General features: G+C 32.2%; 7 protein-coding genes and 1 long non-coding RNA gene across 18 annotated transcripts; 3 read left to right on the forward strand and 5 right to left on the reverse strand.

Annotated features, from left to right (window-relative positions):
- Positions 1 to 17,664: 17,664 nt before the first annotated feature.
- On the reverse strand, positions 17,665 to 21,879 carry LOC134719788 (uncharacterized). The gene is made up of 3 exons (XR_010107701.1): positions 21,301 to 21,879; positions 19,170 to 19,257; positions 17,665 to 18,305 (listed from the first exon to the last, which is right to left on the reverse strand). It is a non-coding gene; the product is annotated as an uncharacterized LOC134719788 (long non-coding RNA).
- A 4,028-nt stretch (positions 21,880 to 25,907) lies between these two features.
- Positions 25,908 to 29,356, reverse strand: LOC134719021 (F-box/LRR-repeat protein 2-like). Of its 2 annotated transcripts, none has more exons than XM_063581933.1 (2): positions 29,282 to 29,336; positions 25,908 to 27,580 (listed from the first exon to the last, which is right to left on the reverse strand). In XM_063581933.1, exon 2 carries the CDS (start codon positions 27,576 to 27,578, stop codon positions 25,980 to 25,982), a length of 1,599 nt encoding a protein of 532 aa, XP_063438003.1. In that variant the 5' UTR covers positions 27,579 to 27,580; positions 29,282 to 29,336; the 3' UTR covers positions 25,908 to 25,979. The 2 variants fall into 2 exon arrangements, with proteins under 2 accessions (XP_063438003.1, XP_063438002.1); XM_063581932.1 differs by having other exon boundaries at positions 25,910 to 27,580; positions 29,294 to 29,356.
- Positions 29,357 to 83,154: 53,798 nt separating this feature from the next.
- On the reverse strand, positions 83,155 to 90,282 carry LOC134719022 (transcription initiation factor IIA subunit 2-like). The gene is made up of 5 exons (XM_063581934.1): positions 90,101 to 90,282; positions 87,983 to 88,087; positions 87,069 to 87,195; positions 86,065 to 86,123; positions 83,155 to 83,438 (listed from the first exon to the last, which is right to left on the reverse strand). Exons 1-4 carry the CDS (start codon positions 90,170 to 90,172, stop codon positions 86,107 to 86,109), a joined length of 321 nt encoding a protein of 106 aa, XP_063438004.1. The 5' UTR covers positions 90,173 to 90,282; the 3' UTR covers positions 83,155 to 83,438; positions 86,065 to 86,106.
- A 2,005-nt stretch (positions 90,283 to 92,287) lies between these two features.
- On the forward strand, positions 92,288 to 115,957 carry LOC134719023 (lysM and putative peptidoglycan-binding domain-containing protein 2-like). 2 transcript variants are annotated; one of them, XM_063581935.1, is made up of 3 exons: positions 92,288 to 92,496; positions 104,973 to 105,313; positions 112,177 to 115,957. In XM_063581935.1, the coding sequence occupies exons 1-3, from the start codon at positions 92,329 to 92,331 to the stop codon at positions 112,451 to 112,453; spliced, it is 786 nt and encodes a 261-aa protein (XP_063438005.1). In that variant the 5' UTR covers positions 92,288 to 92,328; the 3' UTR covers positions 112,454 to 115,957. The 2 variants fall into 2 exon arrangements, with proteins under 2 accessions (XP_063438005.1, XP_063438006.1); XM_063581936.1 differs by lacking the exon at positions 92,288 to 92,496 and adding an exon at positions 98,236 to 98,321.
- An 11,566-nt stretch (positions 115,958 to 127,523) lies between these two features.
- LOC134719024 (AN1-type zinc finger protein 6-like) lies at positions 127,524 to 137,843 on the forward strand. Of its 4 annotated transcripts, none has more exons than XM_063581937.1 (5): positions 127,524 to 127,669; positions 129,823 to 130,080; positions 131,582 to 131,719; positions 132,050 to 132,148; positions 135,130 to 137,843. In XM_063581937.1, the coding sequence occupies exons 2-5, from the start codon at positions 129,840 to 129,842 to the stop codon at positions 135,276 to 135,278; spliced, it is 627 nt and encodes a 208-aa protein (XP_063438007.1). In that variant the 5' UTR covers positions 127,524 to 127,669; positions 129,823 to 129,839; the 3' UTR covers positions 135,279 to 137,843. The 4 variants fall into 4 exon arrangements, with proteins under 4 accessions (XP_063438007.1, XP_063438009.1, XP_063438010.1 ...); XM_063581939.1 differs by having other exon boundaries at positions 129,823 to 130,023; XM_063581940.1 differs by having other exon boundaries at positions 127,554 to 127,683; positions 129,823 to 130,023.
- Positions 137,844 to 142,716: 4,873 nt separating this feature from the next.
- On the reverse strand, positions 142,717 to 154,297 carry LOC134719026 (phosphatidylethanolamine N-methyltransferase-like). 4 transcript variants are annotated; one of them, XM_063581942.1, is made up of 8 exons: positions 154,232 to 154,297; positions 153,866 to 153,999; positions 149,484 to 149,579; positions 147,935 to 148,050; positions 146,670 to 146,815; positions 145,684 to 145,795; positions 144,622 to 144,696; positions 142,717 to 142,914 (listed from the first exon to the last, which is right to left on the reverse strand). In XM_063581942.1, exons 2-8 carry the CDS (start codon positions 153,953 to 153,955, stop codon positions 142,872 to 142,874), a joined length of 678 nt encoding a protein of 225 aa, XP_063438012.1. In that variant the 5' UTR covers positions 153,956 to 153,999; positions 154,232 to 154,297; the 3' UTR covers positions 142,717 to 142,871. The 4 variants fall into 4 exon arrangements, with proteins under 4 accessions (XP_063438012.1, XP_063438011.1, XP_063438014.1 ...); XM_063581941.1 differs by having other exon boundaries at positions 154,168 to 154,294; XM_063581944.1 differs by lacking the exon at positions 153,866 to 153,999 and having other exon boundaries at positions 154,168 to 154,294.
- A 170-nt stretch (positions 154,298 to 154,467) lies between these two features.
- On the forward strand, positions 154,468 to 202,457 carry LOC134718168 (MYCBP-associated protein-like). Its single transcript, XM_063580657.1, has 21 exons — positions 154,468 to 154,712; positions 158,831 to 158,931; positions 159,845 to 159,942; positions 161,385 to 161,458; positions 162,476 to 162,582; positions 163,134 to 163,263; positions 164,050 to 164,190; positions 171,748 to 171,820; positions 173,196 to 173,278; positions 173,909 to 174,021; positions 177,059 to 177,201; positions 179,000 to 179,186; positions 185,692 to 185,764; positions 186,907 to 187,094; positions 188,370 to 188,513; positions 191,165 to 191,281; positions 197,466 to 197,650; positions 198,232 to 198,350; positions 198,864 to 198,913; positions 201,149 to 201,367; positions 202,197 to 202,457. The coding sequence occupies exons 1-21, from the start codon at positions 154,622 to 154,624 to the stop codon at positions 202,278 to 202,280; spliced, it is 2,520 nt and encodes an 839-aa protein (XP_063436727.1). The 5' UTR covers positions 154,468 to 154,621; the 3' UTR covers positions 202,281 to 202,457.
- Positions 202,458 to 242,497: 40,040 nt separating this feature from the next.
- Positions 242,498 to 264,786, reverse strand: LOC134719027 (uncharacterized). Of its 3 annotated transcripts, XM_063581946.1 has the most exons (4): positions 264,709 to 264,786; positions 264,099 to 264,188; positions 261,889 to 262,027; positions 242,498 to 245,698 (listed from the first exon to the last, which is right to left on the reverse strand). In XM_063581946.1, exon 4 carries the CDS (start codon positions 244,621 to 244,623, stop codon positions 242,695 to 242,697), a length of 1,929 nt encoding a protein of 642 aa, XP_063438016.1. In that variant the 5' UTR covers positions 244,624 to 245,698; positions 261,889 to 262,027; positions 264,099 to 264,188; positions 264,709 to 264,786; the 3' UTR covers positions 242,498 to 242,694. The 3 variants fall into 3 exon arrangements, with proteins under 3 accessions (XP_063438016.1, XP_063438017.1, XP_063438018.1); XM_063581947.1 differs by lacking the exon at positions 261,889 to 262,027; XM_063581948.1 differs by lacking the exons at positions 261,889 to 262,027; positions 264,099 to 264,188; positions 264,709 to 264,786 and adding an exon at positions 258,475 to 258,491.
- Positions 264,787 to 288,358: the final 23,572 nt, after the last annotated feature.

Here is a 288,358-nt window from a genome sequence, read left to right on the forward strand (position 1 = left end):
CGGAATTAGTGTCTCAAGTTCGGACTCCTTGGTGTTGTTCCATACGATACAAGGTAAAATATTTTGCTCCATAAAACGTATTTATTTTTTAACATACATGCAAAAGGTAATTTTACAAAATTTTAAGCAGATTCGTGATTTTCTTTCTATAAACATGATAAATGTAAGACTCAAATAATACCAATGCAAATATAAGGTAAAAGTCCGAGTCAGCCTTTTCCCGCCATATCTTATAAATCAAATATCTTGAAAAGGAGATCCATGACCTATCAATATTTTAAGCTTATCTTTAACTAATACTCATCCAGCTTAAAGTATCAATTGAATAATTGGCTTATCTTATTTTACTTTAGATCACCTAAAGTACATCCTTAAGTTGTTTGTAAGAAGTAAAATGAAATGAAGCCTTCCATAATTCTGCAATTAAGTGGTTGTCGTTTGTTGTTATAATGTATAAGTCGAATATATACTGACTAGGCAAGGTACAACAGTACACAATACACGACACATGATACGCAAATCCTGTTCCTAGTGTTGCACCCGTCGTGTTGCTCATGTATTTACAAACTCCGTGATGAGTCGAATTTGATTAGATATATATATAGAGAATTTATCATACAAACCCATTGATCACAATATTGTTTTACTTAAGAAAGACGCATTTTTCAACTACAGAATGTAAACTTATAGATGATTAAGTTTTGTTAAATAAACATTCGATAGCAGATGACTGACGAGTCTACAACTGAATCGAGTGTGATACGATATTTATCCACTCGAGACATTTAAATGTTCAATCTCAAAACGCGAGGCTCGCCGAGCGTTTTAACTATTTAAAATTTAACTGTCGAGACTGGATAAATATCATATTACACGAGATTTCATGGTGAAATCTTTAATGATATTCAAATAATAAGCAGGCAAATTTTTTCCTTTTATTAAATTGATCTGATGGTCACAATAGGAAATTCAGAGGTTAGCAAGAAAATTTGACGTCATAATCGGATTTTAACAAATAAAGAACTGAGATGAAACGAACCACACGTTAATTAATTTTTTTATATACAATAGGTGCATATAGAGATAAATTGACGAAAAATTAGACATTTTATGCCAACAAGTTTGAGTGATAGAATTTATATGTCTTATAAGTTAATGGATAGGGCATAAATTTCACAAGTTAATTTCAACTGGTGCGATTTATAAAAAGTAAACACGGTCAGTACGAATTTAAATGCTAAACGAATCTAAGAAAACGTATCAAGTAACATTCAAGATATGAGTTTATGCTTGTTTTGTTATGAATAAGCACTTAATTTTGAGACATATTGTCTTCGTGCTGCTTTTAGGACGATGCGTTTTTGAAACCTATAATGTTCATTTTTTGTTTTAGGCTTATTATACGTTTACTGTACGTGTTAACTTGGCATTTGTCATAGCATGAATTTAATTGTTTAACATTTGAATATAAAATTATATTATTCGATAAGATCAAAATCATTTTATGGCAGAACTGACATTAATGTTACTTCTGTCATATAGTCTGGCTTCTAAAATATCAGTTGTTCATAACACCGTTAGTCATGGAGAAGATGGGTTCAGTTTTTGTTATGGTGATGTTAGCAATGTGTAGCTGTAGAGTTTGGTGTTTTGGGGACCTTGTACACCGGTATGACTATTTATATCCAGAGCAGACTACAACAGCAAAAAATGGTAACGGTTTTCATTCAGAGGCTACCACGTCAGACAAGTTTGACCATGGCGTTCTCCCCGAGAAAACAGAAACTGACAAGTATGATCATACTGTAATATCAGAGACGTCTGGGCATATTGAGAAGAAGCAAAGTGAGTTATAAATTATTGGAATTGTTTAATTAGTTTTTCATAACAAACTTGTATTCCATTTATATATATTTTTATTATTATTTTACGTATATATATATTGTTTAACTATTTAGTAGCTATTTTTTGTTTTATATTTAAATATAGCTTGTTGCATTACCTGGTTTTTTTTAATTTATATTATCTCATTAGTTTACCTTCTTATTATTTGTTTAACTCTGCCTTATCATTTAATTAAAAAAAACACCTGGTTGCATTCCTGATATAGATTTCTAATAAACTGTTTCACTATTTATCCTGTACTGCAATGCTGCAAACCATATTTGGTTAAGACATATGTACAACTAGTGTGTTTTTTCAGTTCTATTTTGAATTAATATGTTTTTGGTGATTTTAATTGAATTTTTTGTTAAGATATTTTTCCAAGACATTTTCCGTGTATAGTTTGTACTACTTTTCGATAGTTACTGTAAGGGCTATGGATCATTTAGCTTGTTTTATTACTAGTCTCTTTTTAACTCTTGATTCAAACATATTTCTTCTTATTATTGCATAAACTATTCAAAGACAATATACACATGTACACGTTATCTATAAATAACACTGAATTATAGCATTTATTAGATTACAAATTTCTCTATTAACAACTTAGAAATACAAGAGAAACGCAAAAAAATATATATTTATCAAACAATAATCCTTGTTTTTAAAATTCCAAACAGGGAACATACTTTATATAATTGTAACAATAATTCAATTTTTTTTTAGACCTTCCGGCTCCTCGGTCATTGGCTTTCTTCACTCCTTTATTTTTGTTCATAACTACATGGCTGACATTATTTTCTTTTTCAATCTTTGAAAAGATTATCATTAATGCAACCAGGTGTGTTTTATTAAATAATAATCCTTAAGTTATATATATTTTTTTAAACGACGTAGATGGGACATTGTCTGTATCACTCCCCCTCCCCATCTTAAAAAGGGAAATGATTAGTGCCTTATGAAACACGTGATTCGAATTTGTAGGTTTTTTTTTAAGTTTTAAAGATGTTTATATCACTTATGCTTTAGCAGCAAAATTCAATTAGGTCTAGTACAGATCCAAAGTTTGTTGTTACGCATATTAAGGTCTAGCTTTGGAATAACTAATAACTTGTAGACGCTTTGACTGAACATTTTGCGATAGATGCTATTTGTGTTATAACAAATGTGATATTGATTTTCCAAAAAATAGATCAATTATAATAGTAATCTTTCATTTGTCCTAATGAATATTACTTTTGCTGTTTAGTATGTGTTTGTTGGTATCAATTCGACGTAGCTATTTATTTGTGTTGTATGATTATTTTTGTAATCTTGTCTACAGATTTTAATAAACAATTAATTCTCCTATTGCAATTGGCGACAATGATGGTCTTTTTCGAGATTCAGACTTTAGACGATGATTGTTGTAAAGAAATCATGCTACAAGTAAAGAAAATTATTCAGTAGTTTTTGGTCCTAAAAATATAGATTTCCGTGGCTTTTCTTATCGTAATTTGTACTTATCACCTAAGCATATCAATTTTTGCGATTAAAACACGTCTCTAATCTTTGCGTTACGTTTCGCTACGGCTACGGAAAACTAAATACTTGGCTTTTGATACAATGCAGAATGCACAAAATCTCTAATTATATTCAAATACAGGCGCACATTTCTACCAATCAGGAGAAGCCATACTCTAAACTTTGAATACCATATTATGTTCATAAAATAGCTGCGCCTATAACATCTTTTTGGTTATTGTAACTTTTATGTCTTTTTGCGTTTCTTCGTTTAAATGAAGTGACTCTGTACTTAGACATCCCGTCATTGTTTTGTAATAATTTTTGTGTAATTATCTCTTTTTTTTTTGCATTTGCTAATCTGATTTGTCGGTGTGCCATTTTGTTTTTCTCTGTTATACTTGTCGTTGATCTGTACTTATACATCCCTTTATTGTGCTATTGTGCAATTATTAATGTTTGTAAATATACTTGTTTGTTTTTATATATATATTGATTAAGACAAAAACATAATGTTGACTGCTGTACCCTTAATTTTGACGTTTATACCTATTATGTCTGTTATATTTTGTCATAAATCGGTGTTAATATAAAGGCATTTTGTGCGACTGTCATACAATTCAGGGGTTCTTCTAGTGGTTTAACCAGATTTGATCCACCATTTTCTACATAAGAAAATGCTTGTTCCAAGTCAGGAATATTTATCCATTCGTTTGATGTGTTGGAACTTTTGATTCAGCCGTTTGATTTTAAACTTTGTTTGAATTTTTCCCGGAGTTCAGTATTTTTGTAATTTTTCTTTTTATTAGTTGGTTATGGCAATATGAAAAGCAAACTCATTCATTCAGTTTTGATTTTGCAGAAGCTTCTATCAAGATTACGTTAAATGACGTTGACGGAAATTAGATATATTCATTAGTTAAAGGGGTGCTAGCTGTCAAATTTATGTGCCTCGATTTCACTAAAATTGTCATATTTAGCTGATAACCATGTAAATCATTTATCGAAATCATAAAAAAGTCTAAAATAAACAATTTTCAGGGCATGGGCTCGATAATATGTGCTTAGTTTTGATGTATTTCAGTCTTGACGCTATCTAATTAATTATCGCCTTTATCTGCGATATAATCATAAATAAAGATAGCGATATAATGCAACTCCTGCAATTAGATTTTTCTAGGTCTGTTTAATTTCATAATAAAGATTAAATTATATGTTCGTCATCGTTTTTACATGTATAAGAATTATCTTTTTGCGGTTCGAATCAGTTAATCTAATTATTTACCTTTGTTTCACTTTTACTTTCACATTCCTTTACTTTAAATAACCCACTACGCACACTGCATCCATCTCTATTTAAGGGGGTTACTTTGAAGTTCACATGAATACGGATCCATTATGGTCGTATTATTTACTTGCAAAGTGAACAATTCATCATCAATGTTTCTTAGCTTACTATGACACAATTTAACCATATTGAGTGTGTAAAGCGAATCATTATTTCACTGTTATATTTTCATAAATGATTGAACAAATAAAGGAATACTTCCGACTTTTTATATATATCGTAGTTAATGACCCTTTAAATAAAGAAAATATAAAAGAATTTGTTTTGAAAATTGTAATTCAGACGTTTTATCTTTATCATAAAACACATTTTGTTCGAGTATTTATATATTCAATTCAGGCTGGTTAGAAAAATGCATGTCTTTCTTCTAAGAGTTGGTTATAACGTAGTATTGCAACCTGAATAGTCTTGGGTATAGTCTTGAGTTTTATAAAAATGTATCTAAAATATATTCATATGCATTTAATTGCAATTGTTCTATGTAAGGAACCGGATTATCAGTGGTTGTCGTTTGCTGATTTGGTTCATAACTGTTTCTCGTTTTCGTTTTTCTGTACAATTTTAGATAAGACCGTGTGTTTACCCGTTAGCATGGTTTCACACAAATCGTTTTGGGTGCTCTTTATAGATTGCTATTCTTGCTGTGAGAGTCAAGGCTCGGTGTTGAAGACAGCATTTAAACCTATAACTATTCACTTTTAGCGCCATAAAACCAGGTTTAATCCACCATTTTTATACATATGAAAATGCCTGTACCTAGTCAGGAATATGACAGTTCTTGTCCATTCGTTTGTTATGTGTTTTGTCATTTGATTTTGCGATGTGATTATGGACTTTCCGATTAGATTTTCCTCTGAGTTAAGTATTTTTGTGATTTTACTTTTTACAAGTGTGACTTGGAGAAAAAGTTTTTTCATCGTTTTTCAAGATTTTGAGTTTTAAAAAAGGTGTCTCAAAAACTTTGTTTGTATTTCTATTTACCTCCACGTAAAATGGTGAACCTGAGTCAAAACGTCTCAAATTACGATATCACTGAACATGTTAGCTTCCAATTTATTTACGTTTTTTTTAAATAAAAGAAATAAGAATTGTTCCTGTGTCAAATTACATCAACAGCTGATTGCTTGATTACGTTTTTGTCAATTTTTAACTAACATAAAAAGATTAAATCCATTTATCAGTAAACTATGGGCTTCTATGTCCCCTGAGTTAATGAACACTTTTATTACAGCCTGATTGTACGTGCTAGCTGCAAAAGTAAGCTAGATTTATTTATCTTTCAAATACTAGAAGATATAACAATGTTTCAATCTGTATCTTTAACGTGACGAAATCATCTCCTCGTTACCTTTTCACGAGATTCATATTCAAAACCTGATACATTTTTTTTTCTGTCGTTACCATATTGTAACTGTAAATATTAAAATTGCAATTATAAGTACATGAAAATAATTCATTATCATCTCGACAAACCGTATTATCTAAAAATATTTTCATCAATGGAATGTTGGTTTGTTGTAGTGTTAATTCTGTCAAACATATAAAGCTTCAAATGTCACAGTGCTTTATGAGATCATATTACGTGTTCAGCCTTGATAAAATGCGTTCATTCTTTTTCTTTTAAATTTTGCAATTCGTACAGTTACCAGTTTTGAAAATCTATTGAAACGGAATGTTGCTCTATCTTCAGAAAAAGCAGTAGCAAACGCGTATGGTGATTTGTTATATCAAGAGCGGACTACAACATCCAACTCTGACCACGTGGTATCTTCAGAACAATCAGCAACAAACACGTACGCCTATGGTTTGTCTTCAGGGCGGACTACAACAGCAAACTCTGACCACATGGTATCTTCCGCATATATTGAGGGGACGACACCAATTAAGTTCGACCAAGTTGTGCATCTTCAAGGCCAAAGCAGTGAGTGTTAAGTTTTTGACAATTTGACAAAACAAAGATAAAAAATAGACATAAAAGTAATCAATTGATATTTTCTTAGAATAAAAATTTGCAGCTTTGACGGATGGACTTTGTTGTTTCTTCAATACATAGTATTTTTTACATAGTTTTTCAACCAAAATTTCTTTTTTAATTGGTCATCAGTTATCCAAGGTACCAGTATTATAATTTAATACGCCAGACGCGTGTTTCATCCATTTAAGACTCATCAGTGATACTCAGATAAAAAAATGCCTACCAGTTAGAAGATGGCATTTGATTTTTTTAAGAAAATTTCAGAAGAAATAGTTTTTTCTTCCGAAAATGTGTCTTTGTTCACCGAATCATTGCTTTCACAATTGTTATTGAGCTGTTTTTGACTGAATGATAATAGATGTGAATACATTTTATCCATTAGAAAGCCGTGTTGCTATTCCAAGATTCTTCGTACTAATGTTATAGTTGTAAATAGAAACTTTATTTATTTGTAGCACTATTGAGAAATTTTGTTTTGGAACATCCTTTATTTAATTTCTTTTTAATTAACCACATGCTAGATTAGCCATTATCACTTTTTTTTATTTAAACGTTTGTTATAAATTAAACAGTGGGTACATATGCCATATGCTCGATGAAATGTTGCAACGTAAATTCTACTGATAACACCGTTTAAAAGAAAGGCATTTGATTATTTTTTAAGGAAAAATTTTAAAAAGAAAATTTCGTTTATTCGTTACTGAACTTTGAAGTTGATAAGATATTTTATTCAACAATTCATTGTGTAATTCCTTTTAAATGGACTAGATACTAGATTTAGACGTTATCATTCTTTCCATTTAAACCTTTGTTCGATGAAACGATACAACGAAAATTCTACTTATAAAACCGGTTAAAAAAGACGCATTGGATTATTCTTTTTTATAAAAACATTTGAAAGACAAGTTTGTTTATTCGTTACTGAACTTTGAAGTTGGGAGGCCTAATTTTTTATCATTGATTGTTTACCTGGTTTTTTAATTGAAAAAAGATGAGAGATAAGGCCATACACACGTTTCACTTTCAAAAATTTTCTGATATCATGTAGTGGAAACAAATACTCCAATTAAAGATCAAACGTCAATTCAACGCATATCACCGTTTAAAAGTGAGCACCTGATTATTATATTTATCAAAAATTTCAAAAAAAATCTACGAAATCAGAAAAAAAATGTCTTTGTATATGATAAAAATAAAATCACAAAAATACTGAACTCCGAGGACGAATATATAACAACTTTCATCTTCCTGACTTGGTACTTATGTCGAAAATGGTAGATTGAACCTGGTTTTATAGCTAGCTAAACCATTCACTTGTATGACAGACACATCAACTGTCATTATATTGACAACGATGCGTGAACAAAATAGACAGAAGTTGGCTTTTACATTTGTTGTTTGGCTGCTTTTGATTGAAGGTCAATATATGTGAATCTAAACTATCCGTTACAAAATCCATGTTGCTATTCAGAGGTTCATTCCACTAATAGTTATGTTAAATAGAAACTTCACTTATAAGTTACTGATGATGTTGAGTTATATGCACTACTTACTGAAGAATTTGGTTATTTATACAAAAGCAAAACATATAACAAAGGAAATAAGTTAGTGAACGATGTTCAGTTGTACACGTATGCACTACTACTGAAGAATTTAGTTATTTATACTAAAGTAAAACATCTTACTTTATAAAATTGAGAAAGGAAATATGAAAAGTGTAAAAAAAGAAACAACAATTCGACCAAAGAGCAGAAAACTTTCTAAGGTCACACATTAATCTCCAATACAGCAGTGAAATCCAACACGCGTACGTGTGCTGTCCCCTAAACAAAAATGTGATTACTCGTTCAGAGAAAATAATGCTGCTGTCAATCTTGCATTAATTGATAAATATTTATACCCATGGTCAACCTACAATACTTACTATTGATTTTAAACTAATTTTCCTTAAAAACTACACAAGAGTATCAGAGTGTCAAACTCATAGATCGAAAATAAACTGACAATTCCATGGCTAACACGAAAAAGACAGACAAATAATAGTACACAAGACACAACATAGAAAACCAAAGACTTAGCAGCACGAAACCAATAAAAAAATGGGAGTGATCTAAGATGCCCCGGAAGGGTAAGCAGATCTTGCTCCACAAGTTATCCAGAAGAACATTTTAATTGTTCGTCCTGAATGAGTTCCTTCTTTTTAAATAGATTTAAAGTTTCTTATATTTTATATAAAAGTGTACATTTCTCATTCTGCTTTTTTTTCAGGGCGACCCACAATAAAGAAGTTGTCTACCTTTGGTATACATCTTAAGAGAAACAAAAGATTTATGTCTGGTCAGGGTGTGTATCCAGTGCAAACCACAACATCAATAGTTGACGATAGTGTGTTACGAAAATGGACCACCAGATATAATTATGACCATAGTATATACCACAAGGAGACCAGAACCGCCAAATATGATATTGATGTATATTCAGATGGAACCACTACACACAATAATGACCATAATATATACCCCAAGAGGACCAGAACCGCCAAATATGGTTTTGATGTTTATTCAGATAGAACCACGGCACATGTGTATGAACATGGTGTTACAACGGCGCCAGATATATGCGTAGACCCTATGGAGAAAGCAAGTGAGTGATTAAAATAAATATATATATCACTAATGTATATATCGTCACTATGTGCTATTATTAATGATTATCTTATTTTGAATGCCTATTTTATTTGTATGTATAGTTCCTATAAACAAACTTTCACTTAAAATGACAAAATGAATAAAGATTGTTAAACTAATATTTATTTCCGGAAAATATTTTGATTTGATAAAAAATCTTTTTAAAAAGAGAATTGAAAAGAGAGAGAATACTTACTATTTTGTATTTCGATCTGAAGTATGAAAGAGGATTTTTTTTAATGCAATTGTGAAATTTGATGGTATTACAGTTCTTTGTGTGATGTATTTAATTTGGTATTAAAGATAGATCGATTATGATTAATTCAACGCAATATTGTTGTCTTGTTTGGTCTTTTGTGAGGTTTTTTAAGTAATTTACTAGGTATACCTGTATACCTTTCACCACCTTTTTATATCTTTTCTATTAAATGTCTAAAAATGTATAGCTGAATGACGCCTCCGGGTGCGGGAATTTCTCGTTACATTGAAGACCTGTTGGTGACCTTCTGTTGTTGTTTTTTCTATGGTCGGTTTGTTAACTCTTTGATACATCCCCATTTCCATTCTCAATTTTATATATACACTAAAGTTGATGAGAACATAAATCGTAAGAAAATATTTTATTTAGACATTTACATTTTCAAAACAAGGTTTAAACTAACTTACTCCTTTATATCGTGTAATATTGATAACGTAAAATATCTCTATATTTGTTGTTTTAGTTACTATACTATCACCAGTTTGAATCACATAAACGTCAAAATTCGTATGTGAATATAAGTAAAGTATAATAACTGGACATGCTCACTCTTTTCGATCACACACGTTTTTTCATGAAATTCCGGGTTGCCCAGTTTTTTATTTTTCTATATTCTGTTTTATAGACTGTTGATCGTGTTTTGTATACTGCTGGTTGTGTTGTGTTTGTGTTGTGTTAACTATTGTTTGCGTTATGTAGAATGATTGTTGTTAAAACAGCAAAGAGTGCAATAAAGAATTTATGATTGTTAAAAAAAAAATGATAGTTGTATGTTTACCAATAAAAAGAGAAAACTGTTGGCTCTGATATTAATATTTACATTTTCTAATTGGTATTGCTTATCATGTTTTTAAAGATTTAAACCAAGGATAAAAAGAAATAAATAAAACAAGAAGTTAACATAGACAAAAACGAAAAGAAACACTAACATTTCCAAAATAACCATAACGTTTTAAATCAGATATTATATCTATTGTTTTTGTATTACTTTCTTATTTTAGTGATTGGAAGAGAGATGACATGTGACATTATCAATATAACCAATACTGTGTCGCCTTCTGCATGGGGTAGAGTATACCATGTTGAAAAGTCCAGTCGTATGTTTTGGGTATGGTTTGATGACTCAAATTATATTTCAGTTACGCTCAGCAAGAATTGTACCAGCCTCATACCAAAACCCTTTAGATATGTCGATGGGAGAGACTTACAAGATATGTTACAAGACTGCCAAAACGGAATCGTTATTCAAAGGTTATTATGCAATCCCTCCGTGACATATAATATCAGTTTAGTCAATGACGTCATACCCTACTTTTCCGATGTTCATATCTTCTTTGCTGATGGATTTAACAACTGCACTGAACATTTTAAGACATTTATTGAATCTAAAAACAGCGTTTTATCAAATGCACACGTTAATTATTTTCTAACTAATAGATCAAACTGCTGGGAATATGCTTTTTTTACTACCCAAATTATCATTGACTTAAAATTGAACGAAATAAGAAATGGTAGCAGCAGTATTATATTAGGTAATCTGTTTACTTATGAAAGGTTTCACGACGACATTAGTTTCATTCTGAAACACCAATCATGTAGGGAACTATTTTATCAATACGCCTATTTTAAAGTAAAACTGTTTCGTGATAGAGCTATTCTTAGTATTGATAACATAAATGCTTTTAATCATGAGCATAATTGTTTAGATGTTCGCTTTAATTGCCCGCGTCCGTTTCATGATGTGTATATAGAGTTTCCAGATTTGATAATAGCATATGTTCAAATTGTAATGGCAGTTGAAATAACAATAGTAAATGGTCTTTTCCTATTTATATTTCTGCAAAAAGAGAACCAAACACCTATGACCATTCTTCTTTCGGTGTTGGCTGTTTCTGATACTGCTACCGTGCTGATAATGACTGTTCAATTATTTACTTTCCATGAAGGACAAATAAGCATCCCTGAGAGGTCGGTTATTCCTATCTTTGATTTTCCAGAATGTGTAATGTATTCCTTTTTTTACCATTTACAATCTATTTTCCATTTGACATCGATCTTTATAACAGCACTGTTATGTCTCCAGAAAACTGCAGCTTTGCTTTTACCAATGTGGAGCAAACGATGTTTGAATAGAAGGGTCAGTATCATCTCTTCTGTTATTGCCTTTTTTATAAGCATTTCTATAAACTCACCAAAACTCGTAGAAAATCTTCTCGTCTTAAATAATTTCAACGGCAGATGTTGTTCAACTCCATTTTATTATACTTTAGATTACCATCGAACTTTGAATACTACTTGTTACCTTGCATCTTGTTTGATAGTGGCTATATGTACTATTTATATAATATGCAAATTAACATGCATGAGAAGAAATCTACCATGGACCGATAGTTCTGCTGTTCAGAATCGAAACCGTATATCAGCCATTACGGTTATGTGTATTTGTATTATATTTTTGTTATCTGAGTCAGCAATTATTGTTACATCGTTTATGGATATGCTTTATGGTTTTGACCCAGATAACTTTAACATATATAACAAGATTTACTATAAAGTGAATCCATATACAGATATAAGTCTTATCATCGGATTCTCTTTGAACTTTATAGTCTACATTGTAATGAGTAAGCAGATACGTGAAAAATTAATTACTGGTGTAATTAGGATTGTAAGAAGCTGTAAATGTTGGTGAAGAATGTCAACTGTTTATATTGAGAGAGAGAGAGAGAGAGAGAGAGAGAGAGAGAGAGAGAGAGAGAGAGTAACATAGTTTACATTGTAATGAGTAAGCAGATACGTGATAAACTAGTTACTGGTGTAATTAATATTGTAAGACGCTGTAAATGTTGGTGAGAAGGACAATGTCTTGACACAAATGTTGGAATGGTTCACATGATGAGAGAGAAAGGGAGAAACATTGAATTAAGCATAATTGGGACGAGAAAAAATAGTTACTGGTGTAGTTAATATTGTAAGACGTTGTAAATGTTGGTGAGAGGGACAATGTCTTGACACAAATGTTGGAAGAGTTCATATGATGTGAGCGAAAGAGAATGTAATCAAGCATAATTGGGGCATGTGTAACAAAAGATATTTTGATTTTAGTTTAAATTGAGGGGTTTCACTCAATACTTTTATCAAAAATAAGTTTGGACATTATCTTAACTCTTTAAATTATTGCTGTGTATAAAAACTCCAAAACAAATACGGAAACCAATTTGATGTTTTGTAAAAAGAGATAGTTTTAACTAGCCAAGTCAGACGTTATTGTAAGTGTTTTGATAATAGCAAGAGTAGTTTGGAGTGTAATATGACTGTCATTAAATGTTTCCTTACACCAGTGAAATATTTTGTGACGACAGATATGTCAAATAAGAAAATGAAGGTTAAATTATGAATATAGAAACATAAATATTTTGTGAAGACAGATATGTCAAATGAGAAAATGAAGGTTAAATTATGAATATAGAAACATAAATATTTTGTGAAGACAGATATGTCAAATGAGAAAATGAAGGTTAAATTATGAATATAGAAACATAAATATTTTGTGAAGACAGATATGTCAAATGAGAAAATGAAGGTTAAATTATGAATATAGAAACATAAATATTTTGTGAAGACAGATATGTCAAATGAGAAAATGAAGGTTAAATTATGAATATAGAAACATAAATATTTTGTGAAGACAGATATGTCAAATGAGAAAATGAAGGTTAAATTATGAATATAGAAACATAAATATGTTGTGAAGACAGATATGTCAAATGAGAAAATTAAGGTTAAATTATGAATATAGAAACATAAATATTTTGTGAAGACAGATATGTCAAATGAGAAAATGAAGGTTAAATTATGAATATAGAAACATAAATATTTTGTGAAGACAGATATGTCAAATGAGAAAATGAAGGTTAAATTATGAATATAGAAACATAAATATTTTGTGAAGACAGATATGTCAAATGAGAAAATAAAGGTTAAATTATGAATATAGAAACATATTTTTCAATTTTTTACTAAATTATCATCATGTTTTAAGATGAATGCGAACCACGACAACCATGTTAATGGAATGTAACAAAATGATTCCCAAGTTATTAATTAATTACAATTTTACACAGAAAACAAGAACTATGTTCAACTTGAAAAATAGATACATAGGCCCACAGTCTAGTTGGTAGATATTAAAACAGAAAATAGCTCAGTTATTATGTAGGGGAAAGGAGTAAAATGTAGAAAACTAATCATCAACCTATTCCTCCTCCTTGTCCTCCTCTTATTTGTAATTAACTGTAAAAAATATAAACTAATGGAACATTTACTTGCAAACAATTTCTTATTTCGGGATTCAAAATGTTATGCCAAATTATCATGTGGTAATTTTGTTTTTGACATCTCAGTTACGATACAAATAAATATTCATTGTAGTCATTTATTCATAGCCACTTAGTATGAATAAAAAGATATGTACCATGAAACTAAGAAGGCAAATTAAGCAGTTTACTAAGACGAGAAATAACAAGTATGTGCAATCTTATGGTGTATGAAGTAACTTTATTTGCTGACAATGACGTATTAGAATTAAAATACACATATGTTTTAATGCTTTTGGACCAGTGTTATGCTTAATGAGTTTAGCAATCGGTTAGTTAAATGTTTGCAAGTTACAAATATTTTCATGTTTTGAGTTTATTTTCACAGTCTATGTTACAAAATCAATATTGATAATGTGAAACGAATTAAATTGGTAAATGAGCTCAACTATTTTTTTTCAAATTGTTTTAAAATCATTTGTTTAGTTTATTCTATATAGGGTTTCATTGTAAAAAAAAATTGTTATACGTGTTTAAGAACATTGTCTTGAATTGTAAATACAGAAGAATTGTAAATACAGAAATTATTCTTTGTTTTTAATATGAAGATTCTTGACATTGAGGGTGCCATCTAAATCATACGTGATTCATCTGGGTGCGTTTTGAGTTTTTGAACCTTATTCAAATAAGACTTTATACTTCTTTCGCTCTTGTGTAGCGAAAAAGGGACTGTGTTTGATTATTGTGGATTCACTTTATATCAGCTAATTTTCAGATAATTTAATCGTATTAAAGTTATTCTTGGTGTGAGTATATGAGGAAGGATTTTTGTTTTTACGTTTTATTATCTTTGTACGTTTTAAGTCGATATAATTACATTTGTATATATTATCATTGTCTTATGTTGTTGTTGCTATTTCTAATTAAAGTTTTCATTCCCAAAAAAACATTTTTATTCCTACCAAGAATGTTCTATTATGGAACGCCTCAACTGTATTATGTGGAACTCTGTAATTACGTTATGTTGTTTTATTATTACTTGGGGATACATTGTGTCTACATAATATGGTTTTGACATTACGTAATGATGTTTTGATATAACTCAATATGGAATAGTTTTACGTAATAATATTTCGATATTTCACAATATGGTTTTGTATTGAATTAAAAAGATTTTGTCATCAATAAATATGGTTTTGTCTTAACTCGGTGTTTTTTTCATCATCATTAAATGTGATTGTGGTATTGGGCCATGTGATTGTACATTACGTTTCAAAATTGACGATTTTACATTATCCCGATTTAGCACCAAGAGACGTTTTCGGTTGACAGAAGCTCTTATATTCGAGGACAGTTTTTGATAGTTGTACACCAGATCAGATTTTGACAGTTCCACCAGGGAACAATCTCGATAATTCCAACCTAGAACCACTTCTGATAGTTCCACCCTAGAACAAATTATGAAAGCTCCATCCTAGAGCAAATTCTGATAGTTCCATCTTAGAACCATTCTGATAGTTCTAGCCTAGAATAGATTCTGACAGTTCACTCATTGAACAAATTATTGAGTTTTAACCAAGAACGAATTTTGATAATTCTACCATACAGAAAGTTTTACCCTAGAATATAATCAGACAATTCCAACCTAGAATATAATCAGACAATTCCAACCTAGAATATAATCTGACAATTCCAACCTAGAACATATTCTTTGTTCCATGCAAAACATTTTCTTGGTAAGAGTTACCCTGCGATGCAGCTTTTGTAGAAATATTCTTCGAAAGAAGTAAAATACAGATAAAAAAACTCAACTCCGGATAAAACTTAAAATTGTAAGATTTTAATCAATTTGCAAAATCAAAAGTTCAAACAAATAAAAAAAAATGATGACAACTGTCTTATGCTTGACTTGGCGCATGCATTTTCGCATGCAGGACACGGTTGATTAAATGTGGTTTTATTGCTCGTTATATCTCTTACTTGTAGGACAATAATTGATCACTTCATGGTTAAAGCATGAAACTTTGCATAATGAAAGTTTAAGAGGTAAAAACAAAATTAACATGAAGACCAATGGCAGCCAAAATTAAATATGGCCGACATTAGGTACAGAGATTACAAAAAATATATATATTTAAGAGATCAGTAGATACCACAAATTTTAGAATATACATTTAAGACATGTCAATACGTTTTCAAATTTTACAAAATACGCAAAATAGCGCCCAAATTCAAATAGGCAACGTAAAAACATCAAATTTTTATTTTTTTTTTATTTTATTTACCATCAATACGGAAAAGAAAGTTAACAAGTTTGTGAAACTGATCTTGAGATGTCTGCAGTGTGTTATTTTTACCAAATCAAATTAAAAATGGGACCGAAAAAATATTTAACGTGTTTTTATGCGTTATTGTGTGGTATAACATGATAATAAAAAAGTAATAATGATATCAAAAAAGAATTGACATAAACCATGGACTAAAAAGTACCGATATCATACAAAACGGCACCTCTGATAAGCTATCGATTTTCAGTAGTTAGGAGGTTAAATAAATGCATCTTCACTATCTTGTTTCATATTCAATTGTATTTATATAAACTGAAATAATACTGTTACTGTGGATTCATTTGTGGGTACCAATTTTCGTGGATTAATGAAACTTACATGTACATGTACATAACAATGTTTGATGAAGTTTGCATACAAGCTTTTATACAATATGATATTTGTTGAGCTTTTAATTTCATGCTGGACTGAAACCCGCGAAAATTGGTATCAATCGACTAATAATGAATCCACAGTAGTTCACACAGTATTCGGTAATAAACAAAGTATAACACTTGCTTAAAAAAGTGTGTATTCAAATTGATAAGTAAAATCGCCCATTCGTCATTTGTATCTTATAAAATAAGTATAATATTTGTGACTTACTCCAAATCGGCTGGTTTATTTTTTATCTTTTTTTAATTTTGACAAAATATTGCCTATAAAAAATAAGATGTGGTATGATTGACAATGAGACAACTGTCCACACGAGACCAAAATGAAAACATTTACAACTATAGGTCACCGTACAGCCTTCAACATTGAGCGCATTCAATACCGCATAGTCAGCTATAACAGGCCTTGACAAGACAATGTAAAACAATTCAAACGAGAAAACTAAACGGCCTTATTTATATATAAAAAAACGTAAAACAAATATGCAACACATAAACAAACGACAACCACTGAATTACAGGCTCCTGATTTGGGACCGGCAATTACATTAATAATGTGGTGGGGTTTAACACATGAGCGGGTTTTGAATTCTCCCCTAACCTGGGACAGTGGTATAACAGTACAACAAAAGAAAGATCTATAAAAATTAGTTGAAAAGGGCTTAACTCATCAGTTGGACAAAAATACAAGTGGACGTGGCCGGGTACTCATTCATCCCGACACAAATAGACAAAATGAACAGATCTGAGAGTACTCGCAGTTATTTGACAGCTAGTTCCAAGCCACTACAACTAATTAAACAAAAATGCATCTAAGACTAAACTATCAATCCGTACACATCCATCATCAAATGAATTTAGTGTAAAGACGTCATAAATGGCCAGCGAAAACATGACATTGTGCACTGCCAAGTTACAGGTATCGACAGATTGTAGATCCATGAATATGAATTTGTATATAACATACTAGTAATATTAAGTTAGCTTTTAATTTACTTATAACAATATCTATACCTATAAAAACATTATTCACAGATCTCATTACAGTGTTGAATATGTAACCTTTAAGAATAAGTTTATCAAAAGGACCGATAAGTTTACATGGATCATGTGTAAATTTTCGAGCACGGTTAACAACATTTCCGTAAAAATGAGGATGTGCTATCCCGTTTAAAATATGTTTTCTACAGGTACGATCAACTTCAAAACCAAATCTGTATATATATAGAAGAATTTAGTAAAAGGTTTAAAGTAATTTATGAAAACGACATCCCTGGTTTAATGATTTACCAGTACTATAGGGTTTTAATGTCTGTGTCATTTTGGTCTCTTGTGGACAGTTATCTCATTAGCAATTGTACCACATCTTCTTTTTTTATATTTGACCCTTTGATTGGTACATAACCTTTTGAAGAAATTTTAACCACAAGATTTCCATTAATAATTGAATAAGATACATTTATAGCAGTTTGTCAAAATCTAATTTTGATCATTGAGAAGATTCATTTCTCTCCAATAAAAGTTTATAATTAAAACGTTCGGCTGATTTTTAAGAGTTATCTATTCCAGAAAATAGTAGAAAAATCTGTACTGCCGACGATTGTCAACCGTCTGTAAAAGAAAACAAAATGTATTAAAATATCTCACTTTTCAATGCATCCCGACCATTTCATTTTTAGAGGGTCGAATTTTGAGGCTCCCTTTTCCAGAAATGTTTTCGTTTTTTTCTAATACCACTTATTTACTTCGCACGACAAATCGCTATTAAAGTATGTGTATTTACTATAGTGCATTTTCTTCTACACAACTGTATTCTGCGTTATTCTGCTTGATGTACGTTGTACAAAATATTCATTTTGATATTTGCATATTTTTTTACTTGCCATATTACCAGACTAGACCAGAATATTCTTTTCTTTAAATTCTCCTTCCATGAATAAGTAATTGTCACTACCTAACAATTAAAAACAATAGTATGTCCCTAGAACCTTTTATTTTAAGACAGGAACTGTATATTTCGACAACTTTCCAAGAGACAATAGGAATACGAATACGTGTAAATCAATTCCTGACGAGATAATTCACTGTTTAAGAATCTAAATGATTGTTGAGTCTTCCGTTGTATGTAATCCTAAAATAAAATAGCGTCACGTCACTTGTTGAATTCTTTTTTTATTGTACGGTGTAAGCCAATAAGAACGATTTGGTGAACACTTTTAGATATATATTTCACAGATGACATTATATTCGTTAACGGCAAATTGTATCTATTCATTTAACGCTCTCAAGTTTATAATGAGATTATGTGTTGATTCACGTCAATGAGCCAACAACCAAATGAGACAGAAGTGATTTAAACTGAAAAACGATGAAAATTATGCTGTTAAACGTACGAAATTCTATTTCATTAACGTTTAAGAAATTAGGATTTTTCAATGACACAGTTATTTCGGAACTTCTCTATTTTATACTTACCTACTATACACAATGTCTTCTTGTTGTATAAAACAATACATATTTTACCAGAGGAGCAGATAGTTCCTGCGCATGGATCGTTTTGTCCCTAAAATAAAAAAATTATCTTGGTAACATTCATATTTAAACTTTTCGAAAAGTGTTTGCCTTCTCGGAATTTATATTTTTTACCCGTCATTTAAAAAAATATAATTTTCTTTTGGTCGCATTTGTAAGCATATTTATAGTGCCAATGTTTTTTCTACTGGTAATTATGTCGTCTGTGCTTTTGTTGGACCCTTATCTGTTTCTACTGGCAATGTTGTTGCATGCTCTTTTGGTACATTCTTTAAAATTTTATTCTACATCAATTTCCTTGTCTCTTCTTTTGATGGACTTTCTACGAACATTGGTGTTGTCTGATTTTGGCGGTCTTTTGTCTTTTAATTCTACGGGCAATATGGTGTATCTTATTTTGTCGTTTTTCTAGGGCAATACTACTGTCTGATTTTTATTACGGAATTGTGTCTCTTTGTACGGCAATGGCGTGTTTACCTTGTTGTGGACTTTTCCTTTTTTCTCATGTAATGGCGTCGTCTAGCATTTTCTCGACGTTTAAGTTGCATTTTTAATATCTCAGAAGTGTATTAAAAAAGTGCGTGCGTCAAAATTAAACAACAATTCCCGAAAATAAGCCTAAAATTATTATGGCCATGAAATCAAAACGTCAAAATTACAAACAATATTCGTGGATTATGGGTTTGTTACGGTTGTGTCCCGTTTATTCTCAAATCATATGTACACTGTATTAGTGCCTACTTTTACTTTCTGTCTTTTCCAATGAATTAACAATATTCAAAGGAGTAAGTTCGATAAGGGCCATATTTGAACCCCATTATAAAGTTCAATATAAGGAAATGAAAATGTTTAAGTTGACTTTAAGACATATGAGAAAGTTAAATAGAACTATTTTTGTCAAAGTTTTATTATAAAACGTTGAGTTGTTTTACATTCTAAACAGGTCAAGATGAGTGATTTTGGCAAAATTTTACACAATCGGCTGAATTTTAACGAAATTTATGGTCAGGAAACATGGCGCGCAGGCGTCGACAAACTAAATATTCAAGGTAGATATGTATAATGTAATAGTATTCTCAAACCTTATTTTAAAAGATGTTTGTTGTCGATGTATGCGCTCTTTTTTTCCCTGTCCAAAAATCGATGGATATTTACCCATTTTCATTGACTTTTTCATGGACAATCAAAATAAGTACTGTTTGTGACGTCATAAATGAAATGCAGGAACGTAAATTTTCAACAAAAGGGCTTATTTCCTATCTCGTCTCTATATAAACTATGATTCATTGTGATATTGATCAATAACTCATAATTTGAAATTTAAGCTAAAAAAGAGGGCCATATAAGGACCTTACCGATCATATTCCTACGCGGCGAAAAGTGAAACTTATTTATCTATCGTATTAACGACTTTTTGTTGGGAACTTAAATCATTCTTAAAGATGAAACTCAAAATATCTACAATTTAAAATTGATAGTGTTAGCCAGAAGAGTATCAGTAAAGGGACAACATGAGATAAAAATATTGATAGGTTATGGACCTTCTTTTTGAGATATTTAATTTTTTTTAATGGCGGGAGAAGGCTAATTCGGACTTTTACCTTATATTTGCGTTGATTTAATTTGGTCTCAAATATTTAATTAAATATTTATCTGCTTTAGTTGGGGTAAATTTCCTGTTATGAGCTAATGAAGACTTATATAAGAAGGAAATAAGCGTTGGGGCAAATTGTGTTGCCTTGCAACGTAAGTATATTCTTAAGGTGGTACCTAACACTACAGGGAGATAACTCTGTAAAGTCAGCTAAATGTTTTAATTACGTTGTGTTGTAAAGGGAATATTAAGCTTCTCAATGCTCAAAATTGGTATTTGTCAAACTGCTATATAACCAGTGTAATTTTTCTGACAAAACGGTTGGTTCAAAATTTTTGATATTTTTGTTAAAGAGTCAAAGAAAATACTTTGACAAAATTTTATGAAAATCAAACGAGCCAAATTAATTTTAGTGAAAGTGTTGGGTACCACCTTAAAATTTTAAAAGTAATAATTCAATGAAACCAAAAGCAAACTTACGCCTCTCTCTGTAGTAATATCCTTAAAGAAGTAACCGGTGGCAGAATTTTCGATCGATTCCGTTGTATTGTAGCAAAGTTCACACAATCGCGACTCCCATTTGAAGTTGAAGAACACACAGTCCGCTCGTCTAATACACTCGTTAAGACATGCTTGTGGTCCGAGAGAATACAAAGTTATAAAATGGTGTCCACTGTTTTCCTTCAACTGTATTGTTGATTACTTTTCGTTCAATTGCACAATTTTGTCCGTAGTATGCTTGAAATGTTGATAAAGTAATAAATAGGAATATCGCTTTTGACACTCCCATTTTCATGTCGCTCTTTCTTGATTTTTCGTTCAAGTACTTTAACTATAACTCCTGTCCTTTTAATTAAAACTTAAAAGAAGTTACTGTCACTTAACGAGAACATAAAAATATGGCAGTCGATAACTTGTGCTTTCAATGTTTAATGACGTTTTACGCAAATGACAAACACATTTAAATGACGTATAATGCGATGCTTATATATATCACACATTCATTTTTTCTCAATATCCTTTCACTTTTTTTATGCAATAATAAACGCATGTGTCTCGAAAGTCAAAGAATTAAGTATGATGCAGATTTTGTAAAAGTGTCGCTTTTGTACAAGTAAATTGATCCATTAACTAAATAATGCATGTGATGACGTAAACGATTTATGTGCACTTATGTGATCTTTTTATGTAAACACATGGATCCCTTACACAAAAGCTTCCATAACATCATATCCATATCATTGTTTAATATTTCAGATGAATTGCGGAACCTAGTCGTTTAGTAAATGACTAGCATGAAAGAGGGACCTAAAGGGGGTATCTGCACGGAAGAAAGCGAAATAAAATTTATATTTCACGATGAACGAACAATCAAAATTGTCTTGCATATTGATCTTTTTAACTATTTCACTAAACACGGAGAATAACGAACCTTTTTCACAAGTGCACGTTAAATATAATGGCAAAACCTGTTGTACGAATGTAACCATTTACCACCATCCTGAAATAAAACCAAATGCACTTTCAATACTATTTCCCTGTCCGAGTTGAACCAGACACGTTTCATATGCTGTATCCTTATAGTTAATGACTAAACGATCAAGTTTAATTAAATTCTCCTATTACGAAACTGTTTTTATTTATTTTTCACTGAATATTTCATTAATATGTTATTTCAATTAAATTCTAGTTTGCAAACGTTTCAATCCATCGTATATATTCCTTCATTTTGGTAAATTACAATTAAAAATTATGATGATATTATATTTTTTTTGAAATGTTGTTGATATGAAGTAGTAATTGGATGAGAATATTTAATCATTTCAATTTTGTACTTTAGTTACAGATATACAACTTAGTTTTTAAACAATTCATCTATTAATTAACGGATTTTTATGAGAGACTACGTATGGTATAATTTATCACAAATTTGTGCTGTTGGTTGAGGATGATGTGGTGACATTAAGTTGTTACAGCCAATTTCATTGAGTGTGAAGCCAAAGGTAATATGGGGACGTAGTCCCCAATAACAGTAGAAAATTCAATAAAAAAAAAATTCATTGTACTCATGAACTCAAAATCGTTCAATTTTTTTTATGTCATGTTTTGAAATCCCGGACCTGCGCAGAAATCTACAATGTACTTCCTTTTTCCGGTCTCGTTTGTATGAAACTTTGAGTAAAATATATATTTATCAGTCTAGTATAAAATAGGAAGGAACGCAATACCAATTTCATTTTTTAATAATTCCTTTATATAAAAAAACGTTACCTGATGAAAGCGTTTCTTTGTTTACATTGCATATGACGTCACAACTAAAATCCCTAACAGCAGAACCAAAATCGGAAACGTTACGGTATTTCCATTTATTTATTTTTTTACAAATATTTAAGTTACAAAAAATAATTCATACAGACTTCTTCCCCATTTACAGGTAATGCCTGCCTCATATTATCTTTGGTGAGGTTTCTTGTAAGCTGAACCGTGAAGTCATTGTTATAAGGTCAAGTAAACTGTCCTCCTTTCGGATGTAGCGTAGTCAAGCATACAGATAGATTGGTTGTCTGCTGGACTAGTCTACTTCTAAAGGAGGGTAGTTTACCTGAACCAACAATAACTTCACGGTTCAGCTTACAAGCAAGCTAACCAAAGATATTACCTTTCAAATTGGCTTCACTCACAATACAGTCGGCTGTAAATCCCTCGTCATTTTATTCTCTGGATAAGAGTTTGTGATGTTCAATTCGAATATGTTCTTTTTTATTTCTTTAATTGTTTCCCTTCAGGATGATCTTGTGGTTTCTTCACTGTTTTATCAGATATTTGGCGTTATCTGGTTAATCCATGTAGTATCATGAAACGTTGTACAAACTTACCCATACTTTTACACAAACGTTGTACATACTTATCCATACTTTTACACAAACGTTGTACAAACTTACCCATACTTTTACACAAACGTTGTACATACTTACCCATACTTTTACACAAACATTGTACATACTAAGTAACCCATACTTTTACACAAAAGTTGGTCATACTTACCCATACTTTTACGGAATTGTCAAAAGGCTCTTTTTCAAAACCTTATAAACATGATAAACTCCTCGTAATTTTTTCATAATATTTGAAAGAAAAAAGTGACCATGTTACATGTATGAAAAATGTAGAGAGAATCATTTGATTTTCCCGAAAAATGTTCAATGGCTTATAATTATATCTGACAAAAACAAGAACATTGACTTTTTTTCATTCTTTTCTTCTTTTTTGTTTCATCGTTTATATACTGTCAATTTGTAAAAGTCTTTTAAACAGTTTGTTATTTTAAAAGAGAGTATAGAACTTTTTTATTACAAATTTAATTTCCTTTTAATTTTATTTTTTTTGTTACAATTTCTGAATATCCTTTTAGCATCATGCATTATCGATTTGAATTGCATATACTTAAACTTTAACATGAGAATCAATATTTTCAATATAACTTGAGAGAAATTAAATAAAATATTAAAAAGAATATTACTAAGAATCAATAGCTATATATTATATGCATGCTAAAACGAACTATTAAATAAGAATACGATTACATGTACAGCATTTAAAAGACTTAAAGTGTATCATTTTAACAATATGGATTCCAAATAAAGCTAGCCGCTTAAAAAAGAGGGCCAAAAGATACCAGAGGTACAGTCAAACTCATAGATTAAAAAATAAACTGACAAGCGCGGATCCAGAGGGGGGTTCCGGGGGTTGGAATCCCCCTTTTTTTAGCGATCAATGCATTTGAATGGGAACATCTAATTGGAACCCCCCTTTGTCCTGGGTTAGGAACCCCACCTCACCCCCATCCCCCTTTTTAAAATGGCTGGATTCGCCCCTGACTGACAACGCCATGGCTAAAAGATAAAAAAAAAGGCAAACAGACAAATAAAAGTACAAAAGACACGAAATAGAAAACTGAAGACTAAGCAACACGAACCCCACCAAAAACTAGGGGTCATCTCAGGTGCTCCGGAAGGGTAAGCAGATTCTGCTCCACATGTTGCATCCGTCCTGTAATTACAAATCTGGCAAAAAATCTAATCCGGTAGGTCACATTCGTGAAAAAGGTAAGGGTATTGTAGTTACAACATAAGTAACCTATCAGCTATCATCTGTGAAACAGAGATTTTATAACGGTCAACCAACTCGTGATGCATTTCGTAAAATTTGAAACATGCGTATCTAAAATGACCGCCTTTATCGCTTCGTATTAGTTGGTTATAGTTATAGGTTATAATTTAACAGGGGATACACGCTTTTAAAATTAATCTTTACACATCCACCATCCATTAGGTTGTACTATTTTAGAACAGTTTTAACTAAAACGTAGGGGAAACAAGAATGTGTCCAAAGAACACTGATGCCCCGTTCGCATTATCATTTTCTATGTTTAATTGACCGTGAAATGGGGTAAAAACACAAATTTGGCATTAAAATGGAAAAAATCATATCATAAGGAACATGTATACTAATTTTGAAGTTGACTGGACTTAAACTTCGTCAAAAACTACCTCAACCAAAGACTTTAACCAACACTTTTACCTAAAGCGAGACGAACGGACGCACAGACCAGAAAACATAAGGCCCATAAACGGGGCATAGAAATTTAAAGTGTGTATAAATATTTAAAAAACCAAAACGGAGATTCGGAAAATGATCATTTACGTGTCACTCACCCACTCTCTCGTCCTGAAAAGGAATTGGAGAGAAATCAAATTCAAATGAGATATAAATAAAAATATTAGTTAACATCAAATAACACAAGAATAGAATCACCTGCATGTATTTGGTTTAAGAGTATCATTTATAATTGGTATCCCGAATCTTGAGAAACATAACATGTCTAGGGGGGGGGGGGGGGGGGGGGGTTCTTTGTTTATTTTTCTCTGTTGTTTTTTTCTGATATACTCTGTACACATCCAAGCTCTAGATCCACAACTGCTCTTTTCAGCGACGAAAACATTCACGAAAGCGGGCTACAGAACATTTCAGACCAAACTTTTCAAATTTAAACTCAAACAAAAATATAAACATTATACTTCATTATGTTTTATTTGATATAATTATCACAAATTTTAATGGTAACTGCAGATGAAGTTTTTATTTCTTACTTTCTTTTGTTAAACAATATCTTTTCTGTGTATTGTAGAATTAAATCCAGGACCAACTAAAATGTATTCAAGGTAGCAACAATTTGTAAAAACACGACGTAAAATGTCAACGCTGACGTCATTTACAGGACTTTCACAAAAACGTAAAATAAGCATTCGCAGATTTTTGCATAATTCTGAAATCACAATAAGTGCTTCTGCTTTTAAATTATAACAGTATGACAGATTAAAGTTCCTAATCTGTGAATATTTCTGATTCCCTTCCTCTTCTGGTTCCCTTGCAGTGACACGTTCTTTGTCACTCTGTGCATCCTCGTTGCTAACAATTTCCGTGACAGTTTCTTTTGGTGGCATCATGGAGGTTTGGGAAAAGCTTGTAATTCCATCGCAAACCATACAGCTTATATTCTCTATTGAAAGGCAGCACGTCAACAGGATTCTGACGCCGTCCAATGTAATTTGCGGACACTGGCTGAAATCTGCAGAAAGCAGGACTGGACAGTTTTGTCCAATTACTCCCAAAGACACGTCTGACAGATCACAACAATCATTAAAACTGATTGACGTCAATGTTCGACATGACTGCGTCAAAGCCGTTAAAGTAGCAATATCGAAAGTTGGCAAATTTTGCGCCGACAAAGTTTTCAGTGATATACACATTGGAGAGATAGCACATAGAGCTAAATTGGAAGAAAAATGGCTGCCGGTTGCCGTTGAGTTTCGAATGTTAAATCTTTCTAACTTCTTGCAGGATTTTGTAACTATGGCAATTCCTTTATCAGTAATTCTGCTACAACATTTTAATGACAAATATTTTAAATGTTTTGCATTTTCAGCTATATCATTTAAACTTTGGTCAGTTATATTTGAAAAATCTAAATACAGTTCGGTTATGTTTGTTTCCGGAAGGAGAATCGTGTGTATTGTGCTATCTTTTATGAAATTTCCAAACGCCGTCAGACGGGTCAGATTTGACAAATTCAATTCCAAGACTGGTGCTAAAAAATCGCTCGAAAACGATTGGAGCTCAATTCTTTTGGTTTTCCTGATTTCATTTGCCTTTTCCTTTAATAGTTTGGCGACGGTTTCCATCTCACGACTAATTATGTCACGTGTGTTTCCTAGGTTCTGTTCGTGAATTAAGGTCACATTTTCTAAATTAAGATCAAAAACTTGACTCAAAACAGAAAGAGACTCTGATAAAAATTTCAAGTGCAGAGATTTAAGATTTGGGCATTTCGCACTTAGGCCTTTAAAAAGTTCTTTTGAGCTAAGGTAGAAAGAGTCTATTGCAGGTACCAGATCAATTCGTCGAATATTTCTCAAAGTGTCTTTACTTTTTATCAGTAAAGGAAGCAGAAGGTCAGGAGACGACTTCACGTACTGAGCGTGAATTAAAATCGAGAGAAGATACTTAAACAGTGCATCCTGTTTTCCGTGGTTTTCGATAAAGAGGCGGTTAATATCTAGATCTGTCCATAAATTCCCGGCTTGTGCTAAGTGTCGCCAATACGTACACACATTGTGTATCGTCCATATAAGATCTTCTTTGCTGAGTTGTTGAAATATTGTAACAAGTAGTTCCGGTGGAAGGTCGTTTATCTCCATTTCTGAAAGTTAAAAAATAAACATTGATAATATAAAAACAGATTATTTCCTACAACAAATGTAAGAATTGCTGTAAGTCAATATGTAACCAAAATATTTATCAATTATAGACTTTGACGAGGTCAATACGTTATATATGGACCTGTTTAGATTATATTAATGTATTGACGGAGTGAAAGTCCTTAATCTATATATAATTATTCACCTCACTATTATTCCATACATTAACATATATATTGACCTAATGTCCATGTTGTTTATGATACAAATTGAAAAACAGATCAAAAGACAAACCATGAACATTGGCCAATGAACCACGAAAGTGAGATCAAGATCAGATGATACCTTCTAGACAAATGCAGATAAACATTTTTATTTTACACCTTATTATCGTTCCGTGCACCCAATATATATATATATAACAGTTGACACAGTGCTAAAAGTACCCGTATCTTACACACATTTATTTTGGCGATTTAGTTCTGTCCGCGAAAATAAGCGAAAATTTGCACCCCGCGAAAATAACCCGCTATACGGTATCTTATACACAAACCTAATGAAATAATCTTAACCTCGATTTTGTGGTCCATGAAATGAGGTCGCTGTCAGTTGAACCCTGTCTGACGGACATGTAGACGGTGCAAGGAACCTAAATGCCAAATAAACTTATCCTACTACTCACAAGAGTTAGAAATTTACATGACAAATAAACTAATAGAATTTTTTTTAATCAGTCGCTTAACCATGAAAATGAGGTCACGGACTAGACATACTACAGAGGGAAAATTCGTAACATAATAGGTATCTGCTGACCACACACGAGTAATCATATCAAATACTATCGTCCTATTTTATGACAATGCGATTTTTACGAAAAACAAATATGATAGACACGAACCAACTACAACTAATCAGGTACATACTCCTCACTTGGAACAGACATATAAGTGCGGGTTTAAACACGTTTTGAGTGCTCAACCCCCCCCCCCCCCCCCCCCCTTCCTAACCCGAGGGAGACGGATTTATATAAGAGCACTGCTCTGGTTTCCTAATCCCAATTATTGAATCTTTTGTATATTTCGTATTTATGTCTATAGTTACCCTTTTGGCTATATATATAACGATTTCTTTAATAAAATATGTTTCCGTTTACCTTAAACGAGGGTGGTAAAGGGTTATTTTTGTGCAACATGTTTTGCCATTTTTATTTCACGTGCAGCCGTGAAGAAGGTTCGTTATTCAGTTTGTTACGTAAAATCGGTAAAAGATCAAGGTTCAAGACATTTTTAATTGTTCGTTTATTGTGAAATTTTATTTCGCGTTCTTCCGTGCCGATACCCCCTGTTCGCCACTCTTTAACTGTACACGGATGTCATTGGCACTGCAGATCACTTATATCCTGGGACTTGTATTCATGAAAATAAGTATGTGATGTAGTTATTCTGTAAACACACTTATTTCATGCATTTGAATGTTTTAATTGTGTACAACCGTTATCTAAAAATAGATCTTACGATAAAAGAAAAATATAACTTTATAGCCGGATACAGTTTTACAAATTGAAGTTCTATCACGGAAAGTCTGCTACTTCTAGTGCCACAACTTATTTTCTCTATTTATAGTATGAGAGTGAAAAGTAACTATAATAGGTATTGAATTCCTGATAAATTTGTTTTTTGTAAATTTGTAATACATGTACACACATAAATTCTTACCTTGTCGTCGATTTTGTTTACACTATGTTTACATTACGATTACTTCCCCTTATTAAAAACTACAGAGTTGTGCAAGGAACACTTCTTATTATACGCGAATCAATGTGTTAAAATGAAAACATAATCAATTGTAGTAAATAAAATCTAGAAACTGCGTGTTTTACTTGTTTAATGGATAAATGAATAAACGCGCGTTTTATATGCTAATAATATTATCTATTAAATTTCATAAGATTCGAGCTTAAAAATGTATCTTTTTTTCCTCCTGAACTTCGATGGTATGACATTAGTTTAATAAACAACAAATTTATTTACTGAAGATAATTTTAATGGCAGTGCATAAATCAAATGTTCAACATAATAAACAACGGCAAGTTAAAAAAATATAAATGTTAGTTGCAAAAGAAACTTGAAACTAAACTAGTCATTTTAATAGCTATTAGCAGTACAGTCCACCAGTGTTTCTGAAAAAATAAATATAAAAACTAATAAAAGGTAAAAAATGAAAACAATATCAGAAAAGTCAATATTTAAAACTATGAGTCTTCTATGTATGGATAAAAGGTAGTGGTATGAAAACTAGACTTAAGTATTAAAAAGTATAAATAAAGTTCTAACCTTTGAACGGATAACATTTAGTTCATAGTTATATGCCTATACATATTGATTTATCTTTAGTGGATATGTAGACTGTTTCCTGAGTTATATATTTGCAAATGACTTGGCAGTTTTGTTCGCCATACAAAAAACATTAAAAGGTCTGATACATCAAGGACTTGCAGATGAATAAAGCTTCCGTTAGGATCTGTTATATTACGTCTGTTTGTCTTTGTTTGTCAATAATATGAGACAGGCATTACCTGTTAATAAGAGCGAAGTCTGTATGAATTAATTTTTCTTCAAACATGTTTAAAATAAAAGAAACGGAAATACCGTAACATTTCCGATTTTGTTTCTGTTGTTAGTGATTTACTTGTGACGTTATTTAAGTTATGACGTCATATTCAATGTAAACAAAGAAACACTTTCATCAGGCAACGTTTTATTCATATTAAACAATTATTAAAAATGAATTGGTAGGGAGTGCCAATCCCATATATTACTAGACTGATAAATATATATTTTATTCACACTCTCATGCAAACAAAACCGGAAAAGGAAGTAAATTTCTGCGCTGCGCAAATGCGGGGATTTAAAAAATTCGAAAAAAAAATTTGAACGATTTTCAGTTTATTAGTATATTGAAAAATCCGGGAAATTCTCCCGATTTTTTTTTTATTATTATTTTTCAACCGCAATAGGAAACTTTGTCCACATAAAATGAAATTTTAAACGAATGTCATACAAGTGAGATGTTTAGCTAGCTATAACACCAGGTTTAATTCACGATTTTATACAGAAGAAAATACCTGTACCAAGTCAGGAACATGATAGTTAGATGTGTTTGAGCTTTTGGTTTTGCCATTCGATGAGGTATTTTCATTTTGATCGATTTCCCTCGTAATTCAGTATTTTTGTGATTTTACTTTTAATGTTTACCAATATTAATGTGATATTATGCATAATCTAGTTAACTCGTACACAATTTTATTAAGAGGTCAACTGCGGACCATCCGGATGCGGATTTTCTCGCTGCGTTAAGGATTCATTTGTGGCCTTCGGCTGTTGTTTTCTCTTTGTTCCGGCTGTTGTCTCTTTGACATATTCCCCATTTCCATTCTCAATTTTATTATTATCAAAACACTACTACCCTTAAATGTCAAACTCTCATTTTATTATGCATTGTCAATCACATAATAAACACGCCCTGAATATGTTTAGAATAGTTATTGTTTAAATCGCCCCAAACACTTGTAAATCAGTAGAATAACATTGAATTTATATATAGATATAGGAAGATGTGGTGTGAGTGCCAATGAGACAACTCTCCATCCAAATAAAAATTAAAAAATTAAACCATTATAGGTTAAAGTACGGTTAAAGTTAAAGTATATGGTTACATTTATAAATCCCCTTTTCAAACCATTTTTTTTGTTCCATTTTCGAAATAGTAGTTACCTAGTTATCAAAGGTACCAGGATTATAATTTTTTGTGCCAAGGAGAAGATTTTTGTAAAAGATTACTAAGATTTACAAAAATGGTTAAAAATTGACTTTAAAGGGCAATTACTCCTAAAGGGGACAACTGACCATTTCGGTCATGTTGACTTATTTGTTAAACTTGCTTTCCTGAACATTATTGCGGTTAACAGTTTATATCTATCTATAATAATATTCAAGATAATAACCAAAAATAGCAAAATTTCCTTAAAATTACCAATTCAGGGGCAGCAACCCAACAACGTATTGTCCGATTCATCTTAAAATTTCAGGGCAGATAGATTTAGACCTGTTAACAAATTACCACAATATCAGATTTGCTCTAAATGCTTTTGTTTTTGAGTTATAAGCCAAAAACTGCATTTTACCCCTATGTTCTTTTTTTAGCGGTGGCGGCCATCTTGGTTGGTTGGCCGGGTCACGCCACATATTTTTTAGTTAAATACCCCAATGATAGTTGTTGCCAAGTTTGGTTAAATTTTGCCCAGTTGTTTCAGAGGAGAAGATTTTTGTGAATGATTACTAAGATTTGCGAAAAATTGTTCAAAATTGATTATAAAGGGCAATAACTCCTAAAGGGGTCAACTGACCATTTCGGTCATGTTGACTTATTTGTTAAACTTGCTTTGCTGAACATCGGACACATTTTTTAAAACTAGATACCCTAATGATGATTGTGGCCAAGTTTGGTTAAATTTGGTCCAGTAGTTTCAGAGGAAAAGATTTTTGTAAAAGTTTACGACGACGGACGACGACATACGACGGACGACGGACGCAAGTGATGGGAAAATCTCACGTGGCCCTTCGGGTCAGGTGAGCTAAAAATGTCAATAGAACGATAGGGTATGCAAGTAAGAGATTTAGTGACTGTCATAAATTGAAAGTACATGAATAAAGGAACTGAAAAAGCAGTTTAACATAAGAGTCTGCGTGACCTGTTTTCAGTCATTGAAAATTTGGCTGGAAATGATTATCTGTTTTTTTATACCTTTACCTTTGGCACTAACAAAAATTTTATAAGATTTTCAAATAATGCTTTTGAAACAAGATGTTTATAAAATGATAAAACGAAAAAGTAGGGGTGAGTGGGCAATGACTTTTTGGCACTACATGAATAAAAACGAAGAATTCCAAGGATCTGGCAACAAAGTTTAAAACAAATAAAGCGAATATCCTTAAAGAAAATACAGAATACACTTGTCTTACTTAGACAGTGCATGTATTTTCTCCATCCTGAGTTAAAGTAAACAGAAGAAAATATATAAGAATGTCAAGGCTTCAAAAAGATAATACATACGTTATATGCTGAATTTATTTGATTGAATAGCATTGGGTCTGCCAAGTAGAGAAAACACGTATTTTTGTTAACTAATGTTTCCCTTTTGTGTCTGTTGTAAATGCCTTTGGTGCGGGTTAGCTCTTGATTTTTCCTTTCCTTATTATAATTGGACTGCAAAATACAAATATAATTAGGTATTTTAGAAAACGTACTTTTACTTCTAGTTTCGTAATATGTTTTAAGAAAACGTGAAATCGTATGTTCATTTGTGTCACAACAACCATTAAGTTTACACACGTAACAAGCTAACATGTTTAACTTGTTATATTTTGTATTTAATCCAGTACAAATGATAGTTACTAAATTGAACCCGAGAATACTCTAACGTCTCGTTATAAAGACTTGCTAAACATAAGATTTAAATCCTCATAGAAAAACATAGATATTTGCAACAAATACATTAGCCGAAAAGATTCTGTTTCGAAATTATAATCGATTCGGGTTGAGTATATTATCATTCAACATATGATTCCATGTCCATTTCCAATCACAAAAATGTACAATTAATACCCACAAATGAAAGCTTTACTCCAACGACGCCGTACTAGTAAGACATGAATGAGTTGCTTTGAAAGATGTTCTTATTTCTGTAATTGGTCATATCACGTAATAGTTTCGCTTTAAATTGAGCTTTAGACGGCACAATAACCAATACAGTGTAACTAAAAGTAAATAAGAAATGTAGCATTAGTAACAAACGTAGGATGTTCTATTTACAATAAACTTGTTGGTTCAGAAAGGTTTTTAAACTAATGTTACCATTTCTTCTGTGTTTGTAAAACCGGACTTAACAACGTTATGCATCCATTGATTGGCTTGTTGTTCCAATAAGAATCTTCGTCAATGTCTGATTCCTTTTTTAACCTGCATAAAAATCAAAACAAATATGACGCGTCTTAACGACTTTAATGCATTCGGTTGATTGATCGAACGATTCAATATCTGTAACAGATCTTCGAATACAACTCTACACTCTCAAGTTTCAACAAAAAAAACATATAGGGGTAAATTCAGTAAATAAATATACGTCATCAGGGACCGTACTTGTCCAAGGCGAAATAATAATCACAAAACTGATTTCCTGTAAATGTTAATGTAATGGAAGAATTTTGGAACCATTTAAAGCTGTTTTACACAAATTTCTATCTTTAACTGCGGCTATCAAGGATGCACTCATTGTACTGTGAGAGAAGCATGGAGTATATTGTTAAAATCAGTTTTTGTGTCCAGATTGAAAGAAACAATAGAAATTATAATTGAGAGTTATGATACCAATGAAAGGCATAAGTATTCTCCCCATTTACATCACATTTTGCACATATTTCTCCTCATTATGTATAAAATCATATGAAAAGAATGGATTATCTCCCTTTGACATAGTGTGTTTTTTTAGCTGTGTTCCCCATGTTAAGTTGTAGAACAAGTGGTAAATAAGCACTTTTATAGTATTTTAACACTCGATTAATCTGACCGCATGAAGGTATTCATTTATTTTTACACAACATCTTGCGTTTCTTTATTTAAAGAATATACTAGACAAGTTTTCATGATTACAGGTCCTTCATCTATGAAACAAGTGTTGAAATGTTTGAAATTGGATTTTTATGTTAAATTATTGCTTTTAAATATTCTAAATTGTTACTTCAATTTCCCAAATGTAAAGTTTGGTCATACCTAATCTGATTTTTTCATATTTTGCCCTTTTTTCTACTTCAGTTCTAGCTGTCTAGTTTTGGCGAAGAACCCATCCTGATGTTGGGGTAACAGGAATTTCTGCTGAGTGATTGTCAATGACATTTTGTGAAATTTACAAGTAATTAAAACACAGATTTAGTATAATGAAACATAATTGTTGTTTTATTTGGTATGAAACTGCTTTAAAAAGCCATTGAAAAGTCTTGTTGTGGTCTTTTCATGATATTTAACAAAAACTTCCATATAAGGAAAAAACTAACTAAGAGTACAGTAAGACTTTAGTTTCTATATGTACTTGCAATACTAGTCAGAGCAAACACAGAAAACAATTCATATTTATTAAACATAGTATTTTACACCATTCTTTTAAAAAAGTCAGTGCGCAACTTTATCATGTTTATTACCAAATATAAATTGGCCGCAGTATGGGCTGTAGTATAAATGTTGTTCTATCTTTACAAATTCAGCATTTATGAAGGTTGTATTGAAACTGGAACTTGAAAATTGGATACATTACATGTGTATTGCCAAAAAAGTATGAAAAGAAGTAAATAAGTCCCTTATAGGGGTAAATTCAGTAATTAAATATACGTCATCAGGGACCGCCCATTTAATGGAGAGCTTTCTGTATAACACTGAAGTTATGTGGTCTTCTGATTGGCAGATAATGTTTGTAATGAATATTTTTTGGTAGATGGATCAAAACTAGAGTTAAAAAAATAAAAAAAATATATTCTAAATGTACTATTTTTTTCCCTTCAGGGTTGAAAAGTAATGGGGGTCAGTATACGAATTCATTGCATTGTTTGTAAACAAGGCCATGTGAATGCCGAGAAATTCCGCATTACCCTATGTTTTTATTGTTGCAAAAGATAGGGCTACATTTGTACTTTCATGAATGATATATGAAAGATTTTAATTTCTTAAGGTAAATCAGGTATAAATTTATTTCCACACATAGATTAGCATTAAAGTCAATGGGAAATTTTTTACTGAATTTACCCCTACTGCAGAGTCAATACTTGCAACAAAAAAATTGTAAAAAACGAGAGGATGTCATCCGCAACTAAATGACGTCCCTACCAAAAGTTAGTTTATATACACTTGTTAATCATTTTTGGAAATTAACGAAGATTGAAATGACAAAAAAATCGCCACATAATATTGCATTGTGTAAGTCACTACAGTGAAACTTTAAAAATATTTGTAATTAGTCGTTTTTAAGAATCAACCTATTCTTTTCAGTATACAAAGTATTAGTACATGAGGGTCATGTAAAGGGTCCAGATGACGAGTCATTAAATTATGTTTTCCTTTAAATTTTTGGAGCATTTGTTTTTATCTTTCAAAATTATTCTTATTCGGTAAAATGTTCATAAATTTCAAAAATGATTTCCTTATTCTTTACATCGCTTTTATCTGTATTCTTATTCTTTTAGTCTCCAACAACACAATTCTTAACACTTTAAAGTCCTATTTTTCTCTATTAATTTTTTTTGGGTTATAATTCTGTATTCTGTGAACCCTTCCATACCCTCGTGTTTATACTTTTTATCATCTAAATAAACTAATATAACACAATGGATTGTAGAAGATCATATTACGCTAACAAAATGTAATTATGCAAGAATTTGCTTTGTGTATTTAGTATTACGTTATTTGATATAACACATTTGTAACCTTATAATGTTTTTATTTATATGTTATCTACCTAATGTCCCCTTCACACTACACCAGTTCCATGAATATCCCATTACGATATATAATGAATAGGATCTAGTTGAGATTTTTATAATATCGGCAGGATTATTCAATGTTTTATAGTTTTCAAGTTCGTTTCACGACCTTGATAAGATCCTGCTACGATTCCTCTACGACAGTATGACGTTCTAGTGACTATCTTGTCACGATCTTGCTGCGTCTGAGAGAACTTACCACGACCTTACCAATCGCATAACTATCTTAATAGAAGTCTATTATAATCAAACCACGAATCCACTTCTTTGTCAAAGCACTCTAGAATATGCCTTCAGTTAAATGATTTTCAACCCAAATGCGTCTTCATCCAATATAAAGTTAGGCACGTTCAGGTCGTAATTAGTTAAGGGGTTTGAATCTAGAAATGTATAGTCTTATCTGGAAAACACTACTTTAATTCCGACTAATTTTGAATTATTGAATCTTTCCACAACGAAGACTTGTCTGTAATCGGTTAATCAATTTGGATTTTTCTAATAGCGAATCTTGAATTTTTGCGCTTATCAGAACAAAAAAAGGATAATAAGAAAAGAACTACAAGTTCGGTTTAGCGATTTTAGAAATTGATAGAAGAGATGCAAATCAAAAGACTCTTTGTTATCACTTGCTGATTTTGTATTTTGACGAATTTATTGTTGATGACATAGAATTTTTGTTATGTCTATATAAATTCAATTCCGTCAATGTAATGTTGACCTCTAAATGTCTTTTGGTTTCATTTCGTTGGGTGGCATCTGTCTAAATGACTTATACCTAACATGCCCTTTTTAATACATATTTCAAATGGTTAAATTATGTGTATGTGTACCTTTGCATATTTGACACAATATCCTCTTCTTTATAAATAACAGAATGTGCTTTTGGAATCTCTTTGAATTGACCAATGAATCGTTAGGTTGGTTCTATATAATACGTCGTTTCTTGTGGAAGTTTGATCGATCCATGGAAATATCCATTCGAAATGTATCCAAATACTCGACTGCCTTTATATCCTAACAAATTATTTAGCTAATAATTAGATATGGTCAGTAGATCACTCAGACATCTTCAAATTAAAGCAAAAATAGTTTACTGCTGTACAATAGTCTTCAATCGATCTTATTGAAACTAATTCAGGTAACTAACCAAAAACTGAGGGAAACACAATAAGTATAAGAGGAAGCAAAACAAAACAACACTGAAATGCTACAAAAACAAGAACTTACATAGAAACGGACTGTATGATAAAAACTTCTATATTCCTGACTTAGTACAGAATGTTTTCATCGAAAAGTTGTGGGTACAACCTGGTTTTGTGGCTAGGTTTATATGGCAATGTGAAAATAAACAACGAAAAAGCTTTGTCTATTTTGATCTATATCTTAACTATCAACAGCTTCATCAGAAAAAAAAACATTATTGTTATTGTTGTTGTACATCTTCTGGTAGTAATATTACGGTGTAAAGTTTCAACAGTATCCGTTAAACAAATATTTAGATGCTACAAAAGCCAAATATGAAGATAGACAAACAAGTGGAAAAACGAACATATATCAAATAACAGATATCATTTTTAAAAGCAAATAAGACCCTTGATATAACAGGAGCACAATAAAACTGTTTGCAAATATCTAACATCAACCAAATCTTTTTCTTTCTTTTCGCATATTTTTTAACTTTTCTTTTATACCTTTCACCCTTCCAACATATATGTGGGATGTATATGAAGGTACAGGGGTCTCTAATGCTGCATCTTTAATATATATAGAGTCATCTGGCTGTAAAATGACGATAAAATCTCTGAAAAGAATCAAAACCACACTTTATAAATTTCAGGCGTCCGAACTGCTTTTCTTCATTTAACTCCACCAGGAAGAACCAAAGCCATCTTTTTAAAAGCCATATATTTATAAGAACTAAAACAGTTGAAGAGCATCAAATTATTGTTTGTTTTGTTTTTTTGTGAATTCAGAAAGCGCTTTCTGCAAGTTTTATCTATAAAATTAACATTACCGATGGGTTTTTTTTTCTGCATCAGATTTGCAATTCACCAATGTGCTTCTTACGTGGTGCTCGAAGCCAAAATATTTAGCAATTCAACACGTATTCAACATATGAGGTCTTATTAACAAAAAAAGCAAAACAGTATAGCTGTTGAAACCCATCTATGCATTCAATATTTAGATTTAAAAAAAGGTTTTTATTACACCTGTTGTCCTATTTAAACATATACATGACCATCGTCGATAAAATATTCAGTGAGCTTTCCCTAGGTAACAGTTATAACGTATACACCTTCGGATTTCAAATGTTTGTCTTTGAGCGTTCCTGATGGAAAGTGCTATGGACGCAAGAAATTGTTTAACATGTTGTTTTCAATTTTTTGTATTCTTAGTTACTGTTCACTTTATCGTTGATTTTTTTCTTTCTAATTTGCCACTGATTAAGAAAACTTTTCTAAAAGAAGAAAAAAAAGTATCCTATTCTTCATATGATAAGGGTTTTTTTTGGTGGGGTTCGTGTTGCTTAGTCTTTAGTTTTCTTTGCTGTGTCTTCTGTACTATTATTTGTCTGTTTGTCTTTTTATTTTAGACATGGCGGTCTCAATTAATTTTCATTTTTTTGAGTTTGACAGTTCCTGTTTTATTTTTTCGTAATTGAGTTTATCTTTATATTTTCATTTGGATCAATTTTAAAATGAACAATGACAATATTATACATACCGTTTGAATGCATAGATAGTAAACTGGAACGGTTCATTGGTGATGGATCGCTTGGAAAGTAAATGCAAACTATTTAAGTCATTAGTACTGTATTCTAATTCTTCATAATGTTTGATAAATTTGCCTAAGGTCTTTGCATCTGAAAATACAATGATGCAGGATTTCACAAATAGAAAAGTATTTCTCATATTGGTGGTCGTACTGGCTACTACTGCATAGATTAAACTAAACTTGCAGTACAATGAGCACAATTTGGGTGTAAAAAGTACAAAAACTCAAATTCATCGATGATTCATCTTTAGATCGGCATGGTCATCAAAAAGAATGAAAGCTAAAATAGTTTAATGATGTATTTATCTGTATTTATCTGTATTTATCTGTATTTTTCTGTATTTTTCTGTATTTATCTGTATTTATCTGTATTTATCTGTATTTATCTGTATTTATCTGTATTTTTCTGTTTTTATCTGTATGTATCCATTTTTTCAAGAAAAAAATATAATTACCTGTATTTATACAAATAAAATGAATGCTTTTGAGGAATATATAAATCCATTGGTATTTCATGTTTCCAGTTTCCACGTTTTGTGATACAAAATACTTCCTCTTTACTATTACAAAAAGAGGAATGCTTTCTACCTTTTAACAAAAGATTTATAGTTATCAAATTAGGGAGGGTAGACAAGTTTGTATCTTTTTACGTTAGGTAATATGAGGAAGACCTACCTGTGGTAAAGTATATTTAAAAGTATTTATTTGATTTAGATGTAGAACACAATGATTTAAACATGTTTATACAAATGGGCATGTAGATTTCCAGTACTTCCAGTTGGCAACTTCTGCCGTATTAAAACAAAGAGTTTTGTTTAAAACAAGTTGAATAGAAACGTTTATAACATTTTTTTATACAAATTATAAGTATGATAAATTGTATTTAAATAAATTTATTGAAAAAATCCGTCCTATGCGTAGTTTGCTGTAGCAGCAATACATTTCTATGTTGACTTGGTGTTTAACTTCATTGTATATAATGCATTAAGAAAAATTGCCATAAAAAGAGACTGAACAATCTGAAACTATTGAAGGGAAATATGCTCAAAATAACAAAAAATATAAGTTCTATTTATCTCTTACATATAGCAAATTAGAACAGACAGCAGCGTTGCAATTAACTGCAACAACAAAAACATATTGTTTATAAATAGCGATAAAGATATCCTCATAATAATAGATAGTTAATTCTCATAAAACCATGCAAATACAAAGGTTACAGCTTTAAATTAATAAAACGTAATTACAAAAGTTCCTGGTAAATGGTGGTAACTTAGATGAAGAAAAAAAAAGAGAATTTGAAATTGAAAGTATAAGTAACAGGAGCATTAGTTCAGGAACCAGCTAAGCCTAAAATATTGATAGGTAATGGAGCTCCTTTTAACCTCATATAAGTGCATCCTTCAAGCAAAAATCTGTTTTTCACTTTCCATATATTAATTGAAACATATTCTCATAAATGCATTACATTTAATAACATTAAACAATATTTTGCTACGACCTGAAGGGTGTCAAAAGAGTTTGTGTAATTTGTTTTTCCATTACTTTTCGCACTAATATTTTATTGGTTATGTTCCCATATCAAATTTTAAGTTCTTATGTTGCACAAAGAGCAATATTTTTTTGGACAGGTTGGATCAGTAAAAAACAAATGATTATGTTGTAGCTCATGTATTGCTGTTCGATTTCGCTTAATACATAAAATTGAGAATGGAAATGGGGAATGTGTCATAGAGACAACAACCCGACCAAATAAAAAAACAACAGCAGAAGGTCACCAACAGGTCTTCAATGTAGCGAGAAATTCCCGCACCCAGAGGCGTCCTTCAGCTGGCCCCTAAATAAATATATACTAGTTCAGTGATAATAAACGCCATACTAATTTCCAAATTGTACACAAGAAACTAAAATTAAAATAATATAACTACATTTATTTGAATCAATCGGCAAAAGCCTGATAACTAGTAGGAAGTTGTCATATTTTAAAGTGGAGTAAAAGAGTAATGCGATAGTGTTTAATTCTTCTGGGCATTAATGTAGATTTTGAATTCCTTGTTGCCTTTTTGCTTATATATTTTATGAATTTTCTGTTTACAAAATTTTGATTTTTTTCCAAAAAATAAGGATTTTCTTATCCCTGGCATAGATTACCTTAGCCGTATTTGGCACAACTTTTTGGAATTTTGGATCCTCAATGCTCTTCAACTTTGTACTTGTTTGGCTATATAATTATTTTGACATGAGCGTCACTGATGAGTCTTATGTAGACGAAACTCGCGTCTGGCGTACTAAATTATACTCCTGGTATCTTTGATAACTATTTACTCGTCCATTATAGTTTAAAACTAAAACACAAAAGCTCATTAAGAAAATGCCTGTACTAAGTTAGGAATGTGACAATTGTTATCCATTCGCGATAGGTCTTTTGAATTTGCCTTTTACCTAGGAACCTCCCTTCGTTAATTTTATTATTCAACTTTCCCACAAATTATAACATTGAGAAAGGAAATGGTGAATGTGTCAAAGCGACAACCACCCGACCATAGAGCAAACAACAGCCGAAGGCCATCAATGGGTCTGCAATGTAGCGAAAGAGCCAGAGGCTCCTGACTTGGGACAGGCGAAAAATTGCGGCGGGGTTCAACATGTTAATGAGATCTAAACCCTCCCTCTATACCTCTGGCCAATGAAGAATCTGTTTTTAAAGCTCTATATAAAAAAAAAAGAAGATGTGGTATGATTGCAAATGAAACAACTATCCACAAAAGACCAAAATGACACAAACATTAACAACTATAGGTCACTGTATGGCCTTCAACAATGAGCAAAGCCCATACCGCATAGTCAGCTATGAAAGGCCCCGATAAGACAATGGAAAACAATTCAAACGAGAAAACTTACGGCCTTATTTATGTAGAAAAATGAAACCATTTATATGAAAAATTCTGAAATGATTTTGTGTATTAGAACTTTTTATAAAAATATATTGAACATGTCTTCTTTTATTTTTACTTTATATTTGTGCTTACCTTTTTCTCATTACGTTTTCTTCCGCATTTGAGATGTACATGTGATTGTGGAATTTAAAATGAGATATGTCATTCTTGAGGTCACTGCATCCGCAAAAGCTATCGTTGTATAATGGTACGGGAAGACAATATGTTTTTTTTTCTACTGAAAGACTTCATGCGCAAAATACAACCAACAAGACATAATTTAAGTTTTTACTACTTGTATCTTATGTATTGTTCAACAGCCGTACTAAAGTGTTTTGTAAAAAGTCACTTACTTGTTGATACATATTTTTGATCGTGTGGCTCTCAATTGTTTCGATTCGTATACATTTCTGATTTTCGACTTTGAGTTTCATGATGAAGGTTAATCCAGAAAAGCGAATGCAATTTATAATGTGCTGTTTTTATTTTTAAAAATGAACTCTGAAACACGTCAAACCACTCTTCTTTACTGAGAACACCTTGCACTGGTCGAAGGTACAAATACAGTGGAAAAATTTCCAAACTCATAGTTTCTGTAAGGCGTATTACATGTATTGCATTAAGTAATAAGACATATTGATTATTTTAGGTCACTGTAAGATGATTTATACTTATTCTTCAAAATTTTGGAGTCTCAACATTAGATATAACCTCATTTCTTGAAGAACTTCTGAATCATTCGAAATTCAAATGAAAATATAATCGCTCTCAAAAATACAATTTATGTAATGCTAAAACTATAACTTGTTTCCGAGAACAGACGTTTTGTAGAATTACAATTACAATTACAATTACAATACAATTCAAAAAATGTGTTCCACTCATCAAATATTAGGTATTGCTTGCTTAAGAAATAAAAATATCGCTCATCATTTATTTGGATATATTTCGATGAGCAATTTCTTGATTTGGAGTTGCCTTTATACGACAAGTGATTTGTTTGGAAGATTTTGTTGTAAGCAAATTTACAATACGGTTTTGGTTTAACATGTTTGACACCCTTATTCAATGGTGTAGTGGAGCGACTTACGTTTTGATGAATAGTTTTCAAATTGAATATCATACCACATCTCTTTTCTTATATCAATTTGAATATCAAAAAGTTAAACATTCTAAATGAAGAGTTGTCGAAAATTCCTAAGTCAAAAATAAATAATATTTGAATTTGATTAATAAGGTAAAGTATTAATGTTCATGGACTGCTTTATTCATTATTATATGCTTAGAAAGTATACAAGTTGTCATGCCATATTCATGTAAAATGTCCAAGAGAACACTAATTAAACATCCTCAACTGCTGAGACCATCGTCAAGTTAGTTCTGGTTGTTTTGGTCGAATTGCGTCCACCTTTTCTGTTTGTGTTTGAAATATCTGCAACTTTGGATCCTATGCAACATTTTCGTGGTCCACAACAACACAATTTGGATTCATAAAAACAATTGTTGCCTTTGCAACACATGTCAAAGCAATGCCGACGACAGATACGAAGTTTGTACAGGCCGAAAATGAACATATTCATAAATGGAATTCCCACAACAATACCTATGGTTACTTTTAATGACGTTAAAACTGTCTCATCCCAATCTAACGGAGGATAAACAGGATCATTTTTAAATCCAAGTTGGTAAATCAATGAAAACATTGCATATATAGCTCCAAAGATCATTGTATACGTCACATGGGGTAGACGAATTTCTTTTGCACACACAAACATATTCAAAACTACGTATGCGGAATTTATTGCATGAAACTCGATTCCTGATGGAGTTAAAGCTGAAAAAATAAAAACATTGTGACTTAAATGCCAGTCTTTGTAAGATCCTGGCAAATTTATAAGAATATCAAAACATGGTCGAAAAATAAACAACCGATCTAACAGTACTAACAATCCTACTTTGAAGTTATCCCTATCATCAGTTTGAAATGGAAGGGCTTTCATTTCTAAGTGTCTGGATGTTCGAGAAATATGTAGATAACTTTTGGTTAGAATGATAGCTCCCATTTTTTTCTAAGTTCTCAGGGCGGGATAAATCATACTTTTTAAATAATCACACTGATTCAAACAAAAAATTCTCTGAAACTGACATTATCAAGATGCTTGATTTCTTAACCGACAACACATTTGTAACGTTTGGAGGATGCGTTTTTTCATCCGACGGTCGGAATTCTAATGAGAACAAATTGTGTCCCTCTTCTTGAAGACTGGTTTCTTTATTATTATGGGTCTGACTTCACACGAACTTCTTATGAAGAAAGATAAGAAGTTAGCAATATCCTCTACCTTTAGTTTCCGTTATATAGATGATGTTCTCTCGCTAAATAATACAGCATTTGGCGAATATGTTGAACGAATCTATCCCATCAAACAGGGAATAAATGATACTACAGATACAGCTAAGTCTGCTTAATATCTTGACCTACATCTAGAAATTGACAATGAGGGTCGGTTGAAAACAAAACTTTACGACAAAAGAGATGATTTTAGCTTCCAAATTGTTAACTTTTCATTTCTTTGAAACAACATACCAGTAGCACCTGCAGATGGGGTATATATATCCCAATTGATATGATATGCCCGTGCTTGTATTTCCTATCATGATTTTCATGGTAGAGCATTGCTACTCACAGGGAAGCTACCAAACCGAGAGTTTTAAATGGTGCAGTTGAAATCATCCCTTCGTAAATTTTACGGACGCCATCACGAGTTGGTTGACCGTTATGGAATAACCGTTTAACAGAGGATATCGGATATGTTCTTTATGTCGTAACTTCAATACCCTTCCCTTTTGATTAATGTGTCCTACCGAACTAGACTATTTATCGGATTTGTAATAGCATAAGCAACACGACGGGTGCCACATGTGGTGAAGTATCTGCTTACACTTCCGGAGCACTTGAAATCACCCCCAGTTTGTGGTGAGGTTCGTGTTGCTTAGTCTTTAGTTTTCTATGTTTTGTCTTCTGTACTATTATTTGTATGTTTGTAGCTTATTTTCAGCCATGGTATTGTCAGTTTATTTTTTATCTATGGGTTTGACTCTCCCGCTGGTATCTTTCGCCCCTCTTTTCTAGTAAGCTCCCCTTAATTGTTAATTTCTAGTGCATTTCAAGCAATTATAGTGTTATATTTATGCATCATTATACATGCTGAACATAAATGATGTCAACTTGGGTGGGTTTTTGTTTGTCAGGTTTTCACCACAACTTGATTCATAGATAGATTCGTACTTAAATATTACCAAAACACCATGACATATAATGACATAAGTAAATATCAACATCGAAATAACAACATAGCGATGGGCAAAACTAGTTCATATAACAATAGAGATGTGAGTGATACAAAAGTGAGAATCAAACTCACAAGGCGAAAATAAACATAAACTGCAGTAGCTTAAAAGAAATAGAAAAAAAAACCAACAAACAACAGTACACAAATCACAACATATAAAACCAATGACAAACAAAAACATAACATTATTCCATCTAACGTTTAGTTGATAAAGAATGTTAAACAATTCAATCTACAAATTTTTTAGACGAAATCATTAAAACGTGGTGTCAAAACATCGATAAAGAGTTGACAAATAATGTCAAATGTCATAGAATTACATAGGTAAAGCCATTCTCGTATATACTTACATACTTCCATCTCATCAGAAGAACCTGCTGCTAGATAATACCCAGATGTAATACAAAACGCAGCTGTATGACTGGTATTGAACAATACCCAAGATAACTTCAAATACCATGGCATCTTCATATCTACAACGATGAATACATGTTTTTAATTTCTTTACAATAGAAATCGATATTTTGATAATGCTTTTACCCTGCGATCGCATTCCTCTTAAAAATGTTGTCGAGGTAGAAATGTTATAGTGTTAATTATGGGTGTATTCACATAACTTACAGAATCCAAAGGCTGTAAAGGTACCTGCAATTTATATTTTGCATGCTGAGGAAATTAAAATATGAGGGTTTTTTTGTTTTTTGTGTATATCGGATAATTAAAGGTTATGATATCATAATGCCTCTTGGAGTAACCATATCGCTACTCCACACGAAGGTGTATTATTTCTGCTTTTTTCCGTATCTTTATAGTTATCAAAGGTACCAGGCTTATGATTAAATACGCCAGACGCGCGTTTCGTCTACATAAGACTCATTAGTGACGCTCAGATCAAAATATGTAGAATACCAAACAAGTACAAAGTTGGAGAGCATTGAAGGTCAAAATTCCAAAACGTTGTGCCAACTACGACTAAGGTAATCCTTGTTTTGTTTTACATCTAAAAATTCCCTTTGTCAATGATTACAAAGATTAAACCATACACCCGATTTTAAATATCTAACAATATGACACTTGCCTTCACCTTGCAAACTCTCCATCTGTTTACAGTGCGCGATCCAAGTAACAACGCAGTCCACGAAGTTATAGATTATAAGCAGCAAATATCCCCAGTGTGTAAGATAAATGAAATACGATTTCTGCTCCTCTGTTTCCTTCATCGAAAAGTCAACTATCATCCATACAACATGGTACAGCAACCAAAATGTAGCCCATAACGGATAAAAGGCATTACATCCACATTTACAACACTAAATTAAGATTAAAATGTTATTAGCCATTATATATGAAAAAATTTAGTGCATACTTATTGTTAAACAAAAGTCATATCCACTATGAGGTTAGTCAAAATAATAGGCCACGAGTATTAATTGAAATAATGCATCTTCGTATACTAGTAATACCAGTCCTGTACTGTGATCACCAAAAAAATTAATCGTTAATATAAAAAAAAACATGCATATTTTAGATTTCAGGGCATTTCGCGGAAACATTGTACCAAACTGTAAGATATTCGTATTACAGTTATTGTATGCTTAATGGAATATTCTAACACGGGCGAAGATTCTGCTTTCATGTCATTTAAAGTTCCCTTTGTTTCTTGTTATAATTTTTCTGTTTACATCTTGACTTGCCATATCATAATATTAATATAATTTGGCGGCTTGAAGCTTTATGGAACTGCAAAAATGCCAGCGTCGAGCACGCTCAAGCTGACAATAGTTCAACAGACATCGGAAAAACATCGTTCCGCTGTTGAACCGCTATTATTTTTCCACTAAGGTTTATACTTTTAAAATGAAATGGTGTGCATTAATTCACAGAAAATTCATGTTGCAACAACACAATGATCTCAAGAAAACATCTATGAGTTCTATTGACAGATACGGGTGCCACATGTGGAATAGGATCTGCTTATCCTTCCGGAGCACCTGAGATCACCCCCTAGTTTTTGGTGGGGTTCGTGTTGTTTATTCTTCAGTTTTCTATGTTGTGTCATGTGTACTATTGTTTTTTCTGTTTGTCTTTTTCATTTTTAGCCATGGCGTTGTCAGTTTGTTTTACATTTATGAGTTTGACTGTCCCTTTTGATATCTTTCGTCCCTCTTTTATATAATGATTTTTTACTTACAAAGGGTGAAAGGCACCAAAGGAATATTGAAATTCATAATGTAAGGTCAATAGAGAGGCGAAGAACAACAAAGGGACATTCAAAGTCATAAGTCGGAAATAAACTGAGAACACCATGGCATAAAATGAAGAACTAAGAAGGACATACCAACCTCTGATGTAACGAATTTCGCTGGTGACGTGTTATTACATCCAAGCATCGACCATTGAACTGTATCTCCTACTTCTCTTTTGGCAAAATTTTCAAGTGCCGTTTTGGTTACAGAATTACAGCATTCATAATTAGAATCTGCCATGACAACTTGGAAATTAGAAGCAGGTTCGATAACCGTTTGAGTGTTGTTTTTCTTACACAACTTGATGCATATAGTATTTCTGTGTAAGAGCTAAAGTTCCTGTATCAACAAAGAATTGCGTTGAATACACAAAAAAAAAATATTCAGTTGGATCAGAACTACTATGAAAAGTGCAGTTCAAATGAAATTTTAGAATTCAATAGATTCATTGAAATGATTGGTTTCATTCACATTTAGTGCCATTTAAATTATATATATATATATCACATTATATACTATCTCGCAAGGCTATCGAAATCGTAGTACAAGCATATCGTGGTCTTTTTTTACAATTATCAAAATGAATTAAAGTGAAGACAGAATAATTGTTAGTTTCTATATGATATGGTTTTAAAGAAATAATTTACGATTGAAAAACAGGTAAATTAGAATTTACAAATTGAATTTCCTTATCAGATTATAATGCGTCGTTATTAGAAAATAAAATTTCAATAAACTCAGGAACAATTGAGCTTGGGTGATTTTAGCTATTCTTTTGGACCCCGTATGGTCATATAGCTCCTCGTGTATTCAACTATTAATACATCAGTGGCCTTCGTTTTTATTTGTTTCAGCTATCGTGATGAATGATTTATCCAGAAAAGCTCCTCAGCAGCAACAAATTTGTAAATTGTTGCATTTATTTTTTATACAATGTATACCGGTATACTTAACTGAAACCGGATTAACACAGCGTTTGGTTCATGCAAAAATGATACGCTTTAAATGTGAACGTCAATGGATCGATTCCTTCTGTTTCCAAAAAAAATGTATATTCAATTAGACACAACAGCAGTATACCGATGTTCAAACCTCATTTTTCAATTTGTCAGGAATGAAGAATTTCATTGAGAAATACAATTTGATATTAAAATGCCTTTTCGACTTAAAACCCACCAAGCAATTTATTTGGGCATTAGACCTTAGCCCACTGGAGTTATTGTTTGTAGGAAGAGCATTAATCTTTTAAAATAATATACTGCACTAGGAAATAATTACCTACCTACAGCACCACAGGTTACGATATTTTTAAAAGTACGTACAATGACTTCTAATTCACCTTTCGCCGTCTTTTTAATGTTGAAATATCAATGTATATCAATTAAATGAGGGAGATCACGGACTCAGTCGATATTAAATAGAAACACCATGGCAAGAGAAATACGTCTAGATGATGTACAACAATTTCAAAACACATAACAAAAGCTTTGGCAAAAGAAATAATATACGCCACTTTGCATATTGCGCAGGAGCAGGATAGTTAAAGAGTATAACAGAAACAAAAATCTGTGGTTACCGAGAATTTAACATCTCTAATTTTTAATTATTTTAGTAAAATGAAACCACGCAAAGTGACACCAATATAAAATAAGGATATGAGAAATGATTGCCAAAAGTCAACTATCCACCAAAATTAAAATAAATTGGATGTATAACTAATTATAGGCAACCGTGCGGCATTCAGCAATGAGAAATCCATAATGTATAGTCGTCTTTTAAAGGCCCCGACCTGAAAATTATGAAACAATTTAATTAATGATAAATAGAGTTTGTAAATGTAACTTTAGAAAAACTAACCTCTGTTAGAACAAATTTCTCTGAGTAAATAAAAAATCGTAAAAGTTTGATTTCTTTTTTGTATCCCTTGTCCTACATTGTTCATTTATAGTAATTACAACAGCATTCCAAAAATTACGTTCCCTTTATTGCAAACTAGTGAAGGTGAGGGTTATTTTGTCTCCCAATCTTGCTGCGCAAATAGTTGTTTGAATGGTTTAGTTTTCCTTTCAAAGATCTTACGGTGATAAAACAAACACAATTATACTTATTTGGGTCAGTGAACAGATTAAAATATAATATATTTTCAATCAGTCAATTTCAATAAATAGATTCAATGTACATATTAGAGTTATACTCTCATATTACACAGGAAAGATAATTTCTTTAAATGTATCGCAAATTGGTTATACTGCGGTCTAAAATGCATATGCTAAAACATTAGATCAAATATCAGTACAAAAGTGAAACCAAAATCAAAATTCCAACCAAAAAAAAATTCCGGACAAAGGCAACAACTCTTTATCAATAATCATTGGAAAGGTGGGCATGCTGCGATCCTAAATTAAATAATGAACTTTAAACGGTATTTTTACACATGGTGTACGTGGGTTCATTTTTCAGAAAATTTAAATCTGGATTACCGTTTTTATGTCCTACTTTCTCAGTTTAAAGGGTATATCAATAAAATTCATTATCCACTATTCATGTGAGGTGAAGGTAGTAGAAGTATGTTTAATACCAACGCGTGAGGGTCTGGGCTTTACAGAATTGATAGACTCAAGTATGGAATAAAAATAATGGGGTATAACAAATAAAGAATAATGGGCAAAATAAATATATAATAGAGAAAAATGATATAAACAATTCTGGAATAATTAAATGATGGACCCTATCTCCAATTAATACCGTCCAAAATGAGCTTGCAGATAAAAAAACAAAACATATGTAAAGCACTAAATATTTCCAAATGTTAAACAGTTGTGTATACATTAAAACACAAATTAGCCAAGACATGCCGTAAAATCTTATACTTCAAATAGTACAAATCATTAAGATAAAAATTCTGACTTGGAAAATGAATATGTGTAGTTTGTTGGGTTAAACTATAGTCTTTGGTATCTCAATCATCCTGTTGATGGAGTGAATTTAGATACTATATCAAGTATATATTCAACTCTGGGCAACCAAGGATTTTTTAAATGTGTTGGTAGTTGGAGGTGGTAGAAAATGAGGAGACGGACCGGCAGTAAAGAACAGGAAAAACGTACCCATTACAAATATAGGGACCTATGTAACATTATCTCCTGAAGTCAATTTGTGTGTGATAATCTCTACTAGAAAAAGGCAGATGGTTATAATGAAAACGATGCGAAAATTAAGATACAATATAGATGAAAAAGAACATATCTTGATAAAGATATTTTTAAATCATTGGTCTACATAGTGACTGTGTTGCGATATTTAAAATCCGCTATATTCCAAATAATAAGTTATTAAATCAAATGATTTTAAGATATATCATTAGTACGGTAAGTAATAATTTTGGAGGCTCTATGTCACTTACAAACTTAATATTATCTTTTCTCAAATTTAAAACGAAAATGATAATTTTAGCACAAATTCAAATAACGTACCTAACAGGTAACGTTCTGTTTTAAAGTTTGAAAAATAATTAGTCATTAATTTTTGTATATCATTTACGTAAAATAAAATTAGTCGAACATTGTCATAGGAATAAAGATTGAGTGAGGTACACATATATATCAAACAACATCACAATTTTTGGCAATCCAGATGTCATAGTTCGACATGAAGGATTTCCATGAACGGATACTGGAGGTGATCCTGGGGCTGGACCCCCACTATTATTATTTTAAATTAAGTGCGCGTTTAATAGTGTTCGTTTCAAAATTGCTAGATACGTGTCTGTTTTCGTTTATTGGCACTTAGAACGTGTGTGTACATCACCTGTGCTTCATTAATTACAAATAATCTTAACCATTGTCAACACTCATTATTATATCGAATATTTGCAATTTGATATGATCAAAACAGTTATATCTGCGTTTCCTATCATGAAATATCCACACTTACATTGGGTTGATAATACTAGACTAGTGTATATTATTATACGTTCTGTAAGAATGTCCTTCTATAGTAAAATTGCTCTATTTTTGCATAGTTTTTTAAAGAAATATAAAGCGTTAACTTCACTATTCGAAAATAGTATGCCTTGCTGTTGCAACAGACTATTGATTTCCATGTCAATCATTGTCAATTTCACGTGCAAAGGCGGAGCTTAGTTTCTTGGACAGACAAGTGGGTTGGATTTAAGGTTCCACTTAAGTCAAAATATAGGACACTTCATAAACATCTAAACTTTGCCTGTATTTTTCAACCTATAATGAATAAAGTCATAAACTATGAGAACATATGTTCATTTAAACATACTTTACAAATACACATTGTGTAAATTGTAAATAAACTTGAAATTGTTATGTTGTGGCCAAACCGGTTCTTGGGGTGAACACTAAATTTTCAAAAAAATCTGCAGGCCTGAAAGACGACTTAATTTGCTTAAAATTGGTATTAACGAATACTGTTACATGTAATGCAGGGCAAGCCAATGCTGATTTGTCACATACATATGTTTTAATGGCATATTTGTCCAATTTCTGTATTGTACCTTCGATTTTCGTTCACTTAGATACATGAAATTAACTGAAACTCGAAAATCAATACATTTTATAAAAAATCAACACTCGCTTGCCCTGCATTATATGGAATAGTATTCGTCCATACCAATTTTAAGCAAATTAAGTCGTCTTGTAGGCCTGCAGATTTTTTTGAAAATTTAGTGTTCACCCCCAAGAACCGGTTTGGCCACAACATAACAATTGAAGTTTATTTACAATTTACACAATGTGTATATGTAAAGTATGTTTAAATGAACATATGTTCTCATAGTTTATGACTTTATTCATTATAGGTTGAAAAATACAGGCAAAGTTTAGGTGTTTATGAAGTGTCCGATATTTTGACTTTAGTGGAACCTTAAGCATGACAAGTAATTAATAAACTATTACAAATGAACAATCGGGGGATAATAGACGATATATTCATTTAAATTTTTCTGACATATTAAGAGACTTAAAAATACTGTAGTTTCTGTTAGAACGTTTTTGTTCATTGTTTACTTCTGCTTACTGCCGCTGAGACCAAAATGTTTTGAATACTTTAGAAGTCATTTGTTTACTGATGAATAGTTATGATCCGATATCATTGGGGTTTTTTGTAAGTTATTGAGTTATATGACTATTGTTTTTATACTGCAACTTAAATTAAGCCTTTTTACTCGTAACACAAATGTCAAACTTTTTTATCCCTAAATGGACCTCTGATTGTGGAGAAAGTGTTCCATGATGAAATTGACATTTATACAAAATATAGCTATGCTTCTATATTTAGGAGATAAAAACAACTAGTTGCAATATAAATACATGTATATGCAGATTTACATAAAGGGCTTTTTTTTTAATTTGATATACACTACTGTCACTATTCAAATTAGTAAACAGTCAGTATAATAATGATATTAATGTTGTGTTTAGCATTGGATTTAAGCATGACAAGTAATAAACTATTACAATTGAACAATCAGGGGGAAATAGACGATATATTCATTTAAATTTTTCTGACATATTAAGAGACTTAAAAATACTGTAGTTTCTGTTAGAACGTTTTTGTTCATTGTTTACTTCTGCTTACTGCCGCTATATTTTTTGAATACTTTAGAAGTCATTTGTTTACTGATGAATAGTTATGATCCGATATCATTGGGTTTTTTTTGTAAGTTATTGAGTTATGTGACTATTGTTTTTATACTGCAACTTAAATTAAGCCTTTTTACTCGTAACACAAATGTCAAACTTTTTTATCCCTAAATGGTCCTCTGATTGTGGAGAAAGTGTTCCATGATGAAATTGACATTTATACAAAATATAACTATGCTTCTATATTTAGGAGATAAAAACAACTAGTTGCAGTATAAATACATGTATATGCAGATTTACATAAAGGGCTTTTTTTTTAATTTGAAATACACTACTGTCACTATTCAAATTAGTAAACAGTCAGTATAATAATGATATTAATGTTGTGTTTAGCATTGACTATGAAAATAAGTAGCCAGGGTTTGAGACAATAGTGCACTCCCTTTCGGGTCGTGCACTATTGTCTCTTACCCTGGCTACTATTTTCGCATAGTCAATGTCAAACACAACATTATTATTTAAATATACTAAGCACTCCCCCAATACCTCGATAGGATTAAACTGTTAAAATTTAAAACTTTACAACTGCAATATTAGTGCGATGTTTAGCTAGCTTTAATATCAGGTTCACTCTATCATTTCAAACAATATCATGAAGTCAGGAATGTAACAGTTGATTATCTTTCATGTGTTTGGGCTTTTGATTTTGCCATTTGAGTCTTTCTGATTTAAGATTTCCTTTAAGTTCGTTTTTGTTTTGTTTTAGGGAAAATCAAACACAAACTCAAGCCAGAATTATGTTCTTCAAATGGCAAATAAATCGTATCATCATTTTCATAAAAATGCTGTTGAAATTTAACCCTATAAGAGCTCCAACAAACCCAATCGTACTAGATACATAAAATCGAACTTAAAGGTACCCAAAATGTCATGTTATTCATATGCAAAGTTAATGTAGCCTCTCCGCATTCAGTCATAACGCAAGTTAACAGTTAATATTCTTAAAAACGTCACGTTTCTTTCTAACAGTTCAACACAATACTGACTCCAATTGATCTGACTTTTAGCGATACTGTCTACATAAATGTGTAAAGTATTTAATATTGTTTCCAATAGAATTGCAAGAATCATTAAGATAATCAGTCTCTTGATATTCATGTCAACACCGAAGTGCTGGCTACTGGACGGGTGATACCCTCCGGGACGAACATAAGATTGAAAATAGTGAATAATAATTATTCCATAAAAATGGAAGTATCATTAAGAGAATCAGTCTGGTCATTAAAAACATATGCATGTTGTCGCGTGAGAGATATAATTATGTACATCCCATTTTCCTAAATGTTAGATAATTGAAATATTGAAAAGCGCACTACAATATCATAATAATTATTTGACTGAGGTATAGAAAGATATGTAGCAATCGAAGTTATGATCTTGAAGAACAACTCTTTGCTCGGTTGCTTTTGGTGATAAGGGAGATCAAACACCAACTTGAATGAGTACAATATCCCCTTTTCTGGAGATAGAACAATACAATTCAAAATAAGTTCTTTTAGAAATAATTTCTTAAATTGGTATTGCAGATATATAGTTTTCATAACTGCAACACATGTGTTACGATATTTCTCCACCAGAGACAGTCAAATTTTAATATTTAAAAAAACGCTAGGCTTGTCGAGATCTTTGATTAATTTCAAAAACTTAACGGTTCAGAGCAGAAAAATATCGTAATACACGAGTTATAGTAGTGGAATCTGTTTCTCTTATGAGTTTTATCCTTCCTTTTCAAACATTTGCAGAAAATTGTGATCTTTAAATGTCGGGCATGGTCGCCTTTTTTCACGACGTCACGATAGAAAATTCAGGAGAAATCCAGTCATAATTGAATGTCGACCGATCATTTGCTGAAAACAGATATTTCACTAGTAATGGTAAGTATTTATCTCAGGCCGATCAGGGAATGTGAAAATAGCACAAAAATTCGAGAAAGACCATTTTTTTTTATCTGTAATATCTCCAAATTACTGTTATGATTGATTTGGTGAGAAGTACTCGGAGTTGAACTGATATTAATTAGAATCGAATAAGGAAATAAATGTGATATTTTAAAAAAATTTCATTGTCAAGAATGCCATAGGTTGTCAACATTAATCTTTAATTAACATCTAAAATGCAGAAACTATTTGACTTGTCATCCAAAACACGTACTATATGTCTAGTGAAGGTACTGCGCCAATTGTTTTACCTATTTTTATTATTATTAATGTGTTTGTTATTTCCCCATCATATTCAAATGCATTGATATTTATAACGAGTTCAAACGGGTGTATTAAAACGTTTACCGGCAGATCATCGACCTTGAATTTTAAGTTGTCATAATGGAAAAGGCTCTGATAACTGCCCTGAATAGAGCAACTTAGAGAAGATTTATGAACATTTAGCGTTACATCAAAAGAAACCAACATCAGGCTATTTGCTGTAAGTTTAAATTGTCGCTGAATTTAACAATAGATGAGGTATCTTTTATAAATTTAATCACAAATATTTAGTAGAAATTATGCAAATAACAATAAGCATTATAATAGTATTACTAAGATTATTTTGTAACTTTTATAACAAATTATTTATAGATTGATATCTGACAAATTAACAGTGAAGAAACAACGCTTTACAAAAATATTTGTTTCTGACCTTAATTCCGATGTCCAACTAGTACAGTTTTAACAAAGTGAATGTATAAATATCGTCCTAAAATTGTATAGACCATTGTACTTTTATCTCAAAAGACTATCAACATTGTTTTATCATCAGTGGACATAGAACATTATAAGACTCGCACGAAGATTTGGCTATGCATGTAATGTCTAATAGATTAATGTATATGTTGATTTTGGTCATCAATGCTCTTCAACTTCGTAATTTATTTGGCCTTTTTAACTTGTTTGGATTCGAGCGTCACTGATGAGTCTTTTGTAGACGAACGCTTCTGGCGTATATACTAAATTTAGTCCTGGTATCTATGATGAGTTTATTGATAGACATTAAGATATGTGAAGTTGTTTTAGGAGTTTTAATCCTAAAATATCAATGTGTTATATATCAAGTAAGTAGTAAGATCAGAAACAATATTAGACATTAATCATAGAAGTTTCAAGAAGTCGTTGATATATATGAAATTTACTTCATAAGTTGAAGCTGGGTAAACACAATATATATAAATAAAAAGTAAATCCAACACTTACACTACGGGTGCCACATGTGGAGCAGGATCTGCTTACCCTTCCGGAGCACCTGAGATCACCCCTAGTTTTTGGAGGGGTTCGTGTTGTTTATTCTTTAGTTTTCTATGTTGTGTCATGTGTACTATTGTTTTTCTGTTTGTCTTTTTCATTTTTAGCCATGGCGTTGTCAGTTTGTTTTAGATTTATGAGTTTGACTATCCCTTTGGTATCTTCCGTCCCTCTTTTACACAATTACTGTTTTCAGATAGTTCCTTCAATATTATCTTGTTTTAAATTGAATAATAGTTCAATTGTCGTTTTTGATGCAGGTACATAGCTTAATTTGGTCACGGTTTTTTTTTGGCATGTAAGTGCACAAGTTCTAAATACGTTTTGTTTGAAATTGATTAAACTTTATTAACATGTTTTAAAATCAAAATTATCTGCACTAAAGAGTTTTCATCATTAAAATGCTTTAAATTGGGCCATTTATTATAACTTACATCTTAAAACGGTTTCGCTTCGCATGTATTTGATTTGGAAGATACATGCATTAATAATCTGTATAACTTTAAAGAAAATGTTGATAAAAGAGAACCTTACACAAACTCAAGCAAGAATAACAGTATGCAAATGACAGATTAATCATAGCATCATTTTCATACAAATGCGGTTGTAATTCTGATCAGTGTAAAAAAAAATGCTTTGATTTGCCAACGTTTTGTTGTCATTTTGAGGCAATTTTTAAAAAAACCTGGATTTCCGAGATGGACGTCGTGAGACAGCCATTTAAAATTTTTGAGAAAAAATAATTTGTTTTTAAAAACCATATGAATGCATCAACTTACTGTCCAAATTATATAAAATTTGGAGAACCTTGCTTCTTGACTATTTTGCATGGTTTTCTCTGAGATCAGCTCTTAACATTTGAACAGAAGAATGTCTCCTATCTATCTTACTTTTTATAGATCTATTCTGCTTACACAATTATATATTATCTATGTTTCCATAGAATGCAAGTATCATGTAGCGAATCAGTCTGTTTATCATGTTTATTACAAAAAAGGAATATATTACGTCATATAAGTTCTATTTTTTAATATTTTAGGAAATAAAATATTTTATTAATGGGATATATAATTAACTTTGGTAAATTTTTCGGCTTTTAACTACACAAATTCTAAAAAAGTTTATTAATATGATAAACAAGATTCGATTTTAGTTTGATTAAAAATTAAAAATTCTCTGCACTATAGAGTTTCATCATTAAAATTCTTAAACGTGGGTCATTAATGTTTAACTACTTACAATGTATATATTCTAAAAACAGTTTCGCTCCACATGTATTAGGTTTAATAGGTACATGCATTATACTTCTGTAAAACTTAAAACAAGGTAATTCTATTACAATCTACCATTTAGTCAAATTTGAAACTTTTTTCACTGCAAGTTTAAACTACGACTTGCTTACATTCATTTTAACTTGTCTTGAATCTGGAACTTTTAAATAGATGCTTGGCTATTGTTTGTCGACCTCTATACATCATTTTTTTTATATATTGTCACTATTGATGTAGACCTATACCTGACACATCTTATTAACTTGGAGATATGGTTTTTAAAGTCACGAGTTTCCTTTTGTAAATGTTTCTGTAGAAAATAAAATTCGAAAACATAACAAATGCAAAACTGTATGATAAAACCCTATTTATGATCGGAAATATTTTAGTACCAAAATGTTTGAAAAGTTCTAAATTTGAGAGGCCATAATAAGCGCTGCTAAATTTTTGTTTGTGAAAATAGAGTGTGTCTCCTCTTAGATCTCTACTTATTCTCTACGGAATTAGATGGTCATTTTCGGATTTTTAACGTGAATCAACACACGGAGAGACAGACAATGATATTATTGACAACTTCGTTCAAATTACAAAAATGAATTTCAAAAAAACATAGAGAACATTGTTTTTAATCATTTCATTCTCTATAATTTATTTATTTATACTGTGGTATAGGTTTATTGAAATTCAGATTATTGTAGAATTACTTCTGTTTACTCCAAAATAGGTATACTTCAGATGCAAAATACTTATGCATTTAATTAATAAAACTTCTAGCTGGACACCGATGGTGCATGCATTGATAAATCTACCGAATAGTTTCATGTACCGGTAAGTAAACTTAGGCTCCCCAAGCATTATTGTTTATCGTTTATTTAGTTTTCTTTTTGCTTACGATTATACTCTATTCTGTAAACCTCATCCCCATTCATATATATTTAAAACAAATTAGTTTCAAAATATTTCTAAAAATGTTCGCATCAGTAGAAAACAAAAACTTTATTTTATATATGTTTGTCCCTCATTATTCTATATTTTTACTATTGACCCACTATTCTTTATCTCTATTATGTGATCGACCTAAATGTGCATTAGATATTTGCAAACAAAAATCAATCTTTATTCTGTAAATCTTATCAACAACTTCATTGTATGTCAATATTACATAACTCTGTAGTTATCTCGTGAATATCGTTAACATTACAGTGTTCTATGTTTATTCCTTGATGAAATTCCACATCAGATTACTACCTTCATTATGAATTGAACAGAACAAAAAGGTAAGCGAAACACAAACATTTGGTGAACCGAATGATATATGTTTTGATAACATTTGCATATTTAGCATTTATTGCGAAAATATACACAAATAAAAGACTCAGTAAATCTTTTTTTATTTAAAACGAATTTTTCAAATGTTTTCCTTATCCGGAAATTGTAGAGAACGCGGTAAAACTTCATAAATCTCTAAATGTCAGCGTCTTAAAGTTTATAAATTGTACACTTGATGACCTAACATCTCTATTAAAAAAAACAATGGTAGGCATACATTATTTTGTTAACTGGGTCAAATACAAATTAGTTGAATGACATGATATTTTCTAGGAGTGTGAGACAACTTTGTTCTTCATCCCACTCAATCTATGAATATCTACGTATAATTGAAGCTTGTTTGCCATCAAAGACTGGTTTCGCATATCGACTAACCTGAATCATAAAGTGCGTTTTCTAAAAATTTTAAACATAAAAACTACGATATATTAAAAAAAAATTAAATAAGATGTTATTGCTCAGTCATTAATGAAATGAAATAGTGAAAAGATAATTCGCTTTTAGCAGCCAATGTGGTTCAATTTTGTAAAAATAAGCTTAGAAACATATGATGAATTTTTCACTTGCAAATGAACAGTTGTCTTTTGTTTATGTAATATATACGTGTTTCTCGTTTCTCGTTTTGTTTATATAGATTAGACCGTTGGTTTTCCCGTTTGAATGGTTTTACACTAGAAATTTTGGTGCCCTTTATAGCTTGTTGTTCGGTGTGAGCCAAGGCTCCGTGTTGAAGGCCGTACTTTAACCTATAATGGTTTACTTTTTAAATTGTTATTTGGATGGAGAGTTGTCTCATTGGCACTCACACCACATCTTCCTATATCAATTCGACCTCATTGAATCCGTATTCGTGTGACTTTCAATTTAACCCCTTAACGATTGATGGATTACACATAAATTATGCACGTTCAGTAATGAACATAAAAATAATGTCAACATTGAAAGTGAATCAAGGGTAAATCATTTGATTGACTGATCCGATCCACAAAAACTTATTCTTACACAAGTAAAAACGATATTTAATAATTGTTAACCTAACATGAAATCAAGCAGACGTAAAAAAAATCAAATTACACGAGTTCGCTATTTATTTATATTCACGTTTATGTTAATATATCGTGTTTTCGGAGATCATTTCGATAGTTAATTAGATGGCGTCTAGACTAAAATACACCTGAAATTCTGAAATATATATAGTATTTAGTATATGCATTGTTAACTGTTTATTTCAGACTTATTGTAATTTGGATATTTGTTTTAGAATGTTATTAATCAAATAGGAGAATTGGTGTCAAATCGGTGAACCTGATTTTGACAGCTAGTGCCCCTTTAACAGAGGTATTGATTTCAACTTATCGAGTAAATTTAATGACTCTACTATTCAAACCTTTATACCTTTCTATTTTGATAACACAGAACCTACTACTATTATTTCTTATACATGTTATACATACACAAACCCAACTGAAGTTTATTTTTTAAGTATACGTCTGTAACACCAGACCTCAGTGTAGAAAATAATACCCCTCTATAGTAAGACTGTGAATCATCGAACTTTACATTTGATCCATATAGCCATGTTATTACGGAAGGCCTAAATATCGTTCAAAACCAAGATGTAAAAAAACAACTTTAACAACAAAAAACTTCAGTACCGTCCTCCATCTTAAAAAATAAAACGGAAACAGTGTCGTCAGGTCATTAAAAAAAATTGCTATTTGTGTGTCATTGCTCCGAAAATGTACTGGAGTAGACACTCGATGAATAAATCGGAAACAGTGTCGTCATGTCATAAAAACGCAAATTCATAGTATTGTAAAAATTGGTATGAATAGGAAAACTCGGATAAAAATCTCTTTATTCTTATTTGAATAAATGTATGGATGTTGTGGATATTCAAATATAACATTTTAAATATGATTTACAATAGATAAAATAGTACCTATTAGGCCAATGACACAACTCTCCATCCTAGTCACAATTTGTAAAAGTAAACCATTATATATTTTGTTCATTTTTTTAATCCATTATACGTCAAAGTTTGGTCTTCAACACGTAGCATTAGCTCACACCGAACAGCAATTTATAAAGGGCCCCCAAAATGACCATTCGAAAGAACGATCGCGATAAACAAGAAACACCTATGAAAAACACCAACAAACGACAACCACTGAGCATCAAATTCCTGACTTAGGACAGGTGCAAACAACTGCAGCGAGTTTAACATTTAAATAGGCACCAACCTGCACCCTTACCTGAAACAAATGACTTAACTCAATCAAATGCAATATTAACAAAAACAAGTGAACATACACTGAACAAATAAATTTGACCTATGACACAATGTAAATACAAAATTAATTAAAAAAAAACAAGTAAAGGCTCCAAGGAGCCTGTGTCGCTCACCTAGTATTTGTATATACAATTGGTACATGGAATAATGCAACCGTTATACTGTTGCTTTAGTTTCAACGGACTTTTGTAAAAGATTGCAAACGTTAATGAATAAATGTCAAAAATCAACTTTAAAGGGCAATATCTCCTTATGGGGTCAATTGAACTTTTTGTAGATCTTATTTTGCTGAACATTGGTGTTTTCAGTTTTTTCTATCTATAATTATATTAAACATAATAACCAAAAACGGCAAAATTTCCTTAAAATTACCAATTCAGGGGCAGCAAACCAATAACAGTTTTTTTTATTCATAGGACAGGACAGATAGATGAACACTTTTAGGTTCAAAGTGCTCTAAATGCTTAAGTTTCAGAGATATAAGGCAAACACTGCATTTTCTCCCTATTTTCTCTAATTAGCTATGATGGTTGGCAAGCAGGATCATCGGACACAATTTTTAATAATAGATACCCTAATGATGATTGTGATTAAGTTTGGCTATATTTGTCTCAGTAGTTTCAGATAGGAGAAGAAGCGGACAATTGGCCATTATGGTCATGTTTGAATTATCTGTAGATGTTACTTTGCTGAACATTATTGCTGTTTACACATCATCACTATCTATAATAATTTTCATGATAACCATCAAAAACTGCAAAATTTCCTTAAATTTACCAATTCAGGGGGAGGAACCCACGAACGGGTAATCTCATACGTCTGTAAATTTTAGGGCAGATAGTATGACCTGATGAACAATTTTAACCATGTTCAATTTGCTCTAAATGCTTTACTTTCAGACGAGAAAAAATAATTAAATATTATATGACAAAAATACATTACAAATTGTATCAACAGTTTAAATTAATACGGAAGTACGATTTGATGGTAGTCGCAGTTACTGAAAGTTAATAAAAAGGCAAAAACAATTAATAATAAAAAGATCTATGCATCAGAGACTAAAATCCAGGGATTTGGTATTTTTATGTCATTGCCATTCAAAGAAGGCATGGCTCGTGCAATGACAAATGAGTAAACCTTTTTACAAATGTGTATAATATTATATATAGATAGAGTAATCTCTATATAGAAAATGAATGTGTATTTAATTGTATTTATACATATGAAAAAAACGTTTAAAAAGAATACAAATTTAGATATGTTTTAAATTGCTGATGACAAAATCGATATATTCAAAGATGTAATTGCATGTACAACATTGGTAATATACATGTAACCTTTAATAATATGTGTGTTTAAAGTTCGATGAGTTTACACGTATCACATAATAGTGATTTCCGAGCTTTTAGTATAATACTATGCAAATTCAAATATTTTCGGTCAGTTTTCGATTAGTGTTTCATTGCTTCGAAAATATACTGGAGTAGAACATCCCTGAATATTACGTATTTTTATTGCGAATTTTCCTTTAGAAGTTTAAGTAATCAATTAAAAAAAGCCTTTTCGTTTGAATTGTTTTACATTGTCAATTTGGGGACTTTTATATGTGGTATAGGCTTTGTCCGTTGTTGAAGGCAGTACGGTAACCTAGGCCTATAGTTGACAATTTCTGTGTCATTTGGTCTCTTGTGGAGAGTTGTCTCATTGGGAATCATACACATCTTCTTTGTTTTTATATTAATCAAATAATCAAGATAAAAACGGCCAAGTAATCACATAATCCCCATAAGGAGGCTCAAATTTCTACCATATTGAAAGTCTTTCGCACAACGAACAGTACAAGAACTTACAACGAACGTTACTTGCCCCCAACAATCAACATCTAATTGCACCAAAAAGCAATAAATTCTTTGCTTCATTTTTGAAGTGTTTTGTAAAGCATATTTTATCATTATATGTTCTCTTAATTGATAAGAATTTTATGAAAACGCTATTTTACAGTCCTATTCTAATTCGAAACTAATATGGTTAAAATACTTTATGTTCAATACTTCATTTAACAACCATGTTCTGTTATCTTTCAAGGCTAAATGGCTAAATCTACTGTTCGAGGCCATGCACACAACCAACCGGCTAAAATAAAAGACAAATTGTACACTTTTTTAGAAGACAATTCGTTAGATCCATCATACTGGGGAAATGTGTTCACTGATAAACATGTAACGCAGCCAGAACAACTGTCATTTCTAGATGAAGACACTTGGTTGTCGATTAAAAACAAAGCAAGAGAATCCTGGGAAAGGAAGATAATTGATACGATTCGCATAAATTTTCTGCATTTACCATCAGAGGAACTCGAAACAATTATTAACAATTATGGTTTAGAAGTAATCTATTGGGTGAAAGTGTTCAAAAGTGTAGGTGTAACAACCCACCAGCATCTGGTAAACCTGCATGACGACGGTTGGAACTATCTCATATCTAGGTCACGGCAATCATATCCACAAGAAAAGGCTGCTTTACAAGACATAAAGCGACAAACACAAAATCAATCTATTTCATATCAAGCTGATGAAGACTGTTTAATTTGGGAAACAAAAATTAAGGAAGGGAAACAGAACCGGCAAATCGTCAAATGCAATAACATAGACGACGAAACAAAGATAATGAAGGAACAGATGAAAGGAAAGGACAACTCGCTTTCGTTAGATTCGTGCAGAAAAGTGGTAAATGAGCATGAAATGAAAATGTCTAACGCAACCACACATGCAGTTTCCATTGATTCTGTCGAAATGCTTAAAGATATTTTAAGTAAAGCATCCAGCGGAATAATCAGTCGTGGATTTTATACATCTACAGATGGTAGGAAAATAACCGGATCACAAGCAATAGAAATATGTGGCCAATTGAAATTAATGGCACCAGAGACAAATGAAAAAGAGGAAGGAACGGAATTTTTTACAAAGAAAGAAGGAATTTCTAACTCGTATAGATGATGGAATATTAGATACATCTCTACTCGGACGTATTGGAAAAGGTTCATACTTCCGTCAAAGAAATTCAAAAGATTTAGAAGGAAATAAGTCCGAAGACACATTTTACTCTCAAATGAAATCTTCCATAATATCAGTAAACACAACTGAGTTAGATAAAACAAATATTTGTTTAACTGCAGATGCGGTACATCAATTAAAAAAAATTGAAAACTTGATGCTAACGTTTGGCAAAAATAGCACCTTAGCACGGGATACGATGCTTAATTTTTTTCAAACTGTTGGAACACATGTACATTTTGGCTTAGTCACGCTGGGAGGAGTATTTATGACTTTTGCTATATGTGAAGACACAACGTCAAAATCGTTTTCCAAATTGCAGAAAAGTATTAACTATGTCCTTGGTGCCATACATCCAGTAAAAACACAGCAAGCAAAAGGATTCGGATTTGATGGTGTAGTCAGTTCATCAAATGAATCCGCCATATCGACAGAACAAACCATAAATGCGGAAAACATACAAACGAAATTTTCAAGAGTCGGTGGTCCTTATGCAAGTGGCTTACTTGAATGGAAAAGTAACATAGTAGGTAACCCTTATGATCTTGCAGTTATCCACATGGATCAAGCAGGTATATGGTATTTAGTCAAATGGATGGAATATGGTTTTAAGAATCCTAGTATTCTTTCTGGTTACATTTACGATTCTTTCAAAATACTTGAAACAAAGATAGGATCTTCGGATGACAGTTTTCAGTTCCACTTAACGAAAACATGCGATTTATTTTTTAATCTACAAGAATGGGTAAACAACTGTCAAAATGTGCAACTGATCCAATTGTTTGAAATGCTTGATCAGTTTTTGAATCAAAGTGATAACCCATACTATGACGAACTAATACATTCTTGCATAATTATACAATTTATTGAAAGAGTTATTGAAAATGAATACACGTTGTCAATCAATGATACAATACTGATTAAATTTCGTACTCAAGCACTGGTTACAGCTTTGCAATCAGCAACTGACTTTGGAATTAATGACAAAATCTTAAATTTTCAGAACGACATCGTATGGAAATGGAAGTTTGATAACTTCGAAACATGTTTAGACAACATCAAAATGCATATGCTTCCACTATTTGAGGATGCAAGCATAAAAGAACGCTATTATGACCAGTTGGAACGAGAATTATGTAGATTTTGTGAATCGTGTGAAGTACCATTCGAATCGACTGGTGGAAATATTTTTCTCAGTCGTCTTAGTTTATTAGCTCAATCCCAACACAGAGAGAGAATGCAAAAATGTTTTAAGTCCTACTCGATTTTTTCAGAATTTTCCTTCTTGGTTAACAGCTTCACAGACAGTGTCTTCAAGGCTGTGTTTTCGCATAGCCTTTTAAAAAGTGATGACGAGTTCAAAACGTTCATCTTTGAAATTTGTATCCCTATATGGGAAGACATGAATCTTAAACAAAAAGAAAATGCGTATGAGGAGCTGAATACACTTATCCTATCAAATATTAGATCGCTTTCCGGGAAATCAATAACCATTTCATCTAAAAATAGTGAATTATCATTCAGAAATGGTGTAACATCATGTTGTAATGAAGTGATATCATGCTCGATATTCAAGGAAAAATGCATGAAGTTGACAAATCAATCATGTATGCTCAATTATGTTGGTCCTATTGGAATCATTGCGTTAGTGTTATTCTGTGTTTATAAAGAATAATCCATTTCAACTTTATCCACAGTACAAAAGTAACTTTGTACTGTGTTAAATTGTAAAACAAATGTCGCATAAGGTTATATGTTAATCGGGGATGGTTTCATAAAGGTATGCAGAAAAAATCCTTATATGTGACTGTGTCTTAATTATGTGTCAAGTAGCTGGTGGTACTGATACACTGCAACAATTAAGTTGAACTAGGATTATAACCACAACTGATATACTTATAAAGTTATAAAGTTATGACATTTCGTTTTGTTTTCAATATGTCGCAGCCGAAATTATATTGCGATTGATACTTGACCATACATTCTGCTACCGATTAGATTCAGGTATCTGTACTTACCTTCAACAATTTGTAAACTGTGCTTTGGGCGAATACTCTTAACACATTTGGTTTAGTTAAACAATGTTTTTTCTGACAAATCACCACATAGTGATATATATATATATATATATACATTAGTACACATACATCAATATAGAGTACTCGAAAACAAGTAATTTTCTTTTTACAAATTTGTATTCTAGGATATTTTGTTTGTTTTTTTATGTTTTTTATGTTTTGTTTTACGTTCAATGTTTTGCATAGATTTAAGAAGGCTCGAGGGTACATACAAATCAGCAAAAATTGAAACATTTGTTTTTTATGCCCCACCTACGATAGTAGAGGGGTATTATGTTTTCTGGTCTGTGCGTCCGTTCGTCCGTCCGTCCGTCCGTCCGTCTGTCCCGCTTCAGGTTAAAGTTTTTGGTCAAGGTAGTTTTTGATGAAGCTGAAGTCCAATCAATTTGAAACTCAGTACACATGTTACTTATGGTATGATCTTTCTAATTTTAAAGCCAAATTAAACTTTTGACCCCAATTTCATGGTCCACTGAACATAGAAAATGAAAGTGCGAGTTTCAGGTTAAAGTTTTTGGTCAAGGTAGTTTTTGATGAAGCTGAAGTCCAATCAACTTGAAACTTAGTACACATGTTCCCTATGATATGATCTTTCTAATGTTAATGCCTTATTATATTTTTTACCAATTTTCATGGTCCATTGAACATGGAAAATGATAGTGCGAGTGGGGCATCCGTGTACTTTGGACACATTTTTGTTTCCATTACAAATTTGTTTTATTACACTATTAGTTACTTTATGATATGGTATAAAAAATCAACCAATAAAATCAATTCGTTTTGGCCCCAGAGGACTTTTAAAATGTTTATATCATTGAAAAAGCTCCAAATTATCTCCCTTTGGTGAAAAATGCCATTTATTTGCATACAAATTGAAATAATTATATAACTCATCGGTGACCTATTTTTTTTATTTTTTTTTCAAATGAATTGTACTTAACTTTACTAAACTATTGTAAAATTTAAGCAATTTCTGTAAAGTAGTTCTTTTTTTACTTCGATTTTACCTTTATTTCTCCTATTAGTTCAACAGAAAAAAAGTACCTTAACAGAAATGCATGCTTCTTTTAAAGGCAGATTGTGAGCTTAAATGAACGGCGACCCTATATTTTTATTTTAATCTAATTTTGAGTATAGGATAAAGTTTATTTATAAAAAAAATTTTTTAGCGAAATCCCATATTTAAAAAAAAAAATTAGACCCGGGAGCCCCCTTAATACTTTTAATATGTTGTTTCATGTGATTATGTTTCATGTTAAATGGTATTAATATTTGGTTTAGTATTTAAGGTTGAAAATTTGATGTGTTACATGTAGAGAATAAATCAAGTGTGATAATAAGTAACTCATTTGCTTGACAATTTGCAATATACATATATCGATTGCAGCATTTGTCTTGTTGACAGCAAAAAAGATGAACAAAAAAAGTTTTGCTGAACTTGCATTAAAAGCTGTGATTTAAGTTTTTTTTTTCTATTTGAATAAAACTTTAGGGATATTATTAATACAAAAAAAGATATCTATAATAACAAAGAACTATAACCAGTATATTTTAGATGTCCGAGGGCCCAGTTGCAGTGTAGTGGTTAGTGTATCGGACTACTAACATAAAGGTTCCTGATTCTACTCCCGTTACGGGATGAAAATGTCATGGACCACATTTTCGGCTCTCTCTTGACACCATTTGCGTGTATGGTCTTAAGGAAACGATGATAGTCCGTCGGAAGGGGACGATAAATGTCTGACCCGTGTTAAGAGAGAGCCATATCTCTTGCACGTTAAAGACCCCCTTGTAGATTTAAAACAAAAAAGAGCAGGCTAATGCCGCTACAAGGCAGCACTCGCACCCACAAAGTGGAAAGGGATTAATATAAGTTGCAAAACTTGTTTCCCAATCTACTATAAATAAATAAATAAATATGTTTAAATTACATGTTCTTAAAGAAAAGAGATATTTTGGTATTGTTGCACATCAAATTGTGTTCAAATAGGCTGTTTCTTAGAAATTACTGCGCGGCATGTTATATATTTGTTCTTTATAAAAATTATATTACGTTCGTTAACAAGACGTTGAATCGGATACTAGTATACAAACCGACCCTTTACCCTTTAATTTCAACAAATCTATCAAAATAACTTGACAGGATATTTTCCTTTAGTATAAATTTAATAAATATGCAATTAGCCACATGTGGAGCAGAATCCACGTCCCCTTCCGGAGCACCTACGATCATCCCCGGTTTGTTGGTGAGTTCGTGAAGCTCAGTTTTTAGTTGTCTATGTATTGTTGTTTTTTATTGTGTTTTCAAATTATAAAAAGTATAAAATAAACATTTTACGATGCATTGACCCGATAGTATGTATCAGCAATGCGTGTGTATTTTGGTCTAGACGCTATATAATTAACCATCGAAGTGACCTCCTACGAGTGCTAACAGTCATATAATCCGAAATAAACATAAACAAAGATATAAATGGATTGATAACTCGTGCAATTGGATTTTTGTAGGTCTGATTTCATATTATATGTTAAAATATATATGATATAATCGTTTTTACCTGATAAGAATTTGTATTTCTATATCGAATTAGTCAACCAAACGGTGTACCCTTATTTCATTTCCAATGTTTCATGAGTAACCCATCTCTCGCAATAGGAATCAATTAAAGTTCACATGAATACGTATTCAATGAATTTGAATTATTCACTTGCAAGTGAATAATTCATTATCGATCTTTCTTTGCTTATTTTGTCATTAATGAATCAGGCTGGTTTTTAAAAGATAATTAGTATTTCGCTTTTTCACTTTCATTAATTTTCAGATAAGGAGATTAATCACTAAATTTAGAATAAGTGATCACTCCCTCTTGGTTGAAAAGGGGAGATATTTTAAAATCCAAAGAATACGAATACGAATACTTTATTTCTCATAAAACTACAATTACATAGTTATAGAGAACATACATAAATATAACTATAAGGTACAATTTTTACAAGCATGTGTGAACAATACAATGAAATTAACTTGGAGGACTGACTTTCACATTTATAACTTTGATAAATTTACATAGTTTTTCTAATATTACAATATTACATGAATTAAACAGTTGATCAAACTTATAGATATTAGGGTTAGACCAGCAGTATGTAGGTAAAAATTTCTTTCTTTCAAACCTAAAAGATCCACAATTCATAATATAATGGTATTCGTCACCAATGTCGTTTGAGTCACAGAGACGGCAGATTCTGTCTTCTCTCTGTAAACCCTGCCACCTTCCAGACTCAATCGGCAAGTGGTGACTACCACATCTATATTTGCATAATGTATAAATGAATTTGTAAGGTAAAACAGAAAAATATTTTTCCAGTTGAAAATTATTTTTAAAAATACGATAACATAAAGTTTTAGGTGATTCGGCAACAAATGCAAAGTATTCTTGTTGAAACTGATCTTTAAGTTTTTGCTCAATACATTTTAACACCCATTTATCAGCAAACTGTGCATTCCATATATTGGACATACCACAATTATCAAAAATATTTTTAATACATGATATCCACTTAGTGTTTATTCCGTAATCATTATAATATAAAAATACAAGCTTATATAATACAGCACAAATTTTACTTTCTTTTCCATTAAGAGGTCTACTCCAGAAATTAATCATTCGCAGTTTTACAGTCACAGTAATAGGGTATCTGCCAAGTTCTGCATACACTATGAAATTTGGAGTAGACTGTTTTAAATGTAAAATCATTTTACAAAATTGTAAATGTACACGTTCAAGAATATCTATATTTTCAAACCCCATATTTCTGATCCATATAACAATATTGGTACAACCATTTTGTCAAATAAATCAAGTTGACATTCTATTGACAAATTATTTTGTCTACCTTTTTTTAAAACGCTATACATAGCTTTTGTTGCTTGTTCTTGTAAATATTTTTTATTTGATAAAAAGGATCCACTTCTAGAAAATAAAATACCTAAATATTTGTATTCTTTTACAATTTCAATGTCGTTACAATTAACTGTGAACTTGAGATTTGCTGGCATTCTGCCACTCGAAAAGATCAAAACTTTAGTTTTATTTGTATTTATTTTCATTTTCCATTCGTCACAATATTCGTAAAATGTATTTAACATGTATTGTAGATCAGTGCTATTTTCTGCTAATAAAACAGTGTCATCTGCATATAAAAGTAAAAACAATTTCAAAAATACTGTCAGCTCATTTTCGATTTCTTGTGATATAGATTTTAAGCCTGTTATGTTTTTCTTTTCAAAAAAAGTTTGAAGATCATTTAAAAATATAGAAAACAAAGCAGGTGAAAGATTTTCCCCTTGCCGCACCCCCATCTCACAAGGAAAGAAATCAGATTTTTTACCCTGATGTATAATACGCGATTTGGCATAATCATACATACTCTGAATAACTCGAAAAAATTTCCCATTTACTTCATTCTGCAATAATTTGAACAGAAGTAAATTTCGCTGTAGAGAGTCAAACGCTTTTTCAAAGTCGATAAAAGCACAATGTAACTTTTTCTTTCCCAATTTTAACAATTCAAATAAAATATGTATAGTAAAATTATATTGAGGTAAAAAGTTTACCCAGAGTAGACAATAACGTTATAGGCCTATAGTTTTGTGGATCACTTTCAGAGCCTTTGTTTTTAAACAATGGAATTACATTTCCTATTAACCATGCCTCAGGCAACAATCCTGTGTCAAAAACAAGATTAAATAAACACACATAAACATCAATAAAAAATTCAATAGACGAGCATATATACTCATTTACAATAAGATCATCACCAGGGGTCTTATTATTTTTCAGGCTTTTTATTGCCTTCAATATTTCATCTTTTGTAATAATAGTACAAGCATTAAGAAATACATTTGATGAATTTTCGTTTACATCATTTTCTAAAATATACCGATCATTTGTTTCTTTATTTTTATTCAGATCCTTAAAAAAAGAAAACAAATCTTCAATATTAATATCATTTTTTTTCTTTCGTTTACCCCGATTAATAATTTTCCAAAATTCTTTCGTTTTTTTTGTTCGCATCTTTTTCATCTTTGAACGTAAATCAACGTTAAATGATCTAATATTTTTATCCATAGTTTTTTTATATAAAGTCTCACTACGTCTCAAACGTTCCTTGAATATACGTGAACCATATCGTTTATATAACCTTTTTGATTTTCCTTTCCCGGCGGCATTCTGTGTTAAACCAATCACGGTGATTTTGTTTCCCTCCCGTGTAATCAAATCCATAAGTTTTCTGTACGAACTCCCCAAATGTATTTCTAGCAGAATTGAGTAAAACATCTCTTATTTCATTTACAATTTCATCAATAGTATTTTTATCAACATTTTGAACATTTTCAGTTTTTGTCATAATAATTACATTGGATGTATGTTTCATTATAATACGTTATTCTGATAGGCTAATTGCACATCACATGTTATTCCGTAAGCAATTGCATGAGACAATAACATTTCATTCATGATGACACGAGGTCCCACAATAAAGTGCACAGGTGAATTTAAAAATTAAACTTCATGAAAATCGTGTTTTTATAATTCTTGCTAAAAAATGTAATTATAAGTATTGAATGCTTCTTTTTGTAACTTTATAGTGTTGTAAAAGCTTTGACCGTGCGTACATTTTTAGAATGAAGCGCTTCCGCGCTTCATACAAAATGTACTTCGGTCAACGCTTTTACACCCCAATAAATTTACAAAAAGAAGCATTCAATTCTTAAATAAAAGATAGCAATTGAGATATACTTTCTTTGTCAAGATTGTCTTTATATTCATTAACTTGATCATGATTCCATTTTCCAATATATGTATTATTTTCACCAGATTCTACATTTATATTTACATTTGATTGCTTAGTATTACTACAATTGAGTACTAATTCGAGTGGACAATGTATATCAGAATATAAACTGCTAAATGGTAGAACATCAAAATTTTCTACTAAATACAATACATCTGCAGTACTTATTGCATAGTCTACGACACTGGTATTCTTGCTCGTAGGTTTACCTACTTCATCGTTTCCTATCCGACCATTCATTATATACATGTTGTTATTCTTACAAAATTGTATAAGTTTTCTACCATATGTGTTTACATTTGAATCAGTACTGTGTCGTTTTCTTTGAATACCCAATTTATCTAAGATATCAACATTACTAAATTCATTAATATCAATTAAATTCTGTGCTAAAAAATCATCAGTGTCTACTAAATCATTAAAGTCTTGTAAACTCGCTGTTCTACTATTAAAATCGCCAAGAAGACAAATATACTTGTTTGTTCTTTGTAAATCAAAAAAATCTAATTCTATATCTGAAAGTGCATTTTCTGATGTATAAATAGAGTTTTCAGGTGGTATGTAAATTACTCCGAAAATAACACTACTTTTTAAGTCAAATATTTTTTCGTCAATACTAAACCATTGTACAAAAGGACAATCAGTTTCAATTGGTGTAATACAATTTTCTAAATATCTCTTGTAGCCAAAGGCGATACCACCAGATTTTCGATTTGAATACTTTTTACGGTTTTTAAAATGAAATACAAAATTATCTAATTCTACTGTATCAAGATCATCAAGTTTAGTTTCATCAAAACATACAACATCATAATTGTTAAGTAAAGTAATAAATTCAGGGTACATTAATTTGGATTTAATACCACATACATTTAATGTTAATATTTTAATAGATTTATTGACCTCTATATTACATTGATTTTCATTGTTAATTAAGTGAAAGTCCGTTCCGCTGGAGTAGTCAGGCTGAATGAAACTATCTGTTAATCCTCCTTGATCTACCTAGTATCTTCGCCCTCTGCGGGGTGCAATGTGGGATCGATGTGTTTGTCGTTGAGGCTCTCTGTGGGGGGTTGTCTTGGGACGCGTACCTTGGGTTTCATCATTCTTCTTGCCGTCATTTGTTTCCTTTTCATCGTCATCGGGTAGGATGAATTCATTCCCATCTATAAAAAGCTTATCCCGTTTCAAGTAAGCTTTCTTTTTATCTTCTCTAGCCTGTTTAAAATATGGCCATAACATTTTGCGTTTGTCATTTATCTCTTTTGGGAATTGCTCCTGTATACCATAATGAGTTCCTTTTAGTTCCTTTGCCGACGACCGAACAATTTCTCTATCTTTGAAGTTTTTAAAGCGACATACGATAGGTCTTGTTTTTATTAGCCTCCCATCTTTTTTATCACGAAATTCTGTTTCTTTGCCAAAACGATGCGCTCGGTGGAAATCCACAGTTGTCTCCATTTTAAGTTCTGTATACATAAAGTTTTTTATAATGTTTTCCGTTTCTTCTATGGTTTCTTCGTCTTTATGTGGGATACCAGAAAACACTAAGTTTTCGCGCATCGACCTGGTTTGCAAATCAAGGTGCCTTTCAGTTAAGTGGTTGAGATTACGGCGAATATCATTTAAATGCGTAACAATTTCTCCATTATTAATTTGTATTTCATCAACAGTACTTTTGAGATTTTCCCGTTCTGTTTTACTCACTTCAAAGCTGGTATTTACAAATTCCATTCCCTTTTCAATTTCGTCAATTCTTTTATTTACAGTGCCAACATTTTTAGCCAAATTGTTTATAGACGACTCAAATTTTTTCAGCTTTTCGTCAATTTTGTCAAGTGTTGATAGTTTTTGGAACATTTGATCAACTTTTTGCGCTAAACTGTCTATTTTATCATTTGTGTCTTGTCCGATGTTCATTGTTGATTGAGAAAGTGGAAGGCCTTGTGGGATCATATTATTACCCGGACTTTGGGATGCCATATTATAATATCCATGCATAGGCGACATTTGGTTAAAACCAGGGCTTGGTATGGGCTGCATAGGTTGCATCGGCTGTACATATTGTTGATAAGTTGGATAAGGTTGTTTTTCCTGCACAGTATTTGGTGAATTACAAAACGAAGTCATATTGTTTGTTTTGGTCAGTTCAGATTGTGTATCGATATGTTTGTTTACCTTCTTACTTGCAGTGCGAGTACTGTTCTTCCGTTCATTCGTTTGTTTTTTCGTCGGTTTTTCACCACTAACATTTTGGTCCTTGGTATCATTCTTCCTTTTCCTTCCTTTCTTTCCTTCTTTTTTTGAATTCATTCATCAACACAGATATGTAAACCACTTTAAACCACTTTGATTCTCAAAATTGTCATTTCAATCATAGAAAATTTCACTAAATTAATATTTTTTTCTCCTGAATTCAAAATCCGACATATTTCATTCAAGAGAGGAACGACTTTGCCATAAATGTAAAATACTAGAGGATGAGAAACATTTTTTACTCTATTGTGAGTATAATAAAACTTTAAGAAATGATTTTTTTCATCACATATGTACAGAAAATAATAACTTTAATAATTTAAATGAAGAAGAAAAAATTCATTATTTACTAAATCCATCATCGCCTTTACAAACAAAGAAGTTAGGATCCTTCTTGAAAAAGTCATTAGAACTGAGGGCAGTTATAAAATAGCTTGTTTGTTGTTATAAATTTTGATGCTGTTGTTATTGTGTATGTTTAATATGTTTAATATGTATGTATATATGTTTATTGTGTTTATTGTGTTAATATATGTTGGTCACAAACTGTAAAGTTTATATACAATAAAATATTTGATTTGATTTGATTTGATTAATGATTGAACCAAAAGGTTTAAGTTTCATTGCATTTGGTTGAGGCGAACTAAAGTTACAGAACAGAAACGAAAAATTCGCAATTTTTCCATTTGCATAAGGCATTACTCTAGAACAGTAAGAGACGCCACCAAATTTCAAAATTGATCTGTATTTTGAGATAATAAGCATTTTGGACAAGTTTCACAACATTTGGTTGAAGCAGACTAAAGTTAAAGAACGAAATTCAGCATTTTTTCTATTTGTTAGGACTTAACTCTAGGACAGTAAAGTAACGCCACAAAAATTTAAACTTGATATGTGCCTTGAGGCAAATTAAAGCAAAAAAAACGGAAACCAACTTTGAGACGTACAGACAGACGTAAAACTAAATGTCCCACTGCTACAGTGCATAAGGGGGCATACTAAGAGTTTTAAATGGTGACGTTGAAAGCATGCCTTCTTAAATTTTACGGATGCCAGGACTACATTTGTAGTAGGTTGATAGTTATGGAAAGTATGTTTCACAGATGACAACGATGTTCCGATTGTAATTACTACAATCCCATCTCCTTTCACCCTTATGACACATATAAAAACTTACCACTTAGTACCAGTGAAGAACTTGCATGATCACATTGGAGCAGGATCTGCGTACCTTTCCAGGGCTTCACAGAAACCACCACCAGTTCTGGTGGGTTTCCTGCAGCTTAGTTTTTAGTTTTTTTAGTTATTTTGTGTACTGCTGTTTTCTGTTACATTTTCAGCCATGCCTTGTTAAGTTTATCTTGTGAATTAATATTGGCAGCAAGACCTTTAACATAACCTTGCATTTTAATTAAAGAACTTTTAGTAGGTTTCTTAGCTAGGTTTTACAGATTTACACCATTTCTTGATTTCCAATGTTATCAAGGATTTCTTATAGAATGGAGTCAATTGAAGAAATACACATGCTTAATAAGCTTTATAAGAGTATTGTCTGGCAATACAATCTGCTGATTAAAATCTCAATACATTGGAACATAACTTAGCATGCTGTAAACTATGGAACAAATACCAAGCATAACAATACAAATCATAACCAGATGCTCCACAGGGCGCAGCTTTATAAGACCGCAGAGGTCAAACCCTGAACAGTTCATTGTTGGGGCAAGTATGGAAACAACATTTAAGGTCAAGTGACAGTAAATGGGCTATGTCACAGATTTCAGTTAAATTTTGCATACAACTCTGGCTCAATAAACTTCAACTAAAAATCGAAATAATAATGCATTTATCTCATTTATCATGTAAAATATTACTGATTGAAATCTTTCAAAATTGGTGAGCATTTGTATGGAAAGCACATAAAATCGGCATAAAACATTCTAAAATTTGTCTTAAAATCGCCAAATCTCTAATTCTACTCCATAGATTTTTCTTAAAACTATTTATTGTTGATACATAAATTACCGTTATAATGATATAAAATAAAGATAGGGTCACCGACTTCGTTTTTACGGTAAACATCATTCAATGTTGTGTTCTTTGTGAAAAAATCCTATAAAACGTCGAAATAATCGTAACGTCGCCGTGTTGCCGGTCGTAAAACGTTGATTTTTGACGTTTTTCACTACCAACAAGGTGAAAAAAATATTTTTAGACAACAAACGAAGTCGGTGACCCTATCTTTATTTTGCATCATTATAACGGAATTTTATGTGTCAACAACATACAGTTTATAAAGAAAAATCTATGGAGTAGAATAAAAGATTTGGCGATTTTAAGACAACTTTTGAATGTTTTTTCGCTGATTTTAAGTGCTTTCTATACAAATATTCACCCTATTAAAAGAAATCAATCTGCAATATTTCAGATAATAAAAGAGATAAATGCATTATTTTTTCGATTGTCAGTTGAAGTTCACCGAGCCAAGATTGTATACAAAATTTGAGCAAAATCTGCGACATAGCCCATTTACTGTTCCTTGACCTTAAGCTTGATACAGCTCTGAATTTGGATTGTGATTATAAAGTTGACACAACATAGGTTTCTGACACAGAATGAATGTGGTCTAAGAACTTAAACTTAAAAAATTTTAATTGGACATTTACCTATTATGGTCCAATATCCAAAATCTAAATACATGGTTAGATTCAGCATATCATACCCCTAGAATTCAATTTTTGATGAAATCAAATAATGTTCAATTTTAGACCCTTCAGACCTCATTGTGGACCAATTTGATAACCGGGCCCAATTATTAAAAATCTAAATACATGGTTAGATTCAGCTTATTGAAGAACCCCTTATTTTCAATTTTTGTTGAAATCAAACAAAGTTTAATTTTGGACCCCGATTTGGACCAACTTGAAAACTGGGCCCATAATCAACCAGAGGGCGTAGCTTTATACGACCGCAGAGGTTGAACCCTGAACGGTTGGGGCAAGTATGGACACAACATTCAAGCTGGATTCAGCTCTAAATTTGGATTGTGATTAAATAGTTGACACAGCATAGGTTTCTGACACAGAATGAATGTGTTCTAATGAACTTAAAATTTTTGTTTTCTCTTAGAGCAATTCACTATGCTGTTGAATATTAATCCTCTCAAAAAAATGTTTGAAGAAATTTTCTTTTTATTTATGAAATTTCAAATGAGAAAAATTGAACCCAATTTTTTAATCACATCCCCCTTTCCCTTATTCCAAAACTAATCTCAATTAAAATATTCTAATGGAGTTTGCAACAATAACTACTCATTTAAATACATCATAAAATATTAAGATGTAAAAAAACTGCTTGTTATCACTGAATGGTAAAGAATATTTAAATTTATCAGTTGGTAGTAAAAAGTGAATATACATTGTATATTGTATATAACAAAGATTTAAGTTGATTCTGGACAAAGAAAGATAACTCCAATTAAAAAAAATCTTGCAATAAGATATTTCTTGCTTACTAATCTGGACAAAGAAAGATAACTCTAATTAAAAAAAAAAATTTGCTATTTCACAATATTGTGAAATTAGATATTTCTTGCCATTGCACAATACTGTGCAATTGAAAAGACTTGCTATTGTACAATACTTAATATAATAATTTTAGATCCTGATTTGGATCAACTTGAAAACTGGGCCCATAATCAAAAATCTAAGTACATGTTTAGATTCAGCATATCAAAGAGGCCCAAGACTTTAATTTTTGTTAAAATCAAACTTAGTTTCATTTTGGACCCTTTGGACCTTAATTTAGGCCAATTTGAAAACGGGACCAAAAATGAAGAATCTACATACACAGTTAGATTTGGCATATCAAAGAACCCCATTTATTCAATTTTTGATGAATTCAAATAAAGTTTAATTTTGGACCCAGATTTGGACCAACTTGAAAACTGGGCCAATAATCAAGAATCTAAGTACATTTTTAGATTCAACATATCAAAGAACCCAACCGATTCATTTTTTGTCAAAATCAAACTAAGTTTAATTTTGGACCCTTTGGACCTTAATGTAGACCAATTTGAAAACATGACCAAAAGTTAAGAATCTACATACAAAGTTAGATTCAGCATATCAAAGAACCCCAATTATTCAATTTTGATGAAATCAAACAAAGTTTAATTTTGGACCCTTTGGGCCCCTTTTTCCTAAACTGTTGGGACCAAAACTCCCAAAATCAATACCAACCTTCCTTTTATGGTCATAAACCTTGTTTAAATTTCATAGATTTCTATTTACTTATACTAACGTTATGGTGCGAAAACCAAGAAAAATGCTTATTTGGGTCCCTTTTTGGCCCCTAATTCCTAAACTGTTGGGACCTAAACTCCCAAAATCAATACCAATCTTCCTTTATGTGGTCATAAACATTGTGTTTAAATTTCATTGATTTCTATTTCCTTAAACTAAAGTTATTGTGCGAAAACCAAGAATAATGCTTATTTGGACCCTTTTTGGGCCCCTAATTCCTAAACTGTTGTAACCAAAACTCCCAAAATCAATCCCAACCTATCTTTTGTGGTCGTAAACCTTGTGTCAAAATTTCATGGATTTCTATTCACTTAAACTAAAGTTATAGTGCGAAAACCAAGAAAATGCTTATTTGGGCCCTTTTTGGCCCCTAATTCCTAAAATGTTGGGACTAAACTCCCAAAATCAATACCAACCTTCCTTTTATGGTCATAAACCTTGTGTTAAAATTTCATAGATTTCTATTCACTTTTACTAAAGTTAGAGTGCGAAAACTAAAAGTATTCGGACGACAACTACGACGACGCCAACGTGATAGCAATATACGACGAAATTATTTCAAAATTTGCGGTCCTATAAAAATCTAAGTACATGTTTAGATTCAGCATATCAAAGAACCCCAAGAGTAAATTTTTTGTTAAAATCATACAAGTTTAATTTTGGACCCTTTGGACCTTAATGTAGACCAATTTGAAAACAGGACTAACCAGATGCTCCGCAGGGCGTAGCTTTATACGACCGCAGAGGTTGAACCCTGAACGGTTGGGGCAAGTATGGACACAACATTCAAGCTGGATTCCGCTCTAAATTTGGATTGTGATTAAATAGTTGACACAGCATAGGTTTCTGACACAGAATGAATGTATTCAAATGAACTTAAAATTTTTGTTTTCTCTTAGAGCAATTCACTATGCTGTTGAATATTAATCCTCTCAAAAAAAATTTTGAAGAAATTTTCTTTTTATTTATGAAATTTCAAATGAGAAAAATTTAACCCAATTTTTTATTCACATCCCCCTTTCCCTTATTCCAAAACTAATTTCAATTAAAATATTCTAATGGAGTTTGCAACAATTACTACTCATTTAAAAACATGATGTAAAAAAACTGCTTGTTATCACTGAATGGTAAAGATTATTTAAATTTATCAGTTGGTAGTAAAAAGTGAATATACATTGTATATTGTATATAACAAAGATTTAAGTTGATTCTGGACAAAGAAAGATAACTCCAATTAAAAAAAATCTTGCAGATATTTCTTGCTTACTATACTGGACAAAGAAAGATAACTCTTAATTAAAAAAAAATTTGCTATTTCACAATATTGTGAAATTAGATATTTCTTGCCATTGCACAATACTGTGCAATTGAAAAGACTTGCTATTGCACAATACTTAATATAATAATTTAAGATCCTGATTTGGACCAACTTGAAAACTGGGCCCATAATAAAAAATCTAAGTACATGTTTAGATTCAGCATATCAAAGAGGCCCAAGAATTAAATTTTTGTTAAAATCAAACTTAGTTTAATTTTGGACCCTTTGCACTTTAATTTAGACCAATTTCAAAACTGGACCAAAAATTAAGAATCTACATACACAGTTAGATTTGGCATATCAAAGAACCCCAATTATTCAATTTTTGATGAAATCAAACAATGTTTAATTTTGGACCCCGATTTGGGCCAACTTGAAAACTGGGCCAATAATCAAAAATCTAAGTACATTTTTAGATTCAGCATATCAAAAAACCCCAAGGTTTCAATTTTTGTTAAAATCAAACTAAGTTTAATTTTGGACCCTTTGGACCTTAATGTAGACCAATTTGAAAACGGGACCAAAAATTAAGAATCTACATACACAGTTAGATTCGGCATATTAAAGAACCCCAATTATTAAATTTTGATGAAATCAAACAAAGTTTAATTTTGGACCCTTTGGGCCCCTTTTTCCTTAACTGTTGGGACCAAAACTTCCAAAATCAATACCAACCTTCCTTTTATAGTCATAAACCTTGTGTTTAAATTTCATAGATTTCTATTTACTTATACTAACGCTATGGTGCGAAAACCAAGAAAATGCTTATTTGGGTCCCTTTTTGGCCCCTAATTCCTAAACTGTTGGGACCGAAACTCCCAAAATCAATACCAACCTTCCTTTTGTGGTCATAAACATTGTGTTTAAATTTCATTGATTTCTATTTACTTTAACTAAAGTTATTGTGCGAAAACCAAGAATATTGCTTATTTGGGCCCTTTTTTGGCCCCTAATTCCTAAACTGTTGAAAATAAAACTCCCAAAATCAATCCCAACCTTTATTTTGTGGTTATAAACCTTGTGTCAAAATTTCATAGATTTCTATTAACTTAAACTAAAGTTATAGTGCGAAAACCAAGAAAATGCTTATTTGGGCCCTTTTTGGCCCCTAATTCCTAAAATGTTGGGACCAAAACTCCCAAAATCAATACCAGCCTTCCTTTTATGGTCATAAACCTTGTGTTAAAATTTCATAGATTTCTATTCACTTTTACTAAAGTTAGAGTGCGAAAACTAAAAGTATTCGGACGAGGACGACGACGACGACGACGCCAACGTGATAGCAATATACGACGAAATTTTTTTCAAAATTTGCGGTCGTATAAAAATTAATAATCTAAATACACGGTTAGATTTTGCATATCAAAGAACTCCAATAATTCATTTTTTAATGAAATCAAACAAAGTTTAATTTTGGCCCCCAATTCCTACACTGTTGGGATCAAAACTCCCAAAATCAATTCCAACCTTCCTTTTGTGGCAATAAACCGTGTGTTAAAAGTTCATGCAAAAACCAAGAAAAATGCTTATTTGGGACCTTTTTTTGGACCCTCATTCCTAAACTGATGGGACCAAAACTCCCAAAATCAATCCCAATCTTCCTGTTGTGGGCATAAACCTTATGTTAAAATTTCATAGATTTCTGTTTACTTATACTAAAGTTATTGTGCAAAAACCAAGAAAAATGCTTATTTGGGACCTTTTTTTGGACCTTAATTCCTAAAATGTTGCTGTTGGGACCAAAACTCCCAAAATCAATCCCAACCTTCCTTTTATGGTCATAAACCTTGTGTTAAAATTTCATAGATTTCTGTTTACTTATACTAAAGTTATAGTGCGAAAACCAAATGTCTTCAGACGACAACCACACCAACGACATACCAATAAACGACCAGTCGTATAAAAATTGATTATTTGAGTTAATTTTTCATGGACAATAACTCTGCATAAAATAATTCATTAGACTGGAACAAAGTTCGAACTTGATCTGTAATTTGTCTTGATTAAACTATAAACCAAATCAATATCTTCAAACAGAGTGAAAACCTATCGACAGTAGGGGACTGATTAGTAAAACTCTTTTTCATAATACTTGTAGCAACTAGAATCTTTTTTTCAGCTGAATTATGTTTTACTTTGTGTTTTTAAATTATGTTTGTCTTTTTATGTTGTTCTGTTTATTCATCTTTGTTTTGCCTCATTTGTTCTTGACTTTTAGCATTTAGGAGATAACTGTATTGTATCTTAAGCTCTGACGGCATCAATTGGGGATTTGATGATCGCAAAGTAAGTTTACTGGCGATGCGTTAGCGGAGACAGTAACAATATTTGCGACCATCAAATCCCCAATTGATGCCGCCGGAGCTTAAAATACAATATTGTTATCTCCATTCTAATGAAACTGACAGAAAACAACGTTAAAACATGTATTTAAAATCTGTCATATGCCGTCTGCGCTTGCGCGTACGTCCAATAGCATCAATTGTCAAATTGTCAATTGATGCCATGTTAAAAAGTGACGTTATCCAATCAAAATGAGATAGACACTTATAGTTGTTTTGAATCTAAAATTCAGTCAGATTTCATCACAGAGCATTTTATCTTACATCTCTTTTAACAGTAAGGGGAATTATTTGCTACATTTTTTGTATTTTGGTGTTATCAAGACAGAGTATCAATCGAAGACTCAATTGAAGACAATAACAACATGCCTAGGCCAAGGCTTTGTGTTGTCACCATACTTTGACCTGTAATGGCGGACTTTTACAAATTGTAATTTGGATGAAGAGTTGTCTTATTGGCAATCATACCATATCTTCTAGTATCTATTAGTATAATATTCGTAAGTTGTATAGAATCAAAGTTTTTTAAGATCAAATATGTTTTCCTATCTGTTTACAGTTACAGTTGTTAAATTTAATTGTCTAATTTTTTTCATCATTTGTACTTTCTATTTTTGGCATTTTGGATTTCTTTGTTTTCCAGTTTTCACTAGAAATAAACTTGAAGATGATATTATTTTATGCAAATTTTATTTGCTGTTTTTACAATGTTATCAAAATAGATCTCATAAATAATGGCTTGATATGTACATAGTTGAATTTTTTTGTACAAAATACAACAGAAATCCTTTGGATGACAACTACCTACGATACAAATATGAATCTCGAAAAATGTTTGTATGAAGCAACTAAAATGGCTGCCTGAATATACAAATAAAGGTAAATCTTGGTCGTTTGTCTGTCTGAAATGTCCATGATTCTGCTGTCTCTAATGTCAATCTCCATGACCTTGAGAATCTGAAATACAAATATTTATATGATAATTTTGTAAATTTTAAAACACGAAAAATATGTTGTAAATCAAGATTATTACCAAGTGCATGTATGTTGGAATTTATTTTGTTTCCCATATAATTCATATTTCAATAGCCAATGTGTTTAAACCATGATAGAAATCTTCACCATGGTGAACAGCTGTGTTTTAATCTAATGGAGATGTTGTTGATGTAAACCTTAATAATAAAATCAAATTCTCATTAGAAATTCACCACAGATTTTTATATAAAAATAAAATTGAGAATGGAAATGGGGAATGTGTCAAAAAGACAACAACCCGACCATCATGACCATAGAGCAGATGTGTATTTTCATTTTTGAAAGATGTTACCTCCATAATTCAAAATAAAATAATTAATCTATTTACACGGAATTATTTGAATGTGGGTACATTTTGAAAATTGATGAGAAATTTATGATGAAAACTGATCCAACTAAATAGAGTTAGCCATGCCCCTATGGCTAAGGGGGTAGTTAGTTCATACTAAAGATAGTGAAAGTAAAATTAACCTTAGCCATGCTTAGTTCATCTTAGCCAGCCAAGGGTTACGATCCACTCCCGCTCTCTTCACCCTTGGCGGATTGAGATAAAATTTCGGAGACACAAGGTTAAGATTTTTGTAGTTGCAGTAGAAAATCGCTGCATTCAATCAAGAAGCGCCTATAACATGATCACGTGTAGATGTAGAAAGTGTTTGTAAACAATTGCCACATGTTTATGGTGCAACAAGTCTGTACATCATGACTATACAAAACAAAAATTTGTAAGGGTTCCGCGTAACCCAGTGTCTCGCCTACTTTTGCTGTAAATCGCAGGCTCAACCAAAATGAGGAAAAAACACAATAAAATAGTCCTCTTGATACTATCTTATGATTGTAAGAAGCTTCTGTCCAAGTTTGTAAAAATCTAGGATAGTTAATGAATCTAATAAATGTTTTGAAAACTTTAACTGCAGACGGTATGTAATGTTAACTGGAAAAAAATCTAAGTCCATTTAAAAGTAAAATACGGAAAAAATGGATTTATTTTTTTTACAAAATTTACTTCTGGATACTATCTCTTGATCGTAAACAAAGATCTATCCAAGTTTGGTACAAACGATAGTTAAAGAAAGTTATTAAAATTTTAAAAACTTTAACCACAGAGTGAATGTAATGTTTCCCCCCAGAAAAAAACTAAGTCCATTTAAAAGTAAAATATGGAAAAAATGGAATTTTATTTTTACAAAATTTACTTCTGGATACTATCTTATGATCATAAACAAGCTTCTGTCCAAGTTTGGTAGAAATCCAGTATAGTTTAAGAAAGTTATTAAAATTTCAAAAACCTTAACCACAGAGTGTTATGAATGTTGACGTATATTTTCGTTTACGGCTTCACCAAGTGTGTAGAATCTAGATGCTACCGTGTTTTAACCTCCAAATTGAAGAGTTCTAGTGCTACCATTGGTCAAGAATAATGTATTCGAAATGGGCTTGACTTTAATGTTCCGATAGACAAATGATAGATGGTGCAACATTGTTATCACAAATGTTAGCTCAATCTGCCAAGTGAGAAGAGAGCGGGAGTTGATCTTAACCCTTGGCTAGCGAAGATATGCTTAGTTGGGTTAGTTTTCATTCAAAATTATTCCAGATTCAAATAATACCTTCTTCATAGTATTTTCCTACTCATATAATTGGTTTCTTACTTCTTGACAAAAATGATAATCCTCCATATCATATAGATATCCAAGGGAAATAAGTCCCAAAAATAATTATAATCAGCACTGTCATTGGCTCCTCATGCTTGAAAAAAGTTAAAACAGCAGTCCAATGGGATTTAATATGGATCTTTTGTTGTGTTATTTTCACATTGATTACAATCAATTTACAACAGGGGTAACCACCAAAACAACAAATATAAAAGGAGTAGGTCTGGTAAGACCCCTTTTAGGCCCCAAAATATAACAGTTTTACAAAATTATTAAAATGTAATTTTTTAGTTATTTATTGGACAGTTGAGTGCTTCTGCTACATAAATATGGGCTGTTTTTGACAATACAATGCACATATATCGGGTACAAGCACCATTAAGTCGTGCTAAATTCCTGAAATTTTCATAATTCTAGCATTTTAGTTAAATTTTAGACGGTTTCCGTGTAAAACGAAAGTGGCCACATTCGTGTTCATCCTTAATATTGAAATTTAAGTTGTATTTTATGATAATACATAACATATATAAAGGTTGTGGATGAACACGGATGCGGCCACTTTCATTATTGACAAAAACCAACTGAAAAGTGACGTTTTTTGGCATATTTGAGAGATTTTTCATATTTGAGCTTGAATCAGATCGTTTTTAATGACTAAATCAGTTAAAATCTTTCACTTATACTAATTGAATCAAGGGTTTAAAAAGTGGTCAAAATCTTTCGTCAGATGAAACTGAAATTTGAGGCCAAAATGAGTCCTTACCGGACCTACTCCTTTCACTTGCCTTTTATTTTATATTTGACACCCACTCATAGTGCATCTCAAAGCATCTTTCCAGTCACATGTATGTCATAATGGAACAACTAGGAATTAGTAAAATAGAAAATCTTACCTGGACCTTTTGGTTACCAAAATCCCAAGGTTCTTTTTCACATCAGGGTTTTACTTCATCTGGCAAAGAGAAAAGGAAATCATAAATCAAAAGCAAAGTAACAAGTGTCAGTTCCTTATCACATATAATTTCTGAGTGAGTGACCATTGAAAAACTCCCTTTTTTAAGGTTTTTAAAGTTGATGAAAAAACAATAAAAACCCAACATCTTCCTTTTTTAACCACCAATGTGACGTACCAAATTAGATTATTTACGGGTTTGTAATAACATAGGCAACACAAAGGGTGTCACATGTGGAGCAGCATCTGCTTACCCTTCCAGAGCACATGAGATTACACGGTTTTTGGTGGGGTTCCTGTTACTTGGTCTTTACTTTTCTATGTTGTGTCTTGTGTTGTATTATTTGTCTATTGAAGTCTTTTATTTTTTAGCCATGGAATTGTCAGTTTATATCGATCTATGAGTTTAACTGGCCCTTTGGTATTTTTCGCCCCTCTTTCAAGACCTAGTCCACTCACAGAAAAAAGTATCTCTTGAAAACTGTTTGTACAAATAAATTTGGCTCAAATAATAATTCAATATGTTTCACAGTGAACTTCATGCATAGATTCATCTAAATATTCTGTAAGAATTAATTTTACCTATCAATTATGATAAATGTACATGTATTTATAGATTATCATTGGTTATCTGAACGAGATTGATTTTATCGCCTGAGGATTTACAGAAAAAGGTAAGAAAATCATTCAAGTTGAGATCTATTTATCGCTATTTTACATATGACAACTTTGTAAATTTTATTGACAACAGCACTGGTTCCCTTAAGTTTCTAGTGATTATTTTCCATATCACTCGACTCCGCTGATAGGGAAAATTATCAGTCAGCAAGATCAGAGGAAAACTTTGTAAAATATCGATATATATATAAATATTCATATTTTTCATGGATTCTTTTCCTTTTCTACCCTGAGGAATTCCGAGTGTGTTTTGTATTGTTAACTTACTTTTCCCATCACAGGCCACTATTTTCACCTTGTCACATTTTGCAAACTCCTGCACTTCACGAAACTCAACATTGTTGAGAACAAATGTCCAAACATTGTCACAGAACCTATAAGTGTTCAGCTTTCCCTAAAAACAGAAAAATAGTATAAAGAACAGACTTTATTCTTCTATTTTGTGTTAAAGCAAGAAAAACACTAAGTATTATATTGAGCCTAAGCATGGCTACCTTTTATATTCTATTTTCAAAATTTCTGTCATTTGTTCATGTTGTTTGATTAGTTGAAAAAAATCTTATTTACTTTATTAACAGTTACATTATTAATGCAAAATGGATAACACACAAGTAAATCATGATTTAACATTGGCTTTGTTGGTGTCCTACAGTTGTTAATTTCTGTCATTTGGTCTCTTGTGGAGAGGTGTTTCATTGGCAATCATACCACATTTTCTTTTTTATATATCTTCGCCATAATTTAAGTTTATATGTAGTTCATGCTGTTATAGTTTTCAAGATTTGGACAGTTTCTACAAATTTCAACAAATTTGTTGTTGTCCTTTATCTGTTGCCACTTTTTGTTTACGTTTTGAAAAATTTCCTTCTCTGAACCAACTGTGTGATATAAAACAAAATTGGAATATAATTGAAATAGCAATCCAATCTATTTATAAATAAAGATCTTGTTTCTCCACTTTTATTTCCATGATCCGACAACAGTTGCCAGTCGGTGCCAAAAACTTTTTTATATACTCATCCGGAAACAAAATAACTTGTCCCTATATCATGTATATGAAAGTTTTGAAAATTTCACTAATCTGAATCAATAATTATTAGTCTGGTGATTCTATCTAGTGCCTTATGGTGTGGATGGTATCACAGCAATATATTTTCGTTTTTTATTCAGTATGTACATACCTTCAACTGTATCCTGTTTTTAACTCTATTTGCCAGTGCATTGTTAATTGCTTTGTCAAACTGTAGTAAAACTTTAAGGGCTAACTGTGGTGTGATTTGACTGCACTGTAAATAAAGGAAAGATCATCATTTAATTGTATTGAAACATGTTAGAATTGATGAAACAAAGAAAGACAGTCATTTGCAGCTACGGATAGCAACAAATGGATTAAAATTTTATTATAGTAGCCTCATCAAGATTTTTCAGAGGTCTCAAATAATTGCTGTTACTGTTATCTTAGGCCACGGTTTTTTAATTTGTTGGTTTACGGATTTTCCCCATGAAAAAGTCGGGTCGGTCGGTCGGGAAAAAAAATGCAAAATGTATACATTTCACCTTTCTAACAAAATGTTTTTTATGCTATTTTGTCATCATTTCAAATTTTAGTTTGATGAAATATTCTTGCTCAGCTGTCATAAATATCGCATGACATTGTGACTGTCTAATGATTTGCCGTAAAAAAGGGGGGTGTTCACAGACAAAGACAAAATTAAATCGTCTTTTCACAAACAAGAAAAAAAAATTCGCGTAGCTCTTAATCAATTCCAGAAAACTTGGTGAGTAATGATCTTCAAAAACGAAAACTGATAAAGAAAAAAATGTAAAAACGCCTTACGAAAATAAGTTTCAACACATGTGTCAAAAACGTAATAGACTCGTCCATGGAAAAAACGAGGTTCGGGTTAATCTAGTGTCATGCATTCCTGTTTTTAATCCAAATGGACAATATTTTTTTTTATTATCCATGAAACAAGAAAATTCTAAATGACTTGTTGATATTCAGAACTTTTACTTCCCAGGTGCTTTCCACCTGTCCACATATTTCTATGAGATTATGCATCTTACAGACTGATGACAAATAAGGGAAACGAACTTATTGTGTAATGGGTTTTAAACTCACATTTCGTTCCGCAAAAGTATTTGCGTAAACAACATTTCAAGGTCAGTTATATTTGATTTGTCTATTTTTAGAAACGTAGACTGGAAGTTTTATTTTTTCACAACAGAGTGTTATCAATTTTGTTAGTGATTCGTGCATTTCATTTCATAAAAAAAGAAGAATTTAATTATTTTTCAGGGATAATGTATTTGTTTGGGTCAGCAGGAATAAAAAAGCATGAAAAGTCAATTTTATTTTTATTCTAGGAATCGGCAAAATCGGGTAGGAGGATCCGTAAACCAACAAATTAAAAAATCCTGGCCTTAGGAAGAGTTAAACTTGATTTGTCAATATCAGTGGATTTTTTAATGTCCTTATGTTATTTTTAGACTATTTGCAGAGTGTTCCTCAGTTAGGAAAAAAAGAAGATTTTATGATCATGCACCAAAAACTACCATGCAATATTTTATACCGTTATTAACCATGAAAATACTTCCATTACATGTACTACTCTTCAATTGGATTCTCCTTTGCATGAAAAGGTTTCGGAATACAACAATTTATAAATGGACAGGCCTGTCGAAAAATACGTGAAGTACAAACATTACGCTATGGTAACATTATGACCATAACACTTTACTCTGTGACGTTATATTATATGCATTAGCTATAACAAAAATTAAAGGTATAGAAAACACAACGCACGATTTATTAAGATTATTCAACAAGGCCAAAGGGATTGTTTTTTTCTTAATTGTTATAATGGCAAAACAACACAAATATTCAGCTTATTTGGAGCTCTGACATTGACAGTTATGGCATATTTGTTACCCTGATGAACGAAAAGCTGGAACAGAGTGATACTGACATGTTTGTAAATTCGATTTTACCTTTCTGTTCAAAAACCTTTTGTGTTTTTTTGTCATATTTTTTTATTTACAGTAAAGATGAATTAATTCATGTGTGTTGTTGCAATTGTTTTTATATTTGATTCAATATATACATTGTTTTGAAACATAACAATACCCCTTTCAAGGTTGCTTCTGGTAGAACTATAATTTCCACCGTTTGCAGACAAATTTGCACCCTGTTAGAAGGGCTTCCATTTTATTCATATTTGCTGAAATTTCAAAACGCAGTCATTTAATCATTTTAACACGTTTTTCTCAAGACATTTACAAAAATATATATTTCATACTTGAATCAGATCGTCCAAACTTTCTTGAAGAGTATGTCCCAAAGTTGTGTTTCTGTATAATTGATAACTCATTCTTCCGTAAGCAGGTGCGAGTCGTCCTTTATATATCAAATGGCAAAGTGTATTGTGACGTCACAATATTGTCCAGTCAAGCATGGAGGGCTGTACATTTATTCGCATCGACTAAAAGGATATAAATTAAGGAATGACTACGGATTCAGATCCGTAAAAAATCCTAAACGAGATATATAGGTATTGCCATGCTGCAATTTAAAGCAGGGACTAAATTAATTACTAATGTATTATATGTCTCTAATTACTAATATAACTAATAAGTAATGCTGTATGTCTGAGTTTAAAGCAATGTTACCGGATGTCCAAATTAGTGTTGATAATTCTCAACTTGTCATACAGTACTGTTAACAGCCGGAGACATTATTTTATTAGTATTATCTACAGTGCTTATATATAGCGCTTATCTAAATAAACATTTACTCTAAGCGATTTTGAGTGCATACAAAAAACAATGATACAAGTACATATAAATAAATACACACAATTTAAATATAAAAATTATATATCTATGTGCCAATGCCGTGTTCAATAGAATCAAGGATTTGTATAGTTAGACCAGAGACATATATATATGTCTCTGGTTATATATGTCTCTGGTTAGACTTACTATACAAATCCTTGATAGAATCAAAATAGAGACCTTAAAATTACAACTTAATATATGAAAATTAAAAATGATTCATAAAAATAGTGGTATACGTTTGTGAATTGTGTTTGTCAGTCATTTAATTTCTATTCATATACGACTCATTACGTAAAAATATGCGATTCATATACGTATATATATCATATATGGGTCATTGAAAATTTTAGTATGATTTCTCTAAATTTATTGGTTTGCCTTGACCTATTGTGTTTACGTGATATACAAAATTTGAAGTAAGTACTCGTATTATTTTTTTGAGATATGTATTCTCAGTAATCATGGTAATGATTCAGTATCTATTTGTGAATTATCAAATACAATAGTACATGAATATGATATACATCAACTTCAGAGGCGGATTTAGGGGGGGGGGGGGGGCAGGGGGCCCGGGCCCCCCTTTTTGGAAAAAAAATTGGTTGCTCACATAGGGAATCACTGAAGCGTGACTGGAGCGGGTCCCCTCTTAGGTCAGTCAGTGGGCCCCCACTTATGAAAATTTCTGGATCCGCCACTGAACTTTGTAAATATGTTCATCCAGAACTCATGGGACTAAATTAAAACACTGTGATCAGTCCCAGCGTATTGATTGTTCAGTAATGGGTCTACTCTACTAGCTTACGTTGACCTCCTGTATCTGATACCTACATGTCACGATTTTTGCATTGATAAATCGCCTATCATTTGACAGAATTTAAAGATATGCTATGATCAGTGAGTGTCTTATTTTATTTGTTAATGCCTGATATATTAATAAAAAAAAGATGTTGCCAATTTGCTTTATAGTAAACGTGGTTAATATTGTACATCCAAAATTAATATTCATGATTCGCTTTTGTTTAAGAAATAATTGTTGCAAGCTAAACTTTATTGTATAGTTTTAACATGGGTAGGCATTATATTCGTGATTATTTTGCCCGAGCGATAGTGAGATAGCTTGCATCAATTATTTCGATGCGTTCCGAAATTTTGTGTAATTTTAAAAAATAATCGGTACATTTGTTAGTCCCTAAAAACTTTAATTCTTTTCCGCTTTGTGCGAAAAATGTGAAAAGGGGGTGGGTCCAAATTAACCAAGGATAAAAGGGTTAATTGCCTTTGGAAAAAAGATTTATAAGACGGTAATTCTTTTTCAGTGTTTATTTCAGAATATTATAACTATTCAATTTTTTTACTTCCGAGATAGAATTTCACGGTAATGGAAAAGATATCACAGTAAGGTATTTTCCCTCCTGATAATAAAATAACAACAACAACTGTAACTTTCTTTTCAACAGAGACATATATATGTCTCTGTTTTCAACCAGATGATATTTCACCCGGAAATATTTTTGCTTTACATATATATGGTTTCCCCTACCTTTACCTCATTTCAATTTTTATTTGCGAATACTTGGATAATGAGGTGACGTCACAATAGATTCCATAGCATGAGACTTTTAGCATTTTATCATGCCCTTTTTATGTTCGATTTATTTTTATCCATCCCACGTGATTACGTGTGGCCAAAATGGCGGAAGGTGGTGGTGAGGAAAAACAGTTTCTGGGGAAATTAGTGCGAAACCAAACAAAATATGGAACAAATTCACGATTAACACAGAAAAACTCAACCTATATAAAACATTCCATTGTAAAAGGAGATACTCTCCAAGGCATTTCGCTCAAATATGGAACTACGGTAAGAATGTTGAGTGTCAACATGGAACTGTCAAAGTTAAAAGTACATGTATGTGAAACTGGACATACCTGCATGTTATACACGTATTAATTTACCGGCATTTAAGTCTATAATTCACAATAAAAGACATTCTGGTAACAGAGCTTTTTATAAGAAGAGTCCCATATTATTCATATTGGATTTGTTTTTAAATTGATATAATGTAACCATTAGTTGACCGTTTCTGTTTCTGTCGGATAATAGCCTCCTTCAACAAACTGAAGATTCCGCTATATATAAGTTTCACAGAAGATAGCAGATATGTGCCTGATGTCATAACCACAATCATGTCCCCTTTTCACAAATGTGACCCACTGAATTAGACTTGTAATCAGGTTTGTTCTAAATTTTTAAACATGAGCAACCGGAAGGGTGCCACATGTGGAGCAGGATCTGTTTATCCTTCTGAAGCACCTCATGTATGTCCCCCTCCCCCCCATTTTTTGGTGGGTTATTGTTGTGAAGTCTTTAGATTTCTATGTTGTGTGTTGTGAACTATTGTTTTTCTGTTTGTCTTTTTCTGTTTCAATCATGGCTTTATCAGTTAACGTTTATTTCATGTATTATTCGCTTTATGAGCTTGAATGTCCCTTAGGTATGTTTCACATCTCTTGTCTAAACCTTTTTTTAAATATCAATTATTGGAAATTGACAAATTATTTTTATGTCAAGATTTGAAAAAAAATGGAGAAGAATGAGATCTTGAAATCTAACCAACTACTACTTCAACAATGTCCATACAGCAGGCTTGGTTTTTTTTTTGGGGGGGGGGGGGGAGGGGTTGAAGAAATATGGTTCCCTTGGTCTTCTTCAGACTGGCAGTAATGCCTTCTCCAATGTTGGGCATCGGGGCCTTTTATAGCTGACTATGTGGTATGGGCTTTGCTCATTGTTGAAGGTCGTACGGTGACCTATAGTTGTTAATGTCTGTGTCATTTTGGTCTTTTGTGGATAGTTGTCTCATTGGCAATCATACTACATCTTCTTTTTTATATAAGTACTCAACTCGTCCAAATGGTTGTAATCAAAACTATAATATGACATCAGCCCAACAACAACAAAATCTCGACAAAAAAATAAAAGCTTTAATAAACATTAATAATAATTTTAATCATGTCAAGAAATTAAAGGTCTGCCATAGACCAGTACCAAATTCCCCTAATACAAAAAAACAACATTAAGGCATAATATACAATGACATAAGTCAAATCACTGTTGGACATTTTAAAATGTTTTAATACAACATTTATTTTGAATAAATCATGAAAAAGTATCTTTTTTGGCATTTTAATAGTGTTATTTGTTTGTTTTCTCATTGAACATGTTGTATATATATATATATATATATATACCCTACAACTCCTTTTAACTCTTTTTATTCATATGAATGTAGATCTAAGTAAGAAGATGTGGTAAAAATGTATGTCAGTGCCTATGAATCAACTCTCCATCTAAGTCACAATTTATAAAAGTAAACCATCATACATTGTAGTTAGTTCATAGATGTGGTATGAGTGCCAATGAGACAAACCTCCACCCAAGTCCCAATTCGTAGAAGTAAACCAGTTATAGGTCAAAGGCAGTGGCGGATCCAGAGGGGGGTTCCGGGGGTTGAAACCCCCCTTTTTTATGGATGATCAATGCATTTCAATCGGGACATATAGTTGGAACCCCCCCTTTATCCTGGGTTGGGAACCCCCTTTTAAAAATGGCTGGATCCGCCCCTGAAAAGTCTTATACATACTGACAATGCAAGATTTATACTCAAATGCACTCATGTTTAGCGATTGCCCGATCACTACTAACAAAGTTGTTTGTATTGAAGAAATTGAAATGTATCGATCGATTTCATTGGCCAATAAGATAAACACAACAATCATAGTATTGATTTAATTTCATCAATGAACTCACGTGACTACAAAAGATTTACTACAACTACTCACGTTGCAATGAAACAAAACAAAACATCTAAACATTAAAATAGCCGGTATGTCTATAAAATCAAGCTTGAATATCAGACTGATTTATTTCCTGAATGGCTTTTATCACGGCTAATTTAAGGGTTTTGCTGAAATTTCCTTAAATCTTTCTTGTTTTATAACAGTTTTAATTTTTGAAAAACATATTTCGGTGGGATTCAGATCCGGTGAGTATACCGGAAGAAACCCATAATCAATGCCTTGCATATTAAAGAAAGTATTAAGGATTCTCTCAGATTGATTGTGGTGGATGGCGAAGCAAAGCAAAATCATTAATAATGCCCCTGATGCATTTCGAATGGTCGGATCGTAATGTACAAATATGGAGATCTAGTATGATTGTAAATTAGTCCTATAATATAAGACTCTGGAGGTTCATATCATTTACATTCAACGTTTTTTATCGGATATTTTTTTTTTACCATCAATGTTGAACCCCAGAGTCTTATAACAAGTATCCATTTGCTCGTAGTGGATTCCCAACGAATTTTTGTGGGAACTTTGAACGACAATTTGACAATGTTGTTTACGGAAGTTTTAAGTTTACTTATGTCACTATCCTTACAAGTGAACATCTTAAATAATATATCGTGTGGTTTGTTTTTCTGGGGGGGGGGGGGGGGGGGGTGGGGGTAAAAATAGAACCCATATTTTTTTATTCTTTCTGTTTTTCGCCGATTGTTCTCTATTCTGTAAACCCCATTCGTAATCTCTCAGCACTTTTTATGGTTATCTCAATAATTGCATGACACAATTACAATTGGTCGTGTTTTCGTACATTGTTCTTTACTGGTTCTTAATATTATCGTCAAATTCGTTTCGTTCACGAAATCCTTAAAATGAAGAATCGGCACATATATTTGAAATAAAATGGCGTGAAAAAATTGTTTGTCAACTCAGGATAAAAGTGATGGATTAGGAACATTATTTTTAACAATTAATACGGTAAGAAGTTACTTTCATTCATATTTAGGTTGTTCCTAATAATTTTATTTGTTTTTGCAGTGGATTATTAATTTAAATTTTTGCTACGAGAAAAAATTACAAATTTTATAAGACTCTGGGGTTCAACATTGATAGTAAAAAAAAAATATCCGATAAAAAACGTTGAATGTAAATGATATGAACCTCCAGAGTCTTATATTATAGGACTAGATTGTAAATGGGCCATCTATCCATCGGATAAAAAGATTATTTGTTATATATGAACAAATCCATCAACAAATAGTAAAACCCTTGTCGTACAGTTTGTTGAGCCAGAATAACTGTAACCACCAAGCGGCCGATTTTCGGCAATATTGTGTAATTTATATATTCAATTCTGAACCTTGGGCATGACACGTCGCTTAATGGAAGTTTAATTTCCTCCCCTACCCCCACTGGTGAAATGCAATGAGAAAACTATTTATGTCCAAGTCAGAAGCATCTCACCTTTGTAAGTCTTGTATTTATTTTTATTTTTAGTTTCTTGTATACAATTTGGAGTTTAGTATGCCGTTCATTACTGAACTAGTATATATATTTGCCCGGGGGCCAGCCTAAGGACGCCCCCGGGTGCAGGAATTTCGCGTTGGATTAAAGACCTGTTGGTGACCTTCTGCTGTTGTCTGTTCTATGGTCAGGCTGTTGTCTCTTTGACACGTTTCCCATTTCCATTCTCAATTTTATATGGACACAAGAAGATGTGAACAAAACATGTTTTTTTTATATTAACAGTTAAACAGAACGCTTAGCATACTATATGTATGCCAAGGTGTGATGAAGTGCGAAATGGTTGCAAAAAGAATAGCAATGACCAGATATATAGTGTTTCGTCTTTTCGAACCAAATCAATGCACAAGTAAAACATTTTTACATATAACAAGGTAAAAAAAAATACATTGCCGTTGAAACTAGCTATTATGTTGTGATGTTTAGCATTTGTCACATATTTACAAAAAAAAAATTAAGCGCCTGATATGTGGTACATATAAAGATGTGGTATAATTGCCAATGATGCGACTCTTCCACAAGAGATCAAATGACACAGAAATTAACATATATATGTCACCGTACGTCCTTCAATAATGAGCAACCGCATAGTCCAATATAAAAGGCCCCGAAATGACAAATGTAGTTTAAACAAAAACTCTAATGCCAAAATTTATGTTAAATCGATATAAACGAAAAACAAATATGCCCACATCAACAGACGACAATCACTAAATCCTGGCTCCTGGTTTGGACAGGCTCTTACAATTAGTATGTGGCGGAGTTAAACATGTTTTGTTAGCTTTTTATTTTGTGTCAAATGTTACATTTTGGTTTTGCTATTGACACTGGAGTTTAAGATTTTCCCTACCCGATGAAATTTAATCCACAAATTCTAAGTGCATGTAGTGTACTAGACCGACATATATAATAGAATAGAATAGACAATTTTGTATTTCCCAAATTACAGGGCCCATAAAGGGCATAAAATCAGATGCATTTGATTTACCTTTATTTGGTAACTGTTAAACAACAACATATATATACAGTACCAAGTCATGAATATGACATCCATCCCTTCCGTTGATTGATCATATAGTAAAGCGTATGGTTTAGTTAGTTATTTTAAACTTTCCTTTCTAATGGAATTTGTACCTTGGACAGTTTTTGGATATTTTTGTCGTTTATTAATTATTGACGTAATCTTCTTCCTTTTTAAACATTTAAAAACAGAAATAACATGTCAGTGGCGAATACATTGACGATCAATGTTTTTAAATGGAGACGTATTGTATGACCCCCCTCCCCAAAAAAAAAAAAAAAATACAAAAAAAATCAAAAAAAAATCGCACCTTTTGAGGCTAAATCCTCCTCTGCATGTGCATGGGATCTAATTGGCTTTATATCTCCGTGACGCCGTGAAAAGATAGAGTAAAACAAAAGACTTGAATAATACTTGTACATTTATAAAATTCACACATCATAACTAGAAATGCAAGGGAAACTCCCGATCATATGTGTAAACAAATACACATTTCACCCATTGATTCATTCACAAAACTCTTGCTATGTTTATCATGTGAGTTGTTAGCATGCGTGTCTGGGCGGAGCTTCAGCGCTTGAAGGTCGAATCAGGTTTGAAGCGACCAATGACAATGATCGTTTCTTTACGTGTCGATCCAATTAAGTTTTGTTCACTGATCGTGTCGTAGGACCTTTCGCTAAACATGAGTGCATTTGAGTATATATAGGGAAGTTTGATATTGTTGTCAAACCATGGAAGTATTTAGTTATATTGACTTCTATTATTACTTCCATCATTGAACAAACTTTATATTATTAAATTTATTTTAAATTTGAAAAGTTTCGAGTTTTATGTCCTGTTGAATATAAATCATTTTCTTAGAAATATTTCCTTGACACTTTTTCCCTTAAATAAAAAATGGTGTTTAGTCAGGTCATACAGGTAATTATTATCATTAAAAATTAGTCATGTGATTAACATGATTAATCATTTGACACCTGTCTTTAGTAGTTAACACCATTTACCTGTATGGTGTGATAAACAAGTTTGTTAATCAGTGTAATGAAATTTGTAATTTTTATTCTTTAATATATTTTTGAATAAATAAAGAATTTAATAAAATTCAAATGTCATAATTTAATCGTGTCAATTACCTATGATATTGTTAAATATGCACATGGTAAAGTTGTAAAATTGACACACTTTTATATAATTTCCGTTAGATGTACATTTATTAGACATTGATTGTTAAATTAGTTTATATACCTGAAGAATAAGCAGGAATGGAACTTCATGAACTTAAAACCTTTAATGTAAGTGCCCAGTCTTTTCTATTTAGAATACACTAGAACACACCCGTGATATCACTGGTCCGTGACTGAATTAAAGTATATAACTATGCGCAAGCCTTATTTGAGTATAAGATTTGTCATCTGATAAAGTCATGCCGATTATAAGATACAGTTATTCTCTGCTTTCAAATCTTTCTGTTTGAACCCGTCGAACTGGAACTTATCAATTATTGGTAATATTAATTATTTGGAAAACAAAAGGTCCTGGAAAGGAGTATTTTTTAATCAACAGCATTGTCCTATATTAATTATGAATAAAGTTGAATTCTTTGATTCGCTGTTTTACGTCATGCCCACTAACAAATTAAAAACTGTACCTATACGCCTTATTTTTAGTCCAGATTTTTAGTATTCGTATTGTTATCTTAGAAAGTCTACAATAGGTAACAATTTGACAATTTAGGAGTGTCAACCCTGTGATTATGACCCGTGTATATAGCATATTAATCCCGAATACACCGTTTGGTGGTGCGCCGGTCAGATGCGGAACGTACAGATAAGGTAATAGGTAACAGGTGAATATACTATTGGTATCGGTATCGGACTCGACCCGGAACTTCTTAATTATTGGCAATATTAATTACGTGGAAAACAAAAGGGCCTGGAGTGGTGTAATTTTTAATCTACACCTTTGTACAATATTAGTTATATATAAAGTTGAATTCTGTGATTCGTCGTTTTAACGTGATGACGGCTGACAAATTGGACCTCGTAATTTTAGTATTATAGATGGAATATAGCTAACAACAAGTTTATTCCGATATTAAACCTTTGTGAGAACAATGGTTTACAGAAAACAATAACAGCCAAGTTACCCTCTGTCACAACGATGGTGAAATTTGTGGTTTGCATGGAAATATGTACCGGATTCAGTCTTTAAAAAAAAAGTTTGATAACAAAGTAATATTTTATCGAAATTATAGTGTCTCGGGATAGGATGTCCTTATTTTTGAGGGCCCTCATGGGGTTTTTGATTATGTGATTACTTGGCCGTTTTTTTAATGATTATTTGATTATTAAGCCAAATATTTCATGATTATTTGATTACCTAGGACTGTATTTTTAGTTTATGATTATTTGATTACTAAAGATAAGCAAATATTTAATGATTATGTGATTATATTGGCAAAAAAATGGTGATTATGTGATTACTAGGACCCCCCATGAGGGGCCTCATTTTTGTATTCATTTAATTTAAAGGACATTTTCTTTACAATACATTTTAATCTATGAAATCCTCATTAAAATGTAAAAATGATTTAACCATTGGTATCTTTATGCAAAATATAAATAAAATTTTAGTAGCCCAGGTGAAAATATTTACATGCTTAAAAAACAGCAATAAAATGGAAAGGATTGATAATAATAAAAATGCAAGCATTTGGTGTTGTGTGAATTTATACACTGTATTCTTTCTTTTTTTCTCTCTATTAAATGGAATAAAAAAAAAACTGGACATCAGATTAAATTTATAGGGCATTTCTTTAACTATTACAATAAATCTTAATGTATAAAATTCTCATAAAAAATATTAAACGGTTGGTAAATATGGTAATAAATTTTTGAAAATTACATGATTTCTTTATTCCATACATGTTCATTTCTTTTAAATCAGTATTTTATTGTACATAATACATTTTTCCTAAATTATTTTTTTTATTTTCCACAGCTATTAATCTTTATACATTTGTACCCTATTATTCTCTTTTCTAAAATTTTGGCTATTATTTTTCGGTTCCTTATAATATTTGGCCCTTATTCTTAATTCTATATACCCCATCTAGATCCTCATGGTAGATAAGTATGTTCATTTGTACTAATACTATTTTTCCATTAGTACATATTAACTACTTTGTATGTAGGAAGTACATGTAACATGTTGTTTAGGAAGTAGCATGTAACTATTTGTTTATGATACTAAACATTTATGTAACACATGTTGTATGGTTCATATGTAGCTAAATATAGTATTGTTATTACAAGAAACATAGATTTTATGAAGGGCTATTATAATTTGTTTTGTTTTTGAGTGTAAATCAGGTGTGGATTGTCCACTGGATTCAGTTCCATGCAGATAAAGACATTTTTATAAAAGGGGGGGGGGGGGGGCACACTTACTGCCTAAGAGGGGACCCTCTAATGTCATGCTTCAGTGATTCCCTACATATATAATCAACCATTTTTTTTTCCAATCTAAAAGAGAGAGCCCAGTTACACTAATCCCCTCCCCCTAAATTTGCCTTTGCCATGTAATTTTTTTATTTCGAGCAAAAATTAAAGCCATTTTTTTGCCAGTTCTGGTCCTGTCATTCCTAATTCTTGATCAGGACTAAGAGTGACTGAGACCATCAATATCTGATGTTTGAATTTTTGCTTTATGCTGAAACCTTATTATTTGTCCAGTCAAACTAAGTTTTAACCTCAAACTAATTGCAACAGAAAATGTTTTAGTTCTTATCTATATAGCATTAAGCCCCAATTATACACAGAAAAATGTCCCATAAAATCTAGCTTGAGGAAAACTCAAAATCAACATTTTTATTGTCCTATGGAAATTAACATTAGAAGGGGAGGTAACTCCGCAAATATGACTCTTTTTTGTTGTTGTTGATTTTCTTTAAATTTATAATTCTGATTAATATGATTTTGAGATGAGGAACAACAATACAAGTTATATTCCTTTACTTTTGTTTTTGTCAGTTATGTGTAGGGATTTCATGACTATACAACTATGTTGACAGGTATATATCATGTATATATGCCAAATCCTTATTTTCTGATTTACTGAAATCAAAATTGTCAAACAGATGAATCTTTTGTAGTACAAATACAGAGGCGGATTTAGGGGGCAGGGGGCCCGGGGCCCCCCCTTTTTGGGAAAAAAATTGGTTGCTTATATAGGGAATCATTGAAGCGTGACTGGAGCGGGCCCCCTCTTAGGTCAGTCAGTGGGCCCCCACTTATGAAAATTTCTGGATCCGCCACTGAAATATGCGTCTGGCTTACAAAATTTTATACTGGTATCTATGAAGAGTTTATTGTACATCAGTTAGTGGCTTTTTTTTTAACATTGTGAAATACTTCTCATGCTTGTGTATCTAGCATTCAGGTGCTACTGTCCTAATGGCTATAATCTATGTAATATTTATAAATCCTATTATCATATGATCAGGTTGAAGGTTATAACTTATATCTATATATTCAATGTTGAATAGTGCCACGCTGTGACTTTCAAATGATGAACTGCAAATTTAGTGATATGCCTTTGCTATATCTGCTTTAACAGTTGTTTGTATGGAACTCTTGTCAAAAGATACTTATAGTATAATACTATTAAATATCTCATCACTTCTTTTGAAGATTAATAAAAAATTATGTTGACAAAAATGTTGTTCGCAATTGATTCTTTTGTATTACATGTACAAACATGCACTAGTGTCTTGTGACTTGTCGCATAAAATTTCATTCCGGTACCTATGATGAGTTTGTTGTACATCGGTTAGTGGCTTGTTTTTGTTGTGAAATACTTATGTATCTAGCATCAAGTGCTGCTGTCCTATAATCTATGTAATATTTAGTCATATCATCATATGATGAAGTTGAAGGTTATATCTATATTTGTATGCAGATAAAACATTTACTGTAAGTTTACATAGAAGCCATATCAAGATATCACATGGAAAGTGTCATTGTGTGTTAAGTGCACACTTTAGATGATCAAATATTTGTCTCAATACATGTTTGTCGTATATTTATAGGATGGTTTAAGGGTCTTTCATTTTTGTAGTTTTCAATTTAAGCCATTTTTAAGCTGCATTTTTCAGCATTTTTTTAATATTTTTGCCCATTATTCTACATTCTTTATTTCAATACCTAATCATTCTGTGTTCTTTGTGCAATTGGTCTATTTTTATACAATTGCAAAAAAAATGGTTTTCTATAGTTTGTTATCTGTCCTTTATTCTCCACTTTGTGTACATCATGATTATCTTTTTGGTAAACCTCACCCAGACTCTCATATCTGCATATAGAGTGAATCTATGTAAGCATTGCTCATTATTGAAGGCCATACAGTGACATATATAAGTGTTAATATCTGTGTGATTTGGTATCTTGTGAAGAGTTTTCTCATTGGCAATCATACCACATCTTCTCTTTTATATGCATGAAACCAATGATCCTATAAAAGAACTTGCAACATGTGCAATCTGATATTTCTGAGACATATCTTCCTGAAATCGCAATAACTAATCTCACATTTTTGTCCATTATTGGAAAATCGCAATAATTATGTGATATAATAAAAGCTCACAATAATTTCTGAATTTACAGTATATTTAAGTAGTGGCTAACAGAAACTGAAACTTTTGAAGGACTTGGGAATTTCATATATTGATATATTGAATTAGTTAAGTATTACAATGCTTAAGAGAGGAAACATAAATTTAAAAAGCTGCTTTTCAAGTTGTTCAGACACATGATGCATTAAATTTATAAACAGGAAAATATATTTGTAATTTTAAGTTTTCATTTCTGACTTAAATTTAAAGTTTTTTGATACGATAATTATCTTATTTCCTTATCAAGTTTGAAGATGATTTTATATTACGAATGAGTATATAATCATCTGTGCAAATTTTGGTTATATATATATATATGTCCTGTTACAAATGTAGATAAAGGCATGATAGTGGGTCCTTAATTCTTTATTTTTTTTGCATAATCATTCTCTAACCACGTATAAGCTACCCCATAATTCTCTGATCATTATTATTTTTGCCTGCTTTTATGTATTCTTTATTTTTTGCTCTTTATTCTGTCCGTTTTGTCTAATATTCTTTATTTTGTATACCCCATTCAGACCCTCAGAATGAGATAATGATAGTATTAAATGAAAATGAAACAGGCAGATTTCTAGGTTATTTTTTCCAAACATGTGGAAAAAAGAAGCAAAACCCATTGTTAACACATGTAACTGTTCTACCTATAGACGACAGAGAACAAATATTGTTTTATGACATCACAGAAAATGCCATATACATGATATATGGAAAGATTTTCAAATTCCATCGGATGGTCAATTCTCCATCAAGTTTCCATGCACTTTACATGTAATGGAAAAAATACCATCAATTATCCATCAGATGGAAAAAATACCATCAATTATCCATCAGATGGAAATTATGCCATCAATTTTCCACCATCATGAACACAATTGCATCAAAAAACTTCAATCAACCATTTTCCATCATCGATCATTGATAATGGAAAGCTGTACGTTCCAATACTCCACCAACATGATGGAATTTGATGGCATTTTTTCCATCCCAAAATCATAAAATTCCATCATGTTTATGAGGGAAAATCTAGGGAAGGGTAAGGGACTTTAGCTGCAGGGAGGCACATGTTTCAGATGAAGGGCTCTATTGCATGGATGTCATTTTGTTAGTTGATGGGTTTTATTTCACGATCTATTTGTTCCATATTTTTCATTTTGGGACCTTTTATAGCTGATTATATCAATTTATATGGTTTGGGTCCAAAGTTCAAATGAATAGGATGTAAGCAATTAGAAACAAGCAACCGTATGGTATGGCCTTCAATAATGAGAAATTTAGATTACATCTTTTTAATTTTATAACAATCATTGAAACTAAATCTTAGCTCAATTGTATTTTAAGAAGTGTGTACACAATAATCCTGACTTGTATAAAATAAAAAAGATTAAAAATAACATCCTGTTAATAGCTCATAATACTTGTACTACATCATGTACATGTACAATGTTCTGAAGAGATTTGCATGTACATTCAGTTACCATGGTTACAGTAAACACCTTCTGAATAATAGAGCCAGATGTGTTTTTGTAATTGTTTGTGTTTTTGTAATTTTTTTGTGTTTTTGTAATTGTTTAAAAATTGTGTTTTTGTAATTGTTTGTGTTTTTGTAATAGTTCAGCAATCTCATTGTAAAATATAGACCTATATAAAACATGTGGTGGCACGTCAAACTAGGATAGAAATAATGTTTCAAGACAAAAAGGGCAAATAAATTTTGTTTGGTGTGTGAGGCTCATGCAGTTTTACAATTAACTGTTTCTTTGACATGTTAGAAACTCTTTTATCAGAATGACATTTATGTATATAGTCAGCAGCTTGCATTGGCAGTGATGAATACAGGGGATTCATTATTATTTGTTGGTAACCAATTTCATGGATTTTCTATATTCCGATATTTAAGGTTTTGTCGAAATTAAATTCATGTCTCCTTAAATATGTAAGGTTTCTTTAATTCCCCCAAAATTGACTACTAAAATGAATGTATCCACAATAGTAAAGTGTTTCTGTCAAAGCTGCATGTATCTTCCTGTTTGATAATTATATTTGATGAATTTAAATATTCCAATATTTTGAATAAACTTAAACATTTTTGTCACACTCTTAACTCAGAAAATTTACAATAAAATTAAAAGTCTTTTTTCTGATATTTGATCAAGAATGCAATAGGGCATGTAGGGATGAATGATAGTTTGTTTTCACAACTTACAAATGTTTATGCAATTGTTTATACATTTTGTACATGTATTATTTATCATAATCATTTTATTTTCAGGTGGAACAAATAAAAAGAGAAAACCAACTATGGACAAATGATAGTTTATTTTTACGAGAGCATTTATTTATTCCGGTGCAAAATGAGGATGTCTCTTCAATACCTGACCGTTATGAAACAGTTGTGATAGACCCAGTGTCACGGACAAGATCCGCTAGTCAAAAATCAAACACAAGTACTAAAAGTAACGAAAGTGAAAAAAACGTGCCAAAAGATTCATCTTCATCTACATCTCAAAAAGCCTCGGCAAATGGCGAATCAGGAATGGACTTTTTATCAAAATATGACGCTTCTATTGCACAATTAAAATCTAACGTCAACCAGATGGAAAAAAATGCAAGGTAATTAAAAAGTGAAACAATCAAAAGTATGGTTATTGATTGGTAAGAGATTTCATGCATTTGATAATTTCACGTCTATCATGTCTATAACCACAAGGAAATACATGACCAATACTTATCCTTGACATGTCTTATGTGTACAATGCCAAATTGCGAACCACATGCTAAACTTTTAATAGGGATTGGCTGATGTTCGGTTTTATCAGGTTCACAGCGCATTCAAATTGAAATGACATTGCTTAAGAACATGTTTGGTTTATACAGGTTTTCAGTTTAATACAGTATTAGGTTTAGCCAGGTTTCACTGTATTAAGAAAATGAAAATTATTTGGCAGAATTTAAACTCTGTATGCATCTACAAGAAAGTAAATTAGTGAAAAATACTAACATTTTTAATAAGACGAAATCACTTGATTATTTGAAGAATATATAGTACATTTCACACTTCACCAAGCAGTTCTGAGATGAATTTAGTAATAGTGCATGTATGATTTATTTAAGTGCATTTGCATGCATTTGTATTTTTTTAGTATTACAATGTACAACATTTTAGTAAGAACAATTCTATGGAATTTTTTAATAAATATGAATCTGAAATTATATATATGCATGAATATTTTTATTGCAACTTTATTTCTACAAGCGACAATAAGGTGAGATTACATGTATATATAAATGTAGTATAATATTATATATTAATTCTCTTGACCAGTGGCTAATATCTCAATACAGATGGAGAATTGTATTGAATTTCCAAAAGATTTTTTTTTAAATCATGACATTACATCATGTTGAAACACTGCATAAATCATAATTTTATTCACAAAATCTAATTAAATACTTAACCTTGTGTCCATGAATCTGGAGTCAGTTAACTGATATTACATGGGGTACATCACACTAAAAATCGTATGACTTAGAATAATTGAAAGTTGTGAACAATTGATTTCAATTTACTTAAAATCAATCTCAGTCGTAATTCTTTTTGAAAAACCTACTCCTGCAAAAACTTCGTTCTTCAGTTCTTTCTGTTTTACAGACCTTTATTGAACATTGTAACAAGCAATAATTGGTATTCACCTCATAATAACAAATCCACAGTAATTAAATACTGTAAATTCAGAAATTATTGCGAGGTTTTTATTATTGCGAAAAATGCGACAGGGTTCTAGTCGCAATAATTTGAACTCGCATTTTGAAATTTTGTATATGAATTAAACCGGACTTTGCACCATATCGAAATAATTAAATTCGCATTGAAGTCCAAAAAGACAAAATCGCAATAATAAATGCACGCAATAATTACTGAATTTACAGTAATATAAATGAGTATGTGACTAGCTGAGAATGGTATAAAGTTTACCCTGTAGAGATCTATCTTTTAAATTTTGCATGCTTTGCTATTTTATTTACACATCAGCTCATAATTGATTTTGTCATTTCTGTAACTTCCACAAACTTTTAGAAATTACACTATGCCTGCATGTATTAAAATTATGCCCTATATACTGGACATGCCATTTATTTTCTTTTATCATAAAAATAGCACATTTGCCATATTACAATCATTTGACACAGATTATTTCCTTTTGCCAATTGCTGACTGGTTTAATTCACTTCTGAATAAAATTAGCCCTGTCCATGCAAATTGAGCTTGTAAACTGGGAGTGAAATAAAGGCATTTTATCCTGTTTTTGATAAAAGAAAATAACTATTGACAGTTCCTAGCTACCTTAACAAAATATTAAATGGTATTTAATGGTTCAAAAAAAAGATTACACAAATTACATATACATGTAGATTAGTTTGGTATTCCCATAAGCTCTTTGTACATGTTCATTCTAAAGGAAGCAATTCAAAAAAGAAGGACCAATTATGGAGTAGGCAAATTATTTATATTTATAAAGTTTTATTTGGAAAAAAAAGTTTAACTTTTCAGATGGCAAAAGTGGGCTGCCCATTGAGGATGGGCACAGGAAAATGAAAAATCAGTGTGAGCTAAAGTGTATATATATGTTCCCACCAAAATGTCTAATTTACTCATATGTCATATTTTTCAGTTCTGCATCTAACAAAAATATTCCCGATTCTGATGCTCATCAAATATCCTCCCCTTATAGTTTAACTCTCCCTGACAGTGAATGTTAATATTGGGTACGGTTTAGTTTTATTTAAAAGGTAAATTATCATTTTTGTTTTATACACCTAGTTAAAATATCTCATGGAAATTATGAATATTGTCATATGCCTTTTGTTCTAATTTAATATTAACTACAATATATATATAAATGGTATGTCATTGCAAAATAACTTTATTATACATGTTATATAAAATATAAACATGTATTGAACCAGAGATTGAAAAAAAATAAAGCATGTAAAAAACAATGCTTTATTTGTATGCCCCCACCGAAGCAGAGGGGGTTATGTTTTTACCTTGTCCACTTTATGACTTGGGACAATTATAAGATTTCCCCACTCTGTGTCCATCTACTCCCACCATAGAGAGATAGAAGTTATGAAATCCACTTTGACATGTAGAGAATGTGATAAGGGAGATAAATCAAATACTTTATTTCAATTTTCTGATATTATATTTCCATGGGATATTTGAAATATGTATAAATAGATGCATGTTGTGCAAGAAATAGAGAAGAAATTGTTTTCAGAGGTGTAATTTCTTCCACATTTTCAATAGCTGGCAAGAAGGTTATTTAAGCCATACATTATTTTTTTCAGCTCAGTTTTAGCTTTGATTTATTAAGTTTATATCTGTATATCAGAATGAAGTACAAGGAACATGTCACTGATGCTTTCATTTTCCTCAATTTTGAATTAAATTGTCAAATTTAATGTTTTCATGAATGTTGTTTATAAAATTGGAATACAATTTAGTTAATGAATATATTTATTTAAAACCAAGTTTGTATGCCAATAGAATTTAAAAACAAGTTAAATGCAGGAGTGACTAAAATTATGTTTTTAAGGATTTTATCTATTACCAAAGGGAGATAAATTACACAGGAAAGACAATTCCTTCTTTATTTGGCTGTCATATAAGGGGAGGTAATCATATTTCCCTATGCAGAATGTTAGATGCATGTTCTTTTTATGTATGTAAAAGTTGCTTGCTTTTATATAAACAGTACTACCTTGACTTTCAATATTTGGAAATTGCAAGAACAAATAAAAATATTTTACTTTTTGCAATTTTTATTCAAACCATGAATTTTTTTCAGCAAGTGCTGGGCAATTAATTTGACTTGAAATCATGTTATTCTTTTTTATCCTATAAATGAGGGTCGGGATGGGATTAACAGAATAAAATATAATGGACCATTTCTACAGAGGAAAAAGGCTATAGAATATTGAAAAATAAGCCCAAAAATTTAGAATAAAGAAAATTCAGAAAAAAGTATAAAGAACATAGTAAAATTGCTGAAATATTAAAGATACAAAATTGTAGGCCCCCCTTAGTCCCTTACCCAACCCCTCCCATCCAGGCCCTTTAGTATTTAAACTGTAATATATAATCAAAATCTCTCTCCAATCACTAAATATTTGAACTGCACCCAGATTTGACTGCTTATAATCATTGTGTTCATATATATCTGATTTCAGAAATTATTGAGATGTTTGTTAATGCAAAAAGTCAACAGTATCGATCATGCCTGCAAAAATTAAACAAATGATTCAGAATTTTCCCTCTTAAAAATATTAGCAATCCAATTAATAAGATTTCACATTTCTTCCACTGAGTAGTCAATGATTAAATAAAAACAATAAAAAAAAAAGCATCTATTAATTTCTGAATACTGTAAACCAACTTATTATTGTGCATATTCTATGCCCTTTCTATCCCTTTTCGAGGCAATTTCATTTCGTGATTTTCAATTCACCTGAAGTAGTTGAATATTAAGGATTCGTTCTACAATTTTTTAAATTCCAGACAACATTTTCAGCGTTATCTTTTTTTACTCAAGAAGTTGCAAAAATAAATTGCTCGCCAAAAAAATTAAGTTGGTTTACAGTAACCATGTGAGAAATAAGATCAAATTATAATCAAGGCAGTGAAAATGAAAATGCAGTGAAGTTATTTTTGATATTTCAGAAGATAATGATTAAAGGTAAAATTTTGCATTTGTCTCAGCTTGGCTTGACTATATAATGTTGATTTATTGTTAATTAATTTCAGTTTGTACAAAGTAGTAACTCTAACACCTCATTACCTCCCCTGAACAATAAATACTAGTAGTATATATGAACATCATAATCTTGTAATTGATTTTATATTATTTTTAATTTCGGTATGAAGAATGGTTTAGGATATACAATCCCTCCTTTAATTTTTTTTCGTCTGTTTTTTACAAAAACACTACCAGTATGTCATGTAAAACGTATGTCTGTAAATACTTGTGACTCTAGAGGGCCCTCATGGGGTTTTTGATTATGTGATTACTTGGCTGTTTTTTTAATGATTATTTGATTATTAAGCCAAATATTTCATGATTATTTGATTACCTAGGACTGTATTTTTAGTTTATGATTATTTGATTGCTAAAGGTAAGCAAATATTTAATGATTATGTGATTATATTGGCAAAAAAATGGTGATTATGTGATTACTAGGACCCCCCCATGAGGGGCCTCACTCTAGAATTTTGTCCTAGATGAATTGGGTTCAATAAGGGTAGTAAGTAAGAAATAAAGGAAGCATATTGGAATTCACCATCATACCTGCCAACTGTCACTATTTGCGGGGGATTTCCCCCATGGAGGCTCCCAAATTGAAATTTTGAAAGAGCATTTTGTCCACAATTTTAAACAAAACAATTAATTTTAAAATGGCTGTAGGCTTCAAATAGTATGAAAAATCAAAAAAACAACATTAAAATGTATTTGAAGACCCCCTTGAAGGTTTTCTAGGACTAGGTCAGCCATTTTGCACGCAGAACCGCCATGGGCATTTTGAAAAGTTGGCAGGTATGCACCATGTATGTTTACATTCCTCCATGATTTGTCTTGACGTTGTACAGGGCATACAAATTGTGACTTATATATAATCACTTCTATTAATTTTCCAAGTTGAACTTTATGTTTTTTTTATATTATCGACTCCTAGGAGTCGATATTAAGAATTGAACGATGGACACTTAGGGTGTGAATTTTTCTTGCTACCTGATTGGAAGATATTACGAGACGTGAATAATTAAAATTTATTGATTGGTTAGGACAATCCAAACCTAGTAAATGTCCTTCAATCCCGTAGAGTATCGGTTTTGTCGTCTCTATTTTAGCAATTAGATTTTACACAGGTAATTTTTATCTATAAATAGACGAATCTTCTGGAGTAAACAACAACGTTAACCGATTCTACTTCAAAACTTGTGACCTCACGTGTGTGGGAAATTTGTTGATTGATGCATGTGGCTATTCTAGTAAATGAATAAATCTACAAAGCGAGAGCACTTTCCATTTTCATCAGCTAAGAGTCGAATATAGCACTTTTTGAAAGGCTATCGCTTGTTGTTAATAGTAGTCAATATTGCAATTCAGAATCTAGAGTGTAGGCTAAATAACAAAAAGAATTGATGAATTTTGCTTTATACATTTAAAAAAGTAGTAATTAATTCACTCATGCATTTAACAATTTTTCACATTCTGTTGTTTTATGATGTTGATGATTGCCTCACAATTTTTTGCCTGGCTATGAACTAACTATACAAGGATTGAAATGTTACACAATTACTAGCTTTGTTTGAAGAGGAAAAGGCTGGGTCCACAAAGCTATATATATATATATATATGATTGTTGTAATGTTAGATGATAGTTATATGTTTGTTTCTTTCTATCTGCATTCTGCTTGGTGATGTGTGAAGTAGATTAAACAGTTTTATTTAAAAAAAAAAAAAAAAAAAAAACATATCGTATGTATCATAACTTAAGTATGGCGTTCATTATCACTGAACTAGTATATATTTGTTTAGGGGCCAGCTGAAGGACGCCTCTGGGTGTGGGAATTTCTCGCTACATTGAAGACCTGTTGGTGACCTTCTGCGGTTGTTTTTTATTTGGTCGGGTTGTTGTCTCTTTGACACATTCCCCATTTCCATTTTCAATTTCATTTCTCAATTTTTTATTTTTTTAAGTTTGTTTTCTTTTATTTTTGCCAATTACTCTAGATCTCTTTTCTAATCATGTAACTCCATTCAGAATCTCATAATAAAGTATTATAAAGTTGTTAAATCACACACAGTTAAAACATATAAATATGTGTAGAAAATTGTAGAAACATTAGACACGAAAGCTTTAATTCAAAGATGAATAACAGCTGTAGCTTGTGAAACCTAACATTTGTCATTTTAGAATTTGAGGTATTCTGGGTAAAAATTGAAAAGTTTATAATAAAACATTTTTGAAGTATGTGCTAAAAAAAGGCTATGTAGACAATAGGTTTCATCGTCAGTTTTGTGTGCATAAATACAATTTGAAATACTGTAAATTTAGAAATTAGTAATGCTAATCATGGGACTCTGTGCATGTGATTATCACAATGATCAATTTGCATTCTAATATGTTATGCAAATAATATGTAATAATGTATGCAGATCAGTAATTAAACACATGTGGAATATATGGTATGAACATTCAGCTTAACCGTACAGTTACAATCTCGTAGGCCTCATCAATGAAACCCTCAAATGATATTCATTTGGCCTATGGCCAGTAGATTGAAAATTTAGCCAAATTCTAATGGTCATAATTTCTAGTTTGGATGAAAGTTCTTGATGGACAACAATGTAGCTTTTTAAAATTTTAATCATGAACATGCAATGAAATCTAAATTCATTTTTCTTTTTCAGGAGCCTTCCCAACAATGTTATTGACAATGATTTTACATATCGACGAAAGTCATCATCTCAGCGATCTGCAAACAGCATAAATTCTAATATACGGAAGAGTTCTTTTGATAGCAATGGTCAACTCCCGTCTTTTTACGAAAACGATGGGTACAGCGGCAGTGACAAGGACTTGACCAGTTCCCCTGTTCTTGTGATAAAGTCAAAAAGTTCTACGAGAAGAGTCAAAACATCATTGGACCGAATTGCAAGACAGAATGATGAAATTTTTGAGTTGTGATATATGTTTAATTTAGTTTATTATCAGCAAGTATTGTCAGGCAATTTTTTTTTTATAGAACATGTATTCTAATGGTCAAATCTGAAACATTTTTCTTTATTATATGCAACTTGAATTTCTTTTTATTCAAAAATATAACTCTATAAGTTTTGTAATTATAAACTTTTGTTTTCCTAATTCCTATAATCTTACACTCTTTTACAAATTTATTCCAAATTCCATTTATGACAAAGTCTTCTATTCTTAATTTTTGTTTTTTCGAACGCTTGTATTCCTAATTCCTGTAACTTCAAACTCATTTATTCATGTTAATCTTATTCCTGTAATCTCAAACTCATATATATTTATAATTCCTGTTATCTATAACTCTTATATTTCAAACTCCTGTTCTCTCAACCTAAAATTATGGCCCCATTATAATTATATTTACTCTTGATTTCTCCAAACTCCTGTTATCTCAAATTATTTTGTAAGTTGAGGAATTGTACTTAAAATGAGTTGTACTTAATCTAGGGTTTCTGTTTAGGAGGTTAAAAAACGTTTGAAATGGGTTTAGGTTCAGATTACATTTTCAATCTTATCCCTCTTATTTATACTGGGGGTTCTATTTTTGACAATTTCAACTCTTTATATTGAATAAATTGACAAAATGAAACATTAAGAATAAGAGGGTAAAGGGTTATATTCTTTCAAAGTGCTTGCAATTTCATTTAACTTGTTTTCATGCTTGCAGTTTGCGATGTTATTCAAGGTTTTTCATGCAAATTGATGGAAAAACCAGGTGCTTGTTATTTTTCTAATTTTTTTTTTCATTGTTGAAAAGATTTTTTTATTTGTACTTAATATATACACATACACCCATTTCATTTGCCTTTACAACCCCCACAAAGATAAAAACAAAAACAAAAAAACACCATAATCTTTATTTTTATTTGGTTAATTGATTAGTAATTTGCCGCTTCAGAAATTGTTCCTGTTGTTAGCGATACATTTGTACAAGTTGTTTCCCTTATGGGTAGAGGTATGTTAATTTTCATTGCAAACGAACTGTAATTTTTTTTCAAAATCTTTTAATATACATGTTATTACATAGACCTTTATAAAACTTTTTGTTTTTATATAACAATAGTAATTTTTCATGAAATATTTGTTTAAATGTCGTATACATATATATATATATATATATATAAACGAGTCTAAATTGAAAACTACGTTCAAATCTATTATAATTAACAATTTTTTTCCCACAAAAGGAGAGCCTGGGTCCCCTTTCACTCCTTGGATCCGCTTATGTTTGGTATACAATATAACTATACCATGTTGGCAAAGGGGAAATAACTTGTGTTAAAAATATGTAATAACAGAATCAAATCAGAAATTGTTGAAAAGACTATTTATCTAAAGACAATACTTGCTGATTTAATTCTATCGGGGACAGTGTATAATTGTATTTCATGCTGTTGAAAAATTTCCAAATCAAAAACTGTCCTGTCCTAATTGGGATTTGAATCAATATTAAATGTCTGAACTATTTTTTAATTATTAGCAGTGAAGAGATGTCTCTGCCACTAGTAAATACAATGATATTTAAGAGGTTAAACCAGATTTTTTTTAAAAGGGGTTATTGTTTGTTTCATTAACTTACATTCATTTGATTTATTAAAAAAAAAAAAAGGACCCTGATGAATCTGCAAATGATTTCAATACTTTCCCCCCAAATCTAAATATTTGAGATTTTTTATTCCACTTACAAAAAAAATGTCAAAAATATTTCATTGCCAATTCAGAGGGAGAGATTATAGAACCTCCTTCTTTTTAAATATGTTTCCTTCTTAATTTTTACCATAGGCAAGGGAGACAATTCAGTTTTTGATTTGTAGATTTTTATTTCATCATTCATGTGTATAAATTGTTTGAGCTGTGATATGTAAGCATAATTATAAATATATATATATAAGTAATGCAAATTTTTATCATTGAATGTAAATAAAACAGGAATTCATTCATTGTATACTGTATATATTGGGTTTTATGACTGTCTAAAGTTAAGCTCACCAGGGTTTTATGACTGTCTATAGTTTAGCTCACCTGGCACAAAGGGCCAGATGAGCTTTTCTCCTTACTTTGCATCTGTCATCTATGTAGATGTTGTTGGTTAATTTTTACCAAAAAATACTGGGTCAAATTAAACCAAACTTGGTCACAATCATCATTTGGTTAATTGGTTTACCAAATGTGACCAATTACCAGCCTGCCAACCAATATGGCCAACATGAATTAAAAGTACATAAAAATTTAAGTTTGGTCTATTATCCAATAAATTATTATGAATAGAGAAAATCTGGCAGTTTTGACGTAAAAGGCCAGTATCTTATCGTTCTGAAATGATTTTACCCTGTCTGATTTTCTCTGATTTTCTTACAATTTTTTTTGTCTATATCATGTACTATTTTGAAAATACAATAGAAAGATAGAAGCTTTAAGCAAAAATGATTAGCAAGACAGAATTTTAGAATAAGATAGCACTTAATACCAAGTTACGTTTTTCCTTAATATCATAAAAACTATTATGAATAGATAGAAACGTTTAAAACAAAAATAATAAGCAAGACTTAGATCAACAAGTAAGTCTTAATAGTATTTGACTCCTCATTTGAAATTTATTGCTCTTTAATGATTATTTTCACAAAATCATTTGTGTTCATGCTCATTGCTGATATTACACCTGAACCTAGGTGAGCGACACATGCTCTATGGAACCACTAGATTGTGAATGAGCTACTTTTAGCTGCAATGCCAACCAATTTCAGATTAATCATTTTGTTTTTCATTTTCACCATCTTTTTAGGAAGAGAAATATTTTTCCCAGAATGAGTCAGGATAATAATAATACTATGCAAAACTCTGCTTACCTGGATACAATTTTACTCAACTGGTTTACATAAATTTTTTGACTGTGAGAAGCCTTCAGAATATATTTATTTGTCTTTGAAATTGTGTTATAGTGTAGGCGGGATTATTCAGGCACAGTATCTCTGATGAGATATGTTGATTTTTTTTGAAATTTTAGATTTGAATACCTATTCTAGCCAGGTACAAGCTACATAAAAAAATAATCTACAAAAACCTAATTTAGTATAATTTCCCCTTTAACAGGGTTCATAAAAAAGAAGGGGTGTATGTTCTGTATTTTCACATGTGTGGAAAGTAACTTACAAATATAAATATACCTATCATTATGTATGAAGAATATGGCTTTTAGTAATTAGTAAACAAACTGTAACAGAATAATTTGTAGAAAATGGCATTTGATATTCTTAATGACAAATATTTGTTATTTGATAAAAATAACCAGAAAATTGTTTAGTTGCTGTAAATAGATCAAAGATAATAAAAGAAGAAATGTGAAATTTTATAATGTTGTTTATGTGTAAGATATAAGTGCTACAAGCAGTATAAATATATCATTGAAAGGTCACATCAAATAAAAGATTAGAAAGAATACCACTTAATTTTTTTAGCTCACATATCTGTCGTCCTTTGTATGTGTCTCTTGGGCCTCTGTCGTCTGTAAACTTATTCATGTCCCCCCCCCCCCCCCCTTTCGTAGTGGAGGGAGCATTAATTTTTACCCTTGTCCCCGTGTACATACATACAGCATTCATGAATTCATATGTCTGTAAGTCCCAAGTTGGTTTCCATTCTAAAACTTTAGTTTGCCTCAACCAAATGTTATGAAACTTATACAAAATGCTTATTGCCACAAACACAGATCAAGTTTGAATTTTGATGGCGTCATTTTATTTTAGAATTTTGTTTCTTTACAAATGGAAAAAATGCTGAATTTTTCGTTTCAGTTTCCTAACTTCGTTGGCCTCAACTAAATGTTGTGAAACTTGTACACAATGCTTATCAGCACCAAATACAGATCAAGTTCATATTTTGGTCTGGTCACTTTTACTGTTCTAAAGTAATGTCCCTTTACAAATGAGAAACTGTAATTTCGGCCAATATTATGAAAATTGTAGCATTTAGGATTGTTGTTTTTCATCTGTTGTCATCAGGTATTTTGTTTTTCATCTGTTGTCAGTATGTTAGTAGTTTGTCATTTGTTTTCAACAGGTTGGTAGTTTGTCACCTGTTGTCAGAAGTTGGTAGTTTGTCATATGTTGTCAGTAGGTTGGTAGTTTGTCATCTGTTGTCAGATGGTTGGTAGTTTGTCATCTGTTGTCAGCAGGTTGGTAGTTTGTCATCTGTTGTCGGTGGGTTGGAAGTTTGTTATCTGTTGTCATTGGAGTTGTAGTTTTTCATCTGTTGTCAGTAGGTTGGTAGTTTGTCATCTGTTGTCAGTATGTTGGTATTTTGTTTCTGTTGTCAGTAGGTTGGAATTTGTCATCTGTTGTCATCATGTTGGTAGTTTGTCATCTGATGTCATCAGGTTGGTAGTTTGTTATCTGTTGTCATCATGTTGGTAGTTTGTCACCTGTTGTCAGAAGTTGGTAGTTTGCCATCTGTTGTCAACAGGTTGGTAGTTTGTCATCTGTTGTCAGCCGGTTGGTAGTTTGTCATCTTTTGTCGGTGGGTTGATAGTTTGTCATCTGTTGTCAGATGGTTGGTTGTTTGTTATCTGTTGTCAACAGGTTGGTAGTTTGTCATCTTTTGTCGGTGGGTTGATAGTTTGTCCTCTGTTGTCAGATGGTTGGTTGTTTGTTATCTGTTGTCAACAGGTTGGTAGTTTGTCATCTGTTGACAGTAGGTTGGTTGTTTGTTATCTGTTGTCAACAGGTTGGTAGTTTGTCATCTGTTGACAGTAGGTTGGTAGTTTGTTATATGTTGTCAGTAGGTTGGTAGTTTGTCATCTGTTGTCAGATGGTTGGTAGTTTGTCATCTGTTGTCAGAAGTTGGTAGTTTGTCATATGTTGTCAACAGGTTGGTAGTTTGTCATCTGTTGTCAGATGGTTGGTAGTTTGTCATATGTTGTCAGAAGTTGGTAGTTTGTCATATGTTGTCAGCAGGTTGGTAGTTTGTCATCTGTTGTCAGATTGTTGGTTGTTTGTTATCTGTTGTCAACAGGTTGGTAGTTTGTCATCTGTTGACAGTAGGTTGGTAGTTTGTTATATGTTGTCAGTAGGTTGGTAGTTTGTCATCTGTTGACAGTAGGTTGGTAGTTTGTTATATGTTGTCAGTAAGTTGGTAGTTTGTCATCTGTTGTCAGATGGTTGGTAGTTTGTCATCTGTTGTCAGCAGGTTGGTAGTTTGTCATCTGTTGTCGGTGGGTTTGAAGTTTGTTATCTGTTGTCATTGGAGTTGTAGTTTTTCATCTGTTGTCAGATGGTTGGTTGTTTGTTATCTGATGTCAGCAGGTTGGTAGTTTGTCATCTGTTGTCGTAGGGTTGATAGTTTGTCATCTGTTGTCAGATGGTTGGTTGTTTGTTATCTGTTGTCAACAGGTTGGTAGTTTGTCATCTGTTGTCGTAGGGTTGATAGTTTGTCATCTGTTGTCAGATGGTTGGTTGTTTGTTATCTGTTGTCAACAGGTTGGTAGTTTGTCATCTGTTGACAGTAGGTTGGTAGTTTGTTATATGTTGTCAGTAGGTTGGTAGTTTGTCATCTGTTGTCAGATGGTTGGTAGTTTGTCATCTGTTGTCAGAAGTTGTTAGTTTGTCATATGTTGTCAACAGGTTGGTAGTTTGTCATCTGTTGTCAGATGGTTGGTAGTTTGTCATCTGTTGTCAGAAGTTGGTAGTTTGTCATATGTTGTCAGCAGGTTGGTAGTTTGTCATCTGTTGTCAGATGGTTGGTTGTTTGTTATCTGTTGTCAACAGGTTGGTAGTTTGTCATCTGTTGACAGTAGGTTGGTAGTTTGTTATATGTTGTCAGTAGGTTGGTAGTTTGTCATCTGTTGACAGTAGGTTGGTAGTTTGTTATATGTTGTCAGTAGGTTGGTAGTTTGTCATCTGTTGTCAGATGGTTGGTAGTTTGTCATCTGTTGTCAGCAGGTTGGTAGTTTTTCATCTGTTGTCGGTGGGTTGGAAGTTTGTCATCTGTTGTCATTGAAGTTGTAGTTTTTCATCTGTTGTCAGTAGGTTGGTAGTTTGTCATCTGTTGTCAGTAGATTGGTAGTTTGTCATCTGTTGTCAGTATGTTGGTATTTTGTCATCTGTTGTCAGTAGGTTGGTAGTTTGTCATCTGTTGTCAGTAGATTGGTAGTTTTTCATCTGTTGTCAGTAGATTGGTAGTTTTTCATCTGTTGTCAGTATATTGGTAGTTTGTCATCTGTTGTCAGTAGATTGGTAGTTTGTCATCTGTTGTCAGTAGGTTGGTAGTTTGTCATCTGTTGTCAGTAGATTGGTAGTTTGTCATCTGTTGTCAGTAGGTTGGTAGTTTGTCATCTGTTGTCAGTAGGTTGGTAGTTTTTCATCTGTTGTCAGTAGATTGGTAGTTTTTCATCTGTTGTCAGTAGATTGGTAGTTTTTCATCTGTTGTCAACAGGTTGGTAGTTTGCCATCTGTTGTCAGTAGATTGGTAGTTTGTCATCTGTTGTCAGTAGGTTGGTAGTTTGTCATCTGTTGTCAGTAGATTGGTAGTTTGTCATCTGTTGTCAGTAGATTGGTAGTTTGTCATCTGTTGTCAGTAGATTGGTCGTTTTTCGTCTGTTGTCAGTAGATTGGTAGTTTTTCATCTGTTGTCAGTATGTTGGTAGTTTTTCATCTGTTGTCAGTAGATTGGTAGTTTTTCATCTGTTGTCAGTAGGTTGGTAGTTTGTCATCTGTTGTCAGTAGATTGGTAGTTTGTCATCTGTTGTCGGTATGTTGGTAGTTTGTCATCTGTTGTCAGTAGGTTGGTAGTTTGTCATCTGTTGTCAGTATGTAGGTATTTTGTTTCTGTTGTCAGTAGGTTGGAATTTGTTATCTGTTGTCATCATGTTGGTAGTTTGTCATATGTTGTCATCATGTTGGTAGTTTGTCATCTGTTGTCTGTAGGTTGTAAGTTTGTCATCTATTGTCAGTAGGTTGTAAGTTTGTCATCTATTGTCAGTAGGTTGTAAGTTTGTCATCTGTTGTCAACATGTTGGTAGTTTGTCACCTGTTGTCATCATGTTGGTAGTTTGTCACCTGTTGTCAACAGGTTGGTAGTTTGTCATCTGTTGTCAGTAGGTTGTAAGTTTGTCATCTATTGTCAGTAGGTTGTAAGTTTGTCATCTGTTGTCAACATGTTGGTAGTTTGTCACCTGTTGTCATCATGTTGGTAGTTTGTCACCTGTTGTCAACAGGTTGGTAGTTTGTCATCTGTTGTCATCATGTTGGTAGTTTGTCACCTGTTGTCAACAGGTTGGTAGTTTGTCATCTGTTGTCAGTAGGTTGTAAGTTTGTCATCTATTGTCAGTAGATTGGTAGTTTGTCATCTGTTGTCAGTAGGTTGGTAGTTTGTCATCTGTTGTCAACATGTTGGTAGTTTGTCATCTGTTGTCAGTAGGTTGGTAGTTTGTCATCTGTTGTCAGATGGTTGGTAGTTTGTCATCTGTTGTCATCATGTTGGTAGTTTGTCACCTGTTGTCAACAGGTTGGTAGTTTGTCATCTGTTGTCATCATGTTGGTAGTTTGTCACCTGTTGTCAGATGGTTGGTAGTTTGTCATCTGTTGTCAACATGTTGGTAGTTTGTCATCTGTTGTCAGTAGGTTGGTAGTTTGTCATCTGTTGTCAGATGGTTGGTAGTTTGTCACCTGTTGTCAGATGGTTGGTAGTTTGTCATCTGTTGTCAACATGTTGGTAGTTTGTCATCTGTTGTCAGTAGGTTGGTAGTTTGTCATCTGTTGTCAGATGGTTGGTAGTTTGTCATCTGTTGTCAGCAGGTTGATAGTGTGTCATCTGTTGTCAGTAGGTTGATAGTGTGTCATCTGTTGTCAGCAGGTTGGTAGTTTGTCATCTGTTGTCAGATGGTTGGTAGTTTGTCATCTGTTGTCAGCAGGTTGATAGTTTGTTATCTGTTGTCAGCAGGTTGATAGTTTGTCATCTGTTGTCAGTAGGTTGTAAGTTTGTCATCTATTGTCAGTAGGTTGTAAGTTTGTCATCTATTGTCAGTAGGTTGTAAGTTTGTCATCTGTTGTCAACATGTTGGTAGTTTGTCACCTGTTGTCATCATGTTGGTAGTTTGTCACCTGTTGTCAACAGGTTGGTAGTTTGTCATCTGTTGTCAGTAGGTTGTAAGTTTGTCATCTATTGTCAGTAGGTTGTAAGTTTGTCATCTGTTGTCAACATGTTGGTAGTTTGTCACCTGTTGTCATCATGTTGGTAGTTTGTCACCTGTTGTCAACAGGTTGGTAGTTTGTCATCTGTTGTCATCATGTTGGTAGTTTGTCACCTGTTGTCAACAGGTTGGTAGTTTGTCATCTGTTGTCAGTAGGTTGTAAGTTTGTCATCTATTGTCAGTAGATTGGTAGTTTGTCATCTGTTGTCAGTAGGTTGGTAGTTTGTCATCTGTTGTCAACATGTTGGTAGTTTGTCATCTGTTGTCAGTAGGTTGGTAGTTTGTCATCTGTTGTCAGATGGTTGGTAGTTTGTCATCTGTTGTCATCATGTTGGTAGTTTGTCACCTGTTGTCAACAGGTTGGTAGTTTGTCATCTGTTGTCATCATGTTGGTAGTTTGTCACCTGTTGTCAGATGGTTGGTAGTTTGTCATCTGTTGTCAACATGTTGGTAGTTTGTCATCTGTTGTCAGTAGGTTGGTAGTTTGTCATCTGTTGTCAGATGGTTGGTAGTTTGTCATCTGTTGTCAGCAGGTTGATAGTGTGTCATCTGTTGTCAGTAGGTTGATAGTGTGTCATCTGTTGTCAGCAGGTTGGTAGTTTGTCATCTGTTGTCAGATGGTTGGTAGTTTGTCATCTGTTGTCAGATGGTTGGTAGTTTGTTATCTGTTGTCGGTGGGTTGATAGTTTGTCATCTGTTGTCAGATGGTTGGTAGTTTGTCATCTGTTGTCAGCAGGTTGATAGTTTGTTATCTGTTGTCAGCAGGTTGATAGTGTGTCATCTGTTGTCAGCAGGTTGATAGTGTGTCATCTGTTGTCAGCAGGTTGGTAGTTTGTCATCTGCTGTCAGCAGGTTGTTAGTTTGTTATCCATTGTCAGTAGGTTTGTAGTATGTCACATGTTGTCAACAGGTTGGTAGTTTGTCATCTTTTGTCCTTGGGTTTGTAGTTTGTCATCTGTGTTCAGTAGGTTGGAAGCTTATCATCTGTTGGCAGCAGGTTGATCGTTCGTCATAAGTCTCTATGATGACAGGGGACTTAAAGGTACTTGCCTTCCATGTTTGTCATTTATCACTTTCAAGAGTTACTTCTGCTGTCAACATCAAATTCTACAAATAACAAACATCAAGATATGACGTTGTCGTACAACAATTACTGACAAAAATCTGGGCTTTTTATAGTTCATGTTACAATGTACATTGGGTTTTTTTGTTTGATGAATCGAAAATGTAAACCTATTCACTTAAGCAAATCGTGAATAAAGAGGAAAAGCCTTGGAATTTGCACATGATTAATTCTTACAGAATACAGATATTTTTTTCAATTTAGTTGTATCTGGGAACAGTATATCTATATATATATGTTCCTGGTTGTATTTTTAAAATTTTGAACCCATCCACATTCCTTAATTTATTATAAACGATCACTCATTTTAATCATCTAAAAAATAGGACTGAATAAGAGAATTGTATGAACTGCCGATAAATATTATTCTTCCAAAACACTACAACACTGCAACAGTCAATGGTCAATGGTCAAGTTGGTATATCACGGCCTTCTCTGAAACTTAAATAAACAGACCAAAATATACAAACTCAATCTTCAATGTCAATGAGACAGCAGTAAATTGAAACAACCCACCGAAAAACATATAAATCATGTAAAAGTGAGCAATAGACATGTGTGTTTCATTATGTCAGATTGAATCGAGTAGCAACATGAAATACTATAAATAAACTCATCATATATATACCAATATTGAAATTTTGAATTTTCGTAACACTCTTCAGTGGTTTCGTCTACAAATGCCTCTTCGGTGGTTTCGTCTACAAATGCCTCTTCAGTGGTTTCGTCTACAAATGCCTCTTCAGTGGTTTCGTCTACAAATGCCTCTTCAGTGGTTTCGTCTACAAATGCCTCTTCAGTGGTTTCGTCTACAAATGACTCTTCAGTGACGCTTGGATCAAATACATGATAATATATATATATCGGTCGTCCCTCTGTCTATATCACTCTGTTCAGCTCTTAATATTATTCCTTATCATGTCGTTGTGACGTCAAATACGTTGACCCGGCCCTAATAACTTTGACCCGGACTTATCAGCGACGTCATAATGTTTGAACCGACGTTAATAACTTTGACCCGAACTTATCAAGTCATCTTTTGTGTGCTGGCGAAACTAAGAAAACACTTCCGAAACACGCAAATATAGCCCGATAAATCGATTATCAGATTATCTGCATATTTATATTGTAAAATATCAGCTGCTTGGCATTATATGAAGGCTTTTTGATCTCGTTCGCTACGCTCACTCGACAAAAAGCTTCATATCATGTCTCGCAGCTGATATTTTACGATATCAAATTGCAGATAACCTGATAATCGGTACATCTTTATTCTCATAAACCAAAGTACAATGGTACAGAGACATATACAAATAAATTAACATAGTATAAATTTTAAATACAAATGTAAAATAGAGACATAAAGTGATTACCCAGGAGATTCTAGGCATTTAATAATAATTCTTATAAACTTGGACAGATTGTTTAGTTCAGACGGGTTGCTACTATTCATTAGACCTTGAAATTTTAAAATATTTGGTCTGTTTATAAAATGATGCTTTAGTAGCAGTTGTCTACTATCGTTTATTGACGAGCATTTGAAAATATAATGGAACTCGTCGCCAATGTCACCGGAATTGCACAAAGTACAAATACGATTTTCTCTTTGAATATTTTGCCATCTACCAATTTCGATAGGAATTTTTGTGTTCAACGTTCTAAATCTACAAAAAGAAGCAATATTTTTGTCATCTAAAATATCAAAGTAGGTTTCGAAATTTATACTATTTTTGAATAATTTATAATTTAGAGCTTTTGGAGAATTCTGTACAGTAGCATACCATGTCTGTCTGAACTGGTCAGTTAATCTTAATTTAACAGTATCATACAACCCGTTTTTTAATTATAAAATATTTAGAGTTCCATATATTTGATAGTCCACAGTTATCAAGCACAGATTTTACATTCTTACACCAATATATATTTCCGTTATAACTACCAGTAGCAAGATTGTATAGAATAACAGGAAGTTTCTTATTTTCCCCAGTTACAAGCTTTTCCCAATAGTTTATCGTACGTAATTTAAAGATAAAGAAGCCAAATAATCGTTTTCCTATAGTTTAATCATGAGTGAAACAACAGCATAAACATTTTAAGAAAATGACACATATTGATATTCAACCGTAAGAAAAAATAAAATTTCTCTTCATTCTCTAATTGTTCAGGGCTGTTCATATCAAACATGGAATACTATTTATTCATCAGTTAATAATTACATTAGATGTATGTTTCATTATAATACTTTATTTTGATTGGCTAACGGCACATCACTTGTTATTCCGTAAGCAATTGCATCACTCAAGAAAACTTTTCATTCATGATAGCACGTGGTCCCACAATAAAGTGCACAGGTGAACAATATACAAAATTTTAAAAAATCGTGTTTTCATGATCATAACTAAAAAATGTAATTATAAGTATTGAATGCTTCTTTTTGTAACTTTATAGGGTTGTAAAAGCGTTGACCGTGCGCACATTTTTAGTATGAAGCGCTTCCGCGCTTCATACAAAATGTACTTCGGTCAACGCTTTTACATCCCAATAAATTTACAAAAAGAAGCATTCAATTCTTAATTACAAATCCATCTGGTACGTGTCTGGTTGAATTCAAGGCTGCTACGTGTCCTTTGGAAAGTTTGCCGTGCTTCAACAATTGCAAAGCCAGAACTTGGTGTAAACTTTCCGCCTACTTCGTTGACAACACCGAATATTTCACATGTTTCATTCATACTAGGATATTTTAATTTTACATCATCAAAGGGAAAGTCCGCGATTTTTATACGACCGCAAAAATTGAAAATGTTTTGGTCGTATATTGGTATCACGTTGGTGTCGTCGTCGTCGTCCGAAGACATTTAGTTTTCGCACTCTAACTTTAGTAAAAGTAAATTGAAATATATGAAATTTAATCACAAGGTTTATTACCATAAAAGGAAGGTTGGGATTGATTTTGGGTGTTTTGGTTCTAACAGTTTAGAAATTAGGGGCCAAAAACATGTCCCAAATAAGCATTTTTCTTGGTTTTTGCACAATAACTTTAGTATAAGTTAATAGAAATCTATAAAATTTTAACATAAGGTCTATGACCACAAAAAGGAAGGTTGTGATTGATTTTGGGAGTTTTGGTCCCAACGAGTTAGGGTCCAAAAGGGTCCAAAATTAAACTTTGTTTGATTTTCATCAAAAATGAATAATTGGGGTTCTCTGATATGCCAAATCTAACCGTCTATTCAGATGCTTAATTTTTGGTCCTGTTTTCAAATTGGTCTACATAAAGGTCCAAAATTAAGGGTACAAAGTTAAACTTCGCCTGATTTTAACAAAAACTGAATTCTTGGGTTCTTTGATATGCTGAATCTAAACATGTACTTAGATTTTCGATCATGGCCCAGTTTTCAAGTTGGTCCAAAATCGGGGTCCAAAATTATTATATTAAGTATTGTGCAATAGCAAGAAATTTTCAATTGAACAGTATTGCGCAATAGCAAGAAATCTTCAATTGCACAGTATTCCGCAATAGCAAGAAATATCTAATTGCACATTATTGCGCAATAGCAAGAAATTTTCAATTGCACAGTTTTGCGCAATAGCAAGAAATATTCAATTGCACAGTATTGTACCGTTTTCAAATTGGTCTACATTAAGGTCCAAAGGGTCAAAAATTAAACTTTGCTTGATTTCAACAAAAATTGACTATGTGGGGTTCTTCAATATGCTGAATCTAACCATGTATTTAGATTTTTAATATTTGGGCCCGGTTATCAAATTTGTCCACATTGAGGTCTGAAGGGTCTAAAATTGAACATTTTTTGATTTCATCAAAAATTGAATTCTTGGGGTTCTTTGATATGCCGAATCTAACCATGTATGAGGGTCGTGATGGGGGGTATGTTATTCTGTAAACATTTCATTTTCACCCCTTTTTTCCCTAATCTTTAAAAAATTCACCCCTTTTTTTTCTCTAATCTTCAAAAAATTAACCCCTTTTTTCTCTAATCTTCATTTTCTTTGCACGTTATTCTCTAATCTTCATTTTTTAAGCGCATTATTTTTAAATCATTTAACCCCATCCAAACCCTCATGTATTTAGATTTTGGATATTGGACCATAATAGGTAAATGTCCAATTTAAAATTTTTAAGTTTTTAAGTTAAAGTTCTTAGACCACATTCACTCTGTGTCAGAAACCTATGTTGTGTCAACTATTTAAACACAATCCAAATTCAGAGCTGAATCAAGCTTAAATGTTGTGTCCATATTTGCCCCAACTGTTCAGGGTTCGACCTCTGCGGTCGTATAAAGCTGCGCCCTGCGGAGCGTCCGGTTTACTTATCATCTAAATATGTTCATCTTAACATAAAAAAAAACACATTCACAATATCTACGTGTTGGGGGTTAAATTTGACGCTATTTTTCAGAGCCTGTTCAAATATTAAGACTTCTTGTCACGTGAAAAATTGAAATTAGAATAGCTATATTACTGTGGATCGTCTGGAGATCAGTATCAAAGCGAAGTGGTCACAATTTCATCTGTGACAAGGTTTTTATTAATGTCCCGTATACGGTAGTATTAATAAAGCCATATATAAGGCAAGTTGCCAACCACCATTTGATTTTTGGAAGGGGCAATAGATTTTTTGGGGAAAAAATGTGTTTCCAGTTATTGGAGACAAATGTTTGTTTCACCCCAAGGATTTGTATAATGAGACTATACACATCCTTGTTCGCCCTCAGCTGCCACTATATGTAATGCTAAAATTGAAAGAACAATTTTGTTTCTCGACTCGTCGCAAAAAAAAAATTAGTTTTTTCGGGAAAAAAGTCCATAGCCTCCCCCCTGAAAATCAAATCAAATCTGTTTGCTGCCTAAAACGTTTTCTAGTCTGTGCAGCCGTCCGTCAGTCGTTTCGTCCTATAATATCTATAGGTTTCTGTTGTTTGTTAGGGTACATTATATATTAAATTACAATCACGTCAACTTTGAAACTATATACAATGCTTATATTCCAAATATATATGTATATATATGCCTCTATTATTGTTGTTGTTGCCAATTATGTAAATCAATTGTATCTGATGGTATATGCCCTTTTAATATGGGCCCTGTAATTTGGGAAATAAAAATATTCTATTCTATTCTATTCTATACACATTCATTTTGACTTAATTGTGGTTTTTTTTTGGTCGTCGTTGTTGTTGACTTGGTTTTTTTTTTTTTTTGTTATTGTTGTTGGTGTGTGTGTGTGTGTGGGTTTTTTTTTTTTTATATATCCATTTTAACCATAATTTGCGTTTCAATTAATACTAAAATGTGATATTTTAAGCGATACTGTCCAATGGGCCATGATATATTCTTGTTGTTATTCGATTTTTTTTCATAATTATTTAAGTATAGTATATCAAGCTCTCTAGAATATTAAATTAAATAAATAAAGTCTAAAAGAAATGAATATAAACCCAATAATTTGGAGCAACACTTTCAAACCTAAAAAAAAAGGTAAACATTACATTCTCGAAGTATTTTTAGATATCCTGTTATTGGGTTTCTTTGTTTATTACATTTTCCTATTTTCGTTTAAAAATTAATTCCAGAATAGTCGAAATAGTGAGTCGGAACTTCGTTTGTGTTTATTTATAGAAATGTGACTAAAAATAGATGACACATTTCCAGGGTGTATCCCGTACGTCATTCCTTTATGCCTCCTTTTGGAAGAGGAATCGGCCAATAGAGTAATTCAATTCGCGTCACGTGATAACAATAATAAGAGGGTGACACATTGAGGATAAAAGTCTACACGTAACAGAGAGAACATCTTAAAAAATTCAAGTAAAACAGATACCTCCAGGTTTGAAAATTAATGTGTGTAGTATTGATATATTAATCTCTGAATTGAGTATAACAAACTTAATGTTTTTCATCATTATTAACCGCAATCAACGAAAAAAGGCCACAATGTAATAACAAGGTCGCCATTTTGATATCAGAAATACCAAACAAACAATGAAAAGGGTGGGTCGATGAAGAGATTCCCTGAAGCAGCAGACAAAATAAGCAGAAGAAGGAACACAATTATCAATTTGGAAGATTAACAGGCGGTAAACTTAACGTTTTCGTATAAGGAAAGGACATAACCGTCCCGGAAATGGTCGTCAAACGTTCAATATTGCTTAATCATGAAGCATCACATAATCTGATCATTCATTCCAGGAGTGAAAATTTCCAGCAATCAAATTATTGAATAATGTTTACTTTCTGAAAATAAATGGTTTCTTTGTATGCAACTTGTTTATTCGATATTTATTATAAAATAAACTGTAAACATGTGATGTAATCTTAAAATTTAACAAGACATAAACAGCTGATCAACAGGAACAAAGATGTTGTTGTAAACACATGTAATTATATTATATATACTTCCATTGGTTGTAACACACTCTATTTACACTTAAGTGGCTTAAATGTAGCCATTAACAATCAGTTTTTAGGCCACCCCATCTTGTTTATATTTTTTTTGGGGGGGGGGGGGGGGGGTAGATGTTTGGCCGTGGATGTTTACATGTACATAGTTGTATCAACACACAAGTGTAGATACATGTTAATAATGGTGAAAGTAATGGTTCTTTCGTAATGTTCATGTTTTTTAAACCTTCACGTGAAGAAACACTTCCGTCCTGTTCATTCTTTGTCTTTGATTTAGTTTATAATCCCTTTGTCTTTGATTTCAATGTCAGACATTTTAACTTTTTGTTGTTGTGTTATAACCGGTATGATTAAAACAATTTTGTTAAAAATAAAACTTAAATCCTCAAATTTGGATTTAGGAGTGAAAATAAAGATATAAACATGATAAATCATTGATATCTTTAATTTGTGAAAATGAATTCTCTTTTTTGTTTTACAATTTGTACATACATGTATGTGGACAGTGTATGTACATGTACATGTAACAGTATAAATACTTGAATTGCATTCATAATTCTAAGCTTGCTAGTTAACAAAGTTGCTACTTTTATACAATATGTACAATTGGTTCATAATAAACTACCAAATCTACAAATGCTTTACTTAGTTTAAACATTTAGGAAGATAAAGCTTAGATCAATAATACTATCTATAATTGGCATTTAATGCACCAATCAACAGTCATTAAACTAACTTAACTGAGTTTGTCATTCTAATTTCTATACCAATCTGTAAAGAAGTGAAACAGCTTCAGACTTGTACTATTTTTGAAAATATTCTTAGTTAACTTTGTCAAAAAAATTCTTCTTTAATGTTTAATTTACATGAAAAAAAGTACATATATTTGAATTGCAACGGTCGTAATAATGATAGGTGAATGATAGGATATAACACAACAACATTCTTCAAAAAAGTATTATTTTGCAACTGAACATGCTGAAGGGGATAACATTTTGCAATATATATGAATACTGATAAAAGTTTCCAAATTGAGGCTTTATATATATTAGTAGCACAGACAAGTAAAAACACTAGCAGTCTTCATGCTGAGTAGCAGTCCAGGCTTGTAAAATTGCTCTCGCGCCTGTAAAAATCATATCTACAGGCCAACAAAATCTAACTCAAATTTTTCAAAAATCGAGGTCTGGGTCTGTAGATTTAACAGTTCATTGTGAAGACTGCACTAGTGGTTACCTCTTCTGATGAATTATCTGTCCTTACCAGTATTTAATGTGATTGACTGATAATAGAGATAATAATGTTACTGTAAATTCAGAAATTATTGCGTGCATTTATTATTGCGATTTTGTCAATTTCAACTTGAATGCGATTTTAATTTTTACGATTTTGGGAAAAGTCATGCTATATTCAGTTAAAATAATACAAAATGCGAGTTTTAATTATTGCGTTTACAACTCTGTCGCATTATTCGCAATAATAAAAACCTCACAATAATTTCTGAATTTACAGTATCCATCTGACATGTCTACATTTGTACAGAAGCCATTGATGTCTTATCAACTTTGTATTTTGCAGGAGGATCTTGTTGAATCATGTCGTCTATGGAACAGAATGGTAATCAAAATCTTCCATCAGTCGTATTGTGCAAAGCTGGCTGTGGTTTTTATGGTAACGATGCATTTGACGGAATGTGTTCAAAATGTTATAAAGATGTCCTAAATCGGAAACAAAATTCATCACCAGTGAGTGGGCGTATGAGTCCCCCGTCGATGTCAGGTGAGACAGAGACAACTGTAACCAGTGTGACTTCATCGCTGTCACAAACTTCTATAGGTAATACACCTTCCACTCCTCTTTTTGCTCTGGAATTAATGAAACAAGCAATTTCTCTAGCTCTGAGCTCATTACTTGGACATGTATACCTGTAATTTTCATGTTTTAGGCATGAATTACATTATTTAGACCCCTTGTCCTGATTGCAGGCTCATAATTGCCATTGATTACTGCACTAATGCTCTTTTCATCTTCTTTGATTATTGAAAACTACACGTAGTTTCACAAGCATAGTATATACTCCATGAGGTAAACCCACTTTTGGGAAACGCACTTTCATCAACACTCTCAACTTTATCTCTAAAAATTACTAAACAGGCAGCTTGTTTACAAATATCAAAAGCTATTATTTGAACAGGATTTAATTGCCGATTTGATCAGTTTTGAAAACGTTCTCTTGTTTTGGTAATATCAATAAACATGGCCATTGTTCAGAGTATTTCTTGGGGTTATCTCAAAACATATGTCCTTGTTTCCATGAATGTTATCTTACGTTGGATTTGTAGAGGAGGGGTATAAAATTTCACCCCAGTCCATCTGCCCATACATCCTGAAATCGGTTTCTGTTCTCTTAGTTTTGTGTGCCTCATTAACAAAATGTAATGAAACTTATACACATATCTATGTCCAAGACACAATATACATTTATAAAAAAATCTTGGCTCAAATCAGCAAGCTGTAAAGGTCCCAAAAATGAAAAAAAATAATTTGTGTAAAACAATTCAAATAGTAAAAAAGAAAACTTCCTATGAACCAAACCCCCAAACAACAACCATTGAACAACAGGCTCCTTAGTTAGGACAGATGCATAAAAATGATATCTGTACTAAGTTAATAAAACAGCCAGTTGATCACACTGTCATGACTGTAGCAAGGATTGTCAGAAAATTGAATGTTGGTTTCTCCTACTGGCTACATTGTTACTGAACACAAAAAAAGAGAGACCATGTAGACAGACAGAAAATAAACAACATTGTATTTGTTTAAAAGAAAAAAAGAAAAAAAGGCCATGCACTTTTGCCAAACAGATATTTTTTTGTAAAACCACTGACAGGAAAAATCATGAAAAATGTTTACATATACATGTTATACATGTACAACATGTACAAGTTGAAGCATGTACAAGTTGAAGTATTTGTGATATCATAAATTATTTTAAACTTCAAGAATGAAATATAAAACAAGTTTGAAGTTATAATATCAGACAATTAAAGCACCATTGATGATAATAAATTGTCTTCAACAAGTTAAAAGATGAAAAATATTGTCCAGAAAGGGTCATAACAGACCTGTCGGGTATGAGGAAACCTGAAACCAACAATCTTTTTTTTCATGATTATCGTAAGAAACATCAGGACAAATTAATGATGAAAATTTATAGCAAAATTCCAACAGATAAAAGACGGTGTAGATTAGACAGACTGAGTAATCTGTCTCTTCTGTTGTTACATTTGTCCTTTCATATTTTCTATTTTTAGAATGTTTTTATGTCTTTTTACAGGATCACAGGAAACGCTAAAAGATAGTGTTTTAATGACTTCAATGTCTTCTCCCAGTGTAGAAACAGCCACACCAACTGTTTCCCTGCCAAGTACGAGTCAAACCAAGGAGGAAAATAAAGAAGAGGATGGGGCAACAGGTAACATAATAATACTGTACAAACATATTTCAGGGTCCTCACTAAAGGATTTTTAATGACTGGTCTAAGGACTGGTCATTTTAGACCATGGCAAGGGTGTAACAGTCAAAAGATGAAATTTTATTGCTATATAAATGTAAATGCTTTAAGTACCCATGACAACTATTGCTATAAAATGAGTTAAAATTTTGATTTTTTTATACTTTTGAAATTCAATAGATGTGCTCTATAAATGATGCAAAACTTAAAAATCTTGATGCATTTTTGGACTACTGAAACCATGTCATATACATACATGTACATTATTATATGGTCTTTAAACCCTTGTAGGTGGAGATGACCCAGCAGAAAGCTCTTTACCATCAGATGATAAGAAAACACCAAAGAAAAATAGATGTCATACTTGTAAAAAGAAGGTTGGACTTACAGGTAAATGAGAAAAATCCGTAGCTCTATGGTCCGCAAATAGTCAAAAAATAACATGAGGACCTAAGAGCTATGGCTCTGCAGCTAAGAAACTCCCTGATGATAAACGATATTTCATATACTTGTAAAAAGAAGGTTGGACTTACAGGTAAATAAGAAATTGGGTTTCATGGGAAAATATTGACTTTTACATGTTTTATCATATATTAAAGTCATAAGAAACCTCAAATTAAAAAAAAAATACGCATATGTTTTTTTTATAACTAAATGGATAGTTTTCATTATACAACTTATGTAATACGTACATATACTTTTTTCTGAGGAAAATTCTTTAATTTGTCCACATTTAAAAGAAGTTTACTTATTTTTAATTGCTTGCTTCCAGGAAGCAATTCGCCAGCATATTTTCCGTATGCATAGTGACCCGAGCGTAACCCTGCTCGTATAAATCGGGTGACCACAATACGCATGGATCTGTCATTGAAGTAAACAAATATCTGATTATACATGTTAAACACGTGCTCAATACCCATGCTTTTTGTGATTTGTTTACTTTAAGGTGACAATCGGTAAAACTCGGCTTCTGAACACGGCATTTAATGAGCAGCCATATTTGTTAAATCATAACAAACAGAGAGAAAAAAAATTGACGATTATATGATATATTTGCGAAAATAATGATAAAACATGCACAGAGGACTTAGTTTACAATGTATTCATGCATTGGTTCAAGAATTGGAAAAAACATTATTTTTAACCACTCACTCGTTTCATATGACTTAAAGTAGTAAATACAGTAGTTTGGAATATTTGATGAATACCCTGCTGTTTAATCCATATTGTGCAACTTTGATGCACACCTTTTATCATACCCCTACTTTTTATTTATATATTTTTACATAAAGTTTGTTTTAATTTATGTAAGCTTCTTAAGAAAAATTTATTGAATGGGCACACTATATGCAACTATAAAAAATACAAAACACACAAAAAAATACAATAAACAAAATATTTTTAAAAGCAACATCCCGCAAATAGTAAGGCAACCCAAGTGCTTCAGATGAGTAATTGAGCAGTTCTATAAAGGCTTTTAAAACGACAAAAGTAGAGCTGAAGGTAACCCTGTCCTAGGGATCAGAAAGCAGTTCATATATGGCAGATTTTACAGTATTGTGTTCTGTCTCCTACTTTCATGTTGCTAACGTGACGGAGACAAAAATAAGTAACGTTAGCGACATTTGGACATGTAACATGAGCAACAACATCTTTAAAAGTTAAAATGTATGCACACAGTGATGTTTAATATATGCCTGGAGTAATAAAATTGTACAGTCTGGTTTAGAATTTCTAAATATACAGAATGTCATTTGCAGGTGTACTTTATATCAAATGAATACACATGAAACCAATTCGTAATAGTAACATTAGCAACATCTACTATCATGACATTACGTTTTGTTGCGAACGTCTTTTTGATGGACGGAATACATTTAAGGTCCTCTTGTAACGATATTACATACAACTAACCTTCTTTGCTACCCCATCATGTGAAGGAACTGACTCCGAATCTAATTCTGCAAAGGGCGATATCGTAACTCCTATACAGGAGAGTTACAGATCTAAATATATGTTGCTCACGTGACACTGATTTGGACGGAAACCTCAAGTAGTAACGTTCGCAAAAAATAAAACAGCCAATGATATTGATTCCTCAAGTCCTTTGACCCCCTTACGTCATCCAAATTTAATATGATTGCTATTTTCAATTATTTATAAAACCCGGGATAAAAATAACTACAATTGCCTGTCTGAGAACCAACAAGAAAATTGCGATCGTGACATACCACAATGGACGGAAAAGACGTGACGTTAGCAACAATATTATTAAATTATCTTTTTTAGCCTTTACCAATAAAAATCTGCCTTAAAGTTATGATTAAAACACAAAAGAAGACTTTTTATTAAAATATAAGTCCATGTGATAAGGCTCAACTTATAAATAATACTTCAAAATTCCACTCCAAATAAGCTGGATGTCAGTAAAGTAGGTCATGATGTCTATTCCATGTCCAATATTTTGAAATTGAAAACCCTCTAATTCTAACAAAAAACACAAGCACAGGGTAATTTTTATTTTTATTTACTCAGAAAGACACATTTTATTCAATAACATAATGCATTACTCCATTACACAGTCTGTTTCACAGTTTCAGCAATTGCTTTTTTGATGGATACAAAAAAACAATAATTCCTTCTTATTGTAAAATCTGCCATATACTCTCCTGTAGAAATATATGATAAAACATGGCAAAATCTTTATATAACATGCCATATTCTCCGGATGAAAGGGCATTTGATACTGACTTTGCCATGTATTATTCTCTATATATTGCATGATTTCTATCCAACACCATTTATTTTACACATTTTAAAAAAATGTATCAGATATAAAAAAAATCTTGAGCCTTTTTAACAACAGCAATTAAAAACAAAGTCGAGAAACATAGGCTAAAGATTTTGGGGATATCTGAAACATTATAGGTCAAAGTACAGTGTAAAGTCTTCAACACCAAGCCTTGGCTCACGCTTAACAGCAAGCTATACAGGGCACCAAAATTGTCTAGTGTATAACCATTAAAACAGGAAAACCAACATTCTAATCTAAACAAAAAAGAGAAACCATTATCAACCACATCAACAAAAGACAACCACTGAACATCAGATGCAAATAATGCTGTTGTTTAAAAGTTTTAATAGGTACCAACCTTCACCCTAACCTAAAATAATAGTGTAACATCACAAAATATCTAAAATAATAACTAAAACAATTGAAGGTACACAAATAGAATTGATCTATGACACAATGTTAATACAGAATTTATAAAATAAAGGGGTGAGATGTTAAAGATGACCATTACCTTGAACAAAGTGCCACCAAATAAAATAACATGCACAAATTGATATTTGTTTTTCTTTCTTTCTAGGTTTTCCCTGTAGATGTGGAGGACTATATTGCAGTACCCACAGATATTCAGATAAGCACGATTGTAACTTTAACTATAAAGAGATGGCACAGGAACATATAAGGAAACAAAACCCTGTCGTTGTCGCTTCCAAAATTCAGAAGATTTAAAGACTTTGTGATAAAATTATACTGTTTTCATCATGTCAGGAGTAAATTACAGTCAGTTCAAACGAACCTTGCAAATTTTATATTTTTCGTCGATTATGTGTGATAAAATTATATACGATGTCTTGCTAAGTATTTACTATTGTATTAATAGACGATTTATTCAGTGCTTTTAATTATATTTGCGTTTTTTTTTCTGATAATGTTTAAAATTTGAAAATGTAGACATTATTTGCAAAGTGTGTTTGAACTGGGTGTAATCAACAATGCAAAAAGTGAATATATATTTATCGACAACCATTGCAGAATTACGAAGTCTGGATGTTTTTTTTTGTTATTTATTTACCCTTGTTAACTAAATAAACACACAATATATGTCTGTTATTTTTCTCAATGTCCACCATGTTTGATTATCTATATGAAAAAAAATCATGTTTCTCAATTTTTTTGAAATTTATCAGTTTTTGAATAAAATCATATTTAAATTTTTTTGTGACTAAACGTTTCAAGTTTTTAACACAGAAATTATTTTGCACAATTGATTTATGAAATCAAGCTGGTAAATTGAAAGTTTGGTGCAAATATCTTTTTCAATTTTTGTTACTGTTAAAATCATGTAAACAGGTCACATTTCTTAAATTCTCCATCTTCACAAATTTCAATTTATCCAGAAATCAGTACTTTTGTCATTTTGAACATTAAATGTGTAATTTTTTTTTTGGAAAAATCCTAACACATATGTTTATACATGAATGTTTTAATTTGTATTATTTTAATTTTCAGGCTAAAATAAGCCAAGTTTTATGATTGAGGATTTTTTCGTTCTATAGTTGTAATTTGTTTATTTAAATTTGTTTGTAACGATTGTATTTTGTTTAATAATCAATATACTAAATATTTTATTACTGACCCTGTTTGGTTAGTTCTGTGACAAGAGTTATAATAATGGGTTTTTTATTTTGCGAAATTTGTTAATTTTTTATGTGTGCAGGCTTTACCGATACGTGTATAGTGTGTAGGATGGCTGTATCTGAATTTCACCTTTTTGCTTATTGTTACGAGTATTGAAGTAAATTCTGGTTGTATTGTTATCTAGGAAATAATTAAATGTGATGGGGAAAGTTAAGAAATGGGAAATATTTGCCGATATGAGGAATAAAAGTGTAGCTCTTGTGGGCAGATTTTTTTCGCCTGTTAAGCTATTTTAAATTTCCTTGAATGAACACGTTCTGCCAATTGTGTGTATGGTTTTTGGGCTATTTATAGAAGCAGAATGGAGCATTTTATAGTGGTTTTGTTTTATTTTTTCAATTTGCTGATTAATAAACTTCTTTGGTTTGTCTGTGAATGAAAAGTTTGTTAAAACGTAATGAGGATGTGTAAAAGATTGAGCTTTCATAATTGATGTTCTCTATGAATGCATGATGCTTTTCTTAGATGTCAGTATCCAATTTATATCAAGCAATTGTGTTAAAATGATTTTAATCATTTGACCCTTAGGGTCAAGGGATGTTTAACAGAGACCTTTAATGTTTCACGAGTTACTGTGTTTAATAATGCCTGTTCTATATTTGGAAAACCTAAACATCATTATCAATTTTATATCATTTTGAATGAGTATTTGTACATCTTTTTCTAAATTTTTTGATTTAAGAATATTTACCCCTTTTCTAGACCTATCCAATATGCAGCTTTAGATTCTAATGAATTGTGGGTAATTTCATTGTTTACACACCAAAATGAAAATAACGTTGCACCATTTGTTGGTTACCCAATTAACACATTTTGTTGTCACACTTTTGAAAATTATTACCCAGAATGCAATAGATTCTGAAAAATTAATTGATTGGAGAAGGTTTATTTAAGATTACATTGTATACAATTGCAAACCATACTAGTAGGGTTTCGGTGCATTATCCAAAGTTTTCCGCGAAATTTTAAAGTTCTATTTCATTACAATTTTTGCAAATTTTACAGATTCTGAAGGTAAACTAGATATTTTAAATCATTGCATTTAAAATAAACTATAAAATAAAGATGTACAAGAACTCATCATATCCATGCATTGTATAATTCCATTTAGCATTTTAAAATTTCACATCTATTGTATGTATGTCACCTGATTTTTGGGAAGATTTTGATTGGATGATAGAATAAATTGAAATTAAGAGAAAAGTGTGGGATATATGCAAATCAGTTGAATGATGAAAGTATTTGCTGAGTTATATTTTATGGACAGTTGACAATTTTTGTTGTTATCATAAGGGGCTTTGGGTGGTTTAATCTTTCAAACTTTTTAAAAGTGAAATATAGGCTTTGGGGGAGACACAATTTTAATTTATTTTAATAAATCACCATTCTACTCTTTCCAATTTGCTGTAATCTTCTTACATGAAAAGTTATTAACGACTGAAAGTCGAGAACACCAGATTAAAAAATGATCATCATCCTCAATGTCCATGAGGCATAACCAGTGTGTGAAAATGCCTGTGTAAGAATGTTATGTTTCTCTCAATAGATTTATATTATTATAATTATATAGGTGATATTAAAATGATAGCACCACAATTTTAAGTTGTTTATTTTTATGCTCCATTTATGTTTTCTGGTCTTTACGTCCATCCGTTATTCCGTCTGTCCTGCTTCAGGTTTTTTGTCTAGGTAGATGGGGCATCCATGTACTATGGACACATTCTTGATTCGTTAAGCAGTACTGGGTCCTGCTCAAGGTCTTTGCTATCTACAGGTTGAAGAAATCTTCAAGCAAAAGAATGTTGCCTTCTATTTGCTTTCAAGTTTTCTCGCCCTCTAATGAATTCATGCAGGTGGACGAACTAATTTGTAATTACAGAGTTATGGGATTAAATGCAGACTCAGTATTTTCACTTATCCAGGACCAACTAGATAATGCTTTTATCAATGAACATAAACTTCTTAAACATTATTTTGGTTGGTAACAGTAATTATAAAGATAAAGATGTGCATGGACTGCTAATCAGACAACTCTCCATCAAAGAGTCAATTTTATTTGGTGAAAGATGTTCATAGATATAAAGAATCTGTTGTCCAAATTACAATTTGTAAAAGGAATCTATCATCGGTCAAAGTCCGGTCTTCTACACAGAAATAACACCGAACAGCAAGTTGTAAAGGACACAAAAGTTACAAATGTAAATCCATTCAAATGGGTAAAACCAACGGTGTTATCTACATAAAAAACTAAAAACCAGAGATGTTATGAACCACCTTGACAAACATCAACCACTGAACATGGGGTTCTTCACAGGTGTTAAAAGAAAAATCACAAAAATATTGAACTCCTAGGAAAATTCAATGGAAAGTCCCTAATAAAATGAGAAAACACATCTAACGAATGGACAACAACACTCATATTCCTGACTTGGTACAAGCATTTTCAAATGTAGAAAATGATGGATTGAACCTGGTTTTATAGCGCTACACCTTTCCCTTGTATGACGTTCCCATCAAATTCCATTATAGTTTCAACGATGCATGAACAAATGCAGCTGGTTTGAACGTTATGATAGGCACCACCCTTCACTGAAACAATTGTGTAACAGCACAGCATAGAAAGACACTATACAAAATATCAATTGAAATGGCTTAACTTAAACAAAAGACATGTTAACACAAATGTCTGCTTGGCAGGTTTCATCTGACCTTGACCTCATTTTCTTGGTTCATTGATCAATGGCAAATGTTGACGGTTTGGTGTTTCTGAAATACTATAAGCTACAGTGAAACTAAATAGGTGTATGAAATAATTGTAAGGAACACTTTTGTTTGGCAGGTTTCATCTGACCTTGACATCATTTTCTTGGTTCATTGATCAATGTTAAATGTTGACGGTTTGGTGTTTCTGAAATACTATAAGCTACAGTGAAACTATATAGGTGTATGAAATTATTGTAAGGTTCACTTTTGTTTGGCAAATTCATATGACATTGACCTCATTTCATGGTTCATCAATCAATGTAAATTTTTCTTGTTTCTCTCAATCTGTCTGATAGTATAAGCAATAAATCCACTATTTTAAGTGTATGGAATGATTGCACATGGTCTAGCAGGGTTAATATGACCTTGATCTCAATTTCTATGTTGCATTGATCAATGTTCAGTTTATATAACAAGGTCTGTTTCTCAGATGCTTTGATCAATAGGTTAACTGTCTTTGGTGTATGGTATGGTTATAAGGTATACATGTCTGTCTGGTAAGGTTTATGTGAACTTGACTTATCATGGTTCATTTGTAATGTAAAGTGTAAAACATCCAAATGACATACTTTCAAGTTATGATAAGTAAAGCAGGTGCACAGTTGAAAGTTGATTATAATTGTACCATAGGTGTATTAAATCAATATTTGTAACCATTTGCAGTGATTAGGTTATAGATAATGCATATTTTAAGGTTTTTATTGTTGTAGAACACACCGAGGGGTGTCAGGATTGATCAAATGAAAGACCGACCGGAGGGAGGTCTTTCTTTGAACAATCCTGACACCCTGAGGTGTGTTCGATGACAAGAAAAACCTTAAAATATGCATTATCTGACTTATATACCGTCAAAAAAAATATTCATTTTATAAAGATTTCTAAAATTTAGAATCCTATTTTACCGACAACACTAAAGTGGGATATTCCTTTCTAATGCGTTCAGGTTTTAATACGCCCTGTGGCTCATTTAGAATGTGAAATAAAACTCACTAAATAATTTTAGATATAAACCTTTTAAAAAATTAAAGAACCTTAGTGAGCACGCTCACATACCCCACGTCCCCACATTGTCATTGGAGAAATTAAATAAGTGAAAGAAAAAAAAATTGTATAAGAAAAATTAATTTCCTGCCAATATGCACATCTTAATAGTATGTCCTTGTTATCTACAAAATTTCATGAAATTCTGTTGTGTGGTTTCAGAGGAGTTGAGATGACAAACTGTTGCAGAAGTACATTGAAGCAAATAAGTTCAAAGGGGCGTAACTCCTAGAAAAAAAAAATGAATTGCAATTTCCCATCGATATGCACAGCTGCATAGTATGTCCTTATTATCTGCAAAGGTTTCGTTAAATTCTGTTGTGTGATTTGAGAGGAGTTGCGATGACAAACTGTTGCAGTAGTACATTAAAGTAAATAAGTTCAAAGGGTCGTAACTCCTAGAAAAAAAATTGAATCGCAATTTCTTGTCGATATGCACAACTACATAGTACGTCCTTATTATCTGAAAAGGTTTCGTGAAATTCTGTTGTGTGGTTTGAGAGGAGTTGCGATGACAAACTGTTGCAGTAGTACATTTAAGTAAATAAGTTCAAAGGGGCGTAACTCCTAGAAAAAAATTGAATCGCAATTTCCCGTCGATATGCACAACTACATAGTATGTCCTTACTATCTAAAAAGGTTTCCTGAAATTCTGTTGTGTGGTTTGAGAGGAGTTGCGATGACAAACTGTTGCAGTAGTACATTATAGTAAATAAGTTCAAAGGGGCGTAACTCCTAGAAAAAAAATTGAATCGCAATTTCCTGTCGATATGCACAACTACATAGTATGTCCTTACTATCTGAAAAGGTTTCGTGAAATTCTGTTGTGTGGTTGGAGAGGAGTTGCGATGACAAGAAACAGGACTGACGGACAGACGGACGGACTGCAGACGGACGGACGGGTCAAAAACATTATACCCTCCACAACTCGTTGCGTGGGGTATAATTATTATCCATACACAATAAAAATATTACTTTAACTGCATGAAGTAAGACACAAATGTATAGTTACTAACCGAAAACGGTGTATGACAAATACAAGACACATTTTAAGTTCTTTATTGTACAACTTAGCTTATGTAATGTAATGTTATTTTTATCGCAGATAGGTGGTTATTTTTTTAACAATTTGACTTGAATCGAATGAAAAATTCAGAAATATTGTCTTTTGAATAGCAATACATTTTATTAAAAAATAATCAGGATATAAATATATACCTCCGGCACCCGACCCTTTCATGAGTTACGTAAATGTTATTCAATAGAATATAAGATTATCTTATTAGTTGATCATTTGATAGAGTAAAAGGTATACATACATTTAAAAAAGTTAAGAACTGACACGAAGACGAATATAAATACATGTAGGTCACAGTATGATTTCCTATTCAGTGTGTATCGTTCTGAACATGCATGAAATATTTGCCACTGGACGTTAAGAAAGCAACCAAAAATCAATCAACCTATTCAGTTTGACTCAATAAGATTTTCAAAATCTTACACACGAGTATGTTAAATCTGGATTTATTTTATGAATGTGTACATTAAAATTCATCTGACATATATGATAATGTTTCTTTATTGTAGCGATAAATCAACAAAACTTCACATTATTTGTCTTTAAAATTAAAGTGCGGGACTTCAATGACGGTTTCATTTACACCTATCATCGATTGAACTTTAAAAAATAAATTTCCAAATCGGCAACAAAAACTATTAGACGAATAAAGCTTTGAAGTAAATCATAGATTGCATGTCTATCAAGGAAAATAATGACCTCACACAGGTCATTACTTTATGCCTTGGAGCATATATCATTGAAACATGGTATCGTCCGGGTTGATTCTGAAAAAGAATGACCTGTCGTTCTGAAGGAAAATAACTCCATATAGTTATATAATTTATATTATAGTGTGGTATACATGTTATTCACCACAAAATCATCAGTAATTACCAATAACATTAGCTTTAGAAGCTAGAATGAGCAGGTCTTTTGTCCTAGGTGAATAGGTAACAGGGTTAAGAATTTGAGACCCAGACATGCTATTTCAGGCAGTGATTGTTAAATAACAGTCCAAAAGAATACTGACAGATCACATAGATCTCAAGTTTGAGACAATGAGGATATATTGTGATCTCAGTCATACTATTTCTGGCAGCAATTGTTAAATAACAGTCCAATAGAATACTGACAGATCACATAGATCTCAAGTTTGAGACAAGGAGGATATATTGTGATTTTCTAGTGAAAACCATGCACAGTGGCGGATCCAGGGGGAGGGTTTCATGGGTTGGAACCCCCCTTTTTGTGGACGATCAATGGATTTGAATGGGGACATATAGTTGGAACCCCCCCTTTTCCAAATAGCTGGATCCGCCACTGATGCACCTAAACCAAGTATGGTTATCTGGATTATGTGCTGTTCTTTTTTAAACATGTATCTAATTCTTTTTAGGTGATGTCTGCTTTATTGTTTAATATTTTTGATTAATCCTGTTATCCTTTAAATTATGCATTATTTTCAATTTCAAATTGTACCAAAAATTGTTATTCCCAACCTATGTTAATTTTCAGGCTGAACTACAATATTGAAAATTGATGTACAGTGATTATTTTAAATTCTATTTAAAAAACTATTTAAATTCACAGTAAAAAAATCTCAAGAATTGTTCATTCTGTATTTATTAAAATTAACAATACACCTGATTGGTGTATATTTGTAAATAAAAAATAATTAACAATCATATTAAAATGTTCATTTAAAACCTGAGACAATGTAAATGAGCTTATGTCGCAGACACGGCCACCAATTGCTGTTGTTATGTCTTCCTCTTCTGGCTGTAGATGTGGGCTGTAAATGGCCTGGAAATAGACAAAAAAATAAAATATATGAAAAATGTATAATTATTTGATTGATGAGTAAGGGAGCTACCATTTGATTTTTATGGGGGGGGGGGGGGGGGGGGGGGGGGGGCTAGGATGAAAAATTTTGTCCTGCATTTTTTTTTAGTTGTGATGTCTGTCCTGCCTTTTTATTTTTCACTCTATCGGGTCCTGCTTTTTTTTTTTTAGTTTATCCTGACTTTTTTTACATAAATTGTCATCCTGACTTTTTTTTTTTGCAAGTGTCTCATCCTGCCTTTTTTTTTACTCAAAACTCCTGTCCTGCCTATTTTTTTCAAATTTCATCCTAGCCCCCCCATAAAAATCAAATGGTAGCTCCCTAATTAACACAACTTTCAGCTCTTGTGATATTTCTTATCCATTTTTTATTAGTGGAGGAAGGCATAGGGCTGAGGAGAACCATCGACCTTTTGCAACAAAATGACAATCCTATCAATTAAGATTGGGGTCAAGGGCACACACAGACCTGTGCTGAATTAGGCCCGATTCAAACCTACAACCTCACAGGCTATTATAATTTTTCAATAATACAGTAGTTTGACTACCACTCAGCTATGATGGCTCTTCATAAATGAAACAGAGACCAAACATTTTATTATTCTAAAGTACTCCAGTCCTCTTGGTAAATCATTTCAGAATTAAAGGCCCTTGGCGCTCTTTAACTGCACACTGTATTTGGCCTTTTAACTTTTTTATTCAAGTGTTGCTGATGAATCTTTATAACTGAAGTGCAAAACTGGTGTGCAAAATTATATAAAAATTATGTGTACATTTATGTGTAGCAGATTTCAACATATGAAATTGCTCTGAAGCCTGACAACCTTTTTTTAGGATTTGCTGGGGCATAGGGGTGTCCCATTTCCCCAGCAAAACCAAAAGAAAAGGCCATCAGACGTTAAAGCAAACTAAGACTAAGTCTAAGAAGGACAAGTCTTAACAATCACAACTTATACAAGACTCAAGGCAACACAGCGACTTATAGTTGTTTATTTCTGACATTTAGTCGCTTGTAGAGAGTTGTCTCATTGGCAATCATACAGACAATTTTTATATCGTTGTTTTTTTTTAGATTTTTGTTGGACAGAATGGATAATCAATTTTTCATGTTTTAGAATTTCAGTTTTATGAGTAAATTTTGTCTGGTTCAATTTTTGTTCAGACCATAAAATGATAATACTAAACTTCCTGCCTTGAATGATTCAAAATTTTAGTTCATTTATGTTTTGGAGTTAAGAGTACTCAATTACACATTTTGGTTTAGGGACCAGCTAAAGCATGTCTCAGGGTGCTGGATGTTCTTGCTGTGTTGAACTTCCATTGGTGGCCTTGAGCTAGTTTTTACTCATTGATTAGGTTCTTGTCTCTTTGACACATTCCCTATTTCCCTCTTTGACACAAATTCCAAATTTCCATCCTCAATTTTAGGTTCTATATTTTGGTAAGGGCTATTCCAGAAAAAAATGTATGGGGGTGGGTGGGGGTTGGAAGGCACATTGTATTAATAATACATGGGTGATGGGTATCAGAGCAACTTTTCACACTATAATGCACTATAATTCTCAATTACAATTGTCTGGTTGGCTAGTGCTGACAAAAACTGCCTTCCATCCCCCACCCCCCATACATTTTTTTCTTGAATAGCTCTAACCTAATATAATTTCTTACCCTTCAAAATATGTGGCAATTCTGTAACAAGTGACAACAAAAATGGTTAAAAATATCCCTGTCTGACTGGCTTTTCTGTAAGTATAAAGAATATATATCATATAAGTCTATATCAAATCTATATTAAGATTAAAGCAGGATTGAAATTTTATAAAATAATTGTTGAACTATCTTAAAATTAAGAAAAATTTCTTGAAGAACTTCACTAAAATCTTTTTAAGTTTTGTCAACTGATTTAGAGTGATGAAAAATATTCTTGTATTGTCACAAGCTCACAAGTCCATTTGGATCATGTGAGCTTACAAATTTAAAAAGGCTACAAAGAGTTCTCAGAGTAGGATAAAATTAACCAATCAATCAATCTATCATTACATAAACTGATATTAAAGTTCTGCAAAGAGTGTGTGACTGTGCATGAGCATAGGGACTATCAAAATCAAGATTATTTCTTTTTGAACATTGTATAATTGAGGATAATTTTGATCACAAAACATCACATTATAATGACTTAATTATTGTTCTAAAACTCTGTGTCAACTTGACAGGTTGACACATACTGTTAACCAACGAATTTTCACAAGTGTTTTATTTTTCAATACTTTTGTGAGTTAAAAAATAGTTGATTATAATTGTAGAAAATATCTAAAACATTTATCATTCCTTAACTACAAAAAAATACTTTTGAAAAATGCAAAATTCAACTGCTGTGAACTGGGCTACAAAGGGTCGATTGCAAAACAATTTATCCACAAAAAAATAGTTTGTGACAGACATTTTATCACTGACATTGGATTGTGTTGAGACATTTTTTTTTCTCTTGTTGGATAATACTGCCTCTCTAACATGTTTACCCTTTTATATTGCAGCTAGTCCAGTTTTTCTTTGTATACCATCTATAGATATTTTGTTCAATGCCAATTTCATGTCACTTGTCTTCATTCAATAATTCACAATTTGAGGTTTTAAAAAAAATTAAAAAAAATTAATAAATGCATGCAATAATTTCTAAATTTACTGTATTGTATATTTATTCACATCATATCTTAATTATTTCTTACTAACATTAATGAGGTTCCTAGAAAACTAAATGCAGATCCTACATACATAGGATCGTTAAATATATTAAATGGAAATTCTGTCACTCTTCTGTCCATCAATATACCAAAATAATCTCCTATAAAATAAAATCACATTTTTTTATTTTTTTTTAAACTATATATACAAAATAATAGGGACATAGATAATGCCCCAGCTTGCATATAAAGTTATAAAGGGACATAACTCAAGAATGGTAAAAGTATTTAATATGAGTTTAATGTGGTAATTAGCATTATGTACATGATGTATTACTAATTAGTTTCATAACACTTGGTGAAGGCAAATTTAAGTTAAGTTAGTGGACTAAATTAAAAAATCATGTTTAACCCAACCACATTATTTATGTACCTGTCCCAAGTTGGAAGCCTGAAGTTCAGAGGTTATTGTTGGTTCAAATCTGTAATATTTGTTTTTAGCAAATTATTTCATTGTATACAAGACCATTAGTTTTCTTTATTGAATTGTTTCACATTTTTCATGTTGGGGCCTATTATAGCCTACTACAGTACTATACAGTATGGATATTTCTCATTGTTGAAAGCTGTATAGTTGCCTATAATCATGATAATTGCTTACATCCACTTCATTTAAACTTTGGTGGAAAGTTGTCTCATTGGCAATCATACCACACCTCCTTACTTCATAGAGAAAAGATTGACAAATCATATACTGTACAAGTTTTGCTTATTGTTGAAGCGAGTGACCTTTAGTTGTTAGCATCCATTCAATTTGTATCTGGTGGAGATTTGCCTCATTGGCAAGTATATCATATCTTCATATTTTAAATGCGAGAGATTAATTGTTGGTGTTTTAATGCCACTTTTAAGCGCCACTTTTGGGCTATTTCAAAGCGACAATTTTTATTGATGGAGGAAGCAGGAGTGCCCAGAGAAAACCACCGTCCTTTCAATATATGCATGTGACATGTTGATATGTTCTGTTAATCTTACCTAAAAAAGTTCCATAGAAGCCTAATGCCCAATAGCTTGTAAGAACTAAAGTCAAACCAAACAATATACACCCATATCCTAATAGTAGAATCCAGTTCTCATACAACACAGGCCATTTAGGTTGGCTATCAAGTGCTACATTAAACCTGAAAGATTAAATATAATATGATAATCAAACTTGCCATTTGGATGGTCTTTTAAAAAAGATATGACAACACAACCCTTGGTCCCTTACTCTCCCATTCAAATGGTAAATAGCTCTCTTAGCCAAAGACAAATTATGCATTGTCCATTGTACACAATTGTTGTAGTTGTCTTTTGTTATATGTATTTTATTTGCTTTGTCACTGGTAGTTCTTTTATAACAGTTTCAGACTTTAACTAGACATCAGTGAGGTGTGAATAAAACTTTTGTAACAAAATGTATTTTTACCATGGGAAATGGGGTGTCAACTAGAACCAAACTTTATGACCTTGACCTCTGACTAAAGAAGTTGTACATACATTATGACACATCCTCTGGTGTTGGATAATATACATGTCAAGCATAAACTTTGAAATCATAAAAGTTCTCAAGATATATGCAGACACAATCTTTTCCATAGGACATGGGGTTGACAATTGAAACCAAAGTTTTTGATCTTGACCCTTGCCATAGGAAGTTGTACATACATTAAGACATACTTAGTGATGTTGGTTGAGATACATGTCAAGTATAACGTATGAAATTATAATGGTTCTTTTGAAAAAGACTGAACACAATTTGTTAAGGGTGGATATACGGACAGACTGATCAGTATAGAGTGACCCGCCAATGACATTTGGCAGGGCCCTTATAAAACAATTTACTGCAAAAAAAAAAGTTTTCCGAGAAGCAGTTATACTGTAAATTCAGAAATTATTGCGTGCATTTATTATTGCGATTTTGTCATTTTACACTTGAATGCGATTCAAATTTTTACGATTTTGAGAAAAGTCATGCTTAATTCAGTTAAAATATTACAAAATGCGAGTTTTAATTATTGCGTTAACAACTCAGTCGCATAATTCGCAATAATAAAAACCTCGCAATAATTTCTGAATTTACAGTAGTGTTTATCTGGCTAGTCAAATTTTTGCAAAGTGAACTTTCCCATAGAATTAATACAATATTTAAACGGAAGCTATAATTGTTCTCTTTGGAGTTTATTCAATTGGAACTTTTTAAATGTCTGTGATGGACAATCCTTCCCCTTCTCATTATTTCTATATTAAATTGAACATACCTATAATCCCTGAACAATCCCAGTGAGAAAATTGTAGATCCAAGAAATATACATCCTCTTTGTGGAGATCCAAAAACTTTAGTTAATGTGTGGTTTCTGTATTCCCATCTGGCAACCTGCAAAATTCATAGCTACATGTAGTTCAAATAATTATGACGTCTGGCAAGGCTATTTAATTTTTTTTTCTGGGACTCCTTCCTAGGAAGGCGTCCCAGAAAAAAATTAAAAATGTAGGAAGGAGTCCCAGAATTTTTTTTTAAAATAGACTTGCCAGATATTTGGACTAAGCTACATGTATAAAGATCAGGATAGGGTTTAAAGAAATTAGAATACTGTAAATTCCGAAAATATTGTGATAATTTTATCATTTTTGCAAAAAATGCAACAGTGTTTAATAATGAATTATAATCGCAACAGTTTAAACTCGTATTTTGAAATATTTGATATGTATTAACCAGGATTTTTTTCAATATTGCAAAAAATAATATCACATTATAGCCTAAAATGACAAAATATCATTATTAAATGCATGCAGTAATTTCTGAATTTGTAGTATTATGAGCCAGTACAATGTAGAAATTTTACTGAAAACAGACCAAAACCAAGGAAAAGAGAAAAACAAGTCAATCATTCAAACAAAAACAAAAAAGTGATAAGAGGCACTTATACATGATATAGAATAGAGAATAAACGAGCAAATGGGAAACAGTACATCCTCAATGCTCTTCAACTTTGTACTTGTTTGGCTTTATAAATATTTTGATTTGAGCATCACAAATGAGTCTTATGTAGACGAAACGTGCATCTGGCTTACTAAATTACAATCCTGGTACCTTTGATAATTATAAACATAAAAAAATGAAAGACATCAATGCACAAACAAAAACACTACCATCTACACTGTCACATTAAGTTTTATGTTTATATATTACTGAAGTGAAGTGTCTGGTTTATAAATGAGGGCCCTCATGGGGTTTTTGATTATGTGATTACTTGGCCGTTTTTTTAATGATTATTTGATTATTAAGCCAAATATTTCATGATTATTTGATTACCTAGGACTGTATTTTTAGTTTATGATTATTTGATTACTAAAGATAAGCAAATATTTAATGATTATGTGATTATATTGGCAAAAAAATGGTGATTATGTGATTACTAGGACCCCCCCATGAGGGGCCTCATAAATGTTTGATTCTCTGACACTTTGACAATTTTTACTCTCTCAAAAGTTTAGAAACAAATACAATTTATAAACATTTCCTTTCCTGCAATTGCAGACAAAATCTCAATTCATGTATTTCTCGTATTTTCTGGAGTGTTCTGTCATTTATGTACTTCTTGTATTTTTGTAGTGTTATTAAATTCATGTATTTCTTGTATTTTCTGGAGTGTTCTATCATTTATGTACTTCTTGTATTTTTGTAGTGTTATTAAATTCATGTATTTCTTGTATTTTCTGGAGTGTTCTGTCATTTATGTACTTCTTGTATTTTTGTAGTGTTATTAAATTCATGTATTTCTTGAGTGTTGTGCTAGTTTTTCTTACCACATTCCAGAATAAAGGGTTGAACATTATAGTTAGCATGGAAAACCATAAATCTGTATCCTGGATTGATATCTGGAGGTCAAATGGTAATTCCATCTACAATGACAAAATCACAATGATATTAAGGTGGTACCTAACACTACAGGGAGATAACTCTGTAAAATCAGCAGAACGTTTTAATGACGTTGTGTTGTTAAGGGAATATTAAACTTCTCAATGATCAAAATAAGTTTTTGTCAAACTGCTATATAACCAGTGTAATTTTTCTGATTATACTGTTGGTTCAAATTTTTTGAAATTTTTATATTTTTGTCAAAGGGTCAAACTAAATACTTTGTCAAAATTTAAAGCAATTTAAACGAGCCAAATAAATTTTAGTTCAGGTGTTAGGTACCACCTTAAGTTATGCATGCAATAATTTCTGAATTTACAGTAAATGAACTAACATTTAAAAAAAACACTGTCTCCTATTTCAAATATTTTACACATTCTCCAGCTGATGATAACAGAAAACAACAGACTTACTATGTTTCCCCATGTGCTGTGTTTGTTACAGCATTTAAAAAATTCTGAATTGACCTCTAAAATTTGGAACACTTGACCCAAGATTTGGATTGAGGAATTAAAGAAATAAATTGATTTTATAGTTATACAACTATCATTCTGTATTTTATGTCAAATAGCATGTGATATAATATTAAGTCCTTTTCAGGAAAACTGAAAATATTTGACACTCATGACACTGGATGTTATTAGAGTAGCTAGACCATTTATGATTTTGTTGCATTTCCATCATTCTTGTGCCACTTCCTTACCTGATATCATGGATATTGAGCGAGTGGTTGGAAAAAATATGAAGTTATATTCATTGTTCATGTTGTTGTATGAATTATTCAGCAAGTTAAATTCTTCAAGTTACGATTGATGATCAGCATTGCTATCATTTCGGTAATTTGTAATTTTGAGTTGAACCTGAATCCTCTTGATGAACTGAAATATTGCAAATTCAGAAATAATCATAATTGCAATGTTTTAAATAATGCGAAAAAATATGATAGGCTAATAATCACAAAAATTTAAACTCGCATTTTAATTTTTTTAAATAAGAATTCGATCAATAAGAGCGTTCTCAATATCACAGAAATTATCATCGCATTTTCGTTTTAAAGTCATAAAAAAAAATATGCATGTATTTTTATAACTCAATGGATAGGTTTCATTATAAAACTTATGTACATATATATATATATACTTTTCCTGAAGAAAATTCTTTAATTTGTTCATATTTAGAAGAAGTTTACTTTATTCTAATTGCTGCCTTCCAGGAAGAAATTCCCCGACATATTTGCCATATGCAAAATGACCTCAGTGTGACCCATCTTGTAAAAATCCTGCGATCACAATATGCATGAATGTCCTTAAAATAAACTATGATTATCTGATTGTACATGTTAAACACGTGCTCAATATCAATGTTTTTTGTTGATTGTTGACAAACAGGTGACAATTGTTAAACTTCGGCTTCAAAACACGAACATTAATTACCTGCCATATTTTCACAACACTAATTTTAATATACCGATTGAATAAAATCAAAGAGCTGATAGCTCTGAAGTGGAAGAAGGTGAATAAAAGGTAACTTGAATTACCATAAAAGCAGCCCCACTTACCCAGGCTGCATGTTCCATTATCGATAAAATGTATTTTTTTTCTTCAAACAAGAAAAGGTCATAAGTACATGGATTTCCCATCCGTACAATCATTTTCTATGTTCAGTTGACTATGAAAATTAGGTAAAATCTTTAATTTGGCAGTAATTAAGAAGATCATATCAAGAGGAACACATGTGTACTAAGTTTCAAGTTGATTGGATTTCAACTTCACCAAAAACTACCTCGACCATAAACTTTATAACCAGAAGCAGGACGGACGGACAGACTAGAAAACATATTGCCCATATAAATGGAGCATAAAAATAGTAAGACTTGTTACATACCTGCCAACTTTTGAAAGTTCCCATATGGGTTTTTACTGCACAACAACAATTTTAAAGGTTACAATTTTTAGCGACGTATTTTGCAAGATCTGGATTGTCTAGAAAAAGTGTCATATTTGTATGATGAACTTACATGCCTTTTCCTTAAGTCTGTTTGCATGATTCTAGTTATATATATATTAAATCGGTAGTAAAAATATACATGAAGCTAGCAGACCAGGGTTTATTTTCCAGATTATGAATATATGATGCTTGTTGAAATTTCCAATTTTGAATTATGCACAAAGATGGACCTTTAACAGGTTGGGAAAAACACTCCAAATGAGGGTAACCTAACTGGAAGATCATCACAACCCACTGTAAAAAATGAGCACAAAAAAAGTCATTTATATTCATATTATTTGATGAAACTTTTCCCCAAGAATTATGCATCTATTAAGTACTGAATGGTCAAAACATCATGTTTTTTTATCGACATAAATTTTGTCGTAAATGTAACCAAATGATGTAGAAATTGTGTTTTTTCTTCAAATTTCCATCAAATTGTAATGTTTATAGTTCCCTTACTGCCTCTCTATTTGAATAAAATAAAATAATAAGAAGAATCTGTTTCTTGTTTTGTTTTGTTTTGTTTTTGACAAATGATTGTTCACTGCTTGCAAATGAATCATTATATTTATATATCTTATCTGTATATATTTTTGTTCATGTCTCCATCTCCTTATCATTTGTAAATGTATAGACAAATAAGAAAGAAATAAGCTCCACATGTATATTTGCAACATCGTAAATTAATTAAAAAAATAACATACACTAACACTAGTACTGCATGGATTTTAAGCATTATGAAAGTCATATTTGTAGAAAGCTTAAAAAGACTTAAAAACAGTGTAAAATGTCTTGCTATTTCTTAGCTTACACAATTAAATCTAATAAATACTAACATTTACAAATTTAAATTTTAAGATTTTAAAAGGAATAAATCTAACTACTAGACCTTTTTTAGTCTAGTTGCACATATTGTATGTTGCATTTAACATAATTTTAAACAAATTTATAATATAAACTTCAATTTAATCCTTGAAAGGAAGTCTAGATTGCTAAAATAATTTATAAATTTTATTTTTTTTATTTGTCCAAAATCATTTAAATTAATTTAATCAACATCCTTTAATGATTATTTGATTAAAATATTAATCATTTATAGTCTTTTTACAATTTACATTTTTAAAAGCAAAATAACTGAAAACAGGATAAAACAAAGGGAAGTAACAAAAAAGTATTTCAATATTCCCAATACACATCGTTTTGATAACACAATGGCAGTTAGCCGGAGGTAAACATCGTTGATTACCAGTATGTTTGACACCCAAGCTGTCAAGTGAAGCCATATAATTATACATCTTCTTTGATGTTCAGGTAAAATTTAACACAGGTGTCAATTAAACCCGTACAGTAGTAAGAAATGATCAAATATGGCGTCTGAAAAATTTCATACACGGGAGTTTTTTCTCCTAAACGGGAGGTTCACATGTATGTTTCGAAGGACATCTAATTCACATGACAAAGGAAAACCATGAATAAAGACAACACTTTATATATCCTTTTTATTTATATAAAAACAAAATCTTCTTGTCTGCAGGATTGCAAATTCGTAACTTCAAGGGCGAACTTGTAAACAGGGCGAGTTGTCCCGATACCAAATTCACGCATGCGTAATACAAATATCTACAGTTAAAACATCCTGTTACAAGTAAACAAATAAAGTTCATGTGGATGATATGAAATCTAATAATTTACATAAATAAAAGGGTCATATTTAGGATAGTGATTGTTTTACAATCATAATTTACAAATTAAATGATTCAGATGCCTAATCAGGTGTCAGGAATCTAAGTTGTTTTGAAATTGTAATACACGAAATGAATGCGGCATACAGAGACTCAATGCCAATGGTCAGCCCCTTAAGTCTTCAGAAGACTTGACGTCTTCTTCCACTAAAAAATGACGATTATATTAAATTAATGCAAAAAAAATGATAAATCGTGCACAGAAGACTAAGTTTATAATATGATGTTTGTAATTGAAATAATATTATTTTTCACAGGTCACTCGTTTCATATGACTTTAAATGACAAAATCACAATAATAAATGGAATCTGAATTTACAGTTGTGCATGGATAAATGTTGTCAGAAAGGGTAGCATAATCAATGTTTTTTTTTCTTGTGAAGGATCTATCTCTAAAGAGGTCTATTAAGTAATTAACAATCAGCATACCTTTCAGTTTTATAACCAACATATCCCCCCCCCCAAGACTAAAAGGGATAGTAAGGATGAATGGGTTGGGGAATCTAAATAGTATAATAGTTGAACAAAATTATAACCTTTGAAGCATCAATTAAAAGATGATCACCACAACAACCTGTAGGTTTAAGCTTCCTTGAACTTTGACCATTAACGTCGTCTGCTAACATCAAATCTCGCTGTAAGTCACGTTGAACTCATTCTGACTTAGCTTCTAAAATAATGAAATAAACTTTGAAAAACAGTCATTGTCAGTTTTACAATGATAATGTTTACCAAACTGAAAACCAAAGGGGGGACAAACAAAGTTTCAAATTTGAAAATAACAAAATTCAGGGGTACATCACGTCTAAAAGGTTCTAATTTTGTGTATAAAATGTACCTTTGATAAATACTATCTAAAGAAATAATATATTGTTATCTATGTGTGTCAACGTTTTGTAAACCTTCTGGACATCGACGATTGTTGATACTCAGAAACGCAGCTCGTGCTAAAATGAAAGTGAAACCGGAAGTTCAATCTGAAAGGAGGCTGATTTCGCGGGATAAATTGAAAGTGAAAGTAAAGTTAAAAGAAAAGAGATAATGACTGGAGATGCAGAGTTAGAGACAATAATGTTGAAAGTAAGTTAATTCATACATGCTTTTTAAAATTTGATTTATATCAAACCGCTGATGTTTCTGTTGTAAAACTATACACACTTTTTCTCTCGTTGACGTTCACGTTGTTATAATCAACTTTCTAATGTGACGTCACAATCAGCATTGGAGATTTGCATAATTACCGAATTAGTCCAGGGTTGACGTTTGGTGGTTAATAGTTTGATTAGACAATCATGAAGAAAGCAAGGAGAGGAAGTAAAGCGGGCAAAAAAACAGGAATAAAGGAGGTTACTGAAACAAATTCACAAATTTTATCAGCAGCTGGTAAGAGAAAAAAATACTATTATAATATACATGATATAGAAAATATGTTTTAAACATGTTAAAGATGAGTATAGATACTTCTTTTTCTTCTTATTGTAGAAAGTGGGTCCTGGGGTATTATATTTTATTATATTTGGGGGATTATTTCGACATTTAAAGACAGTGATGCCTACGAAAAGTTGCATATAAAATTTATTAAAGAAATCTTAGGAGTACACTGTAAGGCCTCGAATGATGCATGTCGTTCCGAACTTGCAAGACTGCCATTGAAAAATAGGATAATGTTATCTAGCATTAAATTCTGGGATCATTTAATCACTTCAGAAGGAAGTTTAGTTCACCAAATATATAATGCTACAAAAAAAAGCAACCCATGGGTTAAAAAGTTAAATATTATTATTCAAAACTTAGGTTTATCTTATTTGTCAAATGATAACCTTACTATTAAACCCCTGTTTGGTTTCATAAAACAAAGACTAACTGATCAGGGTTTTCAGGAACAACATGCAAATATTTCAGCATCTCCTAAATTAATATTTTTCCAGAGTGTCTACAAAATTAATGAACGGGCAGGTTATGTTGATGCTTTAAAAAATAGATCAGATCGATCATCATTATGTAAATTAAGAGTTAGTGCTCATAACCTTGCCATTGAAAGAGGAAGATATTTAAAAATGCCCAGAGATCAAAGAATTTGTGAAATCTGTAAAAGTGGCGAAATTGAAAATGAACAGCACATGTTGCTACACTGTAGCGGTTACTCCAGTATTAGAGAGTCTTTTGTATTAAAAATGTTTAATATTACAGGAAAAAGTGTAACCACATTGTGTGATAAAAATATAATAAATCTCATACTTAATAATACATCCTATAAGGCACTAAAATTATCTTCCTCTTTCGTAACAAATTGTTTTAATGCAAGAAGTAATCTATTGTAATAGATTTTCATTATACCTTTAATCGTTTATTCACATATATATATAATTGTTTGTATTTTACTACCATGTATAGCAAATTGTTTATCCATTCGGTCATTACCATTTATTGTAAATGCGTTTGTGCCAATAAAATATTGTCTATTGTCTATTGTCTATTTATTTTTAATTCATTAGGCCAAACAAAATGTAACATGCAAATGACATGAGTGCAAGAACTGTCACGTTCTGATTTTTTTTTATAGGATAATAATGTAAGTACCCAGATAGCAAACATGTGTTGGGCCCACGTTGGCATTCTGTTGGCAACATTGTTGGGGCAACGTTGGAAAACTATGTTGGGCCACTGTCATTTTGCTCATCGGCCCTTCGTTGGCCCAACATGTTGGGTCTTTGTTGGGCCAACATCAGTATTATGCCAACAAAGTTAACTATTTGCTAACAATCTGCCAACAATGTTAACTGTTTGCCAACAGTCTACCAACGTAGTCTAGTTTTGAAATTATGTTGGGCCATTGTTGGTCGTACTACAGTTTGCCAACTCTTTAACTACGTTTTATTATTTCCATATTATTAGTAAACAGTATATTATGGTCTATACTGTATTGTATATAGATAACATACAATCAACTTTCAATTGGAAAGAAACATAATTCACTCGTGTCAAATGATCAGATGAAATTAATAATTAAATTTCAAATGCAACTATATTCAAATTTTATTTATTGTTTTGGGCTGGTTTTAAATATTTTTTGTTTGCGCAAAAAAATATTCAAACATGAAGATAAATATATTTAAATGACTACACAGATTTGAAAATATTGTGGGCTTATATTTGAATTTTCAATATTGTCATGAAATATATCCAAAGATTGAGCATTCAAAAAAAGTTTGATTAAAATTGGTTCAGTGTGTTCGGTCAGAAGATCTTACACTGAACCAATGGACGACACAAGTCGAATATCATTGGACCAACTACCAGAGGCGGATTTAGGGGGGGGCAGGGGAAAAAAATTGGTTGCTTATATAGGGAATCACTGAAGCGTGACTGAAGTGGGCCCCCTCTTAGGTCAGTCAGTGGGTCCCCACTTATGAAAATTCCTGGATCCGCCACTGACTACTTAATTAACAGTTGGTAAGAAAATGTTGGGCCAACATTTGGCCAACCATACAAAAATGACAATTGGTGCCAAGTTGTTGGGCCAACGAGGGCCCAACAGTGTCAAAATAACTCTTGGCTGAGTGTTGATGGACCAACGTTGGTCTCTTGTTGTCCTGCCAACGCCAACTGTTTACCAACTGTGCCTACTAATCACCAATGTTGGCCCAACAAAGTTTTGCTATCTGGGTAGGTAGGCAATTTTTCTTTAGTTTACACTGTGTAGTAACCAGCTAAAAAATGTGTGTTACACAGTTTTTAGCTGATTACTACTTAAGATTCAGTCTGCCTTTAACAGTGCTCAATCCAAAATGGCATGAAAAATGTATTAAAGGGTTACACACTAATTGAAATTAAGGTAGGTAGGGTAAGCACATACCTGTCAACCTGTGACAATGAAAATGCAGGTCATGACCTGCATTGATGAATAAAATCTCAGGTCATAACGCTTATAAACTTTTTGGAGCTGAATTTCAGCATTTATTGTACATTTTTCTTATAATTTAAATCAAAGTTACCAAAACATCAATGCATGTTCACTTGGTTAGGTAATTTTATGTGTTTTTAATTATTTCATTTCACTTATAGATTTTAATATATTTTTGTAACTCAGTTTTATGTTCTAAATTATATAATACTTGTAATTCAACCTCAAACATCCATTGCTACATTTTATTTTAAAATGTTTTACTTCATAACACAGCATTTCACTTTTCTAATGAAATTAGACTATAATAAAATATGTTACAGAAGGTATAGAAGAAAAAATAATTTTCAACTTTAAAAAAATAATTGTATAAAGGTCATGAAGGTTTAAAATAATGAAAAGTAATATTTCAATTAAGAAATAATTCATGGGGACTTGAATATATCGTTATTTTACCACGGGTTGGCCCTTTATGACAAATATTTTACCCTGAGCGATGGTGAGGGGTAAAATATCGGCATAAAGGGACAACCTGTGGTAAAATCTAGATATATTCAAGCCCCCATGAATTATTTCGATTCTAAGAGGACAAATACGGCAATTGTTTGGAATCGAAGCGCTCTAGGTGGAGGCCGTTATTTGCCGTTCTCATTAATTAACGCACTTTTAGATTGGCGTAAAAGAACGGAGCAAACAGAAAAAATGACATGCTCAAACTATTCACAAAACTTATTCAGATAGATTTGGATGAATTTTAATGATAATTAACTTATATGTCTTCTATGTATAAAAAAATGGGCTTATACCACATTTTAGCATTGTTTGTTGACGTTTCCTTGTTGTGATGATTTTCGGTATCAGAAGCATGTATTTTCCCGTAAAATGCTTAAATCATAATGTCATCATTCTATGACGTCGGGTACTTCATTCATAAAAAAACATATGACGTGGGAGTACGATCGAAACAGCCAATGCAATATATTCATATTTTACCACGGGTGTGTACTCAAAGCGTTTGAAGGACCTCAAGTTAGAATATGTATTAGAATTTATTTTTTTTCAAATTTAATCTTTTTCACCCAAAAAACGTACATATGTAGAATAATTTTAAAATGGTGAGAAAAAAGGGAAAATAACTAGCTGAAATATTGTTTGTAAAACACAGTGCAATTTATTTACAACCTAAAGCTAAGGTAATAGACCACTTTCGAGTTATTCCGTCACGGGCAAAAACTCTTCAATTATGCACGCCTTTATGACGTCATTTACCAGATAGAGGGGGTCGCCTGTATCCCTGCACTATTTTACGTTCATCAAGCGTCTTAGTGATCGTCTTTGTGCAGGATAAACTAGAAATAGTTGTTGTTCTGTAGGTACTTAATGACATTTCCCTAATGACAACAGTGTTGATTGTCAATTTTGAGAATTCAATTTGCCGAATAATTCGTACAATATAGAATTATAGTTTCCAACCACTCGCTCAACATTGGAAGGGATGTGACGACGCCCCTAAACGCACAAATGACGGTTGTATTAGAGTTACCTTGTTAATTTAGAATCTCACACATACATCAAGTACATTATAACTGTTTTAAAGGGAAATGGAGAGGGAAGACTCTAGAATCACCACTAGAGGAAAAACCACCAGAAGATGATGTACGTCGCAGGTTTTCTATTGATGCAGATGTTCTAAAAAATGTAAGTGATGATATATTTAGTCTATTTCCCAGCTGTTATTGAAATTCTTGTTAATATTTGCTGTTTATTCCGAAAGGCATACTGAATGTTTTATGGAGGGGACCAACTTATGATATATTCAACCCAGAGCTCCAGATAAGCTACATATTTGCGTGCTCATGCATTAAATGCAAGTGAAAACCCAATGCAGTTGACTATTGCAGCATACAAAAACCCGATTTATGCAAAGGAAACCCCAATTATATATGAAAATAAACTCATAGATGCCAGGATTGAAATTTTATATATGCGCCAGACACATGTTATGTCTAAAATTGACTCTTAAAACCATGGGTTCTCAACCTGTAAGCTTTTAAGGCTGAAGACTTTATAAGTCTTTTCTAAATCTGTATACAAATTGTGTCATCTTTAAGGCCACAGAAGTCATGGAAGACATTTTTAAGCCTAAAATGGAGACTGGAAATGGGGAATGTGTCAAAGAGACAACAACCTTAATACCATGCTTACCAAAAGTGGAAAAACAGAATTTTTGTGATACATGTAGCAGGTGATTTGTAGTGTTAGCATTTACTGTGAAAAATCACCAACGAAAGAGAGAAGGGATTATATGTTCAATTTGTAGAAAGACATGAAAGGTAGCATAACATACGTGTTGATTGTTTTAAAATAAATAAAAACCCATCTTAAATACATGTACAATAATAAAGAAAAAAAATATGAACAAAAAAAGAACAAAACCGTTTATATTAGCATGATGAGTGTATTTTAAGCAACCCTCAACCATGTCAACCATCTGCCTTTTTGGGGTAAAGAAGTATGTACTATACAAACCTTAATCTGTATTAAAATTAATACAAATTAAGGCTGTACAACAAGTTAAGTGTCACTGAACCCTTATATTTAAACATTTCAGATTCAACATAAACATGGCCCAAGGAAACAGATGTCTAAGATTGAACCCACTGTAGAAAATTATTGTGTGAGGAAATTTAAACCTAAAGAAAATGTTATGTAAGTATGAACTTTACCAACTATTTGAAACAGCATGAATAAAACAGCAAGGTCATGATGATCAATTAAGATTATAAAGGAAATCTTTAAGTCACACATGTATAATGATGATATGCTTAAAAAAAAAACTCATCAGAGATACCTGGGCTGATATATGCATAAAACCTCTTTTGAATTAGTTCAGTTATCCAATCATAATACTTAATTATCGTATGCTTCATAGAAAAATCTGTCTGTTTCGAAAAAAATCTTAACATATTAAAGTAGATTTATGCATTTTGGCCCAGGCTTCTGATTTTTGAAGGCTACATACATGTTTCATCTACAATTTAAGACTTATCAGTGCTGGAACCAAAAATGTGAAAGCCAAAATAAAAAATACCAAGTTCAAAAGAGAATCCAAGTTTTCAAAGTACAGCTAAAGAAAAGATTTTTTTTATAATTGATTGACTAAATATCGATGTGCAAGGACACATTTTTTTCTTTTCTAAATTTACTATCATTTTGGTGTACTCATTCTGATTCATAGTCGTTAAAGGTGAATTGTGGTTTCAATATATACTGAGCCAAAAAAGTTTAGCAACAAAAATATGAAATTTTATTTTATTACAAAATTGTAACAACATATGATTTTGATAATAAAAAAATGAAATTATGACATGTCAGAAGCAACATGAATCTTTATCACTCACATCCATTAGGATTTTCCTTGTATGGAGCACGGGAGGGTCAAAATGCGAAAATGAGTAAAGTGTTATTCAAAATCAATTTCTCAGCAATGGCCTAAGTGCATCAATAAATGATTGGCAGGCACACCAGCAGATGCCCTTAATCTATGCATTACTCTTGTGGCCAGAAAAAACTTGTCACGTGTTGATGTAAAGCGAAAGTAGCACTCCTCTCTTTACGATAGTTTTTCTTGGTCTACGACATATCGACCTATCCCGTGCAGTTGCAATTTGTCGATATTTGTTTGTTAGTCTCTAAACTATTGATTTATGCACATTTAATCAAGCCACAAGTTGGCACAACATCAGAAACACTCATTCTGGCATCAACCATTCCAATAGCCTTCTGATGGTCATTTTCGGCGAGGCCAGGTTAACGGCCTGTGCAATTTTTTCAAACTTTTTTGTGTTTTTCTTACCAATGGCTTGTTTCTGAACGTTAGTGAAAAAAAAATTTTGATTTTGTTTTATAAGTACAGGTACAGAAGGTAAAACATCAACTACACGTGGAAAGCTAAAATGGCGCGAAATCAATCATCCAGAAAATAAGTAAGGCTGTTAAAAATTACAGGTAAAACTATGGATTATATCAATAATATTTAAAAAAAAATATATGTAGAAACAACAAAAGAAAAATTGAAAAAAAAAGTGTTGCTTAACTTTTTTGGCTCAGTATATTTTAATTTAAACATGTGTTATATTTCTTTTTCATAGCAAGACGGTGATTGTTATGAAACCAGTAAATTCTGACAGCGAAGTTACTGTTAGACCAATGGAATTTGTCATAAGTAAGCATTTATTAAGTTGAAAGGGTAAACATTATTTGGTGTAACCTAGAAAAAAATTGAATATCTTCAATAATATCTCCTGATAGGATAAAAGCAAAAGACAGCATGTCCTTAAAACCTTGCACTAACCTTCTGTTATTAACGTAATCTCATAAATGCAAAAAAAAAAGTGCAAATGAGTCAAAATAACAAATAGTCACAACACAGCCTTCAACAATGAGCAAAACTCATATCAAAAAGCAGTCATGAATAAATTGTTTTACCCCTGATTACTTTGAGTTGTTACTATTTTCAGCAGATAAGATGATTAAAAAAGTTGTTGGGTAATTTCAACCAAACAGAAATCCAGTAAGATTAAGAAAAATAGACATTAACTAGAATTAGCTGTACACTCCTCAGTGCAAATGTCTGAAATGGAGGATAAAAATCATAAGAGAAACAGATTTCACCACCATAACTCATGTAATACCATATTTCTCCAACAGTAATTTTTTTTTACAGAGCTCTACAAGCCTCTTCCTATAGAATTTAACTGTCTTAGGTGGAGAAATATCGAAACACACTAATCTCTTGTTGTAGTTATGGAATCTATTTCTAAACAACTTTGATCATGTTGACAGCAAAAAAAATATGATATGTCATGTGATATTGTCAACTATCCACCAGAGATAAAATGAAGTGGTAGTAAGCTAATCCAGTCCATACAATGAGAAAAACTTTTGAATACCATATATACATGATATAGTTGACTTTAAAAGACTTCAACATTAAAAATGTAAAACAACTCAAACAAGAAAACTCACAGCCTAATATAAAAAAAAAAAATATGAATACAACTATTACTTATACATTTGTTATATGAACCAATGACAGCCACTGTACTGCATGATCTTGACTTGGAACACAAACATAAATAACTTGGCATAATAAAGTAAACAAAACTATGAGTGCTCAACTCTCACTTTATAACCGGTAATGTATTTGTCAGATGTATTTGTATAATCTTTCTTTGCTCAGATTACACAGGACCAAGATTTACAGGTGATGGGAAGTTCATATCGCACAGCATTCTGGGAAGTCTGGAAGATTTTGAATCAGAAGCTAAGAGAAGGGGAGAAAACCTTGTAAGCAATTAAAATTTTTTAATGAGAGATTTGTATGCCCCATCTACCATGTCTACCATTTTGTTTTCTGTCTGTGTGTCTGTTCATTTGTCTGTGAAATTTCAGGTCAAAGTTTATGGCAGTCTACCGTGAATTTATGGTCACATTAACTTGAGAGTTAATACAGATGTTCATTATGATGTTACCTTTTAAATTTCCAAATTAGGTTTTTGACCAATTTTTGACAGTTTGTGTTAATGAGTTTGTGAGAGCAGGCTGTTTTATAGACACATTCTGTACACCAGGTTATATTTGCTTTTAAATTTACAGTGAAATATTTCATTCAGGAAAATTTGGGGGTCAAAATATTTTTCTAAGAAAATACAGAAATTTTTCACACAAAAAAATCTAATGTACAGTTCTCTTGTTTTAAACTTTCTTGATTTTATTGAACAAAATTGCTCTTATCTGATAAAATAAATAAAAGATATAGAAATTGAACAGAATATACAACAAAAATAACAGAAATGTAAACCACCTGGTACATGTATTCATTTTTTTTCTATTTTTAGCATATGTTAAAGACCATCCCACCAGCAGGAGATTTTAAGAAAACAAGTAAAAAATTAAAAGCTTGCCATTCTCTGAGAAAGTGGAATACAAGAATGGAGGAATGGAATAAAGCCCAAAACTATCTGTCTAGTAAGTGGTTTCTTTTTTCTTACACTGGAATGATTATTTAGGCTCATGGAGCTACTGAACTTTTTACAACAGCTATTCTAATTATTTAGGCTATCAAATTAATGTATATTTGTTTCCTTCCAGGACTGTAAATTAATTGGTGAAGGTAATTCTATCTACTTTTTGTTCAACACAGAACTGGTTCTCTAGGTAGAAGAGTATTGTATTAATAAAATACCTACCACCAAGACTTCCAAAACAGTCATATTTGGCCTGACAAATGTGCTTCTTTCTATAAAAGTGCAAGTAGTACAATTTAGTACATGTACACTTATAAATCTTCAAGATATACTGCCGCTTTAATAAAAGAACATGAAAATGTGCTGACTTTATTCTTAGCCTTTGTCACTCTCTTTTGGGTTACCTCAGTTAAATAGCCTAAATGCCTAAATTTATGAAATAAAAAAAAAATGATTGAAAAAAATGGTTGGCTAGGACTTTATTGCCTTACTTGATGCAATCTTGATTTAAAAGAATTATTCATGGTAAATTTCTTTTTTTTTTAGGGTGGATGGCCTTTGACATTGCTATACACATTTCACAAATTATTTTTAGTTCAAGTAAAGGATTTATTTGCAGAAATGTGTACATGTATAAGCTTTCCAGGTAATAGCATTCTATATTTTGAGTAAATTACACATTAAGTTTATATTGTATAATTATAGACAAGTGCCACTATTTGTATTTAAAGTAAATTAAACATTTAAAATGTTTATAATAAATAAGTGCCATCATTTTGTATTTCAGGTAAATTACAGAGACCAATAGAAGATTTGTTGATGAGAACAGCCAACATTTATCCTGCCTGGGTTGACAGTAGGGTAGAAACTCTTGAGGCTTTACAAGCTACAGTCTCTGGATATGGTAAGTCAGTCAGTCAGTCAGTCAGTCAGTCAGTCAGTCAGTCAGTCAGTCAGTCAGTCAGTCAGTCAGTCAGTCAGGGAGTAATACTAATACAAGTATAATTTTTTTCCAACTCCTGAAATTCTCAAATTTTTGGGAGGTAGAAAATCCTTAATTAGTTTTTTTCTGGTTTGCTTACTTATTTTTAATAAGAATACAACATTTTAATCTCAAGAACTAAGCAAATAAATATGTTGTATGTATTTTTGTGTAAAGCCTTAAAAAAAATCATTGGATGTGAGGCTTGTCAACCAGCAGTGTTTTGAAGATAACAGACAAATAAGATTTTCATTATTCATGTTATACTTTGATGCATAGTAAAGACAACTTTTAGTGACAAATAAACACTCTATTAGAAGTGACACTAGGAAAAATAGGTGCTTGAAGTTCAATATTGGATGTATTGTTTGGTGGGGTTTTGAAAATCAAATTTTATGGCATATTAAAACTTAATTGAAAAATGTGGGATAAAATATTTTTAAGCCAGGCCATAATAAATAATAGGTTTGTTTTCCCAAACGATACCTACCAAGAAAAAAGCTGCCTACTCAAATTCTTTTATTGTCCTGATTCAAAGAATTTTTTTTAATCAAATAGGCATGAAGACTACTAAACATCTGATACTTAAATTTCTTTTTTTGAAAAATAAAAATAAAATGCCTACCTACCTACCCACTGTCTCAACCTTTGGGTAGGGTTTGGGCAAATCAAAATATTTTTAAGTGTGGTCCCAGATATATAGACAATAATAGTGCATTGACTTGACATATCAGCGATATAAGGATGAGGCTTAGAAACGGGGAAATGCGAGGCTGTGCAGAGCCATTTCCCTGTTTCGGGCCAAATCCTTATATATAGAAGAGTTTGTCTTTTTATAAAGCAATCAATAGGGTAGCTGCCTAATTCAGATCGAGCAGCTATATTGCAAGAGCATTTTTTTACTCCTAAAGTTAACTTATTAAATTTATTTAGTACTTTATCAGGTGGACTTTTGTCAATGAAATTTAGAGTATCTACTTTTTTGTTATTTTTATCTCCTTTAATTGAAGCTTTATAAAAGGATGAGTATGCATCCATATACCATATTTCACTGTTATAAGTTAATATTGGTCTGACGAGAGAGTTTTAAATAAATGGTTTGACAAATTTACAGGAGTCTGATGAATCGAATTACAATATGTTTTTATAGAATACATTACTTTCATAGATTTTTCGGCTAATTCTTGTGCTGAATGAATAAGATTTCCATTCTGACTAATAATATTACCAAGAAATTTAAACTTTTCCATTTGCTCTAATTTATCACCATTATAATTAAAAGAATGGTTAAGATTTTTCCTATTGTTACTTGTGCTTAAAATCATAGTTTTAGTTTTTTTACAATTTACAGTTAACTGCCATTTATCACAGTATTGAGACAAATGGTTTAAACTTGACTGAAGACCCTCTTTAGTTTCAGACATTATCAAAATATCATCAGCAAATAGGAGGCTTCCAATATTTGTCTGTTCTATTTTCAAGGGATCACAGTCATCCTGTTTAAAAATTTGAGGTAGATCATTTATGAAAATATTGAATAGGGTGGGACTTAAAGAATCCCCTTGTCTTACCCCTCTAGTTACTTCAAACCAGTTAGTGAGTTTATTATTAATCTTTATTGAAGATTTAGTGGTTGAATACATATTTTTTATTACTTGATACATTTTACTGCCGATACCCTGGGACAAAATTTTATATAATAAAGCTGTTCTCCAAATGGAGTCAAATGCTTTACGTAAGTCAACAAAACAAATATATAATGGTTTCTTTTTTGAATTTAAATATTTATTAATCAAAGTTTTAAATACAAATAGACTATCTGTAGTTCTTAATTTAGGAAGAAATCCAAATTGTTCCTGGCTAAATTTGTTTTCCATATATTTAATTATTCTGTTATTTAAAATTGAGCTAAATATTTTGGCAATACCATTTATAAGAGATATTCCTCTGTAGTTATTTGGGTCTTTGGAATCTCCCGACTTAAATATTGGCACTAATAGAGAATATTGCCATGTTTCAGGGGAACATCCTGAATCAAGAACAAGGTTATATAATTTTGTGTAGCATTTAATAGTTACTGGACTACAATATTTAATCACCTCATTTACAATGGAGTCTGGTCCAGGGGATTTTTTCATTTTAAGGGATTTTATAACTTTATTTACTTCTGATATAGTTATTGGGCTATCAGTTATTTCATTAAATCTATTTTCACTCTCTTTGTTTTTCAAAAAAAGGTTTATCTCATCTTCTGCTTTGTCGCAAGGTTTGTTCCAAAGACCTTGCTTTTGAAAATGGTTTGTTAGGTTATCTGATTTCATATTAATTTCTGTGGTATTCATATTATTTCTTAGAGATTTAAGTAGTTTCCAAAATTGTTGAGGGTCTTTAGTTTGAAGATTTGATAGTTTTTTAATCATTTGTTGTTGATATTGGATTTTTTTCTTTTTACTTGCTTTTTTTAAATATTTTGCAGTTTCAAAAAATTGCTGTTTTAAATTTCTATCAAATGGTTTATGTTTTAGTTTTTTACCTAAATTATTGATTTTACTTTTTAAATCTTTTAATTCATTGTCTGACCAAGGGTTCTTTTTTATTTTACTTTTCTTTTGCTTTATTGGAACTTTTATTATACATGTTTTAGAGGCTACATTATCTAGAATTTCTGTTAATGATTTTGAAGCTTCATTTATGCCTTTTTCATTTCTTACAAAGTGGGTGATTTCAAAATTTAAAATCTTATTTTTCACTTCATTAGAGTTTAATGCTTCATACATCTTACCATGTGACACATCAGTCCATCTGTATGTTGTGAATTTTTTCATATTATTATTATTAAAGTCCTTTTTATTTATATATTGTTTTATATCACATTTTAGTTTAAATGAGATCTGTACATGGTCCGATAAAAAATTCAGATCAGAGGTACAAAAATATTCTACTGAGGGCAGGAGATCCTTGCTCAATATTGCATAGTCAACTGTGCTACAGCCATTTTTAGAAAAATATGTGTGATAACCCAACGAATCTCCTAAATATCTACCATTTAAGATCCTAAGTCTTGAGGATAAACACATGTTCAGTAAATTATTACCTTGTTTGTTTAAAATATCTAAATTATTTCTTTTAATAGGAGAATCTAGATCATAGTCTTGGGGTAACATATCCTGTAAAAATTGGATACTATTATTTTCATTTTCAATGTAGTCAGCTTGTTCCCCAGTTCTGGCATTAAAGTCCCCAATTAGGGCTATATCCCCATATTTTGAATAATTTGCTATCTCAGCCTCTAAATTAAGTAAATCATCTGCAGTGTGTGTTGAATTTAATGGGGGGATGTACACCGCACATAGATAGATATGTGTTCCTGTCCCAAAAAATGTTTTATTCAGTTTAAGCCACATTCTATTTGGTGACTGAGAGCCATCCTTTAGATATTCTATTCCTGGATATATTTGTTTTTTTATATAAACTATAATGCCCCCGCTATGTCTCTTAGACCTTTTATTTTTTTTCCTAGATTTTGAGATTGATACAAATCCATTTATTTGTGTATCTGCACTTTCTCCTTTCCATGTTTCAAGAATTACATTTATATCAGATTTAATATTTTCAATAAAACTAGGGTCCATGTATTTATCCCCAAGACCATGAATATTCCAAGACGCTACTGATAAATGCTTTTGTTGAAAAGTCATAATTACAAAAAAAAAGTGAAACAAGTTTTAAATTCTGGTGGGATAGTTCCAAGAGTTTTACTAAAGTATAACAGTTATCTCCCTTTGTACATGATGTGAATATATTACACACTTAATGTTATTCAATAGTATACATACAAGTGAAAAATATTTTCATTTAAATATATATGTCAATTATATATAAATATTCTTAAAGTTTCAGAAAAAATTTCAAGCTGTAACTATTTTCAATTAAAACTTTCTAAATGTACTTGTACATTCAAATGTATTATTTAAATTTTAGTGTAAATATTGTTCTCTAAGTGCTTAGCTTATATATATCTATGTAAACCGAACAATGTAAATAAATTCTTATAAAATACAGCAAATGTATTTCTTTGTCCTTATGAACCATAAAATATGAATAATTTGAAAGGGATCATATTGATCCTATATACATGTAGATGAAGGAATTACTACTAGTTAGCTACCAATATCAAGATAATACAAATGTATTGTCTTTGTTTTCTTTTTGTTTCAACAAACATATAAGCATAGGTCAAGCAAAACATATTGTACTTCCTGTACTACTAAAATAAACAATTCAAAAATAATTAAATCTTATGTTTTCTTTCTTTCTTTTTTTTTTTTTTTTTTCTGTAAAGAAAGTGTAAATATTAGAAGCCTTCAGCACCTCATCGAATCTTTCGACATCAAGTTATCATTAATTCTGAACAAAAATTTAAACAGTACCTTTCAAAATTTGATAATCTGTACATGATAAATACAAAACAATAAATTGTTACAAAGCAAATTTAATTTTCAGAGTTATTCATGTTGTTTATGATTTTGCAAAAATATCTAATTAAAAGACAATTTTCTTAATAGTTGTTTCATCAGTATTTCCATGTTGTCATTTTCATGATTCACATTGTTTCTCTCCTCTGATTGGTACGGGTAGTTTTGATCCGTTTGAATGTGTCTATTTTGGTATTCCCTCTCATTTGGGTATCTTTGATATTCTTGTCTCAGATGTTCCCTCTCATTTTGGTAACTTGGGTATTCCCTCCCATTTTGATATTGGTTATCATTATAGTTTGCATATTGGTGTCCATTAGAGTATGACTGATGACGGTTTTGTATTCCATATTGGTGATTATATCCTCGGTTGTACTGGACTCTTTCTCTCCTTTGTTGATTGTTCCCGGAACTGATTCCTAATATTGGGTTCAAAATTTCCTTTAAATTTCTGACATACGTAGGGACCCCCTTTTCCAATGACAGATGTATTCCATCCCTGAAGTCATTTCGTGTCATGTTTTTCTGTCTAATTATTGTAAATCCATATTCTTCAGTGTGATTTTCAAGGATTTTATTAAAGTCTAGCCTTTTTTCATCAAATTTTCGTGTTTCTGTTCTATTTTGGTAGAATCTAGGCAAAATTTCTCCTACAAAGATGTTGCAGTCAGGGGGCATACTCTCTTTTGTTTCTTTCAATAATTCAATAAAAGGAGGAATAACTTGGTCTATACTGTCCTCAAAATCTAAATCATTAGAACCCACTTGTATAACAACATTGTTGATAGGCGTTTTGTTGCTTTGTGATTGAATAAAGCTTCTAGCCCCTTTTATTGTTTTTTCTTTCAGTGTATTAATTTTAACTTGTTTATTTCTGTATATTTTTCTTGGCTCTAGATCTTTTACCACTGATGTTCCTATAATCAACACGTCTATATTTCTTTGTGGTTCGTTTGATTTTGATGAATTCAATCTGTTGATATTTTCAATCCTCTCAATTTTATGTTCTGACAGTTCATTTTTTTCTTTTGTTTTAGATTTATCACTTTTTTCCAATTTATCAATTATTTCTTTTAAGCATGTTTCATCAATTTTTTCAGTTGAATGTAGAATTTTGGCTGTATTTTTATCCTGTGTGGTCAATATTGTTTCACACTTTTCTTTGATACATTTTTGAGTTTCCACGGTAATATTGTCAACAGCTTTAGAAATATTTTTTTCTGTAAGTTTTCTTGTTTCTTTGTGTTCCTTTTCAACTTTTTCAGAAATTATAATCATTTCAGATTTAATTCCTTTTGTTATTGTTGACATTTCTGTAATTTTATGACACATGTTGTTATTAGACATTTCTAGAGATATCAATTTATTCGCAAGTTCATTTACTTTGTCAATTGTTTGAAATTTTTCAATAAAGAGCAGTTCCATTTTATGTAATGTTTCTTTGATTTTATCAATATCTTTTTTACATTCACAATTTCTTTGGTCATGAGTTGATTCGTCTTCCTTACTGTTTGTATCATTTGGGATACATGTATAATTACTTCTAGTAATGTGTTCATCCTCTACTTCACTGTTCTTTTCTGTGTTGTCAGTATCTTTATCATGAACATCAAGTAAAGTTTTGGGATTTGTTTCCTCAAAGTCCTCATTGTCATCACTACTATGATTGGTAACTGATATTTCTGTTTCTGAGTTTTTATTATCAATAATTGTAAAGTTCGGGGGCCTCATGTTTTTGATTTTCCCATCTAGAATTTTTGGATTATCTCCCTTTAAACACATGTTAATCATTTTCTTCATGTTATCGAATTCCCGTTTAATCCAACCTTGGCACTGAATTCCTTGAACTAAACATTTGTACGTAGTGTAAAACAGTGTAATGGTTAAAAGTTTATTCCCTTTGTAATGGATTTGAACCACCGACTTGAAGAGATTTGGGTCCAAAATCTTCTCCGAGAACGGTTTGCTTTCATCGTTCAACGTGAGAAGTCTTGATTTTTTTATCATAATCAGACCATACAATATTAGTTTGAGGGTCTTTACCTGCATCAGTGAAATAACGTATTAATAAAGTTCTTCTCCAATACCCGACTGACTTTTATTAAGCTCAAAGGTAATCTGGCGTTGATCTCTTTTTTGTTGGATACCGGTGTCGTCTGCCATGTTATTAATTTGGTTCATGTAAATGACTTTTTTACAATTATTAACGAAAGTTCTTGTGATATGTAGTTAGAATTTGTGATTGGTTTGTTTTATAACAAGCTTATTAAGTCTTAAACAGCTTGGAATCCACCAGAATTCAACTTTTTTCACCTGCCTGATTTAGCGTGTCCACTCACTGTGGCGGTCATTTAAAATCTTTATACTGCAATCTAAAACAACATTTTTAATTGATTTAAATATTAGGGAAAATCCCCTTTAACAAGGCCTCATATCATGCTCGCGGAGAAATATATAACACAATGAAATGTACATATTTACCTGTTGAAACTCACAATCGATGGTGAACGAAATCGTTTGAGTATGGACTTAAATATCAACCATAAGCATGAAACATAATGAGACATAGGTTGCAAACAAAAAATATTAACAAATGAAATATGTTTTTTTTTAATAATTGCAAAAGAAACAAGGTTGAGTCGATCCTGGAATCGTTGTATGCATTGGAAAAGAGAACAGGTTGAAGAGGTCGTATGAATAATTAACTATTATTTCGGCATTTTCTATTTAAATATTCATGAGGAAAAGTGATATCGGGTCATTGACTGTATATGACAAAGAAATATACAGTCAACGCATTTTGACTGCTCAAATAGAACGGGTGCAGTATAAATATAAGTAGATGTGGTATCAGTGCCAACGAGACAACTCTATCTAAGTCCCAATTTGTAAAAGTAAACCATTATTTGTCAAAGTACAGCCTTTTACTGTATGTTTTTAGATTATTTTTTGTAAATTAAAATAATTCTTGACCATCATGTCCATCAACCAACACATGTTTGATTCCATAATGATTTTTTTTTCTCAGGTGAAAAACGTGTGAATTCTCAGTTTTGGAAACAGCACTCAAAATGTGGACATGATGATGAAACAGCAATATGGTAAATTTATAATAGGATTAAACACATTTTTTAGAGGTTATTGATGTGTAAACCAGGGCGATTAAATCCCAAACTGAATAAAAGTCAATCTGAAGGACTTTTATGTCAAGTTTGTGAGTAAGAGACCCATGACGTAAATTCAACAAATTCTTCATGAAATTTTGCGGAATTTTATTTAAATCGATTTTTTTTATATTTTTCGAAGCTTTTGTGCATTTATTATTTTTGTTTGTTTGTTATATATATATATATTAAAATAGAAACAACTGTTATGCAATTATTGTATAATCTCAATATGCGGAAAATCCCAGTATTCCTGCAAAAATGTTTATCGCGCATGAATAGATTACTAAAGTAGTTTCGGAAACATGGTTTATCGAAGTGTAAACCAAGAAAAAAATTCTAATTGACCAATCCAATTCAAGTATTTATAGATATGCAAATCATATAAGAATTATTAAAGAATTAAATTGATTTCATTTTACTTTAGTCAGATTGTAGAATTGTTAAAAAAACTTCATTATTTAGTACTTCTTCATTACAATGAAAACTGAGCCTCCTCCTGGGGTTAATTATAATATGATTACTTGGCCATTCTGTGAAGAATAATGAACCAACAGGTTGTTATGCCTCAACTACAATAGTAGAGGGACATTATGTTTTCTGGTCTGTGCCTCCGTCCGTTCGTTCGTCCAATAGTGCGTCCTGCTCCAGGTTAAAGTTTTTGGTCAAGGTAGTTTTTGATGAAGCTGAAGTCCAATCAATTTGAAACTTAGTACACTTGTTGCTTATGATATGATCTTTCTTATTATTGAAAAAGCCAAATTAGACTTTTGACCCCAATTTCACGGTCCACTAAACATAGAAAATGAAAGTGGGAGTTTCAGGTTAAAGTTTTTGGTCGAGGTAGTTTTTGATGAAGTTGAAGACCTAACAACTTGAAACTAAGTACACATGTTCCATATGGTATGATCTTTCTAATTTTAATGCCAAATTAGATTTTCTACCCAATTTCACGGTCCATTGAACATGGAAAATGATAGTGTGAGTGGGGCATCCGTGTACTTAGGACACATTCTTGTTATTTTAGAACTGTTAATGAAGGCGGTCTCACTGGGGTTTAAGCATGACTCAGGATTGCCGATTTTTTGTACGCATGACACGTGAAAACGAGAACTGAGGTCTTGTGGGACCCTGGAAATGACAAATAAATGAGAATTGCTTACGTATATAGTGTAAGTGGGATATGGGAATCTGACAAAACAGTAAGCAGGATCCGGGATTGGAACCCCCAATGAGACCCCCAATAAATGCTTCAGAGATGTCTAAAGAAGATTGATCTTTTTATGTTGTTTTTTTATGTAACCATTTTTAGGACAACATTAAAACAAAGTGAAACAGGGGATTGCTGTCCAAAAGAATTTAGACAAGTTCCAGACCAGATCAATGTGGAAAAAGGTAAGACCACGATCTGATTCTTCTAGATCATATACTTCTGTTAAGGTGGTACCTAACTCAACAGGAAGATAACTCTGTAAAATCAGCTAATCGTTTTAATTACACTGAACTATTAAGCTTCTCAATGATCATGATGATCAAAATTAAGTGTTTTTCAAACTGCTATATATCCAACCAAATTTTTCTGACAAAACGGTTGGTTCAAGTTTTTTGAAATTTTTATATTTTTGTCGAAGGGTCAAGGTAAATATTTTGTCAAAATTTTATGAAAATTAAACGAGCCAAATTAATTTTAGTCAAAGTGTTAGGTACCACCTTAAACGTTTTCTTTTATTATGGACAAACACACAACTTTGAAATTATGAGACAACCTTCAATAATGAACAAAACCCATTCCAAATAGTCAACTTTAAATTGGCCAGTTATGGAAGAATGGGAAACAATCAAAAGTTAATCAGAAACAATGGTTTGATAACAAACAAAAAAAATGATAGACAGAACAAATTTAGAAGTATAGCAAGTGGGGTATAACTATTTCTATAAATAAACTTAAACCCTCTTTTTTGAACTCAATCAGTGAAGCATGTCTTTGTGTATTTTGTTTACAATCTTGATAATTTGACACTTTAGACAAAGGAAAGATAATTCTAGAAAGATCATACAAGCCGTATTACACAGACTATCTTAACCAACAGAGGGAAAATGTCAAAGATGTGATCCACATACTGAATCCACACCATCCTGTAAGTATTCAAGGGGTTATCTCAAAATATTTTTAAAAACATCTTTTAAGACCAAGATTCATGAAAATCGTTTATACATGTAGGTAAATTTAAACTTTTTAAAGTTAGTTATTTTTTTATGTGATTACAAATTAGCAATGCCAATGGTATTAAGTTTGTTTTTATTTTGGTGTTATAAAACTAAAATTACCCATAGTTCTTAGATTGAGAAATGGTTAATTTTAGAAATGAGTAATATTGTTAATCAATATGAGAACCATACGAATTCTGAATCATCTGTTGAAAGCCTACAAAGGGATTTTAAAATATAAGGTTAGGATAATTTTACAAGCAAACTTAAGATGTGTCATAGATTTTTTGCTCATAAATATGCCATTTAGATGCAATTTTTCCAGATATTTTCTTTTCTCTAAAGCATTAAATGGAAAACTGGTATAATAGATTTGTGTTTTTCACTCTAAGCAAATTATATAAGATATTCTTGAAGGTTTCCTGCAGGATATTTGGATTTAGAAGGCTATAAAAGATAGATATATTTAAAATATGTTTAATAAAGGGAGATAACTTATCTATATCTTAAAATATGTTGTTTAATAAAAGGAGATAACTTATCTATATTTTAAAATATGTTGTTGAATAAAGGGAGATAACTTATCTATGTATTAAAATATGTTGTTTAATAAAGGGAGATAACTTATCTATATTTTAAAATATGTTGTTTAATAAAGGGAGATAACTTATCTATATTTTAAAATATGTTGTTTAATAAAGGGAGATAACTTATCTATATTTTAAAATATGTTGTTTAATAAAGGGAGATAACTTATTTAATTTTAAAATATGTTGTTTGATAAAGGGAGATAACTTATCTATATTTTAAAAGTATGTTGTTTAATAAAGGGAGATAACTTATCTATATTTTAGTATTACAAAGGTGAGTATAGCATTTCTATGTTGCACTAATTGTAGTATTAGGCCAAATAAAAAAAAATGTGTTTGTTTAGGGTTTCCTCTTTAACCATTATTTAGTATTCCATATATTGTAAATTCAGAAATTATTGCAAGGTTTTTATAAATGCGAATAATGCGACTGCATGTCAGAGTATCACAATAATAAGAACTTCTATCTAATATATATATTTCTATTCACCTTCTCCTGAAATAGCAAAAAGTAAATTCCACATTTTGAAAAAATTACAATACTATAAAATGCATGCAATCATTTCTGAATTTACTGTATTCACTAAAAAAAATTCACAAGCACTTCAGTTGATGTAAGGGCTGTTCCAGAAATATTCTCATGTGCGTCTTTTTAGTCTTCCATCCACCCAACATTTAAAATTTTCATTTTACTTATAGTTCATAGAAATTCTTAGAAAATGTGAACACCCACAATTCATTATTTTGAGTGCCCCCCCCCCCCCCCCCCCCATCCCCCTATCATGATTTATTTTGGAACACTCCTAAAGGCTATGAGTTTTCTATCAAAATCATACCTGCCAACTATCACTATTTTCGGGTGATTTCCCCCATGGAGGCTCCCAAATTGAAATTTTGAAAGAACAATTTTGTCCACAAATTAAACAAAACAATTTGTTTTACAATGACTTTAGGCTTATAAAAGTATGAAAAAGCCATATGTAAACACCCACAATTCATTATTTTTGAGTGCCCCCCCCTCCTTATCATGATTAATTTTGGAAAACTCCTGAAGTCTATGAATGCATGTATTCTATCAAAATATAAGATTTTTTTCTAATGATGAACTTTTGATGAACTATAAGTATAAAACTGCAATTGGCCATATTGAAAGCATGAATTTTTCAGCATGCAATGAACAAAATTTATTTTGAACTAATACTGATAGCCTTATATACATGTTTTCATTGGTACAGCACACAATCATGTACACACATGTATGGCATTATATATCTGCTTTACATTATATCTGTGTGTTTGTTTCATCTATAAACTGTGACTTTTACATTTCTGTGGAATTGGATTTTGATTTGCTCTAACGAAATATTCATTTTTTTTTCTGATTTGTTTTTATAAATATTTGTTGTACTTTTTATTTTGTAAGTAAGTGTTATATTAAGGTGGTACTCAACACTTTCACTTAAATTAATTTGGCTTGTTTAATTTTCATAAAATTTTGTCAAAGTATTTACTTTGACCCTTTAACAAAAATATTTAAATTTCAAAATTTTTGAATCAACTGTTTTGTCAGTAAAATTACACTGGTTATAAAAGTTTGACAAACCAATTTTTATCATTGAGAAGCTTAAAATTCTTTTTACATTACAACGTAATTAAAACGTTAAGCTGACTTTACAGAGTTATCTGTCTGTAGTGTTTAAGGTACCACCTTAAAACTGCACTGAATTTACAATGCTTGTTTAAAAAAACATTAGTTTATTTACTGTTGCGTACCCTGAAAAGTACCAACCTAGTTGTCTTCATTTTGTATTAATGATCCATGACTTTTTTAAAAGTGTTTGTCAAAGTTGTTCCAATAGACTTAATACAGAATTTATTAAAGCTACAAAATCAAATGTGTTTAATACTTAAAATACAATTTTTTTCAGTTCATGAGAATGAGCATCTATGGAAATAAATGAGTTCTTAGTATAAATCAAAATTGTGTTTCTCTCTTCATGACCTATTAGAAATGTTTAGCCAGTTAAACCACAATAATTTGTAATCTTTTCCTGTAGTGCAAATGAGAAATTTGTAGATGTAAATACCGTATAGCGGGTTATTTTCGTGGGGTGTAAATTTTCGCTTATTTTCACGGATAGAGTAAAATCGTCAAAATAAAGTCTGCCAATTTAAAAGTGTACATGCAAAGGTAATGTTAAAAATGTTGAATCCGCCAAAATAATAACCGCCAAAATTTTTCGTATACCTTATTCAATGAAAATCGCGAAATTTTACACCCGGGAAAATAACCCGCTATACGGTATATTTAGACCAGACAGTCGCTACTTCTATAATCTATAAAAAATATTAATATTCTCTCATTAAAATATTTTAGGATCTTGCTGATCTTATGGTTAAAGGTAAAGGTCAAAGCCAAAAACCTACAGCGCCATCTATTCAAGAAGAGACAGGTCAAGGACGCATAACTCTTCATCGTACAGTTTCTATGACAGAGTTCAGTAATCTTGATCATAAGAGGTATTTATACATAACAACACAAATAATGCACCAGATCTTAACATATATAGAAGTTTCACAATTTCTTGTTTTTGTTTCAAACTTGTAGAAATTTAGTATACTGTAAGCAAAACTTTCTAAATAATGTAGATTTAGAGAGAAATTTCATTTCAAGTCTGGACAAAGAACATCCACAAATTTGAATCTTAGTACAAATGTTCAATTTGATGTCAGGGCCTCGGTGGCCAAGTGGTCTAAGTAGTTATAACTGTAATCACTAGCCAGTAAACACTGAGGTTGGGAGTTTGAACCCGGTTCTTGCAGGTGCATTGGACTCCAATCTTAATTGACTAGGAATGTCAGTTTTCCTATCGAAGGTCAGTGGTTTTCTTTGGGCACTCTAACTTCCTCACCCAATAAAAATTGGCTGCCACGAAATAGTCTAAATGTGGTGCTTAAAAGTTGTGTTAAAACACAAAAAAATCAAAAACAAATCAATTTGATGTGAAATTTAAAAATATGATGGCTTTAGGTTTTGTTCTTAAGAATTTGATGTTCACTGAAAAAGGAAATTTAGTATTGCCATCATACATGTGAACCTCCTGACGGGAGTACAAAACTCCCGTTTTCATGGGTTCCCTCCCATCCTCCTGTCAAAGAAGAAAAACTCCTGTGCCATTTTTACTTTTTTGTTTACAAAATTTATAATTGAGATCGTAAAAATCCGAGATTTGTTAAGTCGTAAAAACACGAGGTTTATCGAACGTATCCAGTGTAACACGATTATGCAACATGTGGAGATTATAATCCTTGCTAAAGGCTTATTAACAAGTGATAATAGTTTGATTGAACAATCATAAGGTGTTAGATCATCAATTACTCTATGTGGCTTCTGTTTATGGCACACGCCAAGGATGATTAAAGGTAAAAAGCGATAAATACTGGCAGTGATAGAAAATTAAATGTTGTTGTCTAAACATTTACTGGAAGTTTTTTGATGCCAAGAATAATGTTTATTGTATATGAAAATACTGGAAAAAGGAATGCTTGCAGCTCAATGTGAGCTGTTTGCTACACAAGCTAACTGAAAAATTATATAAGCAAAATGATGATTTTGTACAGTAACACCATTATGTGTTCTGCATGTTCTAAATGCCAAAACGACAGAAATATTTGACAAAGTTCAACTATGCCTGGAAAGCTGATTTCAAATGGTGCCAACCCAGTTCCAAGGGCCAAGACCAGGCATACTGCACTGTAAAATAGACAGTGCTTTAACTTATTTATTGTGAACAATGTTTAAACAATGTCAGACAATGATCAGTTTTCTGTCATCATATTAATGCTTTTAACCATGCATACCCATTGTTATTGTTTGTTAATTTATTATTTATTTATTATGTAATAAATGTATAGCATATATCTCTATTATATCTCTAGCCATTGCCAATAAAGAACAAATAAAAAAGATCATCATCAGCAATCAACAATGTGAAACAAAAGAAAAACAGATTCTTCTCAATTATTCCTTTATATATGCAGACTTTAACTTATGCCATTCACAAGGAAGATTGAAGAAAAAAACCACAAAAAACACAAAAAAAAACAGCTTTTTACATCATATGGTTAGTTTTACGTTGAAAAATATGTCGATAAAAAAACCTCCTGATCTGAGGTCCAAACTCCTGACCAAAATTTCCAAATCTCCTGATCTGAATTTTACAGTCCATCACATGTATGTGCCATTGTGATAAGGTTGTCATATTAAAATGGTTTCTTTTCTTGTTATTTGTAATAATGAAAATATTATTTCTTCCAGTGAAAATGATAGCTTCAAAGGACCAGCATTAGCCATCGGTCAGCAAATATTGACCTGGAAAAAACTTCCAGGGGAAAACCCTTTACAACCATTGACCTTGACCTTTAGATCAGGACTAGGTCAGATTCAAATAAAGAAAATACAAATGAAGAATTGTGGAAGTACACTTGTGCGTTATTATTGGGAGGTAAGGATTAGTCAATATATATGTAGCTGTATTTGACCTTTGATCTAGATAAAATAACAATAGCAATGTGAGAACAAATGAGAAAAATCTTTGTTAACCAGTGGTTTCCCCAATAATTGTACCAATAGTAAGCTTAAGTTTTCTTCTGTTAGTAGCTCTTACTTGACCGAGAACAAACTGTCCTACCATAGCACTGGTGTCAACGTGAGGATCGTAACTGCAGTTAGGATCATCCCAATATGGCAGACACAAATATAGGGAAATTTTATAAGGCTGATTTCTCCACTTTCACAGCTTATTTTCAGATTTGTATTATGTCAGGAAACATCTTTATAGGTATTGCCATTGAAATATTTTCCGAACAAGATAGAAAAGCAACAAGAAGAATGAAAATTGAGATACAAAAAATCACGATGATGATCGTAACTTTTATTTATTTTTATCAACTTTTACTTAAGATAATCGTAACTGTCTGTTCCAACGAAGCATTTTCTGGTAAATTAGAACAAATAAAGCTGTCTTAAGTACGCGAAAAAAATGTACGTTATCATATGATAATAATGAGGAATGATCACTGAGGGAAGGGTATCGTCCTATTGGTACGTGCACATGCAAATGGTTATGACTTCGCAGGATTTCGTATTTATTTTTATCTAGTTCAATATTGAAATGCATTGTCATCCTGTATTTAGCTCACCTGGCCCACAGGGCCAAGTGAGCTTTTCTCATCACTTTGCATCCATCGTCCGGCGTTTACAAAAATCTTCTCCTCTGAAACTACTGGGCCAAATTAAACCAAACTTGGCCACAATCATCATTGGGGTATCTAGTTTAAAAATTGTGTGGCGTGACCTACCAAACCAACCAAGATGGCCGCCATGGCTACAAATAGAACATAGGGGTGAAATGCAGATCTTGGCTTATAACTCAAAAACCAAAGCATTTAGAGCAAATCTGACATGGGGTAAAATTGTTTATCAGGTCAAGATCTATCTGCCCTGAAATTTTCAGATGAATCAGAGAACCAGTTGTTGGGTTGCTGTTCCCTGAATTGGTAATTTTAAGGAAATTTTGCTGTTTTTATACGACCGCAAAATTTGAATTTTTTTTCGTTGTATATTGCTATCACGTTGGCGTCGTCGTCGTCGTCCGAATACTTTTAGTTTTCGCACTCTAACTTTAGTACAAGTGAATAGAAATCAATGAAATATGAACACAAGGTTTATAACTACAAAAGGAAGGTTGGTATAGATTTTGGGAGTTTTTGTCCCAACATTTTAGGAATAAGGGGCCAAAAAGGGCCCAAATAAGCATTTTCTTGGTTTTCGCACTATAACTTTAGTTTAAGTTAATAGAAATCTATGAAATTTTGACACAAGGTTTATGACCACAAAAGAAAGGTTGGGATTGATTTGTAGGAGTTTTGGTTTCAACACTTTAGGAATTAGGGGCCAAAAAGGGACCCAAATAAGCATTTTTTTTGGTTTTCGCACCATAACGTTAGTATAAGTAAATAGAAATCTATGAAATTTAAACACAAGGTTTATGACCATAAAAGGAAGGTTGGTATTGATTTTGGGAGTTTTGGTCCCAACAGTTTAGGAATAAGGGGCCCAAAGGGTCCAAAATTTAACTTTGTTTGATTTCATCCAAATTGAATAATTGGGGTTCTTTGATATGCCGAATCTAACTGTGTATGTAGATTCTTAACTTTTGGTCCCATTTTCAAATTGGTCTACATTAAGGTCCAAAGGGTCCAAAATTAAACTTAGTTTGATTTTAACAAAAATTGAAATCTTGGGGTTCTTTGATATGCTGAATCTAAACATGTACTTAGATTTTTGATTATGGGCCCAGTTTTCAAGTTGGTCCAAATCAGGATCTAAAATTATTATATTAAGTATTGTGCAATAGCAAGAAATATCTAATTGCACAATATTGTGAAATAGCCATTTTTTAGCTCACCTGGCCCGAAGGGCCAAGTGAGCTTTTGCCATCACTTGGCGTCCGTCGTCTGTCGTCGTCATGTCGTCGTAAACTATTTCAAGAATCTTCTCCTCTGAAACTACTGGGGCAAATACTTCCAAACTTTAACTGAATGTTCCTTAGGGTATCTAGTTTATAAATTGTATCCGAAGTTTTGATCTATCAACAAACATGGTCGCCATTGCTAAAAATAGAACATAGGGGTCAAATGCAGTTTTTGGCTTATAACTCAAAAACCAAAGCATTTAGAGCAAATCTGACAAGGGATTATATTGTTTATCAGGTCAAGATCTATCTGCCCTGAAATTTTCAGATGAATCAGACAACCCGTTGTTGGGTTGCTGCCCCTGAATTGGTAATTTTAAGGAAATTTTGCTGTTTTTTGGTTATTATCTTGAATATTATTATAGATAGAGATAAACTGTAAACAGCAATAATGTTCAGCAAAGTAAGATTCACAAATAAGTCAACATGACCGAAATGGTCAGGAGTTATTGCCCTTTATAGTCAATTTTTAACCATTTTTCGTAAATCTTAGTAATCTTTTACAAAATTCTTCTCCTCTGAAACTACTGGGCCAAATACTTCCAAACTTTAACTGAATGTTTCTTAGGGTATCTAGTTTATAAATTGTATCCATCACAGGGGTTAAAAAATCCACTAGCCCGACGCCCGGGACTAGATCATTTACGCCTTGGGCAATTAAAATGTGTAATTCGATATGCCCGACGGACTAGTAACAAAAAATTCTTGACGTTTCCAAAATAGAAGTGAAAAATCCCTTCATCACTATTCTATGTTAGCCATTTTGAATCAATTAAGTCATCCAGGATTCCAAGAATTTGAACTGGTTTGTACAGGTCCTGTTGTACATATTTTTAAAAAATAGAACAAATAACTCTGGCATGTCTGGGTGGCCTGGTATCATGTGTTGATTGCAATTCTCGTACTTTAAATATCGATTTCTCATACCATGGCTTGGGGTATTGTACAATTTAATTTGCTTATCGTGCCGGGATTTTCAATTAACGGTATTTGGGGGTATGATGTATTGATTGGTATTGACCTGTCTTGTTGCACAGCTCTTGAGCACGAAACCATGCAACAAAATATTTCTTTATATTTTAGTACGGGAACCGCAGGAAATTTGTCAGTTTCAAAACGAAAAACAGTAGATGAAGGGAGTAACAAGGCTGAAAATTCATCCCCCAAAAATGCAAAATACGACAGGGAAAAGCCGCAGAAAAATAATAATAGTGTCCAGGACAGCAGGGCTGCCAAGTCTTTAGCGCGAGACTCACACATGTTCATGCTTATTTGGCGGCATTTTCCTTTAATCTATTGTTTTTTCTCTTTGATCTTTACGATTTGGCCAAAAAATCATGCATTTACTTCCTGAAAAGTTGGCAGAACTGGGACACAATGATTCCCCTGGCAAGGTTGGCTGTTGCTGATGAAAAAAACAGACAATGCTCTGTGAATGTTGCCGTTAGTTGCCCCAAGCACGCCTATAAATAGTCTGCTTTGAATGTGGGAACAACTTAGTTAGGTTAAGCACCAAAAGAATAAATAACAGATCAACAAAAAATATTAAATACAGTGTATAATGTCTCCTTCAAAACAAAGAACACCCACTTTGTATTATGCAGCAAACTCTTGATTTTTAAGGCATACTAGGGCTAGCTGGTCAGTTTTGATGGACTAGCAGTTCTTCCAACAGGGCTAGTAAAATTCTGCTGCCAATAAGTCCTGGGCTAGTTAGCTGTAACAAAATTTTTTAACCCCTGTATCAACAAACATGGTGGCCATTGCTAAAAATAGAACATAGGGGTCAAATGCAGTTTTTGGCTTATAACTCAAAAACCAAAGCATTTAGAGCAAATCTGACAAGGGATTATATTGTTTATCAGGTCAAGATCTATCTGCCCTGAAATTTTCAGATGAATCAGACAACCTGTTGTTGGGTTGCTGCCCCTGAATTGGTAATTTTAAGGAAATTTTGCTGTTTTTTGGTTATTATCTTGAATATTATTATAGATAGAGATAAACTGTAAACAGCAATAATGTTCAGCAAAGTAAGATTCACAAATAAGTCAACATGACCGAAATGGTCAGTTGAACCCTTTAGGAGTTATTGCCCTTTATAGTCAATTTTTAACCATTTTTCGTAAATCTTAGTAATCTTTTACAAAAATCTTCTTCTCTGAAACTACTGGGCCAAATACTTCCAAACTTAAACAGGATGTTCCTTAGGGTATCTAGTTTATAAATTGTATCCGAAGTTATGATCTATCAACAAACATCGTCGCCATTGCTAAAAATAGAACATAGGGGTCAAATGGAGTTTTTGGCTTAAACTCAAAAAACCAAAGCATTTAGAACAAATCTGACACTGGGTTATATTGTTTATCAGGTCAAGATCTATCTGCCCTGAAATTTTCAGATGAATCAGACAACCCGTTGTTGGGTTGCTGCCCCTGAATTGGTAATTTTAAGGAAATTTTGCTGTTTTTTAGTTATTATCTTGAATATTATTATAGATAGAGATAAACTGTAAACAGCAATAATGTTCAGCAAAGTAAGATTTACAAATAAGTCAACATGACCGAAATGGTCAGTTGACCCCTTTAGGAGTTATTGCCCTTTATAGTAAATTTTTAACCATTTTTCGTAAATCTTAGTAATCTTTTACAAAAATCTTCTCCTCTGAAACTACTGGGCCAAATACTTCCAAACTTTAACTGAATGTTCCTTAGGGTTTCTAGTTTATAAATTGTATCTGAAGTTTTGATCTATCAACAAACATGGTGGCCATTGCTAAAAATAGAACATAGGGGTCAAATGCAGTTTTTGGCTTATAACTCAAAAACCAAAGCATTTAGAGCAAATCTGACATGGGGTTATATCGTTTATCAGGTCAAGATCTATCTGCCCTGAAATTTTCAGATGAATCAGACAACCTGTTGTTGGGTTGCTGCCCCTGAATTGATAATTTTACGGAAATTTTGCTGTTTTTGTTTATTATCTTGAATATTATTATAGATAGAGATAAACTGTAAACAGCAATAATGTTCAGCAGAGTAAGATCTTCAAATAAGTCAATTTGACCAAAATTGTCAATTGTCCCCTTAAAGAGTTATTGCCCTTTAAAGACTTTTTTCACAATTTGTTCATCATGTTGACTTACTTTAAAAAATCTTCTCCTTTGAAACTGCTGTATCAATTTCAGCCAAACTTAGGCTAAATGAGTTTCAGAGTATCTAGTATAAATTTTATATTTTATTTCCTTGTATTTCAAGAAACATAGCTCCTATGGCTAAAATAGAACATAGGAGAAAATGATTATTTTTTTTGGCTTTTGAAGAAAATAGGACGATCCAAAGAACATTTAAATAAATTGAAAAGCCAAAATAATCATTGATGAGAGATTTAACCAAAAGAATTAAGGTGAGCTATTCAGGCTCTTGAGAGCCTCTTGTTTTTAATTAGAGTTATCTTTCTTTGTCCAGAATAGTAAGCAAGAAATATCTAATTGCACAATATTGTGCAATAGCAAGAATTATTTTTAATTGGAGTTGTCTTTCTTTGTCCAGAATCAACTTAAATCTTTGTTATATACAATATACAATGCATATTCACTTTTTACTACCAACTGATAAATTAAAATAATCTTTACCATTCAGTGATAACAAGCAGTTTTTTTACATCTTAATATTTTATGATGTATTTAAATGAGTAGTTATTGTTGCAAACTCCATTAGAAATTTTAATTGAGATTAGTTTTGGAATAAGGGAAAGGGGGATGTGATTAAAAAAATTGGGTTCAATTTTTCTCATTTGAAATTTCATAAATAAAAAGAAAATTTCTTCAAACATTTTTTTGAGAGGATTAATATCCAACAGCATAGTGAATTGCTCTAAGAGAAAACAAAAATTTTAAGTTCATTAGAACACATTCATTCTGTGTCAGAAACCTATGCTGTGTCAACTATTTAATCACAATCCAAATTTAGAGCTGAATCCAGCTTGAATGTTGTGTCCATACTTGCCCCAACCGTTCAGGGTTCAACCTCTGCGGTCGTATAAAGCTACGCCCTGCGGAGCATCTGGTTGGTTATTATCTTGAATATTATTATAGATAGAGATAAACTGTAAACAGCAATAATGCTTCATTGATTCCCTATACAATCAACCCACAAAAAGGTGATGCGAGCACCTTGACCCTCCCTCTGAGTCCGCCTCTGTAGTCTACCAATGTTTAATCGTCATAGTTTGATTAAGAAGACAAGGCAACAATTTAAAACCGATAGAAAGTCATCAAAATAATGTAACTTCATGCCTTCCTTTACTTTAAAGTTTTGGACTGTATTCTTAAACTGTATCATGAGAATGATATTTATATCAACTTCATATCAACGTTAATCCATTTTGAATGTTAACTTAATTACTCAAAAGAAAAAAATATTGAGGACATTTTGCATATAAGTCTAATATTGATATGTTTTACTTTGATTTACAGAAAGTTCCAGTAGAGAATCCATTTGGATTTGTGAAGCGAAGACTTCAGCAGTATTATTTCTTCACAGAAGATGGTAAGTGTCATATATCAGAAATAAACTTAGGAAAGGTAAAAATCATTTTTATACCATCTCATTTAGATATAGGAAGATGTGGTGTGAGTGCCAATGAGACAACTCTCCATCCAAATAACAATTTAAAAAAATAGTAAACCATTATAGATTATAAGTAAAAATATAAGTAAAAATCACATTTGATATTTTGGTGTCATGATTTCTTTGCAGCTTGCCTTAAATCACAATAATAGATACACTCAATAAATGTTTTATAATAAATAAGAAATGAGAATGTATCTAATAGACAACAACCTACCTAAAGACCAAAAAACCAGCACAAGGCCAACAAAGGTTCCTAATGCTTTCTGCTTTATGATCTGATTGTGTTTTGATGAAATTTTTTACTCATTAAATAGTGTCACTTTTAGGAAATTGGGTCCTCAATGCTCTTCAACTTCGAGCGTCACTGATGAGTCTTTTGTAGACCAAACGGCATCTGGTGTTTATAAAAAATTTAGTCCTGGTATCTATGATGAGTTTATTTAATCATTACAACAAAACCCAATGATCATGAAAACATCTACAGAGCAAACCCAGATCTTTGTAATCAAAGTGCAGACATAAGATCTTGATTTTAATCAGATTGCAATTTATCATGCTTCAGGACCTTTTTTTTTTATTTGCAATTTTTTTCTCAAACTTAAGTCATATTAAATGACAGAGCTGTAGACAATTTCATTTACATTTGTCATTTAAATAATATAAGTTATATGGTTTGCTACTGACCCCCTATGGACTCATAGAGGGTTAGTAAAATCCATAGGGGGTGAGGCCGGAGGCCAAATCCCCTATAAATTTTCTTCACCCTCTATGCATCCATAGGGGGTCAGTAGTTAAATGTAAAATGAATTTATCGGACGCTGGACTTTTCTGCTGCGTTTTGTTGGAAAAAAAACAATGAAACACAATAACATTAATAGAAGACGTCACCATTAACGCGTCATGAACCCCCTATGAAACTTATTAACCCCATACCGGCTCATAGGGGGTCACCACATGACAGCGTTTAACCAATCACAACGTGATAATTTATCTGTGGTCCGATAATGTATAATATTAATACAAATATTAACATACATGTACTCTTTTTCTTGTTTTAGGTATTTTACCACCAGGGGGAGATATACAGCTTCCCGTCTTGTTCAAGTCAGATTTTCCTGGAAACTTCAAAGAAAGATGGAAGTTGAAGACTCGTCCTGTTCTTTGTGGTGGAGCAGATATCTTCATCAACTTTAGAGGCATAGCTTGTGAGCCTATGATACATCTGGATGGTGTTGCAGAGATTGAGGTAAAATAAAGAAGTTTTGACGGAACTGCTTTCCTTCCGTAGTAGATACTTTATAGTCAGCTGAAACAGATTGAGCTAAGGAAACCCACCGTGCAAGAATCTCATGGGTAGTGAAGTTCATTAACCTCCTTCCCCTGTCAATTTAAGGCAGAATATATTTAGCTCAGTTGGTTAATCATTGCTTTAGTTGTAACATAGAGGAACTGGGTTTGAGTCCAAGAGAAGTCAAAGAAAATTTTGTATGTTGAATCATGCTCTGCAGTTACAGAATATTTATTATGTCTGTTCTACAATAAGAGTTTGGTACTGTGTTTTGAGGTTGCAGTCTTGTAATTGACTGCTCCATAGGCTTACATGCTATACAGCTGATCTTTGAAAATAAAAAAATAAAAAATGCTACATAGAAAAAAAATTTCATGTTCATATCATGTATGTACTAATGGAAATTGTGAAAAAAGGGGGTCTTGCCACGAAGAATAAAAAGTTACGCAATCCTGAAGTCAAAACATTTTTTTTCTACTTTCTGTTTGCTATTTTTACTAGGCCGCACCACTTTCCTGGATTGATATCCCCAAAAGATGCCAGATTTTTTTAAAAGTCTATATATATGTTTCAATTCAGCATAAACCTATAATCAAACAGAAAAAATTGAGTTCAGAAAAAAATTCAGAAAAAAATGTACTATTTTGTTTCCCTCCATGTTTTGACATGCACCGGAAATTGGAGTTGTAATACAAGATTGGTACCATGATAACTTTGCTATAATTGAGGTATAGTTAGGGAGTCTTAGTTATTGATTGATCTTTTTCTGTTTTGTATGCTGAGACTGAGGTAAAGTGAGAGATATTTTTAATATATATATGAAAGAAATTCTTGCGGTTTTTATGTTGGAATTGAGGTACATATGGGGAGTTTTTGTTTATGACCTAACTTGTGATTTTATGCTGAGATTGAGGTACAGTTAGGAAGATTTTTTTGAAAGAGCTCTTTCTATACCCCATCTACGATAGAAGTAGGGTATTGTGTTTTGTGATCTGTAGGTCTGTCCTAGTCTCAGTATGTCAGTATTTTTTTAAGATTGTGATTAAGTAAAGCCTAGGGAATCAATTATGTTAAGTAAATGATTTTAGTAGGCAGTTATACACTTATCTATTTAAAGTATACATTCATAACATTTTATTTCTATTTTCAGTGTTATTTTTTTTAAGATCCAATAGCCAATAATTTGTTATTTCTATAAATATGATTAAACTAATATTTGTTATTTTTTTTCAGAAAAATTTGATGCAGAGAGAAAAGACAAATATAATTAACTCCTCCATACAAACAATCACATCAAGCATCAAGACCCCTGAAAGGTTATCACCCATAATAACCTATTTGACCCCAGAAGAAGAGTTTAGCCAGTCGTATCCAGGGGTAAGTATGGGAAGTAGATGAAAAAAATATTTAAGTTTTCTTGCCAAATGATTGTAGAATGGTTTGCCTATTTTTGTTTATGTAATATTGTGTCTATACCATGTCTCATTCTAAAGTTAAAATTTTACTACAGTCGACTCTCGTTATCTCTTAGTCATGCCAGACCAGAGAAATATTTAGAGATACCTGTAGTTCAAATCAAACAAAAACCAGAAGGTTGACATACCAAGGGACACAACTCTTGTCTGTCATAACTGTTTTATATGTCCTCTCCTTAAGGAGAGGTCCCTATTTAGTATTGTAATTCTGGCCTCCCCCTTTTTACCCACATATTTTGTGTGTATTGTTCTTAAACCTAATAAGGTGGAATAATTGCTAGTGAGATTTAATAACATGTATTTTAGTTCATATGACTTGAGGATTGTACAATAATTGATTGTTTTGGGTGGTAAAAATATTGTGTCTAGTTCGTACAACGTTGTTTTGGTAGCCGGGGCAGAACGGAAGTTTATCTGTACTTCCCACAAGAGCTTGAAATCGGTCTTTTATATAATTCTGGGGGGATAAACAGTTTGTTGGACAATTATAGCATTGATAAGTATAATAATATTAAGTCCTTTATTTTGTAAGGATAAGGATTTACTTGCAGTGACAACTTGCCAATTGGTCACCGTAGTGTTGATATCGATATTTTGGTTGTTAATTTAGAATAATAACCTTTGTGGTTCAAGTATTATGTTATCCAATAGGTGTAGATATCACCAAGAGTATTAAACATGTTGGTTCTAGTTATTATTCCGATGGAAAACATCTTTATTCTGTGAAAACATCGTGTGTTTACATTCTCAGTTGTTCTGAAGGGAATTTTCCTAATCAGAAACATGGCTGCTGATTGGTCGTTCGTTAGTAAGAACGTTAGTGATTGGCTGATATTGGTATAAAACTAAAATCAGTAACAAAGGGAGGCAGTCACTAGATAGATTGTTAAGTAGAGCGGTAAATTCAAAAGTATAAAAAGAATGTCCGAAAACACAGTAGATTTAGGAAAAGTTAGTAAATACTAAATTGCACCCATTATAGACTTATTGTCATTTATTATATATATATAAATATTTAGTACCCTTATTGGTGCAAATATTTATTGGTGCAAACTTTAGGTGCCAAATCGGGAGCAAATCCTTGGTGCAAATATTTATTGGTGCAAACTTTAGGTGCCAAATCGGGAGCAAATCCTTGGTGCAAATATTTATTGGTGCAAACTTTAGGTGCCAAATCGGGAGCAAATCCTTGGTGCAAATATTTATTGGTGCAAACTTTAGGTGCCAAATCGGGAGCAAATCCTTGGTGCAAATATTTATTGGTGCAATTGATGGTTTAGGTGAAATTCCTGGGTGTAAATATATTGCTTGGAGCAAATAATGTTTTAGGTGAAAATCCTTGGTGTAAATATTGCTTGGTGCAAATAAATATATAGTTTTGTGCAACTTGTTTTGTTAGGTGAAATTCCTAGGTGACAAACTTTAAGAAAGTCAAGTATTTAATATTTATTACGGAAGCTTTATGGTAGGAACGATTTTGTGATTACCTATAAAGAATTGTTGATTGTTGATTGTATTTATTATGTCTTAAGGAATTGAGACTTATTATAAACTGTGGGTTAGTGAATCTGGTTGATTTACTTTAATGTGATCGAGTTTAGCGCTACACATTGGTAGTTTAATAATATTTAGATAGTGACAGAGTAAAGTCTCTGTTTAGGTTAATTATAGATAAGACCAACCATACTAGGAACCGGACTAGGCCAGGAACAGAGCTGTACCACTACCAGTCCAGCATTTTTATAAATAATAATAAAGCATCTAAACTGTTCTATTTCATGTATTTTATTTCACGAATATTTAGTAAATATACAGTAATAACAAAACAAATATAAAATCAATATCGGTAGAGTGTTTTGGTCGACGGTAAACCAACTAGACGTCGACCCTAATATTTTATCCTAATATACATACACACAATAAAAAGATCCCTTTACTTTATGTTCATTGTGTTCTCTGGTGTCCGACTCTAGCTCCCGAGAGGCAGTGTTACAGTATAACCCACTTCCATCTACATTACAAAATTGGTTTCATTTTTTTTTAACTTTAGATTGCATCAACCAAATGTTATTAGACTTTAACAATGCTTATTACCATAAAATATATATATGAGTTAACTCACTGTTCTTGTTATAATAAGTGAAAAACTATTGTGTGTTTGACAGCTTTTCTACCACAGACCTAAATGCAAATTATAGGAATTATATGATATCTAAGTTATATTCTTTTATATATACATACAATAGTGCATCACCTTGTGTAAGTTCACTCACAGTTCTAGTTATAATTAGTTAATGAACTATAGTTTGTTTCAGCTTTTCTACCGCAGTGGTAAACTTCTAGAGATGGAGTTGTTGTATGATACAAGGGGAGATAATCTAAGTTCACTCACAGTTCAAGTTAAAATTAGTAAATGAACTATAGTTTGTTTCAGCTTTTCTACCACAGTGGTAAACTTCTAGAGATGGAGTTGTTGTATGATACAAGGGGAGATAATCTAAGTTCACTCACAGTTCTAGTTATAATTAGTTAATGAACTATTATATGTTTCAGCTTTTCTACCACAGTGGTAAACTACAAGAGATGGAGGTGTTATATGATTCTGTATGTAACAGCGATCTGATATCAATAAAACCAGAGGAATCTTTTACAGTTCACAATATGACACAGGTAGAGTTTTGGATTAGGGCTATATCAAAATTAAATATACCAGTATGGGGTTTAGGGATAGAAAATACTTTTTTTTTATTAACACCAACACATATTTTTATACCCCCGCTTTAAAAAAGTATACTGTTTTACCTCTGTCTGTCCATCAGTCCGTCCGTCAGTCCGTCCGTCCGTCCGTCCATCAGTCCGTCCATCAGTCCGTCCGTCAGTCAGTCCGTCCCATGAAACTTTCGTCACATTTTTCTCAGGAACTACAATACAAGGATTTCTGAAATTTGGTTTCAGGGTTTATCTAAGTCAGCTATACCGTGTGATGCGTTTTCAGATTGATCACTTGACAACTTCCTGTTTACCGAACACTTGTATGATTTTACACATGATAGCCAAGTTGAATGAAAATTTTCGTCACATTTTTCTCAGGAACTACAATACAAGGATTTCTGAAATTTGGTTTCAGGGTTTATCTAAGTCAGCTATACCGTGTGATGCGTTTTCAGATTGATCACTTGACAACTTCCTGTTTACCGAACACTTGTATGATTTTACACATGATAGCCAAGTTGAAAATTTTCGTCACATTTTTCTCAGGAACTACAATACAAGGATTTTTGAAATTTGGTTTCAGGGTTTATCTAAGTCAGCTGTACCGTGTGATGCGTTTTCAGATTGATCACTTGACAACTTCCTGTTTACCGAACACTTGTATGATTTTACACATGATAGCCAAGTTGAAAATTTTCGTCACATTTTTCTCAGGAACTACAATACAAGGATTTCTGAAATTTGGTTTCAGGGTTTATCTAAGTCAGCTATACAGTGTGATGCGTTTTCAGATTGATCACTTGACAACTTCCTGTTTACCGAACACTTGTATGATTTTACACATGATAGCCAAGTTGAAAATTTTCGTCACATTTTTCTCAGGAACTACAATACAAGGATTTCTGAAATTTGGTTTCAGGGTTTATCTAAGTCAGCTATACAGTGTGATGCGTTTTCAGATTGATCACTCGACAACTTCCTGTTTACCGAACACTTGCATAATTTTACACTATTAATATTATCCACTTGCGGCGGGGGTATCATCAGTGAGCAGTAGCTCGCACTTTACTTGTTAAATAGGTTGTTTTTTTTAAATTGTAGATTTAAACAAAATAAATTGTTTATGAACCCTACTACCCAGGCATAAGAAATAAAATATAATTGGTGCTATTTGGGCTGAAAGTTTTCCTTTTCTAATGATTAAGTTGTGTAAAGAAAACAAAAAAACAGTTAATTTTCACCAAAACCGTACTGATAGAAAGCTTAATTTAAATTCTTTACCTTTCTCGTACTTTTTTTTTTTTTTTTTTTTAATAAAATAATGTCTTTATTGCACTTTTCTTTGCTGTTGTAACAAATTACTCCTTTCTCGTACTTGACCAAGTACCAGGATGTCCTACCACAGATTAGGTAACCTGTCCAAAAAACATAGAAAAATAAAATTAAAATAAATTCTGGAGTGGAAAGTTGGTAATATGAAAATAGTGTATTGAGTCCTGACAGAAAAGAAAAAGGCCTTCTTAAAATGGCTTTCAAGGAATAATAGAAGTGAAAGATGCAGAAGTACATCCCACAAACGATGATAATCTGTCAGAAGGGGTCGATAAATGGCTGACCCATGTTAAGAGAGAGCCATTTCTCATGTACCTAAAAGACACCCTTGTAGATTTTGAAAAAGAGAAGGCTAATGCCTCTACAAGGCAGTACTTGCACCCCCAAAATTAAAAGGGATTAATATAAGTTGCAATAACTTGTTTCCCAATTCATTATATAGTACAAAATATGTTTAAACTAAACTAAACTAATCCCACAAATTTTGAATTCCAGATTTTAGTTTTTGGGTAAAAAATTCATGAAATGCAATCAAAATCCTATGGAACAGACTTGATATCTAAATCTTACAAGTTTGATCACTTCCTATGATAGTTCAAACAAAATAATGCTGTGAAGTGATTGTAAGTTTGTATAAAATCTATGTCATGGAAAGTATTGATGATATGTGATAATTTGGTATTTAAGTTACAATATGAGATGTGATAATTTGGTATTTAAGTTACAATATGATAACAATATGATATGTGATAATTTGGTATTTAAGTTACAATATGAGGCCACAATTAAAAGAATGTATGTTTCCCCAAACCCCTACCCACATTTTTGTAGGTGGGTAGGTAGGTAGGTTTTTTTTTTTTTTTTTTTTTTTTATCTTGATATTTTTTTTAATATCCAACAGAGCAAAACAAATCGATTATGTGTATGTCTGTAGCTCTCTGTGTCAGGTGTCAACTTGACATTAATTTTATTTGATTTTATTTGGATTTGTATTTCAGAATTGTTCATGACTGTGATTTTTTTCCCTCTTTGACAGTGAGTCTGACTACTAAGTAGCAAACTGTTTTAAATATATATATGCATGTACTGTAGTTGTTCAACCTGAAGAATGTTCCATCAAACAATTTACCCTCTGACAGCTCAGGACTCAAGATTTTGCTTCTGACATTGAGGAAATCACCAATATTAATAAGAATCAAATTTTCTTGCTTTCCTCTGAATTTCTTATTGTGACATCTAAAACAACGACAACCATGCCCAATGTCTTTACATAGACTTTGTCGCGTCGCGCAGTTGGTTTGTTATTGATTTTTAGAGGTTGTGTTTGATAATTCTATATTAAAACAATTGAATATGTGCCACCAGATAAGTTCTTCAATCTTCAATCTTTGTCGTGATGACAGAGTAATTTCTCTTGTAAATTATCCTCTCTTGTAAAATAATTATCACAAATGTAGTTTCTCCTTTGTACTTATATATTGTAGGTGGCGCTTTAAAAATATTATAGAATTATTGTTTGAAGTGAAATAAATTTAAAAAATGGTTTATTAGGTTATTGAAATGGCATGAAAAATTAAAAATATAAAAAATTTAAAGAAATTTGTATCAAATTATCCACTAAAACGGTTTGTTTCCTCTATGTACTCCGCTAATAGTTGATTGATATTTTCTCCATTTGGCAAATTGATTGTTAATAAATTATCTAGATCTGTTGGAATTTGTCCTGTTATGAAGTATATTTGATGAAATAATTTGTCTCTGGCATCTGAATACAGGTCACATTCAAAAAGGTAGTGTTGTACATTTCCTTTTTGTTTTTTCAAGATTTGACAATACTTCTTTTAGGTCTTTCTCTCCCAAATTATCTCCCTTACTGGCTGACATAACTTCCTGTTTACATTTGTGGCCTTTTAATCATTAAATACTATTCCTAATCCAAGCCATCCTCTGTTTACATTAAATTTAAAGCAATATTTAAACAATATATATTGATGATTGGTTGACAAATATCGATATTTCATATATATCTACACAAAATTTTCGTTTTGTCTTATTCCCTTATCCATTTGAAAAAGAGCCACATATGGACAAGTAATCGTAATATACGGGCTTATAATGAATCCCTTGATAACAGGGTTGCCTCCTTCAAACAATGCAGGTTTGACAGTTCGGTAGTAAACGCGAAAAAGTAATGATATAGTCATAGATGGTTCAATGAATGGTCGAGACCACGTTGTCAGCTGGTCAGAGAAGGGGGTACAACACTTCCCTTATATTTTTTAGAAATGAACTTTTCAGCACCTGAGACATTCATTAAATGTCTCTGTCCATTCCTTTTTTAAGTTTCGGTATCTTTTAAAAGCGAAATATTGGAGGAAGGAAATGTTATTTGGCAGTAAAAGTTTTGCAAATGGCGCCATTTTGATCATTTATTGAACTGGTCCCTACCATATTTGACATCGTTGGGTGAATTAACGATCTCTCGGATAAATAAACCAGTCGATCACGTGATCGGAATGTGTACAAAATAATACAGGATGTTTGAAATTCAAAAACAATACCGCTGATTTTTGGTCACCATAAAATGATCATCGGCACCGGAAACAACCCTGAAAAATTTCCGGAAATAAAAAAAAAAATGTTGCAAAAAGCGGAATAAAAACTTTTGAGTCGGCGGGATTTCTCTGAGTCGGTCGGGCGAGGGGAAACAAACCATATTTTTATTTTGGCCCGATATGGGATAATTTGGTATTTAAGTTACAATATGATATGTGATAATTTGGTATTTAAGTTACAATATGATATGTGATAATTTGGTATTTAAGTTACAATATGATATGGGATAATTTGGTATTTAAGTTACAATATGATATGTGATAATTTGGTATTTAAGTTACAATATGAGATGTGATAATTTGGTATTTAAGTTACAATATGAGATGGGATAATTTGGTATTTAAGTTACAATATGAGATGTGATAATTTGGTATTTAAGTTACAATATGATATGGGATAATTTGGTATATAAGTTACAATATGATATGTGATAATTTGGTATTTAAGTTACAAGTTACAATATGATATGGGATAATTTGGTATTTAAGTTACAATATGATATGTGATAATTTGGTATTTAAGTTACAATATGAGATGTGATAATTTGGTATTTAAGTTACAATATGATATGGGATAATTTGGTATTTAAGTTACAATATGAGATGGGATAATTTGGTATTTAAGTTACAATATGATATGGGATAATTTGGTATTTAAGTTACAATATGATATGTGATAATTTGGTATTTAAGTTACAATATGATATGTGATAATTTGGTATTTAAGTTACAATATGATATGTGATAATTTGGTATTTAAGTTACAATATGATATGGGATAATTTGGTATTTAAGTTACAATATGATATGTGATAATTTGGTATTTAAGTTACAATATGAGATGTGATAATTTGGTATTTAAGTTACAATATGAGATGGGATAATTTGGTATTTAAGTTACAATATGAGATGTGATAATTTGGTATTTAAGTTACAATATGATATGGGATAATTTGGTATATAAGTTACAATATGATATGTGATAATTTGGTATTTAAGTTACAAGTTACAATATGATATGGGATAATTTGGTATTTAAGTTACAATATGATATGTGATAATTTGGTATTTAAGTTACAATATGAGATGTGATAATTTGGTATTTAAGTTACAATATGATATGGGATAATTTGGTATTTAAGTTACAATATGAGATGGGATAATTTGGTATTTAAGTTACAATATGATATGGGATAATTTGGTATTTAAGTTACAATATGATATGTGATAATTTGGTATTTAAGTTACAATATGATATGTGATAATTTGGTATTTAAGTTACAATATGATATGTGATAATTTGGTATTTAAGTTACAATATGATGTGATAATTTGGTATTTAAGTTACAATATGAGATGTGATAATTTGGTATTTAAGTTACAATATGATATGTGATAATTTGGTATTTAAGTTACAATATGATATGTGATAATTTGGTATTTAAGTTACAAAATGATATGTGATAATTTGGTATTTAAGTTACAATATGATATGTATTTAAATAACCATATTTCATAATTTGTCAAGAATCCATTTTTTTAATTTAAATTCCACATAAGTAATGAATGTTGTGTGAATCATTTATAAAATTAGGTTCAACTACAAGTGAACAGTCATGAACAAAGTAAAATAACTCTAGCTCAAACTTTTAACTTGTTGAACAAAATACAATGCAATGGTTTATATAAAAATTTCGCAAAATTTCATAATAATTTTTTGTTGTGCTTAACAACCCAGTATAAAAAGGGCTGGAATATACAAGGAGACATTTAAAACCATGAGCCATAAAAGGGACGGAATATACAAGGAGACATTTAAAACCATGAGCCATAAAAGGGACGGAAGATACAAGGAGACATTTAAAACCATGAGCCATAAAAGGGACGGAAAATACAAGGAGACATTTAAAACCATGAGTCTTAAAAGGGATGAAAGATACATAAAGACATTTAAAACCATGAGCCAAAGATAGAAAAATGAAAAGACAAGTTGAAGGTCATGTCACAATTTTTAAAACTGAACAACAGGAACAACATCTTGCAAAATCCCGGTGATCTCTGACGTTTCTAAAGCACTTCTTGCTTCACATGTGGCATTGGTTGTACAATTGTATTGCTCATTGTACATGTAAGAAATTTCAGGACTTTTAAAAAGTTAATTTTGAAAATCACTCAATTTCCCTTCTATTTTGTAGTCAATATGTATGCTGGATTCAATGGAATTACCATCTGAAGATCATGATCATTACACAGAGATTTTAGAACAGAAGTATGACAAACAACTTGAGTTTACAAATGAATACACTGCTCTGACTACAGACATGTCGTTTAAACATCTTGTACCGTACACCAACTTAAACCTGCAACATAATTTTATATGGTAAGTCACAATTGTTTCCCTTTAATTGTTAAGTTATCTCCCTTGTTTGGTATAAATATATAAATTATCCAGACATAAATTTTTACATTGTTAGAAAATGTGAAAACGCAAGGAGGGCCTATAAATGAAACGAATTATTAAAAATAATCTCTCTGGCTTAAAAAAAACTATTTTGAGGAGTACATATAGAGTTTTCAGAAATTTGTTATCAGGCTTTTTGTGAACCTGCTATGCTTAAATTAAATGTGATGCACAAGCGTCATCACTTCATATTTATATGCATAATTACAATTTTAAGAATTGGTTCTTACTAGAAAAAAAGATCATTTCTGGACCATCTGGTCATATGGCCTTTCACAATGAGCCAAACCTATAAAGTAGAAAGCTATAACAGGACCATGGAAGAGAAAATTAAAGTCCCAATTTATTCTACAACTATAAAAAAAAAATAAAAAAAATGAAGAGACAGCAAACAATAACAATCACTATTTTACAACATTACCTAGGCCTGCTCTTGTAGTAGGCATGTAAAGAATCTGGCAAGGTAGATATGATTTAATGCTTGTCATCATTCATTTTAGCCAGCAAGTGCTTCATGATATGATAGAGAGTTTCACCCACTCAGCCTATATAATGACCTACAAAACTGGTTTTCCTGTCCCTCCACTGGAACCAGAGGAAACTAATGAGGAAAAAATAGGTATGTGATATAAAGATACAGGAAGATGTGGTTTAAGTGTCAAAGAGACAACTCTAAATCCACGTCACAATTTGTAAAAAGTAAAGCATCAAAGGTCAAAGTACGGTCTTCAACACAAGTCTTGGCTCACATAGAACAGCAAGCAGACTTTTTATAAGGCCTAAACCAATATATTGTTTGTTTCCCCAATCCCGACCCTGCCAAGCCAGGTGTGGGTAGGTAGGTAGGGAAATTATTTTATGTTTTTCCAAAAGGCTAGAACAATCTCTGCCGATCCAGCAAGCCTGCAAATTGGAAATGAATAAAATAATATTTGACCTAGTTTTGACAACAAAATTTTGTGAGTAGGACTGTTTTTGCAGGGTTGGTCGGAATTGGGGAAACAAACAATATTTTATTGTAGGCCTCATTGGCAGGTATGGTAAGAACTTATGAATTGTAAAAGAATTGATTAGTATTGTTTTTTTCTTTAATTCTTCTCTCTTATATTTATCCTCTAAATTTTATTTTCAGATAAAAAGAACAAGAGGAGAAATTCTATCCAAACAAAAAATAAAAAAGGGGTAAGTTGTATAATTTTTTTTCATTTGGAAATTATTGCCAGGGTTTTACTAATGGGAACCATATCTTTATGGTAGTACTGCATCATTGAAGTTTGTCAATCAGTCATACTTTTATTCTTATTCTATGTAAGGACCTCCTTGAAGGTGAAAAAACATTTGCAATGTTCACGATTTTAACAGAGGAATCCACAACACAAGTTCAAAATCTAGGATGTTAGATTATTCTTGAGGGAAAACTTTTTTGATTGGCTGATTAATTTGATCATGAAAAACATAGAATTTGATTGGCTGAACACAATTGTATTCCATTTTACACAGTTCAAAATCGGGAACAATCATATTTTTCGTGTAGATTTTCACAAAATCCTGTTTTAGAGGGTTTTTCACGATCACGATCTTGCAATCGTGACAAAGGGTAAAAATCGTGTAGTACACGCCTTAATCGTGAAAGTTGGCAGATATGATGTGACTGAATGAGTATAGCAATATTTAGATTTTGTAACTTATCATGAAATTAAAATAATTAATCACCATTTTTTTTCCATTCTTCAAAAAACATAATACTAAAGTCAATCAATAACTTCTGAATTTACGTTATCTCCTGTCATATTCAACCATTGTGAAGCTTACAGTCTAGTTAAAAATAAAATCCTCTCCCAATAGTGGGGCATCATATTTTATTTTTATAGATATCAATAAGTCTTGATATGTAGAATGAAAAAAACCTGTCAAACTACAAAATAGAAAAAACCTTTACAACAGAAATGACAAAAGGAATAACATAAGTTTTAAACAAAGTATGTGGACAGGTCATTAAAGAAATCGCAATAGTCCATTTGCCAATTACTGATTTAATTCCGTTATTTTAAAAAAGAAGATGTGGTATGATTGCCAATTAAACAGCTATCCACAAAAGACCAAAATCACACAAACATTAACAATTATAGGTCACTGTACGGCCTTCAACAATGAGCAAAGCCCATACCGCATATAATCGGCTATAAAAGGCCCAAATAAGACAATATAAAACAATTCAAGCGAGAAAACTAACTGCCTTATTTATGTCAAAAAAATTAACGAAAAACAAATATGTAACACATAAACAAACGACAACCACTGAATTACAGGCTCCTGACTTGGGACAGGCACATACATAAATAATGTGGCGGGGTTAAACATGTTAGTGGAATGCCAACCCTCACAATTTTCAAACAAATTACTCCCCTTTATCAATCATAGACTGGTTCTATACCAGACAAAATAGGCTTTTGCCAATGCAAAGTATGATGAATTTAAAGTGATGTATCTGCAGTTTAACTAATTATTTATGTAAAATAATTTCTGATGTCAAAAGTATTCAGCTGAACAATAAATCAATGTAATTTAATGATTTGAAAACCTTAAAAAATTACTCACATTAGGCACATTTTTTCTCTTTCTGCTAGCTCTCCATTATAAATAATAATTAATGTCCCACATAACATGCATAAGGGAGACAACTAAAAAAGGGATCTCTAAAATTTATTATGGAAATTGGCAAATAGACTATTCATTTTTTTTTCTTCATTTTTTTTACAATTTGTAATTTATATTATCTGCATAGACTTGTCGTCATTCTGGGTTTTTTTTTCTGTCATTTATCTATTATTTATATTTGAGCCCTATCATTCTCCATCTTTTATCTTTCTGCATCTTATTAAACCCCATCTTGACCTTCGATAATGAGTTATAACAATCTTGGTGACCTTCAGCTGTTATCTGCTGATTGGTCCAGTCGTTGTCTCTCATTTCTACTCTCATTTTTAATCTTGTATTGTTTATTTTAAGAATGACTAAAAGAACAAATTATTACCCTCACATGGCAAGCAAATGACCTCCTCAGCAAATAATTGGTCTAATGATATTTACAAACTTTATGTCTATTTTTAGAATGATCAGAAAAATAACTTATCACCCTCACATGGCAAGCAAATTACCTCCTCAGCAAATAATTGGTCTAATGATATTTACAAACTTTATGTCTATTTTTAGAATGACCAGAAGAATAACTTATCACCCTCACATGGCAAGCAAATTACCTCCTCAGCAATTAATTGATCTAACGATATTTACAAACTTTATGTCTATTTTTAGAATGACCAGAAGAACAACTTATCACCCTCACATGGCAAGCAAATTACCTCCTCAGCAAATAATTGGTCTAATGATATTTACAAACTTTATGTCTATTTTTAGAACGACCAGAAGAATAACTTATCACCCTCACATGGTAAGCAAATGGCCTCCTCAGCATCGAAAAGCAGAAAGAAAGGAGCTGGGTCCCCTCAGAAAGATGTCCTCCCTGTAGCCACCCCTCTTCCTCCCCAACACCTGGAATTGGAAAGTTTTAGTCCACTTTTAGAAACAGCATCACCTAAACAGCTGTCCAGTTACAGAGAAAAGCTATATATACAGGTAAATTTACGTATTCATTTTACCTGCAGCCTAAAATTTAGTTAAATGAACAGGGGGAAAGTTAAACATGTCTGTAAATTAACAGGGAAACGTAATAAATTCAAGTGAAAGTACCAGGAAAAAGTTATTCATTTAGGACAACTTACAGGGAAAGTTTTACACTATGAACATGCAAATAAGATTAACAGGTAGTAATTAGCCATTCATGGAAATTTACATGATAGTTTTAGATGCATGTTATTACTTACAAAGAAAAACATTCAGGTAAATGTACAGGGGAAAGTTGCACATTAAGGTAAATTTAATTAAGGGGAAAGTTGAAAACTATGTACATGCTGATAAAAATCACAGAGGAAAATTAAACATGCAGGTAAATTTACATGGTAGTTATACATGCATGTTAAATTACTGAGAAAAGTTATACATGCAGGTTTATTTATAGATATATGTATAGATGCTGGTTAATTGGTAGAGGAAAGTTTAATGTGAATTAATTTGAATTGAAAACATTAAACATGAAGTTGAAATTACCTGGAAATGTTCAACATACACAGGAAATTTACATGAAATTTTTATGCACCTTACTTTGACACATTTTACACTAATGAATGATGAGTTTAATTGGATGTAATACTTATCATGTGCTTATAGAAAAAAACAACCTGTAAAAGTAAATTCAATCATGATAAAAAAAAAAACAACAGGTGCAACATTTCAGCATGCTATGCTTAAAGTAAAGTATGTGGATTCTTGATTTTAAATTTATGATTGTTTTGAAGACTTGTTTCTGTATATATATAGATTTAAATTTATAATTTGTGTATTGTAGGGCTATTCTATATTACAAGAAGCTATAGATAGAATTGAATCAATTTTCAATGACTTGGAAGAAACCTCATACAGGCAGATGTAAGATTGGAATAAATTTTCATAGATGTAGAAGATACTTCACACAGACAGATGTACCAATGGATATAAACACAAAACTTGACAAACTTGTAAAAACATGTGATATAACTTCAACAGATGAAGGATATTTACCTTGCTCAGATTTTATACTTTGTTTTCAATAAATAAATAATGTGATTGATATAGTATTACTTAGTTATTCTCTCAGTGTAGCAGGAACATCTAAACCTTTTGAAGCAGCCAAGATCACCACCACTTTAGACTTTTTAAATTTTGAGTCCTCAATGCTTTTCAGCTTTGTATTTGTTTGGGTTTTTAACTTTTTTGATTTGTGCATCACTGATGAGTCTTATGCAGACTAAACACGTATTTGGCGTACTAATAAAGGCAACAATAGTATACCGCTGTTCAAAACTCATAAATCCATGGACAAAAGATAAAATCGTGGTAACAAACTAAAAACAAGGGAAACGCATTAAATATAAGAGGAGAACAACGTCACAACACTAAAATGTAACACACACAGAAACGGACCAAGCATCAGACAAAATCCTACTAGAATAACAAATATAACATCAAAACCAAATACATGAATTTGGGATAGACAAGTACCGTGACACGTCTTATCGCAACTAAATTATAACCCTGGTTAAAAACTATTTAATGGCTATCTTGTTGTCTTTAGTTTTCTATATTGTGGTTTGTGTACTATTGTTTGTTTGTTAGTCTTTTATTTTTTTAGCCATGGCGTTGTTTATTTGTTGACTTAAATGTCCCTTTGGTACCTTACGCCTCTCTTTTCCGTTTAGTAATTCATTCCTTTTTATATGGGTGTAAAATTTTGTGGACATATCATGGTATTGTGATGTCAATGTCCTCCAAACAAATTTGGTTTCTAGGCATTAGCTGGAGAATAAGTATATGAATCTCTATCAAATTGTATCACAAGGATTGTACTACAAAAGAAATGTTAGGATTGATTTTTGGGTAATGGTCCTAACAGTGTAAGAATTTTCGGCCTAAAGTTAACATTTTTTCTGGTTTCTTGAGTATAAGTTTATGAAACTATATCAGAAAACAATGTGGACCAACTTGAATACTTGACCATAATAAAAAAATCTAAATACATTTTTAGATTCATCATGTCAATGAACACCAAGAATTGATTTTTTGTTGAAATCAAACAAAGTTTAATATTGAACTCTTTGAACCTTAATGTAGACCAATTTGAAAACGGGACTCAAAATTAAAAATTCTAAATACACGGTTAGATTCTGCATATCAAGGAACCTCATTTAATACATTTTTGATGAAATCAATCAAAGTTAAATTTTGGACCCTTTGGACCTCATGTGGGCCAATTTAAAAACAGGGACCAAATTCCAAAAACTTAATACACGGTTAGATTTAGAATATAAAGAGTCAAAGAATTCAAGTATAAAAACCCTATTGAAATTGGTCAAGAAATAAGCAATTTATACAAAGTATTATATGATCCTTTGGACTTCATGTGGACCAATTAAAAAAATTTCAGAAACATCCATACACTTGCACACATGTTATTACGGAAGCCGATAAGGGCCATTCAAAAAAAATATTTTATGTCGTTATTACGACATAGCATGTCGTAATTTCGACATAACATGTCGTTATTATGACATCGTTTTGTCGTTATAACGACATCGCTATGTCGTAATTTCGACATATCATGTCGTATTAACGACATCACTATGTCGTTTCAACGACATATCTATGTCGTTTTAACGACATAGCTATGTCGTGATAACGACATCGCTATATTAAAAAGAATATGTATTATGATTGGCAAAAGACTAAATGACACAGAAATTAAATGTCTCCGATAATTATAAAAAAAAAACGCATAGTCAGCTATAAAAGAGGGAGGAAAGGTACCAGAGGGAGAGTATGTATTCTATTGTTAAATAATTTACATGAATCTTTATAAGTATATATTTATTAATTGCATAGATTTTGCTATTTGAATTCATTGGTTAAAGATATTTATTTATAGTGTAAAGTTTAATATTTGCATCGTCGCACAATCATCGCGTTGATTACCTTCTTTGGATACCTTCAGTGAGAAAGTTATATATGTTATAGATACTTTTGTATCTTGCCTGACAAGGGCCCATGATTGGAAAAATAAAATAATGTCTAATGTCTAATGTCTAATGATACCAATTCAGGTTAACATTGATCATCGTGCTAGGGCTCTACATGGTCTTTTAAATTAACTAGTTACTGGTCGTATAGCTATGCAGTCACACATGTTGGAAGAATGAATTGTGGAATTATTAGAGGGCTGAACTTGTACAACCAAGTCAAGCCAAGCTTTCCATCTCCCTTTACATAAGCGCAAACTACATGGATTCTTGGTATAAGGGTGAATTGAAGTATTGATTGCTCTATTTCTACTTTCAAACGTTGGGTACGCGCGATGTTCCTACAACCCCTAGGATTTAAAACAGAATCTTCGAAATTTCATTCGCAAACCAAAATAAAAATGTTAGAAAACACGAACCAATATTAAAACAAATTCAATTTCTGTTTTGAATTATGTTTTTACAGCTCTTGATCATTGATATCTAGTATATTTGAGGATTAAAATAACAAAGCTATGTGAAAAAAAACGGATGTCCCCGTCCAACGTTACATTTATGAAAAACTGTTTTAACTCTTATGTATAGTGATCCTATTTCTTATTCTCTGATCTTCTTGATTCTTGGCAGGAACAACGACATGTGTCGGTTCTTTGTGGCGTTAAAGCCGTTATTTTACCAAATTTCATTTGACTCGACTGCATATTATAGCAGAAAATGAATAAAAATAGTAAGACAATAATAATATCTAACAAAAGTACAAATATTTGCCTCATGTGAAATATTGCTGATTCAATAAAATCTTCTCTACACAGTCGTTTTTCAAACGGTAGCCATTTTGTCCAAGTTGATATTTCATTTTTCAAAGCAGTTAACGCGGTTTTTTTTTATAATTGATCAAAACAAAAGTTAGATATACGAAGAGTAAAAAATGCCAAGATTCTTTCCTTATTAACTACATATTTGGGTCTTAAAGGAATAAAATGCTTCCATACATTACAAAACGGTAGCCAATATTTCCAAACGTCTGAAAACGTCTAAAATCCTAAAGACGCTAATTTCCGACGTTAAAAATCCCATTATATAAAATAAATTGAAATTTATGTTACAGACGTACTCCGAAATAGATCATTCAAAGTCGTCACTTCAGTTAGGTGCAATCACCAATATCAAATCACTTAATACCAGTTCACGGAATGTTTTACTTCACGATTTGTCCTGCTATTTCGTGATGAAAGTAATTCCTGTACTAGCGAAGCCGGAAATTTTCGTCAATATAAACTTGTGCATGAAATGGAGGTAATTGAAAGACGAATTCCAAACAGCAACGAAATTCGTTTCATCGAATTAAAAAAAAAACGGGATTATATTTTTATTTGCCGTTTTAGCGGACGACCCAGGAGTAGATTACTATATTTTAAAATGTACATATCTGGAGATGACTTGGGAAATAAGTAATTGAAGGGGTGTATTTCGACAACTTATGTGCCAGGGAAACTACAATTCTATTCAAATTTAACCAAGGGTAAAAATGTTCGATTTACTTGCAGAGTGTCAGATAAATTTGTAATGGGGATACATTAAAATATAGAAATTTTTCAATGACAGATGATATGCAACTTGAAAGTTAAACATCCTATGATAAAAAAAATTATGAAAACCGTATACATATACTTCCGTCCCATCTTTCCTTCCTACATTAATTGCGACAGTACTGCATTTTTAGTTGAAATAACTTAAAGAGTAAACATTATTATATCGATTTCCACAACTCGAGGTAATTTTTGATAAAATGACATCACAAAACGAACAGAACCAACAATATAAAGAACCGAATAAAACTTTCAAAAATTAATCGAAGTCAAAGACCCTATTCGACGCCGCATTTTAAGTGTAACGTGTTGTATGAACATCGTGCCCAACGTTTGAAAGTAACATTAGAGCAATTGATACTTTAATTCACCCTTATTACAAAAAGCCATGTAGAATACGCTTAATTTGAGGGAGATGGAATGCTCAGCTGGCAAGTTAGTCTCACATATTCACATAGTTTTATCTATCTTATCTGACTGTACAACCATTCGACAAACGTTATTTTATAAGCCTCAATTGTTCTTTATAAAATATATAAGTTTCTCACTGAAGGTATCCAAAGAAGGTGTCCAAAGATTATGCGACGATGCAAATATTAAACTTTACAATATAAATAAATATCTTTAACCAATGAATTCAAATAGCAAAATCTATGCAATTAACAAATATATACTTATTAAAATTAAAACCGACCTTTTCAAAAATACTTTTGAAACATTTTGGAAATCTTGGAAACTTAACATAAATAATTTTAAAGATAAAAAGGAGTTCTGGGATTAAAATAAAGGACATAACAATAACGGTTTCAAAGAAACTTAGATTAAATGAAAATGAAGTTAAAAATTGGGAAGATAAATTAGAAAATCTGTTAGAAAATGATGGAACACAAAAAAATCTGAATGAGGTTGAAAAACTAAAAAAAGATATATATAAATATTACGAACAAAAAGCAGAAGCAGCACGCATAAGATCAAAAATAAATTGGTATGAAAAAGGTGAAAAATCCACAAATTATTTTTTCAGATTAGAACAAAAACGAGGAAAAGAAAAACTATGGTCAAAAATAAAAGCCGAAAATGGCACATACAAAAATAATATTAATGAAATCTTAGGCGAGCAATTAAAATATTATGAGAAACGTTTTACCTCGGGGGTTGTAATAGAGAGGCTGGGGAAAAATTACTATATAATGTAAGTAAAACTCTATCTGAAGCAGAAAAACGGTTATGTGATAGTGAAATTACAAAAGATGAAATTTTCAAAGCAATTAAATTAATGAAAAGGGATAAATCACCAGGGGAAGACGGCATAACTGCAGAATTTTATCAGGAATATTGGTTTTTGATACAGGATGAGCTTACGCAAATATTAAAAGAAACCTTTTTTGATAAAACACTTTCCGAATCGCAGAGACTTGGAATGATAAGCCTTTTATATAAAAGTGGGGAGAGGGAGGATATTAAAAACTGGCGACCTATAACATTATTAAATGTAGACTATAAAATTTGCTCAAAAATTCTGGCTGAACGTTTGAAAATAGTTCTACCATCAATTATAGAAACAGATCAAAAAGGGTTTGTTAAGGGCAGAAATATTTTTGATTCTAATAGAATGCTGCAAGATATTTTCGATTTTATAGATATGGAAGACGAGGAAGGATCAATCCTTTTTCTTGATCAAACAAAAGCTTTTGACTATGCAGAATGGGAATGGTTAGATGCATGTTTAGAAAAATTTCAATTTGGGGAAAATTTTCGGGAATGGGTTAAAATGTTACTAAAAAATGCTAAAACTTGTTTGGTTTTCAATCAAGATACGTCCCAATTTCTAGATCAATCCGTCAGGGCTGTCCAATATCGCCGATGCTTTACATTTTACAAGCAGAGCCGATGGCAGCCACAATTAGGGCTTATCCGAAAATTCAAGGAATAAATTCACCCCACCCTGACATAGAAAATGAAAAGAAAGAGATTAAGATTAACATGTTTGCAGACGATACACAATTTTTTAATAGAACAGAGGAATCAATAGAGGAAACATTCAAGGTTTTAGAAATATATGAGAAAGCATCGGGTGCTAAGATAAATTATGAAAAGACTGTAGGGGTATATTTGGGTCGTTGGAAAAATAAAACACCAAAATTTAAAAAAATTAGGTGGTCTAGTGAACCAATTAAAGCATTGGGAGTCATGCATGGATATAGTGTTGATATAGAAGCTATATGGTTAGAAAAAATAAAGAAGATTAAGGCGTGTCTTGAGGTTTGGAAATCTCGTGACCTAACATTGAAGGGCAGAGTCTTAATATTAAAATCATTGATCATTTCTAAAATAGGGTTCGAAATCGAAATGCGAGGTATACCTGAAAAATATAAAAAAGAAATAAACAATGTCATGTGGAATTTCATATGGGAGGGGAAAGTAAATTTAATTAAAAGGGACGTGTGTTGCTTACCGTTAGAAGAAGGGGGATTGGTATGATCAATATAGACTCGTTCATTAAATCCAAACAAATCAAAAGTATGCAAAAGATTTTAAGATCAAAAACCGATAACTGGCCGGAACACAATAGCAAAATGGTGGCTACAGAAGTTTGATATCAAATATAATTGTAATAATTTTTTAGCAAAGTGTTCGGACTTACGAGGATTGCAAATGGAAAATTTTCCAAAATACTATCTTGAGTTAATTAAAACGTGGTCAAAATTTTTAAGTATACAAAGTCCAATAAATAAAAACGATATCCTAAACCAACAACTTTTTGGAAACATAAAAATTCAATACAATAAAAAACCTATTTTTTTCGCTAACTTCGGAAAAAGTGGAATTCATACAATAAAAGATATTTGGGATGAAGAAACGAAAAACATCAAAAGCGACAACTTTATATACAATACTCTTAAAGATAAGAGAAACTGGATCTCGGAATGGGCAAGGCTGAAATTAGCTATTCCTAAATTGTTCAAGGACAGACTAAAAAACATCCACGTTGATCCAGAACCCCCCAAAAATGGTTATTATATTAAAAATACATTTGAATTTTACGATAAACAGAATAAAGTAGTAATCCCAAGTGAGATATCTTTGAAATTAATCCAATATTTGTTAAATTTAGATATAGTTCCAAACTGTCAAATAAAATGGAATATTCAGTATAATTCGGAATTACCGTGGAAAAAGATCTGGATAAATTTAAATAAAAGTATGTCCTCTAGGAAAGCAAATCAAATTAGCTGGAAAATTGTTCATAACATTATCTATACGGAGCAAAAACTATTTAGAATGGGCAAATCAAATAATGGCAAATGCCATTTTTGTAAAACAGAAAACGAAACTCTCACACACCTTTTTCACAACTGTAACATTATAATGGTTGTTTGGGAACACATTTTTGATGCGCTTAAAACATATGATGTACTAAATAACAGTATATATTCCATTGAGCGAAGAACTTATCATGCTAGGAATGTACGATTACAACAAAAAGTACAATGTCATAACTAATACGATTATGAATACAGTTAAATGGATTATTTGGAAATGTAGGAATATAATCAAATATCTATTTATTAATGAAATGCACATTTATACCCCTGGGGGTTGAAGGCATATACAAACAATACAATACAATATACACAATAGAAAAATTAACATATTAAACATCATATATAAAGTGGTAAAACAGTAATATTTATGCAGGCGTTGTGTCCACTCCCCTCAGTGCAAATGACTTTTTAATGAACGGAACAGTAAGCTGCATAATATCAAATGAAGATAGAATTAATTGTAATCTATCTGTTTCAGACAAATTAAAGTATTCTGGACATATATTATTTATATCTTTTTCAAGCTGATTACGTAAAGATTTATTAATTTTACATTTTAAGAAAAAGTGGGTTTCATCTTCAACCGCATTTATATTACAATGTTTACATATTCTATTTTCTCTTTGAATTCTTTTATATCTACCAATATCAGTCTAAAAGTTTTACTTCCAGTCAATTGATAGCATATGCAAAACGGGAACTGGGAAGTTTAATTGAATCTATGGACAAATCATTATCATCCAAAAAAGAAAATTTTGCAGCTGAAATAAAACTTATAATAAATCTTATACATTAGCTGAGACTACTATAACACTGTTATAGTAGTCTCAGACATTAGTAAGTGACGAAATAATTTGTACTTACTTTCTTTTTCTTTTTAGAACATAATACATCCAACGATAGAAATATACAATACACGCATTTACAAGGTCGAGCATGTGACCTATAAAACCACTGACCGACACATAACAATGTAATCCAGGTGTTAAAAGTACAAAAAATTAAATGCCAATTATATGAGTAAAGGTAAATTATTGTGTAGATTGTAGTGTGTTTTGGGGGACTTTTAATGTATTTTATTTACTGTAGAATATTGTGAACATTTTATACGCAAACTCAATCTGTGTAATTAATATGAATGTATAACTTATGTATGGAAAAATATATTAAATAGTGTTTTTTTTTTATGATAGAGTCCACCGTTTATCCCTGGACGTTGGATCATTGTAAACACAGGGCCCCTTGTGTATTCTTCCCTGAGTTATACAAGGAAAATGTAATCAGGTGATTTTCAATAAATGTATTTCAAGTCTAAAAAAAACAAAAAAACAAATATATACTTATTAAGCTTCATGTGAATTATTTAACAATAAAATGCATTAAATATGAAATTTGGAGTTTTACCAAGGGAGCTAATAATTAAATAAAAACACTGTCTGCAACACACTTAGTTTCCGGACAATAACTTTAGTTTAAGTGATTGGATCTCAATGAAATTGAATAACAAAATTTGAAACCACAAAAGGAAGATTGTGATTGATTTTGGGGGTTATGGTCCTAGCAGTTTAGGAACAAGGGGCCAAAAAGGGGTCAGAATTTCTTATTTTTTTAACTAGTTTCCAGTCAATAACATACGGAAGCCGATAAGGGCCATTCAAAAAAAAATATTTTATGTCGTAATTACGACACAGCATGTCGTAATTTCGACATAACATGTCGTTATTACGACATCGCTGTGTCGTAATTACGACATAAAATATTTTTTTTGAATGGCCCTTATCGGCTTCCGTATGTTATTGACTGGAAACTAGTTAAAAAAATAAGAAATTCTGACCCCTTTTTGGCCCCTTGTTCCTAAACTGCTAGGACCATAACCCCCAAAATCAATCACAATCTTCCTTTTGTGGTTTCAAATTTTGTTATTCAATTTCATTGAGATCCAATCACTTAAACTAAAGTTATTGTCCGGAAACTAAGTGTTTTCGGACGATGCTGACGATGACGTGATACAAATAAAAGGTTTCCTACCAATTAATACATCTTAAACTAAATTCCTTTTTGGAGTATTTTTAAAACAGCTTATGCTGTCCATAAACTACTTGTATATGCTGAGTCTAGCCATGTGTTTCGCATACAAATTAAAAGTCCAATTTTGAATTTTTCAGTAATTTGGTCCCATTTATGCTTTGTCAGAAACCTGTGCAGTGTCAAATGTTTAATTTCAATCAGAATTTGGAGCTGTATCAAGCTTGATTGTCGTGTCAATGCTTTTCACAACTGTTTAGGATTCAACTTCTGCTTCCATATCAATTGACAAAAGACTATGACCAAATAAATGATTTAAGATTTGCATTGATTTCGAACTTTTCATATCTATGAAGCAATAATTTGAATATGCAGTACAGTAACTACAAATTCAGAAAATTATTGTGATGTTCTTTTACATCCCTTCAGTATGTAATTGTGCTACGGTAGATTTTTGTTTTCTTGTCTTGCGTCTTTGCTTATATGCTTTGTCTATTTGCCTTTTTTTCAACATATTTGTTTTATATTGATTAAGGTTATAACACAATTTTTTGCATTTTTTACATTTTTATAATAGGTGTCCATGATCCATTAATTTAAAATTTTGAGAGATACCAGAGGGACAGTCAAACTCATAGATCGAAAATGTTGGTCATGTTATTTTTCTATCAATAAATGTCAATTTCATTGAGAATGATATTCTTCGGGAATGTATACTTTGAACGTTTGAAAATAACCAAAACTTTAATCAAAGATAACAATACGGAATAAATTCAAGTGTCCTTCATTAAGAACGCCAAAAGCCGACAATTTGAAATCCAAGGTTTACAAGAATCGAAAAACACCTATTCTTCTGAGAAAAAAAAACCATATAAAAAAAATATATTGATTTATTCTACCTACAACCACGGGTGCAACATTAACAGAATCAGTATTGATCTTTATGAAGAATTTTCAAAAGAGGGATTTATTATCTAGAAATGTTCACATTTCTGTAAAAGGGTTAATTGATTAATTATCGAGGTTTAACGCCACTTTCAGCACTAATGGCCCACCAGGTTATACCAATGGAGGTAGGCCATCACCAAGAAAACTAAATTCTTAAAGGTGGTACCCAACACTTTCACTTAAATTAATTTTGGTCGTTTTATTTTCATAAAATTTTGACAAAGTATTTACTTTGACCTTTTAACAAAAAAATAAAAATTTCAAAAATGTTGAACCAACCATTTTGTCAGAAAAATTACACTGAATAAAGCAGTTTGACAAACACCAATTTTGATCATTGAGATGCTTAATATTCCTTTTACAACACAACGTAATTAAAACGTTTAGCTGACTTTACAGAGGTATCTCCCTGTAGTTTAGGTACCACCTTAAGTAATACGTTTTTAGAAATTAAAAAAAATAAAAGGTGGGAGAATTTGCCACACATGTAACGTTAGCAGAGGGCTTAAGTGGATAGTGTACATATAAATAAAGTTGGAATAGAGGTGAATCCAATCACATCAATTCAGTCGTGTTTGTAGTTTTCTATTTTTTGACAATGGCATCCATACTAAATATCCTTGCTTCATATTGAATGTACATTTTTATATGCAAAATCTCTAAAAATTGAACATTTATTTTGTATTTGGTATTTGCAGGACACTTTGACTTGCCTCTGAGCCTATTAAATGTCCAAGATTGGCTTGAAAATGAAAAAAATGAAAAAAAACCACATCGCAATAGATTAACGGATACCGGGCAATACAATATTAATACCTAAATTTATCTAATTTTATTTTGTTCATTTTCATATTTGATGTTAACTTTACATAACGTATGAATAGCAACAAATAGTAAATGATTTCATGAAATATTTCAGTTCAACAAATGTTTTATTATATTCAGCGAACGGGATTCTCTGGTACATTCTAGTCAAATCGGCACCTAGCCAAATCGACGGAAAAAAGAACAAATAGAAAATGAACTTTTTTTTCTCTAGTTATATGTTTTTTTCGCTATTTTATTTCTTGTCACTTCGAGGTGCTTCTTGACGCTTCTTGTCACTTCTTTATACCAAAAAGTGAGACCGCCTTTTCGGTGCTTCTATGGAAGTGTTAACTACATTGAAGTAAACTTTACATAACGTATACATGACTGACTATAAACCACTCCCACGGTCGGCTCCCTGCACTGAAGGCGTTTAGTGAGCATTACAATATTTCAAACAGTTTGTGTCAATCAGGACGCGGCCATCTTAGTTTTGCATAAGCCGATATTGTTATTCAACTATTTTGGTATTTGGTTTTGATATACTATTCTTCACAACGGCACTTTTGAGGACCGTGTAGAACAACTTGTCAATGTGTCATAGTTGGTTCATATGTATATAGTGTGTCGTAGACCCTTTGGTGGCCTTCGGCTGTTTTCTGCTCTATGGTCGAGTGGTTGTCTCTGACACATTCTTCATTTCTATTCCCACTTTTAGTATTCAAGTAAGATTTTTATAATACGCAAGTTACTTGTTTATAACATTCAGGTCACGTGTTTATAACATCCGGGTATGCCACTTGTTATCCAGCTTACGTGTAAAAAATACACGTCTGATCCATACCGTCATCAACTGATGGTAGCACTCTCCAATGGATAAACCTAAAGGACATTGTATACTTCCACCAGTTTGTAGCATTTTGATGAAACTATTTAAAACTATATTATCTACAAAGAAAAAAACATACATAAATCGAATGCGCTTTGGTCATTGATCTCCCATTTTTTTTGTTTAAGCATTTTTGTTTAAATTACATTAAACGAGGGAAGGAAGATACCAAAGGGATAGTCAAACTCATAAATCTAAAACAAACTGACAACGCCATGGCTAAAAATGAAAAAAAACAACAACAGAAAAACAATAGTACACATGACACAACATAGAAAACTAAAGAATAAACAACACGAACCCCTCCAAAAACTAGGGATGATCTCAGGTGCTCCGGAAGGGTAATCAGATTTGTTTTTTTTCAACGTATTTACCATTGATAATGAGGCCCCCCATTAAGGTGTCCAAGTCATCAAATACTCGTAGTTACATTTTCATGCCAATATAATCACCTAACCATTCATCATTTTTTTTTTAAAGTAGACCATCAATTGATCAAAATTACAGTCATCGATTATCAAATGATCAAATAATCATGAAATATTTTGTCTGCATAAGGAATAATCACTATAAAGACGTCAAATTAACCGCATACTCAAAAAACCCTCGAGGAGGCCCAAAGCTAGCTTTTCCCTATTCTTTTTATCATTTCTAATAATAATTATTGAAATATGTAAGTCTCTTAAGGTATACGTGATTAGGACAAATATTTGTAATCGCTACAAACACCTATATATACTGATAAGTTTAAACAGGTTGCAATAGTTCTTTGATTATTTCGAGCAGAGTTTTGTTACAGTACAGACTTTTCCTTCACGATGCATCATATTCAATGTCCATATTTTTAATATGCATGTTTGTTTATTATATTATAAAAATTAAAATACATCCCACACTACAAGTCGTATTTCCCTCTTTATCTTTGACTTTTCTGTGAGATGGAGAAAATAAAGCTACTTAATTTGATACTATATCTCCGTTACTGTGAATTCATTTATTTTCGTGGGTACCAATTTTCTTGGATTGCGAAAAACTCACATATTCGAGGATATTTGAATTCGTTGTTTTGGAAAAGTTTGCGTGCTTTCCTTTGGAAAATTTGTATTTCGTTGAACATTTAAATTCGTGGTTCCCCAACTCCCACGAAATCCACGAAAATTGGTATCTAACGAATATTAATGAATCCACAGTATATAAAACAATCAAAAGAAATCAAATTGATAAAAACTAATAATTCTAGAATGACTTTTTACTTTTAAATAATTGCTAAAAAAAGCTTAAAAGTTCATGTAGGCAGAACATATATTGAATGAGTGATTAATTAATTGATTTATTGATTGGCATTTAACGCAACTTTCAGCAAATGCTATTTAGTGGCGTACCAGCAACTTAGATAAATTTATAACTTTTAAAGAGTTCAAATTTTTAAACCATATTTTTTCAGATCTTTAAATAAATTCTACTTTTTTTTGTTCTTTTAAAAAAAAATTGTTGATCTAAAAAGATGTATTTTTAGATAATTTTGAATTTCGAAAAATGTTTTGAATATTATATGCATTTAATAAGCATAAGGTAAAAAAGACGTTTAAGGCAGGAATCTTATATTTTTTATGCTGATTTTGTTAGATTGTGACACTTTAATAAACTTACTTCTAATTACTGGATTCGAGTAATTAGACCACGGGGGCCAATGCAATAAATATACAAACTTAAGATAATTTGTTCATAATACAACTAACTTACCACCAACATTCTTTCTTTTTAAAGCATCAAAGAGTGGCCTGTTTTGGCACTGCACGCATCCCAACGAAAGCAGAATCAAATACAATAAAACAACAAAAGATGTTTTCATCTTTGGTCAATTACAGGTATATGATAAAATTAATAGATTGAGTGAGGTGACATCAATTTATACACTTTTGAAATTGTTAGAAAAGAAAAGGGGCGGAGTTTATGCATGCCTAGCAAATATATAGATATAGACTTTCGTCATGTTTCAATTTAACACATTTTCCTACTCGATTACATTTGATTCCTAATTTGTATTGGTTGATTAATTTGTTATAGCGAGAAATGGTTAAATGTATACGATATGTCACTATTTTTAGTTCGTTGGTTATTGGGTTCATCGTACGTGTGAATACGAGAGATCAGTTCCATACACTTTCTTAAATAACAATCTCCTCTTGTGCTGTAAATGAAACTATATTCGGATTAAAAAGACTACAAAAGTACACCAAGATCCAGAATTAATGCACGGCATATTTCAAACGCGATGTAATAAGATAATGTTCTTTTGATTTGTAAACAAAACAATTATCTTATTAAAAATAAACCAACAGAAGAAACACAATAACTTTCAATCGTTATGTCACAAGAGAATTTGTAATGTAAGATGTCGACGTCACACACTATTTGAATAAATCCGTTAAAAAGAAAAAACAAATCTATTTATTTGTTCACTTAATTCAAATTGTAGGATTTGGTCTCATCAAAATAAAATGGTTGTTTCTCGAATTTGTCCTTTACGACGGCTTCAAATGAATCTTCATATTAAAATTGAAAGCCCATTCTGACATAATTACCTTTGTATTACTATAGGTATGAATATCTTGACAAGTTTAAATGGGAGCAAATAGTCGCAAATGCATGACTTAATCTAGCTTTTAGGTTACTGCAAGTATTTGTGCACCAGTACTGTGTGTCTTTTTTAGCTCACCTGGCCCGAAGGGTAAAATGAGCTTTTCTCATCACTTGGTGTCCGTCGTCCGTCGTCCGTCGTCGTCGTCGTTAACTTTTTACATTTTGAACTTCTTCTAGAGAACCACTGAATGGAATAAAACCAAACATGACATGAATGTTCCGTATGAGATGCTGACCAAGTGTTGTTACTTTGTAGCCGATCCATCATCCAAGATGGCCGCTAACGGGGGACTTAGTTTAACATAGGACCCTAAAGGAAATGCATACAAATGACTTCTTTCAGAGAACCACTGAATGGAATGAAACCAAACATGTTTTTATATGATTTCAAAAACCAAAGAAGAGTCAGGTGAGCGATACAGGCTCTTGAGAGCCTCTAGTTTAAATGTCTTATGTCTTTGTGTTTCGTACAATTCTATTGAATGAAGCAATTATCAATAAATTTTGCAGTTTCTTCCACATTTTGCCGTAACATCACTGTCCAAGGTTAAAAGGAAAGTTGGGCTCTTGCAAAAATGTATTATCTTGCAAAATTCTTAAAGTGCCTGTCAGAAGCCAGTATTCATTTTTTTTTTTTTTTGTTTTGTCTTGAATTAGGCGTTGGTTCACCATAAATTCTTAATTTGAGACTTTTAATAGTAAAACTATGTAGCACTGGTTTGATCCCGCAAGTGTTCTTAATTTGGAGGTTGAAAATTCCTAGTGTTTTATCCACCAACAGAAATTCAGTAATTTTCCTAATCCGTGTCCAGTGAAAAATATCCACCACTCATCATAACATTTTTAAATAAGTTTTAAGTATTTTTATAGGGTATTTGAATTAACTAAAATTTGCATTTGATATAGGTAAAATTTGGACAAAGAAAACAATTGTTTTACATCCAAAAAGTGTTTCAATGAGTTATTGCATTAGTTTTATTGTACTTAGCATGATTACTAGTACTCTAGTGATTTTTAATCAAGAATGATTGCACTAGTTATTTTGAACCGGGATTTTTTACACTGGTTTCACAGATGATATCGGATATGTTCCTTACATCGTAACTACAATCCCCTTCCCATTTCATGAATGTGACCTACCGAATAAGACTTATTACCGGATTTTTTATAACATAAGCAACACAACGGGTGCCACATGTGGAGCAGGATCTGCTTCACATTCCGGAGCACCTGAGATCACCCTTAGTTTTTGGTAGGGTTTGTGTTGCTTATTCTTCAGTTTTCTATGTTGTGTCATGTGTTCTATTGTTTGTCTTCTTTTTAGCCATGTGTTGTCAGTTTAGTTTCGATTGATGATTTTGACTGTCCCTCTGGTATCTTTCGTCCCTCTTTTAAAGCCATATATTGATGAAGTGTTAAATTACTCTTTTTGAACACATGCATGTAAACACTATAATCCTTTATAACGATTTACATAATTTTTCGATGCAAATCAATCGAATCATATGCTTTTGAATTGTCCTTAATTGTAATATGCATATGGCCTTTCAAATACTTTTCGTTCCCTAACATCAATGAAGAGACATTAATTGCCGAATTCCGGATATGGTGTAAAGAAAAATTAGCACATCATTTTGTATTTTACCATCTTTGTCGCAAGTTTATTGTTTTCTACTTGGTATAAGATTAATATAGATGTCCATTTTATTACACCTTGTTATCAATTTATTTGACAATCGTCAATGGCAGTAATGAGTGTAAGAACATCAGTTGTTCGACCTGTAAGTCAAATGCGTTTTGTTAAAATTTATATATGTATATATACTGGATTTGCAGAGTTATTCTCTGCATTTGCGGTTTGGACCACTTGCAGATAAAATCATATATTCTATGTCAATATCTATTACATGTAGTAAACTCATCGAAGATACCAGGATAAATTTTCTTAACGCCAGACGCGCGTTACGTCTATAAAAGACTCATCAGTGAAGTTCTAATAAAAAGCTAAAAGGCTAGATTAAATATTATGTTGAAGGGCATTTGGGACCAAACATTCGTAAAACTCTTGACGAATACAGCTTAGGTAATCTATTCCTGAGGTAGAAAAGTCTTATTTCAAAAATGCAAAGTTTTGTTAACAGCTAATTTATAATTATGACCATATCAATGATAATTCATGTCAACACATCAGTGCTGACTACTGGACTTGTGCTACCCTCGGGGAATCGACCAAGTGGTTGTAAATAATCTGATCAAAGATACAAGGATTGAATTGTGGGTCTACACTAGATTCACGTCCTGTCTATGTCCATGAAAAAGTCATCAGTGACGCTCGAATAAAAAAAAGATAAAGGAAATCATGATAGGAAAAACAAGCCCGGAAATAGCCAAACAGCCAAATATTTTCCATGGAAGCGAGATGATCAAATACTAATTAAAAGAGGGACGAAAGATACCAAAGGGACAGTCAAACTCGTAAATCTAAAACAAACTGACAACGCCATGGCTAAAAATGAAAAAGACAAACAGAAAAACAATAGTACACATGGCACAACATAGAAAACTAAAGAATAAACAACACGAACCCCATACCAAATATCAATGACATTACACTACCATAAAACCATAAACTAATCACAACATAATACGTTGTTGCCGCCACTTACATCAAAAATAGCATACTTGTGTGCCACTTTTTAAGTTGCAAACGACTTGACTCAATAGATCTGTACGAATCAAAAATATTTCAAATAAAACTATAACAAAAGACACATAGGTGTAACATAGCGATTAAGTCAATATTAGAAAAAAATATTAAACCATATTCATAAAAGTGCGTAAGTTATAAATAAGTAGGTATATGAAAAAAAAAGAAAAGATTTTTCGATGTCAAAAATTGAAGACATGTTTCATCTAAAGGCTCTGAAATTTATAATCTTTTAATATTCGAATTAATACTGTTTGAACCCCTTCTACTTTAATATCTGAAACTGTTCTTGACACTTTATTCTTACTTATGTTACTTTTGTTACGCATGTTACTTTTATTTCTGTTGTTACGCATGTTACTTTTTTATTACTTTTGTTACGCATGTTACTTTTATTACTGTTACTTTTTTCATTGTTGTTACTCATGTTAGTGTACTGTTGTACCTGTATGCCAATTTTAATATTTTAAATAATCCCAGAAATGTGATAGTCCGTTCTCCAATGAACTCTGTTCGCTGAAAAATTAAAAAATTAAAAAATACATTTTTTTGGCGAAACAGAGCCTCAATTTCTGTTCATAATTACAAGCTGCATTTAGCAAAGCATCTAGCTGAATAATTCTTTTGTTTGAATTATTTAAAACCTTTTTGAAACCATCCTTTATTTCCATGAAAAAAAATACACGAAAAACTGCTAGTAGTCTGTTGTTATCTCTGGATTATTGTCATTTTGTTAATTTTCCTTTTTTACATCTTCTGACATAAGACTCGGACTTCTCTTGAACTGAATTGTAATGTGCGTATTGTTATGCGTTTACTTTTCTGCATTGGCTAGAGGTATAAGGGGAGGGTTGAGATCCAATAAACATGTTTAACCCCGCCTCATTTTTGCACTTGTCTCAAGTCAGGAGTATCTGGCCTTTTTTAGTCTTGTATTAGTTTTAATTTTAGTTTCTTGTGTACAATTTGGAGCTTAGTACGGCGTTTATTATCACTGAGCTAGTATATATATATTTGTTTATGGGCCAGCTGAAGGACGCCTCCAGGTGTGGAAATTTTTTGCTGCATTGAAGACCTGTTGGTGAATTTCTGCGGTTGTCTGTTCTATGGTCGGGTTGTTGTCTCTTTAACACATTCCCTATTTCCATTCTCAATTTTATATGAGTTTTATTTGATCTCTTGATAGATATATTTTAACAGTTTCAGAAAAGGTATCATTACAAGGAATTGTAATTCTATTTTCGGCCATGTTTTGGGGAAATATGTGACATCTGTATCCCTTTTTTTTGTAATATGTTACAGCAATTAAACGTAGATTATTGTCATGGACACACCAACAAAATATTTATCAAACCATTTTAACTACTGGAAATTAAATTTATGAAAGTTACTGGTTACATGCGTATGCACATATATAACACAAACAGTAGGCTTAATTTGTAAGAAACAGAGTAAACGGGGGATGATAAAATTAATTAAAGTTGCATTTTTATCTATTTCCTAACTGCATATTGCTGCATATTGCCTCACCTTATGTTAATTTGATAGACCCGATAAATTCCCGCATTAATACAATTGCGCACTGAGTAACGAATTTATTCTGATTTTGTAATCACACCTCTTATTTGTTGTCTTTTAAAAATAGTATACATATTGTTCAATGTATTAACTATTAGGAATATCAACCAAATATATGTTGATATTAAATCTAAAACTAACAAAAAAAAATATCAGGCTTTTTTGTGTTATTAAGTCAATGGTAAAAGGGAGATAATTCGAATTGACTTGATAGAAAATTGTTTATAAGGACAAACCAAGCCAATGAAATTGCGAGGAATTACTCTTAACCAAGATAAATATATATGTTTTTAATGTCTACAATTTATGTTTGCATGAACCTCATACAATTACGCTTTAATTCATTGTGTGTCTTAACATTGATAATAGTCGATCTTGCATTTATAACTTCATCTCTATACCTGATTATCGATAATAATACAACAGATACGTACAATGTAGTATGTGTGCTTGATGTTCTAACTGTTTTGTTGTAATACATAACTATTTAAAATCAATTTTATACAACGTATATGAACATATCACTTTCTAACTTACAATGTAGTATTGATGCTTAATGTTCTAACTGTTTTGTTGTAATAAATTACTAGTTGAAATCAATTTTATACGACATATATGAACATATCACTTTCTAACTTACAATGTAGTTTGTGTGTTTAATGTTCTAACTGTTTTGTTGTAATAAATAACTTGTTGAAATCAATTTATAAAACATATATGAACATATCACTTTCTAACTTACAATGTAGTTTGTGTGTTTAATATTCTAACTGTTTTGTTGTAATAAATAACTTGTGGAAATCAATTTTATACAACATATATGAACATATCACTTTCTAACTTACAATGTAGTATTTATGCTTAATGTTCTAACTGTTTTGTTGTAATAAATAACTTGTGGAAATCAATTTTATACAACGTATATGAACATATCACTTTCTAACTTAGAATGTAATAGTTATGCTTAATGTTCTAACTGTTTTGTTGTAATAAATAACTTGTGGAAATCAATTTTATACAACATATATGAACATATCACTTTCTAACTTACAATGTAGTATGTGTGCTTAATGTTCTAACTGTTTTCATGTAATAAATAACTTGTTGAAATCAATTTTATACGACATATATGAACATATCACTTTCTAACTTACAATGTAGTATTTATGCTTAATGTTCTAACTGTTTTGTTGTAATAAATAACTTGTGGAAATCAATTTTATACAACATATATGATCATATCACTTTCTAACTTACAATGTAGTTTGTGTGCTCAATGGTCTAACTGTTTTGTTGTAATAAAAAACTTGTTGAAATCAATTTTATACAACATATATGAGCCTATCACTTTCTAACTTACAATGTAGTATGTGTGCTTAATGTTCTAACTGTTTTGTTGTAATAAATAACTTGTGGAAATCAATTTTATACGACATATATGAGCTTATCACTTTCTAACTTACAATGTAGTATGTGTGCTTGATGTTCTAACTGTTTTCATGTAATAAATAATTTGTTGAAATCAATTTTATACGACATATATGAGCTTATCACTTTCTAACTTACAATGTAGTATGTGTGCTTGATGTTCTAACTGTTTTGTTGTAATAAATAACTATTTAAAATCAATTTTATACAACATATATGAGCCTATCACTTTCTAACTTACAATGTAGTATGTGTGCTTGATGTTCTAACTGTTTTGTTGTAATAAATAACTATTTAAAATCAATTCTATACAACATATATGAGCCTATCACTTTCTAACTTACAATGTAGTTTGTGTGCTCAATGGTCTAACTGTTTTGTTGTAATAAATAACTTGTTAAAATCAATTTTATACAACGTATATGAGCCTATCACTTTCTAACTTACAATGTAGTATTTATGCTTAATGTTCTAACTGTTTTGTTGTAATAAATAACTTGTTGAAATCAATTCTATACGACATATTTGAGCCTATCACTTTCTAACTTACAATGTAGTATTTATGCTTAATGTTCTAACTGTTTTGTTGTACTAAATTACTAGTTGAAATCATTTTTAAACAATCGATATGAACATATCACTTTCTAACTTACAATGTAGTATTTATGCTTAATGTTCTAACTGTTTTGTTGTAATAAATAACTTGTGGAAATCAATTTTATAAAACGTATATGAACATATCACTTTCTAACTTACAATGTAGTATTTATGCTTAATGTTCTAACTGTTTTGTTGTAATACATAACTAGTTGAAATCAATTTTCTACAACGTATATGAACAAATCACTTTCTAACTTACAATGTAGTTTGTGTGTTTAATGTTCTAACTGTTTTGTTGTAATAAATAACTTGTGGAAATCAATTTTATACGACATATATGAACATATCACTTTCTAACTTACAATGTAGTTTGTGTGTTTAATGTTCTAACTGTTTTGTTGTAATTAATAACTAGTTAAAATCAATTTTATACAACATATATGAACATATCACTTTCTAACTTACAATGTAGTATGTGTGCTTGATGTTCTTACTGTTTTCATGTAATAAATAACTAGTTAAAATCAATTTTATACGACATATATGAACATATCACTTTCTAACTTACAATGTAGTTTGTGTGCTTAATGTTTTAACTGTTTTGTTGTAATACATAACTAGTTAAAATCAATTTTATACAACATATATGAACATATCACTTTCTAACTTTCAATGGAGTTTGTGTGTTTAATGTTCTAACTGTTTTGTTGTAATAAATAACTTGTGGAAATCAATTTTATACGACATATATGAACATATCACTTTCTAACTTACAATGTAGTATGTGTGCTTGATGTTCTTACTGTTTTCATGTAATAAATAACTTGTTGAAATCAATTTTATACGACATATATGAACATATCACTTTCTAACTTACAAAGTAGTTTGTGTGCTTAATGTTCTAACTGTTTTGTTGTAATACATAACTAGTTAAAATCAATTTGATACAACATATATGAGCCTATCACTTTCTAACTTACAATGTAGTATTTATGCTTAATGTTCTAACTGTTTTGTTGTAATAAATAACTTGTGGAAATCAATTTTATACAACATATATGAACATATCACTTTCTAACTTACAATGTAGTATGTGTGCTTAATGTTCTAACTGTTTTGTTGTAATAAATAACTTGTTGAAATCAATTTTATACAACATATATGAGCCTATCACTTTCTAACTTACAATGTAGTATGTGTGCTTAATGTTCTAACTGTTTTGTTGTAATAAATAACTAGTTAAAATCAATTTTATACAACATATATGAACATATCACTTTCTAACTTACAATGTAGTATTTATGCTTAATGTTCTAACTGTTTTGTTGTAAGAAATAACTAGTTAAAATCAATTTTATACAACATACATGAACACATCACTTTCTTACTTACAATGTAGTATTTGTGCTCAATCATGGTCTATTTGTTTTGTTGTAATAAATAACTAGTTGAAATCAATTTTATACAACATATATGAGCCTATCACTTTCTAACTTACAATGTAATATTTATGCTTAATGTTCTAACTGTTTTGTTGTAATAAATAACTAGTTAAATCATTTTTATACAACATATATGAACATATCACTTTCTAACTTACAATGTAGTATTTATGATTAATGGTCTAACTGTTTTGTTGTAATTAGTTCCTAGTTGAAATCATTTTTAAACAATAGATATGAACCTATCACTGTTTAACGTACACTGTAATATTTGTGCTTAATGTCCTAATTGTTGTTTTGTAATAAACAAATTGTTGAACTAATTTTTTAAACAAGGAAGAACATTATTGACACCTACATTACTGACAATAAGCCGATCACACATTAGAGCATGATGAATGAAAATTTTGCATACAAGCTATCTTTTACCTAAGCAATTTAAATATGTAATAAAAACAATATATATGTGCTATCTATAAATTAAAGATAACTCAGTATCATTTTTATGTATTATATTTTATTATTATCATAATCATAATGATAACTTATAATGAAGTATGAATAAAACAAATGATCAATGATTAAATGAAATATGATATTATTGCAAATGTTTTTTTTTTGTAATAAGCTCACGGTTCAGCAAAACAAATCAGTTACTACACATTGCAGTTTGCAGATAAAGAGAAGCGAACCATACGTATAGCTGTAATGACGTAAATGAAATATTAGCACATTGATATAGTGTTCAAGTAACATGTTTTAAATATTCGGGTCAAGTGTTTATAGTATTCATTTCATTTGTATATAGTATTCGGTTCACATGTACAAAAGTATTCAAATAACATGTTAATAATATTCAGGTCACGTGTTTATAATATTCAAGTCACGTGCTCATAATGTTCAGGTCACGTGTTTATAATATTCGGGTCTCCCATGAGTTATTATCCAGCTTATGTGTTAAGATCAAACGTCTGATCCAGACTGTCATCAGCTGATGGTAGCACTCTCCAGAAGACAAACCTAGAGGACATTTAATACTTTTCCCAGTATTTCGCATATTGATGAAACTATTAACTATATTATCTACAAAAGAAACAAAATCAAATGTTATAATATGACCCCTCATAGGCGCTTTGGTCATTATTTTATAAATATTTTTGGTGTTCAAGGTGGTACCAAACTCCTTGACTTAAATGAATTTTGCTCGTATACTTTTTTTGAAAGTTTGTTTTTACAATTCTAAACTTGCTCGAAAGCTATTCAGGATATTTAATGATTGATTCATTGGGAACCTCGCTTTCAACATTATTGTGCAAGTTCGTGTCGATCAATTATTAATGGTGAGGGAGTGATCGGAACACCCAATCACCGACGATCACTTACAGTTGGAACATTGAAAATGCTATAAAAACAAGAAGATGTGGTATGATTGCCAATGAGACAATTTTCCACAAGAGACCAACTGACAGATAAATGTATACATATAAAACACCGTACGGCCTACGCCAATGAGCCATTGCATACTCACCCATTAAAACGGAATTACAAATTTAAAACAATTCAAACTAAAAAATAACGGCCTTTTTTTTGTACAAAACAGTGAACAGAAAACAGTATTTTACACAGTTACAAATAACAACCATTTAATTACAAGCTCGTGACTCAGGACAGACAAATAAATAATTATGCTTGGTTAGACTCGTTTGAAGATGAACAGTATCTCCAACCTGAGACAGTGGTGTAACAGCACACCATAAAAACAAAAAAGAAAATCAACTGAAAAAGTCTTTACTTATCGCGTAGAAAACAAAGAGTGGACATGCAAAGTTACTTATACAAACAATAAAAAGACACCAAGTTCAGATATGAGATTTAGCAACTACCGACAGCATGTTCAAGTCAATAACAACTTATAAAAAAACCTAACAACAAAGCATTCATCTCAGACTAGTCGTCTGACATTGGAGTCAATTGGAACTTATGGGATTCTGCTACAAAGACAATCGATCACCAGGACCAATGCTATACTGATACAAAGATAATTTGTTTAAAATAAATCAAACTTACCACCAACATTCTTTCTTTTTAAAGCATCAAAGAGTGGCCTGTTTTTGCACTGCACACATCCCAACGAAAGCAGAATCAAATACAATACAACAACAAAAGATGATTTCATCTCAGGTCAGTAACGAATATATGATGAAGAAAGAGTGAATGTAATAATGGAAATAACTGACATCTGTTTTTATACTTTTCGAAATAGTTGATCACGAAAATGGGTGGCGTCGAATAAGTATTACATTTTTTTGTGGAATTAAGACTTTTATCATATTTTAATTAACACATTTACCCACTCAAATTAATTTGATTCCTTATTTGTATTCGTATATTAATTTGTTATTTAAAAAATAAAAGCAAATGATTAATTTAATACGATATGTCATTTTTTTATTCCGTTGACTTTTTGTTTCATCAGCCGTGTGAATAAATTGATATCAATTACATGCAAGTTCTAAAATAACAATCAACGTTTGCGTTGTAAACGGAGCTATTCTCAGATTAAAAGGGATACATAAAGTACACGAGATCAAATGATTCACGTTTTACTCTGACCACCTCCCTTTTCTTAGTAAACAAACCTATAGTCATAACAATTCCACATTAGGTACACGATAACTCAAAATCGTAATGTCACAAGTGGGTTATAATGTTATAGTCGAATTAGAGATTATAATATGAAAATATCATATGATATACCCATTCTTACAGAGGTAGCCATTGTATAACGATTGGCATGCATATATTGACATGTTAAAATTAGCACAAACAGTTCTCATTAATCTACTTTTAGCAACTGGAGGTATGTTTTAACCAGTACTGTGTGTCTTTGGTTTTTATGTCAGTTATTTTTTGTGCTTTGTACAATTCTTTTGAGTTAAGCAATTTCAAAGTAATTTGACAGTTTCTTCAATCGTGCTGTTATCACTTTCCAAGGTTATGGCGACAGGAGCGGGTAGAAGCTCGCAAAACATAAATACAAAAAAATATTGAACTCACAGGAAAATTTAAAAAGGAAGTCCCTAATCAAATAACAAAATCAAAGCTTAAACACATCAAACGAATGGATAACAACTGTCCTATTCCTGACTTGGTACAGGTATTTTTTAGAAATGGGGGATTTAACCTGGTTTCAAAGATAGCTAAATCTCTCACTATCATGACAGTCGTATTAAATTTCATTTTATTGACAACGATATGTGAACAAAACAAATAGACACAAGAGGTGAAAATGTTAAAAAAAGGGGTACAGTAGTCAAAATTGTGTTATTATCTTAATCACTATCGAAATAAACACATGTAACAAAGAAGCATAAACAGGCATACGTCAAATCTAACAATATAAAAAAAGAAGATGTGGTATGATTGCCATTGAGACAACTATCCACAAAAGACCAAAATGACACAGACATTAACAACTATAGGTCACCGTACGGCCTTCGACAATGAGCAAAACCCACACCGCATAGTCAGCTATAAAAGATCCCGACAAGACAATGTAAAACAACCTCATTTTGCTTTTTTGTTATACAATTTTTACTTTGTCGATTTCTTTAGATGCCTGTCATAAGTTCGGTGTCGGTTTGTGATAAATGGAACCTTTTGTTTCTATATCTAACTACCTGGTTAGGGTTTGGTCGTTGAAAGCCGTTTTGTGATAAATGGGACATTTTGTTTCTATATCTAACTACCTGGGTTTGGTCGTTGAAAGCCGTTTTGTGTCTTACAGTTGTTTTCGTTCATGTCTCTATATGCCTCTTCTATATACTTTGATCTGTCATTCGTAAACATGTCACATTGATCATATTAATATTTATATATACATATTTTGGGATGTCAGCATCCAGATATATTTGGATGCCAGCATTCAGATAAATTGGGATGCCAGTATCCGAATATATTGGGATGCCAGCATCCAGATATATTGGGATGCCTGCACCCGGATATTTTGGGATGCCAGCATCCAGATATATTGGAATGCCAGCATCCGGATATTTTGGGATGCCAGCATCTAGATAAATTGAGATGCCAGCATCCGGATATATTGGGATGCCAGCATCCAGATATATTGGGATGCCAGCATCCGGATATTTTGGGATGCCAGCATCCGGATATTTTGGGATGCCAGCATCTGGATATATTTGGATGCCAGCATCCAGATATATTGGAAGGTCAGCATCCAGATATGTTGGGATGTCAGTTTCCGTATATGTTGGGATGCCAGAATCTATAAATAATTGGAAGCCAGCATCCAAACGTTGAGGTATTCAATGGACTTCAATATGAAATTAAAAGAATTATATCAGCATCTATCAAAGGTGAAGATGCAATTTTAATTTTGTTCTTCATTATCCGCAGACACTTTTCTTAAATATGCCATATACAGAAATAAGAAGTGCTTTTTATACAAAACAATTTCACAACTACAAAAGTTATTTATATAATCAAGAGAGTATCAATAATCTTTGAGGACTAATAAAATCTATAATGCAGCATCTACTATTCATAGAAATAAATGAATCAGTATGGTTTTTTGTAAAATGAGCATATGTTGATACTAAAACAAATGCAATATAGTAGAAATATTCCAAATATGGAACATGGCCGTAACCGTTTCTCTGGACATTGAAATATTTAGTAGAACACAACATAATTTTTCCTTAAAAATTCAAAAATTGTCAAAAAATTCTCTTTTAGCATATGAGAATTACAAATTTTAGTTGAGAACTCATTCATAAGACTCGGACTTCTCTTGAACTGAATTTTAATATGCGTATTGGTATGCGTTTACTTTTCTACATCGGTTATAGGTATATGGGGAGGGTTGAGATATAATTAACATGTTTAACCCTGCTGCATTGTTGCACCTGTCAAGTCAGGAGCCTCTGGCCTTTGTTAGTCTTGTATTAGTTTTATTTTCTTGTGTACAATTTGGAGCTTAGTTTGGCGTTTATTATCACCTAACTAGTATATATATTTGTTTATGGGCTAGCTGTAGGACGCCTCTAGGTGCGGGATTTTCTCGCTGCATTGAAGACCTGTTGGTGAACTTCTGCTGTTGTTTGTTCTATGGTCGGGTTGTTGTCTCTTTTACCCATTTCCATTCTCAATTTAAAATGAGTTTTATTTAATCTCTTCATGGATATATTTTAACAGTTTTAGAAAAGGTATCACCACAAGGAATTGTAATTCTATTTTCGGCCATTTTTTTTTGGAAATATGTGACATCTTTATCACCCTTTTTTTAATATTTCATAGCAATTAAACGTAGATTGTTGTCATGGACACCAACAAAATATTTATTAAACCATTTTTACTACAGGAAATGAAATTTATGAAAGTGACTGGTTACATACATATGCACATATGTAACACAAACAGTAGGCTTAATTTGTAAGAGGCAGAGTAAACGGGGGATGATAAAGTTCATTAAGTTGAATTTTTATCTATTTCCTAACTGTATATTGCTGCATATTGCCTCACCTGATATTAATTTGATAGACCCGATAAATTCCAGCATCTATACAATTGCCAACTGAGTAACGAATTTATTCTGATTTTGTAATCGCACCTCTTATTTGTTGTCTTTTATAAATAGCATGTATTAGTGTTTAATGTATTAAATATTAGGAATATCAACCAAATATATGTTGGTATTAAATCTAAAACTAAAAAAACTAAAACATATCAGGCTTTTTTTGTTTTATTAAGTCAATGGTATAAGGGAGATTATTCAAAATGACTTAATAAAAAAATATTTATTAGGACAAACCCAGCCACTCAAATTGCGAGGAATATTGATAATGGTCGATCTTGCATTTATAACTTCATCTCTATACCTGATTATCGATAATAATACAACAGATACGTACAATGTAGTATGTGTGCTTAATGTTCTAACTGTTTTCATGTAATAAATAACTTGTTGAAATCAATTTTATACAACATATATGAGCTTATCACTTTCTAACTTACAATTTAGTATGTGTGCTTAATGTTCTAACTGTTTTGTTGTAATAAATAACTTGTTGAAATAAATTTTATACGACATATATGAGCCTATCACTTTCTAACTTACAATGTAGTATGTGTGCTTAATGTTCTGACTGTTTTGTTGTAATAAATAACTTGTTGAAATCAATTTTATACAACATATATGAGCCTATCACTTTCTAACTTACAATGTAGTATGTGTGCTTAATGTTCTGACTGTTTTGTTGTTATACATAACTAGTTAAAATCAATTTTATACGACATATATGAGCCTATCACTTTCTAACTTACAATGTAGTATGTGTGTTCAATGTTCTAACTGTTTTGTTGTAATACATAACTAGTTGAAATCAATTTTATACAACATATATGAGCCTATCACTTTCTAACTTACAATGTAGTATTTATGCTTAATGTTCTAACTGTTTTGTTGTAATACATAACTAGTTGAAATCAATTTTATACAACATATATGAGCCTATCACTTTCTAACTTACAATGTAGTATGTGTGCTCAATGGTCTAACTGTTTTGTTGTAATACATAACTAGTTAAAATCAATTTTATACAACATATATGAGCCTATCACTTTCTAACTTACAATGTAGTATTTATGCTTAATGTTCTAACTGTTTTGTTGTAATACATAACTAGTTGAAATCAATTTTATACAACATATATGAGCCTATCACTTTCTAACTTACAATGTAGTATGTGTGCTCAATGTTCTGACTGATTTGTTGTTATACATAACTAGTTAAAATCAATTTTATACGACATATATGAGCCTATCACTTTCTAACTTACAATGTAGTATTTATGCTTAATGTTCTAACTGTTTTGTTGTAATACATAACTAGTTGAAATCAATTTTATACAACATATATGAGCCTATCACTTTCTAACTTACAATGTAGTATGTGTGCTCAATGGTCTAACTGTTTTGTTGTAATAAAAAACTTGTTGAAATCAATTTTATAAAACATATATGAACATATCACTTTCTAACTTACAATGTAGTATTTATGCTTAATGTTATTACTGTTTTGTTGTAATTAGTTCCTAATTGAAATCATTTTTAAACAAAAGATATGAACCTTTCACTGTTTAACGTTCACTGTAATATTTCTGCTTAATGTCCTAATTGTTGTTTTGTAATAAACAAATTGTTGAACTAATTTTTTAAACAAGGAAGAACATTATTGACACCTACATTAATGACAATAAGCCGAAGCGAGTGAGTTTTAGCTAGTGTCTCAATTTTGGGTGTTATATCACACATTAGAGCATGATGAATGAAAATTTTGCATACAAGCTATCTTTTACCTAAGCAATTTTAAATATGTAATAAAAACAATATATATGTGCTATCTATAAATTAAAGATAACTCAGTATCATTAATATGTATTATATTTTATTATTATCATAATTATAATGATAACTTATAATGAAGTATGAATAAAACAAATGATCAATGATTAAATGAAATATGATATTATTGCAAATGTTGTTTTTTTTGTAATTAGCTCACGGTTCAGCAAAACAAATCAGTTACTACACATTGCAGTTTGCAGATAAAGAGAAGCGAACCATACGTATAGCTGTAATGACGTAAATGAAATATTAGCACATTGATATAGTGTTCAAGTAACATGTTTTAAATATTCGGGTCAAGAGTTTATAGTATTCATTTCATTTGTATATAGTATTCGGTTCATATGTACAAAGTATTCAAATAACATGTTAATAATATTCAGGTCACGTGTTTATAATATTCAGGTCACGTGCTCATAATGTTCAGGTCATGTGTTTATAATATTCGGGTCTCCCAGGTGTTATTATCCAGCTTATGTGTTAAGATCATACGTCTGATCCAGACTGTCATCAGCTGATGGTAGCACTCCCCAGAAGACAAACCTAGAGGACATTTAATACTTTTCCCAGTATTTCGCATATTGATGAAACTATTAACTATATTATCTACAAAAGAAACAAAAACAAATGTTATAATATGACCTCTCATAGGCGCTTTGGTCATTATTTTATAAATATTTTTGGTGTTCAAGGTGGTACCAAACTCCTTGACTGAAATGAATTTTGCTCGTATACTTTTTTTGAAACCCATTTACTATTCTCTACTATGATCCTTTGACAAAAAGATTGTTTTTTAAACTTGAACCCCACATTTCAATGAATATATAGTAGTTTGTTATAACACTATTTTAATCATTGAAAAGCTTAATATTCCTCAAACGTGATTAAAACATTTTAAAGAGTTATCTCCCTGAAGTGTTATGGATCACCTGAAATATGTTTGTTTTTACAATTCTAAACTGGCTCGAAAGCTATTCAGGATATTTAATGATTGATTCATTGGGAACCTCGCTTTCAACATTATTGTGCAAGTTCGTGTCGATCAATTATTAATGGTGAGGGGGTGATCGGAACACCCAATCACCGACGATCACTTACAGTTGGAACATTGAAAATGCTATAAAAACAAGAAGATGTGGTATGATTGCCAATGAGACAATTTTCCACAAGAGACCAAATGACAGATAAATTTATACATATAAAACACCGTACGGCCTACGCCAATGAGCCATTAAAACGGAATTACAAATTTAAAACAATTCAAACTAAAAAATAACGGCCTTATTTATGTACAAAATAGTGAACAGAAAACAGTATTTTACAGAGTTACAAATAACAACCATTTAATTACAAGCTCGTGACTCAGGACAGACACATACATAATTATGCTTGGTTAGACTCGTTTGAAGATGAACAGTATCTCCAACCTGAGACAGTGGTGTAACAGCACACCATAAAAACAAACAAGAAAATCAACTGAAAAAGTCTTTACTTATCGCGTAGAAAACAAAGAGTGGACGTGCAAAGTTACTTATACAAACAATAAAAAGACACCAAGTTCAGATATGAGATTTAGCAACTACCGACAGTATGTTCAAGTCAATAACAACTTATAAAAAAACCTAACAACAAAGCATTCTTCTTAGACTAGTCGTCTGACATTGGAGTCAATTGGAACTTATGGGATTCTGCTACAAAGACACTCGATCACCAGGACCAATGCTATACTGATACAAAGATAATTTGTTTAAAATAAATCAAACTTACCACCAATATTCTTTCTTTTTAAAGCATCAAAGAGTGGCCTGTTTTTGCACTGCACACATACCAACGAAAGCAGAATCAAATACAATACAACAACAAAAGATGATTTCATCTCAGGTCAGTAACGAATATATGATGAAGAAAGAGTGAATGTAATAATGGAAATAACTGACATCTGTTTATATACTTTTCGAAATAGTTGATAGTTATCAAAAGTACCAGGATTATAATTTTATACGCCAGACGCGCGTTTCGTCTACATAAGACTCATCAGTGACGCTCAGATCAAAATAGTTAAAAAGCCAAACAAATACAAAGTTGAAGAGCATTGAGGACCCAAATTTCAAAAAGTTGTGCCAAATACGGCTAAGGTAATCTACTCCTGGGGTAAGAAAATCCTTAGTTTTTCGAAAAATTCAAAGTTTTGTATACAGAAAATTTATAAAAATGACCATATAATTGATATTCATGTCAACACCGAAGTGCTGACTACTGGGCTGGTGATACCCTCGGGGACGAAACGTCCACCAGCAGTGGCATCGACCCACGAAAATGGGTGGCGTCTCATTAGTATTACATTTTTTGTGGAATTAAGACTTTTATTATATTTTAATTAACACATTTACCCACTCAAATTAATTTGATTCCTTCTTTGTATTCGTATATTAATTTGTTATTTAAAAATTAAAAGCAAATGATTAATTTAATACGATAGGTTATTTTTTTATTCCGTTGACTTTTTGTTTCATCAGCCGTGTGAATAAATTGATATCAATTACATGCAAGTTCTAAAATAACAATCAACGTTTGCGTTGTAAACGGAGCTATGCTCAGATTAAAAGGGAAACATAAAGTACACGAGATCAAATGATTCACGTTTTACTCTGACCACCTCCCTTTTCTTTGTAAACAAAACTATAGTCATAGCAAACCCACATTAGGTACACGATAACTCAAAATCGTAATGTCACAAGAGAGTTATAATGTAATAGTCGAATTAGAGATTAGAATATAGAATATCATGTGATATACCCATTCTTACAGAGGTAGCCATTGTATAACGATTGGCATGAATATATTGACATTCATGTAACGTTCTCATTAATCTACTTTTAGTAACTGGAGGTATGTTTGAATCAGTACTGTGTGTCTTTGGTTTTTATGTCAGTTATTTTTTGTGCTTTGTACAATTCTTTTGAGTTAAGCACTTTCCAAGTAATTTGACAGTTTCTTCAATCGTGCTGTTATCACTGTCCAAGGTTATGGTGACAGTAGCGGTTAGGAGCTCGCAAAACATAAATAAAAACAAAATTTGAACTCACAGGAAAATTTTTAAAGTCCCTAATCAAATGACAAAATCAAAGCTTAAACACATCAAACGAATGGATAACAACTGTCCTATTCCTGACTTGGTTCAGGCATTTTTTAAAGTAGAAATAGGGGATTAAACCTGGTTTCAAAGACAGCTAAATCTCTCACTATTATGACAGTCGTAGTAAATTTCATTTTATTGACAACAATGTGTGAACAAAACAAAAAGACGCAAGAGGTAAAAATGTTAAAAAAGGGGCACAGTAGTCAAAATTGTGTTACTAGTATTATCTTAATCACTATTGAAACAAACACATGTAACAAAGAAGCATAAACAGGCATACGTCAAATCTAACTACCTCATTTTGATTTTTTGTTATACAATTTTAAGTTTGTCGATTTGTTTAGGTGCCTGTCATGGGTACGGTGTCGGTTTATGTTTTGTGATAAATGGGACCTTTTGTTTCTGTATCTAACTACCTGGTTGGGGTTTGGTCGTTGAAAGTAGTTATCAAAGGTACCAGGATTATAATTTAGTACGCCAGACGCGCGTTTCGTCTACATTAGATTCATCAGTGACGCTCAAAACAAAAATATTTATATACCCGAAAAAATACAAAGTTGAAGAGCATTGAGGATCCAAAATTCCAAAAAGTTGTGCCAAATACGGCTAAGGTAATCTATGCCTGGGATAAGAAAATCCTTAGTTTTTCAAAAAGTTCAAAGTTTTGTATACAGGAAATTTATAAAAATGACCACATTATTGATATTCATGTCAACACCGAAGTGTTGACTACTGGGCTGGTGATACCCTCGGGGACGAAACGTCCACCAGCAGTGAAAGCCGTTTTGTGTCTTACAGTTGTTTTCGTTCATGTCTCTATATGCCTCTTCTATATACTTTGATCTGTCATTCGTAAACATGTCACATTGATCATATTAATATTTATAAATGCTTGTGAAAATAATTCTTTTTTTCAATTATAAGAAAACATCGCCGAATTCACTCTCGGTTTTCGAAGGAGTTCGTGTTCTTCATTTTTCAGTTTTCTATGTTGTGTTTTGTGTACTGTAGTGTGTCTTTTGTTTGCCATGGCGTTGTCAATTAAATTTTGACTTATTTATTTGGATGTCCTTTTTATATATTTCCCCTCTATGTTATATACGTCTGTACCACAACTCCATATTTGTTTATGTATTGGAGTATGGCACGAACAAGATATTTCTTCATTAACTACCATCGAATTTCAACAATGACCTTTTGTTTCATCCGCACATAATTCATATTTCAAACTAGTTATGATTGGATCTAAATAAATCTACAGAATGATCATCTTACATGTGAAAAAAAAGAGGCCGATAGCACGGCCTATCTCAAACACGTTTTAATATAACGATCTTCACTCACTTCTTGTACATGTGTCTGTAAACAAAACCATGTGTCTTTCAAACTGAACATGAGTTTCACGTTCACGTATAATATATATGTGAATAAACTCATCATAGATACCAGGACTGAATTTTGAATATACGCCAGACGCGCGTTTCATCAGTGACGCTCGAATCCAAAAACTTAAAAAAGCCAAATAAAGTACGTCTCTCGATGAAAGGTCTTTCAGTTCTAAATTCTTTATTGTTTTGATCATTTTCACTCTTTGTTGTATTTATTAACCATTATTTTCTATTTCTATATGCATATTCAGTTTCATTAAAAGTATATTTTCTTCAATATATTTGTCAATTTTTTCTAGTATCATCATATATTATTCTTTATTCTGTAAATCCGTTCCAGACCCTAAAACATGTAAGTATTATGGACAACAGCACACAAGATATAAATAGTAATTTCTGTAAAAGGTGCACGCTATTAAATCAAATGAATCGATAAAAAAAGTAACCTTTTTTACGCATTTGTACACTTCAAATCATGCACTTGGTTTTAAAGAAATTTGTAAGCTACCCAAAACAAAATGGCTGCCTTTTAAGGATTCTTAAACTACCACACCGAATCAATTTTCCTATTAGAATTAAAATGTCCTTTTCTGGACCCATGTGAACACTTCATAGGTCGGTATCCTGTGTCTATTGTTTAGGTGCGAGTTGTTTTTGTTCTACGTACCAATCTAAAGCCATTTCGAAATTATTTTAATAGTTTGCTCTTATGTTGTGTTGTTCCAGGTTTGGAAAGAGTTGGGCGCTCGCAAACATTTGTAACATCATGACATTTTCAATATGCCTGTCTGGGGTTTTAATTTAGTGGGTTGTTTTCATTCATCTCTGTCACAGTTTCTTTCCGTTCATAGCTATGTTGGGCGCTCGCAAACATTTGTAGCATCATGACATTTTCAATATGCCTGTCTGGGGTTTTAATTCTGTGGGTTGTTTTCATTGATCTCTGTCACAGATCCTTTCCGTTTATAGCTATGTTACACTTCAGGTCATTCGCTGACTTATTAATGCTCGCAGCCAAGTCACTGCGTCAAATTCAAATGATCTGCAAAAAGATGCGTTCTTTCTATGTGACGTCATCAGGCATGGTAGGCTTTTTTCGTGCCGTCACAATAGAACATTCAAAGGAAAGCAAGAACATTCGACGTCATAATCGAATTTTGACCAATGAAGAACTGAGATCAAACGATCCACACTTTGATTAAATAAAAATAATCAACATGTCAGGAAAGCTCGTTGATGTTTGTTTCATAAGTTCTCATACACCATCTCCATGTTATTATATTGAGTATGAAGGAAAATACTAACTTATATGTTTTTATTTGATTGATGATATTTTCTATCTAATCTTGTATTTTTTTGAAAACTTTCAAATGACTCACCAACATGACTACTTATCACAATGTTAGGGACGAAATCAAAAGATCGATGTAGTATAAAAAAAAATTAAATCAAATAGTTTGGGGGTGGGGGGGGGGGTAAAATTATGCAAGTTTTGTATATCTAAAATCGATTTTTACATATATCCCTCTTGGTCAATCAATTTTTCCCAAATTAAGTTGAGAGAGGGGGTAGGGGGGTCAGTGACAAAACTATGTAAATTAAGTTTTTCATCCTACATTGAACTTTTGATGTCGTCCTTTATGTAACGAATGAATAAATAAACATTACTTGATACAAAATAACTAGGTTTCTATCCCACCAAATTATAGAGATTATTGTAAAGCTGAATAATATAGGCAATAGTATTTTATTGATGCTCAATACACCCAGAATAAAAGTAAGTGTGACTATAGTTTGGATTATTTAAACATTCAATACACGTGTGTAAAACCTTAAATGTTGATTGGTAGTTGTTATTTTGAAAACAGTAACAAAAACGAGTTATCTTTCGTTTCTAGTTGAGACAGTGGCGCACACATAGGGGTTCGGTTTCCTAATCAATTTAGAGTTCATTTCCAACACTATACCTATACATGAAAATTACCTTTTTAAAATTGCGTTTTCTCTTTTAGGACTAATTTTACTCGATGTAATATCACTTTCCATTGAATTGAGAATGGAAATTGGGAATGTGTCAAAGAGACAACAACCCGACTACACAACAGTATTCTTTTGCATGAAGACAAGGTGAAGTACGCGATATTTTGCTTATGAATATGCCATTAAAACATGTTATAAAACATGGATATCATATCCTCTCGTTAAATAATAAGTTTGATAATAATAACTAGATTTTTTTTTTTGGATCTAGCTGGTACCAAAGCATAAAACTGGTAGACTCTTTCTCTATAAGAAACGCGGGAAGACAATATATACCACCAGCTTAAGATCCACGTAATCCCAAAACCTGAGGATACCATCCATTGATTAGTTTCTTTGAACATATTTTAGAACTGATATTGTTTCAAATACATAATATCATAAATCATAATTAAGAATATCGACTAAGTTCCTTAAAAAAAATCACTTTGCAAAATATGTCCGAACGCCTTTTAAGACATATTTGAAAAGAATGATACAATCAAAACTAATTTCAGTAAGAGAAATAGCTTTTGCAAAAATGGACGATTATATAAATTTGTCTAAAAATAACAAATTACCAATGCAAAGGAATGATATTCAAGCTGTATAAATAGACAGAGCTGCCTTTCGTACAATTCTGACACTTAATTCCAAAATGCAATATTGATCAGTCCAAATGTAAAATAATGATACAAATCACTATTAAATAAATAACAATACATTAAATTTAAAGCAATACATTTTCTCATAAAAGACAGTTCTTATAGTTTATATATTTATAAAAATGACATGAATTTCTACTTTAAACGATTTGCGATTTTTGTTTGAAAGAAAAAAAATAGATAATTTCTTCTTTTTCCTTTGATCTTCTCTACAGCGTTTTCCCACTTAATTATACATGAAATAACAACATGAAATGATGTTTGAAATTATATGGTGTACAGCAAATCTAATATAAAATGTGGTGTCAACGTCAATGGGATAGCAACCTAGCATAAAAAAATAACCAAAAGACATGTGCCCGCCAAATGGTGAAAATGAGATGCAGGTTTTTTTTATGCAGCTGATTCAAGCCCAGCGACAAATTTATCAGTTTTTTAAACAACTTTAAAATCGTAGCGTTATAAGTGCAACTTTTAGCATGTTTCTATTATTATTATTATTAAACATCATTTCATGTCACTAAGCAGTTAATAATAAGTAAGCACACAGGTGCATATAAATCTGATTACAGTTTTAAGTTTTATTTTCACTGTAAATCTTAAATATTTGTTTGCAAACAAACAATGTCTTCGCTGGGAACTCTAGATCTATAGTTGTCACATTAGTGTTCTATTTAACCATAACAGCAGGAGGTTTGACTAGCCGTTAAAACCAGGTTCAACCCATCATTTTTTCTTACAATGTCCTGTACCAAATAAGGAAAATTGAAATCTAATAGTCCGTTTCTGTGTGTGTTTCATTGTCGTTTTTTTGTTGTTGTTGCACTTTATTGTTAACGTTCTGTTGTTTCGTTGTTGTTGCACTTTATTGTTTCTGTTGTTTCGTTGTTAACCTCTTATTGTTGATATGTTTCCCTTAGTTTTAGTTCGTATAACGGATTTGTTTTCTCTCAATTGATTTATGACATTATAACAGCGGTATACTACGGTTGCCTTTATTTTAACCTGCAATCTTCGGTTAAGCAGGAGATTTTTGTCATTTTTTGCACATATGATCTGAACGGACACAGCCAGTGCTGCAAATTTATGCTTCCAAACGACACGTCTACTTGGCTACTGAATGATGCACCACAATAATGACTATACGATACATTCTCAGAAATGTTAGCAATATATGGACATCAAACAAACCCTTTCTTATTAAGAAAAAAAATGTATATCTAAAAGTGTCAATAAACTCATCATAGATACCAGGACTAAATTTTGTATATACGCCAAACGCGCGTTTCGTCTACAAAAGTCTCATCACTGACGCTCGAATCCCTCAAAGGTTAGAAAGACCAAATAAAGACGAAGTTGAAGAGCATTACGGACCAAAATTCCTAAAAGTTTTGCCAAATACTGCTAAGTTTACAACCTCAAGTTAGACAACAAACTAACTGTACTTTAAAAATGTTAACTAAATAATATTTAAAAAAAAGGTTCACCACACTTATATGATGGACCCAAAGACCTTGAAAACGTAGGCTCTATCCATAATGTTTTACCCCTTCAATCCTGCATTTAAGTCTTGTTATACTTCTTTGTTATGTACTTCTTTAAACAAAAATGTATAAATATCTATTTATATTAATTCAGTCTTTGTTTAAACTTGATAATGAATATTCTTTAGTCTGGAAGTATCTATCATACATTTGTTTTCAGAAAAATCTTTTTGTTTGATGATCTTTCTGATTTCTGACTTTGTGTTTCCGACCAAAAATAACTTGATTTCTTTAATAGGAAATATCGTTATGTTAATTTTGTTCAGGCTTTCAGATATTTTTCCATGCTTTGATTGAAAAAAAATCAAATGATTGTGACACGTTCAGAAATAATAAGTTTATAATACTAATAGATAAGGGCAACATCAGTATACCGTTGTCAGAAACTATTCCCAGGTTAATTAGTATTATGCGCAACAGCACGCTGTAATTAAATCTACACACACACCGTATAGAGGGGCCGTCTCAAAGCATTACTTATATAATTGCGTTTGCATTATACCTGATTTTTGATAATCATTCACATTATTATAAACATATTTTTTTGTCAAAAGACAAAAAGGCTCTGGCTTCTTTTAAACTGGGTTTAACTGTGCGTATTGCTGTGTGTTCGCTCTTCTACATTGGCTAGAAGTATAGGGGAGGGTTGGGATTTCAAAGACATATTTAATTGATTTATGATATTATGTATTTTGAAATTCGCATTGTCTTATCCGGGCCTTTTATAGCTGACTATATGCGGTATGGGCTTTGCTCATTGTTGAAGGCCGTACTATGACCTATAATTGTTAATGTTTGTGTCATTTTGGTCTTTTGTGGATAGTTTTCTCATTGGCAATCATACCACATCTTCTTTTTTATATTAACTTCGCCTCATTTTTTGCGCCTGTCCCAAGTCATGAGCCTCAGCCCGTTGTTAGTCTTGTACAATAATTTATAATTTTTAGTTGTTTTATATATTTCGGAGTTTAGTATGACGTCCATTATCACTAAACTAGTACATTTTTTTGTTGAGGAGTCAGCAGAAGCACGCCTCTTGGTACTGGATTTTCTCGTTGTATTGAAGACCCAGTGGTTGTCTTTGGCTGTTTTAATATAATTGCGTTATCACTAGTCTATACCTGTTATATCCCTAATTTTAACTTTTGTTCTCAATTATGTTTGTTTGGGTTTTTGTTCATGCATCGTTGTCATAAATATATTGGAATTTGATTGGACTGTCGTTCAAATGAAAGGTTTAGCGCTATAAAACGAGGTTCAATCCACCATTTTCTACATACGAAAATGCATGTACCAAGTCAGGAATATGACAGTTATCCATTCGTTTGATGTGTTTAAGCTTTTGAGCACCTCGTGGTGTTCACGCAATAATACAGTCGTAAATAATCTAATAATCATGAAATAATTGGTCTTGTAATAAATAAAATCACTATAAAACAGCCAAGTGCTAGTTATCAAATGGTCAAAAAGCCTATAAGGAGGCTTATGAACGTTTTAATTAAGAGCAACTCTGTCTTCATCGATGTACATTTTTTTAAATCTAAACAATATTTGAATTTCTCCTATCTATTTTCAGAGTTAACATTATTTTTAGATCAATCTATTAACAAGTTCAAAAGTTGACTGAAAACGTCAAATGTGGCATAGCAGTCATAAATGTCTAGCAATAGATATTAGTGTTGGCATTGTCTTGAAATCTTATTTGGATTATTTTTACTGTTTTACTCTATCATTTAACATTTTCCAACCATTTAAAATATTTCAATTGCTGAGCAGTAAACAAGGACGAGCGTAATGACAAATACTAGTTACGCACTTTGCTCCCGAAAAATACACAAGTTAAGATGAGCTGATGCATTTTGGGTAATGTTTTCAAAGCGTGCACCAAAAGGTTGTGATTGGTTAACATTGTCCTCAATTGCTTATATTGAACCAATGACGTTACGTTATTTTTATTTTCAAATACGATCGTTCAAATTACGCATACTATTCTTATAGACTTCTGAATTTGTATTATCCGAAATACCACCTTTCATTTTATACAACATTGTCAATTTAAAAACAAAGTCTCACAATAATAAAGATCAGAATTTCTTCATTTCCGTCTCTTGTAGAAAATTGCGATTTTTGAGATCATGAAACATACGGTAACGGCACTTCTCTATAAACATCCTCTGGCAAAACTGAGAAACTACATGATTTGATTGGTTGCCAGAATTCGTACAAGTTTTCTGGTGTCATATAATGTGACGTCACTACATTACTCTTGTAAAAACAGGCATCAAAATCTGGACGTATGTTACTGAACCCGTATAAATTATGGGGTTCAATGTTAATTTTTTTCAAGCACAATGCAATATACACATCTTCTAAGTGAAAGAATGGAATATCTTTAGCCTTACGCAATATAGAGCTAGCGACTTCACTACTCATTATGTAACCGGTACCAGAACACATAGGCGGGAACTGGGGTTTTCGGTAACTGTTATACGAAACGAACCATTTTGAAAGAAGGTCCCTGTTTGGTGAAGATGGTCCCCAGCAATATCCACCGACAAACTCTTTTTTCGGTGCATGTTGTATTAAAAAGGGAAGTAATTCTGTATTCACAAACATATCTGTGTCAGTTTTCATAATGTATTTCGCTTTTGAACAAAACTTAACGGCCCATGCTATTCCAGATAAAGTTTTAAAAGTTAAATTACCATATGAATCAACAAAATCAATCTGCACAATGTCTTTAAATATTATGCTTTCTTTCTGAAGTCCCTCTTTAGAAAATTCTTTTTCAGAATGATTTGAAGTTATATTATTTTCACTCGGAATTGCCGGAGATTGACGAATGTTGTCCGGAATGTTACGAGTATTGCCGATTACGAATAAAAGCTTCATTGACGAGTTTTCATGATTACAGTTTGAACCCCATGTTTCTCGTATTGCTCTTCGTTCGTTGAAATCGCCTGGAGAACTTGAAATAAGGATTAAAATATCGATTGTATCTGCTTCAGTGCACAAATCGTTTTGATTCAACAAGATATCGAAGTCATTTTTAAAGCACCTACTGCACGATTCGTTTCGCACAGGCAAAGATTCATTTATAACCTCGTTGTCAGTTTGTAACGTCTTGTTCATTGACAATTTTGATTTATAAATTGTTTTTTTTATCTGTTCATATTTATTCTGCATTCCAAATGAACGATCAATTAAATTTTGTCGTCCCAAAGCTTCCTTGTAAGGGAACCGAACAACCGGGTTTCTTCTATTTCCGGTTCGAATTTGTTTTTGATTTTCCTCAATGTCATTTTTATCTCTAAGAAAAACATTCATAAAGGGCATGCCATAATTTTTCTCCGAAAATTTATTCGAATTGTTCTTTAATTTATTTTTCTTTCGTAAATATCCTTCCATTTTCTTATTGTGTTTTAGTAATCGACTTGGATATCTATTTTTGATGAGACCAGACTTTGAAAAAGATGAAACCTGGTCACCTGTACTCTTAAATATTGGTGTAACTAAATAATCTCGTTTCGTATTGATAGGAACGTGATCAAAACGTGTCCTTTTACTGTTATCAGTAAAAGTGTTTTCCCTTTCGTGTGAACTGTTTATCAATATTTTGACCTTTGAACTTTGTTTAATGTCGAATGTATCAACACTGCCTGATACGACCAATTTGTCAGCTTTGTAATCGGAGCTAGTATCGTATCTTGCTTTTACGTTATTGAAATAATTTCTTGAATTGTTTCGTTTCGCCCGTTCATCATTTGAATGAATTTTTAATGGATTGGAATTACTTGTTAAATTTACAGCAGACAACGGGATATTTTCTTTTCTTTCCTCTGTCAGCTTCCTCGTTATTATGACCGATTTGTTAGATTTTACAAAATCTTGATCACCAGAAACCAAATCTTGAACTCCATAATATCGCCTTTGATTTAAGTGTTTATAAATGTCTATTTGACCGCTATGAAAAGAATAAAACGTAAACAAAATGACGAAACTCACAGTGACAAATGCCAGCAAAGATTTCGATTTAAAGGTTCTGAAGTTTATTCCACGCATAGTCTATTCTCGTGGTATCTCTGACTTCAACGTAGATCCTTGTCCTTTTTCATATTATTACCTCACCAATATATGTTCACCATATCTGCTGATATCTACCGCTCGTACTCGCCAAAATGGATTGCACAAATTTACCACAGTTATCACTTTGTTTTATATATAAGACGAAGTCCTTGTAAAAAATCGTTAGTGTACTTAATTGTTTTAGACGATTCTAGGAATCGAGAACTATCTTTTTCTCAATACGAATAACTGTTACATATTCTGCATTGGAGATTTCAAGGGCCAAAAAGAACACGCCTGAATGAAACGGCGAATTTATATGGACAAATTTATCAGTCCAAATGTTTAAAGTACTTCCTCATGGTAAAGTTCTATACATTATTTGAATGTGCGTTTTCCGGCGTTAATAGTCCTATATCCTATATTAACAATAGGACTTATGTTTGAACGCAATAACACAATAAAATATTCCTTTTTAAAAATGTTTCACAAGTGTATTTTCATACAATTGGAATATGTTACGTTTCTTTCTTTTGGAATATGTAAACTTCCCTTTATTCGGGGTATTTTAATTAATTTTCCAGCGTCTAGAATATGAAAATTTCGCTCTTTTCGGAGTGTGTTAACTTTGCTCCGTTTGGAATACCTTTACTTTCCTCCTTTCGGAATATTTTAACTCTTCTCCGTTCGGAATACGTGACGATTGATTCTCTCAATCTGTGACTTCATTGAATTTTATTCTTCGATTAAAACATTAAGTACATTTCAAAAGGCGTATACATTCGTGTTACTCTGTTAAACGATAATCGATTCTTTTTATTATAAAACATATCAATCAATTAAGAAACACCTGTCACACATATCACCAAAATAATCTCTAAAAGGATTTATCTTTTCCGGATATTAATAGAATAACGTAATGAAATTGATTTCGAGTTGTTTACATCAAGTTCGGTTATGTAATTTATTTTATCTCCAATATAGCATCTTTATCTTCGGATAGCCTTCTATGGTTGATATGCTATCTATTAACCTTTCTCTCTGACCTATTGATGAATATTTATACACCTATCTGAAAAACAAAATAAAAAAGTTAGTCATCATATGCCATTTTATACATAATTTTCATTGTTGAAGGTCATACAGTGGTCTACATGTATAATTGCTTATATCCACTTCAATTGAAAGTTAGCGGGAAGATGTCTCATTGACAATCATACCACATCTTATGTTGTATATCTCTTAACCTTCATGTACTATACATGATTATTTACTTATTCACACTTGACAATATTTGTATTGCAATAAAGCTGTTAACAAATTCAATGACCATACCGATACAGTTTTAACGGTAAGGTACCCTGGTAATATTTACGGTAAGGTACCCTGGCTATATTTACTTCTATAATGACATGGTTTCATATAGATACGTATTCATAAACCTCGCCACATTCTGTATGTATGTGTCTGTCCCAAGTCAGGAGCCTATAATTTCTTGTATTCATTTCATTTGAAAGTGACGTAAAGTTGTCTCATTGACAATCCTATTCCACATCTTATTTTTTATGTATGGTATAAAGGAGTAGGTCCGGTAAGACCCTTTTTGGCCCGAAAATAAAGCAGTTTTACAAAATTGTTTAAATGTAAACTTTTAGTTATTTTTTGGACAGTAGAATGCTTCTGCTACATAAATATGGGCTATTTTTGTCAATACAATGCACATATATTGGGTACTAGCACCATTAAGTCATGCTAAATTACTGAAATCTTCACAATTCTAGCATTTTAGTTAAATTTTAGACGGTTTCCGTGTAAAACGAAAGTGGCCGCATTTATGTTCATCCATAATATTGAAATGTAATTTGTATTTGATGATAATGCATAACATATATAAAGGTTGAGGATGAACACGGATGCGGCCGCTTTCGTTTTTGACAAAAACCATCCGAAAAGTTACATTGTTCGGCATATTTGGTAGATTTTTCATATTTGATCGTTTTTTAATGCCTAATCAGTTAAAATCTTTCACGTAAACTAATTGAATCAAATGAAATAGACACTTAAGTGTTTAAATAGTGGTCAAAATCTTTCGTCAGATGAACTTGAGATTTGAGGCCAAAATCGGTCCTTACCGGACCTACTCCTTTATCTCTGAACCTTCATGTTTAACCTACAAATGAATATTTACTTATTAAAACACTTGACAATAGATTTATTGAACTCAAGCTGTTCAGTAACAGTGACCTCACAGATACATATTTAATAGTAAGTTATATACCCTGATAATATTATCATCTAAATGACAGGTTTTCATGTCGTTATGTATTCATAAATAAATATGTACATACATCAGTGGCGGATTCAGAAAATTTCATAAGTGGGGGCCCACTGATTGACATAAGAGGGGGCCCGCTCTAGTCACGCTTCAGTGATTCCCTTATAAGCAACCAATTTTTTCCCAAAAAGGGGGGCCCTGACCCCCTGCCCCCCCCCCTAAATCCGCCTCTGTACATATCTTAAAAAGTATGAAACAAGGTCCAATCGTAAAGATTTCATAAGAGTTTAAAAAAGAAGTGGGTTATAAGGTTTCTCCGCAGACTTTCCTGTCGAAACGATGATGACAAAATGAATAGAAACGTTAGAAATTGCATGCATCCGAAGCGCTTTTCTGGCTTTACTTTCATTAGGAACGCGTAAAGCCGATTAATTGAGATCTAAGGATGTGTAAGAATCGAAACAATTGAAGAGATACATGACCAAAAAGACCGTTAACAAAAATAGCCAAATTCATCCAAGATCAACTTTAACTTTTGCATAAATGTCTCAAAATTAAGAATTGGTATATTACAAGATTAAATCTACTTCATTTTTTCCTTCTTTTATAACAAAAGAGATGTTCGGTATTAATCTATCTCTAAACATTACTGTATAAAAGAGGGACATTCAAACTAACAAACAAACAAGAGGGGTATTCAAACTTAATGTTCAAAATAAATTGACAACGTTATGGCTTAAAAGGAAAAAGACAAACAGACTAACAAATAAAAGTACACAAAGAACACAAAAAACTAAAACTGAGCAAGATAATGAACCAAAAACTAGAGGTGATCTGTAAAAACCTACCTGAATAAAGTATAAACCAAGGACCAATCGTATGAGAAAAAAGATTCTTTGTTTAACATTAAGATATATAGGGTATAGGTTATCTTTTAACATTCATATATAACCTAGAATGAATATATACGTTCATATCTGAAAAATAAAGTGTGAACCAAGTTCGAACCGTATATTTTAAGATTTCTTTTGATATGAAAACGAACAGGAAAGTGAATTATAAGGTTTCTCCAGATTGTAACATTTACACAAATGTCTGTAAAATAAAGACTTGGTATGATTCGATGTCAAATCGTCTGCGATCTTTTCCCTTAATATGAACAAAAGAGATATAGGTTTTATAATTTTTTTTTAAGACTGTCAAAATTAAGTAAATGCATTTATATACATGTCTACTCTAGAAGATATGATATAAATTAAATGTAAGGTCCTATTGTGTGGAAATATTTTTTTTAGCGTACAAAAGATATGTTGGGTATGAACCCGAATAATTTCGATCTAAGATTACGTCATTTACATCGCAGGAGAAATCGATTACGGGGAAGGACTGAATTATTCGGGTTTAATTGTTGGATGTTAAGTTATTTTTATACTTTCCAAATTGTACATAACCCAACAATGAGTAGTTACAAACATTACTAAAAAAAATGTAAAAATCAAGGTCCGATTTTTAAAACTTTGAAACTTTTTATTTTTCAAGACCCCATCAGGGATATGTGAACATAAACAGTAAAAACAAACAAAAACATATTTATACAAATAAACAAAATAATGATATAATAGAATGACATTCAGTGCCTTTAATAGTCGACTATAAGGAATATTTTTTTTCATTGTTTAAGTCCATACGGTTGTGCAAGCTCGTGCAATATAAAATTCTACTTAGGACAATATTCCCCAATATTCATTCAATAACCATATATTGCAAAGACAATAACAATCAAAACCAAGGAGTAAACAAAGACTCACAAAACCAATGGAAATTTACATCAACAGTTATAAATAAGAAATAAGAAACAACACGAACTCCACTAAAAACCGGGATTGAAATACGATGCTCCGGAAGGGTAAGCATTTCTTGCACCGTATACGGCACCCGTCGTGTTATTTCTTTGTTCAGTTCGGTAATGATGGAAGGTTATTATGACTGAGGAAAAATATCAGATATGATTTCTGACTCACTTTTGCCATAATGACCAGTCAGCTCATGATGGCGAACGTAAAATTTCTTGAGTGATGACCTTAATTTGATTGATTTATAGCCCTGTCTTAGCAACTTTTGAGAAAGCAGTATTCCTCGTTCAATAAAATCAACGTACTTGAGCTAGCTATAGAGTAACGTTTCAATTGAGACACATATACTACATATGCTGGTGCCGCTGGGATGTTGCTAATAAAGTATGAACCGAGGTTCAATTGTATAAAATTTATCTAAATATTTCTTTTGATATGAAAAAAAGAAGGTTTTCTCCAAACCTTCCTGACGAAACTACGATAAAGACTGAAAATAACACGTAATGTTCATGCGTCCGAAGAGCTTTGCTTGATTTACCTTCACCAAGAACGCTCAAACCCAAATATTTGAAAAGCAAGACTTAGTGATTGATATATAAGTATCAGAACAATTGAAACGCTTAATGAACAAAAAGGTTCAAAACAAAGATCACCTTTACCTTAACTTTTAACTTATGCATAGTTGTCTCAAAAACTAAGAGTTAGTATATTTCCAGATTATAGCTTCTGCATTTTTCTCCTTCTTTTATAAACAAGAGAGGTGCTGGGTATTAATGTATCTTTAAACTTTACTGTAAAAGGAGAGGCGAAACATACAAGAGGGGAATTCAAACTTAAAGTTCAAAATAAACTGACAACGCCATGGCTGAGGAGGGAAAAAGACAAACATACACACAAATAAAAGTACTCAAAAAGGACACAGAAAGCTAGAACTGAGCAAGAGCAACCCATCCAAAAACTAAAGGTAATCTGTTTACCTTATCTTAGGTCCGAGACCACCATTGTCGTCCCTTAATTTTCGTTGTTCTTTTCGTTGTTCTGTCGTCCCTTAATTTTCGTTGTTCTTTTCGTTGTTCTGTCGTCCCTTAATTTTCGTTATTCTTTTCGTTGTTCACAAATATAGTCCCTAGTGTTGACAGTGGGTTACTTGCCATTAATTTTTATACCCCTTCCAAATTTATTTCTCCATGTTCAATGCCTCAATTGCAAGTAGGGGGATGAAATTACACTGTAAAAAAATTTGGGTCCAGAATTTTAAAGGAAAGTAGTGATATGGTCCAGCTGAGAAAGGTTGAAAATGAGCACTTTGGAAGCTGTCAAAAGATTTCAAGACGCCCTAAACATAAAATTGTCCATATTTTGAGTTAGAGGCGATGAAGTTTTCTATAAATTTGATATAATTTGTCCCAAAAGTACTACAACACACTGTAAAAGTTTCTTTGTGAAAGCGCAGGTGGGATTTTTTTTATTTTCATTTATGTTCTAAAAGAAATGCACTACGAATTAATTGTGTTCTCGGACCATATAACAAACATACATGGAAACGTATAAATCAAAGACCAGTCGTATGAGAAAGAGATTGTTTGTATAATATAAAGATATATAGGCTAAAGGTTATATGTTAACATTCATATATAACCTTCAAATGAATATTTACATTCATATCTGAAAAATAAAGTGTGAGCCAAGTTCGAACCGTATATTTCAAGATTTCTTTTGAAATGAACAAAAAAGAAAGAGAATTATAAGGTTTCTCCAGACTGTCAAAACTAAGATAACATTTACATACATGTCTGTAAAATAAAGACTTGGTATGATTCAAGGTCAAATCGTCTGCGATCTTTTCCCTTATTATGAACAAAAGAGATGTAGGTATTATAAGGTTTTTCTAGACTGTCAAAAATTAGATAACAAGTACACACATGTCCCGACAATGAAGTATTAATCAAATGTAAGGGGGAAATGATTTTTTTAAGTGAACAAAAGACACATTCGAATTCCTGTTTAATCTGTCAACAAAGAGTTACAAAAATTTCTCAAAAACTATGTATAAATTAAGTTCCTGTTGCAAAAAGTATAAGAGAACAACCATTTAACTTTTAAAAAAAAGGAGGGGGGGGGGGTAATTTTCTTTTTAAATAGTGTGGTCAAGCAGATAATAATATATAATATATTCAAAAGTAGTACATAACAGAGGTTTGTACCAAATATTATGCTAGTAGCATGATAATAACACCTTTTCACACACTAGCCTTCGATATAAGGCTGATTCAAAGTATGATGTCCGCCATTTTGGATTTTACCGAAGTGAGAATTTTTTTTCAAATGCATCCCTATCTGAAACAAAAGAGTAACAGTTGAGGAAGGTTTATGCCAAATTTCATGCTTGTAGCAGGATGTGCACAACTCGTCTGAAATATGCTTGTAGCCGCCGGACTAAGATGACAAAACTAAATATTCTGAATCCAGATTTCAGCACAAATAGAATATAAACGGAAAGAGATGTCAGATAAAGTGTTATTTCAAAGCCTTCCTGCGTTAACTAAAAATTAATATTTTCATGAAAATATCGGCAAGCTAAGTAGAAATCAAGTTTCAATCGTACGCGAAAGATTTAAAAACAATGCATAAACAGAAAGAGTAAAGGTCAATAGGATCACAACAAAGTGGTAAAGAGAGAAAGGGCATCTATATATATCACGTCGGTGTCATATGTATTTTTAAATTTTGTAAAGCAGTATTGGGACTGAAAAAGACAGCCACTTGTCTTACATAGGTGCTAGATTAGAATTAGGTAGATTTACCTTGGACTCCTATATAAAAACTCAAACACTAATGTATTTTTGTAGAATACATTGTAATAATATTAATCCCCTGGTTAAAGAATCTTTACAAGCAAACATAAATTTACATTCTGGAGGAATTTATTCTTGCTACTCATTTTCAGATTATTTTTTTAAAGAAATGAAAATAAACCCAGAAAATTACTCAAACATTAATGTGCCTTTTAAGCAATAAAAACCCCATGTTAAAATGTAATATAAAAAAAATGTGTTTCAGAGGAATATGAAAAAATACTTTAAATAAACTATAAAAAATGGATTCCTCATCCAAACTTTGTCTTTATTAGTCCGGCGGCTACAAGCATATTTCAGACGAATTGTGCACATCCTGTTACAATCATGAAATTTGGCATAGACCTTCCTCAACTATTACTCTTTTATTTCAGATAGGGAGGCATTTGAAAAAAAGGTCTCACTTCCGGAAAAATCCAAAATGGCGGACGTCATACTTAAATCAGCCAAATATCGAAGGCTAGCGTGTAAAAATGTGTTATTATCATTCTACTATCATAATATTTGGTAGAGACCTTTGTTTTTTACTACTTTTGGATAAATCAAATAGATAAGATGTCTTCAGAAACCCCACTTCCGGTTAAAATCCAACATGGCGGACATTGTACTTAAATAAGCTTATTTTTAGGGAGGGTAATTGAAATGTGTTTTAACGTATTGCTACTATCATTACATTGTGAAGGAACCTTTCTTTGGTGCTTCTGATGGATACAATGTATAAGACATATGTCTTAAAAACCCTTACTTCTTTAAATACCCAAAATGGCGGACATAGAAATATCATTTTTTTATTCAAATTTTTAACTTTTTTCAAAATGTAAAGACAAGGATTTTATTTTGTGCTGGCCATTAAACTTTTGGCTTAAAGTTATCACCAAAACCACTTATTCTAGCATGTTGTAAATGTTTAGATATAAAGTTGACCCTTCCGGTAAAAATATGACTTAAATTTCAAGGATGAGTCCTCAATCTATTTCTTCGATGTAGAGTTTTGGATAGATTGATTAAAACAAAATAAAATTACCTTATTACTAAAAAATATTTAAAGTTACTACTTTTTGGCCAAGAATACATTTTTTTATTCACAGTCACAATGACATGCACACATCGCAGTGCACGGGATACCCGATTTTCAACATTAAAAATAACCGCGGTATCCTTTCTTACATCACCATTGTACAAAATTCTGACAAAATGATTAGATCTCAAAAAGAGTTTTTAAAAAGCTATCATCTTTGTCCTCGCCTTGAGTGGGTAGCATAAGAGCCGATCACAAGCTCGTCTCCCTAAACACCTACCTAAGTATATTGCATGATTTGCATGCTGGAAAAGACATGACCAAGTTGAGGGATAGCATCAAAAAGCCTTCCCTTTTGCGCAAATAGTTATTTTCTTGCTTCGTTAACAATGTTATACCGATCTGTTAAGTTTGTGCGAGCTTACAGTAAAACCCCGATGATTTAGTCTGATTAATCATCATTCTTTTTGTTAAAGTCATATCTTCAAATGCAATCAATGTTTCCCACATAGTCTTTTTCCCCTTTCAAGCAAAGAGAGAACCATATCACAACAGGTAAAGGCATGGATAACAATAAGTGGGTCAGATCACTCAGATCACTCATTACCTAGTACATTTGAAAGGCCATTGATAGATATTAATCCAAAGTTTTTTGCCCTCCCAAACAAAATCCATAGTTCGTCAACCCCTATGTGACAGAATAGCGAAACAGTAGTGACAGCATCATCATTAACGACTGTTCGAATCATGACTCGTTTAAGTTTGTGTTTGACTGCATCATACACATGCACCATGATTTTAGTGTCTGCCTCTAAATGTGAACTTGGTGCTGAACTTGAAATACATCACGTGGTGGATAAGATAGAATATCCTGAACATTTGTTGCTATAACTACCATACGCACCCAAGACTTCTCCACTCGAATTTCAGTTTCAAGGTATTTTATTAAGGTAAGGGCATAGTACCCAATCAGCATACTCGGTAGGCCACAATTCACAATCGGAGAGCTGATTTCCAACATTTACAAAGACTGTGGTATTGTTTCTCACATCGTTAAATTCCAAAAACACATATTTTCTTGCCTTGTTAACCAAATCTGTTTCTTTTTTTCGACCTTACAACAAAACCACCTATCGTTTTCAATGACATTAAACTTATCAAATCCATATTGTGATGTTGGCTGGTCAATCATCATTCTAAATGCTATAGTCACATCTTCAAACTCCATTAATGTCACCAATGCAGTTCCTTTTCCAGCAAACGTGTTATCTTTTAATGCCTAGTGCATTTGAAAGGTCATTGATTGATTTATATCTTATACTTTTTCCCTTCCGAATGCAAATCAAAGTTTGTCTGCCCCTATGTCACGGAATAGCGAAAAAGCAATGACATCAGTATCTGTTTGAGTCATGACTCATTTAAGTCTGTGTTTCACCGCATCAGACACATCGATCTTGATTCTAGTGTCAGCCTCTTCGTGTAAACATGGTGCTTAACTTGAAACATCATCAAGTGTTGGATAACACTGAACATCCTGAGCATCTGAAACTTAAAAGTTCTTTCTTACTGTCGTCGTCTCTCAGAAAACTTTGCCAATTTTGAGGATGCTTTTAATCCTGGATTCGTCTGTGTATTCCCTTTCCCCTAAATGTTGCTCTTGCTTCTTTTAGCAGCTTTCAAACTACCAGTATTGCCTATGTTCACATCCGACACTACATCCACTGTTGTTACAGTTTCAAGGTGTTTCCTAACGAGTATGATGAAAGGGTATTTTGTCCTTAATACCTTAATAAAATACCTTAAAACTGTAACAAGAGTGGATGAAGTCTTTGATGAGTATGGTAGTTGTAGCAACAAATGCTCAGGATATTCTATATTATCCACCACGTGATGTATTTTAAGTGTAGCACCATGTTCACATAAAGAGACTGACACTTAAATCATGGTGCATGTGTCTGATGCAGTGAAACACAAACTTAAACAAGTCATGATTAACAGTCACTGATGATGCTATCAATACTATTTCGCTATTCCGTGACATAGGGGCAGACAAACTATGGATTGTGTTTGGGGAGGCAAAAATCTTTGGATTAATATCTATCAATGGCCTTTCAAATGCACTAGGCAATGAGTGATCAAACACACTTATTTCTGACCCATACCTTTACCGGTTGTGATACGGTTCTCTCTTTGCTTTTAAAGGAAAAAAAGACTGTGTGGGAGACATTGATGGTATTTGAAGATGTGACGTTAACATAAAGAATGATGATTTATCAGCCTTACTCACCGTGGTTTTTATTTTAAGATCGTATAAACTTATCAGATGGAGCTTACATGATTAACGAAGCAAGAAAGTCAATTTTTCCACAAAATGGAAAGCTCATTATAAGTGAGGCTATTCCCACGACTTGGCCTAGTCTTTTCAAGCATGTAAAACGTGCAATATACTAATGCAGGTGTTTAGTGAGACGAGCTTGGGATTGACTCTTATGCTACTTGTCTAGTCATTAAAGGATTGCGAAGGGACAAAGAGGGTCCCTTTAAAAAAAAACTCTTTCTGAAACCTCATAATTTTTTCAGAAGCTGGTACATTATGGATGTAAGAAAGGATGCCGCGGTTATTTTTAATGTGGAAAAAGGGGTCTCCGTGCACTGCCTTATCTGCATGTGTTGGTGACTGTGAATAAACATGTATTCTTGGCCAAATAGTAGTAATTTTAAATATTTTTTAATACTATAGTGATTTTGTTTTGTTTTAATCAATCTATCCAAAACTCTACATCGGAGAAATAGATTGAGGACTCATCTTTGAAATTGACGTCATATTTTTACCGGAAGTGTCAACTTTATATCTAAACATTTACAACATGCTAGAATAAGTGGTTTTGGTGATAACTTTAAGCCAAAAGTTTAATGACCAGCACAAAATAAAATCCTTTTCTTTACATTTTGAAAAAAGTTAAAAATTTGAATAAAAAAATGATATTTCTATGTCCGCCATTTTGGGTATTTAAAGAAGTAAGGGTTTTTAAGACATATGTCTTATACATTTTATCCATCAGAAGCACCAAAGAAAGGTTCCTACACAATGTAATGATAGTAGCAATACGTTAAAACACATTTCAATTACCTTCCCTAAAAAATGAGCTTATCTAAGTACAATGTCCGCCATGTTGGATTTTAACTGAAGACATCTTATCTATTTGATTTATCCAAAAGTAGTAAAAAATAAAGATCTCTACCAAATATTATGATAGTAGCATGATAATAACACATTTTTACACGCTAGCCTTAGATATTGGGCTGATTTAAGTATGACGTCCGCCATTTTGGATTTTACCGGAAGTGAGACATTTTTTTCAAATGCCTCCCTATCTGAAATAAAAGAGTAATAGTTGAGGAAGGTCTATGCCAAATTTCATGCTTGTAACAGGATGTGCACAATTTTTCACAAAGCCGCCGGACTATTTAGATAATATATCAACATAATGTACACATTAAAATCAAGCTTTTAGTAAGATGACACTTTATCCATGCTTTTTACAAAAGCATACAAGCTGTCGTCTGTCTGAAAACTGGAAAACTCAATGAGTTCGATATCTTCTTATGGGAGAGAATATGATGAATTTTTATCGTTAAACAATTATAAAACCAAAAAGTGCTTGTATGTCTAAAAATCAATACCTGTAATTATAACCGTATAGATAACGTGTTTTTAGTCGAAATAGTGTTTTTACGATCTGTCCATTTTCTTTGTGAAATTAATTTCGATTAGCCATTAATACAGTCTAAGCTATAATAATTATAAGTATAAAGTGATTGGATCGAATTTGGGATTGCAAAAAATATATACTTGAATAAAAAAATTAACCAAATGAAAAAAATTTATTCATCTAATTTTTCTATAGTGTTTGAGATGCATCTATGAGTAACTTTTAATATAAGGAATAAAAAGTGGTATAACACGCCGTTGAAAATCACACCACTTTGTGTAGAACATAAATACGGCATTTAAAAAAAAATATATATCACCAGTTTCTATTGTCCAGGTGGCTCACTGGCCGATTGGTGTAAACATTATAATTCGACTGTTAACACTTAGGTTGAGGGTTCGCATCCCACTCCACTACACTTTTAATTGACTAGGATTGTCAGTTTTTATACCAAAGGTCTGATGTTCTTTCCGAACACTCCGACTTCCTCGGCCAATAAAAACTGAACGCCATGAAATAGCACAATATTACTGAAAGTGGCGCTAAACACAAATCAATCAATCAGTCAATTAATGTTCTAACCGACATCGAAAGTCTATTTTCTGCAAAAACAGCATGTTGATATTGTGTCTACTTATTGACGATAAATATGTCATAGCATTCTATACAGAAAAATCCGAAAAATTGGTCACTGTGTAGAATCGTCGTCGGATATAAGTACCCCCTTATCGTCGACCCCCCCCCCCCCAAAAAAAAAGGTGAAGTCTAAGTATCCCCTTAGCGGCGACCTCCCCCCCCTCCAAAAAAAAAAGGTGAGGTCTAGACTAATTCTACTAATTTTTATTATATGCTGCGTTTTGCGGACAAGTTAAGTTGTGTGATAGTGATTCCTAATGATATTTATAGTAGGACTGATTAAGGTCCTTAATTGGCTATCTCTCTCATCAAATCGTCAGAATCAAAAAAGGAGGGACGTACATGTTCAACAAAACATGTGAGGAGTTCATGCCTGTTAAAACACATTTATCCCTCAACCTTTTAATTAACATTTTCGCCGAACAGAGGTTTATTATAATTTAGGATGAACAACCCTGTTTTTCGAATCACATTATCGTTTACATAGAGAAATTCAGGTTAATAAATCGGGAAAATGGTACGGCGAATAGCGACAAGTTCGTTACTGTACGGGGATAAGGATAGGCACTTTTTTTGCTGTCATTGTTTCTTAGCTTCGGGGTACCTTTATCCGCTGATGATGGTACATAATGTTGGTTCTAATCCTTTTGTTTCGTTCTAGTAAAAGAGGAAAGTATGACCTGACGTAACCCTTTATGGAGTATGCAGATAAATAGATTTCGTTGTATATACATATACAAAACATTATGTATCGTTAAGCAGAATATACAGTCTCGTTAAAAGGTCATAAAAACAATGAGTAAGACCTCTTTAAGCAGACTAACAAATTCTGTTAATCAGTTAAGAGAGCTTGTGAACCACAATAAAACCACAATAAAACCACAATAAAACAATCAAAACACTTTTTGTATGAGCAGTACAACGGGTTCCACATATGAAGATGGAAAGTGTTTACCCTTCCGGAGCACATGTGCAGTTTGAAAATAATATCACGCCATTGGTTGCATTTTACCATGATGCTAATTAACCGCCATTATCACGTTGTAACATTATAGCCAATCACAACACATTTGGTGTGCACTTTTTTCAAAGAATGCATTATTATAGCGCCGGAAACAGGGAAAGATTTGAACATAGAATATGTACAAACGTATGTACATATTATTTTCGTTAAAAAAAACTTATAATGTTTATATCGGTGTATATTGAATACTGTTCAAACTCACGCTTTGATTGAGGGGATTCGGATTGGATTTGGGGGTAGGTGATGCTGGATTCGGGGTAGGCTGTTTAAGGATGAAGGGACGTGTCTTAATTGTATGTATGCACGTTTGGTCCCTAATCGTCCAGCGGCAGATACTTCAAACATAAAGGAAAATCAATTCGAATGTGATTCTTATTTACTATACAGACATTTTGTTTTAAATTAAGAATAATAAAGTAGAAACTTAATTAATAATTAATATTTAATACATTATGCAATCATAAACTAACTCACCTTTCATAGGTAAAACAATACAATTCACAAAGTCATCATGTATCGTTATTTGTCTATAATTTTATGAGGGTCTGTATAGGACTTACAAGATATATAAGTATATATAAAAGTTAGGAAAATAAAGAAAAAGATAAGAATGAAAAAAATAGAAAAAAAAATAATAATGGGATGCTAAAATATAAATGTAGCAAATAATACAAAAAGGATAAAGAATAGAGAAATTCGACATAAAAATTAAAGAAACAGAAATGATTGACCCCCCTCATGAGCCTCGTTCGGTATAATCAGTCATATCATCACAATGTGTTAAAGATTAGTATATAGTACCTCGTGACAAAATCATAAATACACGTTGTTTAATTTAGAAGACCATGTTTTTGCATTAAAAATTTGTTTTTATAAACCGTGTATGGTACATACCGGCAAAGTGGTGATATTTTAACAACAGACGACATTTGTCAAATTCGGAAAAAATGGTTATCATACTTGTAATACATCTGTATGTACTTTTATGAGGGGCTGGATAAGGAACATTACCTCTATATTTAATATCTACTATTTAGGTAATTTTTCGCAATTTTTAACACCCCACCTCCGCCGCCCCACCCATTATTCTCGATTCTCTATATATGTTTGAAAAGCCAATTTTCCCTTATTTTTGTTTTTGTTTTGCCTTTGTCTTATATGTAAGTTTTGGTCTTATTTTCTCTTCTGTAACCCCTTCTGGACTATCATAGACTAATTGTACATACTTCAAATATCTTCAAGTAACAATAAATAGCTGACCAAGATATGTTATTGGCCCTATGTATGTTTATTCAGTAAACAATTAGGGGTGGAAAGGTAATTAATTCGGGCAGAATCAATTTGCGCCAATTGCGGGTTTGTAAAGGTATTAATTGCGCCACTCTCTTTTATTTTGATGGTATTAATTGCGCCAATAAGTGAAATGAAATTGCGCCACATTTACCTGTTATTTTTTTTTACCTATATCATACCTGTACTTGTTTTACCTATATCAATACCAGACAAGACACATTCTGTATGAAAGTCATACCACTTGTCACATATAAAATATACAGCTTTTTAAAACACAAGATAACAACAAGAGCCACTCTATAAAGAGTTTTAAGAGACTATAAAACATTTTTTCTTAAAATTATAATACAAATACAAGTCAACTATCACGAGTATAAAATACGTTTTCGTTTTTTTCACAGCAGATTTTGGCAGTATGCAATACCACATTTTCATTTGTAAAAAGAAATATAATTATTTCATTATCAGTCTCCAGAAGTTAGAACGCCAAGTTTTGAGATCTGCGAGCATAAGAAAAGCAACCAATATGTTTTCAGAGCGACCTTCAAAAATAATAAATTCAGAGATCTTCAAAATTGAAGAAGAAAATTTATAAAAAAAAGATTTAAAATGTGTGCCTCAGTCTATGTATAGAGAGAGAAGAAAACTGTGTCCGGCTTAACCTAGGAATCAAGCAGAATTTCAGAATATTGGAAGATATTGTTTTTGTAACAAACACAGATGACTTTGTGTTGTGTAACTATCCACAAAGCGGGATAATTTTAACAGGATGCGAGGCTATTTTCTGTCTACAATGTCAGAGGAATTTTTTGCTGATGGTACCTAGTCAATTATTTAGTTGTTATATAAAAATAAATAAAATTGGAGCAATTAGAGGATTATTTTATTGGCGCAAATGATACCTATAGTTTTGAAAATTAGGTGGCGCAAAAGAAGTATTGGCGCAATTAAGTTGTGGCGCAAATGAGTTACTTTTTGGCGCAAAAAGATATCGCCCATTAATGGGCAGAATCAATTTGCGCCAATTGCGGGTTTGTAAAGGTATTAATTGCGCCACTCTCTTTTATTTTGATGGTATTAATTGCGCCAATAAGTGAAATGAAATTGCGCCACATTTACCTGTTATTTTTTTTTACCTATATCATACCTGTACTTGTTTTACCTATATCAATACCAGACAAGACACATTCTGTATGAAAGTCATACCACTTGTCACATATAAAATATACAGCTTTTTAAAACACAAGATAACAACAAGAGCCACTCTATAAAGAGTTTTAAGAGACTATAAAACATTTTTTCTTAAAATTATAATACAAATACAAGTCAACTATCACGAGTATAAAATACGTTTTCGTTTTTTTCACAGCAGATTTTGGCAGTATGCAATACCACATTTTCATTTGTAAAAAGAAATATAATTATTTCATTATCAGTCTCCAGAAGTTAGAACGCCAAGTTTTGAGATCTGCGAGCATAAGAAAAGCAACCAATATGTTTTCAGAGCGACCTTCAAAAATAATAAATTCAGAGATCTTCAAAATTGAAGAAGAAAATTTATAAAAAAAAGATTTAAAATGTGTGCCTCAGTCTATGTATAGAGAGTAATCGTAAATGAAATATGTATACACAAGAAGACGTGTTCCTCATTAAATGGCGCATATTATACATGTAGTAATAAATAAAAATACTTGTCGAAAAAAGATTCGCAGTACAAACATCACATGTATATCAATATAACTTCAGATGGTACATGTACCAAACACCTTGACTATAATCAATTTTGCTCGTTCAATTTTCCAAAAATGTGACAAAATATTTATTTTGACAAAAATATAAAAAAAGATAAAAAAAAAATGAAAAATATCATTGAATCAGCAGTTTATCCAAAGCTTATGCTGATCTTGGTCTTTTGTTATAACAAAGTTGTATTTTTGACTCTAAAGGTACAAATATAAAGTTATTTACTATCGTCATTATTTGTCTTTCAAACAAACAAAAACGATTGATTACTAGGGTACGTACGTGTGGATTGGGGTCCTTAATTTCTTAATTTTATTTTTAAAACCAATTTTTCGTTAGTCTATATTCTATCTTTATTTTGCCCATTATTTTCTATTTTTATATTTTAGCACCCTATTATTCTCTTCTTTTTAAGATTTTGTTTGTCCTTAAATCTGGTGTCTTTCCAATATTCTCTATGATGTAAATAAAATATTGTCTTGTCTGTCTTGTCTTGTCTTGTAAACCCAATCCAAACCCGCGCTTACGTAACAAGATAATCTAGCATGATTGTACTATTTTAGTCCAGTATGTGATTAGTGCGATCAGATGTACTGTCCAAAGATTTAGATCATTTATATTATCTATTTTATATAAAAAGGAAGGTGTGTCATGATTGTCAATGAGGCAACTCTCCACAAGACCAAATGACAATAGAAATTAACAACTTTAGGTCACCGTTCGGCCTTCAACAATGAACAATGTCCATAACCGCATAATCAGCTAAAAAGAGGCCCCGAAATGACAATGTAAACAATTCAAACGCCTAATTTATTCATTAATTATAAGTATTAAATAAAAATTCGAACTCACCTATAACATATAAAGCCAAAAGTATCCAGTACTTTCTATCCACGTTCAAATTTGTACTTTTCCTTCCATATTTAAGAAGGTAAATTTACCGGTCTCTAGTCTGACTGATTTGGTTGATTTCAAGGTTGACCCCTGTAATCTATCAGACTAATAGCTGATAAAGTTTGTACATATAAATGTATTGACTTTTTTTGTTTTTATAAACTTACCTGTAAAGAAATCTGAAATGTGTATCTAAATCTTCACAACATATTTTATGTTCGTTAAACAAACAACGATCTGTCATATTAATCTTTTAAAGCATGGATTAATTTATCTTTAAAAATATGCATGTATGTCGAGTATTGAATAAACGTAATCAACATATAATTTAAACATGCTAATATTGATCATTTACAATTTTTTGAAATCTAAGTTTGTTAAAACAAGGGTAAGGGTTATAATCAAACAACTGCTCAGGGGCGGATCCCAAATAAAGGATGAGACAATCGTGAGAGGTACGGATATAACTATGTTTGTACCCCTTTTATAATTATTAATGCATATGAACGGGGACATATCACGGTTGGAATCCCCTTCAAAAATGATAATACTATATGTCACTGTGCTAGATTCGGTAATGAATCTCCAAAGTTGCCCTGGGTCTCCCCACTTCTGTAACCCCAACTGCACGATTTCGATTGCTGACAATATCGACGACTCCCGCCAATTTTCCCTTTTAGATCGGATCTGTTTTCAGGTGTATATATGTTAGAGTGAATTTGTAGAAAATCATTAGTGATTAAATAATAATTAATAATTAATCCCTGAAAATGACCAATGATTTACAAATTTTAAGAATTATTTTAAAACAATCCTGAAATGAATTAAAGCATTATAAATTTATATTAAGATCCATCGGTTGATAAACACAATTCAAAGATATAGACAAATAATTCATCAGTATTACCATGTTACATTTATCAATCGGAACTACTCGGCCCTTCTGGTTGCACGAAGAAATTGTACTCGGCATAGCGAGAATGGCCGAGTAGTTACGATTGACCGCGTTATGTTTTAAGTGACCAGTTCCCTTCCTTGTATATTTATAAACATTTAACATTTTAATTGAATATTGTTTTCAGGTTATATATTCTATGTAATTGGGTTGAACCACTTGATCACGTAGTACTATATATTTGTTTTATAATCCACAGCTATTATCTGTATATAAAACTTTAAAAAAAACTTTTTTGATCAAGCTACCAACCACAAGTATGTACATATCTGTTGTCGGAGACCAGTGCTCTGATACATAACAGAGCAAAATACCTGTACAAAACAGAAGTAAACTTGAACCTTAAAAAAAGGATTTAAAAATGAAATTGATAATACCAACATCAATCCAAAGGTCATGTAATTTGTTGTAAGGGAACGACCATTTGACCTAGAAAGGGAGAGAGGAGGATGGTGTCTGGTTTTTTCCCCCCTAAAAAAATTCTTATCTCAAATTTGATAAGAAAATAACATGTGGTTAGGCCAAGCAGATGAAAAAAACCAGTTCGTTCATTAAAGTACTGAAAAAGAATACATTCGTCAAAACTCGGTCGATTCCGTATCTTAGTAACGGATTAACCCGAGGTTTGCCGATTGGGGTCTTAGTCATTCGTCACAACTCGGTCGATTCCGTACCTTTAGAGTAGCGGATATACCCGAGGATGCCGATTGAAAAAGGATCATTTCTGATTACTGGGTCTTCTTAAACTGACCTTATCAAAAACAAAGACGTGTGAAGTAAGAAAAAGTTTCAAAGTCAATAGACCATGCCAATGAGTTGTGTCAAGGCTAATACAACTGCATACCAAATATCATTGACTTACCACATAAACCGACCTATTCGAAAACTAATACATTGTTGACGCCGATGACAACGATGCTGTCGGAAACAAAATACTGTTAAGTCTCATTTGTTTTTACTCTGCCAAGGCGAAACTATGACGAACTGCAGAGCAAGTAATTTTACAGAGAATTTCGCCGCGTTAAGAAATCACCAATCAATCAATCAATCAATCAATCAATCAATCAATCAATCAATCAATCAATCAATACAGAATTCATTCAAAGCAGTTTTTAAAAATACATGATTTGTATTAAAATATTGAGCTTGGACTTCTAAAACTTATTGTTTCTAAAGATGTTATATATGATTTTTATAGAATACATTATTTTACCTTTAATTAAGCCTTGTCCGTTTATTCCAGTTATTATATAGTTAGTATACTTGTAACCCCTTACTTTTTTCTATTGATTGTGCGTAGTTCCTGAAAATAGAAGTAATCATATATAAACCAATAAAGTTATCAGTCAGTGATTCTATACATAATCCCTAACAATTACAGGGTTTATGCATAATACTGATTACATAACTTCAACATACAAGTAGAAAGGAATCTGATGTACAGTAGTTGTCGTCTGTTTGTGTGGTTCATACGTGTGTCTTTTTCTCGTTTTTATATAGATTAGAACGTTGGGTTTCACTTTTGAATGGCTTTATACTAGTTTAGTAATTTGTTGGGCCCTTTATACAGAGCTTGCTGTTCGGTGTGAGCCAGGGCTCTATGTGTAAGGCCGTACCTTGACCTATAATGGTTTACATTTATAAATTGTTACTTTGATGGAGAGTTGTCTAATTCTGCACTCATACCAAATCTTTCTATATCTAGATTATTTATTATTATAATAGTGATAAACAAAATTATGTGTAAGTATATCATAATGTGCCAATGTAAATAACATAATTTAACATAAAATACACACTATATTTTGCTTAATTCGACCTACCTTTAATTAATGATATTGTTTTAGGAAAATACAAATCAATCATTTGACACTTAAATACCTCTCTGTTTTTATTCTATTGTGAAGGAGAAAAGTTTGTGATACATGTAACGGAAATTGTAAATGATATCGGAAATTATTAGTGTTTGCAGGGACGTATATATAAGTCCTTGGTGTTTGACATTAAAAACCAAACTAACCAGCCGTTCCAGCTCCGATCCGCATACTACTCTACACTAACTCAGGCTGATTAGTTCTGATGGACGAAAACTGTACGGAGTCTGATTAAAACCCTTGGACTTTCAAAATTTCTTATTACACTTGTACATTCCGGCATAATTCGTCGCTTCAAGATTATTTTAATCTACGAACTGTTAATTCAATAGATATATAACTATTTGCCTCAATTTTATTATTTTCCCCAATTTCCCCATATTTTTTTTTTTTGCTAATCATTTATCAAAGGCTTCCAAAATAACGAGTTTTATTTCTTCAATTTCCCCAATGTCAAGGTAGTAAAATCTACAGTTTAATATGGTCGAAATATATAGCCAATGTCTAAACAGAAATATAAATTAGGGGATAACTAAATTGATTTTTTAAGCTCCCGACGGCATCAATTTGTGATGTGATGGTCGCAAATTAATTTTACTGGCGATGCGTTATTAGCAGCGCCAGTAAACGGGTATATGCGACCATCAAATAATGATTTTTTTTTAGATGTGGTATGGTTGCTATATGCGGCAACAATCCATTAGAGTACCATGAAACTAGAAGTTCAGTAAATTTGTTGAATACCCAAAATGACTGTGTCAAAATTTTAAAGAATGAAAATTGAACATTAGCATTTCCCGAAGCAAGAGACGGCATCTACAGCAACATTTTAAATCCGGGATATTTTTTTCTTCATTTTTCAAATTTTGATAAAAACTAAATGCATTTTTGTTTTGAACATAACATATAGCTTTAGTCTAAGTTTTAAGTTTTGAGACGTCAAAAATGCTTTGCAAGTCTTTGTGATAAATTTTGGGAAACATGCAGCAGTGCTACCACCATGTCATAGAAGCAATTATATAGGGTTTAAATCCCTCTTGGGAAGAACAAATAATTTGCTACTTATATATATTCTTACTGTGTTCTATAATTAAAACGAAAGTGTGACAGTGGTATGTTTTGCAAATGAGACAACTCTCTACAAAAGACCTAATAACAACTATAGGTCAACGGTGTTATATATTTGTACTGACGAATCAAAATAAAGTTTTCTGATCTTATCTTATAACGCACGACCTTCAACAATGAACAAAGCACATATCGCGCAGTCATCCTTAAGAGGCCCCGAAATAATAAAATGTAAAACGTTCATAATTTCTATACCTCATACAATATCATTTATATCGAGTCATGATAAGTAACAAGTCGTGTATCTTTGGTACATGTAATGTTCAAACATTGGAGTATTGAGATATACAAATCGACATTTTTTACATTTTTTTTATTCGAGCGTCACTGAACAGTCTTTTGTAGTCGAAACGCGGCGCGTCTGGCGTAAATCCTGGTACATGTACATGTATCTATGTGAGTTTATCATATGATGAAAGAGAGACAACCACTTATAAGATTCTTGTTTTACAATACCCTATTTAATTTTAATGGTCACCCATAACTCAACCATCGTGGTGACAAGGATATCATGTTTATTCGGCCTAGTAAAAACAGCAAACAGAAAGTAGGAATTTTGTTTTTTGACTTCATTATTACATAACTTTTTATTCTTCGTGGCATGACCCACTTTTTTCCGATTAAATCACAATTTCGCATTAGAACATACATGTACATGATATGAACATGAAATATTTTTCTATGTAGCATTTTTTATTTGTTTATTTTTAAAGATCATCTGTTTTGCATGTAAGCCTATGGAGCAGTAAATTACAAGAATAGAAGCTTTCCGCTGATTCTTTTTTTTCGCAATGAAGTCTACTTTCAACCAATTTTGCAACAATTTTAATTAGCGATTTATATTACTTTGTTTGTGTATTCATAATAAGATCATGCAGATCAAAGTTTGGCATATTCGCAACTATTTTACTTGCATCTACAGATCCATTGTTATAGCCTGTGGCTATTTTCTACTCTTCGGTCTAATTATTGTCCGAAGTTTTGTGCATTTTTATCTTTCTGAATATTGTTTTTTATTAACTTCTCTGTAACTTTGTACAATTATACCATGTATACCTTCATATTTTTGTGAGAATAAACTATATATCTATTGGGTCCGTGTAACACTTATCAATTCAAAGTTTTAAAAAGTTTTGAAATTTTAGATTTTTGGAATTTTCATCAAAGTTTTTAAAATATCAAAATTTCAAATTTTGTAAAAGTTTTGAAATTTTGAAATTTTAACCAAATTATTAAAATATTAAAATTTTAAATATCGTTTATAAATTTGATAGTTTAGGAATTTGAACAAACTTTTGAAATACTAAACCTAACGTGCAGTTTTGATTATTTCACTTTTTGAAAGTTTGATTTTTTAAATTGTTGATTAAAATATGAAAAATAGAAAAGGGGCGAAAAGAGGGGTACCTGTAAACACTGATGTAAACACGGATATGATAACAATCAGTCTTAGTTGTAAATAAATAGCACGAAATATATCAAATAATTTTAATTACAAAATAATGAAAAGAAGAAGCCGGGTTTCTATAATAGACATCACATGGGATAACAGTATCCTGAAATTTTAAGGTTGTGCATTTAGTCAAAAAAATAAATAATTAAACCTATCTAAACTTGAATCAAATATGTTGATTTAAATCTCTTATATAAGGTTAGCGTTGAACATAAATAATTCAGAGCTATTTGGTGTTCCCAGTGCCCAACATTTAGAAGTATCAGTGAAAACTGCCCAACTCACAGTCAACCAAATAGTATTATTCGCCTGATGAAGGTAGATCCAGAAACAGCGCTTCGGTCGCATGCAACTTTAAACGTTTTGTTTTCTTTTTTTATCGATTGCATGACTTTAATATATTGCCTTTGATGATTTATTACAGTTCCAAGAAATGATACGGAAGGAGTACTTACTTTTCTGCATTGGCTAGAGGTATAGGCGGAGGGCTGAGATATCACAAACAGGTTTAACCCCACCGCATTTTTTTGCGCCTGTACAAAGTCTGGAGCCTCTGGCCTTTGTTAGTCTTGTATTATTTTAATTTTAGTTTCTTGTGTAAATTTGGAAGTTAGTACTGTATGGCGTTCATTATCACTGAACTAGTATATTTTTGTTTAGGGGCCAGCTGAAGGACGCCTTCGGGTGCAGGAATTTCTCGTTACATTGAAGACCTGTTGGTGACCTCCTACTGTTGTTTTTTTCTTTGGTCGGGTTTTTGTCTCTTTGACACATTCCCCATTTCCATTCTCAATTGTATTAATGCATAGCGTTGTGCTAGGCGTACTTCAGCTGGACCCTAGTCAAAAAAGTGTACTGGTTCAGTGATTATAGACGTCATACTAAGCTCCGAAATATAACAATGAACTAAAATTAAAATCATACAAGACTTAAAAGGACAGAGGCTACTGAATTGGGACAGGCGCACAAATGCAGTGGAGTTAAACATGTTTCGTGAGATCACAACCCTCCCCTATACCTCTAGCTAATAAAGAATGAAAAACACACAGTTATACGAGCAATAAAACGCACTTGAAAAGGAAATACATCTCCTATGTCAGAATAGGAATCAAAAGAAACTAATCAAAATGACAAGGATAATTAATTAACAAAGGACTACTATATATAAAAGGCTAACAGTTACTGCCATACGCCAGCTCAAGACCTCAATTAAACTAATAGAAAGGTTTTTTATGTCTTCATTATGCACACTTTCTCCCTGTTGCATTTATTGCTAATTTGTTCCGGAACATTCATGAAATATTTGTCACTGGCAACAAAAAATCGATAATTTAAAATAGGTGGTTAACATACAAATTACGAAGAAACGTAGGATTCAACTGCTTAGAACAAAGAAACCCTTTTAGATGGATTTTGATATGTTTTAACTTCACTTGGGCCAAAACCTCTTCAATTGTTTCTGTTCTTATTTTTCTTGACTTTCAAACTTCAGTTTCAGCGATCCGTAGGTCAATTCTTTACTTGAAATTCAGCGTTTTACATTGTACTGGTTTTTCGAGAGCAACATCGGTGTATTGCAAAAAACGGAAAAATCCATCATGTAGCTGAGAGTGTGGCTTCTCTTACACGCCCATTCTGACTGGATGTACCTGTCTGTGTTCTTTTAGTTTGCTCAAAGTCAATTGTCGTACGATAACTTAAAAATGCTCAAATAACAAAATGCAAATACGGAACAAAAATATTCATAATACAAAAAAAAATCCCTTTCTTTTTATTTACTATTCAAAAATAGTGGTTGATTTAGGAAAAAAGAGCTTTCGGTGGCCATATGTTACCTTTCCACGTCAGTTTTAATCTAGCGGCGTACTACAGTACATGATATATAAGGCATGGAGTTTTAATCTAGCGGCGTACTACAGTACATGATATATAAGGCATGAAGATGCCTTATATATCATGTACTGTAGTACGCCGCTAGATTAAAACTGACGTGGAAAGGTAACATATGTTTTTTTTTTGAAAGCCCAGGTGGTCGTGTGGTCTAGCGGGACGGCTGCAGTGCAGGCGATTTGGTGTCACGATATCACAGAAGCATGGGTTCGAATCCCGGCGAGGGAAGAACCAAAAATTTGCGAAAGCAAATTTACAGATCTAACATTGTTGGGTTGATGTTTATACGAGTTGTATATATATATCTGTTGTAGGGTTGTCACTGACTCAGACGTACTTATGAATATAATTATTTTCTGTGACTGTATCTTACGTTAATTTGTAGGATCCTTTACTATAGATAATTTAGCTGATCTGTAACAATAACATCTTCATGCCTAATATATCATGTACTGTAGTACGCCGCTAGATTAAAACTGACGTGGAAAGGTAACATATGGCCACCGAAAGCTCTTTTTTTGAGAGCCCAGGTGGTCGTGTGGTCTAGCGGGACGGCTGCAGTGCAGGCGATTTGGTGTCACGATATCACAGTAGCATGGGTTCGAATCCCGGCGAGGGAAGAACCAAAAATTTGCGAAAGCAAATTTACAGATCTAACATTGTTGGGTTGATGTTTAGACGAGTTGTATATATATATATATATACAACTACTTATATATATCGAAAACCTCCAACATTGTAGACTAGCACAACCTTATAATTGGGACACCATGCATTCAGTATTCCTACCGTACCAAACAAAATATTAACTTAAATCATTCAATTTGATACAAGGCAATATAATTATGATCGTCATACAACCGATACAAATGAGAACATAACGTTAAAAATTACGACCAAAGCGTTTTTTCTGGATCGACCTTCTTAGGGAACGCTGAAAGCTGAATATTTATGGCCAACAACTTACAAATCAAAAGAGATAAATCACCGTATATTGAGCATTTTTATTGCGTAGAGTTCAATAGAAAATATATATACAAATGTACATGCTCAACCTAATCATACTATTTGACCTACTGCGAGTTGTTCAGTTTTTACTGTTACTCCTGTTTCTCCTAAAATATGGGTGCTAGAAAAACCAGCAAGTAAAATGGCCAATATCAGAGCCGTACGTCTGGTTTTGAAATGAATTCTCTTCTTTTGAGAAAAAAAATATTTTGTCGTTCAATTTTTCACCGCTTACAACTGTTTGTCTGTGGTTTTATGTCATACATAAACTTTTAAGTATCAGTATGTTTTCAATTTATATTGTTTCTTTCGTTCCGCTTTTATTTCGTTTCGCTTTTTACAGATACCCCTCTTTTCGCCCCTTTTCTATTTTTGATATTTTAATCAACAATTTAAAAAATCAAACTTTCAAAAAGTGAAATAATCAAAACTGCACGTTAGGTTTAGTATTTCAAAAGTTTGTTCAAATTCCTAAACTATCAAATTTATAAACGATATTTAAAATTTTAAATATTTTTATAATTTGGTTAAAATTTCAAAATTTCAAAACTTTTACACAATTTGAAATACCAGGCAGAAGCTAGCGAACAATAGCTAGCGAACAATAAGCCAGCGAACAATAAGGCGATATATCGAGAAACCAAAAAACAGAATAAGACAACAACGGCCGTTAAATAAAAAAGTATTCAAAAAGGCAGAAAATCAGTTAAAATATAGCAATTTTAACTCAATTTTGAAATGGTTTTTATCCAATCCATTGATTTAACAAGTCGCATTACTTTTTAGGCAAATGTTCAGTACCACAATAACTCTGCATCTATCAACGGATTATTTGTAGGTGTAGGGCCACCAATGCACCCACTTCAATTTAGAACGTATGTAAAAGTAGTCCTACCCTGTAAATTATAGCACCTTTTATGTCATTGTTTGATTAAGAGCTCACAATTTGAAAAAAATGTCAAAAAATTAGGGGGGTCGGCCTATTCCAGGGCTTCTAGAGAAAAATAATGAGGGGTGTCACGGGAAATGACTATATAGGTCTTGTAGAGGAGAAACAGGCGCTTCTTTTGCGCTAGGTATCGAAGGGCGCTATGTTCAAAAATCTAAAACTAGGGCTCAAAATTTGAAAAAAATGTCAAAAAATTAGGGGGGTCGGCCTATTCTAGGACTTCTAGAGAAAAATAATAAGGGGTGTCACGGGGTATGACTATATAGGTCTTGAAGAGGAGAAACAGGCGCTTCTTTTGCGCTAGGTATCGAAAGGCGCTATGTTAAAAATTCTGAAACTAGAGCTCAAAATTCGAAAAAATTGTCAAAAAAATGGGGGTAGGGTCGGCCTATTCCAGGAGTTCTAGAGAAAAATAATGGGGAGTGTCACGGGATATGACTCTATATGTCTTGTAGAGGAGAAACAGGCGCTTCTTTTGCGCTAGGTATCGAAGGGCGCTATGTTCAAAAATCTGAAACTAGAGCTCAAAATTCGAAAAAATTGTCAAAAAAATGGGGGTAGGGTCGGCCTATTCCTGGAGTTCTAGAGAAAAAAAATGGGGGGTGTCACGGGGTATGACTATATAGGTCTTATAGAGGAGAAACAGGCGCTTCTTTTGCGCTAGGTATCGAAGGGCGCTATGTTCAAAAATCTGAAACTAGGGCTCAAAATTTGAAAAAAATGTCAAAAAATTAGGGGGGTCGGCCTATTCTAGGACTTCTAGAGAAAAATAATGAGGGGTGTCACGGGGTATGACTATATAGGTATTGTTGAGGAGAAACAGGCGCTTCTTTTGCGCTAGGTATCGAAGGGCGCTATTTTCAAAAATCTGAAACTAGAGCTCAAAATTTGAAAAAAATGTAAAAAAAATGGGGGTAGGGTCGGCCTATTCCTGGAGTTCTAGAGAAAAAAATGGGGGGTGTCACGGGGTATGACTATATAGGTCTTATAGAGGAGAAACAGGCGCTTCTTTTGCGCTAGGTATCGAAGGGCGCTATGTTCAAAAATCTGAAACTAGGGCTTAAAATTTGAAAAAATGTCAAAAAATAGGGGGGTCGGACTATTCTAGGACTTCTAGAGAAAAATAATTGGGGGTGTCACGGGGTATGACTATATAGGTATTGTTGAGGAGAAACAGGCGCTTCTTTTGCGCTAGGTATCGAAGGGCGCTATGTTCAAAAATCTGAAACTAGAGCTCAAAATTTGAAAAAAATGTCAAAAAAATAGGGGGGTCGGCCTATTCCAGGGCTTCTAGAGAAAAATAATGAGGGGTGTCACGGGAAATGACTATATAGGTCTTGTAGAGGAGAAACAGGCGCTTCTTTTGCGCTAGGTATCGAAGGGCGCTATGTTCAAAAATCTGAAACTAGGGCTCAAAATCTGAAAAAAATGTCAAAAAATTAGGGGGGTCGGCCTATTCTAGGACTTCTAGAGAAAAATAATGAGGGGTGTCACGGGGTATGACTATATAGGTCTTGAAGAGGAGAAACAGGCGCTTCTTTTGCGCTAGGTATCGAAGGGCGCTATGTTAAAAATTCTGAAACTAGAGCTCAAAATTCGAAAAAATTGTCCAAAAAATGGGTGTAGGGTCAGCCTATTCCAGGAGTTCTAGAGAAAAATAATGGGGGATGTCACGGGATATGACTCTATATGTCTTGTACAGGAGAAACATGCGCTTCTTTTGCGCTAGGTATCGAAGGGCGCTATTTTCAAAAATCTGAAACTAGAGCTCAAAATTCGAAAAAATTGTCAAAAAAATGGGGGTAGGGTCGGCCTATTCCAGGAGTTCTAGAGAAAAAAAATGGGGGGTGTCACGGGGTATGACTATATAGGTCTTATAGAGGAGAAACAGGCGCTTCTTTTGCGCTAGGTATCGAAGGGCGCTATGTTAAAAATTCTGAAACTAGAGCTCAAAATTTGAAAAAAATGTCAAAAAAATAGGGGGGTCGGCCTATTCCAGGGCTTCTAGAGAAAAATAATGAGGGGTGTCACGGGGTATGACTATATAGGTCTTGAAGAGGAGAAACAGGCGCTTCTTTTGCGCTAGGTATCGAAGGGCGCTATGTTAAAAATTCTGAAACTAGAGCTCAAAATTCGAAAAAATTGTCCAAAAAATGGGGGTAGGGTCGGCCTATTCCAGGAGTTCTAGAGAAAAATAAAGGGGGTGCCACGGGATATGACTATATATGTCTTGTAGAAGAGAAACAGGCGCTTTTTTTGCGCTAGGTATCGAAGGGCGCTATGTTCAAAAATCTGAAACTAGAGCTCAAAATTCGAAAAAATGGTCAAAAAAATGGGGGTAGGGTCGTCTATTCCTGCAGTTCTAGAGAAAAATAATGGGGAGTGTCACGGGATATGACTATATAGGTCTTGAAGAGGAGAAACAGGCGCTTCTTTTGCGCTAGGTATCGAAGGGCGCTATGTTCAAAAATCTGAAACTAGAGCTCAAAATTCGAAAAAATGTCAAAACAATGGGGGTAGGGTCAGCCTATTCCTGGAGTTCTAGAGAAAAATAATGAGGGGTGTCACGGGGTATGACTATATAGGTATTGTTGAGGAGAAAAAGGCGCTTCTTTTGCGCTAGGTATCGAAGGGCGCTATGTTCAAAAATCTGAAACTAGAGCTCAAAATTTGAAAAAAATTTCAAAAAAATAGGGGGGTCCGCCTATTCCAGGGCTTCTAGAGAAAAATAATGAGGGGTGTCACGGGAAATGACTATATAGGTCTTGTAGAGGAGAAACAGGCGCTTCTTTAGCGCTAGGTATCGAAGGGCGCTATGTTCAAAAATCTGAAACTAGGGCTCAAAATCTGAAAAAAATGTCAAAAAATTAGGGGGGTCGGCCTATTCTAGGACTTCTAGAGAAAAATAATGAGGGGTGTCACGGGGTATGACTATATAGGTCTTGAAGAGGAGAAACAGGCGCTTCTTTTGCGCTAGGTATCGAAGGGCGCTATGTTAAAAATTCTGAAACTAGAGCTCAAAATTCGAAAAAATTGTCCAAAAAATGGGGGTAGGGTCGGCCTATTCCAGGAGTTCTAGAGAAAAATAATGGGGGTGTCACGGGATATGACTATAAATGTCTTGTAGAGGAGAAACAGGCGCTTTTTTGCGCTAGGTATCGAAGGGTGCTATGTTCAAAAATCTGAAACTAGAGCTCAAAATTCGAAAAAATGGTAAAAAAAATGGGGGTAGGGTCGGCCTATTCCTGCAGTTCTAGAGAAAAATAATGGGGGGTGTCACGGGATATGACTATATAGGTCTTGAAGAAGAGAAACAGGCGCTTCTTTTGCGCTAGGTATCGAAGGGCGCTATGTTCAAAAATCTGAAACTAGAGCTCAAAATTCGAAAAAATGTCAAAACAATGGGGGTAGGGTCAGCCTATTCCTGGAGTTCTAGAGAAAAATAATGAGGGGTGTCACGGGGTATGACTATATAGGTATTGTTGAGGAGAAAAAGGCGCTTCTTTTGCGCTAGGTATCGAAGGGCGCTATGTTCAAAAATCTGAAACTAGAGCTCAAAATTTGAAAAAAAATTCAAAAAAATAGGGGGGTCCGCCTATTCCAGGGCTTCTAGAGAAAAATAATGAGGGGTGTCACGGGAAATGACTATATTGGTCTTGTAGAGGAGAAACAGGCGCTTCTTTTGCGCTAGGTATCGAAGGGCGCTATGTTCAAAAATCTGAAACTAGGGCTCAAAATTTGAAAAAAATGTCAAAAAATTAGGGGGGTCGGCCTATTCTAGGACTTCTATAGAAAAATAATGAGGGGTGTCACGGGGTATGACTATATAGGTCTTGAAGAGGAGAAACAGGCGCTTCTTTTGCGCTAGGTATCGAAGGGCGCTATGTTAAAAATTCTGAAACTAGAGCTCAAAATTCGAAAAAATTGTCCAAAAAATGGGGGTAGGGTCGGCCTATTCCAGGAGTTCTAGAGAAAAATAATGGGGGTGTCACGGGATATGACTATATATGTCTTGTAGAGGAGAAACAGGCGCTTTTTTTGCGCTAGGTATCGAAGGGCGCTATGTTCAAAAATCTGAAACTAGAGCTCAAAATTCGAAAAAATGGTAAAAAAAATGGGGGTAGGGTCGGCCTATTCCTGCAGTTCTAGAGAAAAATAATGGGGGGTGTCACGGGATATGACTATATAGGTCTTGAAGAGGAGAAACAGGCGCTTCTTTTGCGCTAGGTATCGAAGGGCGCTATGTTCAAAAATCTGAAACTAGAGCTCAAAATTCGAAAAAATGTCAAAACAATGGGGGTAGGGTCAGCCTATTCCTGGAGTTCTAGAGAAAAATAATGAGGGGTGTCACGGGGTATGACTATATAGGTATTGTTGAGGAGAAAAAGGCACTTCTTTTGCGCTAGGTATCGAAGGGCGCTATGTTCAAAAATCTGAAACTAGAGCTCAAAATTTGAAAAAAAATTCAAAAAAAATAGGGGGGTCCGCCTATTCCAGGGCTTCTAGAGAAAAATAATGAGGGGTGTCACGGGAAATGACTATATAGGTCTTGTAGAGGAGAAACAGGCGCTTCTTTTGCGCTAGGTATCGAAGGGCGCTATGTTCAAAAATCTGAAACTAGGGCTCAAAATTTGAAAAAAAATGTCAAAAAATTAGGGGGGTCGGCCTATTCTAGGACTTCTAGAGAAAAATAATGAGGGGTGTCACGGGGTATGACTATATAGGTCTTGAAGAGGAGAAACAGGCGCTTCTTTTGCGCTAGGTATCGAAGGGCGCTATGTTGAAAATTCTGAAACTAGAGCTCAAAATTCGAAAAAATGGTCCAAAAAATGGGGGTAGGGTCGGCCTATTCCAGGAGTTCTAGAGAAAAATAATGGGGATGTCACGGGATATGACTATATATGTCTTGTAGAGGAGAAACAGGCGCTTTTTTTTGCGCTAGGTATCGAAGGGCGCTATGTTCAAAAATCTGAAACTAGAGCTCAAAATTCCAAAAAATGGTCAAAAAAATGGGGGTAGGGTCGGCCTATTCCTGCAGTTCTAGAGAAAAATAATGGGGGGTGTCACGGGATATGACTATATAGGTCTTGAAGAGGAGAAACAGGCGCTTCTTTTGCGCTAGGTATCGAAGGGCGCTATGTTCAAAAATCTGAAACTAGAGCTCAAAATTCGAAAATTGTCAAAACAATGGGGGTAGGGTCAGCCTATTCCTGGAGTTCTAGAGAAAAATAATGAGGGGTGTCACGGGGTATGACTATATAGGTATTGTTGAGGAGAAAAAGGCGCTTCTTTTGCGCTAGGTATCGAAGGGCGCTATGTTCAAAAATCTGAAACTAGAGCTCAAAATTTGAAAAAAAATTCAAAAAAATAGGGGGGTCCGCCTATTCCAGGGCTTCTAGAGAAAAATAATTAGGGGTGTCACGGGAAATGACTATATAGGTCTTGTAGAGGAGAAACAGGCGCTTCTTTTGCGCTAGGTATCGAAGGGCGCTATGTTCAAAAATCTGAATCTAGAGCTCAAAATTTGAAAAAAATGTCAAAAAATTAGGGGGTCGGCCTATTCCAGGGCTTCTAGAGAAAAATAATGAGGGGTGTCACGGGGAATGACTATATAGGTCTTGTAGAGGAGAAACAGGCGCTTCTTTTGTGCTAGGTATCGAAGGGCGCTATGTTCAAAAATCTGAAACTAGAGCTCAAAATTTGAAAAAGATGTCAAAAATTAGGGGGTCAGCCAACAGCGGCATAACACAAAAAAACTCATCATAAATACCAGACGTGCGTTTCATCTACAAAAGACTCATTACTGACGCTCGAATCAAAATAAAGGTTGAAAGGCCAAAATAAAGGACGAATTTGAAGAGCATTGAGAACATAACATTCCTAGCAGTTTTGCCAAATACAGGTAAGGCAGTCTATTCCTGGTGTAGAAAAACCTTATTTTTTTCAAAAAATTCAAAGCGGTGTTAATTTATAAGATTATATCAATGATAAGCCAAGTCAACACAAGTGCTGACTACTGGGCTGGTGATACCCTCGGGGAAATAAATCTCTACCAGCAGTGTCATTGACTCAGTGGTTGCATTTTAAGTTTTAACTCATCATAGATACCAGTATTTTAATTTTATATGTACGCCAGACGCGCATTTCGTCTACAATATATCAGTGAATGTCCTGTGAAGGGAAAACAGGCGAACCATTTGCGTTAGTCTTCAAATGGTGCTATGTTCAATTTTGTCGAAAGGAACTTAAAAAAAATTTAAAGAAAAACTCAACTGTCAGACAAGAACGCGAAAACCAAAAAAAAAAAAAACATATGATACTAGTAGTCAGCTGCAAAGACTAATTTTCAATTTCTTGTCATAAAAAGTCATAATTTCCCCATCCGAATAACATGATAAAAGAGTTTGTAAAATGTGTTATGTAAATACTGATAAAAAATGATGATTACTGACTGTGAAGGTTATGTCGAAAAGAAAACAACGAAGATGAAAGAACTTCAGTGCGAATGCCAGATGGTATATAACCAAATTGGAATTGAAATTAAAAAAAACACTCTTTATTTTTTCTGATATAATTTGTTAAAATTGAACTAGTTAAACACTATTTAAATATCACCGGAGTTTGATCAATAACTATCGACTCGATAAGTTCTTATCTGCACATGCAGCTACTGTACCCGTACACAGCAAAACATGTGTTTCATCCTCATTGTTTTCAACACTTTAAATAACCAAGTTTATAAAGTTGTGTGATTGACACCTTGAAATTGGTCCTCCACAACTCTTAACCGCAGCAAGATGGCAGATTATCAGCATGAGAGAGGCAGGAATGTCGCTGTGACAATTGCACGTATTGTCGGTCATCATTTTTTCACTATAAGTCGTTTAGATAAAAGAAAATGAGGCAATACACGATATAAAAGACTATCCGAGATCAAAAAGACCCCCTATGCCACCTGCTAGGGAAAATCAAGCATGATAAAGCTTAGTCAGAAAGAAACCCATTGCATACAATACAATCCTAAAAAGAGAGGACTGGGCATACAGGAGCCTTTTAACAATAATTTTTAGATTGAATCATCCCTTCTGGTTATTTTGCGATAAGACCATTTCAGGGACGTTTGCTTACGAACAGACACACAGTTATCCGTATCCAATGTAGTGCAGAGCTCGCCAAAATTGGAAATTAGCATCGTGGAGGAAAATCCATGGTTCAAATTTAATTCGGTTTATCTTCCTTGGCCAGATCGTAGCCCGGATTTGAACCATATCGAGCATATTTGGGACACTATTGGGCGGAAAGTGCACAAAAAGACACAAAAGTTCAAACACATCATGAAATAAACAATGTCCTTCATCAGAAATGGTTGCTGCTACCTTAACAACGTATTAGCCGATTTATGGCAGGAATCAGAATACGGTGAGATGCGGTAATCCGTTTGATTGGAGGTTGCGCACAAAGTACTAATTCTTTGGCGTATAACGACCAACCATGATGCGAACAGTCATCTGAAGATTAATTTTGAAATACCTGACATTGTAAAGTTCGACTACAGTACAAGTTGAAAAATGCATTTTTTGTACAAAAACACTACATTTTGTTATTAAAATTGTGGTTGCCAATGTTATCATAAACTATGTTTCAATAATATCATACACATATGTTATTATATTTCATCCAAAAAAAAGAGGCTGATTTTTCAAGTTTTAAAAAATCAAGGTGTTGCAATACTTTTTTCTATGTGTATATATAATACAGCCGTGCGTAAGATGGGTTAATTAGGGTTGTTAACTAAGCGTCTTTTTGAAATAAGTCACTCGCCTATTGCAAATAAGCAGTCGATGCTCAACATAAGAATACAACGACTCGCAACTATGTGAGTTAAAGAACATGGGTTGTTAACTATGCACTATATAACCGACTTCATCTAGTCAGCCGTTTAACAAACCTCATCTTCACAAAAGTACAAATCGGTCTAGGTGTCTCTATAGAAAAGTTTGTTAAACGGATGAAATATTTCGACTTAAATTCGAGAAACGATGCTTGATCGTTGTTCGTTTGAGTGAAACTTGGATTACAGTTCTGTTTCAACAGAATAAAGAATTCACGTTTATTCTTCGCATCATTTATGTTTTACTTGCCAATATGACTAAGTGCCGCCCAAGACCAAGAAGTTGTGATGATCCAGGTTGCTTTTCATACCATATTCAAGTCAAGTATTTTCATAAAACTATGGACGGAAAAGATAACCGAATTCAAAAACAAAGAGATCAAAGTACTATGTATAAAACACTGCGTTGATGTCTACTCTATCGATCCCGCAAGATTTGAGGAAACTCGAGTTTTTCTCGACCACTGAGATCATACCATGATGGGGAAGATGAAAAAATACTTTAAAGCCAAAAATATTCGCACTTGCGTGATTGGTACTTTAGATGATCTCATTAACCAACAAAAGCACCACCAAACAGCAATCGACTTAGGACATGTGGCCGCAACTTATAAGAAATATGAAAGATAATAAGTTGAAGTGTAACTTGTATGCAGACATACTAACTATACAGCAGGGTCAGTTCCGCGTGATTACCAATTCCAGAATTTTAACAATGAGGAAAAACAGGGTTCCCGAACTTCTGAATACCTCGTATCGCATCTATAATCGTATAATTGGGGTGATGTAAATGATCTCTTGGAGGAATGGAAAGGTATTCTCAGTCATTCATTTCTTGGTTCAAACAATAAGACATGGAGTCACAACCTCTATTTTCAAACACAAAGGTTCGTGGTTTTATCTCCGTTTCTGGGAGACAATTTCAGGGACCAAATTGTCGGCTCTTCCTTCACACCATTTGCGAGTATCGTCTTCTGGAACAACGATAGTCTGTCAGAAGGATACGCGACTGATCACGTCTTAAAAGAGAGCCATACCACTTGCACGTAAAAGACAAATTGTTAGCTTCCAAAAAAAGCAGGCTAATGGCGCTACAAGGTAGCACTCGCACAATATAAGTAGAAAGGGGTATGATTAATTTAACTCATAATAACTTGTTTCAAAATACACTTAAAATAACTATGCTTAAACTAACATCTCTAGAAGGTCTATATTCTTGTTGATTCTCCAGGACTGTAAAGGTTCTTGTTCTTCTTGTTTTGCTTACCAAACATTCATCACATGGATCTCCGCTGTCGTTTTATTTTCGTGAAGTTAACAAATCAATGGTTCTGTTTGTGGTCATACTTGTCCAGCTTGTTCATTATTTGTTCTCGTGTTCTTTTATTGCGGCATCATGTTCTATTTGCATCCATTTTATATCCGTTTCATACTTGCTTTTGAACGAACCAACATTTCATTACAGCATCCGAAATGGCCCTCAGAGCTTTCATGATGGTGATATTGTGGTCATTCATGTTCCAGTATCTGAAGAAACTACACTTGATCGTCCCTTTTTATCAATGACCCTTTCTGTTGTTATTTTCCCTGAAAAGTGTTATTCAAGTTGGATGACCGTTTCCGATGGATTTGGGCTCTTTTTGGTGAGTCGTCCAAGTTCGTCCCAAAAGATGTCCCATTGGCGATAATCTGAAGACATTACTGGCCAGGGCAACACTCGAATGCGATTATTCTCCAAAACTCATTAAAATGTGTTTACAACGGGCGTTTTCTGTTAAAAATGTAGTTTAACGATGCCTTCGGAGAAACGGGAGAACTAGTGGAGCCAGAATTTCGTTCCTATACCTTTTTGCATTTAGGTTTCATTCACTAATTGTCAGATCGGGGCGTTCCTGGTAGGTTATCCATCTCATACCATTAATTCGCCACCCTAAAGCCAATTTGTTTCCTGTACGCACGCATCAAAAAGCATGCCTTGCACCTGCGGCAGACCATGTCTCTGCCGTCGATAAATGTCAAGTTGAATTTCGATTCAGCGGTAAAAAGGATTTGTCTCCATGTTAGTCTATGTCATCGAATCCGAACCCCCTTATTTAACTCGCGACATCCTTCGATTCTGCGTAAGGATAGGTCACTTCAACGAACGACGAGCTCTTAGACTGCCTAAAATAAAGTCGGTTACAAACTGTTTGCGCATATAGCCTATTTATGTTTCTTCCATGATTTTTTCTCCAAATCGATTATGGAGATGAATAATGCGGATTTGCCAATCTTCACACAACCTCGTTTCACGTGAGTTGCAAACTCGGGGACGTTAAAATGTTGTACCAGTATCTCTAAGACGAGTCTTTAGCGCCTTTCAAAGTCATTCTAGAGACATTGAATAGTGCTCGATACATTTAATGATCAAAAGGAAAACTCAGTTCCATCTCTATAAAGGTAAATGGTTGAAAAAAATGCGTATTTGTTTGAAATCGGAAAATGGCGTTAAGTTATCTTCGAATTTAAAAAAAAAACCTAAATGATCATGAATGAATTATTCAGGTCATTAGTTTTAATCGTGAAAATATTACAAACTAATATATTAAATATATTTTACTTAAAAAGTAATGTTTCTTTTTTTATATATGCACATGGAAAAAAGTATTGCAAAATATTGATTTTTTTAAACTTGAATAATCAGCCTTTTATTTTTGATGGAATAAGATAAAATATTTGTAAAATAATATTGAAACATAGTTTATGAAAATATTGGCATTTTAACGAACAAAAAATGATTGAAAAAAAAAATATTTATCTAACCACAATTCTAAAAACAAAATGAGGTGGTTTTTTTTGTACAAAAAACTGCATTTTACCACTTTTACTGTAGTCGAACTTTACAATGTCAGACATTTCAAAATTAATCTTAAGATGATTGTTCACATTATGGTTAATCGTTATACGCCAAAAAAAAAGTACTTTGTGCGCAGTCTCCATTTAAACAGTCAATCGCCACTTAACGTCTTATGATTTCTGCCATAAATCGACTAATTTGTTGCTTAGGTAGCAGCAACCATTTCTGATGAAGGGCATTGTTTATTTCATCACGTGTTTGGACTGGGGTGTCATTTTGTGCACTTTCCGCCCAATAGTGTCCCAAATATGCTCGATATGGTTCAAATCCGGGCTACGATCTGGTCAAGGAAGATAAACAGAATTCCATTTGAACAATGGATTTTGCTCCACGATGCTTATTTCCAATTTTGGAGAGCTCTGCACTACATTGGATACGGATAACTGTGTGTCTGTTCGTAAGCAAACGTCCCTGAAATGGTCTTATCGCACAATAACCAGAAGGGATCATTCAATCTCGAACAATTATTGTTAAAAAGGCTCCTGTATGCCCAGTCCTCTCTTTTTATGGTTGTATTGTATGCAATGGGTTTCTTTCTGACTAAGCTTCATCATGCTTGATTTTTCCCAGCAGGTGGCATAGGGGGTCTTTTTGATCTCGGATAGTCTTTTATATCGTGTATTGGGCTGATTTTTATTCTCTAAACGACTAATAGTGGAAAAGTGATGACCGACAATACGTGCAGTTGTCACAGCGACATTCCTGCCTCTCTCATGCTGATAATCTGCCATCTTGCTGCGGTTAAGATTTGTGGAGGACCAATTTCAAGGTGTCAATCACACAACTTTATAAACTTGGTTATTTAAAGTGTTGAAAACAATGAGGATGAAACACATGATTTGCTGTGTACGGGTACAGTAGCTGCATGTGCAGATAAGAACTTATCGAGTCGATAATTATTGATCAAACTCCGGTGATATCTAAATAGTGTTTAACTAGTTCAATTTTAACAAATTATATCAGAAAAAAATAAAGAGTGTTTTTTTAATTTCAATTCCAATTTGGTTATATACCATCTGGCATTCGCACTAAAGTTCTTTCATCTTCGTTGTTTTCTTTTCGACATAACCTTCACAGCCAGTAATTAGCATTTTTTATCAGTATTTACATAACACATTTTACAAACTCTTTTATCATGTTATTCGGATGGGGAAATTATGACTTTTTATGACAAGAAATTGAAAATTAGTCTTTGCTGACTGACTATCATATGTTTTTTTTTTGGTTTTCGCGTTCTTGTCTGACAGTTGAGTTTTTCATTAAATTTTTTAAGTTCCTTTCGACAAAATTGAACATAGCACCATTTGAAGACTTACCCAAATGGTTCGACATTCACTGATATATTGTAGACGAAATGCGCGTCTGGCGTAAATATAAAATTAAAATACTGGTATCTATATATGATGAGTTAAAACTTAAAATGCAACCACTGAGTCGATGCCACTGCTGGTAGAGATTTATTTCCCCGAGGGTATCACCAGCCCAGTAGTCAGCACTTGTGTTGACTTGGCTTACCATTGATATAATCTTATAAATTAACACCGTTTTGAATTTTTGAAAAAAATAAGGTTTTTCTACACCAGGAATAGACTGCCTTACCTTATTTGGCAAAACTGCTAGGAATGTTATGTTCTCAAAGCTCTTCAAATTCGTCCTTTATTTTGGCCTTTCAACCATTATTTTGATTCGAGCGTCACTAATGAGTCTTTTGTAGATGAAACGCACGTCTGGTATTTATGATGAGTTTTTTTGTGTTATGCCGCTGCTGGCTGACCCCCCTAATTTTTGACATCTTTTTCAAATTTTGAGCTCTTGTTTCAGATTTTTGAACATAGCGCCCTTCGATACTTAGCGCAAAGGAAGCGCCTGTTTCTCCCCCACAATACCTATATAGTCATACCCCGTGACACCCCTCATTATTTTTCTCTAGAAGTCCTAGAATAGGCCGACCCCCCTAATTTTTTGACATTTTTTTCAAATTTTGAGCCCTAGTTTCAGATTTTTGAACATAGCGCCCTTCGATACCTAGCGCAAAAGAAGCGCCTGTTTCTCCTCTACAAGACCTATATAGTCATTCCCCGTGACACCCCTCATTATTTTTCTCTAGAAGCCCTGGAATAGGCCGACCCCCCTAATTTTTTGACATTTTTTTCAAATTTTGAGCTCTAGTTTCAGATTTTTGAACATAGCGCCCTTCGATACCTAGCGCAAAAGAAGCGCCTGTTTCTCCTCTACAATACCTATATAGTCATACCCCGTGACAGCCCTCATTATTTTTCTCTAGAACTCCAGGAATAGGCTGACCCTACCCCCATTGTTTTGACATTTTTTGGAATTTTGAGCTCTAGTTTCAGATTTTTGAACATAGCGCCCTTCGATACCTAGCGCAAAAAAAGCGCATGTTTCTCCTCTACAAGACCTTTATAGTCATATCCCGTGACACCCCCCATTATTTTTCTCTAGAACTGCAGGAATAGGCCGACCCTACTCCCATTTTTTTGACCATTTTTTCGAATTTTGAGCTCTAGTTTCAGATTTTTGAACATAGCGCCCTTCGATACCTAGCGCAAAAAAAGCGCCTGTTTCTCCTCTACAAGACCTATATAGTCATATCCCGTGACACCCCCAATTATTTTTCTCTAGAACTCCTGGAATAGGCCGACCCTTACCCCCATTTTTTTGACAATTTTTTCGAATTTTGAGCTCTAGTTTCAGATTTTTGAACATAGCGCCCTTCGATACCTAGCGCAAAAGAAGCGCCTGTTTCTCCTCTTCAAGACCTATATAGTCATACCCCGTGACACCCCTCATTATTTTTCTCTAGAAGTCCTAGAATAGGCCGACCCCCCTAATTTTTTGACATTTTTTTCAAATTTTGAGCCCTAGTTTCAGATTTTTGAACATAGCGCCCTTCGATACCTAGCACAAAGGAAGCGCCTGTTTCTCCTCTACAAGACCTATATAGTCATTCCCCGTGACACCCCTCATTATTTTTCTCTAGAAGCCCTGGAATAGGCCGACCCCCCTAATTTTTTGACATTTTTTTCAAATTTTGAGCTCTAGTTTCAGATTTTTGAACATAGCGCCCTTCGATACCTAGCGCAAAAGAAGCGCCTGTTTCTCCTCTACAATACCTTTATAGTCATACCCCGTGACACCCCTCATTATTTTTCTCTAGAACTCCAGGAATAGGCTGACCCTACCCCCATTGTTTTGACATTTTTTGGAATTTTGAGCTCTAGTTTCAGATTTTTGAACATAGCGCCCTTCGATACCTAGCGCAAAAGAAGCGCCTGTTTCTCCTCTTCAAGACCTATATAGTCATACCCCGTGACATCCCTCATTATTTTTCTCTAGAAGTCCTAGAATAGGCCGACCCCCCTAATTTTTTGACATTTTTTTCAAATTTTGAGCCCTAGTTTCAGATTTTTGAACATAGCACCCTTCGATACCTAGCGCAAAAGAAGCGCCTGTTTCTCCTCTACAAGACCTATATAGTCATATCCCGTGACACCCCCCATTATTTTTCCCTAGAACTGCAGGAATAGGCCGACCCTACCCCCATTTTTTTGACCATTTTTTCGAATTTTGAGCCCTAGTTTCAGATTTTTGAACATAGCGCCCTTCGATACCTAGCGCAAAAGAAGCGCCTGTTTCTCCTCTACAAGACCTATATAGTCATTCCCCGTGACACCCCTCATTATTTTTCTCTAGAAGCCCTGGAATAGGCCGACCCCCCTAATTTTTTGACATTTTTTTCAAATTTTGAGCCCTAGTTTCAGATTTTTGAACATAGCGCCCTTCGATACCTAGCGCAAAAGAAGCGCCTGTTTCTTCTCTACAAGACCTATATAGTCATATCCCGTGACACCCCCCATTATTTTTCTCTAGAACTGCAGGGATAGACCGACCCTACCCCCATTTTTTTGACCATTTTTTCGAATTTTGAGCTCTAGTTTCAGATTTTTGAACATAGCGCCCTTCGATACCTAGCGCAAAAGAAGCGCCTGTTTCTCCTCTTCAAGACCTTTATAGTCATATCCCGTGACACCCCCCATTATTTTTCTCTAGAACTCCTGGAATAGGCCGACCCTACCCCCATTTTTTTGACAATTTTTTCGAATTTTGAGCTCTAGTTTCAGAATTTTGAACATAGCGCCCTTCGATACCTAGCGCAAAAGAAGCGCCTGTTTCTCCTCTTCAAGACCTATATAGTCATACCCCGTGACACCCCTCATTATTTTTCTCTAGAAGCCCTGGAATAGGCCGACCCCCCTAATTTTTTGACATTTTTTTCAAATTTTGAGCCCTAGTTTCAGATTTTTGAACATAGCGCCCTTCGATATCTAGCGCAAAAGAAGCGCCTGTTTCTTCTCTACAAGACCTATATAGTCATATCCCGTGACACCCCCCCCATTATTTTTCTCTAGAACTGCAGGAATAGGCCGACCCTACCCCCATTTTTTTGACCATTTTTTCGAATTTTGAGCTCTAGTTTCAGATTTTTGAACATAGCACCCTTCGATACCTAGCGCAAAAGAAGCGCCTGTTTCTCCTCTACAAAACCTATATAGTCATATCCCGTGACACCCCCCATTATTTTTCTCTAGAACTCCTGGAATAGGCCGACCCTACCCCCATTTTTTTGACAATTTTTTTCGAATTTTGAGCTCTAGTTTCAGAATTTTGAACATAGCACCCTTCGATACCTAGCGCAAAAGAAGCGCCTGTTTCTCCTCTTCAAGACCTATATAGTCATACCCCGTGACACCCCTCATTATTTTTCTCTAGAAGCCCTGGAATAGGCCGACCCCCCTAATTTTTTGACATTTTTTTCAAATTTTGAGCCCTAGTTTCAGATTTTTGAACATAGCGCCCTTCGATACCTAGCGCAAAAGAAGCGCCTGTTTCTTCTCTACAAGACCTATATAGTCATATCCCGTGACACCCCCCATTATTTTTCTCTAGAACTGCAGGAATAGGCCGACCCTACCCCCATTTTTTTTACCATTTTTTCGAATTTTGAGCTCTAGTTTCAGATTTTTGAACATAGCGCCCTTCGATACCTAGCGCAAAAGAAGCGCCTGTTTCTCCTCTACAAGACCTATATAGTCATATCCCGTGACACCCCCCATTATTTTTCTCTAGAACTCCTGGAATAGGCCGACCCTACCCCCATTTTTTTGACAATTTTTTCGAATTTTGAGCTCTAGTTTCAGAATTTTGAACATAGCGCCCTTCGATACCTAGCGCAAAAGAAGCGCCTGTTTCTCCTCTTCAAGACCTATATAGTCATACCCCGTGACACCCCTCATTATTTTTCTCTAGAAGCCCTGGAATAGGCCGACCCCCCTAATTTTTTGACATTTTTTTCAAATTTTGAGCCCTAGTTTCAGATTTTTGAACATAGCGCCCTTCGATATCTAGCGCAAAAGAAGCGCCTGTTTCTTCTCTACAAGACCTTTATAGTCATATCCCGTGACACCCCCCATTATTTTTCTCTAGAACTGCAGGAATAGGCCGACCCTACCCCCATTTTTTTGACCATTTTTTCGAATTTTGAGCTCTAGTTTCAGATTTTTGAACATAGCGCCCTTCGATACCTAGCGCAAAAGAAGCGCCTGTTTCTCCTCTTCAAGACCTATATAGTCATACCCCGTGACACCCCTCATTATTTTTTTCTAGAAGCCCTGGAATAGGCCGACCCCCCTAATTTTTTGACATTTTTTTCAAATTTTGAGCCCTAGTTTCAGATTTTTGAACATAGCGCCCTTCGATATCTAGCGCAAAAGAAGCGCCTGTTTCTCCTCTTCAAGACCTATATAGTCATACCCCGTGACACCCCTCATTATTTTTCTCTAGAACTCCTGGAATAGGCCGACCCTACCCCCATTTTTTTGACAATTTTTTCGAATTTTGAGCTCTAGTTTCAGAATTTTGAACATAGCGCCCTTCGATACCTAGCGCAAAAGAAGCGCCTGTTTCTCCTCTTCAAGACCTATATAGTCATACCCCGTGACACCCCTCATTATTTTTCTCTAGAAGTCCTAGAATAGGCCGACCCCCCTAATTTTTTGACATTTTTTTCAAATTTTGAGCCCTAGTTTCAGATTTTTGAACATAGCGCCCTTCGATACCTAGCGCAAAAGAAGCGCCTGTTTCTCCTCTACAAGACCTATATAGTCATTCTCCGTGACACCCCTCATTATTTTTCTCTAGAAGCCCTGGAATAGGCCGACCCCCCTAATTTTTTGACATTTTTTTCTAATTTTGAGCTCTAAATCAAACAATGACATAAAAGGTGCTATAATTTACAGGGTAGGACTACTTTTACATACGTTCTAAATTGAAGTGGGTGTATTGGTGGCCCTACACCTACAAATA

The sequence above is a fragment of the Mytilus trossulus genome, chromosome 5 (genome assembly GCF_036588685.1).
Source record: "Mytilus trossulus isolate FHL-02 chromosome 5, PNRI_Mtr1.1.1.hap1, whole genome shotgun sequence".
Classification (NCBI taxonomy): Eukaryota; Metazoa; Mollusca; class Bivalvia; order Mytilida; family Mytilidae; genus Mytilus; species Mytilus trossulus.

Bases quoted from the DNA above. Each gene is read 5' to 3' on its own strand.
- LOC134718168 (XM_063580657.1), top strand. From the start codon at position 154,622: ATGAAGAAAGCAAGGAGAGGAAGTAAAGCGGGCAAAAAAACAGGAATA. The intron at 173,279-173,908 runs GTAAGACCACGA...TTGACACTTTAG, and splicing joins CCAGATCAATGTGGAAAAAG to ACAAAGGAAAGATAATTCTA. The intron at 198,914-201,148 runs GTAAGTTGTATA...GTCTATTTTTAG, and splicing joins AAACAAAAAATAAAAAAGGG to AACGACCAGAAGAATAACTT.
- LOC134719026 (XM_063581942.1), bottom strand. From the start codon at position 153,955: ATGTTAGCAGACGACGTTAATGGTCAAAGTTCAAGGAAGCTTAAACCT. The intron at 148,051-149,483 runs GTAAGAAAAACT...TGAATTTTGCAG, and splicing joins ACCCTTTATTCTGGAATGTG to GTTGCCAGATGGGAATACAG. The intron at 142,915-144,621 runs GTAAGAAATTAT...GTCTATTTCCAG, and splicing joins ATTGCCACATATTTTGAAGG to GCCATTTACAGCCCACATCT.
- LOC134719024 (XM_063581937.1), top strand. From the start codon at position 129,840: ATGTCGTCTATGGAACAGAATGGTAATCAAAATCTTCCATCAGTCGTA. The intron at 131,720-132,049 runs GTAACATAATAA...AAACCCTTGTAG, and splicing joins AGAAGAGGATGGGGCAACAG to GTGGAGATGACCCAGCAGAA. The intron at 132,149-135,129 runs GTAAATGAGAAA...CTTTCTTTCTAG, and splicing joins AAAGAAGGTTGGACTTACAG to GTTTTCCCTGTAGATGTGGA.
- LOC134719022 (XM_063581934.1), bottom strand. From the start codon at position 90,172: ATGAGTTATCAATTATACAGAAACACAACTTTGGGACATACTCTTCAA. The intron at 88,088-90,100 runs GTATGAAATATA...CTTTATTTACAG, and splicing joins GTTTGGACGATCTGATTCAA to TGCAGTCAAATCACACCACA. The intron at 87,196-87,982 runs GTATGTACATAC...TTCTGTTTTTAG, and splicing joins AAAACAGGATACAGTTGAAG to GGAAAGCTGAACACTTATAG.
- LOC134719027 (XM_063581947.1), bottom strand. From the start codon at position 244,623: ATGCGTGGAATAAACTTCAGAACCTTTAAATCGAAATCTTTGCTGGCA.
- LOC134719023 (XM_063581935.1), top strand. From the start codon at position 92,329: ATGGCGGAAGGTGGTGGTGAGGAAAAACAGTTTCTGGGGAAATTAGTG. The intron at 92,497-104,972 runs GTAAGAATGTTG...TTTTATTTTCAG, and splicing joins CGCTCAAATATGGAACTACG to GTGGAACAAATAAAAAGAGA. The intron at 105,314-112,176 runs GTAATTAAAAAG...TTTCTTTTTCAG, and splicing joins CAGATGGAAAAAAATGCAAG to GAGCCTTCCCAACAATGTTA.
- LOC134719021 (XM_063581933.1), bottom strand. From the start codon at position 27,578: ATGGAGATAAACGACCTTCCACCGGAACTACTTGTTACAATATTTCAA.